The following is a 286707-nucleotide window of genomic DNA, read 5'->3' on the forward strand; positions in this document are numbered from 1 at the left end:
TATATCATGAAGTATAGCATGATTTTAAAAACTAGTGCCCTCTGAAATGGCTTTGTCTGACAGGTTTGCTGTAGGCTGAAGCAGTGAGGTTTTATCTTCATCAGACGGTCTGATTCGATTCCCACTAACATCATGACTAGGCCTGTCACCATCCTGGTGTCATACTCTCTGTTTTGTTTCATATGCCATTAGGTTTGTTGCTTTGTATTTCAGGCCTGGAAAATAACACATGTTCCTTGTTAGCAATGCGAGCTGGGGCTGTCATCTCAGAGAATGAGAACTTCAGAACAGAAGCTGGATTCCAAGAGTTTTTGGCGTATTATTACCAATACTTTGTTCATATGCCCTTGTTTGCTGCTCTGATAAAATAAGACTTCCCAGTGATGGATTAATGGTAAATGCTAAAGTGTCAGTAGCGCTTGCGGTGCTGGCTGTTTTGCATTCCTCAGATTAATCTCCTTGGTTTACCTTGAATGTTAAATATTATCATTTCCATATTAAAAACTATTTCCCTTCTCTCTATTAGGTACTAAATTCCTCTTTGCTTCCTGAACCGCATATTAAATTAGTAGCAGAGTGTTTGGCTATTGCTGATTGATAGGCAAGATTTTAAAGCTAGTCTCTACAAATTTATGGTTGAAGGAGGGGAAAAAAATGGAAGTTACTTTAAATTAGGCTATTCTAGGTCACACTGTAGAGTAAAATAAATACAAACTTTGCTGTCGGTGACACAAAGGTAAACAGAGGAGCTGTTGCCAACTGATTGGGAAGGACATCATAACAAAGCATTTTTGTAGTGACTTACAATACGATCAGCTCCAGCAGAAGGAAAGAACACTTTAAGAGTAATGGTCTGTAAAGGTGTATATTAAAGCCTGGAACTTGGATATGCTACTCATTTATCTAGCTGGATATCTGATACCAAAGGAGTAGCAAAAGATGTACTTTGGGAGGACCTGATTATATAGTTTAGCCTGTCTCATTGTCTTCACTGTACAGGGGCAAAAATCTCCATATGTGATTCTCTTAGAAAATACTGTAGTTACAAGCTCTCCTTTGGGTCTGCATCAGGATCTAGATTTGTTTCTTCAAGGAGACTTAAGAAAACTTGGGGGAGGAGTGGTTCCTAAGAAACAGACACTTCTTGTACCAAAAGCTAATAATACTTAAAGTCATTAGACTGACTTAAATGGTACTGTGATGTGTGAAAAATAGTGGGCAAAATTACCAGCATAAGTGCTATATAAAATGTTACACCTGCATATTTAATCTTTTGGGAGAATATTTGGAATAAATATTGTACATTTGCATCTAATTGAATTCAGTTTTATGGCACTATCAAATTAAGTACAGCCATAAATACCAGAACTGTTATGGGAGCAACTTTTCTGTCTGTTAGAGGAAGATGTATGTCTGAGTTTGTCAAGTGTATTTACACCACTCACGCTTGTGAACAAACAAAACGAGCAGCTTTACCCTAAAATAGTGTCTTTTCTTTCCCACATGTCTGTTACAAGTAGAAATTGCACAGGATCGTCTGTTACTGCCACCTACTGATAAAGTCATAAACAGAAAAAAGTACCAGCATCAGCTAGAAATGACCTCAAAGGGGGATGCTCAGCTAATATACATACTCTCAGGAAGAGCAAGCCGGCACTTGTGTTTTGATGTGTTGTGTAAGGTGTCGCCTGTCATTCTGGTACTGCTGGGATGTGGTTCAACCTCACGCTTCAGCTCCGGATGTCTCAGTTTACAGGAAGATGAAAGTCAAATGCATGATTTGTTTGAACAGGTCATGTGTCTAGCTAAAAACCACTTTAAGTTGTGGAAAGCTTTGGGTGTATCAATTGCCGTTGCTCTGAACTCCCTTCCTGAATTTCATTTTCCAGTTTGACATGTAAGTTGGACACCTGTTCCTCATTGACAGCATTCTGCCACTTGTGCCATCACTTACACATACAGCCTTTTGCTGCCCTGAGCCAGTCATGTGAATGCAAAGGACAGTAAAGCCTGTGGCCAAGTGGGCCCCCAGCGCAGCCAGCCCCTAATAATTTCTCCTGTTTGCCCTCCTCATTGCAGAACTGTAAAACAGTTTTCATGTGACTGACTAGCTGAGCTACTCCTTCACACTCAAACTTTGCTCCTGGCTGCTGGAGGGTTTTATTTTTTCATCGTGTGCCATAGCATAAGTGCACAGCCAGAACAGAGCTTAGGCCGCTGCCTATGTTTAGAATAGGACTTAATGCACTAGGCATGGCATAAGGGTTTCAAAAGACCACCCAATCCACAAAACCCATTTGTTGCATAGCCTCTCACTGTATCGTATCCTGTTGTGCCTTTGAACTTCAGGCTGCATACTTGAGCCCTTCATTCTTTCTACAGCATGCTCTAAAGAGATGCATATTTTTTTTCAGTGAAAGGAAGGGAAGAGCCAAACTTACAGGAAAGAACCACTGTGACTTTTCAAAACCCTTCAAGCAGTAGTGACTTTAAAGATCTTTACAGTGAACAGCCTCTCTCTGGCAAACGAGGCTCATGTGACTTTTGGCTCTAAAATTATCTTCAACTTTCTTATTGCGAAGACTGTTCACTACCATGGTTCTTGCACTGATTCTTGTCTGAGAGGTTTTCCCCTGGAGACCACGCCGGCTTTTATCCTGCTCATCAGAACACAACACACAGATTTCCAATATATATATATATCTGCAGTGCAGATATGAATACGTTAGTCATATCCTTAAAAGATCAAGTGAACAAACTTCAAATGCTAAGATTCTCATGAAAAAATACCTCAACAGAACCTTTGAGAATATAAAGAATGTTACAGATAATAGCCCCTCTGAGGCCTTTTCTCCTTTCTCAGACAGCACGTGCATGTTTTGTTCTTGGAGTTTGCTTCTGACTCTGGAAAATAACTATAGAGAGCAACTATGAAATATCTATACAGGAGAAATCAGAAGGCCAAAAGACAGATTGTATTTCTTCACAGTTCTGCTCATACCACTAACCTAATACTTGCAATAAGGATGTGAACACATTTGAGGATATTTAAACAGAATCTGAATAAATGAAAAAATACATTAAAAAATCATTAAAGAAGCTAAGTTAAGCATGCATTTAAGAAATGTCAGTTAAATTTGCTCATGCATCTTTCGTTTGTCTCTCTCATTTGTATGCACTACTGTCCCAGATTGCCATTGCAGGAATTCCCACAAGGCACAGTATAGGCAATGCTCAGTTAATGAGCAGTTACTCGATACTATTTTGGTGTCTTTATTCATCGTGTAGCCCCGGGCGTGATTTACTCACAAATTCTGTTTTCAATGTAGAACTATTCCCTGATGAGCTTCTCTGTGGTGCTCATCACAGATTGCTTCACAAAGTATCACCACAGTATCCTGGAGGAATGCGAGGGTGGAACTATTCCCATTTTACAGTGGGAAGCTGAGGCAGAGCTTCAACAGGACGGGTGAGGTTGTCAGTACCTGCCTCTTCAGAGTAGTTAGCTCTTTCAGCATCTCAAACAATATTCCCATTTGCCCAAGCTTCCGCTATGAATTCTAAGCTCTACAAACTGGAATGACTTTTGCAAGTCAAACACCCAGAATCTATGGGAAAAAGCAATGGGAAATGTTTAGTTTCATGATTTTCCTGGTATCACACAGAGGCCATGACAGAGCCCAGGTCTCCCAAGCAGAAATTACCCTTAGCCTTGTGACACAATTTCACAATCCCATCTCTTTCACCTGGTGCATTCTCCAGTGGAGCACGTCCATCCTAAAGCAGGGTAAGCACCGCAAAGGGAAAATAGCTCCAAGTCATGTACATATTTTTAGATGAGATATAGCCTGAATATTATTTATCAAGTGATCGATAATAATGAAATGATAAACAATATGTGGCCAATCTGCTGTGAAATCCACCCAACGGCTTAACTCTTTACCAAGCATGTGATTAAACAGTGTATTTGCTGTTGCAGGTCTCAGCAGGAGTTCCTATAAAGCTTATTCTTTTCTGTACCCACATCCTAAATCTTTGTGACACTTGTTAAGAATAGCTGCAAATGAGCTGCACAAGAATTATCTAACCCCAACAGTTGGCTGTTGCCTGATTATTGGATATTTAGTGTTGTTCCATACTTCTGCAAGACATTCGCCTGTTTGCGCTCTGAGATGTGCCTGTCAAGATTTAGCTGCTACCATACAGGTGGGTTTGAGCCCATTTCTATTTTTGATTGTCATGAACAGGACAATCAGTCAGCTAAGAGTGAAATTTATTATTGCTGTAGTTGTATGTTTGGATAACTGTGGTGTCCTGCAAGCTGATTTTGTATGGTGGTTATCAATTCCCATGCAGGTTACGCTGGGTCTGATTAAAACAATTAAAATCCAGCTGAGCAACACCTTCTTTCGAGAAGATAGCAAAGATATTCTAATTTACTCCTGTCTAGAATAAGGGATGGTGACTTGGTCGCCCAGCTCAAGTGATCACTTTGAAAGAAGACATGAAACTTGAAGCTCTACCTTTCCGTAAAGGTGAGTGGAGGAAAGTTGGATTGGCTTTGTCTGAATACGATGCCAGAGTTGTTTTTGTTGCTAAATTCTTGCAATGCCAGTGAAAGGAAGCTGTCAGCCCTGAACTGATCAGGCAGCTGGACTAGATGACCATTATATGTCCTTTCCAACTGAAATGATTCTATCCTATCTTTTCAGAAATTATTAAATTATTTTAACTGGAACTTCCCAAAGGTGAAACAGGTCATTGTCAATGCAGCCCTCAGCCCTCAGAGCTAAATAGCTTCAAGAGTGCATTCTTCAACTGGGAAGCACTGGGCAGCCTTAAGAAAAACCAAAACCAAACGAAACCAAAACCAAAAAAAAACCTAAAACCCCCAAACAAACAACAAAATCAGTGCCACTTATGACACCCTACAGTTCTCTTGGTTCAGAATTTCTTGCAGATCCCAGCTACAGCCTATTTTAAGATCAGCTGGTATGAAGGCATTGCAAGATTAAGTTCCATTGCAACCATGCCTTGAAGCAGTTGACCACTATGATGGAAAGAGTCAAATCAATGTGGTTTCTGTAAAAGAAATATTGCCTTCTTGACCTTTTTCGTTTCTTGAATCTCTTAATAAAGGAGAACATAAAGTAGAATTGGTAGTCATACCATATCTGGACTTTTTTACAAGTGACTAGTACGTGTCCCTTAAGAGACCATTAAGGAAGATAGCCATGGGCAAAATCTTGTTAGGTTATTGCCTCCATTCAGTGTATAAATGAGCAGAGGCCTCATGCTACACTAGCTGCATGCTTCCTGCTACCCAAAGCTGTCTAATAGGCATCTCTTCATGCCTGTCCATCACAGTCCTTAGCACTGGCTGGTCACATACCATTGACTTCTTTTTGCTGCTGTTAATGATATGAGTTGGCAGGCCCGTCAGCAAGACAGCCTGTCTTCCAGAGATCAGTTGTCACAGGATTCCTTTGTCTGTCCTCAGGAGACCCCAGCAACACTGACGGCATTAACAGCCCAAGCCGGGGAGTCTGGGAACTCCTCTGCATCTGCGCTTCATTGGATTGGAAAGATAAATGGGAAGGCAGGGAGACATCTCTTCTGTTTGGGAAAATAAGCAAAACCTATTTATTTTAAAGAGCCTAAGGAAGATAGGGAAAGGGTTGATAATTCCTCAACACAGTGAATCATTTTAGGTTATGACACTGGACAAGAAAAGACACACTCTTGGGATACAAATTTACAAGCCTTTAATAAAATCCCTTGTACCATGATCTGTAATCTGTTTGTTTGGGTTTTTTTTCTTTAAATAACTGAATACACAGTGATTTTGTAAAATGTAGTTATCTCGGTATTACTGCAAGGTGTGGAGAAAGTTAAGCCCCAGGTCCCTAAAATGGAATCTATCACCAGTCCTTCCTCTGCTTTCAGATGGAGCACACAGAGATCAATAAACCACACAACTCCCTGGGGATGAACTCTGCTAAACACATGCAGCTCTACCCTGCTTCTTGCTCTTCTCATCTGCTGCTGGTGTCCTAAAAACATCCCCATCACCCACTCGGGCCAATAGCTGGGCAAACATTGAAAAACTAAATGCTATGAACTGGCTAGCTGTGGTACCTAACTGCAGCTTCAGTGTCCATCATGTCCTGTCCATGTCAGACAGGAGATGCTTATCCAGAGACATTATGTAAATTTAACAGAAGCATCTTGAGTTTGCAAGCAGCCTGGGGACTAAAATTTGTGTCTTTTCTATCTCCAGCTCTTGTGCCTAACATGTTGTGCCTGTACTATACTTTGTGTGCCAGAGGTACCACCTGAGTCTGTAATGTCAGAAGAGTAAATCTGCTCAGAAATCTGGTGTACTTTTGAACAAATGTTACCTAGAATTGGCATAACCCAAATAAAATTTTTTTGTCTTCCAGGAAAACAATTTAACATTACCTAGAATTTATATTCCAGGTTCATATGCCTTTATATAGTATATATTCATGATTCTCAAATCTCTGGAAAAAATCCCATTTTCATATGGGCCACGACTTTTCAAAAAGTATGTCTGAAACTCAGTGCCTTGAATCCATGTTCAGACACTCTGATATCAGCTTGGCTCCCCAAAACACTAGTCCTCATTAAAGCACTCAAGAATGCAAACTGAAACTGCTTTGCTAATGGGAACTTCTGAAAACTGGGTTAATGGTTGGGTCTGAGCATCTACAATTTATACATAGGTGTACATAGATGACACTTCCAGTGTCGTACACTAATGAGAAGTATCACTGCTTGCATCTTCTACAGATGATGAAGCTGGGAGGCTTATGTTAAATCTTTGGCTTTAAAAATCTTGCAGAGAAAGTGATAGAAAATGGGGTAGGAAAGGCCAGCACTCTACAAGTAAACTGTATTTTTAACCATTTCCTGCATGACTAACAAAATGCATATATATATACACATATATATATATAAATAATCTTTTTGACAAGGATACCCTGTTTCTGTACTGTGGAGAAACAGGTTTCTCCTGTTCTGCACAATATATAGTCCTTTATCCATAAGCATGGTAGGTAATACCATAGAGAAAGCAAGATATTAAGGATTTGGTTCCTCCATTTCTTCTGCAAGGAAGTAATGCCTGCCAGACATGTTTATAAGATTGATCCCCATCTGTTCACCTGGCCTGTGGTAAGGCTTGGGAAGCAAACAACATACTGACTACAAGGAATACAGGCAAATACAGAGCAATATTAGCTGTTGGACCAGGTTTTATTTCTGAAGCTGAACCTGCTGAAAGGCAAGAAAATGTAAATAGTGGAGAATAAAAACAGCACTTCTTGTGTAAATGGTACTATTCTTTGCTACCAAGTACACACCCAGTTCTCTTTCATGGACACCCCCTTGTCCTGGAGAAAGAGCTTGCGTGCCCTTGTGAGGTTGGGAGCTATGCTGGTGGTGCCATATGCCTCCAGTAGGGTCTCCCATGCCAGACAGGTCTCAACTGAAGAGTCAGACAAAGTGTGTCCATGGGCTCACTAGCCTTCGGGCAACCATCCTAGGCGAAGGACAACTCTAACTTCAAACCTGGGCAGACGGAGCTCGTCTAGCCTTGTAAGGGCATCCATCTAAGAGAAGGATACTCTAATCAAACCTATGACCTGAGGACTTTGCTGTCACCGTTCAAGCTCGCTAGGCCCTGGCAGATAAACCTCAGATGTAAAGGTCAGTTCAACACACGCTGTGCCTCACCTGAAAAATCCACTGCGCAGGCCCGGAGGGTTTACTCATGCTTGCAAAGCCCTGTAGCGACAGGCGAGGGACAAAACGGCAGGTGATAAGGTGCACTGGAAGCTGCAGACCCAACACTGTATGCAGGCGGTTCAGGACATTGGTCACTCCATAGCGCCATTGTCTCCTTTGAGAACTCACGCAGAATTAGTCTTGAGGAGAAAAGACAACGTAGGAAGAATCGTGCCTCGCCTATACCACCTAGAGGAGACCTTTCACTGTGCTTTTTGCAACCAGATTTGCCTATCCCACATTGGCCTTTTTAGTCCTCAGTGCGCTTGTAGTAAGCATGGGTAAAGCCCTTCCCAAATCTTCATTCGCGAAGTCAGGCCATGATGATGATGACACACCCAGTTGCATATTAAATATGCGTAAGTATGTAAACTAAAGTTGATGTATTTCCAACACATTCTCCTTTTGCTGTTTAAACCCAATATATAAAGGTTAAAGTCATCAGTTGATGAAAAATTAATCTTAATTAAGCTGTTTGAGAGGACTTCAGGCATTTTCCAAAGACTTCTTATGACTTGGGGATTTAAAAAAACAGATTTTAGTCTTCTTTTCATAAAACCTCAATCCTTTCTTTCAATTATACTTCATACATATCAGGTTTGATTATTAAATTATGTGTTTCTGATAGAAGACCATCAACAAGCATTTGTTTAAGCCTTGCAGCTGTTACATATAAACTTCTAGTTTATACATTCAGTTCTGAGAAGCCTCTGCTTATTTATCCACATAACTCTTTCAGGTAGATCCACCCTACAGGAGTCCAAGGAAACATTTCTCTTTGCATCTGTGCTCAGAGGGACCAGAGGCAAGTAACTTCCCAAGGTGCTAAGTTTATGCTCTCCTCCACCCAATCCTATTTAAACCTCTTCAGTCAGTATGGTGTTTTGCAGTCCGTAGCTACCCAGCTTCTCAAAGTGGTGGCTGTAAGTATATGTGAAACCTAGCTTGGATAATTAGCATCTTGTACTTCTGCAACAAGAAGAACGCTACTCACGATTCCAGGCCGAGATCCAGTCACAGTTAAAGAAACTTTGTCTAAAATCCCCCCCACCCCTGGAATTCCAGTCAAATAGCATGTTCCTTTCTGGAGTGGAATACTCCAGAAACAGTTTGGAGTGCCGTTGTAGTTCTTTGCCAAAGTGAAGCACTCTCTTCACTTTACTGGATTAGCAAAGGATTGTTCTGGAAAGCTACTTTGTTACTTACTATACGATGAGTTTTTCAGAAGCGGCATTGATCAGATAATCGTAGTGTTGCAGAAATGAAGATTAACCGGGGGGAGAGCTGCCCCCAGTCGGTGCCCCGGCCCTGAGCCCTCTGCCCCGGGCCGCCGTTCCCTGCGACTCTTCCCCTCCCACGGCATCTACGCTTCACCGCCATTTAACGTGGGTTAAAGCCGGGCTTCCCCACGGTACAGGTAGGGCTCCCGATCGGCTCCCCCCACCGCCGCCCCGCCGTGCTCGGCAGACCCGGCCCCACTCGCCTCGGCCTCCCGGGGCCGCGCTGCTCCGCCCCGCGGCATTGTGGGGGCTGTAGGCGGCCGCCGCCGCCGCCGCCTGCGCTGCCGCTGTCCGCCGGCTCTGGGGTGGGACTGCAGCTCCCGGCGGCCGCGGGGCAGAGGGGCCCGGCCTGGGCGAGCGGCGGCGCGGGGAGGAGCCGCGGGCGGCCGAGTCGGCCCGTCACCTCGGCGCCGCGGGGAGAGGCCGGCGCGGAGGGGAGAGGCTGGCTGCGGCGGCCAATGCGAAACTGGCTGGTGTTGTTGTGCCCCTGTGCGGTCGGGGTCGCGGTTCACCTCTGGCTGCTGCTTGGCTGTCCCAGCGGCCCCGGGAGACACCCGGCAGGTAGGGCAGGGGCACCCCGGGCGGGCAGGGCTCCCTCCCCACCGGGAAACTGGTGAGGAGGGGTCGGGGATCGCGGGACTGAGCGCTTGAGGGGCTGGGGAACGGGGCGGCTCCGGACTGGGGCAGTTACTCGGGCCGGTGGCGACCCTTGGGGGGGGCGCGCGGGGAAAGGGGGCTGAGGAGCGGCTGTGGCAGTTAAACGGTCGTGGCCGACCCGGTGCTGCGTAGCGTCGCGACGATGCCGCGTGTCTGTGGCTGTGGGCAGCTCTTCTACCGGCGGGTCTGGCTCCGGCGGCCGGGCACCTGGGGAAAAACCGCCGGGGGATGGAGCCCAGAGCGCCCGCGTGGGTTCATCGTGAGGCACCGGCTCTTTCCGTCGGGCAGTGGGTAGCCGCGCTGGCTCTGCGGCGCACACCGCAGGCGCCGGCCGCGGTGCGGGGTTGTCGAGGGAGCGCTGCTGCGCTCTGTGGGGCTGAGCCCTTTCTGAACGTCTCCTGCGCCACGGATGCCCCCCGCGCCCACCGATCCCACTTGTGCCGCGCTATTCCCGGTGCTAGAACAGCCGTCTGCGCCGTGCTGGGTCTGCCTTGGCGGTCTTTAACACCCCTGTGGTGCAGAAAGTGACTCGCAGGATGGGGTGTGATCCAGCGCTGGTGAAATCAGACCCCGAAGGGCTGTAGTTGTGATCCTCCTAAAATGAGTTGCAGTTTTGAGGCTGCAGGTGTGCATACCTCATAGAAACAGGCATCTGTTGGGACAGAAACTTTTATCAGCTACCCATCGGTGCTGTCTGACGACATTAAGAAATACTCTACAGGGTATCTGGAAAAAAAAATGGCAAGGAATAAATGGTGTTTTTTTACGTGAGATCTTCTTAGAACTCTGTCTAGTGACCCAGTAACCTGTTCACCAACAAAGCCACCCTTTGCTACGGGTGCCGGTTCCCTGTGCAGTGTACGCAACCGTGAGGAAACAAGAGCCTGGTGATTGCCAGCGGCAACTAATAATGGAGGTGTGAAAGATCGTGTATCTTTGCACGTTCTGAAGGCCGCAGAGCTGTACGGGTGTCTCTGTGTCTGTATTCTGGCCATGGCATGTCAAATGAGTAGTGCTCACACTTGAATTGTAAAAGAGCAGGAGTTCTGCCTGTTAGCCAAGACTGCGTTTGAATTGCCTGGTTGGGTTTGTGCCTCATCTTTCACTGTGCTGCTTTTGTAACTTCACTGTGTTAATTTGGAGTTTGAAGTGGCAATGTGGAATCTCATTATGACCTTTCCTGCAGAAAGGTGCTTTCCACTAACAAATATTTCTAAAGAAAATCCAGAAGTTTCTCAGCTGGGGAGGGAGGGAAGGATCTTTTCAGAGATTCACGGTTTCAAGCAGTTGTTACTGGCATTTGTATTTGTTATTGTGAAACTATGTTGCTTTGGATGAAGTTAGGATAATTAGGATTAAAAAACCTCAGTGCCTTTTTTTTTTTAATACTGAAAGACTAGGTGCACATTTTGTTTGTGAAAGGGTTATTTAGTTGTAACCTGTTGTGTAATGTATTTGCATGAGGAGAGAAAACCTGATACCTCTTATAAAAAGAGAACTTGTCTTTTATAGGAAAATGCTCAATATTGTACATGTTTGGTCTATTTGTAGGTCTGATTCTCGCATGATAAATTAAGGAAGAGTGCCTCTTAGTTTTCAAAGTACCGCCAAATGTACAAGCTGTAGTTACGGCTCCCTTGGCAGAGGGAAGGATGGCTTAAGGGACCTCTTGTATTTCTGCTGGGGTTTTGTGTAATATTTTTTTGTTATTCTTCAGAGTGTTTTAGTAACATCAGTGCATTCATACACAAGAGTATGTCCATACACAAGATTAAGAAATGTCCTTATTTATTAAAAGGCTTCTTGATTCTGTAACTATTTAGGAAGATCAGGTACTGCCTGAGAAAGCCAGTCTTGTTTCTTCCTTTGATTATTGAGGGATCCTGCTCCAGCTCTCATTATTACCTTCTAGCTGGAATCACTGCTGTGAATAAAAGCTAAATCCGATCACGGGGCAGTGGTTTACAATATCTGTGACATAAAAATGCATTATTCATGATTCTTTGATATTGCTGTGTGTCTCAGTAGTTATGCAGTGTTGAACAGTTGCAAAATTAGCTACCAGTGGAAGTCAAAGGCAGGGTGAACAGTGGAGTTTAATTCCTCTCTCAGTAGTCATCATGCACATGTACACAAATGGAAATAACCTGTTTTAATGATTATTTACCTTGATGTTGTTGACATGCTAACCCAAGACAGGAATAGACATCTCTGGCCATCGATTCTGCTTACTACTTCTAATAAGCAACTCTTGGTCTCTGTCTTAAAATGGCAGCTGGGCAGCCTAAATTTGTTTAGTGAGGGTTGAGGGAGAGGCTGTTCCAGAAGGTTGTTGTCTTGATTAGAAATGTTTTCTCATTTCTGGCCTAAGCTCCCTTGCAACTGGTTTATGCCCTTCTGTTCTTAAGGCTTTCAGTTGAAAGGTCTTTCTCCTCCTTCAGGTACATCTCCATCATGTAACCATGGAGATTAAATATATCTGTTTTAAACCTTTGTTTTCTTTAGCTGAGCAATTCATACCTTAAAGCTCATACAGTTCCAGCCCTCCTCCCCTGGATAGGAAGACCCTCTAGTAGACCAGGTTGCTCCATGCTCCAATCCAGCTTGGCCTTGAACACTGCCAGGGATGAGGCAGCCACAGCTTCTCTGGGCAACCTGTGCCAGTGCCTCACCACCCTCATAGTGAAGATTTTTCCTGATATCTAATCTAAATTTACCTTCTCCCAGTTTAAAGCAATTCAGGTGCTTCTGACATCTACTGGCAAAATAGGCTTTGTTTCAGCACAGCATTTTATTTTTGCTGTTTTTAGGTCATATGACTTGAAACAATGTTCCAGTCTTCACCCATTCCATCTACGTCTCTTCATCTACTGGAAGTATTGCCTTTAATAAAACTTCTTTCTTAACTATGCCATGTGAAAGGCCTGTGGTCTGCCTGCGTGCTTTGATCCTCAGTTGTTTCTCTCCCTGTGCAGTATTCCATTGCATTGGAATTGCATCCTGTGCAGTGTTCTTGATCCATTTCACCTTGGTGTCACAAAAGACACAGAACACCTTTTTGTAGGCAGTACTCTTTAACTGGAAAAAATAAATAGGATCAGTTCCAAGACCAAAACCACTGGCCTTTGTTTCAGTGTCCTGACTTTGGTGGCTCCTGCTTTCTTTTTTTCATCAGTTAATGGGGCTGTAATTCACATTTCCAAGCAAGACCTCTGCAAGAACATGGTTTTAGGTTTAATTTAAGTCCTTGTCTAACTGGTTGCAAACAAGTGCTATCCAAAGGAAGTTTGTGGGTAGGAAGCTTTAGTTAATTTTTGTAAAAGTCTTAGATAAATGCTAATTATAAAATGACCTCAGAAACTTGGGAAGGAACAGACGGACCTGCTTTTAGCACTCCAGGTGGATTCATTGCTAATTGTGTGCTTTAATTGATGGCATAAGTTTTATTGACTAGGAAATTACTCACTGTAGGGCTTCAGTTACAGTGCCTAATTAGAAAGCCCCACACATTCCATTTAATATGCTGCTACTTTGCTGATGCCCTTTAAGACGTTATTCCTGTTACATTTCTGGGGGTGTGTGGCAGCTAAGAATTGGCCCTTTTGGTTTTGTTACAGTCAGTCTTTTACTAGTGAATAATTATGCAACAGATTAAAACCCACCGTTTTCTAGAAGCTGCTTCTATGCCATCTGTTGTCCTGTGGTTCAGCACGTACTTCAGTCGCTGGCCTCTGAAAGTGATGCCGTGCTCTGTAAGGTGAAATTCTCCCAAAATGCGTACTTTCTTAAGGAAACCAAGTTGTCTGAAGTCTGTTAAGCCTGCTTGAAAGGGAGTAGTATGCTTGGTCACAAAGTTATTTCATATTTTGTAGGCATGTAAATACTAATAGGCTGGTGGCCTTGGAAATTGAAACCTTCCATCAGTGGGTCGGGTTTGGCACTGGCAGTACCTGTGCAGTTCTGTTTAAAATGCTGGTTGTTTCCCAGCCTTCATCTATGAGATCTTACTATAGCATTGTTTCCAGGGGTGGGCCATCCCCAACAAAAACAATCACCTCATCTTTGATGGGCATGAGATAACTGACAATCTACAACAAAAGGGACAGTATTTTCCAACTGAATTGGGGTTCTTTTTAGAGTTTGCAGTTATTCTGTAAACTGATGCCCGACACATTATAAACTACTAAGGAGCAGCGCTGGAGCTGTGGTTTTGCGTTTTGGCGTTGAAGTGGGTGGCAAAGAGTACCAGTTCTGCCAGGGTTGGAAAGCAATGCTTCTGGCTGAAGGAAGGTCTTCACCAGTTGTCTTTTAAATTGCCTGCTGAGTAGAACAGCCTAGGAGCAGGCTTTTTGTTCCATGGGATCAGAGACTGGTAAGTTCTTTTCAAAGGATAAAGGTGCTGTCCTCTTCTCCCCCCAAAAAGGGGGTGGAGGAGGCATCATTTTCAGTGTTGCAAAAAGGATTTGGTTTATTCCTTTTATGTCTATGCTTCTGATGCTTTTTCCGTTGTTCCGAGATTTGTCTAGAAGTGTTCCAGTGCTGTATCATTAATGGTGTTTAAAGCACCATCATCCCATCAATATTACTATTACGCTTTGCAATTCAGGACTCTGCTGTCTTATTTCTTTAAGGGACTGCTATTGTGAAAACAGAAAAATCCGGACTCTGCCTGCAGAGGTTTTTCCTCTTTCAACCTGTAAAGCTTGTTCAAAAGCTTGTTTGAAGGCTTGTCTCTTTCAAGGAGTACTGTGCTCCCGCAGAAACCAGGGGTGTGCATCTTAGTGGTTTTTACCTCTGGTATAAAGTAGGTGCCACAGGGGAGTCCTGTAGCTCTGCTGGCAGAGAAACCTGTAATGCAGCTGAGCTGTACCAGATTACTTTAGGTGAAGAAGGTTAGAGAGAGGGAAAGACCTGCTTTTACTCATTGGTTTGTTCGTTTTCTATGTGTGTCAGCATTCTTTGAATCCAGTTTAGTTCTGTCTGTTGTGTTTAGATCTTTCACATACAGCACGGAAGGAAAAAGCATTAAAAACAAGGAATATGATTGCAAAGCCTCAGTAATAGGCAGAGATAACAACCTGGAGTGTGTGTGGTTTGTTTTTTGTTTGTTTTTTTTTTTTTGAGTGGTATTGTTCCTTTTTAGTCTTATCTTATGAAGTGGGTTAGTTGAGAATATCCTAAATAGCTTAGGATAAATCATGCTGGAGGAGGCATCAGGGAGCAAACAAAAGGCCCAGGCTGTCTCAAGAGTTTGCAGAGAGAGCAGTAGGACATTGTGTCTTGCCCACAAGGTTTGTGGTGGTTGATAGGAAAGAGAAGGCCAGCAAGGGCATGTTCTCAGGGGGCAGTTTGTTCACAGGACAGGCAGGCACATATTTAAAGAATGGAAGATGCTGTCAGTCAAAACCAAGGCTTATGTTCTTGCCTGCTTTGTGAGTCACAGTTTCTTAGCTTTGTCACTTACCTGCACTGACTTGCTTGGTTCAGGGCAGTCAAGCTTTCCTAGATTGCTAGTGAAGACTATGGGATGTTGAAAATGTTTCCCTGATTGCAGTAGGAATTTTGCTTCTTGTGTTTCAGGTTCCCATTTCTCTTGCTTTTGAGTTACATTTTAATTATTGCTTCCAACTCAGGCCTGGTAATATGTGTATTCAGTAAATCTTTGTCACTTTATATTTGTAGGTCCACTGGCCTTCTTTCCTCAGTGGAAGCTGAAACATTATGATGTTATTGTAGGTGTTTTGTCAGCTCGACACAATCATGAACTGCGCAGTGTTATAAGGAGCACTTGGTTCAAGCACCTGAAACAACATTCTGCACTGAGCCAACGGTAATTTCTAGTGTTTTGTAATTTGGTGGGGGGAAGACTGTAATGCTTAAATATCTTGATATATTTTAAGTATTTCCTTTGTTGCTTTATTTGTGAGCATCTTACACTCTGGTTTATTTTTTTGTTTTTACCTGCTTAGTATCATATGAGACTGTTTCTTCTTCTGGACTGTAACTTTTTTATGCAAGGAATAAAATGTAATCGTGTGACTGTTCACTGCTGTTTGTTTTGTAATTACTTGCCACTGTTCATTAGTGATGTACAAGACTTTCCTTTTGTGTTGCAATGCACACTTTGTATGGGATACAAGTTGGAATGCTTAGTAATCCAGGATACTTGAAAGCAGACAGGATTGCATTTGGTGAGAGAACCACAAAAAACTTAAAACAGCCTCAACTGCAGAGTGCAGGTTTATTTCCCACTGAGCCGGGTGCGCAAAACTGCTGCAGTGTGAGTGACCAGCAGAACCCTTCCTGATGGCTTGCATAGACTTGACTTTCTACAGACAGCTCTGTTGTTGCTGAGAAAGTTCTGCTGCAGTTCGTTCCTGGAAACTGTCATTTTGATAGGCCTCGCATCTTGGTACCTGCCTTGCTCTGAAAGCCATTTACTGTTCTCAAATTTGGTGCCAGCACACAGTTTGGAGTGAAGCGTAGCTACTTCAGTCAGCTAAAAATGTCACCTTTCACAGCTTATATGGAGTTCTAGGAGGAGTTCTGGTAGGTGAAAGGCTAGGCTATGGTGGATCCCCTTCATACTGCTTCTTGTCTCCTCCTGACTGTTACACAATCATGATCTGGGCTGCAAAGAGCAACCTGTTGCTTTGCGACAATCCCAAGATTGAGACGTTTTGACGTTTTGCTGTAACAGATAGTCTGGAGTCCTTGCTCCTCCTTTGGTGCTGTGTTCTGGGTTTTTTCTTCTTTTTTTTTTTTTTTTTTTCCCCCCATTGCCTGTTAAATGCAGAATATTTAAACACTTTTCAGTTAAGTAACAAAGCCAGGTGGGGAAGGGCAGGTCTTTGGGATCCCTCAGTGTTGCCTTGGGTCCTTTCCTATTTAGTTTGCTGGCTGTCTTAAATCCCATTCCTAGCTGCCAATCTTCCTGCACTCTCATTGTGAAATGCTAATGTGGGTTTGGAATTGAGCCCCTAAGAGGGGATTCACATGATTGTTTTGCATACAATCACCACTGATTTCTAAAGCATTCAAAGTCTTAATTCTGTGAAAGACAGGCTATTGTGATGAAATAAGGTTATTGAAGATGGAGGGAGGAGGGAAGAGAACTGGTGTTAATAAAACCACATTATTTTAGTGTCCTTGTGAAGTTTATAATAGGTGCACATGGTTGTGCTGTGCCAGTGGAGGACCGAGAAGACCCCTACTCCTGCAAACTTCTGAACATCAGTAACCCAGGTATAGCAGTTACCTTTTAAAAATACCATGATCTGAACTAGAACTAATCATCTTTTCTGAGAGTGGTTTGGTTGCTTAACTGAGACAGCCAGGCTTGAAAATAAATGCCATCTAGAACTTGCTGTCTTAGCAGTTGCATAATCTTCCTGTAAGTACCCTGTGCAGGTGTAAAAGGGAGAGATCTTTGGGGGTGTGAAGGGGGAGGCCATTGACTTCTAATGGATCTGTATTTTCCTTGCATTGGGGAACAGTCTCTCTCATAAAACATACAGTTTTACCTGATCTCTGTGTAAAATGGGGTGGGAGAGAACCAGAATGACCTGGCGTAGTATCATACGTGAAGAAAGTAGCGAGGCATCAGTCTCAAATGTCAGATGGACTTCTCTGGTGACCAAGTGAATTCTAAGCAAGCCTGGCTGATCGGTTTTTCAGATTCTGCTCTAGGGAGAAAAAAATTAAATGTACCATGGGGAAAATAGTAATTGCTCACATAGAAAAAAAATCATGATTAAAATTGTACATTCTTCCTGTCACCTTTTAGTTTTTATTTAATTTTCGCTCTTTAATTGCAAGGTAACTTAGGACTGTTTAGTACTCTGAGCCATGACTCACCATAAAATTAAACTTCTGTTACTTTCTCTTTGAATGACAACATCCACTGCTTAACCAATCTCCTGAGAATAAACGGTACCTCAGGGTTGAGGGAGGAAATCATGCCAAAAATCAGGCAGCAGAATTAAGTGAAGGTGTATGCCATTTTGATGAACAATTATTTTAATATGCTAATATACAGGTATTCATGCGGGCAAATAGCATTTTTTGTCTTCACTCTGGATATACTGTGTTTCTAATATTGTCTTTGTGGATATGTAGACATTGACTTGCAATTGCTGGTAGCCTGCACATTGCTGCATCACTCTGAATTTCTCCTTGCTGCGGTCTGCAGCCAGTTGTATTTTATTCTCCTCCAGCATTTGATTATCTTTGTGCACTTGCAAGCCATGCTCATTAATTGGAATGCTTTGCATGTATCCAGTGTGCTTCATGCATATCCAGTTTTAAAAAACTATGAAGTCTTCTCACATTACCTCTGTCCTTTCTCTTTCATGCAGTTTTGAATCAGGAAATTGAAGCATTCAGTCTCCCTGAGGATGTACCTTCTGAGCTATCTGAAGACAGAATTGTCAGTGTGAACTTCCGTGTACTTTATCCCATTGTCATTACCAGTCTTGGGGTATTTTATGAGGCTGATGGAGTGGGATTCCAGAGGAACATTACTGTAAAGCTGTACCAGGCAGAACATGAGGTAGAGTATTGTAGTTTTCTTTTGAAAATGGACTAAAGCATGTTGTCACTTTATTGTGGATTAAATTCTTACAGAAAGCAATGTGCTGTATTGGTGATTAAAAGAGAAGTACTTAACTGCATATGAATAACACTTTTTTTCTGTTGCATTGCAAATTCTTATTTCATGCACACATCCCGGCTGAGGAAAAGATAAAATGCTATGAGTTAATTTTATTGCTTTTTTGAAGGAACACTTGCATTTAATACAAAGACACAGTTTTGTTTGTGTTTGAGGTTCTAAACTATTGACAGGTATTAAGGAATAAAAATCTGTTGAATATATTTAGAACACGTCAGCAGAAAGTCACATTTGGTGCCTTCAAGCAGAGAGATGCAGGACAGCTGTAACTTTTTCTTGTCTGGCTTCTGGCAAGACATTTTGAGGTTTCTAGAAACTGTTATTATTTACAGGTAATAATCAAACTTCGGTGATAATTCCCCCCATTCCCAGGCTGTTAGGGGTTTGCTAGAATACCTTGTGCTAACCTGGAGGAAAAGAAATTGATTGGGTATGATTGTTGCATTTGGTATATTGCATTTATCTCTACCAGTAACTTGATAGGCTAATTTCAAGCCTTCTGGCTATGCTACAGTAGAAGGAGTTTTAAATTTAAGCTAATAATTAAAATGAAGTATAGAAAATAAACTGAAATATGGTTATTGTGATGGACTTCCAAAGAGTTGGGTTTATAATAGACAAAAAACAAAGTGCATTTTAATCGGGTTTATGTTTGCTAAATGTTAGAATTCTAAACCTTGAGAGCCTAATAACTTGATCTGTATTACCTTTTTAATTCCAATGAAGGAAAAAAATTAGTATCATAGGAGTGCTTGGAGATTGTTTTCTGAAGATTGTGAGTCTGACAATGCAGTCTAGTACAGAATCTTTTCAGTCATTTGGTGGCCTACATAATATAGTAGCAATTAAGTTTTAGGGGTCAGTTAATCCTCCAGTGCAATTAATAGTAGTCAGCTGTTTAAACAGAAGGCAGGAAGTGTGTAAACAGAGACGAGTCTGAGTGTTCCAAGTGATGTGTTCTGTTGATTGGATTCTAGCTGAACTTGCACTTTCGTTCCATTGTTGATTGCTTCCACCATATCAACCCGATACTTGAATTCTGTGGAGTCTGAGTCTGTTGTGAGAATGAAACTTTCACTAAACTTTATACAATCAATGAGCCTCCTTCCATTGTAACTGAGATGATCAAGATTTGCATAATCTCACAGCACTTTTAATGTGTTTTGTTTGTTTTTTTTTTTCTTTTCTGTTGTTCACAGGAAGCTCTCTTCAGTGCTCGCTTTAGTCCACCAAGCTGTGGAGTGCAAGTGAACAAATTGTGGTACAAGCCAGTGGAGCAGTTCATTTTGCCAGAGGTATGTGCAGAGCCGCCTGAAGTCCTTTTAAATCAGCTGGAGAGATTGATAAAACTGGCCATTGCATGAGGCAGAAAAGGGCAAGTGAAGACCTCCTGAATGTTAGCTGAGGGGATATGCTGAAAATCAGAATTTCTTTTTCACCATCTCATTATCACCAGTAGTTTTCAAAGCAAAAGCCTGAAAAATACAAATCGATTTAAAAATTACATTGACAAATAGTAGCAGTTTCAGCAGCTTTTTCAGTTTCTGAGTGAAAATTGTGCCTGCTTCAATTCTGTGGAAGCGTTTACCAGAGAATGAGACACTTCTTTCCCCCTCCTGGTTTTTCATACATTAGTACACAAGACGAGGAGGGGAAGATGGCACAGATTTTTAGGGAACAGCTGGAAAAGGGGTTATTCCTTCTGATAACAGGAAGATGATGTGTGTTATGGTTGGAATGATGGTATTAGTTGAACAGTTGTAATTAAAAAAGCTGTTACTGAGGGCTACTGAAATTTTGGTTGTTCCTTTTGTGGATGCACAAGTGAGGATTTTTTTGTTCATTGAACCATGGAAAGAAACAAGAATTTAGAACTTCAAGATCTTTAGGAGGGTCGATCTGTAATGTACTAGAGGAGGTATGTGGTGCACGGAAGACTGACATTTGGAGTTTCAAAACCTGTCAACATCCTTCAGCAGAAGTACGTTGTTTGTTTTTAATGGGAGGCCCCCTCAGAAATTTTGGAGAAAACTGCTTTTTGGTCAGTAATGAGTGTTAATGTTCTTGCTTGTCCTCAGATACCGTTAGCTAAAGTAACAAGGCAGGGTCTTTTTTTTTAAACCTCTTTGGGACTGGGGATGCAGTCCAAGAGCAGGGTTTTGGTATAGGGATATAGAACCTACTTGTGCCTGCTTAGGATGGAAAGTGATTAAACACTGAAGAAACAGAATATAGGTAGGAAAAATACTGATATTGTTACAGTGAACATTTAATGAATACAAGTTGATTTAGAATGAAAAGTCTAGTTCAGCAGACACTCCCAGGTACAAGGATCCCAGTGGACCAGTGATACCTCACTAAATATATCAGCTGCTATTTTAGGCTGTTTCCCTACACTTAAATGTTCTCCCATATGACTGGATCCTTGATGCTATTTCTGTAAGTTGTCTTTGGGTCTGGGTTGTTCTCTTATGCCAGAAATCAAGTGTTTTATGAAAGAATGGACCACAAGAGGAGAGGACATTTGGGGGCAGTTTAATCCCTGCTTTATTCCCCTGGGTAAGAATGAATGCATTTGGAAACCTGCTCTTTCTAAGGCGAATCAGCAGCTGATTAACTGGTTTCTCATCTGGACCAGTTTTTACTGAATGCTGTGCGTGTTTGTTATGCTGGCAGGAGACCTTTCTGGTGAGCAGACCTCTTGCAGTATTTTGTGCTATATATTTGACAATCTAACTTGATATCTAAATGATTCAGGGTTTTTTGCCTCTTTTAAAAAAGAGTATTGGTTAGCCAGTGATTTTGTAGTTTAACATGTAAGCCTTTTCCCTGTAAGACTTTGTTCTGATACACTAACATTCTAGGCAGTTGTAATTTTGCTATAAATGATTGCCATTTTCCTGAGAGGCAGATGGGAAGTATTTCATTTGGAAAGGGGATATTAGTATTCATATATTTCTTTGTGTGGGCTTCCTTAATCTGATACGTGTCATGCACTGAATGCTTACAGAATAACATGATGTTTCTAATGTAGATTAATAGGACTTATGCACAGCATGTAGTCTCCTGTGATACTTAGGATGCTGAACCATACGAGATGATTCAGAGGAGATAGAATGCCCACGTGTTCCTATCTACTTGCTTGAGAGCAACAAATTTAGTGAACTGTTTAATTGTCGTAAGATGGTTTCTGAGACATCTATTCTCTGCCTTTTCACCTTCAAAAAATAATGGGTTGTACAGGCTGCTGAAGAGTGTCATTCATCTTCCAGCTGAAGTGCTGCTCTTTCTGTTGTCTTGGGGAAAGGAAGGGAAATGCGGCATTAGAATAAGCATCTGGCAAGCCAGATTGTCAAAGACAGAATCGATCATTCAGTTTTGGAATGACTGAAAACGCAGAAAAGCAGAACCACTAGCAGATAACTAGAACTCACACAGGGGCTCTTACAGCCAAGTCTTAGCAATGCACTTACTCTGTCACAAAGCCACAGGTTGCTTGCTGAAAATGGGACTCTGTACTATGCATGCTCTGTATTACTAATGGGGAGTAGTTGGGGCAACCAAAGGCAAAGCACCATTTGACATTAGGAAAGGAGTTTGACAGGTCTGCGTTATGTCAGTACACCTGTTTGGTATTCACTGTAAATGCCACTGCGCTCTGGCAGCAGCAAGGCTGGAATTTAGGTGGGGAAAAGCCGATGATGTAGTCTCAGGTGTGCCACTATTTTTTTTGCTTTAAGCATGTTGAGGCCTCAGCTTGCTTACTTAGTAAGCAGCTTAGAGTAAGAACAGCTGAAGGCTAAAGTCATTAAAAATTTGCTTACAAGTCTCTCAACCTGGAAAACACGATAGTTTGCGGCTTTAGGACACCTTGCACTGAGGTTCACTGATAATAACTGATTAAGACTCGTGGCACAGGTTGAAGTCAGTATCAGTAATAGTCAGTGGTGAGAATTCTAATGTTTCTGGTTGCTAAGTGAAAGGACTCTCAGGCTCACTAAACAGTTTGCCAAAGGCTGTGTGTGTAAACAGGGCAGGGAAGTGAGATTAGAGCCTAGTCCCTACAGCAAAAGAACATTGGAATGGGAGATGACAGCCTCTGCAAATAGAGAAATTGAGCTTTTGGGTTTTACTGTGCAGGGTATTAAGGGGTTCTGCAACTAAAAAAAAATCAGTAGTGGTCCATTTGTTTTGGTAACTCACAGGTGATTAAACAAACAAGGGCAAGATACTGAGCATGCAAGTCAGGCTTGAATAAACACTGACCAGCTCTCTCTATTATGTGTTTGTAAAGCTGGCATTATAAATAATAGATGGGAGGCTTCTGAAATATGCAGCTGGCATTATATACCGAGACTGCTGCAAATGTTAAGACCTACTTCTAGAGGAAAACAATGAATTGAGCTGAACTCTAAGCTAAACTTAATGGTATGTCAGTAACTGGGGAGTTTCTGGAGAAGGTTTTTGGAGCACAAGGAAGCTGAAATGGAGAAGAGCTGCGAGGTCAGTACAAGTAAGTAGACTTCCTACTGCAACAGAAATGTGTCTACAAATCGTTGAAACCAGTTATTCCTCTGTTGTTCCAAGGCCCACACTAGCTACTAGTGTTTCTCCTGTGAAATTGGAGAAAAAAATTGGAATGTGCTCATCTAGCAGTCAGGGGTGTGATCACCCTGCACCTAGTCTGTATGACCTTGTCGTAAGGGTGAAATTGCTTTAAAAAAAATAAAAAATGTAATACTACCGCGTCTCTTACCTGTACAACATAGCTCTTGTCCCCTCACGTGTTCTCAGGGGTCTTCAGGAAAGTCTTACATAAAACGGGTAATAGTTGGACCATTAGTTGGATCAGCTGCAAGTTGAGGTGAAACGCTTTAAAGTGCAAGAACTTTTGGTCTTATTCTTGTGTGTATATCTATCTATCTATCTATCTGTCTATTTATCCGTCTATCTATACACACAAACCATGGAGTGACATAACTTAAATAGATAGTTAAACCCAGAAAGTTTTAAATCTATTCACTTGTCTTTCTTCTTTCCCAGGATGGGAGGTCAGAGTTCTGTGACTCTCCTACAGTAGCTTGTGACAGCTTTGCCAGGATAAAGGTGGCTGTATTTTCCTTTGAGTTTTGCTGATGTCAGGATTGAGTCTCTGATCTCTGGTTTTGGCAGATAACTAAAAAGCTGCACTTATTTCCAGATCTGTTTTAACGTATTCTCTTTGTAACGCTGGATTTTGTAGTTGATTTTTAAAACTTCACTTCAGGTCATCTTTAAATGCCATCTTAGTGAAGTTAAAAATCCAAAGCCTTTTACAGTAGGCTTCTGTTAAAAGTTTAATGATCCCAATACAGAGATTCATGATTAGTCTTAAAGGCATGATTACGTGTTACTGAGTTTCACAGATGTTATTTCTTTCATGTGTAGCTTGTTTTACTTACACTTCAATAAAAATATCTTACGCTGTGCGTTCAGGCTGTAACTTTCACGAAGCTGGCTATTTTAAAATAGAACCCCCAAACTGTTTGATTTTCATCCTTTGAAGTTGTTGAATAGCTGCATAACAGCATTTTACTCTTTTACCAGAGTTTTGAAGGTACCATTGTGTGGGAAAGCCAGGATCTTCAGGGTCTTGTTTCAAGAAACCTTCAGAAAGTGACGGTGAATGATGGAGGGGGTGTTTTCAGAGTCATTACTGTGAGTCACATCACTTTCCCTTTCACCATGCTTCTATTTTACTTACAAGTCTTGGGTATTTAGCATTTCACTTTCCTGTATGACTCTGTAAATCGTTAATTCAGTTGGCTGCCTTCTGTTGTCTTAGAGGGCAAATTTGCTTTGCCTGGGGAAAGGACAAGGGCATGCAAAAAATTATGTTAGTAAGCAGCATTTTCTTTTAATTTGAAGGGAGTAAAGTTCATCTGTTGTCTTTGTCATGTGTGAAGTAGTATCAGTGTATCAGATGGCAAAATGGGGGTCGAAAATCCTGTGCTGTACTCCCAGCTGATGAAATTAAGCCTGTTTTTTGCTTTTTGGCAGTGTATCTCTCTTCCTGTCAAAACATTGCTTGCTTAAACATGCTGTGCGGTTGTAACTTAGCATTACCTGTAAATAACTTTACATTCTGATCTCGGCTTTGAAACCATCATTCTAAAAGTTTCAGAGGGACCACTGGTTTTAGGTGAAACTTCAAAAAATGCCACAAAACTTTACAGTTAAAAATGTTAGCCTGAGTTTTCCATTATGCAGGTACCTAAACCGGAAGAGCTTTAAGTGAATGTAATTCTTAGGTGCAGAAAACGTCACACCTTCAAACCGCAGGGAAAAACAAATCAGTAATGAGAGATGAACTGATTTATTTCTTTCCCTTTATCTGTCCCTAGCAGGCAGGGGAAGGGTCACTGCCGCATGAGCTCACAGAAGGTGTGGAGGGAATAGCAGGCGGTTTTATCTACACTATTCAAGGTAAGTCTACAAAATGTAGCATCACATTTGATGTTAATATAAAACAGGAACTTTAAATTACATTTCTGAGGTAAAGTTTGTGCTACCTCTATGAACTTGATCATCTTGTTTTCTTTTAGTAGAAACAATTTCTTTCCATTTTTTGAGGGGAAGGGGTAGTGGTGTTATGCCTAATGTCAATGTCCTGATGTGGTTTCTTTGCTTCTTCTTTGTTGGCCACCCCAACTGACTTGCAACCCCTTGTCTTTTTAATAGGAATACCTTTTTTTTTTATCTAGACTCTCTTCTCTGTCCTTCTTTTTGTTACCCAAGCCCAAGTTAAAAAAGATTGTGCAATGAAATCTTTTCCCTGGTAACTTTCACATTTTTTCCAGTCCTGCTACTGCTGCTAGAAGTACTGTGTCGTGATGTTTAATGTTAACTACTGACAGACAGTGACTATGTAACGTAGCCTGCTTGTCCACCCTTGTTGTTGGTGTTTTACACACTTTTCAGCAGAATGTTCAGAGACTCCATAGAAGCCCTTTCCAATGCCTGAGATTTCAGCCACATAGCACTAGAGGAGATGTATCCTTGTCAGTCCATCATAGCCAACAGAAGGAGTGACCTTCAGAGCATTATTCCCAGATACAACTGGGCAATCTGTTGTCTCCTTATCTGTGTAGGAGCCTAAACTGAGGTGTGCTAGTGCCCTTATTCAGAAAGTTCTTCAATACCACAAACTATCTCCTTACAACAAATTTAGTATTCCTACAATGCTTGGTGTTTTTTAGCCTCTACCAGCAGTCAGTTCTGTGATGCGGTTCAGCAGGGGCTACCCGTGCTATATCAAAGCAATGTGAATTTGATTATATTTAGCATCAGTTTTTTGTTTGTTTGCTTGGGAGTTAATTTTTTTAATGCTAGATAGACATGCTTAGGAGCCATTGATGCAACGGCAGCCTTTTTACTCTACCGGTAAGAGTTAATAGGGAAGTCCCAGACAGCTCTTTATATTTAAGACCCTTAAAAAGTTGAATCCTTTCATTACTGAAAAGTTAGAGAAAACTTTTTAATTTTCTGTATCAAACCTTACACAAAAAATCTGCAACTTTTAACATTTCACAAGAATTTTTAATTACAGGATTTTCATAACCCTGTTGAGTTGAACACGTCTTCAGATTCATTTGTCAATATGTCGTGTGTGATCCGAGAGAAACATCTGAAATAGAATGTAGAGATGCATCTTTGTTTAATGATGGGTGTTGTTTCTCTCAGAAGGTGATGCTCTTTTGAAAAGCCTCCATACTCGCCCAGAAAGGTTTACGAGTCACATAAAAAATCTTGACAAAGAAGATGCTTTATTGAAGGAAGAAAGCAGCACCTATGATGATATTGTCTTTGTAGATGTTATTGACACTTACAGAAACGTTCCAGCCAAACTGCTGAACTTCTACCGATGGTAAGTTGAAAAGAAAGTATTTCCTCTTGGAAATGCTGTTTGTAGGGCAAGGTGATTCAGCACATTACTCACCTGACTGGTTCCATGAAATATATAGCTGTATCTCACAATTTTGGGGGCATGTAATTAGTAACATAATAGGATCTCTGTTTCTTGAATGCTGACCCTTGGTGCCTCAGGTGAGCATGCGCTGGCAAGAAGGCTTCTGCTCTAGGAGCCCTGGTGTGAAAACTTTCTTGCTTCCTTGAAATTTCTTTTGTTTCTGACTGAAAACTAGCACCTTTGACCTATTAAGGGATTGCTTTTGACCAGTTTGTATACTTAGTGTTTCAGTTTGCTTGATTCTTGTCCTGTCACTGGGCACCACTAAAAAGAGCCTGGCTCTGCCTATTTACACCATCACTTCAGGTATTTATACGCATTGGTGGTGCTCCCTGAGCCTTTTCCAGGCTTAACAGTCCCAGCACTCTCAGCATCTCCTCATAGGAGAGATGCTCCAGTCACTTAATCATCTTGGTGGCCCTTTGCTGCACACTCCATCCAGTCTGTCCATGTCTCTTGTACGGGGGTGCCTAAGGCAGCACCTTGTACTCCAGATGTGGCATCACCAGTGCTGAGGGGGGAGGACAGGAAGCTTGTGTACAGGTGGGGCAGAAAGCCAAGTGGAAGAATTTTCACAGTGTATTACATTGTGTTGAATCTAATAAGTTTATTACCTCAAATTTATAACTCTTTCCATTATTCTGAGACAACTCTTTCAATTAATTGATGTTGCTGTGGAGGAAGAAATAGCTGAGAGTTTTAGTTGCTTGTAAGATTATGCCCTTATCTAACAAACTGATTGTGACTATAACTGAAAAACTGAACCATGCTTTCAGTTCTAAAAAGGGAGTTTAAATGACAAGACTTAGATCTTTGTGATCACTTCTTACAGGTTAGCAAATTTTTCAAGATACAGTAATCAAAGGCTTCAGGAAAATGCCTTTCTTAGTAAGAGTTATCCTTAAAAACCGATGTTCCTTTAATCAACCCAGGAATAGTGCCTGGAATCTTAATCTGTTTTGGGTATTTTACAAATGACAGATACTCAACTTTTTCAAACAGGTAAAGATTACTTTTGTCATATTTGAAGGGTGCTTTATTTAAGAAGAATTAAGTACCAAGTTGTTTCCACAGATGTTTCTTACAACCTCCTGCAATTGTATCGCCCTTGAACTGACTCTCATCCTGAAGAATAGGCTACTGACATGTAGCCAGTGGCTTTTAACAGCTGTGCTGCCATCCTCATCAGGGATTCATACCCCTCTGAGGTCAATACTGTTTAAGACAGATTAGTACACCCACCATCTGTCTTGGAGAACAGAACTTCCAAGTTTGTTTTCTTCTGCTCATACATAAATCCATGTTGTAAGATCATCACTGGATGCAGCTGCGTCTCCTTTCTGTAGCGAGTCAGCCTTGGTCAGTAGGGAAAACATTCCTTCCCCCTATGCTTCCCTAAAAACCCTTGTGGCATGTTCTGTTGTGTAACCGTAGTTTGTGGGCTGCAGCTCAGCATCTCATTGCTTTTCTTTTTGGCTACAGGACAGTTGAATCAACAAGCTTTGATTTGTTGCTGAAGACGGATGACGACTGCTACGTTGATTTGGAGGCTGTTTTTAACAGGATAATGCAGAAAAAACTGGATAGGCCAAACATTTGGTGGGGGAAGTGAGTTGTTTTTATTTTAACTTAAGAGATACCACATCTTTAGTGAATGGTTTACTGCTTTAAGTCTGGTTTCATGTGGGTTTTCTTCTTCTGTCTATGGAAGCTAGTTATAAAAAGCAGGACTTTTGTATGTGTAAAACTTTGAAACTCAGAATAATCAGTCCTTTACAATAACTTTCCAGAGTGTGTCTTTACAACAAGTTAACTTGCAGAATATCTTACTTAGTTTTAAAATGTGTTGCATATTGTCTTTGCTGTGGTACTGAAGTAAATAAAAGCATTCCAGCAGTGATGTTAAAAGGCCAGTATGTACTAGACTTGTAAATGTTGCTTCTTTTTGAAGCCATTGTGATTTTTCTGGTGGGCTTGAAGAAACAGGATAAATGAGAGAAACAAAATTGCCTTTATAGTCTGCACTTTATTTGAAATGGTAGATCTGAATCATGAATTCTTGATTGAGTTTCCCAGCCTGTATTATACTTGGGAATAACTAGGAGGATCAAAATAGCCCATCTCTTCCTTTCTTTCCAACCACGGAATGCATTGCTACACTGCTGCAACATCCGATGGAGCAGAAATGCTATGCTGCTGTAGCATTCAGTATAGCACAATGGCTCAATGTTTTTTCGTGTTGCCATCTGCTTACTGAAGAAAAGCTGGCCTTTGCTGCTAAAGGTGGCTTGCTTCATAAATCTGGTACTGACTGTTGCTTACTCATCAGATGATTTAATAAGGTGTGTGCAAGTGTAATAGCTGGCTATCTTGCGATGATCTCAAAGATCTGTGTGGTGAGCGTGTGTTCTGTAGCCTGTAGAAAAACTCTGAGTGCCTGGTGCCTGTTAAATTTTACCTCAAGACAATGCTAAGAGTGAAGGTGAGGTAGGTTCCTTCTAGCAATTTAAAAGGTCGGGATCTGCTGGACAAGGTGGAGACCAACTTGCAAAAGTTAAAATAGCACCGCGTATAAGCTGTCTGGGCTGCTGTTCCAGCTGATGTAGGGAGAGCTCTTATGAACTGTGTTCTTGGCTGTTAGAGCCAAGGATGCGACACCAAAGAGATTGCCCTCCTTCTCTCTGGTGTCCCTACCCATACAATGGTTAGGTGTCCCCATGTTTGTGTTGCTGCCTGTTACGGGCATGCTCCTTGGCCAGAGTTTTCTGGTTATGTGTTCTGCTTTTTGCGTAAACACCAAGTATGCAGGTGTCTTCTGAGTGGTTCTGGGGACCCGTACAAGCTCTCCTGCCTTTAGACTCAGTGACATCTTGTATATTTAGACTTGAGCGTTGGGGCAAAGTAAAAATGAAATGCGTTTCATTTTCTCCCTGAGCTGGTTGTGGTGTGTGGAGACCTTAACTTCCTGAGCAGAAGGTTCATATATCATATATGTATAACCCCCCTCAGTCTGGAGGGGTTTGCACCCTTCCTGCTGTGACATGCCAGAGTGAGAGACACGGAATCTAAAGTGAATTCAGGGATCAGATCTTTTATCTGCTTGGTGCTTTTAACATGTCAGCTTTAGCTGTGAATATGTGGAGTCTGGTAACGGATCTGCCACTCAAATGCAGTTCCTCCCCTGTGGGGCTGTTGTCTGAGGTGACAATTCTTAGAAGCTCACTAAAGCTTTTTGCTGCTTGTGCTTATGACTTCAGCCTGTCTGCAAAGAGGGGCAGAACCTGCTACATTGGCATAGTTATGATGCTTACTTAGCTCTGAGAACGTGAAGTACTGTGAGTGCAATGGCACCAGCCTGTTCCCAAACAAGAGAAGTGGAGCACTTCTCCCTGCCTGGCACAGCAGTTTAACAGAGCCCATAGTGCTGTGTGGTGCAGCAGGGTGTTAAAGCTGTGCTGCGCTGCCTGGGGATGGGAATCAGTGTGAATAGTGTGCACGGCAGGCTTTCTGCAGGCCTCCAGTAGCGACTACAGTCTGTCTTAGAGGAGATGAGTGCCAGAAATGTTTTTTGTACTGTAATGGCAGCCTTTGTTTATCATCCACTTTGCTGAGTTTCATCTGGAAAACAGCTTAGAGAAGGTATATCTAAAACCCAATACTTAGCCTTGCTTCCCGTTTCTTAAGCAGCCACTAGTTTTATTAGGAAAATGGAATGTGTAACATGGTTACAACTGCACTCCTGCTGGAGGCACCAACTTTGTGTTGTATTGGTTAACCAAAGGCACACAGATGTGCCATTACAGAAGACAGGTAAGGCTACCTGCGCTTACCTGGATCAAAACCCAGCAGCAGGTGCAGACATGCTTAAGACCCGACTATCTGTGTTGTTTTTGTTTCTGTTTTGAAAACTTTTTATCCTTACCCAAGACTGAGACCAAACAATAGTTACACTTAAAGCTGTTGTGTTTGATTACATGGGTGCTCTGGAGAACTAAGGCTAGGAATTATGATCACCTTCTGCTTCTTCCTGTTACTTTTGTTTATCATCAGTATTACTTCAGTTGTTAGCAGTGTTCATAGGTTTCACAGAGCTTTATCTAAGCATCTCATGGCTAACATGGTCTTCAGTTTCAGACTGAATTGGGCAGTTGATCGTACTGGGAAATGGCAAGAGCTGGAGTACCCAAGCCCTGCATATCCAGCTTTTGCTTGTGGATCTGGCTATGTCATCTCCAAAGACATTGTTCAGTGGCTGGCAAGCAACTCTGAAAGATTAAAGACATACCAGGTACAAAAACACTGATTCACTTATTCTTAAACTTGTCTGGGGAGCACTATGTGTACTGTATGAGCTGGAAAGAACACTGCTGAAGTGTTTGTGTTGGGTTGTCCTAGTTGGCTTTTTGCAGTGCTTTTGGTTGCTAAGCTTAATGTCTATTGTAGGTCGAAGCACAACTATGTTGGACTGAGAACCTCTGGAGCTGTAATACTCTTAAGAACAATGTATTTTCAGAGGAAAGCTGGGAGGATTAATTTAACACCTCTAAAATATACAGACATAGCTTTCTGTGAATTAGGATAAATTGCATCATGTACCAGCAGTAAAAAAAAAAGGTAACTACAAAGTCATGCCTCATGCTTTCCTGGGGCTAACATCTGTATGGTTTATCTTAATGTGTCATCTCAGGGTGAAGATGTGAGTATGGGTATCTGGATGGCAGCTGTAGGACCTAAGCGATATCAAGTAAGTCTGAAGAAATTCCCTGTGCTTTTGGAAAGAGAACATGCCTGCTGCTCCAGGTAGCATGAAATAGGGAAATTATTTTTCTTTTTAATTAAAAATAAATAAATAAAAGTAATTGGATTAAGATCCAGAAAATTGTTCAGAGGAATTTAAAAGAAAAAAAAACAACTATCACAAACCGCTCATGCTCCAAATAGGTCTAGCAGATCAGAGAGGGACATACATACACCTCGGGTTGGTGACCTCTCTGTGCAAAGTTTGTTGCTAGACACAATGAAAACCTGATTCTTGGAAGTAAAGACTTCTGAAGACTAAATTATTTGTAAGAAAAACAACTGAAATGATTCTCTCTCTAACAAACAGGATAGTCTCTGGTTATGTGAGAAGACGTGTGAGAGCGGCATGCTGTCTTCCCCACAGTACTCTCCCCAGGAACTGAGAGAGCTCTGGACACTAAAGGAACTTTGTGGAGACCCTTGTAGATGTGAGGAAAGATGATGGGATCTGCCTTGGAAAACAGGGCAGCATATAACGATCATGGAAAAGTGTACATTTGGATTCATTCTTGGAACAATAAGGAGTATTAAGGTATCTTTTAATGGTGGCTTTCAACTAAAGTATTACAATATTTGCACATCCCTTTTGATAATTACAACTGGACTGATATTATTAATTTTCTATTGTATAGGTGTTGATCTGACAAAAACCAAAATGTTTAAGATAAAAAATTTCCTTTTTATATAAAGTCAAAGACCTACTTGTAATTAATAAATGCACATAAGAATGCCAACTAGCCTGTCTTTTATAAATTAAAGTACTACTGATTTAACTCAGTGTAGAGATGTACCAGGCTCCAGTGGAGCACTGTGCTCAGCACCAGGGCCCTGGGTGAGAACTGCTGCAGCCAGTCCTGTGTTGTGTGAGGGGTGCCCTTGGCTGTGCAGGGGCTGGGACAGCAAGGGGTTAGGATTTATGTTTAGTTGTTTATATTGTTGTCATTTTAGATAAAAACAGTATCAAAGTTTGCTTATACCAAATCTTCAAGTACTGCAAACTTGTCCTGATTAGGAGGGATTACTGATAGCTCACTGTGGTGTTTAGATATGAATCTGAGGGTACACGAAGGGAAGTAAAGAAAGATTGAAGCACATGGAAGAATGTAAGGTAAACAGCAACGCCTTGCAGTATGCTGAGAACTTATTCATAGTGTGGTATGTTAACAGTGTAGTACTGGTAGAATAAAGGTCTATCATCAGATTTTGACCTTAAATAGTCTAAGGCTGTGTAGATACTTCTACGATTACACTATTTTACTTTTGTTTCCTTTAAGGTAGGTGAAAACAAAGTGAGCAACTAGCCTCTTTCAGTGCAGCACTAATTTTGTCCTATTATACACCAAAAGATCACAACTAAGTCAAAATCACATACTTAGTTCACAAAAGAAATTGTCACCACCGCAGTGGGAAGGCACTGTATGAAATTTTGACAAAAAGGTTACCTTGAGTTTTATTTCATTTAAGCATTTAAGCACTATTTGGTATCTCTCAAGTAAGATGATTCAGTCAAAATCAAATGCTTTCATGGGAGACTGACAATCAAGTTTAGGAGCTGACAGTATTCTTGTGTAGCCCTTGGTGCCATGTGTCATGGTCACATTATCCCATATGTGTGTTCAGGCACAGGCTGTCTGCACTGTCTGTGGGCAGCCTTTAACTCCTCTGCTGCTCCAGTGCTGGCTGTTCCCTCAGTCTAGCACGAGAGGCCCTTCTTACCACCGTACTAGCACACAGTCTCCGTTCTCTATTGAGTAGAACTGCAAAGGCTTTAAGTCATTGTCTAGTTCAACTTCTTTTCCTTCCAGCTAGAAGTAAGAAAGGAAAAAAAACCTGATCAGACTTGCACTGAAACCTGCTCATGTAAACCAAATATAGATCAGGCAGTTGCAGTCAGGGAGGATCTGACATATTACAGGAATGAAATTAGGTCCTAAATTACATCATGAAGTCTGGCCTCCTTAAGTGAAATCAGTGTCATTTAGGTAGGAGTTTAGAACGTGCTATTGCCCTCTAGCAGCATGCAGTGTTTTATTGTTGAATTACCCACTTTTAACTTACTTTAGAACTTTCATAGGACAGTTTCAGTTCTGAACCAGGAATTTTCAGTAGGCGATACAGCAATCCTTTGACCCTCTGAATAGTCATAGACTCTGCCAAGGGGAAAGAAAGAAAAGTTACTAGAAAAATGCTGTTAGCACTGAGCTGTAGCAAAGTACTAGTGTTTCAACTATACTTGCTTATAGCAACAGTGAAAGGCTGTATTGCTGCTTCAGTTCTAACACTGCAATAATACCTTTTGTACCTGAAACCATAACTGCTAATATAAAACTGAAAATGGTTTAATCTCTGGGGGATAGGACAGGATATGCTACTATGGTTGAAGTGCTCTGATCCCTTGTACCAAACTGAAGTGTTAAAGCCTCATAATTTACCTTTTTTTGGGTTTGTATTTACTATGTGCTAAACCAAGTGACCTTTGGGACACACACCAGTCAGGGTCTGATCACTTGCGTCTGGTGACTGTTCCTTGAAGTTTTCATTACCAGGAATTGGCATTCCCAGCACAAAAAAGTGAATGTCCCCGTGGAACTAACACCATTCTTAGAAATGGCATTACATTAAGTAGTCCCAAACCAATTGCCAGCAGCCTTGTAGAGTGCTTTATATTACTAAGTCACTTACACAAAGGGATATTTTTTGTAATGGATCTGGAATGAGTAAATGTAGTTTGTTCCAGAGGCGATACCTGTGTTTGCAATAGATACACTCAAGTTTTTGGTTGAACTTTCACTTCTTTTGAAGCTTTACCTAAAGGCACAGCAATAGTGAGTTACTCCTGTAATACCACACATTGTACTTAGACAAATATTTTTCTATCAAACATTTTTGTAAAAGCTGTATCTATCTGATTTTATGCAACTTGTGATAATAAATGTGATTTTTATTTTAGAATAAAGCTTGAGTAAGTCTTTTCTGTCAGACTCCATTTCACATCTTTTCCAAAACACCAGTCTGATTTAGAACAAAGTCTATTCATTCTAGTCTCGCTACAGGCACTAAAACTTCAAAAGACAAATCTGATACAGGTCAGAATTAGATTTCTAACTTAATGTGTTAGATACTAGATCTTATTATCTTGTTATTTAGTTAATATGAGATTTCATAGCTGTTAATTAGCCTTTGACTGCCTCAAACATATTTATCATGAAATGAGCAGCAGAAGTCGTAAGACAAGCATCAGCTTTCAATCTTCAAGCTGGACTAAAAGTAAGTATGAAGGTCAGAAAAACAATGGCTTTTTCAAAAACTTTCTGCCTTTGTCATTTCTTTATATGACAGAGTTGTCAGGGAAGAATCTTCAGGAGCCAACAAAGCCAGAGGCAGCTGCCATTTTGTAACACAGTTATTGGCAAAGGAGCTACAAATGAACTGCTTAAACACAAGCCAAGACTTCTTACCTGGTAGCTTTTTCTGCACTGGCTTCTGTTCAGGTTTCTCAGGACATTTAATTGTCAAAGCTAAGGGAAAGAAGGTGAGGCATTAGTGAATGTATGTTAAGTCCTGGCAGGAGCAGAGTCTTTCTAGTCTGTTTTTATTATGGATTGTTTCCCCTAGCTCAGCCCGATCTGCTAGAAGATTAATTAGGACGTAGCCTGCATCTGAGCAGCTAAGAGAGCAGTGAGTCATTCTCTGAAAAATTACAAGTAATTTTATTAAAATATTCACATTTTTATTGATCTTTGGTGAAAAGATCAATAGGGAAATATTGTAGGGAAAATATTTTAAAAGTGACTCCCTAAGACTTGTTTTTTTTTGGTTCAAAGGAGCATTTACCTAAAAATGCTTAATTTCTAGTTAGCTTTTCAAAATAATCTGCAGTAGAATGGAAACTACTTGCTAATTTAAAACAGGTTTTTGACCCTTAATATCTCCAAAGCACCATACAAGCACATTTTAAGGAACTTATTAGCCTAATTCTCTTTACAGACATTAAAAGACTCAGCCTTAAGAAAAGGTTTCTATTATGTCTAGCCAACTAGATTCCTTCCACCTAAACGCATTAGAATGTAATGCCTTAAAATGCTATTTTGCCCATGGAGTAAAGAAGAGTTCAGTTCTATCAACTGACAAAGCTAAGTGAATTTCTAAGTTTGGGATGTAACCCTAGGCAGCCCCAAATAACAAAGCTACCCATAGTTTTCTAAGAATCTATGAAAAACATTATCAGAGACCAGTGCAGCTATTGAGGTTAAAATCTCAAATGCTATATAGAAGCCTATATAAAAGCTATATAGAAGCTATACAGAAGCCTGTATAAAAGCTATATAGCTTTTATACAACAACAGAGTATTGATTTCTGCTATTCTCCATTAAGTCTTAATTAAGAAAATCATCTGGCTTGGGTTGAGGGGGAAATGACAACAGAGGACGCAGAGGGCAGGTATCTGGTGAAGCTCCTTGATACACACAGTTCAGAGAAGCAGAATTACAAGCTGGAACTCCGTGACATCTGAAAGGCTTTTGAACCTTTTGTTCTCCACATCCACCCAGGAAACACTGAGCTTGTAAAATATTTTAGATGCAGAAGGAAAGATTTTGACCATTTCTGGCCTCTTACTCAGAAGCTGATTTTTCAAAGTCAAGGGCTGTTGTGCCTTCAGTTCTCCTTCTTCAGGCGCACCATATTCTGTGTGAAGGAAAAGTGCCCATATTCATGAACCCTTCAAAGACTCAAACCCAGGAGTAGACTTCAGAGCACTGTGGTGTTGTATCAGGCACAAGCCCCAGGTCCCTCAGCAGCTAGGATACTGCCTATAGAAGGTGGTAGGCTCCTGCAAGGCGAGGTGCTGCAGGCATGAGCATGGACTGACTGCTATAGCGCTTTAGGAGGGTGCACAGGCACATGGGTGGGGTGGAGCAGGTGGAGGCACAGGGAGGTGCTGCATAACACTCCCACTCTAAAAAAAGTCCCATGTGGAGACAGCCACTCCCTGCAGTGCCTTGAGTTATTGTGCATCTGCTCACAGGTGTCATCTCAGAGGCAGCAGTGTCTGGAAGGGTGCAGTGCTTTGCAAAAGCCATTTGCATGCAGGCCTCCAGGGGGGTGGGCTTTCCTAAGGCAGCACGTGAAAAAGGCATTAAAGGGTAGAGGAACTGAAGAGAGACCAAACCAGTGCTACCACAATGCCAGGAGCAAGGAAGCATTATTTTTACTGTACTTGTACTTACTAAGACAAAGCAATGGGTATCTAGGATGAGCAGCAAGAAATTCTTCACTTGGATTGTTCTTCTCTGGGTTCCAATTCCCACCAGCTGCTAACCAGTCATTTCCAAATATTTTGCGATAATCAAGCTCTGCTCCTTTTCTTTCAGCAGGAGGGATCTGTACTGACACAGGAATGGTGCATAATTTAATTATACAACTTTATAGAGAGTGACACTGACTCCTTGCTCTTACTTAGGTCATCAGTATGTTTTATTGCTAAACTCTTATCACCAAGTACTGACTGCTTTATAAATTTAGTACATTTTAAAGCTATTAAGAACCTTGCAAACCCAACCTCCATGTACTGACTGATTCAGAAACGAATATTACGTAAAGATGTTGCTGTACATGATGACACGAGGATGTTTTTTGTAGCTATAGAACTGATGCTGCTTCCGCTCTCTGTATGATACACATTTGCTGAAAGCTTGATTTGGTTTAGATAAACCAAATCTAGTAGCCATTGTCCTACTGCAGAAGGTAAATGCTTTAATCACTGACACTGAAACAGCTATGCTGCTTTTTTCATCTCTTTTTTTTTGCCAGATAATGTTTTTTGTTAACAGTCCTGCAACTTCAGTATGACTTAGGCACTTGGTAAAAAACACCCTCCCTCTGTCTTGTTCTAGTCCCTGCTGAGTCAGCAGCATCCACAAACAGGGCTGGATCTTGTAGCCCTAAGGAGTGCTCAGCTGACAGGCAATGGAACAGCTGGCACTTTTACTGCACCCAAACAGTAACCTTAAAAGGAACTGAAAACAATTCCTGAGGCACTGATTTAATGCTTTTCCCCAGGTTCATGGAAATTGTTGAAATATCATGTACCTCAGACTTGTTCAAAACCTCCAATTGACTTATCTTGGCAATAATGAGCTGTCTCAGGGTCTCTGGGTTCTTCTCTGTGTCCATGAAAGGGTTATTGTGACACTGCAGTGACCGCAGACTTGGCAGTTTATCAAGCTCATTGATAGATGACCACTGAAAAGGAAGCAAACAATCTTTTGAGGAAGCATAAAACATTTTTCATTCCAGAACAATACACAGTAACACTGACCTTTCCTGTACAATGACCATGACTGAAACTAGTCTTTTGGTGAGAAGAACCAAGTACTTTCAACCTGTTCAATTTAGCTAAGAAAAACAAAACATTTCACTTAACCTGTGGAAAAATAAGTAAACAAATGAGGCACTAGTCAGCATTTGAGATCCTTAGACTTCTGCAAGAGGAATTATGAGGTAGCAGAGACATATGACCAGCTACCATACACACATCTTTAACTGAGACATTAAGAAATGTTTCTAAATTATGCCTCTGCCTCAGGATCTCATACATACAAAGAAATTTTAAACAAGCAAACTGCAAGTTACTCTCAAAGACAGATGTATGGACAAACTACAGCAGTCTGACCCACCTGTGATATTTTATTGTCATTTATCGCAAGGTGCTTTAGTGAAGGAAACATTTTAGTCTTGCATCCTAGGAAAAAAAAAGTAAATTTACAAGACAATAGGCTTTAAATAAACAGAAAACTTTAAATAAACAGAATTATAGAGCTGTAAATAAATTACTCCTACATACCAAATCCAGCATCAGGAAAGTCAATAGAAGCTATTCCGCTGTTCCTAAGTATTAGCTGTTCTAATCTGAAATTCAATAGATACAGTGATTACTGTACAAGGCACAAATGAACAGCAGCTTCACAGGCAGTACCCAGACTCCAGTGGAGTGTCCAGAGAGTAACATATAATAATTCCAAGCTTTGTGAATGGCTCCTGGATTTAAATAGCTTGTGGCTATTTAAAATCACAGCTGCTATTTTGGTGTACAGTGCAAGATAATAATTCCACAAATTAGCAAAACTATTGTATTAGTCCCACAGCTTTCCAGTCGCTGTAATCAAAGTGCTTCAGTAACACACACCTCCTTGCCTTGGATAGTAAGCCCAAAGCAAGGAATCACAGCTCGAGCTGCAACTACCATAAAGACGCTGCTATGGAGAGTACAGTAAACTGGGAGTGTCTGTGTAAAGGCTGTTAGCACAGACATTCTTCTGAGAAAATGGAATCACATTTACCCAATGGAGTATGGGGATTATACTGTTGGGTTTGTTTGGTTTGGGTTTTTTTAAGTTTTGAAGCACATCTCTTTCAAAGTCTTTAAGCTACCCCCAAAAAACACTGAAACTTCCAAAAGTGAGTCATGCCACTCACTTATACCAGTAGAGTGAAAACGTAACTTTCCCCATAGTTAATAATCAGGAGCAGGCAATAGCAACAGGGATGAATTATCACCGCACTCTTTTACTTCCCTCCAACCCCTCTATGTTTTGCTTTCTTTACAAAGGACAAGTAAGTAGAGGCCACAGGGGTACAGTGCTCATGATGGCAGTGTCCATCACTGATCACCTTTAGGGTGTCAGCCTCAGGAGTGACACCTTCCAACAAACTGCCCGACTGCTTCTGGCAGGCTCAGTTGACCCCGAGGTGGCTGTGCCACTACTGGTGAGCCTGCACTGTGCTGACACGGCCAGAAAACTGTTCCTGAGAAACAACTTCCACAGCTCCTTTGCTTTGCCACTCAACACAAACTGTACCTTCCTGTCATCTTAGATAAAACCCTGTCCATACTAATATATAAATAACTTAGTAATGTGATAAATCACTTTGGTTTCGTAAGTATATAATGAAAACCTAGTGACACACTGCTTAAGAATGTGTTACTATACAACAAAAATAAGGTTACATTAAAACAGCTCAATTAAATAATTCAGTTACTCTCAAGAGGGCAAAATGCCTGTATTTCAATATTCCATAAATCTTCCATGCAACATCAATACTATCATCATACTCAGTCAACAAAGGCTATGGAGATGACTATCCAGGACAAAGAGTTTCCAGCAGATTTGTTTAATAGCTACCTGGGGAGATGTGCTATTAGATGCAGCTGATTTCCATCCAGTAACTGGTTGTCTGAAAGGTCTAACAACTTCAGGGTCTGCAGGACATTATCAGGCCTGCCACAGTGGGGAAAAGAAACACAGAACATTTAATACTATTCGTTAATGAAAGCAGTTCTTTTCTAAGGAACAGCATGCAAATAATTCCATACTTTTATAAATATTCTTAAGTTTGCATTATTTATTTACAATTATGTCACAGTAATGTAAACATCAGAGGAATGTAACTTTATCTGCTACTTAACTGCACTACATCAGTCACAAACAACTGACATACATTACTCATCTTACCTTTCCAAAACCATAATATTATTAGAAGTAAGGTATAGTTCTTCAAGTCTCGGCCATCCTGGAGCACAAAGAAGAACCTAAGAGCAAAGCTTCATTTAATATAACAAAAGTTGGGAAAAATTATTCCAGAAATTATACTTTATGCAGATTTCCTCAGAACATGTTCAGAAGAAGGCATACCTCCCAGACCCAGAGAAACAAGTGTTACAGATTGCTTGGCCCTCTCTTTTGTGCAGCTAGCTCTTCCCTGTGTTCAGGTCTGCCAGCACAGATGACACCAAAGGGGTTCTGTGGTCACAGCACCTACAGTTCCAGGCTTGAGGCCAACAGCTGCCCTGCCTCAGACTGTTTGACCTGGAAACCGAGTTTATTCAACAGGGTTGGAGCAACCAGATTTTATCTATGATGACCAGAGGAAACGGCAGTATATACTTGACTGCTAACAGTTCTTAAACATCTGCACATCCCATCAGGTCTGACAGAGACTTTTTGAATGTCTTAATCAGAGCTTGAAGGCTTCCCTGTTATGAGACCGTGCCAGCATATGAAACCATTAAAACCCAAGAACTGCATAAGTCAGCACATATGGTGAAGTTTTCAAGTACTCTAAAGAAAACAAATTAGTTCAAAAAGACCACAAATTGAACAAAGATGCACTTGCTTTATACCTTGTGTTCTGAAATTACATTAAAAAAAAAACCATTATTTTATAAAGTGGGGTGTTGTTTTTTTTTGCAAACATCTACAGCAGATAGTACAACTTTTAAAAATAAACACTTATTACAAAGCAATAGAAATTGCTGGCATAAAGCCCAGTTTCTTATGCAATTGTGACACTGCCAAAAATGTTGCAGTTCTGGCAATGGAGTTGCATAAGCACTGGAACTGACTGGTTTTCTACAGATTTGTGCCTGTGAATGGCAAAGTAATTTTTTCACTGAGGTTTTTGTGTATATTCTCCAGAGTTAAATTAAGGGTGAGCTCATCCTGCTACTCCTTCCTTGGTGAGAACTTATAAGGCTCTGTCCTCCTATTTTTTGGGAACTTGTAGGTAATATGTTATTGTTAAGCTCCCACTTCTTTTCACAATGGGATTGTAATCGGCTAGCAGATTCAAAGGCTTTGAGATGGAAGAACACAGACATGCACACGCACAGCATAACTGCCTAAAGCCTGTTTTTACAGGAGGTTACAAAGGTTACAAAGCAGTGCAGTTCAGAGATCTGGACAATCAAATTCAATTCGCTACGTATACAGCTAACCAATTACCCTGTAAATGTCCTCTACCCTAGACACCTAAAAGCCTCCTTTCATCAGCTCTTCACTCTTTCTGTTACAGCTGCATGAAGTTACACAGCTGGATGTATGTGTAATTGTCTCATCTATGCAGTACAGACTGGTAATACCGGGATCTCTTCAAGCAGCATACAATTTGGGGCTCAACTGCTTCACACCCCAAAAAATGAAACATCATCCTGCTGCCATGTCTGCAACATACATAAACTTAGAAACTCAGATACAAGTTTTCCTGCTCCAGAGCAAGAGCAGAAGACCAGTATTTTCTCTCTCTAATTTGGACAGTGTTTCTCTTTATCAGTAAGACAGACTGAAAGTTTTCCTAATAGAGATGAAGAAGCGTGAAGAGAAGCCTGTAGGGTCAAGAGAACTCAGGTGCACTTTTGCTACAGAGAACTTTTGGGACATTTCCCCCAAAAGCCCTGCATTGTGATGAATAGAATAGAAAAACTGCACAAAACTGAAGCATCAGAGGACTTTGACAGACTGACCAAATGACTAGAAAATTGCCACAACCAAATGATCGTCACATCACATTTCTGAGAAACTCAAAATGCATTAATCCAATTTCCAAGTCAATGGTGTGTAACTGGAAGGTGTTTTACAGGACATCATTCCCCTTTGAAGGTCATATGTTATGTTTTGAACAATTAATTGACAATTATACGGTAATAAGCTCTTTTACTGATAAGTCAATAGAAACCTCAGATGTACTTAGATATATGCATAATGAAAGGACTTTTCAGAAAACCAATGCTGAACGCATGTAAATGTGGAGTTACGCATAGTTGTGGAAGTTTAGCATGTCAACCTACTGTGAAACATCAAAAGAGAGGAACAACTGAAAAAAGCCCAGAAGTTTTCTTTTTTTAAACTATCCCCATGCCATATACTTTTATATATGGCAATAAGTTATTTTGAAATGCTGTTCACCATTAAATTGTTTTCATTTTAATTCAAACATTTCTAGGATTTTCAGACTTTGCTTACATTCCCACTGACAATCACTAGGTTTCTTTTTTGCCTGGGTCATATGCATTATTATTTTCTATTAAAAAAGCTGACTTTTCAAAGTAACTCCCCATACAGCTTAAGCAGTCATGTTTTCAAGTGGTTTGTTCAGAGAGTGCTAGTGTCAGGTAGGCCCCTTTATTTTTATCGTTTTGTGTGATTACCCTGCAACACCACTTTTAAGCACAGGCTTGTGTCTCCCCAGTTATAAAGGAAAAAAAAAAAAAAATCAAACAAATTTCAACTTTATGAAAAAGATTTCTGGACCAAAAATGTCTTTCCTGCATATGATGAGACATCAGCTAGAGCAGAGTTTCACAACCAATTGCAAGTGCTATGTAGTTTTAAACTGCTCTGACTAACCCAGGGCTTCTTTCTGAAACTCAGTTACCCCTAGAGAACTCTGATAGGTCTGCAGCCAGGGCTCCAACCATCCTCTGCCACTCTAGCATGGAGGAGAGCTGCTGGCAGCTGCCAACATTTTAAACACCACAATGAATGCACCAATTTACCCTGATCAGCACTAAGTGACATTTAAAGTGTTTGCAGCCACTTCATTCTTCCACTCATGTCACCATTCATATTGCTGCTGTTACAGAAGGATTATCAACTGTTCTAGCATAAACTCCACTGACAATAAGTGCACAGTGAATGGACGCAAAACAGAAATATAGCAGCCCCGCTGCAAGTGAAAGAATGAAGGAGCTTCTTATCTCAAGACCAGTTTCGGGTAGTGCTCTATTACTGGACTGTGGCTGGCAGCAAACCCATGAAAATTCAGGTAAACTCACAATGCAGTACACACAAAATCTACCCCTGAGAAATCCAACTAATGAGCTGGATTTACAAGCCATTGTAAGTAACATGGCACTACTGATGTGCTTTGTAAGCCCCATCTCTGAAAATAGGCCCACTGCTTACATATTTAAAAACAGGGCATCATTCTTAGTAAGACATCATATTAGGGGAGAGGCGTTTACATGTTTCCCTGAAACAAGCCAGAGCTTTGTTTATTCTGTGCTATATCTGTGCTGCATATAACCAGGCATCTTGTATTTCAAGAATGGTCAGTATGTGCAAAGACACTAAGCTAATCTCCTGCTGATAAAAAGTGATGCCAATACAAGTACTTTGTGTCATAATGACATACGTTCTTTCCATTTGCATTTGTGCTATTACATGGTTAAAAATACAGATAAACCTTTAATAACTACAAGGAAACAGAAGGTCTTCATTCACACAAACCTTTGGGACATGAAGTTATATTATACTCCAACTGCTTTACCTTGACTTGGTTATTTACAAATGCAGGCAAAGTTAAACATTTCTTAGTAGACTCCTGTGCCAATATAACTTCCTAGGTTGTGTACCATGTTAGTTACTACGTGACTAGCAGTTATATGCCACAGCACCTTGTCTCAGGATGATTATATTTCAGTAGAGTACCATGATAGAGAAACGTTTAGTGTGCTTTCCTTGCCTCAAAAACCTAACAACACAGACAAAACCAGGAAAGGTTATTACCTCTGTCCACGTTATTGCAGTTTGATTAAGTGCCAGAACCCTCAATTTTGAAAATACACTGGATACAGAAGTTGACGTAGATGGAAATTTCATTTTGTTTCCACTGTGTAAAAAGAACAATTATTAACATAATGAACAAATGCATCTATTTAAGTCACTGATACAGAATTATGTATTAAATACAAAACCAATTTGCACAAAAAAAAATTAAGAAGTCGCTGCTAAGGTGTCATGTATTTTAAAATACTATAAAATATCCCTCTAGTTACATTCAAGCTTCTCTAATTTACTTTCTTACTCCCATTTATTCTTCTGTGGCCTCCTTCACACCTTTTCCTCCCCTAAGTTTTGAGTATAAAAAGAATGATTTTCATTAGATGAAGATAGTCAAGTTTTGGACTTAAACACCTTAGAGCCTATATGACCACCCAGACTCCAGTAAAAGAAAAGATGTAAAATCCACTCTTGATAGCAAAATATCTCCATAAAATAGTTAAAAGATTCTCAAATCTGCAATCCTCAAATTAGTTTTCATTACTCACCTCTGAACAAAAGTTTTTATTTCTTTCCTAAGGTCCAGTCTACCTGCATATGATGATGAAAACCTCCCAGTATAGGTATACTTACATACGTATGGGTTAAATTTCCCCATTTCAACAAGCTCCTAGGGAGCTGAAGGATGACTGATCACTCTTATTTTCTTCCAACATTGCTTGCACAAAATGTCACTAACAGACTTACCTGCCAACATCTTTCTTTTTTAAAGTAAACAAAGTCAGGACAATAAAAAACAAAATCAAACTTTTTCAGTTAGTAGTGATAAGCAGTCATAAGTAGTCATAAGTAGTCATTCCAGCATCAGTCCCATTTTGCTTTTCAATTTTATTACAAATAACTTCCAAAAGCCCTTCAATCTAGACCATACTTTTTAGCAATGACAACCTGAAAAAATTATTCTACGTGAATTAAAATAAATTCTCTATATTCTCATGCATGCTGACAATAATAAACCAGGACAACATCTGCTCTAGGCAAAGACAGATTTACAAATAGCACCCAGGTTGCAAACAGCTGTTCAGTGCTAAATACAGAAGAGAACACCTACAACTATTTCAAAAACACGTTTTTCTCACAGTAACTGTAAGAACAAATACAAAAACTGGGGTCATTTTTTAATTAAACTTGATATTTCAGTTTAGCTTACATCACTTTCAACTGTTTCAGCTACAATGTATGTATTGTACAAGGAAGACTTTGGAAGCTGATAATCTCAACACCAGTCTCCAAGACTCAAAAAGTTGTATTTTGGGTTTCTGCCTTCACTCCTATTGCCCTGCTGCTGCCTTCAATGACTAATACAACCTCCAAAGCAGCTCAGCAACTCTGCTTGAAGAGTTACCAGTATAGATGTTAACCTTGACAACAAAACAAACTTCCTAAAGCTGTAGCTATAACACTGTCAAAAATTAGTGGTTTAGGCTACTGCCTGTTTACAGACTTTAATACATTGTGTGTATTAAATAATTAAATAATTAATACATTTCTGTGTTAGCAGAAAACTATTCTGGCATGTGTCCAATACAGCATGTAGGTGTATACTAGAAATATAAGCATCCAAAGAGTCTGACCTGCTGCACTCGCATACAGCAAGCGTGGCCATGTCTGCTACGAAGCTGGGCTCCACACTGCAAACCAGACTCGCTGCACACACACACAATGTGGATGCATACATGCGTTAAGCCAGTTCTGCCTTGTGGCAAACTAAGCTTTTAAATCATGAGAATTAATTGTCTTAGATGTCACAGAAGCGTATAAGGGCATCTTACAATGCTGTAAACCTAGGTAAAATTCTACAGCACTCTCTAAAAATCTACAATGCATTTTAAACCAGGCTCCTTAGCCAACGGATTTCATAATTTTTATGTAATGTAGAACACATTGACAAATGTCTAAATTCCTGTGAATGTTTAATGGATGAAATCTGTGTTCTATTTTTCAGACAACCAGGATTTTTCTAATTTTACAAAACTCCAATCAACATCCATCTGTCCCAAGCACTTTCCCTGAATTTAGTTTTACATAGATACTAAACTGCTAGGGATCTAGTCTTGAAAAGGAATGCCTGAAAAATATAGCACATTCATGAGCTGTTTAAGGACAAGCCTTTTAAAAACAAGTATTTAGAAACTTATATCCCATTTAAATGAGTATTGAGGCATCTAGCTACCTTTAGAAAGCTGACCCTGCGTCTAAAAGAGCCTTTTCTTTTTTGTCTCTACCCCAAATCAACAGAAACCCAAATATGAGTATTTATACCTGACATTAAGTGTTTCCAGATTTTGAACTTCAGAAGCAATAGCTGTTACTGTCTCCCAAGATGATATCAGATTTTTTGATAGATTTATATGCCTGATATCTGAAATTTCACATTAAGAAAAATAAAGTTATCTAAAATCCGAACTTTCTTTTCAGAAATTAGAATTAGGGTTTGGTTTTGAACCAAATAAACATAAATACATTACACTTGTTAGGGCTAAGAAATACTATTACATATTATAATATATATTGTTACAACAAATTGTATTTTGATTTGCGGTATGGAAATGGCCTATAGATTTATAAAAGAGCCTAACTTTACAAATCCTAAAATGGATTATTTTCTGCATTGGCAGAAACTCCTACCAGTCCTTATAAATGAAGAAATAATTCCTGCTTTGTATTTCTGCAACATTGCTACAACACACAGTATACTGAATAAATTATTTATTATATATTGGAAACCTCTGGTGCTTACATGACATCTCAGTTATATTTTTATGGGGTTATCCATTCTAGAGCTAGATTTGAAAAACAATCAAAACAAAACACTGCTGAAGCCTTCTGAAATTGCAGTCACAGGAGCAACCTATGACCATATTTCCATTTCTATACAAGGTTGCATTCCCTCTCAAAAATTGTAGGCATCTACTTTTTAACTCTGTAAACATTACATTAAGCTTCTAAATACAAACTGCAGTTTTAAACATTTTTTTAATAAAAGGATACAGATATCATTCATTGAAGTGAACACTTGGAATGCTAAAAGTATGTACTTTATTTGTGGTATCACACAATATAGCAAAAAAGGATACTAGCACACGTTCTGCTGATTTCCTCTTTCTGAACAACATGGCTCACTGCACACTCACACACTGAGATATCTACCAGTTGGTTCAGCTGGCTAAATGAGAAAGAACATTCTGTTAAGTAATTTTCAAACAGAAATAGGTACATTATATAAATACCTGGTTGTTACCACTAAATAATGTTCTTTTCATACACATTGTCTCCTTTTGAATTAGCAATATGCAGATTGCTACGTTGAGTGTCCTTCTTACTTGAAAACACACACATCTTTTCTATTTTTTGCCTTTATATTGCTACTACAAAATAGGTCTGGCTGAACCATAACCCCAACCCCCAACAACCCAACCAACCCTAATCCAGTTTAAGAGACTGATAAACTAGATAAAATACAGCTACTCAAATAAGGATTTAATTAGACGCTCCAAGTTAAACACGTTTCTTGCAATACTTTTTGCAAAGCTTTAAGTGATTTGGGCATTCTTCGTATCACTTATCAAAAAAAGACAAAAAAAAAAAAAATAATATTTTCAACTGCTTATGTTCTGGGAGACAAAGGGAGAACAGTTGTGGACTATCAGTTCAGAAGGAGACTGCCATCTACTGAACTGATACCTCTGCTGCTAGAGGCCATTAAAACTGCAATCTATTACACTTCGTTATTTCCTTTCTTACCCTTCCAGATATATGAACATGAAATGAACTGCCTGAAAGACTTCTTTATTAACAGTACAGTGACTTTCTGGCTTTCTTCTTTTTGTTACAAAGTCATTACTGATATGAGTAAACAAAGATTAAATAATACCATACAATATTAAGAAAATATAAAAATACACCTATTTAAAAAGGACCATGCATGTGTACAATTTATCTCACTCATTCCTCTCCAGATATCATGTCCTACTTCATGAAATCAAAATGAAGATTGTGAGCACTCAAACATTACATAGTCCCAGTTTTTATCTGTAAAATAGGTAAATTATGAAGCCACAATAAGATTTCTTGTCTCTTCCATCAGAGCACAACCTGGCTTACTTTTAGAGATATGACCATATTATATGCAAAGCAGCCAGCTTCCTTTCCTTATAGCTGAACTACTACTTGACTAATCAAGCGCTCAGTGTCTCTTAGATTTTCATATATTACACTTGCCTTTGTTGTTCTGCAATGGAATCCATGCCAACAAATTCCACAGTTTTCTTTCCAAATACTAATGTATTCTCTGTCTTGTGTTGAGTATCTTGCTCATCATTCAATCCATACCGATTCTTTACTGCAGTAAGAAAATCTACTCCAAAGTTTGCCTTGTTTGGCCGGATAAATGATCCTCCTCTTGGATGCCTAGAACAGAACAGCCAGGAAAAGGTGAAATATGAAGAGTTACCATAAGAATGATTTGTCTCAAAAGTACTAATTGTTATGTTTATTAAACACTGGGGACCAAAGCAGTCAAAAGAATTCTACAGGCTAATTTTAGGTATCACTGTCCCCAGTACTGAGGCCAGGTAAAACTTACAAAGTATCTTTGACCATAGACCCAACAAGTTCACCTTGTGAAATGGCACAAGAACTGCAGCACCAGATCTCCAAATGTACTTGCACATCAAAATTACAATGGCAGTGCCATTATTAGAAATAACTGCCACACGCACTATAAAATAAGGTTTTCCAGCAAATTAAGTTTCTACCACACACTTGTAATTTTGCAAGAATGCAGCCTTGTCCTTCCATCCACACAAATGCCACATGATGTAAATTGTACCACTTGGAACTCTTAAACTCAATCATTTAAAAATTCTGATACTAACTCAGTAACAATTTTGAAACTGAATATTTAACAGAATTATCCAGCTAATGTATGTTCTACACAGTTTCTTCGTTTTTCTTGAGCACTGAATAAACTTTATTGCATAACAATTTCTTGCCACGCAATTGCTTTGACAATTTCTCTCAAAGTTAGCAAGGAAACACAGTATTCAGGAAAAAATGACAGAGACAATTTGTGGGAATGGTATCACAGAGCAGATGGAGGATCTGAAGGGAGGATCAGCCAGAAAACAGCAGGAAAAAATTGGTAGTTTTGATTACCTGTCTGCCTTTCAACTGAGAAGAGAACACTCTGGTTGGAAAGTACCCAAAAGGAAGAAATCACTTACGTAAACAAAACTCCTCTTTCAAAAACAGCATGTAAACATCGAGTGCCCAATTAGCAAACCATAATACAAACCATCAATGCTACAGAGTTGAAAATTATCTCAGAAGAATAGTTAACTAGAGACCCTGAATCCTATGGACCTATTACAAGCAGATGGAATAGCTTGGGCACCGTATTTTCACATTTTTATTAAAAAAGCAGTACTGGAAATTTCTTGTGCCAGTTTCATTCTTCAACATTTCTAATGCCTATTTAAGTACTTTAGTACCCTAAAGAATCTGGGTAGAAACCACATATTGTTAACTTCAAAAATACTTTCAGTCTAGCTTTGTAGTGACTGAGTTTTAGAGTGCAATGAGTACAAAACAAGCAGAAAGGCATACTCTTAGACAATGTAAATCCAGTGTGCACTTTCATGTTCAATAAGCATTTTCAATTCTCAACTTTTTTAATCCAGAATCTTCTTTTAAGTTTTTTCTTCCTTTCCTTTGAAGTTCTTCACAGCTTGCAAACATTTGGCTAGTTTAGATGTTGAACTTCCTTAAATGTAAAAATTATGGGCCTGTTAGTTAACACCACTTCTTAAAACAGTAAATGATATTTTCACCGTCTTTACTACATCTCTTACCTGCAAGATATATCACTTTTGCATTTAATTAAGTCAAACAGCTTTATAAATTGCAGGCAGTGCAGGATGCTACTTGGGGCTCTGGAAAGAAAACTTGCGCTCTTCTCTTATGTGTAACTCACCGCAGGCCCTGCAGTATGTTTATTCTGACATTTCTTGTCCTTTTTCCTATCACCTGGATTTTCCCCATTTGTCATCACCATCCCTCTGCACTCAACAGTTCTGCTACTTTTCTTTCTCTGCTCTCCCAAAAACCCCCTCACCAGAACTAACCTAAGACCTCCATATCTGCATTCCTCCTGTCAGGCCATTTATCTCTGGTGGAGCCAAACTCTTTAGGTCCCTCCATCACCACACTCACTAAAAATTTCTGTCCTCCCAGGTCACCATTTCTATTGGCACTTCCTTACTCATTGTCTTTGTGGGAGTCAGTTCTATCCTTAGGAAAAACTGCAAAGGAAACTAGCTACCTTGCCCCTTGTCATTTGAAGCTGCAGGGAAAGTATGGTGCATTTCTCTCTGAAGACCTATTTTTTGTTTTAACCATACAAAAATCACAGGTTTTATCTCTCTTGTTCCTACCACTTCCAAGTACTATGGATGCTACCTTAGCTAATGTATACTGAAGTCCATTGCACAGCTTAAGTTTCTTTTTCAGCTCCATGCTATTATCTACTTTTTCAAGAACTGTTACAGAGAAGGACAGAAAAGGACACTGCAATAGGAATCTATTTCCAGGCAAAATGATTCTGTGTTCAAGGAGAGAGGTCACTTACCTCTAACTTGTTTTCCCTGAAATATACTGCCTGTATTAATCTTCACATTAGGGAACATGAATTGTACAAGCTATATGTACACATCAGACAACTAACATACAGCACCTGGACTCATGAAAAAGCATGCCTTTTAGCAATTGGTCAACATAACTGGGAACTAAACAGATAAATCTAAATCCAAAGAGTCATCCAGCATGCCTACCACGAGATGGAAGGACCTCCAGACTACTGATAAACCTGACTTAAGCTGAACATTCAGAAGTCTGAGAACAGGGATTTTGTATCCATGTATGTAAATGTCCTGCAGCCAGGACAATACACTGTGCAGAAATGATGTGGTGGATGATGCACCCCAAATTCCTGAAGCAGAAAATATGGAATATGCCCAAGTGGGGCTCTGACAACAAGCTGGCTCTAGTGAATACTGACACTTTTTACTGACTTTTAAAATACAGAGGTTGACCCCAATCTCAGAAGTCAGCTTGTAGGCCACTTTCTATTCATAGTTCAGTAGCCAGAGGTGATACAGCCCACCTGTTAGCATGCCTAGGGTCCTTCAAAGATACTCATTAAAATTTAGATCAGCTATCCACTTCCACTGGTTAACCACTTCCCTGAATAAGAGGAAATTTGGTATCATTCTTCTTCGCTAATGTAAAACAAAATGGTGGCACTGCTCATCATTACATATATGATGGCTCTTTTTTTTTGCTAGAGAAATGCCACACACATACACTTCTCAGTACCAAAAGAATAATGCAATAGTACATAAACTGTGTTCTGCCAACAGTTACACACTTGAGCTGTGTGACTGCGGAAGCAAGCTTCTGAGCCAAAACGAGAGATCTCAGATTTATCAGCCTAGACAATAAAGGTGGATGGAAGGGCTTCTCTGCCCAGTACCAGCTGTTTGCAATGATTATCTCAAGGCAAGTACCATCACAACTGGGGCACACACTACAAAGCCCATAGGGCATCATAAAATATAGCTAGCTGAATCCATGCATGTCTTTTCTAGATAGGCTCTTCCTCTTAGAGGAAGGTTCTCAACAGACCAGACTTCTTTTAGAAGAATCTACATACTGCAGTAAGGAATGCCCTTCAAATTTTAGAACAGTCCAAGGTATCTGCAGCATCAAACACTTGTGACACTTAGCACTGATCTGCTACGGTGTGTCAAATTCCTGACTGCACAGCAGAAGCTTTGAAAAGAACAGCAAGTACTTGAAGTTCTTTGCAACTTTACCCTCCTCAAACAAGCATTAAAGCCGAGTCTGAGCTTTTACAAAACAAGGGAAGCCAGACATGTGCAGCTCCAGATGCTATCTTAAGGTTCTCCTGGTGCACTGGACAACAGTTTTGTTTCAACACTGTTCAACCAACAGCAAAGAACAGAAGTGTCTGAGGGGTACAGTGACACACAGTGAAACAATCGAAAACTTCCTAACCAAGAACTTTCAAGGCATCTTGGGAGTGCACTCTCCCTTCGCTGAATGGCAATCTTCACAGACACTACAATGATATTAACATCTTCCTATATTTGAAGAATTTGTTTGTGCTCTAAGTAGATATTCCTTGAGGTGACTCTGTCATTCTTGAAGGAGAAGTAGTCTAATTTAATACAAGCAGATCTTTTGCGTAGGAACGTAAATTTCATGCAAACAGTAACGTGACAAGTCAAAACTGCTCTCTGTAGTTTTAAAACCATGTCTGTATACAAATTATAAAACTCACTGAAGAAGAAAAAACTAAACACAAGAAATGCCGTTGCCAGGATAATTTGGCATTTCAGGACTGACAAATATACAAAATTCAAAGTTCCCATCAGAAGAAAACTTAATAACACAAAGAAGGGGAAAAAAAGGCCACAAAGATGTGAGAAGCAACTGCAATTCTCCCAGGCTGAAAATGTCATAGAAACAAGCTTTACTATACTTCCATTTCTCTGGCTTGCTATGAAAGTCAAACCTGGGGAAACGTATCAGGATTTAATATGGTCAATACTTTTGGTAACAATACCCGCTGAAATATCAGGATTCCTCTGGGAAGAACAAAACATATTCTTTAGCGGGTAGGAGCATGTTCTTTTCAATTATGACTCAAAGTACTCTAAATATATGATTCACCAGGATGTTACTCCCATCTTATGAGATAGGCAGAGAAGTATGTCATCTACTGCTGAGGAATCCACACATCTCCTCCAGCAAAATGGCAAGGATAAAAACAGCTGCTAAAATAGCAATGCCGGTGTAAACACTGTGCGTGAGCTGAATACTGACTGAGAGGACTAAGAAAGATGACCCTTATGCCAGACTAAATGGGGGAAAACAGACTGACTCCACTTGACTGCATGCATAAAAGAAGCTTGAACATCTGTAACTGCGGGGAGAAAGAAGAGGGTACCAGAGCAGCAGCTGAAACCTGGTTTGGTGCCTTCAAGTCACCCCACCAGCACCACTGCTTTGCCAAGGCCAGACAGAGCTGCCTCCTAGCCATGTGGCAGGATGCCCAAGTAAGCGTCCACCCAGCAAGGACAGACACCGTTGGGAGCAACAGATATGTCCCCATCTCAGTGTGCTCGTGTGGCCTCGGGGGTGGTTTCTATCAGCATGCATGTTAACAGCCTGCAGGAACACAAGAGCTGGAGCACCCACGTCTCCCTCCAGGGACTTAAGGCACTCACATTCCCAGGGGAGGTGTGTGTGCTTGTAACTCACATCTCCCATGGCAGCACATGCATATAACTGCATGAATGGGTATGTGGGACAAGAACTTATTTGAAAGCATACTCACGTTTCAAAAGCTGTATTTAAATTTTAACACTATTTTAAGGCCTGATTACTCCTCATTTCTCTTGAAGAACTGTAGAAGATCACTTATTTTAATTACATGATACACTACTGCAACTGACAGCCAAAATAATAGCTTCCTCAGTTATTAGGAAACAAGAATTTATTATGAGGGGAAAAAGAAAAAAGTCACAAAAATGCCACTAGAGTATGCACTGCCATTTCTAGCTAACCCGGTTGATGAACATGCTCATCGTGTCAGCACATTTTGAAGTACGGCTGTTTTGTTCTTTGGTTCTCATATTCTTAAGAAGTTTAATTAGCACCACATAATATATGACCCAGATAAGTGTACTGTCACGGAACATGAAAGTTTAGGTCACATTTCCAAAAAGCTTACTGCAAAGATCATGTAAGTAAGCAGACCTTCTGATTTACCCAAATAAGAATTAAGAAGATTCTCTGATAATGAGAATCTCAATTTCAGTTTTATTGTCCTCTTACAATCTCATTTTGAAATGTCATTCCAAAAGATTAATTTTTAAAGGCATTCTTTTCAAAATTACCTTATAAAGAACTTTAAAATGTCCTCTCATTGCATTTATTTACAGTAAAGCTACTTCATCAGCTGCTTCTGCTTATCAGACTTCAGAGAGTGAGAAAAGTAGGCTTGGTAAGTACAGGATACTAATGGTAACATTTGAGGGGAAAAAGAAATATTTTTATATATGTATGTATGTTATGTAAAGAAACAAACTACTCAACAGCAGTAGTGAAGACATGACATTTTAGGTTGTGTGTTTTAGGTTTGGGCTTTTTAAAGTATATTTTTGGTAAAATAAGGTAATCATTTTTTACTTAAGTTTGCCCACATCTTCACAATCAGTACAAAACCAAATTAGTCTGCACACAGAAAGTTATGTCTGTGAGTCATGGTTGACTGCTGGAACTATTATTTGTTCTCTTAGACTTCAGAAGAACTTTCTCTGATTGGAACTCAGCAGAGTACAAACAACAGGTATTGTAAGAACAACATGTTTAAGAATCACAACATTTAAATGATATGGTTATATGCAGCTTCACTCAAAACAGTTGATTCTTACAAGAACTGAGATCACTGTCTGAGATCTCATCTCCTGTGAGCACACTAATAGCTGCTAGAAAAGCAAGAGTCTATACACATGTATATAAATACTATACACACAAACATAAAGCACTCGAGTTTCATAAAAACATCCACCACACATTCAATTGCTTCTTCTGTCCATAGAGATTTGGAATAGCCAGCCAGTTACTTTTATTATTTCTCCTACAGCAGAATACAACTAGCTTCAACTTGGAAACTGCCTCAATTAAACTCAAAGCATTTAAGAAACAACTTCTCCTAATACATTACTTCAAAAGATATGCTTATTCTAAGAACATAATTTCCTGTTTTTCAGCTAAGAAAAATCCAGCAATGTTGATTTTTTTCCTTGCATTAAGTATGCTTAATCTCCTTAAGTCTTACTTTATTATTATATATAAAGGAAAAAATAGCCACTCCTCACTGGTGGGTTGTTGGTTTTTTTTTTTTCTTTATTCTTCTAAAGAACAGATTTTATTATCTCATTTTCTGATACTGACATCTCTAGGGATTCCACCTTTCACAAATGCTGAACTTAAGAAGACACAGACTAAGAATTCTGATTTACACTAGTGAATTCAATCTACGCTTTCCATGTTTATGCCTATCTGGGTACAGGGAAGAAACAGTATTCCCAGAGAAGATTTCAAAATAGCTACTTTTTAATTATTTAACAGATAAATTCTTCTGCTCGTTCAGTCCAAGACCAATCAGCTCTACTTGCTGGCTTGAGAATAGTTTTGATCTGAACTGATAATGAAGTATATTCTTGAACAGGCCATGCGGAAATAATTTTAATGTCTTTCTTTTCTTCTGTGTGACATTTGACAGCAACAGTTCTACGTCCCTTCCATATTATATTCCTACACTGAAATAGGAGAAAGTGACAAGACTCATCTACTCATAAAAGTGGAAATGATCACCATTTTTTACAAGCTGAAAACACATGCTCAAAGGTAAGCAAGTGCATGTGCTGTGTTTACATACTCTTAATTATTATTCTGGAGGAAATTCTCATTAAAAAAATATGTCTGTTGAATCACACATTGAGAGCAAACCAAAGTACACGTACAAATACACCACCTCTGGCTCTGGGGAAAAGAAAAACTTTGAACCATGACAAACGAAAGCTAATGAGACTCTGGAAAACTGTCACTATGTACTTTTCTTGCTCTTCCACACTTCTCCAGCAGTCTGCTATTAGCCAATGTCAGAGGCAGGAAACTAAGCAAGACATATGTCTGGACTGACCTCATTCAGCTATTCTTATGACTTTCTTTTACATGCAAGTTAAAAAAAGAAAAACAAAACCAAAACCAATTTGCTCATCCTCTCATCAATGGCTTTAACTTTTTCAAGATAAGTAACATGAAGGATTAATTTCAGAAAAAAATCTTCTTACATTTTTCCAACAAACCAAAGCCAAACGTAAGGCCACAGACCACTTGACCACTTTAAATTCATTTTCTGGTTTGTCAATTTCTTTCATATTTTCAAAAGCCTTCTATTAATTCTGAGTGCTTACTGTCACAGGATTTTTGTATATTAGATTCATTTCACTTGTATGAGCACTTGAACAGTTATGAACAAACTGTAAATCAGTTTGCCTTTTAGAGTTATTACAAGCCTTGGAAAGTAGGAGGCAGAAAAATCTCTCCATTTCATCTCATTAACATAAGACTGTCCAAAAGTCACATTTTATTACATACCTCTGAAAACATTACTTGTATTTTCTACATATTTACCACATTCTAATCCCTGTAACTGAATTATTAACAATGCATCAGCTTTTATGGTATAGCTAGTTACAGCATTCAGATTTCTCATCTTTCTTTCTTTGTTATTAGCCAACTGATAACAAAAGGATTTGCCCTAAAAGTTGCAGAAGAGCATCTTCCCATGATCATCTTGTTGTATCAGTACACATGCCATACCACCAATCTGAATCAACTTACCTGCACTTAAAATACTGTGTTCCTTCATAGGTACCATCATGCTTTCCTCTCTGAGGATCATCCCATTCCACACCAAGCCAAATTCCTGAAAAGTACAGTAGATATGTTTTCAGATTTATGGCATCATAGCCATAGAAATCACGGTTGAAAGAAACCTCTGAAGTTCACCTAGCCCAGCCTTCTCTCTCCAAGTAGATTATCACCAGCACTAAAACAGGTCACCCAGGTAAGTCTTCACCTAGCCAGATCTTGAAAATCTCCAAGGAGAGAAACATTCCAACCTACTTGGGCAGCCTCTTCCACTGCTGCATCATTTCTGTAGAGAAAGAGATTTTCCTGGTTGTTCCAGAGTTCGAGGATTCCAGGTTGACAGAGAGATGAGACACAATGGATAAAAACCAACTAATTTATTACCATAGGAAAAGATAGAGAGGAAGAGCTGGCAAAGCATAAAAGAAACAGTGATGGATATTTTTGGTGAGTGTTTATCTTACCAACCCCAAAGACCATATGATGACGATCACGAAACCAGCTCCAAGAGCCATCATTGCAGTGTGAGGCAGCAGGCTCAACCTGAGGGAGCATCCCCATGGAGGCAACATTGACCTGGGCGGCATGAGGCTCGGGCTTTTATGCTAAGTAAAGGGCACACTCATTCCGATGGAGGGGGCCAGCCTATGGCTATTTGCTATGACTGTGCAGTTAAGGCTAAAGGGTCTCTGTCCAGGGCTTTCCAAAGTGGACTGCGGGACTTTTAGGGGATTTTTGGGGAGGAGCCACCACAGATCATTATCTCATGTGTCTTGCAACTGGTATAAGACCCCCTTTCGCTAACAGCGGTGTTAACTCCTCCTATTTTCAAGGTTATGTTCCCACAACCTGTGCTAAACAGTACTGCTCTATTTTTGTGTGTTTCACCACAGATCATTATCTATTGTCACCGACACACTGGTGTCCAGTTCAAACCTTTCCAGCCACAATTTGCGGCCATTGTCCATTATTATATAATCTAATACTAGTAATAATAGTTTGGCTCTGCCATCTTTGTAACCGTCTGCCAAACAGCAGCAGGCAGCTACTAGATGCCACTTAATCTTTTCACCACCTGAACCAAGCCCAGATCCCTCAACCTCTCTAAAACACATGTACATGGTCTATGTTGTTGACTGCTTTGGCAGCCCTCTACTGGATCCTCTTGAGTTTATTCACACCCCTCTTCAACTGGGGCTGTCCAAAACCAGTGCAACCTTACCAAGAACGCCTGCCCCAGAGGGAATAACATGTCGCTTTGATTTGTTGGCCATATTAATCATTCAAAGGTGTCCAATACAACACGTATCTTGCTTGTGACATGAGCTCAGTGTTGGCTCACATTCATGACAGTATCCACCTTAACTCTCAAGTGCTTTACAATAGACCCTGTGGGTTGCTAGTGCTTCCCAGTCTGCACTGACATGCAGGTTTGTTTTGCACTACCTGTAGAAATTTATTCTTCTTGAATCTCTTAGGCCCAAACATGAAGTTCATAGAGCTTCTCTACACTGCAGTTCTACCTTTTGTCACATCAGCAAGCTGAGGGTGAATGTCATTTGTTATCGGAGACACTGATGAATATGTTAAACAGACCCCAGCATTTATTTCTGTAGTACTCATGCATTACCAGATATAAAGTCACTGATTACCACTTTTCCACTTGATAGACCTGCAGACTTGAACCCTACTTAACAGTCCATGCATCTGACTTGTATTTCTCCAGCTTCCAAATAAGATTCTTTATGGAGACATTGTTAAAAGACTTATTGAAGGCAAGGCATATAACAACCCCCATTCTCCCTTTGTCCACATTCCCAGTCTTTCCATCATACAAAGTAATTAGATTTGCCAGGCACAACTTGTTATTCTTTAAAAGTATTAAGTATTCCTAACCACCACCCTGTCCTTCACAGGCTTGGAAATGGTCTCCAAAGGAACGTGCTAAGTGATCTTTCCAGGAATTGAAGAAAGGCTGATGAGTGTACAGTTCCCTGGTCATCCTTCTTGCCTCTTCAAGAACTGTAAGCAAGGCTACTCTCCTTCCAAAAATTCTTAATGTCCCCATCCTGTCACCACAATTTTTCAAAGATGACATATATGGCTCTTGCAGTCAGACTCGTTAGATCTTTCAGCAAGCTGGGCTGCATCTTATTGGTCCCCATGTATGCGAACATGTTATCAAGGAGCATGCCTAGTCTGTTGATCTGCTGCTGCTGCTTGTCTCTCTCCTTCCCACACTATGCCAGTACACAAAGATCAGGGAGCAGATTGCTCATAAAAACTAACAGAAAAAAGAAGCCACTAAGATCCTTACACTGTAAAAAAAAAAGTAACCAATTTCAACAAAAAGTTCTTCTTACACTCCTTGCATCAAATCTGACTCAAAAAAAAAAAAAAAAAAAAAGCCCTAACAACCTATCTACTTTAAAAGTTGCCATATTTATACAGGAACAATGAGGAAAACAACCAATTTGTATATTCCCACATTCTACTTAACTTTTTTAAATTAAGAACATAATTAGAATTTTGAAAACAACCATTAAATGTAAAGGCTATTGACTATTGTAACATTTACCTGCTGTGGGAGGCACACTGCCAACGTAGCGCACAGTTGCATACTCTGTGCCACACAAGACTCTTCGACCCAGTGCCTCAGAAGGCACCCAGTCAGTCATCCTGGGAAAACCGAAGTCAGAGTTACTCACAGACCTGCAGAGACAGAATCACAACATCACAGACTGGTTTGAGTTGGGAGGGACCTTAAAGCTCAGCCAGTTCCAACCCACTACCATGGGCAGGGACACCTTCCACTAGACCAGGTTGCTCAAAGCCCCGTCCAACCTGATCTTGAACACTGCCAGGGATGGGGCAGCCCCAGCTTCTCTGGGCAACCTGTGCCAGGGCCTCGCCACTCTCACAGTGAAGAGCTTCTTCCTAATATCTTATCTAATCTTCTACCTGGACTTCTGTAAAGCATTCGACACTGCCCCACACAACATCCTTGTCTCTAAATTGGAGAGACATCAATTTGATGGATGGACCACTCAGTGGATGAAGAATTGACTGGATGGCCGCACACAGAGAGTTGTGGTCAATGGCTCAATGTCCAGCTGGAGACCAGTAATGAGTGGTGTCCCTCAAGGATCGGTGTTGGGACCAGTCTTGTTTAACTTCTTCGTCGCTGACATGGACAGTGGGATTGAGTGCGCCCTCAGCAAGTTTGCGATGACACCAAGCTGTGTGTTTCAGTTGATATGCTGGAGGGAAGGAATGCCATCCAGAGGGACCTTGACACGCTTGTGAGGTGGGCTGATGCCAACCTCATGAAGTTTAACCATGCCAAGTGCAAGGTCCTACACCTGGGTCAGAGCAATCCCAGGCACAGCTACAGGTTGGGCAGAGAAGAGATTCAGAGCAGGCCTGTGGAGAAGGACTTGGGGGTGTTGGTCAATGAGAAAATGAACATGAGCTGGCTTCAGTGCGCGCTTGCAGCCCAGAAAGCCAACCGCATCCTGGGCTGCATCAAAAGGAACGTGACCAGCAGGTCGAAGGAGGTGATCCTGCCCCTCTACTCTGCTCTCGTGAGACCTCACTTGGAGTATTGTGTGCAGTTCTGGTGTCCTCGACATAAAAAGGACATGGAACTGTTGGAACAAGTCCAGAGAGGGGCCACGAGGACGATCAGGGGACTGGAGCACCTCCTGTATGAAGACAGGCTGAGAAAGTTGGGGCTGTTCAGCCTGGAGAAGAGAAGGCTGTGTGGAGACCTCATAGCAGCCTTCCAGTATCTGAAGGGGACCTATAGGGATGCTGGAGATGGACTCTTCATTAGGGACTGTAGTGACAGGACAAGGGATAATGGATTAAAACTTAAACAGGGGAAGTTTAGATTGGATAGAAGGAGGAAGTTCTTTACTGTAAGGGTGGTGAGGCACTGGAATGGGTTGCCCAGGGAGGTTGTGAATGCTCCATCTCTGGCGGTGTTCAAGACCAGGTTGGACGAGGCCTTGGGTGACATGGTTTAGTGTGAGGTGTCCCTGCCCCTGGCAGGGGGGTTGGAACTAGATGATCTAAAGGTCCTTTCCAACCCTAACGATTCTATGATTCTAAATCTTCCCTCTTTTAGTTCAAAGCCACTCCCCCTTGTCCCATCACTACACGCCCTTGTAAAATGCTCCTCTGCAGATTTCCTGTCGGCCTCCTTTAGATACTGCAAGGCTGCTGTGAGGTCTTCCCAGTGCCGAACAAGAAGCGATGCCCACAACACACGGAAGTCACTGCTTTCGTACTCGCCCTGCCGCGGGTTGCCTCTTCACTGCCCGGCAGCATGCTGTGCTTCTGCAGCAGGACCCGTCTCTCGGCGCCCCTGCCTGCGGCTCACCCGACCCCAGACTGCGTCCCGCCCTTCCAGCGGCGCTCTCCACAGCGGGGACCCGGCGTCCGCGCCCCGTCCCGGCACCGCGAGAGACGACCGTTACTGCGCGCGGCAGGTAGAGCCGTTACTGTAAGTCACCGCCCCCCGGCCGGGGGTACAGCAGCAAGCAACGCCCAGGGCAGGTAACGCACCGGGCGGCAGGAGCAGCCCTGGGCTGGGCCCGCACGCCAGCTCACCCTCTTCTTACCCGCGCCGAACGACCAACCGCCGACACCACAGCTGCCGGTGCAGCCTCCCCACCAGCCCCTCTTCCGTCCTGCGCGGACTGGGAGCTGTTACCCCGCCCGCAGTATCGGCGCCCTCCCATTAGCCCCAAGCTCCCAGTGCCGCCCTAGCTCAGCCGCCATTGGCCTAAACCTATCTTCGACCCTGCTGAAGTCATCGCCTTCACGGGCACTCGACGTGGGGCGTCTCCGCCGTAGAGCTTTCTGGGTAGCGCAGTTCGTGGAGGCGGCCGCTCCGCTCGGACTTGCCAGCCCTGGACTACAGCCTCCCAAGACGCCGTGGGGCGAGGTGAAGGTGCGCTGATTGGGAGGGGCTCGGAGCGGGGCTGGGCCGAGTGGCTGCGTTGAGGGGACCCAGTGCTCCTGGGCTACAGCGGGCGGGCCTCCGATTTCAAACCTCTTTGGTCGTTGAGTTGAACTAACGGCAGTTAGCACATTTAGAAGCAAGCAAGTAGTAAGCATTTTTCTGCCTACAAGCAAGCTGTGTGTTGAGCAAAGGCAGTAAAGCCATATTTAAAGGCTAGGCTGATGGAGGTGTACAATGTGTGTAGATTAATAATAAAAAGTGAAAGCATGTAGCAATTGCTGGGGAACAGGTATTTACTAAAAGCTCTTCAGTTTCATGGAGACAGGTACAACGAGATCCTAGAGCTTTCACATAGTTCTATGGTTACGAAATCCTAGTTGACATTCTCCACATTGCTTTATACTTCAAAATCTCCTAATACCCTTAATTCAAACAATATCATTTGAACTTCTGGACCACAAAGACTAAGACAATCATGAAAGTACAAAACTAAGAAGCTATTTCAGTGCTGTGCCTCTGCTTCTAGTACATGAAACAATTGTTTACACTTCTTCGGCAGCCAGCACACTAGTAGTCTGCGCCGATTCTGTGATACTGACTACAGAAATCAAGTACAGGTGTTTCATAACACTAGTATATTCCCAAAGTAATTTGGATAATACGTACCTTCGTCAGCACGGTGATAGCTTGCTTCATCAAGCGATAAGCTTTGAGGGGCCAGTTGCTCCCAAATGGGCATTCCAGGGAAGATCTCTGTGCCTTTTTGTTCATATACCTTTGCCGAAAGTAGCATGTTTTCTTAGGCCAACTGATGTCCTTGGGGGAAAAAACAGATACCCTAGTCTTTCTTCCATGTGTGGTGCCGTTGCTGCTCATCCTGCTTCCTGAGCCCATTCATCTCCCACAGAGGGCACCCTTTGAATGATATGTTCCACTTTTGAATGACGCTGAAGCTAAACAAATAGTGGTATGACAACAGAACAATGAAGTAAGCCCTCTGGCTCTCCCTGACTCATTCACTGTTGCTGAATACAAACCCAAGAGCATGCTTCACCTTGTTTAACTATATGTCAGGAAAGTTCTTGAAAACAAAAAAATGCTTTTCACTCTTTCTGACCCCAGCACCATGTTTGATATGCAGTTCAGCCATTCTCAGAATTTACCTTCATGTTCTTGAATTTCTGTATTTAGTACTCCTAAAAAGATAATGAGAATAACATAACTTCCATTTCTTTTCCTTCTGTTTTAGCACTATAATCAACAGCTACAGTTCACCCAATGTACTTAAGAAACAGGACAGTCCCAATGCCAATAAAATAAAATAGACCAATTTAACATTTATACAACCTTGTTACTTAGAACTGCAACTTCTGAATTTTATAAGCACTTTAGTAAGAACTAATTTAATTTCAGAATTTATTGAACATTCATTTGGGTTGGTGTAAAATATGAAATTAAGTTTATAGCAGTTTTTACATTTCGGGAATGACAATTCTGCCACAGGGCTTTTACTTTGACCTCTACACACCATCCCACCCCCAAAAAGAAGAGAATAGGTTCTTCAGTTAAAGCCACAGGAAAACTGTAGGAACAAATTCTTCATATATTAACTCTGCAATTACCTCAAATTCTATTTTTAAAGAACTTTCTGGTTTTTCCTTGCAACATACTTCTATTTTCCCCCTTTAAATTTATTCCTATGACCTTGGTGTCAGCCCAATTTTAATAACTTTAATGGATGAAAAGTTGTATGCCTCCCTCAGCTAACAGAAGTCCACTGCAGAATAACATACTAGATTACAGCAAGAGAACAGGCCCATTTATGTGTATTTCAAAACTGCATGATGAAAAATGTATGTATTTGCCATTTCTCCTTTTTACAGGCTTCAATAATTACTTTACTGAGTAACTTACACCATATACTCCAGAAATAGCAACTGAAACATCACGGAGTGAAAATATACAGTGATCAAAAGATGCAACTACTTACTGACAGCATACAATTCATATACCAACAGAACAGCGAGTGTTTTCATGGAGTTCAAGAGCAAAAAAATTATCCATTATTTTCCATCACATTAGAGCTAGTATTCCACACAAATTCATGTAGGTTCTGCAGTGCTCTCCCTGGAAGTGTCACATTAGGCCTTCCTGGGGTATCCCCCATGGTTCTCTACACTGTAGGAAACAGAGATGCTCAGTAAACACCTTTCCAGTGGGTTAACTGGGAGCTTACTTGTTCTGTAGGGCACACAGGCAAGGAGTGATACCAGGATTCATGTGGTTTATCCAGCATCTTTACTAGAAATTTTGCAGATAATAAGCTTAAAAGTGAGTCAATGAATCATGGGTTATTCCTAGCCACACCTGACATACAAGAGTGCTATCTAAATGAATTAAAAAAAAAGAAATGCTGCAGAAAAGGTCAACACAGATGCTCAGCTATGATAAATGTTATTCAGGAAGGATGTTACTGTGAGGTAACAAGTAGGCACACAGCAGATTACATTTCCCTGGCTTCAAGAATAGAAAAACCGTTACGAGAAATAAAAATACAGTAATGAAACTATGTACTTTGTTGTACCTATACTTTTAATCAAAACTTTAAGATAATATATTCAAGTTAAAAATATCAGAATAAATAATATTTCTCTTTAATTATCTCTTACACTCTATTTGGAAAGCAAGAAGGGAAGCTCAGAAACTAACCACCTCTTTAACCTTTCCTAGTGAAGTAAAGGAGATGCTGTAACATGACAGGAAATTACATGAGACAGCCTCGAGAGGCTAAAATCGGTTTTCTTATTCTCTCAGATCCTTTCCCTGGCTCTGTTTTTGCCTCTGTCCACCTGCCAGATCTGACATTCATCAGGCTCTTGCTGAGTGGGATAATTCATTAACCCAGGCAAAAGTTAACTCACTAGCCGTGGGGGAGAGAAGTTGAGTTCTTTAACAAAAAATCATTACCACCAAAGCAAATTAGGTGTTGAAAGCAAATGGGTAGGAGAGGGAAACCAGCTCCAGCTACAGGAGACAAAATAATTTAAGCAAGAAAAAAAAAAAAAGTTACAGGCTTTAGCTTCTTGGAAAAAAAGTTTCAGGCATTTCTGGACTGCAGAATTTCTTGGATTACCTTTGTGAAGGCATATGATGAGCCAAGATTTAACAGTTCCAAAGCACACCCAAACTATTTTGTTTGTCCAGTATCAAAAATGAGTTTGATGGGATTGTGTGTGCTATGGTATTAGTAGCAGAATAGAAATATAGCAGAGAAGAATTACAATGAAAGTACTGAGCAATTAATACAAAGAACATAGTAATTATCAAACCTGAAATACAGAATGATATGATTAAGACAGGAGAAAAAAAAGCAGCAACAGATACCTATATTGCTCTTGCATCTCAATAAAAGCCTGGCCCAATTCACTCTTAAAGATGCATCAGAGTTCAAGCCAGTTTTAGATAAAAATGTGGAAAAAAAAAAAACAAGCCAAACAAACAAACAAAAACAACCCACAAAACCCCAAAACAAACACAACCAAAAACAGCAACAAAAAAAAAAAAAAAACAGAAACCCAGCCAAAACACCAAACCAAGCAAATTGTGTTTATCCACCATGTTGGCATTTTAACAAAAACTTGAGGAAAGAAGCTATTAATACAGGAAACTTCCATAGCACATGGAGGCATTTATATATTTTATAGCTAGCAAAATCCACCATAAAGTTGAAAGCATAAAGAAATACCAGCAGCAACTTTCCCCACTGCCATTAACATTTTTAGAATGTTTGTATCAACAGCTGGTTGATACATACAAAGTTGTCCTGAACCCAGGACAGTGGTACCTGAACAGCTTGAGCTCAAATGCAGAAGTGGAAGATAAGTTATCTCCCCTTTTCAGTAAGGTTCCGAAATGACACTGTTTTCACTGTAATTGATAGGGATAAAATGAACCTTTGAAGAAGCAGAGGCCCATGTGCTGTCCAATCGCTGGCCCCTAGGGTGACAGCATTTGTTTATATGCACCATTCATTCATATCCAAGAAAGCACGCAATCACAAGACAGACCGAGGTAAGGGGAAATGCTCGAGACCGATGAGCATTTGCATTTCTTTTTGTATGCACTGCAAGAGCTAACCCCCCAAGAAACACACTGGTAACCTGATCAAAGTAAATCTTGTTGGCAATCATAGGACGATAATAAAGAGTTCTGGCTCAAAGGGACTGACACTGAAACCAACAGCCCTTTTTGTTTCCCCATGGCTGTTTCCACTTGCAACTCAGATTTCCATTGCAGAGCAATGCATTTCTTGTTAAGATCAGGAAAAAACTTTACACTGTATTATGGGAGGCATAGCAACAGAGAACTGCACTTACACAACTAAACTAATTCTGCAGCCACAGAACTCTCATGCTGCTTCAAGGAAGTGATTTTTCCTAACGTGGCTTAACACCAGGAGCTTGTACCAGAGAATACTGATGAGGATGCATAGTCTCATTTTATGGCACCAAATATAAAACCTACCTTGACTATAGAGCATTAATAAAACCTACCTTGACTATAGAGCATGCTTAATACTACTAATAGAGATGCTTAATACTTAAAGATGCTCTGCCTGCTTAACAGAGGAAGGGGAAAAATCCCAGCTTTCTCCAACTCCTCAATACATAAAACCCAAAACAAACCCCACAAAACAAAAACCCCACAAAACTCAGAGGCCTCAATTCATCCTAACCAAAGGGAAGAGCAACAATACTTTGCTTCTGGGCCTTTTAAGATACACCTTCAGGGTACACTTTGAATACTGGTACCAAAAGCCTTGAAGGCAGAAGAGTAAGATGTATGGTTTCTTGTAGGTCCAGCTTTCTTTTCCCAGGGTACTTTTCCCTTCATACATACTTCTGGTTTAAAGGGCCTGCAGCTGGAAAACTTCCAATGTATTACTCCTAATTTTATGTAGGCATGTTCCACAAGATATGTTATTAGAATAAATACTGGGATGAGCTGCCAGAATGAACCAAAGCAACCACACAGCAGAAGTCTCAGATGGTAGAGAAGTTTTATACAAAAATAAGAAAAGCTACCTCATTGGGAAAGCTTGATTACGCATAATTGTTAACATCCAGCAACTAAGCAGGCATGAAATGGCACTAAGCACACTTCACATTGCCAGTTATAATATCCCAACAGGCACAAGGCTATCTTTTACAGTAAGACTAGGAGATTCTCTGACAGCAGTAGTGTTTCCGGTGCTTTCCCCCATTCAAGGGGAACTGCAGGTGCTTAGAAACTCCCAAGACATGGCACAACATAAACATACTTTGCTGCAGATAGTATTTTCTCATAAAACAGATTTACAGACTTACTACTGAGCACTGCAAGTCATGAAAAAGGAATTACAATTCACTGACATTAACACTAAAGACACCTTTCATCAACTTTCAGCCATTCAGTCCTGGCAACTAGGTCCTTGGAGTGAAAAGGCTATTTATTATTCTGTGCCTAATCACAGAGCAAAGATTCCTCCTCAGCATGCAGATAAAAGGGATAGGCTATCATCCATAACTACATAATGTCTCTGACTAAAAGCAGTCATCCTGAATTTTTTCATGCTTGATCACTTTCAGAAGCAGCTTAAGGCTGCCCAGGGAAGACATTACAGCAACCTTCTACAGTTAGTCTTCTCAGCAGGTTGAAACTGTAACTCTCCCTGCTTTCCAGAACAGTAAATGAACACCTGCGTAAAACTATCCTTTAGTTGTCAGAAGCCAAGCACCTCTGGCCATTTCTTTTGAGAATATGCTTGAGGCAACACCACCAATGACAGCACCAGTCCTACATTTCATCCAAACCATTACCTCCCTACACCAAAGCAAGCTTTATGTGGCTGTGAAGACTAAAGGAACTGAACCCAATTAAAGCCAGCCCAGCCAAGAAGAAACAAACATCTCTGCTTGAATTTTGTTCACCTTTATATATATGTATTTATCTATAGATAAGCAGAGGGCTTTGTCATTTATCGGCCTTTCCCCCTCAACCTTGCTCAGTTCCAGTTCCATTTTGCTGTATCGGTATGTAATTTTAAAGTACTGTTTAAGCCATTAACGAAACTGAAGTGGTATTACAGCATGTAGAACAAGATACTGTACTTCGTTTTAGCAAAAAAATTACAGTACTTGTCTCTTTGGAGAGATCTGTACCATGCCTCTAAATAGTAATTCAGGACATTAATGAATTACCTCCTGGAGAATCCCTTCTCAATTATAAGCAGAGATTAACAAGACCTACACCTATTACGGTGTTCTGAAGTGACCTAGAGTGAATCCCATTTCTAGTAGCAACTTATGATGTTGCTATTTACAGTTACATATATGAACTCTACTGCATAGATTTGAGTTCCTAGCTACAAAATATTTGACAGTTTAGAAATCTAAAACCAGGCAATTAAAATTATTCACTGCAGAGCTGGAATGAGCAGCAAATTTATGCTTTGCTGATGTGATGGAATCTTTGCTTTAAGGTACTTGGACAATTTTATAAAGCTACATATTCAGACTAAACATTAGTCTTATTTGCATATAAAATACTATCTTTTGTAATTCACACTCCCCTGAAAATATCCCCAGAGGCTAGACAGGCTATTCGCTTCATAAGCTGATCCATCTGATCTACACAAGCCTAACCCGGAAATACCACACAACAGTTTTATGTGCATTGTGGTTGAAAATAACTTGTTATTTAGCATCAAATATTTTGTTTTACTAGACCATTGTTTGAAAATGCACAATACATTCAGTAAATTCTGATTTAACACAATTTCAGCCAGAAACCTATAGTAGCCTGGCTAAAGATATGAGAGTTTTAGGCCTGAAACAATGCCAACAATTGCGTAAAGATGATTACATTTAGAGTCAAAACTTGTTTCAATTCTAGTACACCCACTTTAAAAAAAGCCATCTGCAAGCAGTTACAGTTAAGACTGTATAGATAATAGGGTAACTATTTCAATACTCAGTGACAAATTGCTTTTAACAGTAATTTCTGTAATGTGGCTACATGAGGGTTTTAAACAAGACTGATTATCACACCTCTCACAGTCTGGTTATTTTCCCTTTTTAAAACTTCTGATCCACCCCCAGAAGTATTTTAATTTTCAGATTCTTTGAACATTTTGCTCAGCTGTTCAACTAGTGCTACGAGCTCAGGGTTCCCCCCAAGTGATTCAATTTGTTTATAGGCTTCAGATTCAAGCTCTTTCAATGTATTCCGAGTGTACTCAAAGGAACCCACATTTTCAAGGTAATGTACACAGTACTTTTTTATATCTATGTTCTCTGTTCTTTGCCGTAAAATGTTTTGCACCTGAGTACTTTCAGGTCTTGACCAAATGGCATGAATGGTTGGGAATGAGAACTTGCCCTCAGTTAAGTCTTCACAAAAACTCTTGTTTTCACTATATTCTTTGGAGTGCAAGTTGGCATAGTCATCTCTTATTTGGAAGAAGAGGCCAAGTGTGTTAAGAAGCGGCTTTAAGTCTTTCTTATAATTTGAGAACAGCTGCATGAGGCCTACAGCTAATCCAAAGAGACCACCTGTCTTTTGCAGTACCATAGCTTTATATTCAGCTTCTGTAGGACAGGTATAAGTATCCCTCCAGTAAATATCCAAGCCTTGACCTTTATGGAGTTCCAAAAGTTGACGGGTAAAAACTTTAACAGCATCTGGATGATCAAGGGTTAAAACCTTCTCTAAGCCAAGGAAATACACATAATTAGCACAGTTGATTACAGATGGAATTCCATAGATACTGTGTGCCACCGGAAAGCCCCGTCTCAGCTTTGAGTTATCTTCAATATCATCCACAAGTAGGCTTGCATTGTGCAGCATCTCTGTCACTTCAATGATAACCTGTTACAAGAAGAGAAAATTACTAAGTCTCCCACTGTAATTTAACCTCCAGTTTTGCAAAACCATTTTTAAAATGGACAAGGTTTTAAAGAATGGTATTCTCTATCAGTGAGGTTCCCCTTTAGTCTACTTGCTTCTACCAGAAATACAGATTTATGAGCCAGTTTGCTCTAAGTCCTGGATCTTGTGGTCTTTTGTGTAATGTTGTGAACTTACTTGCTGAAAAGTTTCCACTTGAATGCTCCTCTTCATTGTTGCTACAGTTCTAAAATATGCCATTGTCTAGGAGTCAATGCAGTAACTATTACTAGAAACATGAATCGAGGAAAAGCAACACAATGTTGTGACAAGTGTAGATGCACTAACTTGAGACCTCCAAGGTCAGTTCTTACAAGTGTTGGGTATCATTCATATTTGTCTTGTAAACCTTGTTTTCATAAATGGAGAGAGTTCACCTTTCTTTCCCCACACTTTGTATAGTTAACTTCAGTACCGAGTTCTTAAAAGGCAGACTGTTCTCTCTGGAACATCATTTGGAAAATTCTTAACAGAAAAATGACAGCTACAGCTTTTTGGGAAGCTTCCTAACACTTTACTGCTTGTTACTAAGTGGACCAATATCATGTATCACCTGAGGTACACAAACTGATCAAAACATCAAGCTTGTAGCTGACTACATTCGACCAAAAGTGAACCTTAATTCCAAAACAGGACAATTAAACTAAAAAAATTAAGTTTTTTAACTTTTAACTAACACTTGTTATCTATTTATTTACTACATACAGTTTTTATTGCACAGCTGCTATACAGATAACAGCTGTATGCAGCACCTGCTTACATGGCAATAAATTTAAGCACATAAAACTGCATGCTGTATAAACCTACTGCAAAACACATTAAGATATGTGTTTTAAAGCTAATGAACCAATTGCACTTACTAGCTATAAACACTGCCCTCGGTCAATATTCATCAAAAACCCCTGCTTCTAAAAAATACTAAGGCCACCATTAAATAGTGGCAAGTACCTAGTATGGTCCTATTTGATGGATGTTGTAGGAAGGACTTCACTGCAAGCATCTTCTTGAGCAGCAAGCCACCTAGTATTCAGTGACCAGTGTCCCAAAGACTAAAACCCAAACCCCAGAAATCCAACTGTTTGTCCCAGATATAGATGCAAGAACAACCTACTCAAGAAACACTAATGACTATTCTACCAGTTAGAAGTAAGCCCCACTTTGACCTAAGCCTATCCAATCAGTAGCTGCTGCACTATCACTCTGACACACAGATTTCTATCTCCCTTCTTGCAATAGGTTTAAAATTTGCTTGGCCCCGTACTAGGCTATTTCAGTGCCTTTTTAGAAGAAAGCTCATCTGACAAACCCAGTGTTTTCTAATTCAGCAAGATGAAGTGTCTCAGTGCAGAGATGGTGGCAGCCAATAGTAAAATCAACTACCAAGGAACAGTAGCCTCAACTGTATCATCTAAAACTACATGTAGACAAATGATCCAAGGTGGACAAAAAACCAAACATCCAATAACAAGTGCCAGAATTCAGATTTTTAATAAAAGAAATACAAACAGCTGGAAGGGAATCAGGCTGCTAGACACCTGAGACATCTTAGCAAGATTATGAGACATGGCAAAAAGATGACTAGAGGTGGTCCTTCAGACTTCAATAACCTTAAGTTATTAAAATTGGTACAAGCATGCACAAAAGCAGTAATACTTGCAGGCTGAAGATGACACGGTCTTGTTTTTGTCCTCAAATGACCCAAATAATGAAAATATCAAGTTCCCTCACAAACAGCTTATGTGGTAAAGGAAATATTAAAACATCAGTTTTCTTCATAAAGATAACCAGAACAAGTGGTCCAAGTTTTCAATAATGCTTATATGTTTGTCAGTTTAAATGTGACAGGTAGAACTGGCAACTTCTGTTCATACAGAGGCACTGCTGCTTCAGTTAACTATAGCACATGAAAGAAGATGGATCCATGTCATGGGTGCTCAGCCAAAGAAAGAGACAACAGCCAGACTGCAACATAAGGAATCCCAGTTGGACAGAATGAAAAAGTTTGTTGTCATGGGAAGATAGGCCCTGAGGCTGCAGAATCTACATCCTCACATTTTCAAAACTCAGCAAGGATCACAAAAACCTTAAGGAGCTAGGGAGCAAGACCCACTTTACACAGGGGGTTGCCCTAGATAGCTTCCAGAGGCTTCTTCCAGTTTGAATTCTGATCTACCATATTAGACTAAACCTATGCATACAATACATAGGTTGCTATATAATACATTTTATTTGAATGCATAGCTGAGCATAGTGTAAGATGTGTCTAGCTGGAAGCCAGACTAAATCTGTCTAAAAATTAGAGAGACAGGTTGGAATACAGAAGAGTTACAAGATGATGAATGCAGCATCTTCCATTGTTTATATCACTTTGACCATTTTGATATTTGAGGACTACTAAGTATCAGTCTTAAGCCATATGGAAGAAGACTCCTTCACAAACTCCAAAGGTACTTCTGTGAAGAATTAATGAAACTAAGGACCAGCTTGATAAGTGTCAAAACCCATAACTGGTTATTTTAATGCTTTACATTGTCTTGGATGCAGAATATTTTGCACTGTCTAAATGCAGCTTAGCAAAACTGTAGTCTAACCAAGATAAGTTTTCATTTGACAAGCCACAGTGTATAAATATGCAGCCATGCATCTTACATAGCTCTGTCCAAAAGAAAAGCAAAAGGGAAGAAAAAATCCTAGTTTAAAGCTTCTCGTTAAAGAGTAAGGAATCTGGACTGAATAAGAAGTCCACAGTTTCAGGTCCAAAATAAATAGTGCTTTATAAAGTTCATTTCTGTCTTTGATATTTTTGTATCAAAACCGTAAGATTTTTTCAACAACTGTTATTTGTGTAGTTTACAAGGTAACTGTCTAGCTTCTTCCGTAAGTCTTTAAAAACTCAGTGTTAATAATTAAGTGGGTAACAATGGTAGCTGCTTATCTACAACTTAACAGGTTGAGTACACTTGGAACTAAGTAACTATCCTACATTGGACAAGCCATGGAAGTAACTTTTTTTAGTGTTACTTCACAGTCAAAGCTTTGCACTAAAGTTGTCTTCCTGAAAGCTTACTTCAATGTATTCAGAAATTAGTACATTTAAGACTACTGATCATTTATGCTTTGTAAGAGAATCATCTGTTATCAGGAGTCTTGGAAGAAAGATTAATAGCCCTTTAAAGTAATTAGCCAGTACCTGTATTTTATCTTCTGGAACATTCAGCCAGTGATTAAAGGCCTGTGACAGTTTGGTTCTCACTTGCTTACCTGCAATAAAAATATTACAGGCATTTATAAAAAGCACATAAAGGTCATTATTAGGGACAACAGTTTGTCTTAACTACAGCTGATTTGAGATCAGTAAACCGATCAGTGGGGTCACCTGAAAGCAGAAAACACATCCTAGTGGGTTATCTTGTTACCTCATTGTATAAGCATCCATTATATCAGTTTTAAACATTTCACAGTAATATGAGAAGCACACATTTACAGTTACTATATTTAGTTTTGTCAGTTTAACTGGTAAGTGATCCTGACTATGTTGGTAACATGTACAGATCAATTTATACTTCTGAAAGTAAACCCTAGTTTGCTAGGCATGTTGATTTTGTGTATGTAACAGATTAAAAAGTTTCAGTTATGACTCATTATTAGTTGAAGATATGGCTGTTTGTTGAAAATCTATTCGTTTCCATTTTTAGGTCTTTCTCCTGTAGTACTCTTTACTTGCTACTGACAATTTGTAAAACACAAGTGATACTTGATATATTTAGTAACTCTAAAAAAAAAAAAATCTGAACAGAACATTCTGAACAGAACTTTCCAATAATTCACATTTATCTTACACCCAAGAAGTCTACTTAAAAATAATAGGATTTGTTCTGCTTTGGCTAATCCTAGTTTGGTGGAGCCAAGCAGTCACCCTGTTTCATAGGAATGAAAGATCAAAACTCCAAGTTCACTGTTAAAACAAGCATTACTGTTTAATCCAGATACATTTTACATAAAATTTTAATAGAAGTTAACTCATTGATATCAGCTTTCTTTAATAAATCGTTAGGAGTCACATACTGATGATCAATATGAAATAAAGTCACTCCCTACCCACACTGAAACAATGCTGCTCTGAACTTTGGGAAACTTAGCTATGAGTAAGATCTTCAAATAACTACAAGACAAACAGCTCTGCATATGTAGCTCACATCAACAAGGCATCTGGAATAAAAGCTTTAAATTCCAATGCAGTGAACCTAGACAGTGGGTTCCATATTACTCAAGATCTACTGAGACACAGCTTAAGGATTCTGCAATATTAGTCCTCATGTTGATGATGCCATCTTGCCCATAGCGCTAAAGAAATTTGAACAGCTGAATCTCTCCCTAAGGCTTCTCTACTGCTGTGTGACCAGCACATACAAAACAGAATAATAAAAAGGGGTAAAGATTCACTTGCAGTGATACACCATAGAGAAATTGGACTGAGGATATTTCTTTTTCTAATTAAGTCACCACCAGGTAAGCAATAGCTTTGTGGTTTGGGCTTACTCCCTGGCTCAGAGGGCTTCAATTTTTGTCTCAATCCTCAAACACTTCCACTGCTTCCTGTCAACACCATCTTCTGGTTTCCATCAGAAAAGAATAATCAAAGGTGCTTCTTATTTCATAGAATGGTATTGGTTTCTGGTCTCAAAAGCCTAAATGCAGAAGCCTCTGTTCCTTGCTACACCTTTCCTCTCCCCACACTAGACAGGGCAACAATACAAGGACACTAGGACAAAATTAAAAGGAGTAAAACTTAACACTGGCAGAATTATGCCAATTCTTTAGTGTTATGTGTCATGCTCTGTTAATTATTTTAGGGAGGCTATTGTGAAACTGAAGAATATAGAGGTCTAACTTCTAAAATTAGACACTACCTATTGTATAGAACTGCAATAATAGACATATCTGCAACAAGCTTTTATTACAGTTATGCTAAATGTATTTTGTTTAATCTGTTTAAGATCCCAATATTACCCAAATCAAACAGTAACTACAGAAATATTTTCTCACTAGAAATGCTGGGTGGAAAAGGTGAGCTAAAGAAGATGTACTGCGGATAATCCCTCCCAACTCTTCAGATAGATGAGATGCTTCTATAAAAAAGAAAAATCAGCCTGACTTACTCTCTATATGCACAGTTGTTCTTGTGACAGGGTACATATCCAAAACCCACAGACTTCCAGCTCTAACATTCTCCTGATCAGTACTTCACTCCTGCTGCAGTGAAGTAACCACAAATTATGCTGTTAGGGCAGCACCCCACTTAATAGTGAGGGTACATAAAAGGGCTAGAACAGCTTGGGAAAGAGCAGAGGGACTATTAACCTAGCTCTCATTAGAGCCTCACCAAGCTAATTCAACTTACTACACTAGCAGAAAACTCTTTTTTGCTAGGTTAGCTTTCTGCCAGCTTTAGATACTGAGTCAGCTTATGAAATGGATCTGCCAAAGTTAGTACAGGGTAAGCAGCAGATGCTGAGACAGAGGAAGGGGGCACTACCCTTCTAGAGAAAGCAAACTATTACCTTAGCTGTCTTGTACACTTCCACATTTACCTCTGTCCTCTGATGGATTAAGGCTAAATGGATAAATTCCCCAACAGCCAGCATAAATGAACTGCAGAAAGACAAGCAAAGAGAGCAAGCATATACACTTCTAAACCTGGGCAGCCACTTGTGACAGATTTAAGGTCACTGTAGAATTGTCCAGCTTAACTCCCCTATTCAAAATAGGGTTAACAAGTCCAGGGTCGTGATCCTGATTTTTGCCTCGTTCCTTCTCCCCAGGATCCAGAATGCCACCATCCCATGGTCACTACAGCTAAGCTTGCCTCCAGTCTTCAAGTCCTAACCAATTCTTTCTTGTTTTTTAAGTGTGAGATCCAGCAAAAAAACCTTCCTTCATCAGCTCCTTGATCATCTGTGTCAGCAGCGGTCATTGATGCATTCCAGAATCCTCATGGATTGCCTGTACTTTGCTGGTTGCTGCTTCTACAAGATACTGAGTCTAAGCTAAAGTCTCTTATGAGGACCAGTGCCTCTAAATATGAGGACTCCTCCAGTTGTCTGAAGGCCTCATCTACTTCTTCCTGCTCAGGTAGTCTGTAGCAAAGACTCACTATAGTGTCATCCTATTGATCTGCCCTCTAATCTTAAACCACAAGCTGTCAACAGGCTTATCACCTGAAGGCAGAGCTCCATGCAGTTCAGCTGCCCTTTCACATAAAAAGCAGTTCCCACCCCTCTTTACTCCAGATTGTTTTACTAGGCAGTCAACATCCATTGCAGCACTCCAGCTGTGCAAAATATCGCGCATCAGATACCCCAATAAAACTGCAGCCCTGTAACTGCATGCAGACCTCTAACTCCTCCTGTTTATTCCCCATGCATTTGTGTACAGGCACATCAGAGAAGCACTCAGTCCTGCACAGGCCCTGGAAAAAAAAGTGAGAGCTTCTCCCATAATGTTGTCCTGTTCATACTTCCTTGTTTGAATACATACACCTAAGAGAGCCTTCAGCTCTGCACTGTTGATTACAAGACATCGCTTTTGTCCCCATCAGCCTACACCATTTTGTTTGGAAGTTCACCATTTTTTTTTACTTGACTGTGTGTAGTCATTCCCCTATACTGTAATTTTTAGTTTAAGCCTTTTCTCACCAGGTTGTTCAGCCTGTTTGCAGAGATTTTTGCCCTGACTCTGGTAGGTGGATGCTGTCTCCTCCTAGTAGTCTTTGACCTACAAACGGAGTCCCATGATCATAAAACCCAACTAACCACTTGTCGATATGCAGGATCTGTTTGTTCCTCTTAATGGTGAGGGGAACAGGGTTGAGGGTAATGGAGAAAAGCCGCCTGGCTTCCTGTGCACTTGGCCCTCATTCCAAAAGCCACATAGTGATGCCTGATAAGCTGCAGACATCCTCTTGCTATATCCATTAGTGCTCAAGTGGAAGAACTGCAGAGTTGTCTAAGGGTGAAACACACCTTGGCAGTTCCCTTATAGCATCCCTGATCAGAGCTATCCAGAAACAGCAAATCTCCCTAAGACAGAAGCTCTGTTCCCTGCAGGAGTCAGTCTCCCCACTAGTATCGCTGCTGCCCAGGTGCTGGTCTAATGGTTTGTTGTGTATAAAGCTCCCAGCTTTGTGTCTTCCTTCAGTGCACTAAACCTATTTGGCAATTGCACATCTGCTCGAGGAACAGGAATCCTTCTCCTCAGCTCCGAGTCTTTACCATTGTGGGAGTCTCCATTTCCCATTGTGACATGCATAGACTGTTCTTGCCCCTCCTTCAATATACCTGGATGTTTCAGGCTCTTGAACCTGCAAGATCTTGCTCTTTTTGTTATTTCTGATGCTGTGCAGCCTGCTGACCCTCTTCCACTGCTCCTTTGCTTTGTGACACATTTTCCACCACTGCACACACCTTTCAGGTGCAGGGATATCACTTTCTTCTGTCTCAGTGGGCTCCCTCGGGCATCTCTGCAGCTCAGATACTCTAGACATAGAGACTCCCTCAGGAAATTTGCCCAAGTTGAAGCCTCTGATGTGCCAAGCGTAGCTGTGCTAGTGGCAGAGATCATGCCTTCTGGTGCTTAACTCCTTCACCAAGCTGGTCAAGTTCAACAGCCCAGAGAAAAAGCTAAAACCAGAAGCCAGTCTTTATTGTTTAGCCTGCTGAAAAAGCCTATGAAAGACTGCAGCCAAGACCAGAAGGACATGAAAAGGAAGATGTACAGTTATGAATAGGATCAGAGCCTATCCCTTTCAAAAGAAAGCTGTTGATCACATCAGCTTTACTGCAGCTGAAATTTCATGTACTCCTTAATGCTGCAAAAACAGTTACTGGTGTTAACTCAGCCACTCTGAGATAAAAGATTTATCATATGCGTGAATCAGGCCACTTTGAGACAAACCACACTGGAATTTGTGAAAATTAATCCTGTTTATTGCACTTTGTTTACAAGACTAAAAGCTGGTCAGAATTATTTTCCTTAATATTTACCATATTTTGGAGCTTCCTTAACTCTACCAGTATGCAACAAAGCTGGACAGCAGACAATGATGAAATAGTCCCAGTTCAAAAGTAGTTCCACTACTATTTTTACAAAGTTAGTCACTTTGACAGATTATATGGTCTCCCTTACACTTTAGGTGCACAAGTAAAAGCCACAACAAGCAATCTGACTTTTCAAAGAGGCTTCTGACATGCATATCCATACAGTAGTTCTTTATCAAACTGTGTCCTGAATTATGCTTAAATATGCACCATTCAAGACTGAAAAAATAATCTAAATGTGTTTCTAGTGACCTGATACTACACAAGGACTGGCTGATTCTCTGGCAAGTGACACCATCCAGGGACAGCTGAAATTTGCTGAAAGAATACCTGGCCCTACACATACCATCATAACAAATTACACAAAAGAAATACACATTCAACAAAAATAAACACAACCCACTGGGTCCAGTACAGGAAGCTGATAAATTCAGGCTGATGTTCTGCTATTTAAGAATGGGCTCAACTCTTTAGTATTTGCTCTTCGTAGTTGTAAAAAGTAGCAAGTCAGCTACTCTGAAGAGAGAACAGAGTAGCTAAAAAACTACTTACGCTGCAACAGACTCAAGAGCTATTGTAACAATCTCAAAAAGTGTGGTTCTACAAGAGGAAGAAAAGAGCAAATACTGAAAAGTGTTACTTTTAATTACTCTTCACAAATCAAGAATGGATAAACTTCTTGGCTTACTTGCTATGAAAACGCTTTTGATATTTAAGAACAACACAGTACAAAGAAACTTGCCTGGCAGTTGAAGTAAGTACTGGTATGGCTCTAGGATTCTTTTAGAAGTTTCATCCATCCCATCCATTTCTTTGTTTCATAAGAGGTAGTTCACTGTTAAAGAAAGTGTTATTTAACACTATTAAGACCAAAAATTAGAGAAGTAAAAAGTAGATGCATGCAATTAATAAAACATCAGCTTACTTCAAGGTTAGGTGCAAATACTTCAACTTTGCACATGACACCTTCAGTTAATAAAATTTTCCCAGATTTCATTTAGAGAAGAAACAAGCATATGTACTAAACAGAGGGTTTTTTTATTCATGAATAGTTTAAACCAACTCCTGGACTTTGTTGTATTGCAGCACTCAGTATTTAAAACATCAGCATTTGCAGCAATGAAGCTCCACTTTAAAGGAGACAGCACATACAAAGCCTCATATGACTTATCTGATTAGACCTCCTTAAATGCTTTCCCCATACAAAAGTAGAGATGCCTAAGAGCAGAAAAATATGTCACATCAAGGCAACTTCAATAAGTTGTACACTAGCTTCAGCCTTCCGATAGAATTCTTTGGTCCTGTTTTAGAAGGCAGAACAGCAATATACCATTTTCTTACCTCTGTTTCAGCATAAAGACATCTTTATAGGCTTTCCCATATACTATATAGATAATAGACTTTTATGTGCAATCTTTTACAATCCAACCCCTACATAGCTCAACAATTGTCTATTGATTCTGTTTCAGTTCACATAACTTTGGTCATCTATATCTGCATTTTTTCCAGACTCTTTTCTGTAACAGATTTTCTGTCCTTTCACCTCTAGCCTTCCTTGCTGCACTGCAGATGCAGCAGCTCAAAAACAACTCTTCTAATGTCATTTTAAGATAGGAACTGCAGCAGGAGCATAAAGTCTCATGCTACTTCAGCATAATTAGCTACTTAGATAGGACCTTGGAAATTCTGTGCTTTTTGCCCCTGAAGCATCTGAAAATTATATACATAAAAATATTTCAAATTGAAATTTATGAGTATGGACTTACGCATTTTTAACGCGGTTACATTAAATGGGGTGGTTAACATGGATAGAAAAAACTACGTTCCACACTTGCTCAAAGTAATCCGGCAGTACTCTCCCATCAAAAGCTCAGATGATCAACATTAGGATCGCTGCTTCTGCTTAAGCTACCTGGACAAACTGGTATTCTCCAGCATTTGTGACTTTTTCCTTTCATTATAGCTCTGTCAGTTCCTGTTTACTCCTATTCCTACCCTCTACACCCATTAAGTATTTGCAGCAGTCCAAAGTTGGGATCTGCACTGATAACCATTTTCTAAACTTAGGTTTGGATCAATTCCTTTATTTGCTTCTCTGTGTATGTTAATCAAATATATCAGCACTTCAGGGGCAGGAAAGGCTATTTAAGCAAATACAGCTGCCAACAAAATGGTCCTAAGACTGCACCTTTTGGGAAAACTTTGCATAGTTTCTTAGCAGTAATGCCACAATAAGCAGTATAGCCTTTCCACCTTATCCCATGGTATGCCAGCACAACTGGTAACTAGCGTGGTCAGGCCGCACAGTAATCTAAATCAGATTTGACACCCTTGACTCCCTGTTTTATTGTCAGGTTGCTGGTATAGCTGAAAGGATAGGAACTGCTTTTAAGCCAGCAAGGAGAGTCAGCTGTCAAACTGTACCCTTAAATACCAAAGATAAGTCTCAAAGGACTTCAGTGAGGAACTGAAACCAAAAAGATTATCATAGTCTAGCCCCAGATGTTAAGCATAAAGAAACTAGTAGAAATAAATATAATGACACTATCAACTTAAACTCTCCTGTGACTATTATTTGTCATAAAGCCACACAGTGGTTTAGAATTGAAAGTGCCTTGCTGGAAAGAGATGTTAGGGTTGGAATTGTTCCTCTATAAAGTTCCCATTTAAAAGTAGGTATTAGAGGTCCTTCCTCTCCCTCAGCCTACAAGGAGGTTTCTCGACTGCCTGTAGGACACTAAGACAATATTCAGATTCCCAAACTAACATGAAATTCTCTAGTATTACACAGCATCAAACTAAATATTTGCATCTTTTGGCACAAAACTAATAGTGGTCTACCCAAAATGCTTCTTATGAGCAGAAAATCAGTCAGGCACTTCTCTCACAAGTGCGAAGGTTTTTATTTTTTTAAATAAGAGAGGCAAAAAAAACTCTAACAAAGAGTACATTGTAACTTAGTTTTAATCACTACAGTTAAACTTTTCTAGACTGCTAAGCTACCTTTAAGTGAAGCAATAGGTAACCTCCACTAAGGAAAAGAGAAATGGTCTGATTATTCAGACAGCTACACGTCTAACACATCCACCCAAACAAGAAAAGTGAGCAGAACCTCTCCAAAGCTTACCCAAAGAAACAGACACTTGATAACTATGCAAATGAAGTTGCTCATAAAGGTCTGGAAGCATGAATACCATAATATGAAACTTGTAATATAACTGCTCTTTGCACAAAGTTATCACATCTGACACGCTTGGGAAATGCGTGATATTGTTTCCTGCCTAGGTGACTAACCAATTTACTAAGGAAGTTACAGTGCTGCAGAAAGAAAGTCTTCTCAGTAAAGACATTTAGAGACAAGATCTCAGTCAGCACTGGGGGAAGGAAGTAAAATTGCCAGGAGTTAAACAATCAATGAATGGGAATGCAAAGCCTTTTGTTAGTGAAAGCGCAAGAACTCATTACATGTGCACCTATTCAAAGGATTAAAGCAGTTAAGGTCATTTTGCCTTTTAAAGCACTACACAGACTTGCTGCATTTCAATTCATATGCATGACTAAGATACTTTTCCAGTTATTTCTCAGTATCCCCACATAAACACATAGAACAGCTGTTATGGGCACAGGCTATACAATCACAACAGAGAGCCCCTAGAACTGTCTTTTGGACTGTAACGAACTTCCTCTGTAATGATCACTTTGAAAACACACAAGACACTAAAATAAGATGGTGACATGGGCTTCCATAAGTTGGAACTACTCTAAAACAATACCTGAACCTGTGATCAGGAGTTTTCTAGAGAAGATGCAAGTAATATTAATTCTAGGTTATATTGCAACAAATATCTTAATTTCGTATCCCACCCCTTCCAATCTGCAGAATGTTCTCCTCCTTCCTAAAATTAGGGGAATGTGATCCCTGAAATAGTCCAGGTTAAATACACAGTTTTTTAAAAAGCATCACCATCTCAGGGGCTACAATTGCAGTACAGTTACACAGAAAAATAAAGAGAGCAGAGAGGTGTAGTGCACAAGGAACCATCCAGAAAGTTCTTAAATCGGCTCCATCAGAGAATTTAGTGCACCAAGACAGTGGCTTCATTGTAACCAGTGTGTGTGGAAAAGCCCGGAATAGGGGAGTGCAGAAATGAGAAGGTCTGTTTCAGGAATACACAGACACGGTTGCGAATGTGTATTGTTTCAAAGAGGCTATCAAGGCTCTTAATCCAACCGTTAGTTGGACAGAATTCTTGTCATCCTAGTCCAGATTCTCATTATAATTAGTAGAGTCCACTTCACAAGCCCTCCTAGGCTGACACCGAACAAAAACTTGTATTCAGCTTCAAGATAGGCAACTTCCCATCTGTGGGATGATAGTCATTCACTTTCCCCGAAGACGCAGCTGAGTAAACAAGCAGCTTTCCACAGCTACCATTTCAATACTAACGCTAGAACAGCAAAAACATATTGTTGCTGGAACTATTTCGATTTTAATAGGATTTCCAGATATAATTGAGCATGAACGCTAAGGAAGCCGGACAATACCAGGGCTGTCCAAGCTCTCGCCTTATAGTGTGACTGCACACAGGCAGAAAGGGATTTTAAGATTGAGGCTGACTCGAGGGTAGCAAACGAGTCGGCAGAAACCGTGACTACTTCTGAATCGTTGCAATACGTGATGAAAACTCACATTTCACAAAGAAGGTGAAGTTGTTACCCTGCTCGCAGGTGTCGAACCCCTGCCCGACACGATAGACACGGATACAGGGTTCATTTTTCTTAGTTCAACATAGGATAGATATGTAACCGCGAAGGAAGCAGCAGAGCCTCTCCAGCTACTCCTACAACGCCAAGGCAAGCAGCCCAGCCGCACCAGCGCCATTTTAGATAGAGTGAGACCGAGAGCCACGGACTCCTCGCTCCCCCTACCTGCTGTCCACCCCCATTTTCTGATCTGCGCTGCCGGCAATCGGGCTCGGCCCCCGCCAGGAAGGGAAGCGCCGCCCGCCGCAGTCCCAGCTCCCGAGAGCCCTGTCAGCCCGCCCCGGCAACAGCGCCGCCGCTCGCCGGCGCCGCCCAGCACCAACGGAGGCCGCCGGCCCCCTTCCCGGGCAGCCCGCCAACCCCTCCTAGGCAGAGCGGCCGAGGGACCCACTTCCCTTCCCCCCCCCCCGCCTCAGACAGGCTCGCCCTTGCCGCCCGTCCCCGCGAAAGCGGGGCGGGGAGAAAGACCGGCTTCTCTTAGGCCCCCACGCCAGGCGACGACAGCACCTGTTTCCACCAACGGCCAAATAACGGGCAGAGCGCGGGACCCCAGCCCCGGCAGCCGCTGCTCACCTAGCCTCCTCCGCTAGCCGGAGCCGCTCCCCCGAGCTGCCTCCGCTCCACGACTGGCGGCAGCCAGAGTACCGCCCCCTTCCGCTCCGCCGGGCGCCACCTTCCCCTGTTGGGGGAAAATGCGCCACCAGCGCGGCATGGCGCAGGCGCGGGCCTGGCCCCCTCGGCTTATGAGCATTCGGCAGGGGCTCCGTCCCCTCGCGGCTGTCGCGCGCAGTGTGCTCTGGGAGGTGTAGTCCATCCATAGCGCGGAGCCACCTCTGTCCGGTGCGAGGCACTGAGCGGGAACTGCGTGACCCATGAGCCCCCGCGGCACCGGGCCTCGATTTCCACCGCGGTGGAGAAGAATGATGTCAGTATTTCCGACGCGGGGGCCAATGGGGATGAGGGAGGGGTGGGCTCTGTGCGCCGGGGCCCAATGCAGGAGGCGGGAAGAGGGGCGTGCCTCGGCCCGTCAGCCCGTCAGTCAGTCGGTGTGGGAGGGGGAGGGGGACCGAGAGGCTCAGAGCCGAGCAGTCACCGCCGCCACCGTCGGGTCCGCGCAGGACGGATCAGCCCCGCCGCGCGGAGCCGCCGCGAGCAGAGCCGCTGCTGGAGCGTTGAGCCAGGGGCCGAGGGGGCCCGGAGCTGAGAGAAAGCTTCGCCCCGTTCCCTTCTCTCCCCCCGGCCCCGGGTCGGGGGAGTAGCGGGCGGGCAGGCGCCGCGGAACAAAGGTAACGGCGCGGAGCCGGGGAAGGAGCCCCCAGCCCCACCGGCGGAGGGTGGGGAGGTGGCGCGGAGCTCTGGGGCGGAGGGACTCGGGGCCAGGCGGCGGCGGCGGGGCGTACGCGCGGGGGGGAGGGGGACGGTTGTTTTTCTCCTCGTAGGGAGACTGCGGCGGGACTCGCCGATCCTCCTTCTCCCCCCGCAAACACCCAGCGGCGGGGCGGGGGGGAGGGGGATCGGCTGCCGCCTGCGTGCGGGAGGGGCCGGCGGCTTCTTCAGCAGTCTCCGCCGGGAGGGGACGGAGCCCCCTCCTCCACACACACACGTTCCGTGTCCCCGCCGAGCAGGTCGGGCCCCTTTCTCCCCGCCCCCCTCCTTCCCCGTCCCCGCTCCCTTCTTTTCTTCCTTTTCTTCCTCTCCGCCGCCGGTCCCCTCCTGCCGCTGGGTGCCTGGGGAGGGGCCGCAGCGCCCCGGGGAGGCAGCCGGGGATGCGTCTTGCCACCGCGCCCTCCCCCCGCGGCGGCCGGGGTGGCTGGGGGTGGGTTGTTGTTGTGGCAAGTTTCTCCTCCTCTGACAGAAATGGCGTCAATGGCTGCGAGTGTAGGGGAAGCCGCGGTGTGTGGGAGCCGGAGGGGAAGCAGTGGCCGAGGAAGGAGGGGAGGGGGTTAACTGGGGAGAAAGGGGGCATCCGGGGAAGGAAAAGGGGAGTTTCGGGAGGAGCCCGGAGCCCCCACCCCGATCACTGCCTCCCCTCCCGTCGCCCCCCCCCCCCCCCCCCCGGTGCGAGCGGCTGGTGCGGTGCCTTAGCGCTTTGTTTTAAATTCCAGGTCCAGCCTCTGCCGCTCAGCTCCTGTCGAGGTTTTTACAGCAGCCTGAGCTCATCATGAAGGTAAAACAGTCGCTTGTGTGGCTGGGAGGGGAAAGAAGGGAGGGTTGCACCATCAAATGCTGTCCTATCTGTCAGTCCATCTGTCCCGACCCCGGTGCGAGGCGAGGCTCTGCTGCAGATCCAGACTGCGGGCTGCTTCGTCCCCACTGCTGCATTTGGTGCCTTAGCTCGTTTGCTGCCGGTGGGGCAGGCTTTGCTTCATCGCGTTATGCCGAGAGAAACTCCTAAGTTCGCTGAGCGGGGGTTGTTCTCCTTCAGAAACATTGTTTGTAGGAGAATAAGGACATGGCTGCCTGGGCTGAGCTTGCTTCATGGAGGAGCAGAGGACAGTCACCCAGCTTGAGAAAGTACCGTTGCAGGGGGCAAGGAAGGCGGAATGCTTGCTATACAACCGTGTTTACTTAATAGAGGGTAACTGGTAGATTTACTTGCTTTCTGTTCTTTAGTAGGAGTTTTGTTGAATGAATAATCTCGATATGATCAGGGAGGGTGCATGTAAGAGATTCTTTGCAGTGGAATGATTGCTGTAAGGTCCAGAAAGATTTTCAAACAGGTTCCAGTTTTCTTTTCAGTGCTGTGTAGAATTCACATACTTCATTGGTGCTCATTTTTCTTATCTTAAACCTTTCTAGACTATTTATTTTCCAATATATTGTGCAAGTTTTGTAAAAAAAAGGATTGTATCAGTGGAACAGAATGATCTCTTCTGTGCATAGCAGATATCTGTGTACCAAAAAGTAGTTTTTAACAACTGGGTTTGTTAGGTTTTATCATTTTGTTGACATGTCTTGCTCAAACTGCCAGTTATATTATCATGACCCCCTTGTAATTCAGCTCCTGATCCTGCTGGGCAGCAGTAAATCTCATTTCAAAAAAACCTGTAAATCTTATTAAAAAAAGAACTATTACAAATGTGTAATACATCATCTCTTTGTTATTAGTAAAAAGAGCAGTCTGTATAGAGGGTCTTGCACTATCAGAGTGGTGCCTAATATCTGTGAATGAGTGTTATGTAAAATGTGTACCTAGTATTATATTCAGTGCTGGAAATGATACAGGCTGTTTTAATTTCTAGATTGATCTGAGTTGCTGAGCAGCAAACTAAGTCTTTTGGTATAGCTGTTAAAGGTCTGGCATGTTTTTGTTTTTTACTCTGGTGACTTAATGACAGTATCTTTAAAAAAATCAGGTTTTAAATTCCCTTCTCTATGATCTTTCTTTAACAAGTGTTAAGATCTAAGTTACTGCCCGTCTTTCTCATTAAAAGTAAACTAGTTATGAATTTACAACAACAGGTTGTTGAAGTAGTATGATAAGGAGCTTTCCAAATGTGGCTCATTGCCGGGTGGGGATGCAGAAGATGGAAGCAAAGAGAAATAGGAGGCAGCATAAGGAGCTTTTTTTCCCCCAGAAGGAAAAACATTTATTTAAATGACAGCTAAATTTACGTACATTTCTAATATTCTTTTTCCATGTAAACAAATCTTGAAGTTACCATAGAGATTGGGTTCAGATACTGTACTTATAGAGCCATATAAATATGTAGATAGGCAGTTGGGAGGATGAGGATATTGGATCACAAATGGGATGCAGAGTGTTCTGTGAAATAGTGATAGAGCCCCTCTTTGGGCTGAACTGAAGGTATAGCAAATGCTTAAATTTAAAGGAGCAAACACAGAAACCTGTTAAGAGAGCCATATTTAGGGAACAGCTCCCAGCTTATTTATTCTTTCGTAAGGTTTGTGCTATTGTTGCATTTTTATTTATTTTGTAAACCTGGACTAATTCTGCCAGGGTGTTCAAATGCTACGTTTAAGTCTGCAGTTTTTGCAGTTTGTGTGTGTGTGTTGTGTTAAACTTGCATATGCTTGAGATAACTCCCAGTACCTTTATTTAATGTGCCCTTTAATGCTAAGTGAGGTTAATCTGTAAGTCATTGCGTCAAAGCTTTAGTTATTACAGTGAAACTTTTTAACAGAATTGTAGCTCAACAGAAATTTCTAAGATTCAACAGTCTAACCAAGACTGATTTTTAAGATTTTAGGAGTAATACTGTGCTTTGTCTGTCTTAAATTTCTAATTTATTTTCTAAGCTTAAAAGGATACAAGATGGTTCAATAAGAAGTGGTAAGGGAGAGTGCTTAAAAGAACAGCTGGGTGTCTGTTCATATCACCACAAGGTAACATTAACCGTACTAATCAATATACTGCTTAAATACGACTGTATGCTTACGTGCATTTATTTTATAAGTTATTGGAGGAATATGCCTCAAGGACATTTCAGCATGTAAAGGATTTAATGCTTTAAGGCCTAATCTTACTTTGAGTCTGCTGACTACAGACTTGCTGCTGACTGCACGATTGAGGCCTCTGTTTTGATCTATGCCTTGGTCATTCTCTGAGGTGCAGAGGGTTGTGTATTCTGGTGCATAGAGCACTGGGTTCCTTGTCAGTATCTTTGTCTCTTTGGGTAAGCTTGAGTAACTTGTTTAGCTTTACTGACTCATTTTTCCCATCTGTGTAGTACAGAGGGAATGTTTCTCATTCTTTGTAAAACACAGTGAGGTACATTTAGGAAGAGCACCAAGTCGTATTGAGAGAAGGCTGTAAGTCACTCATGCTCTTGCATTTTGGAACCCTCTGAGACAAGAGAGGTGGGTTGCCTGCTGAGAAATTACTACCTCCAGAGCTGTTGTTGTAGTTGTCCTCCCTGCAGTAACCCAACTTAATCCAGGTAAATAAAGTCCTTTGTATAAACTAGTAACTTTAGACTATGAAGTAGTCCTCCCATGGACTGCAAAAGCCACTTGAAGGCAGTTTTGAAATATGCCTGACAAGAAGTATTCACGCCTTGACATAATTGTGCTTGTTACTGTTACGTTCTACTAAATTGGGCTTTTTCCTTTGTTAATTTCCTCTGATAATACAGGTGTATAGGTAATGGCTAGGACAGTTTGTATGTTGTAGTGAAGCTTTTTTTGTTCAACTTGGGCACTTTCTGCATAAGACCTTTTTGCATTAAGTATGCTTCAGAAGCAGGAAGAATTTAAAAACTAATTGTGTGCCATCAGATTACAACCTATTAAGTAGGCAGCAATATATATAAAACCATTATTATAGTTTGTTTCTATTTTTTTTTCCAAAGTCAGGAAATAAACTACAGGAAAGCAGAGTTGCTGCTTCTAAAGAAAGAAACAAACGTAAGCTCAGTTTCACCAGTGATTTAAACTGTTGTAAATGCTCCTGAGATTTTTAATATGTATCGCAACATTTAAATATCACTTGATATTTAAATATGTGAATGAGGGTAATAATGTCCACTGTAGTTAAAAGTTCTCTGCTGGCTGGAGACAAAAAAGAGTGGATGTCCCAGAAGCTAGAGCAATGCAATGTGAATTAAGTGATCTGAAATGATCGTTTACGTGTTTTGATGCTACTTGCATGTTAAATGTCTTAAGTCTGTAAAATATGAAATATTTAATGGTCATAGATAACCTCTGTGTGGTAGCCCTGGATATTCCCAAGTGCTTGCTCAAAGCCGCCACACTAACAATGAAGGAAGCCGTGTATACAGTTTATGATGGACTTTTCTTTTTGGTTTTACTTCATCCTGAATTTTGGTTTCATTAGTCTTTCCCAGTGACCTCTCTAGCTATCTGCAGACATCACTGGTGCACACTGATTCTGTAACTGCTTTCGTTTTAAGCCCATCAGTCTGTTTCTTATATTCTCTGCCAGTATGGCAGTAAACTTTTCAGTCACTGATTTCCAACTTTGAGCACAAGTCAGCTGAAAGTCCTGTTGCTCTTAGGCAGGCTGGAAACCAGTCGTGGAATGTAGTGACCTTTCGCTCTCTGGTTAACTGTTTGGATTACAGCAGAAATGGACAATTATAAAGGAATAGTACCATTAGCATAGTTTCATTGCTGGTAGCAGAACAAGTAAGTCTCAAGAGGTGGTTTTTCCCTGTAATTTATTTTTGTATTATGAAAAATTATTTTCTTGGATTCTGTCCTGATGTTTCAGTTTGAACAAGTGATCAGAGGCAGTTATTGACTTCCTCATGCTTGCGTGATTATGTAGAAAAGAAAGCAAACACCACTTGCACCAAGAGATTACAAGTCATATTGGAATAATCTATGTTAGTTTGAAATTGGTTAGTTGCACTTCTTAAATGCCCATCTTAGTGTATTTTACCAAGTGGCTAAGCAACATGGAAGTCTTGAACTTAAATCTGCATGTTCAGTAGGTGACTGTTAAGTAGTTCAGTGTGTTGATATGGACTCAAAGTTAATTAGACCATTTATTGCAAAAAAGGCTGTGTTGGACTGAGTAGATGTAATAAACTGAGCATTAGAAAAGTTTAGTTGCCTGTATTGTTATCTTCGAAGTTAGTGAAGGATTTTTGGATGAAGTCTCACCACAGTACGACTACTGTGTCAGGACACTGTCTAAGAAAAATGTTAGTAGACAGAATAATGAATATGTGTATATTTGCTAGAACACTTTGAGATGGTTATTCAGTTTGCTTTGTATTGTGTGCATATAGTGCAGAAGCATGCTGTGGTACGCATTGTGCGCCTGTGTTTGCAAAGGAATTTTGCATTGTAGCTGAGAAGTCTTTCAAAACAAAATACAATGGTTTTGAGGTATGAAAGTTCACAGTCACTGTCAAATACTTTATCTGAATGCTTTGCTGGTCATGTAAACTGAGAAAAAAGAAAGGCTAACTGAGAAAGGTAGAAATGATACTGTGAATGATTTGTTGTTACATGGTGTTTTCAAAATGTTGTTTAAATCCTAGAGATACACACATTTTTCTTACAAACATAGGCTTTTATAATAGGCTGAAGGATAAAAATAAAGGGAATCTGAGATTTCCTTACTTGAAAAAGGTAACATTTTATAGGAAAAGTCTAGAGCTTAAATACTCGTGGTATCCTAATGCTAGAGCCATCCAAATGCTAGATTATTTATCAGTTTGTACTTGAAAGCAGTTAACTTGCCATGAAACAAAGTAGTAGGTTCTCTGCAGCTCTACTTACTATAATAGGCACTTCAGCTTTTTTTTACAGAAATGTACAAATCTGAATAAACACAGTTCTTGAACAGATTTTGCCTTAAATATGATTCAGGTCACAGTTGAGAAGTGTTGGTATGTCAGGGCTTGTATGTATTGCTGCTTGCTTTTTAGCTGACATGCTTCAGTAGCAAATACTTCTTTTCTGCCTTTTCTATGTAGCACTTCCAGCATTGTCCAGTTACTCTGCTTACTTCCACTCGCTGAATATTTGTGTGCGCATGGAAAGGATTTTTAAAGAGTTCTAGAAGATTTCAAGAGGCCTCCAAGGAACTAAGGAAAATTCTGTAGCCCTATACATAAGCTAAATGCTGGTGATTTAATAAGTGTTAGAATAGTTCTTCTAAAAGGTTTTGATGGGAAATTGTAACTGTGGGTGGTTAGGGGTTTTGTTTGTTTCCTGTTTTTTTTTTTTGCTAACATGGGGTGACCAGATGAGAGGATATTTCAGGGAATTCAAGTATGAAAAACACAGCAAACCACTTTGATATTCTGTACTTGACAAGACATCTATTCTCCTTCTGAAGATTTGTTTGAACCAGGGAGGAAATTCAATAGACCACTATTGTGTTGTGGTGTTTTTTTTCTTTCTGTTTGTTTTGGCTTGGAAGGCACTGCATGAAGCAGTCATGACCTGTTTAGCAAGAAGTGTTTGTAAGCAAGCTCTGGAGCAGCAGCTGTGAGAGTGTCAGAGCAAGGGCGGTGGAGGGTGTTGCTGAGTTACCTGCAGAAAACTAGGACTGAGGTGACCTGCCTGCATTATGTTCGACTGCTGTGTGACAGTGACTTCTTGAGTGAGTGTACATTCATTAATTGAATGTGGAGTACTATTTTGGGTTTTGCTGAACCTGTGGGGAGCACTATGAAGAAGATTTCTCTTACGAGCTAATCAGAAACATTGTAGTACCAAATTATGAGAAGGCATTTTCCTTACTGTGAGCAAAAGCAGTAGTCATCTTTAGTAGTTAACCTGGAGTTACTTGCTCTCCCCTCCTGTTGTCTTTGAGCCCATACATGCTCTGGAGTGAAGAGGGTAGTCAGTATGCCAAAGAAAACACCTTTAAGCATCCAGAACTCCTAAATTACGTAGTCTTTGATGGTGACATTTGTAGACCCCTTAAGGAGTATGCTATTCAGAGACAGCCTTCCTCAGCTGTCATTTAAGCTAAGTGTGAATGCAAACTTCTAAAGGGCTGTGTTGCAGAGCAGATCATCCAGGTTGGATTAACTGGTAAATGACACTGTTCCTGGGCAGAAGAGTGAGTTTGCTGTTCTTCTCATTGTTCAATCTGTTGCTTTGTCCCACAACAACCTATAGCAAAGGATTTGGTTTCATAAGTAGTTTGTCAAATTAAGCTTTTATGATCGTGGAAGAATACAGCCTTGTCTTCTTTCACTCATGGCTGTTTATTCTTGCTGTTGTTTGCCAGCAGTCCATTTGTGTGGTCACAGGGTGGACTGAATCAAAGTGAAATTAACAACAGATACATACACTCTACAGTTGCACCCAGTCTCTGACCTGCCTGATCCCTACTGTTGGGGCAGAGGAAGGAAGGAGAGGAAAGCACAAGTGCACAGAACTTATTTAGATTGGTTTAAACTGCTTGTGAACACACGTTCCTCCCCATCTCTCTGCCAAGTTAGCAGTTTGCAGTCATTAGGCTAAACATTCGGTAAACTGTCTACACCTGAAATTGCCATAGAGGTTTTTCTAGGCTCACTTACTAGCTAAAACACTGTACTTCTCTACAGATTTGAAATCCATGTTTTTTAGAAGGTGTTGAGTGAAAACATCAGGTGGAATTGATGCTGTTCCTTGAAGGTGAAGAATAAAATTTAATTTTTGATGTGATAAACATTTATTTGAAGTTCAAAAGATGAAGTTTTAAATAAGAGATGGCACTCGACACAAAAACCAAAGTGTTTTAAATGTTTTCTATGGAGGCCAACATAAGCTTTGCTTCCCTACCTCCTCCAAGTTCTTATTCAATACTTGGAAAGAATACAATTAATAATAACGTCTGTTTTCCCCCAGGGTAGAAAAACAGTATTACAGTTTTCTGCAGGAAAAAAAAAAAAATAATTCTAGATTTCTATCCTGTAAAGGTGACAATCTTTATGTAACTAATGCTTAAATTAATACATTCTGACATTAGGTATTTTTACCAGTGGGAAGAAGAATTAAGCAATTGTGCTTTGTGTATTCCAAATTAAAACAGCTGGATACAATACTATTACTTTGATAAGGAATTCAAAGGGAATAGAAGTCAAACTTTTGATTCTTTGTATGTTAAGCAGGCCCACATATTTGTGGGTGGATTAGTGGAGAGCCAGTGACAGTCAGGAGTTAATGCCAGTTGTAGAAGGTAAAGTTAAGGTGTATATGATGTTTTCTGCTTATTGTCATAAACTTTATGCAGAAATTTGGATGACGTTTATCTTCCTTTCCAATAACTGGGGCTCTCATTTGTGTGGGATCCTTTCCCTCTAAGATGCCCTTCAAACTTGCTATTCTTAATTGTTTACACCATCCTTTTAAGGTCAAGGAAATGGGATTTGACTTAAGCAAAATTCCGAACAAATTGTATCTTTTCACCTGGTAATAAATAATGTAATAGGAAGTATTTTTTGTTTGTTCACATTCTCTTCTGATCTGAAAAAAAAAAAAGTGTTTCAGTTTTTGGCAGGGCAACCTGATCCACTGTGAATTCTTCCTTCAGATTTTCAGCTATCCTCTCAGCAGCAGGTTGCAAATGCTAAATCTTATTTGTACATTTAAAATAGTCCACATCATGTTTTCTTAAAGATAAATGGAAAATACATTCTTTTTAGATTGCAAATAATGCTTTAATTTATAATGACGAAAGATAGACTTTTCAATATCCTGCATGAGTGTTTAAGTAAAAGAGTGTTAGCTTAATCTTTTTGTTAATGCCGTGACACTTAGGTTAATGTAACTTCTTTTTCTGTGAGAAATAACTTGGTGTTGAGACATTTTGGAAATGAGTACATGTTATTTATACCAGCATTTCAGAATTCAGGAATTTCTAATGGAATATGTATTTTCACTTTTTAACTTACTTTGCTGCCCTACATATTGAAAGATGTATGTTTCTGTAATATTAATTGAATGTTACCTCAAATTACATCACTAAACTTAGAAATAAAATATATGTAATTCTTAATCTTTGTGCTTCCATAAATATAAAAGTTTTTTTTAACACACAGTAATAACTTCATAAATTTTCACTTTAATTTCTTTAGCAAATTGTTATGCTAGATGTGCATCAAGGGAGATGGTGAAGTACTTCAGCATAATTAAGACTGCACTGTAGTTTAAAAATTAGAGTATGATATGTACCAATACCTTGCTGCCTGGAACAGAGATAAAAATGGAGACAATCATTCAACTTTGTCATTTCCATTTTGTGAATGCAGATTTATTCTGAGGTGCTCTTCCAGAACTTTACAATGACAATCCACATGCTTTATCCATAGAACATCATGTGGGTAACTGTGCAGTGTCTTTGTCTTCTTTGAGAATTTTTGTGCCTATTTTTCTGCATTGTTGGACAACGTAAAAGACATTAGAGCTTGGATTCATTCCTTTACTTAAGGAGGACTAGTGCAGGTTTTACACTCCTAAAAATCAAGTAGTACAAAAGTTGGTGTCATCTCATGATGGACAGCTGGATACAAGGGCTGGAGCCTGCACAGAGTCACACTGCAAATATATTCTACCATTCTTTATCCATTTTGGAATTGGGCTGCTGAGGCTGCTATTTTGACTGTGTTCCCTGGAATAATGCAATATTAAGCTCCAGAAAGTATTAATATGCATGTGAGGTGTCTATCTGTGGTAATTCAGTTTTCCTTTGTTGGTAACCTTCTTTGGGTATTAAGCTAATATTCTGATTTCAGTTGACTTTGCCTGATGCTAGTCAAAACGTGTGGATTGATAAGTTAAACGTATTTCACTGTATTAAAATAAATCTCTTGCGCATTGACTTTTCCTGGATAATAGAGAGTATGTATGTGCACTTCCTAATGTAGAGTGATTCAGGTTGTTAGAGGCAAATAAAGTGAATTAGTTGCTTTCGTTATGTTCTATATTGCAAGAAAAATTCTCTTTCAGTGGCAGCGTAATAATAGTGTATCAATGATAGAGATAGATGTATGTCCTGCTGTGACAGACTTTTTTCTCTGCTAATGTACACGGCATCGGTAGCAGCTGGATAGCAACGCAAGTGCTAATAGGTCAGCTTTAAATGAGTGGAATGTTTTTATTTATATCTCTTCAGTAGCACTGATTTCAGTTCAGGAAAATTATACTTACTCTATGTTGCATTAAAATAGAGAACAATCCTACAAGTGTCTGACTCGAATAACTTGTACAACAGCACATAACTGAACATTTGAAATGGTGTAATAAAATCTTAATTATGGTCTGACAATAAATATCAAGCATTGCATCTATTATGTGGAATAAAAATACTTGAGCTGGCCTGATCAAGTTTCTCTAGTTGTGTTTATTGTAGTTACTTAATTGAAATCTTGAGGAAGCAAATCATCTTTTATGATACTCCTGAAAATATGTATGTTTAAAATAAAAATAAAAAAAGAGAAAGAAAATGGTGAACTTCAGGTGCTTGATTCTAGACATACCCAGATACAGTTCCAGAACTTTTCTTATTGCTGTAGCTGTATACCTTTACTGCACTTGCTCGGGCTTCACTGTGTTTACATGAAAATTCCTTAGTCTGAAAGGAACAGCAACATCTTTTCTTTTGTCTGGCAGTTTCTCTTAATACAGCTTTTGTGCCCACTGAAACGACATTCCAGCTAAGTACTCGACCAAGTATGTAGGCATACATGAATCGCTTAGAAAGGGCCAGTGTGAACTCTTCAGCTGGGTGTTCTGCTTCCAGCAGTGGTGGTGCACAATGTTTCTGTGAAAGTAAATATTACAATGAGCTGATTAGTCATGCAGTAGTATTGGAAGAGTAGGTTTATTCTTTAAGCTGTGCATTTCAGAATTTCTCTGTAAGGCTTAGGGATAAAAAATGTTGCTCATAAAAATATAACGAATGAGAATTTCATTGACATGTAGTTGATACTGTAACCTGCTGACTTGACAGAGATGCTGATACTGTATTGACAGTCATTGTCAGAATGCTGCATTGTCTTGGGCGTGGAAGACCTCTTGGGATGCCTTTTGTTGAACTTTTGAGAACAGAAGGGCATTGCAAGCGGAAAGTAGCTGTAGAATTGTTGATGTACAGAAAACTACCACATAAAACTTGGATAGACATTTTCTCTCTCACTTTAGTAATCCTAAATGTTACTTTTTGAAAAGAGGCTAAAAAAGAATGATTTAGCATAAGAGGTTTGAAGTCTTTTAAGAAAAAACTCTGGGCTTTACAGAGTAGCTTCAGCACACTTGAAAAGTAGCAAATAGAGTCTTGTGTGATGTATGCAACTTCAAAAATTTTACTTTTTGTTCTTGAATATTTGAGGGGTTTTGTGGAATCAGAGCAAGGATCTTTCCTTAAATAGCCCCTCCCTGGAAATGGCTGCCATTAGTCACAGGCTAAGCCAGCTGAAGATGTTTTGGAAACAGGTGCAGCAGTGAGTAGCCAAAGGAACTGAATCATTCCGGGTAGTTAAATTGGATAAAAGGTATGAAACAAGTGGTTCAGGTCCCTTAACTTTTGAAAGGCAACCTTGCTGAATAGTAGCTGCTTTTATAATGCTCTTATTCCCTAGAGGACTATAGTAACACTTTTACTTCCTGTGTAGCACACATCTAAAATATGTTAAAACTATTCATAGTTATACAGCATTTGACAAATCTTCTCTTAAACTTGTCTTCAACTGCTAATTTCTCTGTTTTAAATATCTGTATTACTTTTAATTTTTGCATTCTTGGTTTGCTGTGGGTATCTTCTGATGGAAAATCCTTGCAAAGGTTTTCAAATAGAACTTTGTTGAACAGGAAAAACTTGCGTCTCTGCTTTGGATTTTTGCCATATTGATTATATTTAGCTCTTTTTCCCCCAAGATTCCTTTCACAAACCTAAAGTTTAAATACTGAACTCATAAGTTAGCTAGAGAACTCTGGAAGGTGAATGCTGTTGTGTAGTGGGATAAAAAAGAGAAATTTCCTGTTATACCCTTGCTACTGACCATGCAGGAATGTTTAGTCAGTAGTATTCTCAGAAAATGCACTGAGATGGGAGAGGAGTTTGCATGTGTGCTTGTGTTTGTTAGGTTTCCGCAAACTATCAATTATGTTCCTGCAAGTTAAGAAACTTATAAAACTAGCTCATGGAATAATTATGAACTTAAGATTTCGGTCATAACTTCCCCCCCACTGCCCCATGTAAAATTGTACTGGATTAACTATGTCTTCCTTCAGATCTAGTCCTGGTATTTCTTTCTGTTAATATAGGGAAAGGTGGGATATGCAGATCAACTGTTGATTTATCACAGTTTAGGGGGAGGGAAGGGGGGGAGAAGTTACAACTTACATAACAGTTTGAGGAACTGTGTGTGTGAAAGAAAAGTACACTGAAAAATAATTGTCTGTGTTTTTCTGGCAGAAATTATGTTAGTGAAAACAAAGTTTTATCAGTAGAATATTCTGCCACAGCAAGGTTCTTCAAGTTTGATTTCAGCCACAGTAGCCCAACCAGGAGTTGATTTGAGGTATGGGTTGCCTTATGCTATGATTTGGGAAAGCAACGTTGCGCCTTTTGTTGGGATAACTTCAGTTTCACTTGCTTGCTGCTTCTCTTGGGAAGTTTACAGTGTAATCTTCTGCAGAGATACCTGTGCCAGTATGGAAGTAGTCTGCTTGTCAGTATGAGTTACGATTGGTAATTTTTCAGGTATTACTGTACTAATTTTTGTGGTGTCCTTGCTACCCAGTGTCTAGCTTAGTTCAGGCATCTATACTCTCTGCAAGGTCTTAGATGTATGTCAACAGTGGCCCAATAGATGCAAGTAAGAAAACACCAGTAGATTCAGCAGAAAAGAATGTCCTTTCTTTTTTTATTCTAGGCTCAGATAATGGGTTGTGTGGATTACATAGATACAGTCTTAACTGATCTACTGTCTGCTCTTTTGAACTGGGAGCTTTCTATAGTCTTAACCAACCAGTTTATTGTAGTGGCAGATTAAACTTAACTTGAATCTGTTTCAGTACATAATGCAAGTACGTGTATAGTCATGCTAATACTTCACTTCTTTTTAATCTTGCACATGCCTGACTAAAAAAAATCTGTCTTCTAAGTGTCTAATGCAGTGCTGTTGGTTCTGTAGCTTGCTTCTAAGGAGATTTGAGGATATAATTAAGCCAAGCAAACTTGTTGTTGGTAGGTCTGTTCATTATTCAGAGAACTACAGCTCCACTAGAATTCGTAGGAAAATCGGTACATTGAAAAGCTTTGTCTAATACAACTGTCCTTTTGTAATCATATTTATTTGTGTATATATATTCCCCCTTCCTTTGCCCACATAATAGTAGTAGATACCTTAAATTCTTCCCTTCCCCCCTTTTTTATTGGGATGCACACCTGAAGAATTGACTGTACTGAGAGATGTATTATCTTTTGATAAAGAAAAATACTATGCAGATGTATATTGTAGTAGGACGTGCAGTACAAGGGTGGCAAGACTACTTCAGATGCCATAAAAAGATAGCCTCTGCTAGACTAAGTTACTACTAATGTTTTGCATATTTGTATCTTAACTAGTATAATGTTAAATAACTGTTTATTAGAAGAATCCTCTTCATAGGAAGCTTGGAGAAAAAAATCAATATATAAGTGTAAAAGGAAAAAACACACAGGGCACTGAAAAATGTATCTAGAATGTATTAAGGAAAATGCATTGTAAACAGACCAGTACAGATACACCCATAAAGCATAACACTTCTGATCTCTACTTTCCAAAATTTATGCTGCAAAAGTAATAGTGGTAAGGGTGACATCTATTTATATACAGCCCCAAACACATACATATTTTAGTATCTAGAAATTACCTGCAGTTCTTTAAAAGGCTCAGTTTTTTGGCTAGCTTGCCTTTGAATTTTGTTCCAGTTTTATTCTGTTAGCTTTTTCAAACGCATAACTGTGGCATAGGGAATTCCAGGAAAGCCAAATATAAGCGCTAACTATTTTTAAGCCAAGATAGTGCAGTCTTAATGTATTAGTTATTTTATCCAAATGAGGTGTGTTTTGCTAGCTCTTGGGTAACGTTTTCCCCTGGAGACTGAAGAATAGCCGGTTACTGACTAGGAGTAAAAGGTTAATTTAGACCAAGAGTGAAGATTTGCGAAAATGTTCCAAATAAGGATTTTCTTACACTAATCCCCACACTTTTCCCTAGGTTTTAGTGTATCTCTAGTTAAATTCAAAGATAGTGTAAACTCCAAAACAAATGAAAAAAATGTTTGAGTTTGGCTGGTTTGCAAAATGTGAATCTTAAAAGTTATTTCTGGCACTGAGATAGAAAGGAAGAAAGACTGTTGGTCTGTGTATGCTAAATCTGCTGAAGCCAGTGAAGAAATTTGAGAACAGTTCAACAGAGCCAGTCCCTGGATAGTGAAGGAGAGAGCCTGTTTTGACTGTTCTCAAGTGCCTGTTTGACTGCTCAGGCTGTTTCTTGTGTTTGGATCTTGGTGAATCTGACAATACACTTTATCTGAGATGAAAACAGCCTGTTTGGAAAAGCAAAAGCAAAATTGGTGGAGAGAACAGAACTTTTTTTCTATAGGTAGGATACCTTTGCTATATGCTTTTAACATAATATAGTTGAAATGGGGACTTAGATGACTATCTCCACGAAGTCTGAATTTTGCTGAAGAAACTAGAAGCCAGAGGTGCAATTGAATGAAATAATCTTTAGCAATATTAAGCCTTCCTTCAGTTGAACTTTTTTAGTAGCTGTGTCAGGCCCTGTGAATAGGGAGGGAAGTCCGCATAGTCATATTTCTGTAACTGGAGTGTGTCCTAGAGTGCATGTGCTGTGTCAAACAGTACTAATGGACTTCCAGAGTTAAATCCACACAAGAGTATGAGACTGTTGAAAGAATATGTCTTCTCATGTTTTGATCTCTTTGCCATTATGGATGGAACATGAAACTCGGGTTTTCTGGATCCAATGCACTTTAGTCTGCCATTGCTGTTAAGCTTAATGGATTTTAGGTTTATCCTTTCCTTTACAAAGCAGTGACTTGTTCTGAGGAATCTTGCTTGTCCAGCTATATGGTCTGGAGAGCTTTCTTGTCCTACTGTAGCTTTCTGTTCCTTGAAGGCCTTTTAAAGATTGTTTCAAAACTCAGCCATCATCTTGGTACAAGTTCTCTGTAGGCCAGTCATTACACTTGCTGGAAGGTTAAACCAAACATACTATTTTTGACAGGACTGCTCCCATGTATAAATTGAATTAAACCAATATTCTGTTTTGTGGGAAAATTGGAATTATTTAAATCAATCTTGAAATTAATTCTCAGTTTAAGATTGGACTTATTTTACAAAAACAGATGAACAAAAATGTTTGGTTCTGTTATGCAGTGGTAATGGTGTTTTGTTAAGTTTCCTATAAACATCAGAATTCAGTCTGTTCCTACAGAATGGTCAGTTGAATCATTATTTCTTTTAATCTGTAAAAAAAAAAAAAATCACTGAAAAAGCTAATACCTCCTTTGTTTGCAAATACTGTGCGGCAGATATAAAACTTCACATAAACTGCTTTTTTGAGTGCTATCCAAGTAGATTAGACTTTGAATGCAAACTTGCATTTGACCTTGCATATACTCCAGTGCTGAAGTGCTTTTAGCCAGTTTAAAGCCACTTCAGGGATTTAGTGGAGATGTTGGGCTGAAAGCTGTTTGTTTAAATGGCCAGATCTCTGACTCGTGTTCAGGGATGAAACCCAGTTTAAAGGATCATTTGAAGAGGAGATGCTTAGCTTATCTAGTTAAATAAATAGATAAATAGAGTAGCATGGTATAAACGTCATCTTCCTCATCCAGCTAGGGGCTTCATACATTCAATTTTTAGTATTTCGAAAAAGAAAAGTTAGAAATCCAGTGCAATGAAAAGGTAAATACAGAAAATGCTATGGTAGGGAAGAGGGCTATTTTCTAGTTTTAGAAATTTCTGTATTTTTTTTTGCAATAACCTTACAAATTCTAAGCAATTGTTATGGAGTGCTACTTCATGTCATAGTTTGAGGCAGACTGCTAGTTTACCAGTTGATTTCTCCTCTTCTACTTTAACTCTGGTGTTTGATCTTACAGTGAAATGACTCATCTCACTAAAGTGGAGGGAACTATTTTAGCAAAAGTAACAAAACCAAATAGCTATTTGTTGAATTGCTTTAGCCTTTAATTAAAGGCATACCAGAACTGTTACAAAAGGGAGGATGGTCAGGGAGAGGCATCATTCATGTAGATTAGAGTTTGGAGGGCCAAGGCCTTCCCCTTTTATATCTGAGACTTGTTAATTCAACTCACAAAAGAAACCTGAAAGAACACACTATCAACTTAAGTGCTGTTGGTGATACTGTAGCAGCACATACCTCCCCCTCCTACACACCACCCACAGTTCCAGAAATTAAGAACTATTGCTGCAATAGGTACTGTCTGTAACCATGCTGGATTGTTAAAACCCATTTTATTTGATTTATTTTTGATGGCTGCATTTTTTTATTTACTGCAGGTAGACAGATATCTTAGAATGTTTATCCTAGCATTCCTGGCTTTATTCATAAAGGACTGAATTGATCCAGCCCTTTTAAGTAGACGAGTTTTCTAATATTTGCATAATGATCAAAACTACATCCTGGTGATCATTCAAAGTTACTGGGGAAAAAAAAAAAAAAAACAAAACAACAAATAAGTTAATGTAACTTTTGTTCAGAACAGTTCTGTTGGATTAGATTTCTAGCATGATAAAGCCATATAGTTATTTTTTTACCAGTTAGGTCTTCAAGCCACTTACGTTTTTAGTGGTTTCCTATTGGTTCTGTGGCATTCAAGGCTGTTATGATGCTCTGCTGTTTGTCATTTATTTTGTCAACTCATACAGTTTATCAGGACATTCATATCTTGAATCTTAGGTAGTTATGTATTTTACATTGTGGATACCACAGAAATTGTGTATGTTAGTAATTTCTCACTGAAAATCATACTCCTTTTTCTTTAAATATCCCCCGTTTTTGTTCTCCCCCTACCATGTTTAATTAAAGGGCTATTCCATCTGTTCCTTTTAACAGATAAACCATTATGAATATTGCAGTTTCAGAAATCTAATAAGCAACTGTATTAACTACAAGCTATGTTAGCAGGTTTTTTTGTAATTACTAAGAAAAATGCATTATGAAATTCTAATCCATTATAATGGGATGCCTTTGAGGCTAAAAATCCCAAAGCTGTAATAGCCACAAGATTGCAGGATTTCAGAGCAATGAATATGAGGACAAGGCAGCCAGCTTTGGCCTAGATAATTTGTTGAGAGGAAGTGGAGACTGACTGCAACAGTTGAGCTTTTTAAACTAAAGAAGTGAACAGATTGTTGCTGAGTGGTATACAGTGTATTTTTAAAATTAGTATTATGATAAGTAAGTTGAGCTCTAACCAGATATGAAACCATGTGCATACTTCCTGTCTGTCTGAGACATCACGCAAGTGCCTGGGGGTGGAAGAATCGAGTTTTAATGCACATCAGCACATATCAGAAGTGGTAATGCTGGTATTTCTTTTGCTGGAAAACGATGAAGTGGTTTTCTTGATCACTTCAATTGGCTGTTTAGTATACGGGGTAATTTATAGAATCTTGAAAAGCATGGCTAACTCTTCACAGGTATTTCCTGTTCTGTAGCTGTGTTTGTCACAAGATTTTGTTTTAATTATGGGAGTTCCTTGTCGCTTCAGAATATGAGTGTGAGTACCTATAGCCAGATTAGGCTTAGTCTGAACTACTTTGAACTTTGCTTGATCATTCCCTTGATGTGTATTTAGTAAGACTGTTGATTTAAAGCCTCGAAGAGATGGCTTTATTTCAGATATTTATTTCAGTCCTTATGACCTCTTCAAGTAACTAGTTATGCAGAATAATAACATCATTTTTCTAAACCTAAAAGCTCTGTTCATCCTGAAGCCATGGGATTTTTTTTTTTTTTACATGCCCTAGACTGCAATATTAAAGAACCTTGCAATCTTACATCTTCCCTGTGCAATGAAAGAGCATGTTAGTCTGACACTGTAGGCCAAATCTGGTGAGGGACTGCAGCTACCTAACCTGAGGGTGTTTATGATACTTCTCAGTATGAGTGATGGCACTGCATTGTGCAATGAACAGGCAGGCTGTCATGGTTTAATCCCAGCTGGTAACTCGGAACCATGCAGCCACTCGTTCACTCCCCCTCCCCCCTGCTCCCAGAGGGATGGGGAGGAGAATCGAAAGGATGTAACTCCCACAGGTTGAGATAAGAACAGTCCAGTAACTAAGGTATAACACAAATCACTACTGCTACCACCAATAATAATAATGATAAGGGTTAAGTAACAAGGGAAGAGAATACAACTGTTCACCACCTGCTGACCAATACCCAGCCCAACCCGAGCAGTGATCTAGCCCTTCTGGGTAACTGCACCCAGTTTCTATACTGGGCATGATGTGCTGTGGTATGGAATACCTCTTTGGCTAGTTTGGGTCAGGTGTCCTGTCTCTGCTTCCTCTCGATTTCCCCTCCTCCCTGGCAGAGCAAGAGACTCAGAAAGTCCTTGGTCAGAGGAAATATGACTTAGCAACAACTAAAAACATCGGTGTTATCAGCTCTGTTCCCAGGCTGAAAGTCAAAAATGCAGCACTGCACCAGCTACTAAGAAGGAGAAAAATGACTGCTACTGCTGAACCCAGGACACAGGCATGTGGGACTGGATTCTCTGTCTGCTGGGCAGTAAGAGAATTAGTCGGGTAAGAACGCTCCATGAAGTAGGTTAGAACCTGTTGGGTGCTTAGCACAGGACCTGTTGGCAAGCACTTATGACTCATTGAGGCATCCCATTTCCTTTAAGGTGGGTCATGTCATGGATTTGCAGTTGTTCAGATCCTCTGGAGGACTGAGACAGGTGCTTTATTTAGTAAACCGAGGTTCCCAGGACGTAGATTTGAGGACTTTGCACTAGCTGCCTTTTAATCTAAGGTTTAGTGTCTAGGATTGAGGAGAGCCTACAGACTAAGTTGGGAAGCCATCAGCAGTCAACACCACTTGCCTGAGTTTCATGGCGTGGTATGTGCCACATTAACAGTTCACTGCTATTGAAAATGAAACGTGCTATTTCCTCCTCCCCTGGGAAGCAGTTTTGGGGGAAAAATAGCCAAAAAATAAATGGAACATGAGGCAACATCACAGTCTTGCCAAAAAAGGCAACTGATACGCTGGAATGTAGGAGTATTATTTGAAAATTTCGTGGAATAATCTGTTTGCTTCTCTCAAAGTCCAGTAGGTCATACCTACGTCCAGTTTTTGATACCAGCTTGAAGAAATATGTGAGGTAATAAATCAAACTCCAGAGGCAAGCAGATAGAAATACAGGATGTCTTAAAAATACGGTCTGTAGGTAAAATTTACAAAATTACTTGTTTCTTGTGTTTCTGTGTTTTTTTTTTTCTCACAGAAATCAGATTAAGGAGTAATCTCTTGAAAACTGCAAAGCAGAATCACACTGGTCTCTATATACAGTATTAATAAATAAGAGTAGCAAGGAATATTTAGATGATACATGGAAAACTCTGTAAGCACTGGAATATGCTGTGTGCAGAAAGTGTGGAATATTCATGCCTGTATTTAAGAATAGGTATGACAGACATCTGTTACAAATAATACAGCTAAAATGATCCTACTGAGAGGAATGGCCTTGATAACCTTTTATGTGTAGTTTAGTTTTTGTTTGCTTTTCCCAGGGATCTCGTTCATCCTAACTGAATCTTTGTTAATGCGGTTAGATTAAATTATTTCAGTGTCTTTGTAGGTGTTTTCTAAACTCATTTTCATAGTTCTTGCTGAATGTCTTGTCCCTGGCCAGCAGTTTTACACTGAATGACTAGGCAGCAGTTAAGGGAGCATGGCCTGTAAAATTCCTTCTGTTTCTGTATGGAGCTAACCCTTTTAGACTACTGGGCTTTCAGTAGACTCTTGTGTACAGTTGGCTATCTGCTACAAACACATATTGGCTTTGAACCACAGTGCACATGTTCTTATTTCCAGAGTGCTTGGATTTGTGCATAGCTTTGTGTAGAACGGTTGTGCTTAGTTTACTAAATAATCTTTCTTAATAAGAAAAATGCTGTATTTTCACTTTGGTTTATATTTAATTTTTTTTGTTTGTTTCATATGGGTTTACAGTCGTGTATGGCTTTGATATTATTTCTGGTTCCCTAGTTCTCTAGGGTTCTCCTAGTTAACAACAGTGGCAAAAAACAAGTCCAAAAAGCTACACAGGAATTTTTTTTTTTTTTAGCAGAATGTTTTAATGTGTTATTCTGTTATATTTTTAATGTGATATTAAAGTTACAGATCAGCTACAGTCATGATTTCATATAAATGTACAAAATAATATTTTAAACTAAATGCTTAGAATTTCAGAATGTAATTTTATCAATTTATAAGTAAATAATATCAATTTATCAACCTGTCTAAACATGATAAGACTTAAAATCGTCGCTGTAGGAAGTGAATTGACTTGGGTCAGCGTTTGAGAAATCTCATTCTGCTGGGGGATTTCGAATTAGGATGTCATCCCTTTAGCTTTCCCTTTCAATTTTAATCTAGGAATAAAATAAATCCTTCTCCCTCTTCCTTCCAAATAATTAGGTTAGAAAATCTTATACTAAGTATGGAGATAAACGAAAGCAAGATTTCTTTTGTATTTGCAGAAAAGGCAGTAATGGTTTATGGTTCAAGGTTTTTTGGGTTTGGGTTTTTGTTTTTGTTTCGTCTTTAAGGTTCAGTTTTTCAACTTAGTATGAATTTGTTTCTGAAGTTTTACACAACAGAAAATAATTTTTTAAAATAGACTGTAGTAAAATAAAGCTCAGTGTACTACAATTCCAGTGAAAAAAAGTCTTAATCTGATTTTAATTTCTATTTGCCATTCCTGTTCTTGCTATCAGCTTTAGTATCTAAAAATACTCTTTTTCTGCCAACCATAGTTGACAATATTTTTATCAGTTATCTAGAATAGATTTGATGTAGAATACAAACAATTCCCTTCACATCTATACTATAAGATTTTGCTGTTCTGAATACTGTTACACTGAATTTTTGTAGAGCTGACTTACTAAACAGAAAACAATCATTAAACTATCTTTGACTGGAACTAGAAATATTGCCAAAGAATTGTCAAATTATTTTGAAGACTGTGTTGTTCTTGGTTTTGGTGTCCCCCTGGACCCTCTTGAGATTTCATTGATTGTTGCTTTTATTTTTTTCAGACTTCACATAATTCTGTATTAGTCAGTTCATTGTTTTGCTTAGGAACAGCCTAGACTGCTTGTTTTTTTCTTAAAGTATCAAATAATCTTTGTTCCAGTCCATTTAGAAGACAAGCATATCATTATCTTACCATTCTTTTCAGTGCTTTGAAACATCCCAAGTTTTTAATAGCATAAGCAGCACCTCTAGACAGAATTGTGGTTCATTTTTAAAACTAAGACAAGTTATCCAGACCTGGCATTACCAGTTCTATACAAATTCAACTTCACACAGGTAAATAAAAATAATGAAAAACTATCTTGCATTTAAAATGGATACCTTAAATAAAGGAAGCATTACCTGTGATTACTGAATTGAGCCTCATGTTTTGGGTCACTTGGTCCTTCATGATTATAGAACCTGCAAATCCCTTCCACATAGCTTATTTTTTACTCAGAGTGGAAAATCAGCTTTTGCATCTTTTCAAATCTTTGAGAACTTAAAGCTAGGCGTTACACTGTTCTAACTGGATAATTAGAAACAGAGGTATCTTCTTTGCACCTGTAGAAAACACTAAAGATTTCAGAAGTTGGTATAGCATTTCCATACATCTGTTCACTAGGTTCTGGCAACTTCCAGCTTGGAATGGGGAGGCAGCGTTTTTGCCACAATGATGTGTTGTATAACATTTGCTTATAAGACTGGTGAGGTGTTACTTAACTTCCTGTGGATTTTCAAGTGACACTTGAAGTAGGTTTCATTACAAGAAACCTCCTCTCCCTTTTAATTTAGTACTTTCTGTTTGATCATGATGCTCCTACCATAATTTCAATTTGTGGGCAAAAGTTGATAACATTGAACCATTTTCCTTCAGAAATTTCAAAATTATTAGTTTTGCCTTTCCCTGAAATGTGCAACAGTAACAAACAAAAACATCAAGCCAAAATCTGATCTTTCAGCCAGAAGAAAATTTGCCGAAAGCACACTGTTACTACTCTTGGGTTTTCTTGTCATAGCCTTTTTGTATGAAAAACTTCACTGTCCTTCAGTCTGTGTTGTGGTTCGGAAGTTTAAAGGAAAATTCCTTCTCTTTCCTGTTGAGGTGTCCTTTCTTGGAGGTAGAAGATGAGCCAATGTGTTTACTTTTTGAAAGGAGTTTTTTTTATCTTAGGGGCTTTGGTCTTTGCTTTAGATATTCCATTTGTCTCTGAGGAGTTACGTGTCTCAGTAACATAAGGTTTGTAGAAAGGTTTGGGAAGGTTCTAATCTTTGTCACTCTGAATATACATGAGGAGTGTATTTGAAATCAAGTATAAATGTACTGTCTGCCAAATTGAATATATTAAATATGCTGTAGTAATAGGGTTTGTTTTTTTCCCTGAAGATGTCTGCTATTAGTGTAAAGTTGAGTGTCCTAACCACAGCAGGTTGAGCTGTAAGCAAAATCTTGTACTCTTAATTACACTCAGCAATTTAGTTTATGGAGAGACTGCAGTGTGTGGGCAGATCTGTGCTATTGAGTGGAACTTACTGCAGTTGAAAATATTTAATAATTCTTATATAAATTAAATATCTTTGTAATTGGACAGAAAGTTTTTCAATTGTTTGAGGGTTTTTTTCACCTATTTTCATGGAAACAGTTCTTCATGGAATCAGAACTTGTGTAGGAGATGTTGGATTTACCCTTGTTTTCAAAAAAAACCCCAAACCAGTATTTTTGCAAATTGAGTCTTTTTGAGCCTTTGTTGCCCCAGTGGTTTCTGAAAAACTGTTGAATGGCTTTGAGGTGGCTGCTAATTCTGCAGGGTGGAATGCAAGTTCACATTACCTGTTATGTGAAACTTTTGCCCTTCATTAGAAGATTTAAGGGTCTGTCTGGGTTTGAGGTTGAAGAATAGGCTGTTATTGATGGGTTTTCCCACTAATTTGTGGGACTGAGGACTGTAATTGGAATCGTCAAGTATGTATGGGATGGTTTTGTTGGCAAACTGGGCCCTTCCATCTTACATTATGGAATGTGTTCAAGCCATGAGGAAACACTTCCTTTGGAAATACTTTACGTTACTGTAGATGGCAGAAGAAGGCTTTGCAAGTGTTCCTCTTGAGTGGAATGGATGAGAAAAAAAATCAGATGCTAAGCTTTATGATAATTCTTTCTTAAACACAGGAATCTGGATGCTTGGCAGGGGTGGGGGATCTTGAATCTTGAACAAGCATTTCCTAAACTTCGGTTATTGAAAATGAGCAGATGTTAAATTTCCATTTAAAACCTAAAATCAGTCTGTCCTTTTTGGTAGTTGTGGGACTGTTGATTGGTTGTTGGGGTTTCTTGTGGGTTTTTTGTTTGGGTGGTAGGTTTTTTCATGTGGTTTCATTTTGCTTCTTGAAAATGTTTCACTATTTTCTTGAGTCAAGAGTCTTGTAGGATAAACACTGAATTTTGAGTGTTTAATACAAGCTGAAATCTTGGCTTTTCAAACTTTGTACATATGAAAGACAAAGTGAAGGTACAGGCCCAGTTTTCACTTTGCATAGAAATCTGAAAGCAGTTCTGCAGGCTTTCCTACTAGCTATGTCTGCTGTGTTTCTAGATTGAATATTTAATCTTATTTTCATGTGGTTTACTTGGAACATCCTGTGTGTGGTGCAGAGGAAATACAGATTAGGAGATAGAAATAATAAATTCACACATGCTGTATTAGACATGCTTATAAGCAAAGGACAATGTAAAGCAGTTTTTATCAGCTGTTGTACAGCATGACAGACTTTACAAAGGACTTTGAATACAGCAGTGCAGCACAGTTGACAGAGGAGGTGCGAGGATGATTTCATCCCGCGTAGATAGAAAATATCTCAATGTCTAGAAAAAATGGCAAACTGACCCCTTTAGTAGCCATAAAAGGTATGAAAAAGCCTGATGCTACTGGTTTAGACTGCAGCGTTAAAATGTTTATTCTGTGTTCTGCAGGGTCTGCGTGTTTCCTTGCTCACATGTGGGAGACCAGAACTATTAATGCCGATGTGAATGTCCAAATGCAGAAGATGTGCAGGTTGTTTTATGATGCGGGCTTCCAGCCATTTATTAGTCCTTCCAGGCATAATCGCCTCAGAGGCTGGAGCAGAACCCTTCCAGCAGCCTGCCTTGCCTGCCAAAGAAAATTCAGCCACTGAATTGGTGGAAATTGCTGACTGGTCACCTAGAGACTGCTCCGTATTTCAGGGGGAAAACAGCTTTTCAGCTGCGGCAGCCCCTGCTGCCTGTAGAAAATCCTGTTCGTTCACAGCAGTTGTGAATTGAGATAGCAAAGAAACTATTCATCCTTATTGCTATTAATAAAGCAGAATTCAGTAGTAGTATGGCAGGTGCCCATCAGTTTGGATAACCTAACGGACAGCGCAAAACTGCAGGAAACTCTTTTCTTTTTATCCCTTTTTTTTTTCTCACGCGAGGGAACGCCAGGAAGTATTAAAATTGTTTTTTAAGGGTTAATTTGGGGTGTACAACAGAACACGCATTTAGCGCCGTTCTGGAGGAGCTGCACCCACAGCTGCAGCGCGCCGGGCCGCCCGGCGCCCCTCAGCTCGGCGCGGACTGCGGAGCGGTACTGGGCGGACCGCGGCTGCGGGAACGCTTCCGCGCAGTTTTGCCCGGCAATCGCCTTAAGGGGACAAATTTAGTCAAGGCAATCCGTGCTAATCTGCCCAAGCCCTGCGCGCCTTCGGGGAGAGCGGGCGGCAAGGCCCCTCGTCGGCTCGGGCAGACAGAAACTTCTGGCAGCCTCGCGGCCCGGGTCCCTCCTCTTAAAGCGGTAGAGTCCGCCGGGGGTGTCCCGGCCGGCCCTGCCCCGCTGCCGTGCGCTCCCCGGCGCGGGATGCAGTGGCCGACCCTAAGGAGCTAAGCGAAATCACTGCGAAGCCAGAGCATGGAACCAGCTGTCCGCAGCTTGTAGTGTTCAGCTTTCGGTAGTCAGCTCCCCACTGGAGCAAATGCTGGAGAAAGTCTTGCCCCACCTTTCCAAAATACCCCTTCAGTGCCCCCGGCTAGGCTGCACCCCACAGTCCCGCGGGAGCGATGCCTCCGGTGTAGCCCTTCACCGGTTTCCGTGTGGAGAAGGATGTCCCATCCCCCGTTCTCACCTGGCAGAGCCAGCTCTCCTTACCGTAGCCTGATCATGAATGAAAATAAAACGGTGATCACCCATGTAAGCGCCTGGTGGGTGGTTTTGATGAGGATCTTAAATACCAGCCTTCTGCCAGTACTTAAATATATATATATATATATAAAGCAGATCTAGAAATTACCATCAATTTACCATCAACTTCAACTTTTCCCTTCTTCTTGTGTGAACTGATGGATGTTTTGAGAAAGCATAGAGACGTAGAAATACTGAGGGAGGAAATCTGCAGTGCATATTGAAGCTGCTCTGAATGAATGAAGTTCATGATCTCATTATAAATTAATGATGGTGTGTGCAGGGCATACTTCTCAGTTTTTCTGTTGAGCAGAAGTTTATTGATGATTTCATGATACCCACTGAAAAGATGATTCTTCTTTACAAGTTATAAAGTGCAGAAGATTGCATCCAGACACAAAATGTAAATACAAATTCAGTTTTCCTTAGTTTAAAATAAAATGAAGTTTCAGACTACGGCCCAGGGATTTGGACACACAATATGTAAGACTAGTACAGTAGTCTCAAAATGAAGCCTTTAATAATTTTAAGAATCTGAAAAAATTTATTTTAGGGTTGTCCAGCATTGGGTCTCCCCCATCCCCTTAAAGGTCATTGCAGTGCTTCTTGTTTAGATAATTTCAATATACTTGTAACATCTTTTTGAAGATTACTGAATTATGTTTTCAGATTTTATCTGCATTTTAACATAATACTTTATTTCTGGTAGCCTGCATTGAACAGCAAAGAAAGAATAAAAACAAATCCTGCCAAAGTACGTAAGAATTAAATAGGCAAAGACACATTCACCCTTAGTGTAAGGATGTCTATTAAATGATGTAAGCACAACACAGAGAAGGGATAACAGAAAGATAAAAATAGCTGTATACTTATTTTTAATCTCTATCTAATTCTGGTGGGATTGAGTAAAACCTGCTTGCGAACAGGTGACTCATTTAAAGCTCATGAAAATGACAAAGTTGTGGTGAGGACTATTTGAAATTAATGCCAGGCTTTGATCACTGCTGTTTACTTTCCTAGTTTGCATTCTCTGTGATGCATCACAGTTGTTTTAATTTACCACATTCCACTGATGCTGTCAGTCAGAGGGAAGTATTTTGATAATCTCAGTCAAGTGATTTGGGTAAAAAAAGCCCGCATAGTTTGTGTTTCAACAGAATAATATGATTTCAAAAAAATTCTATCCACTGAAGATTTTGCATGGTTATTTAAAAATATATAATGAGTCATAGTGGTAATTACAGGAATGCATTTCATCAATATAAAATTTCTTCTCAAAAGCCAGTACTGTGTTTTTACAGTGGTAAGCAAATGGCCCATATGGTTGCTATTCTTTGAAATTACTCTATTTACAGTGGTACGGATTAACTAATTCCAGGGAAAGGAGTTAGCTATTGTAAAAGCAACATCAGGAGGTTTAGGCTAGTGATTGAAAGTAACTTCCATGGTAGTAACAGAAATCAATTCTTACAGATGTTATTCTTCAAATGAATATTATTTTTTGGGGAGAAGCTTTAAAAAATAAGCCAGAGTAGTGATAATGTAATCACTAATATTGGTGTTTATACTCTTAACCTAAAATTCTGGTTTAAAGTTTGATTGTTGACTTGCCTGTTCCTCTGCCATAAGCTTCCAAAAAGGCGAAGATGTAAGCTTCAGATTGCAGACTTAATTCCCAGTGTTGTAGGGAAGAAAAAGTGTACTGTCTTTTCTGTAAGTTGAACCTAGAATTATGAATTTGATTTGCTGTATAGAGAGGTATAGGCTAATACTGACACAACTAGCTCTTGAAGTGCTTGTTTTTAGGGGAATTCTAGGTATGTGCATCTCTGTGAACCCTTATGGGATCTGTCTGTCTTCTAAATGTAATCTCCATACTCCATACTGTAAGTTTGGAAGATCGACTGGCATGAAAGATTTACTGGCTGTGCTGGAACTAATGAGTTTCTTCACTAAAGTGTTGGGGAGAGCTGGAAGGATGCTCCCCTTTTAGACCTTTACTGACTTTGCAAGAGAATATATCACTGTTTTCCCTCTTCAGATTTATATTGTGTGAAGCCACCGCTGCTTAGTACACTTTACTGAGAGTACTGTTAGACAAGCAAGGAGGGAGTGAGTTTCAGAATCCCAACGCTTTTAACAGATACCTCATTAATCTCAGTTGAGTTTTACTGTTAAGTCTGGAATAGGATCAGATGCATGTTCATGGATATGTTACTACCAGAGTAGCATATCCTACTACTCTGCATGAAGTCACGCACCATGCATGCAGAGACAGAGAGGGAGGGATTCATTAGAACATTCATGTTTCTGATGATCTTAACAAGTGCATGTTGATAAGAGTTTCCTAGTACTCTGAAATATATTCTCTTAACTGAAAATGAGAGGTAGGCTTGAACAGAGTCAAGGTAAAACATTAATGTAGAATTAACACTGTAGCATCTCATGACTTTCAATTTCAAGTTTTGCACAACTTCTATTTCTGAAAATAATTCATCAAAGCATTCAGGTACATACTGGCATGTCTTTCCTTCTGAAGTATTAGAGCTGAAAACAGCCAGTGGGAATTACCTGATGCTGAGTGCAAGCATCTCTGTATCAAACAGTAGCTCTGAGACCTGTGAGGGAGATTATCTCTGTGTTCTTCCCACAGAGAGCCTGGATGTGCCAGAATTGCCTCTTGTAAGCTGTGTTTGAATCCGTAGGAGTGCAGAAACATGATGTGGGCTTACACAACCCAGCTCTGGTTTTGGGCTGCATGGAGGCTTGCAGCTCTTTGAAACGTACCTTGTTCCTGTTGCTTGTCACCTTCTGCCTTACCTCTTTTGACCCGTGTTCTGTGAAGTGATAGAGAGGTGTTTCAGTTATCTAGAATCTCCTCCCCAGATTATGCTAGGGGAGGTTGTATGAGAGAGGAACAGAGCCTTCATGAGCTCACTGCAGGCTAATCTGTCCCATGTTCTCCTAACCCCTGAAAACATTTATTTCCCTCCTATTTCATGTTTCCGTGTTTGGGTATCACCTGTTCCTCTGTGGCTTGTTACAGAATATTGTGTTTTGTGTGGGTCCTTCACTTTTGTTGTGTGTTTATCCTACTGCTACTGCCTTACCCTCAGGCTAGTTTTACATTGAGTGCCTACCTATATAATTTTCTTTATTCAAAAGTGGAAAAAGCAAAGTGTCTTCAAAGTTGTTCTACTTACTAATGAAAATGAACCTTAATTAGCTGAGGGAAATCACCACTGCCTTCATGAGACTCACCAGATCTTGAGGCAATTAAAGGATAAGGTAGAAACTTGTTGACCTTCACTATTGCAGCAGAACCGGTCATCTTCTGTGCCTTCAGATGGTGCAGACGTTGGAGGCTTATGTGGTTCTTGTTGCAGACAGCTGTGATACCATTTTATTATTGTTGTGATAGTCACTGCATGAGCTTAGTGTTGTGTCCTGTGTTTCTCCTGCAGTGATGTACATATGCTAAGTTTTATTGGGCTGTTTGTAATGCTCTGTCCACAAAAACTAGTGAGACCATGACAGCTATATTGCCAGTGGCTAGTAATTAAAACCCAGTTGTTTTCTTTTCTGTTCCAGGCCATTGATGAGCCTCCCTATCTCACAGTGGGCACCGATGTGAGCGCAAAGTATAGAGGAGCCTTCTGTGAAGCCAAGATCAAGACAGCAAAAAGACTTGTTAAAGTCAAGGTATGTGGTTTTCCTGCGGACGCTTTTTGTGTGGGGGAAAAAAAAGTCATCAGTATTCAAAATGGCACAACATGAAACTTCTTTACAGTGTCAAGACAGCTTTCCTTTCTTTGAAGGCTGGCAGTGCAGTCTTTGAAATAACACTAAGCTTATCTTTTTGGGGAGGGGAGGTGCTCTGCCCACCTACATGTAATTAAATATATTCTCTTTCTTTCACTGCTTTGTCGTCTGCTTGCATTCAGTATTTGTGGCCTTCAGTGCCATAGGCTGACCTTAAAGTAATTGATCAGAATATGACTAATACAGGCTTATGGTTGAATGTTATTAGAAAATAGCTAAACCTCCTCAATGTAGGTTTAATATGGATTTTTACTTCAGGAATATGGGTCACTGCCATTTAGCAGTGGCAACTAGATAATGCTTCAGGAATAGGATAAAAACTTGATGTCCTCCAGCAAAGGCTTGGAATATTTGAGTTCTGCAGAATAGCAAGCAGGGGATCTCACCTAATCTTTATGATGAGTAGTTAATGACTGAATGAATCAACATAAGCCACGTGCAATACAAAAAAAAAAAGAGAGGGAATGTAAGAGATTTAAATATCCCTTGGAAATTTAAGGTATTATTTCTAGAAATAAAGAGAACATTGTTTGGCTTGTTTTTATTGTATAGTAAGTCTACACTGGAGAATGGCCTTATTATTTCTGTTTGGATAATGTTGCCCTCAAAGCTTGTAATGGGGGAGCAGGTACTATTTTTCTACTGTCCTTCTTAACCTCATACAGAAATGTAACAAGAGCAAGGTTCAAAAGCATTTATGAAACATAAATTAGATTGTTGCTCTGCAACAGAGTTGTAGTGGCGGAATATTTTTCTTATCTACTGTAAATAAAACTGGAACTACGTGAATTGTGAGTGGTGATAACCTGTTACAGAAGAGTCGCCATTATGAACTGTCATGCATTACTTGAGTCTGTTGTCGTAATATGGCTGATTTTTGCCTATAGTTTATATGAGGGACAGTGCAGGCTATCTCCAAAAGGCCTGGTTGGAAGCATTATTGTCACTTATTTGATAATAATGTAAACATGAAGGTTAGTCTTAAATCTGGAGTCTTCAGAAAGTCTTTAGAGCAAATTAGTGATCTTTTCATAGCTCTGAACAGCATCATCTGGTCTGTGCTTTACAGTACCATTGAGTTTAAGCGACTGTTAGCTGTTAAGTGTCAGTATTTAACTGATTTAACAGATACAAGAATTTATGTTGTGCTTAGTGAAATCTTAACTGCTTTCAGCTCTTCAGAGGGCTTTCAAACCACCTTCTTAGATGGCCACTTGCACTTACTAATTGATAAATATTTTCTTATGGGTTTATTACTTGCAGTTTGGTCACTGCTATGTTTTGTAGAGAGATCTTGAAATGGAATAGAATCTTTACTGTAAGTTGTTCGTAGAGCCTGTGCCTAAAGCCCTGTGGATTCAAGTTTGTGTGTTTATTTGCTTTAACTGTATACCTTAGGGCAGTTAAACGCCAGTACTGTTGTTGCTTTATAGAGTAATACGATTTGTGGTTGAGATTTTTGTATGTAAGTGCTGTAACAGTGTCTGTTAACATTGTCCTTCCTCCGCCAGGAACATGTATTCCCGAAACTTAAGAGTGACCCCTCATTTTTTTTCTAAAAATCTTTTCAGCTCTTTCTGGCACATGCAGACTTACCACAGTGTTGGCTCTTAACCAGGATTCTTATTATCAGGTGTACTTTGTTTGAAATTTTACTAGTTTACCTGCTGCATTTATTTTCCACTTGTTTAACAGTTTCTTCTGGTCCCAGTATGTTTTATGCCCTATTCTCCTAGAACTACTAGAGGAAAAGGAAAGTCAGTTAACTTCAGGACATCAGTTTTATTTTGAAGCTTTCATATAAGTTTTATGACTGATGCTCTGTTGAGAAAGGAGGATGTCAACAAAATTTTGTCAATGTTCATCATATCATCCTTGGGCAAGTAAAATACACTTAATTGCATCTCCTTTTACCTGCTTTCTTCTGAGAATATGTTGAGGTATACCTTCATAATAACTTTTCCATCACCAGTACAATTTAATAGCTTTCTTCAATTTAACACAAGTGCTATGTGTTTATCGTTTCAGTAACAATAGGTACTATATTTCACAGTTCAGCAGTCTTTCACAGGTTCTGTACCTGTTACAGAATTTTACTCGCTTTGGCATGGAAAGCAATAAAACTTAAGATTTGCCTGGGCCTGTGTTGAAGGCAGAACAGATTTGACTAATGGGTGAGACTTTTGGTTTTAGAAGAGTGGTAATCCACTTCATAGGATCTGTTACAGTTTTTGTTAGAGACCTATTTTAGCCAGTTTATTTTGACAATGTCTCCTAAAACAATTAGCACCATCACCCACATCCACTTGTGTTTGGGCACCTTCACAGAAGTTTCAAAAGAAACTGCATCTTTATTAAACAGAAACTAGTGAAGCACCTTCTGTGTAGAGCTTACCGGGACTGTTTTCAGGATGGTGAAGGAAAGGGGGATTCCAGCTGAATCTAAACAGGTGGATGATGTGCTGAATCATGATCTTTGTCTGAGACAGAAGGGACCCACACTGGCAAATTATCTCAAGGAGCAAAAACTGTTGATACAAAAAATCTCCTCTAAAAGAGTTGAAGCCCCAGGGCATCCTTTAAAAAGAAAAAAAAAAAAAACACATTCTGGAATACACAATAATAATTTGTTTTGTTTACTTTTCATTGTAGTGCATTGTGGCTGACTGATGGGTTTGGATAGAGTTTCTTTTAGCTGTGAAATACATAGAATCATAGAATAGTTAGGGTTGGAAAGGACCTTAAGAACATCTAGTTCCAAACCCCCTGCCATGGGCAGGGACACCTCACACTAAACCATATCACCCAAGGCTCTGTTCAACCTTGCCTTGGACACCACCAGGGATGGAGCATTCACAACTTCCCTGGACAACCCATTCCAGTGCCTCACCACCCTTATAGCAAAGAACTTCTTCCTTATATCCAGTCTAAACTTCCCCTGTTCAAGTTTTAACCTGTTACCCGCTGTCCTATGACTACAGTCCCTAATGAAGAGTCCCTCCCCAGCATCCTTACAGGCCCCCTTCAGATACTGGAAGGCTGCTATGAGGTCTCCACGCAGCCTTCTCTTCTCCAGGCTGAACAGCCCCAACTTTCTCAGCCCGTCTTCATACGGGAGGTGCTCCAGTCCCCTGATCATCCTCGTGGCCCTCCTCTGGACTTGCTCCAACAGTTCCATGTCCTTTTTATGTTGAGGACACCAGAACTGCACACAGTACTCCAAGTGAGGTCTCACGAGAGCAGAGTAGAGGGGCAGGATCACCTCCTTCGACCTGCTGGTCACGCTCCTTTTGATGCAGCCCAGCATGCATTTGGCTTTCTGGGCTGCAAGCGCACACTGAAGCCGGCTCATGTTCATTCTCTCATCGACCAACACCCCCAAGTCCTTCCCCACGGGGCTGCTCTGAATCTCTTCTCTGCCCAACCTGTAGCTGTGCCTGCGATTGCTCCGACCCAGGTGTAGGACCTTGTGCTTGGCATGTAAGAATTACAGAAAATAAATAAAACCAGTTGTCTCTAAATCAGAATTGATATGATGGATATTTTATGTGAACCAGCAGTGACTACAGGTTTCAGGTTACTTTGCTTCTGAACTGAACTTTTGATTTCTAGATAAGTCCCCTAAAAGAGAGGAGTAAATTCATGTCAGGCTGAACTTCAGAAGAGTAGTCTTTGCTCAGTTAATTCCTAGCCTGAATCCTGTGCTGGGCTTTCTGGTGACAAAGTATGGTGTTTCTGTCAGGTGGACAGAAAGTATTCGTCATCAGTAGGTGGGATGATGCAGCTCCAAAAAGAGCATACCTTCACAACAGTATGTATTGTTGTGGTTCTATCAGGAGATGGGAAAGATGACTATTTCTTTATGGAGCATCTAGAAGGTAGTCAGGCATTTTAGTGCATTTGTTTTCTAATCAGCCAGTGAAGTTAGGTGCTCCTTTGTCCTGGTTATAGGTACTGTTCTCAGCTGTTTGCTCCTTTCAGGGTTTACAAAACTCTTTAAATGTTTCTCTTGAGCATGTTAAGTAAGAGAATTTGTGTTAGAGAATGCTGTTGTGCTGAAGGAAGTTTTGCTGTTGCTCTGTGCTTTGAGAGGGAAACTCAAAAAAAAGTGAGTTGGGTGCATTTGTGAGCCAAGTCAAGTCCTCTGATTTGATGTAGGATTGTTGTAGGTGAGTTACTGTTACACTGCTGAATCTCATGTTACATTCTTACTTATTATGTACAGTAAATAAACCTTTATGTACTTACACCAAGTGAAAGTGTTGTGGTGAACATTAGAACATCATTTGTATGTGTTAGTAAGAGTGTGGAAGTAAAACTTCAGGTGGAATTGCTAGGAGGACGCTGTAACTTTCAGGGTGACCAAGTTAATTTTGAGTGAAATGAATGGTGGGTATCAGTAGCATCTAATATGGATAACTTAATCATAAATTTGGATTCCCAGCCTTTTTTTTTCCCTGAGTACAGAATGCGTATGATTAAATATGCAGCCAAAACCATGGGAAAATACCTTGGAAGTACTTACAGAATTTCCTTATTCCAGTTTTAAAAGAATGAAGAGTTAACTGTGCATCTACTTTGTTAACTAGCAGTGTGTAGACTAGGCTGACATTAATTTAAAGGCCCTTTGTTTAATAATTTTTAGTTGACAGCAGTGTCCTATACCTTCTTTTTGTGTGTATTTTTCATCTGTGATTGAGGGAAATGGGTCTCACTCAGCAAAAGCCCTCATGATATGGGGTTAGATGTAGGTGCTAAAACTGTTTGATCTCATAGCATTGAAATATAAATGTTTCTTAAAAAATTATTTCTGCTCAGAGCTTTCCAAACTTTCCTGTCTTGATGTGGTACTAGAGCAGTACAATTCAAATCAAATCAATGAAAACTGCAGAGGTCATTTTGAGCTGTTAAACATTGTTGGTAAACTGTCAGTTCTTTTTATATGTAATGGTTCTTTTCTGAAAGATAAATATTTTGGAAGTTTTGATGATTCAGAAATTGTGTCCTCATATTTCTAAAACATATGATTGAAACGGTTTTCAACAAGTAGAACAATTATGGTGGCTAACTGTACAGTGAGAGTAAGAGAAGGGTCTACTGACATCTGTGTGTGCTTATGCTGCTCAATTGTATCAAGTGATTATCAGTTAAATTATATTTTTTAGGTAACTTTTAGACATGATTCTTCAACAGTGGAAGTGCAGGATGACCACATAAAGGGTCCTCTAAAGGTAATAACTTTATTTTATATTTTGCTAACACTTAAAAAGCATTCTTTTTCAGTATTTGACATGAATGTATATGTGCAGTATGGGGTGAAAGCGAAAGGTTCTATTTATTACAGGGGCCAGATAATATCATGAAGCACAGAAGGGAATGCTGCAGAGCTAGAGTTAGTATATTCTTCATGTTAACTTTTTCCTTTGTAGCTAAAGGGGATACAAGCATACAAGCTGATGCAAGTCTCTTCTTTTTGGCCTTAAAGCTAAGAAGTTTGGCTGGCTGTGAGTTTTTTAGTCACTGTTGCTTTGGAAAACTCAGCTGGAGGGTTTGATGGGCAAGCTCTTACAGAAGAGAATGACATCACTCAGATTGGTTCTTGTTCCCCACCTGCTGGCAGGAAATAATCGGCTCCGTTAGTTGGCTTATTTTAGTGGAATGAAACAAAGTTTTGTGGGATAAAACATAGTTTCAAGTGAAACAGGAAAAGCATGGTATAGTTAATTTCTAACCTATATCTCTGTTGCTAAATACAAAAGTGTTAACTTTATTGCTTGTTTTAAAAGTTCTCCAGTGCTAAGTGGCTTTTGTATTTTAGGTGGGAACTGTTGTGGAAGTGAAGAACCCAGATGGAACATACCAGGAAGCAGTTATCAACAAATTAACAGATGCAAGTTGGTACACTGTAGGTAAGAGAAATGGTTATGTATTTAAATAAAATTTATGACTTAAAAATAAGCTTCTGACCTGGACATACCTTAAGCATGGTAAGAGAGATTTTTTGGAGATGCTTAGGCATTCAAAGTTTGTTTAACACCCCCCCCCCCCAAAAAAAAAAAACTTATTTGGGGTTTTTATGAGAAACTGTACCCCTCAACAATATGAAATTGGGACCCCAAATAAAGACCTAGTGAATTGCTCTGTAATTGGTAGCTGCTTCTTAGATATTTAATACGCTATTGTTAAATATTCTGAAGCAAAATATGCTGTCATAGTTACTTAAGAAAAAAAATGCTTTTAAAACACAAGTTGTAATACTTACTTTTCCCTGCTCTCAGGCTTAGCCCTGGTAACAGTGCTGAAAAAAAGACATAGCTTGTTTTTTAAAAAGTCTTTTTCTGTTCATTTTCCCTGTTTTTTAATGTGACATTTCAGACTTTAGATGATGCATCCACATGTCCACAAACAAATACAGCTTTGAAAAAAATATATTTTTTAAAGGCTTTACATACATGGGTTTATGCTTTGATGCTGTGTACCAGTAGATCAGTCTGTCTTGGAAAACTGCTCAACTGTAGAATGAAAATACACATTCCATCTGTTAGTCTTAAGGGTACTAAGGAGATTTGTAGTTTCTTGAGAAACTACATATTCCCTTCCTTGGGAAGGACCTGGAACATGGGAAGATGAAGACCAAGTCTTGAAAGAACCTTAGCAAGACTTCATTGTTTTTGAGATATTAAGGGTTGTTACAGATGAAGTGAAGTTGAACATCTAGGGGAAGACTAACTTCCCCTAATTGTAGTCCTTTTAGAAAGGAATAGAGCTGCAAGTTTAGATAAGTCCTTCCAGAGAAGTGTTGCAGAAAATACTATCTGTTTTCTTATTGGACAAGTAGAATGTATGAGTAAAGGAGAGACCAAGTTAGGATCAGGTGAAACATGAGGTATAAAGACAAGAGTTAACAATATAGGCAGTGTTTTTATAATTAACATAGGAGTGGATCAGATGTGAGAGCTTTCAAGAATAAAATGGTGTGGTTGGTGTTAGAACTGTTGTATGTCAATGTTTGTCCTTCTGAGAAAGCATGAGGTTAGCAGTTCAGCAGGAAGAATACAGTAGGAGTCAATGTAGATAAAATTTTATAGGTAGGTGTCATGGAGTTGCAGTCTGTAAATCGAAGTAGATGTCTGTCAAAAATCCTGAACTAGAGAAAATAAGAAGAGGAGATGTAAGAGTTGAGACCAGAAACCATATTTTATAGATAAAAGTAGACAAAAGCATATTGACCTTGCAGAGTAAGTGGCACAGCTGCTGGCTGTGCAGTGCACTTTGAAAGAGAAGTGACTCTAGCAGTGGCTAATCAGAATAATCTTTGTCAGGAGAGTAAGTGGCATGAGACTGAAATTATCTTTGCAGACAGTGATGACTTTGCAGATCTAAGTGAAAGTCCTACTTCAATGGGTAGTTGCCATTTACCAGATTTCAGAATCAGCACACATCTTAACCAGCAGCTACCTAATGTTGTCCTAGCACTTGTTGAGAAGTACTTGCATTGTTAATGATTTTTGGAATAAAGTTACTGTGATTTGATTAAAAACTTTGTGAAGGGAAAGATCTGAAATAGGGCCTTTCCAGAAGTGCTTACTTAAGACTGTTTATGCCACTGCAGCAGTAACATGTAGCATTTAAAGGAATAATTATTTAGGACTGCTTGAGAACTCTTCTAACACTAAAGTATGGGCAAGGCTGCTTCAAGAGCACCTTTGTCTGTCTTATGTTCATAAGATGTTGTCTGAATAGAAATTATACATCAGTTTGTCTACATGTCTTTTTTTGGTGCTACTTTTCTACCAGAGGAAGATAGGAACTAAATAAAATAAATAAATAAATAAAACCCCAAACCCACAAAGAGCCCCCAGCTGGTATAGCCTTTTTAAATTAATATAACACAGTTATGTAAATACATGAAGTGTCCTTAGTTTAGTTGTCAAAACTCAAAGTTCAAGGTATTCCCATCCTGGTAGCCAGATACTGTTTTGTCATTCATATAAACATGTCTTTAGAAAGTTGAAGTGATACTTTTAACTCCATTTATTATGAGGGAAGAAAAAAATTGTAAAATTGTTTGCTTTACTAAAAATTCAGAATTGTGCATTTTCAAAGTAGTCTTACCTCCTGGAGTTTTCTGTCATTACATTGCTTTTTTTTCAGAATTCAAAGTGGTTTTATTTGCATTAAGTTGCCTTTTTTTTTTCTTTTTTTTTTTTTTCCCTTGCAGTCTCAGTGTAGGTCTTCTTAAATACATCACACTCCTGTATGTCTGCTCAGTGGACTGTTTTGAGGATGTTCCATTAGATTAGAATGTCATTACAGCCATGTGTGCTATGGTGGCCACACAAGTCTTTCAGGAAGGTTGAAGCTTTTCTTTTGAATGTATTCATGTAACAAAACAAGATTAAGAATGCCTCTGGCAGGGAAGAGGCCACAAGCAGATTACCATAAGGATACCTAATGTGGCTACCTGCCTAGCTCTGAATAGATTTACCTCTGTTGTAGTCAGTTTATCCCTTGAAGTGGATAGATTTATGTGTGGGTTTTTTTTTTTTTACTTTCTCATTATGTAAGGAGACTGTTATGTTAATTAACACAAACTGAATTAGGAACCTGCTGCCTTCTACTTCACTTAACAAAGGGGGAGGCTTCATTATGTGCTGGCTGTTAGAGATGCAGCTCCAAATCTGTGTTTTCTTGTACAGTTCTTACCCTTGATACTTTTCAGCAATTTTGGAAGTGACAGGTGTGCATCCATAATATTTTATCACTAAACAGTACTCAACAATTACTGTAGTAATTACTGTACACAGACTAGGGAATGGCAGTCGCAAGGAGGAATTCTGTTCATCAGCAGATGAATTTTAGATAGGCATGAAAAACAATCAGAAATAGGCAAAATTTACTTTAATATCAAATAAACACTGTTCAAGAATTTTGATGTACCTTGTTACTTTTATATTTTTATTTGAATTAGTAAATATTGAAAATAGAGTATAACACCCACTATCTGAAAGCCAGACATGACTGAAAATTAATCTCTGTGGTCTTGCCAGGTATCTTTTGCTAGTTGACAGCCATTCAGTTCTCCTAATGCTGTTATTGTGACTCTTATTTGTGGAAGTGTTTACATATTTTTAGTTTCCTACCACATAATTGAATTCTAATGAGACTGAAAGAGTCAGGCTTGGCATTACTTTGACGGACAGAAGAGAAGATTTGAGTGAAGGTGAAAGAGACATGTTAAGAAATTGCTGAAATGTTTTTAATGTAGTATTTTGATCTAATTTTGGGGTTGGGTGCCCAGGAAAGTGTTCAAGGTCATAGCAGTGTGGGACCAAGAATATAATTGCCACTGGTGTGGAGAAGAAGCCAGTTCTTGTCCCACTGGACAGTGTAAGCATAGCCTGAGAGTTAAAATTTATCATGAAGTTTTTATCTGTTAAGTACCTGTAGGAGACGTGACAAAACCTTACTTTATGTATGATCACTTTACCAGCTTCTGAAGATCCCACCTTGAATGTGAGCAGTGCATTTCAGGATTCAAAAAAATTAAGTATGTAGCTGAGAACATGCGTTATGAACTTGTTTCCAGTTGATCTGGAGATAGCAGAGGTAGCAGAAAATCAAGAAACCAGGAGCTCCACAGTTCTCTCACTACAGCTGCTTTTAATGATTGCACTTTGACGATTGTCATCTTCCTTAGGCTGATGTCACTGTTGTTTTGTAGTCAGTAGAGAAAGAGTCAGTTGTTGAGTCAGAGAAAGATGTTGAACTTCACGCAACATTAAACTGTAGCTTTTCCTCACAATATCTGTTTATGTTTCTCCATAGTAAGCATAGCTTGCATATGACTATTGTAGGAGTTCTGGTAATGTGATGAAATTCTGTAAAAATTGAAAATGCTTGAGCAGTATTTTTTTGATTCTAGCTTGTGTTGATCTTTAGTTTTTGTCCTAATCAATGAATTGTCTGCTCAACTACCGATTACTTTAGATTGCATTTAACATATGTGGGCATGGAGTAGCTACAGTGAGACAGCAGCCTGTGTATGTCGTTGATCTTTACAAATGCTTTACTGAGTATGCAGCAGTATCCAGGTGCACAGCTTTGTTGTAAGGACTGGCTACAGGAATATGTATCTCATTCTTTCTGACATCCAATCAATCACTTGTTTAAAAAAAATGTTTTTTTGCTTGCCTCACATCTTACCTGGTGACAGTGTTTGATGATGGTGATGAGAAGACTCTTAGACGCTCTTCCCTGTGTCTAAAAGGAGAAAGACATTTTGCTGAAAGCGAGGTAATTGAAGAATTTTTATATGACATTTTTTTATTTAGAAAAAGTATAAAGTGATATTTTTAGTACCTCAGTCTTCATTATGTTATGTACATCCATGCCACTAAAAAGAGGGTTACATAAAATAGTCTATAGGGTCTGGCTGCTTTCCTTTGTGTATAAAAATATCCAAGTGTTCACTGGGGAAAAAAAAAAGGTACATGAAAAAATTAACGTACATATTTGGACATAAGTTCTGCTGGATTTTTAGGTAAATGTTCAAGCCTAATTTGTAAAAGCTAATAAACTTGGTAGTTCAGTCCTTCCTTTTCTTTTAAAAGGGAAATTATAAGTTGCTGTTACCTGTTAATTTGAAGACAGTTACCAGTATTTTGAAGCTGGTTTGTTTTCTTAAAGGTGACTTGCATACTAAAGTATGCAGGCAACTGTAGTAAATTTCAAATAGTTGAGATTTCACAATGAGGGTTATTCCTACTTATTATGTAAGACAATCTGGACTGATGGGCAGGTTTATGTAATCATGTAAGCTTATTGGAAAGCCACTGAAGACTGGGATTTTTTTTTTTTTTTGCTCTACATGAATATGGTTTAGTATTGTAGATAGCAGAGCTTGTTGCCTGCCTATTGAGTTCTTGTGACGGTTCAAATACCTTCTAGGACCTTAAGTCAGGATTAAACACAGGTAAAGAAGAGGGCCTAATTAGATGCCTAAATCTGGATTCAGATATAAATGCTATAATTCAAATATTTGTGGTGTTCCCTCAATTAGCTCTTTGTCATTAATGATTAGCACTTCTGACAACTAGGTTGATTCTGTTCCACAGGTACTTCTTTAATATGGTTTCAAGAGTATTACTTGCACAGTAAGCAGGCTAAAAGTTTCAGTGTCTGTAAATTGCTTTGTGACTCATTTGGCTGAACAAGAGTGATTTCAGATTATTTTGTCAGATTCAAAGAAAGTGTACATTCAGGTGACTCCTACTCTTTTATTTTGTCATCATTCTCATGGACTTAACTTTTAATGTCTTGCCAGAAGTCACTGATATACGATTCACTGTCACCATCTCTCAATGAAGCACGTTCTGTGCATTTCTAATAATCACCTCATGATTGCACAGCTACTCAGCAGGGAAAATTGCATCTCCAATTTCTTCTGTAATTAGACTAGTGCCACACAGTTGTCTTGTTCTGATGTTGCTTTAGCTTCATCTCTGACTTCCCAAGTGTGTGGGATCTTTTAGTATTTCCACCGCCTTCGGAAGTAATCATGCGTTTACTTTAAGATTTAAAAAGCCATTTTTATTGTCTCTATGTCCAGTTCTGTCTGACACAAAATACTTTTGAGATTCTTGTTGGTGTTTTATGTTTAAAAATTAATACACGACTCAGAAGTGTAATTTAGAGTCCACTCTATTCTTTGGAAGGCTTTATGCCTTCTTTCAATGAAAAAGTGTAATTGGCTACGCAAGAAACCTGTCTGTATAGGAGCCTTCATATTTGGAATCATTTAAACAAATAACAGCAGTCTTACGGAAAGTAGGTACTGCATGTCCATGGAATCCTTCTGTTGATGCTTTAGCGTTCTTCCTAAAAAGAGGAAGTCCTTTCTTTCTCTCCCTTTTTGTCTTGATGCTAATATAGCATCAGTTAGCACCATCTCAATTATCAATGTAGCAACCTCTTCAAAATTGTTTTAGAATCATTCTCTCCCATATCAAATTATGAATTACCAACAAAAATATAATTGTCATGTTTGTTGCTACTGAGTTATTTAGCAGTCTCATTACATAGGAAATCTTGTTCATTTATGAGTAGATGATGGGGTTTTTAGTCTGATGGTAGGACAAGCAAATAAGTAATCCTGTAGAGATGGAGTATCCCAGGTCAGTAAAGTACCTGATAACCTGACACTTAATTCTGTGTTTGAATAGTTGAAAGGCAGGACTTCTGAGAAGAACTGTCTGTGTGTTGGAAAAAGTTAATTATTTGGAGGTAGGGAGAAAGCGTTGAAACACCTTCCCCCCCAAAAAAAAAACCAACAAAACAACCCCACGGTATTTTTAAAAATGAACAGTGCTGTCTATGCTGTACTTACATATTTCTTTTATAATTCTTTACTGGCAACAATTACTTTAACCAGATTATACAAATTCATGGTTCGGAGAGTAACTTATACCAGGCTTTTTTATATGTGTATGTGTATGTATTTTTTCATTTCAACAGACATTAGATCAGCTTCCACTCACAAATCCTGAACACTTTGGGACTCCTGTTATAGGGAAGAAAACAAACAGAGGAAGGAGATCCAATCATATGTAAGTTTAACATATTCGTGCTGTACATTTTCAGTTCTGAAGTTTTCAGCATGTGTAGCTGTATGTTCAGGTTTCTCTTACTCAAAAAACATGAAAGGTGTTGATTAGCATTCAGACTGAAAGTCAATTTTGTTTGCGTTGTTGCATGCAAGAATTACAAGTCTTCATGTAATCAGGTTTTAGAATAGTGCCAGGTATAGGCAAGGTGGGGTTTTGTTCTTGATTTTGTTATTTAAGTAAAAACCCGAAGTTAGATATCAACTGAAATTACATTGTTAAGCTACATTCAGAAGCTTCTCTGTAGTAGAATATTAGTATTATAAATGCTTTGGACTCAAATACAGTCTTTGTCCAGCTGATCTGAAGTCTTTGTCGGAGGTACTAGAATCCTCATATAGACCTTTGGTTTCTCATTACAAAGTCTTTGAAGGCCTCATCTATTTCTCTTAGAAAGAGGTGAACAGTAGTAGGGTTTGCAGCAAAGCTTATTGATAGAAAAACAGAGTTCAAGAGCTGTGACTTGATTTCCTAGGCACTAAGTTCTTGGTAGTTGTGATCTTGGAAAAAAAAACCAGCGGTAAATACTCCACTGACTGTTTCTCTTTGTTGTTTGTGGGTGGGTGGGGGGTTGTGGTTTGGTGAGGTGGGAGTTGGTTGTTTTTAAAGTTCTGAGGTGGGGTGAGAAAGGAGTTCTCATGCTTCCTTTCATGCTCTTGTCATTTCAGTTGTTTGAAATAAATATAACCCTCTAGATGTAGCGGTATTAGAAGTTTACTCAGTTATTGATTCACTAATTTGTGATGTATTAAGGAAACAGGTGGAAAAAAGCTGGTATATACCACAGAGAATGTGACTACAGCATCCTGATGTCAGGTTATCTTCTCTTGTACATGTCATTATTATGGCAGAAACAACACACTTATGATTAATATTGACTGAATTGAGTAAAAAGACAAATTGCAGAGATATTGGTGTGAGTTAGGTTGAAGTCTCTCTAAAATAGTCCTGGCTTTCTCTCTAGTCCTTGCCTTACTTCTCTTCCAACAAGACTTTCTCAAAGCCCAGAAAGCAGCCTGAAGGGCTTCATACAGTATTTTAGAGAAATCACTACTTTAAAAAAAGATGTCAGGGGGGGAAAAAAAAAACCCAAAACAAAAAAACAACCCAAGGTTTATGAGCACTGCAAATGATAGCATAAAATTAAGATGGGGAAAATGAAACATAACTCACCCAAAACTGTAAATCAGTGTTCTTCTTTTACACCAATGCTAATTGTGAGTCTTCTGTTAATACTGAACTTTGTACTCAGTAGTTATGTGAAAAATGGAAAATAGCTTTTAAAACTCTGCTTGTTGTGCTCGTTGAGCACACTGTGTATTTCCTGTATTTTTTTCAAAGTAATTAGTAACAAAAGAGAGAGGTCACCAGCAGTTCTGGGTGTTGGTTGGGTTTGGTTTTGGTGGTAGGTTGTTTTTTGTTTGTGTTTTGTTTGGGGTTTATTATTATTACTGTTGTTGTTATTGTTGTTATTTTGGTATTTTTAATTAGTTGCAGGTGATTTTAGTTGGAGTAGTTCTGTACACTTAGACTCCCCGTATGGTTAAACCCAGGTGCCACTTTGTACTGGGACAGTCAAGACAATAAACCAGAACCCTTTTTAATCAAAATGTCTTTGCACCTTTGCCCATCTACTTACATTCTAACACTTCATTCAATGTGAAATTGAAATGGTCATTAAAATGCTTCACTGCACATCTTTAAAGAACTGTTTCAGGATAAATAGACTGCTAATGTCCTTGCTGTTTATCTTCATAGCTTTTTATTCTGTATGGCTGTTAGAGTACAAGCATAGAGAGATTAAGAAGAAAACCAACAGTTTAGCTAGTGTTGGTGCAAAACTACAACTGCAGCCATAATTTTGAACCGTGCTTCACTAAGGCAGAATTCTAGTTTTGAATGTTCTGACAGTGCATTTCTGTTCCTCCATGTGGATGCACAGTGGTGTTTTGGTTGTTTTTTTTTTTGTTTTTTTTTTTTTTCATGTATTACATGTGGAATTCCATTTCTGAGTTTGTAATGTTTTACTATAATATCTGCATAAATATTTCAGTTTGGTTTTATCCTCAAACAACAGGCAATTCAAGTCACTATTATTTATGGCTCTACTTAAGAAGCACAGCTTTGGGTCTCCAGTAATTACAGTAGGCAGGTTTTGAATAGTTGAGTTTTAAGTCTTTTTCTGTTGTTTAGTCCTGAAGAAGAATCTTCATCCTCTTCCAGCGATGAAGATGAAGATGATAGGAAACAAAGTGATGAGTTACTGGGAAAAGTTGTGTGTGTGGACTGCTTCAGTGTGGATAAAAAGAAAGCTCTGTGGTTTCCAGCCTTGGTAAGAGTTTCATCTTTATTTTAATTTTGTAAAGTTTCATTAGTTTTCTGGGCATCAAAGAAAAGTGGTTTGGTTTTGTTTTGCTTTGTTTTTTTTTCTTCTTGGTGGATTAAACTATATTCTTGTCAGAACATACTGTGTTTCTTCAAGTTGGATCATATCATAATAATTAAAGGAAATACTATATTTGTAAACAGTTTGTTTACAACAAATGATTGCTAACATGGCTTTAGTTTATCCAAGCAGACAAAGCTTGTTGACCTAATTTCAGCTCAATGATATGTCAAGTACTATTGAACTAAAATTTCAGGGCTTTTTTCCTGAGCTATTGCATGCAATTTTTCTGAACTACCAAGTTTTACCAAGAAAGAAAATACAAAGTAGTACAAAAGAGAGGGGAGTTTCAGTGATTGCATAGATGCTATTCTTCTAGGTTCAATATAAACACAGTTGATAATGAAATCTTTCTTATTTTTTTCTTTGTTGCCATGGTAGATAGTAGAGATTTGCCAACAGATTTCCTTTAAAAGCCTATTGTAGTCTTTTAGTACAGATATTTTCTATCTTCCTTTATTCAGGCTTAAAGGCACTTAAAAATAAACTTCTAATAAAATATTACTGCTAATGTAAGGATTGAACATAGACTGACTTGCATCTTTGAAAATTATTTCCATATGTGGTACCTTCTGGTACCATACTTTTTAATTTGTATTTGATTATTCATTATAAATATTTGAATAATTTCTTCCTGGCAGTGAAAGCTTATAATGTTTATCAAATTTCAGGAAGACTTGTGCTCTGCTTTCTCAAAAGATGCTGTACATTTAACACTGTACTGCCATACAGTAACATTTAACTGTTGTCTTAGTGTTTGCAGTATCTCTCAGTTGCTTCTTTGTACGTGTCACCTCCTGTGTGTTGTAATGGAGTCCAATGGCTTTCCAGCAGGACTTCTTTTGGAGAAGTTGATGGAAGAGAATGAGTCACTGAAGTCTTTTTTACAGGGGAGAGGGCAGAATATACAGCAAGGTGATACCATGTTACGGACAGATAGCTTTAAGAGAGGTTTGCAGTAATAAGACGAGAAAATCGAGTTGTTTCTTTGCTGAAAGCTGTCATCAAGATTGATGCATTGTCGCCTGCCTTATAGTTGCACTCTGAGGAGCGGTCAGTTAGACTGGCTTGGGCTGTTTTATGTCACACCGATGGGTTAGCCCCTCTGGTCATGCACGTGACAGACAGCCGTTTCCATGGTAGCCTCTCCGGTAGGTACTGGGCTTGCATGTAACTAATGTAGGGCTAGTCAGGATAGCTGTGGGTCAGACCTGAAAGGTTAACTGACTTGTTGCTTGTGATCCCAAGGTATACTAAAGGTACACACTGGAATTCTTTGGCTTTCATTTGGAGATTGGAATAGCTCACAATACCTTTGTGGAAAGCTTCCTGCAGTGACTGAGGAGCAGTAGTGGAATGAAGTTTGAGGGTAGAGCTTGTTGACTCTGAAATAGCGTATCCTAGATTAATTGTTATTTTAGTAATCAGGTTTATGGCTGTGTAAATAAACATCATATTGCATTTAACCTGAAAGGTTGTGCCAAAGAATAGGTTTTGTGCTCTGAAGAGCTGCTGCTTTTTCTGCCCCTTTTTCCCCTCCACAGTTTTTTCTTTTAAATCCCCTCCCCTGTACCTGTGCCCGTCCATTCCTTTATCTTGTAAGCAGGTTACTATATCAACAAAGTAATTTCATCTTATTACTGATCAATTTTGCTTTAACTTTATATCATGCTAATTGTAATTATGTGAATAATGAAAATTCAGCTTTAATATGATGAAGAATATGTATCCCATGATTACTTTGTTATTGATGGTATTGTGTACAGGTAAGCTTTGTGTTTGGGCACAGAGGACATTGTGCAAGTTTATTATGGGAAAAGAAGTTCAGGGATTAGTCTAAACCTTTACAGCAAATAACAGTTTAGTAGTGGAAATAGATTACTTTGGATATCAGTCCTATAGCCAGGTGGGCTGTCATTTAGAAAAGTAAAACTGCAGGGGTCTGAATTTGTTAAAAATTATTTCGAGGACTCAGTGAGTGACTACATTGTTTTATTCCTGCATGCATGGGGGCTTTTCTTCAGTTTGTGTTTTTTTGGGGAGGGTAGAAAGGGGAGAAATAGGGTTGAGAGCAATGACGTAATTGTAAAAAGGCCTGGCAGTTTCTCCTTATGTCAAAGTATGATTTAGTTAACCTTATATCATTGTTAGTTTTAATGTGTAGTTAAAAGCTTTTGGAAGATGCATTGAGGAAACCTGCTTGTGGCACTTTAGAAAACTGAGTTTACATAGGATCATCTCTCTCCTGTGACTCCTGTGGAGTTTGTTTTGGAAGGAAATTGAGAAAACCTGATTCAGGCAAAATTGAGGTGACGCTGCTTGATGTAAAGGCACAAGATGAGGTTGTGGTAAGCTGTTTTCCAAGCTCTGGAAGGATTTCTGACTACTAAGATCTTGATGCTTCTAGAAAACTGATAGCTAAGGCCATAAGGGCCTTTCTCAGTCTTTAGAAAGCTAGGAAATTGCACCTGTTTCAGATGGGGAATGATAATCACTCTCTTTTTACCTTGATATTAAAACACTGTTCCAAACTGTATCTCAAACTGCATTTCAGTTAGTAAGTTGTAGTATTGTAAAGTAATTTCTTTGGAGACCGTTGAATGCATTGAATTTGGAGACTTTGGCTCTAAAGTTTTATTTTTCTTTGGAAGAATGTTTAGCCTGTGCTCTGTGGTACACAACTCTGTTTCCAGTTCAGCTGGTGCTTTTGACTTTACCTTCTAAAATGCTATATGGCTGGTAACCTGTGTAAGAAGAGGGAAAAAAATTGTCATGCAGTATTTGTGGTAGAAAAAATAGGCATGAAAGGAGTTGGTATGAGAGAGAAGTAGTATTTACCAGGGCTAAGTTAGTGCTGCTGGTCATTTGCTGCTCCTTGGGGTGGCTAGATTTTCTTAGTTTTAAGGGAGCATGTTTTGAGAGAAGAAAGAGGATGGAGAGGGTTGTTTTTCTGTTCTGTAACTCTGGAATTTTGAGATGTGTTACTAAATTCTTGAAGATTTTTAGTTAAGGACTTGTGTACTGGTTTAACAAAACTTTAGTAGCATTTAAAATTGCAACAGATAACTAGTATGTTGTTTCGGTGCTAGACTTGATTAGTCTACTTCTTGAATTAAAGAACATATTATACTACTTGAGGCACTCTTATAGGTAGATAGCTCATGAATCCTCCATTATAAAATTATATTTCATAAATCCTGTATGGCCTTGGTTTTGAAACTGTGTGTGATTACATACTTGCAGTTTATGGAAGTTTTTCAGAAGAGGTCTCTAACTCAGATGTCAACACTTGGTGGAATTTCTGTTGTTTTAGGATAAAGAGTTGAATAACTTGTAGTGGCATGACAGGTACTTAACTTTTGTCAGAATGCTGTTCTTACTTATGTCTTTGGCAGCAGCTGTCAGTTCCCTCCAGGAAGTGAGCATGAACTCATCTATTCTGTAATTAAGCAAGATTATTTCTGTTTTGAGGGATGTCAGTTGCCCTCATCTCAGTGCTGCTAAAGAGTCCAAAAACTTTCTGACAAGTGTTGGATATACTATTACTCTTTTTTTTTTTTTTCCTTTTTCTCTCTATAAACTTTGCATTTGTAATATCTTTGCAGGTGGTTTGTCCAGATTGTAGTGATGATATTGCAGTGAAAAAAGACAATATTCTTGTTCGTTCTTTCAAGGATGGCAAATTGTGAGTAGGACTGTAGACATTGATAATTGAATGAAATCTATACCAGCTAGATGAATGTAATATGAGATGTGTTTGGGTAAAGCATTAATGACATCAGTAAGCTCACTAAGTTTCTGCCAAGATTTTTCTAATGTTTAGAAAACTGCTAGCAGCTTATATTGTGGTGAACTTTGTCATTGTTAATAGTGGGATGCATAAGTCTGTCTGTCTTCATTTTAATTTCATTGCCTCAGTGGTGGCAAACAAAGCATATTTTGTGACTTTGAGAATGCCCTGAGACTCTTTCCTGCTCTGTGTGGAATAGAGCACTGCTTTTCAGAGATGTGGCCGTAATCTTATCCAGCTACAGAAAGTGGTGGGTGAGGTGTGTGCACTGGTGAGGTGTGTGCATGAGTGCACATATACCACATGCACGCAGAGAAACTCTTTCTTTTTTTGAGGTAGTAAAACATACATTTTTCTCAGACTAGACTAGAACTCCATATTGTCTTGTTCTTTGAAAAGAGCTGTAACACTACGCAAAGTAGAAAAGAAGATAGAGAAACCTAGAAAACTCAACTGTATCATATTTGTAATAGAATAAGAAACTTTGTGTTCTTAAACTCATGTTGGTCACAGAGGGGGGTTGATGGATGACAAGTTATTTATCCTATCATTTGGGTTTTATTTTTAAAGTTACAGCTGTTCATTATACTTGGTTCAGTTTAACAGAATGCTTTTGCAGAAAAAGATATTGAAATATTTAACAGTTTCTTTGAGGTTTAATTACTAAGTCTAGGCTGTTACTTTACCATTTGATAGTTACTTAAGCATCAGTGCACATCACTGGGGAAACACACATAAGCATGTGCACACACAAGCGTGTACCCCCCCAAAGCTGCAGTTCAGATTTATTTCCTTGGATATAGCCGTAGTAGAAATTAAAAAGTGCTTTGTTCTTCCAATTTAGAAGTCTTTCATACTGACAATTTATACTAATACTCATTTATGTTTTAAGCAAGGTAGGATCTTATTGTTTGTGGGTGAGTAGTTGCTTGCTAAATTAGTATAAAGTTTTTGTTAAGTAATATATATTTGAGAGGTTCCAGAAACTGCCTGTTAGTAGAAGAAGAATCCTGTCTTTAATATGCAGTGAGTGTATGTGGGTGGTCTAACCACCTGACTAATACTGTACCAGACTAACATTATAGAATTGTCAAAATATACTTCATATGCTGCTTCTGCATGTTTAGTACGGGTGTTAGTCTTAGTGGTAGCTCTGTAGTATACTGTTAATTTAACTTAAAAGTATTTTTAAATCTCTCTTTTTTTAACACTTTCTAAATTATCTAGTGTTTCTGTGCCAAGAAAAGATGTTCGGGAGATCAGTGAAACTTCACCAAAGCCTGATGCATTATTAAAACAAGGTAAAATTTACTTCCTGTGTGAAAACACATGAGTATGTATTTACTTTGTTATGTAAATTGGACCAAATTTATGGTAGGTTGGTTCATGTCTTAAAAATGCTAAAATACAGGATCTTTTCCTTCTGTAATGTATTGAAGTAGAACACCTCTGAAAAGCTAGAGGAATTTTAAACAACCAATCACAAAAAACCGAAACAACAGAAGACCCCAAACAATCCCCTCCACTACCACACTTGTTTTAAATGTAGACTTGCCAAACAAAGGGTGTAATGACAGGACACAATGGCATTACACGTTATTTAGTATTTGGCCTCTTGCATTAGATCTTTGTAGAGTTATTCTCACCATAGTACCCCTAATAGCTGTAAGTCGCATTTATGCACTCTCAGGAAACTGGAATTGTGGATTCATTTGAAAGCTTCAGTTTGTGTAATCGAACTCTTACAATTAGCTTTTGCTTATCTATTCCTCTTCTTCTCTAGTCAATATATGTAAACCACAGTGTAATCCTGTTGGAATAGGGATTCTCTTAATGAAATTTTCATACATGCCCTAATACAGAAGATCCTTACATGTGTCAATAGACACTAACACGGTAATAATCCTAATAATAGGTCTGAATAATTTGATGTGCAGAGAGCACTAGGCTGGTTTAGTTGGGTAGGACAAATAAAGATGAACAGCGTAGGGTGGTGGTTGTGGTTCTTCGAATTTGGTGGTGAAACTGTCAATTAGCAGTCCTTCCTCCCCATCCCCAGCTATGTTTCTTGATTAAAACATTTGGTCAAACTGGTATTTCCTGCAGTGCTAACAAATGCTGGTCCTTTTACAGCTTTTGACCAAGCCCTTGAATTCCGTAAAAACAGAACTGTTCCTAGTAACTGGAAAACAGAGTTAAAAGAAGACAGCTCCAGCAGTGAAGCTGAAGAAGAGGAAGAGGATGAAAAAGAAAAAGAGGATAACAGCAGTGAGGAAGAGGCAAGTGAAGTTAGTAAAGAGCATAGATACACAGCTGATAAAAAATTACCAAGGCTGTAATATTTAAGTAGGGCTTTTTAACATTTAAGAACATGTATCGTGTTTAACAAAGGCAACTCAGTTAACGTATGAAACTAATGTCTCTCAGCTTTCAAAATCTTTATTCAACAAAGATCAGTTGATGTGAAAATATCAACTTAAAAATCTAACAAATATCTTTGAGTCATTAAGCAAAACCCATGTGGTCAAAAGACTGAGTCATTAGGGACTAAAACTCAAAGGAAGATCCTGTTTTAAAATCCTTCCCATGCTGATCTTACTGCAGTGGCAGAAGGGGTTGCAGTACTTGCTAGGGTCTGAGCAGGATGAAGAAGGGTAGATTCTGGTGTCTGCTGTCTCATGCATGTTGTTTTTTCTAATAGAAAAAAGGTTCCCTTTATTCCTATTTCTAAATCAGAATGACCTGCTAGTGTTAAATGGCTGTCTTCTACCTGGGAAGATCTGTGTAGCTAAAAAATACTTGCTTCTGATAAGGGATATATGGTGCTTAAATTATTTCTGATGACTGTAAAACAAGATCCTCTCTTCTAGCACTGGCTTAATTTCATGTGTTGCAAAATGCATGTAGCTACTTTTCTGGATTTCATTTTCATATGTATGAACCCCTTTCTTTTATCTTTGTGACATGGACAGATACATTAGAGGCTGCAGAGTGACCTGCTTGCACTGTGGTTGTCTATATATAGAAATAAGCAAAGATGGAGAGTATGATATGCCTGCTTCAAGCCATTATCTAGGAAACCTTGTTATTTAACTTACTGATTGCTTGAAAGCTGCTGTAGATGTTCAGAGATTACTAACAGTTATTATCATCAAAGTATAGTATACACATTCTGTAGAGACTGAAAAAGTGAAAATGCTTTTCAGAGGCAAACAGGGTCTTAAGCTTTCCTCCTGAGTGTACTTTCTTAGAAAGTTTGCTTGATTGCTGTTGGGAAAATTGATAAGGAGTGCCCACTTGCCTTTCTGGCATCTCTCTGCATTATCACATTTGAGACATAAGAGTATTCTTCAGGCACTGGATCTTATGATTGAGAAAGGAGTGACATGACAGTGTTTTATTTAGCCTCTTCATCATGTTTACTTTAGTTCCTCATATAATTAAAAAGTATACATTCCTTCTTAAAAGCTTTGTTGGGCTTCTTGAAGGTTTAGTTCAATGACACTCCCCCACACCCCCCAGTGCTCTGTGGGACCATTTTCTTATGGTTCTTCTGGGTGAGGAACATGAGAAAACCCAAGTAGGTGGTCATGAGCTCTTTGCCAGTGATCCATCATATGCTGGGAAGAGTCCTTTCCAAGTAGCTGTCATGGGAGATTAAAACAAACAAAAACCAAACTCCAAAGCTGGATCGATTCCACTCATTTATTTTCTATGGCCTGTGAATTGTGAATGTTCTTAACCAGGAGTTTATCAGTACTATATGCAGAGCTGGAGCATCACCTCATACCTGTTGTTGAAGAATTGCTAGGTATGCGTGATTTCTGATGCCCCTGCCCAGTGATGCTTCATCTAATTTACTGGTTGTATTTCTTTATCCAGACTGTGCTTGCTCATTAAGTAGCCTGCTCAGAGTTCCACCGTTATGATAGGTATCTGAGAGATGCTCATCGCCATGTAATGGTGGTTCCTCGTGGAGATTTTCGTCTTGCATTGCCTTTGCAAGACTGGAATATTTTCATTGCATTTCCGTTGATAATTACACCTAAATGACAATTGTTTCAGCATATCATGAGTACTGAGCATTCTTCATTTCTGCTGGGCTCTGACATGTCTTTTAAGTGCACCTAGTGGAAGAGGAAGTGTAGAATTAAGAAAAAAACCTTCTCATTGGTAATAGTTATAACCTTAATTGACCTTATTTTCAGGCGTCCATATCTATTAAATTGCTTCAGCAGATGTTGGGGTGGGTTGTTTTGGGTTTTGTTCTGTTTAATAGTGATACCCTGTTTCTATTGATTCCTCAACAGTTGCTGTAACTTAAAGGCAATAAATTTTGTCCCCTTTCTTCAGGGTAGGTGAAGCTTTAATAATTAGTACAAGGAAGAAGTTGAATGGATAATTAAAACATGAATGCAAATACACTGAAGAAAAATAAATTAGATTTTCTGAATAACTTTTATTACTTATTTTTGGAAACTTTGCAGGTAGTGTTTAAAAAGTATGCACGAAACGTAACATGTATTTGGTGTATTGTTTTGAAATAGCATAGTCATCAGAATTTCTAAGAATTAATCTTATCCTGCTGGTTGTGGCAAGTCACATTTCCTAATGAAATAATAGTGTTACAAAATAAGCCATAGTGCTTTGTTGTGAAATTCCACTGTTTATTAAACTTAATAAATCTAATAAAGAGGTTTATTAGTGCAATGAACTGAACATTCAAAATATCCATTGTTATTTCAGTTCTGGGATTGATCCAGCTCACCACGCATTCAGCCGGTACCCATACGCATGCAGTGCCATTGGCTGCGGTTTGTCAGTACTGTGGATTAAAACTCCTAAGAACGTGCAAGCGCCATTTTCTCTTTTACTTTGTTGCTGAAAGTGACATAGTGTATCCGGGCATCAAGAAGTCACTTAACTGCAGCAGAAATAGACCTGAGATTTCTGATATAGTCTCTTGATCATTGATAGTGGTGTCTCCCAGACTTTCTGTGTAAATAGACAAAATTGAGAATACATCTTGTTTTCTCTCTTATGATACTTAAGTGATCAATCAGGAAACCTGTTCCAGTGTGTCTTTACAGTTATTGTTTTATATATTTTGAAAAACTGTAGTTTGTAAAACTCACTTCAGTGTTCCATAGCACTGTATAGTATTCTATTGCTGACTACAGCAAACCAAGCTTGAGCATTCGAACCTAAATTGTCAGTTTCTTATATTCCTTAATGAAGGCTTGTAACTCAGAATGTGTGCATTGCTTTAAACAGGAGGAAATTGAGCCGTTTCCTGAAGAACGAGAGAACTTTCTTCAGCAATTATACAAGTTCATGGAAGACAGAGGTAGGCATTTGAATCTTTGACTTGTAGAAGCTGCAGATAGATGTACTGCTTAGCAGTACTTTGAAGAGTTGAGTCTGTAAACGAGTAGTGCTTTGCAGTTCAGTTTTGGAAACGGTGAGACTGTATTAATCTCTTCTGACTTCCCCACTATTTAGAAGATAAGTCTGTCACTTGACTCTTCTCCTGAAATACAGTCACTTATTCCTGCTTTCAGAAATAAATGACAGTACTTCATATATCCTAGTATTACTTCCTACTGTGTATGTATAGTGTTCGTCAGTCAAACATTAGATAGCCTCAATCATATTAATATTTGTGGTCAGTTTAATAAGCTTAAAATAAATAAAATTTAACCACCACTGCTTAGGATCATGAAAAAAGCATTTACTTTGTGCTAATTTTCTTGCATGAATCCTGATAACTTAAATGCATGAGCATTATCAGTAAGCTCGATAGAAATTGTTAAAAGCAAACGCCATTTATCATGTTAAACCTTTACCAGGTGTTTAGACACTGCCCTAGAAGTACAGTGTCTCTGGAGGCAGGGTTTGTATTTAAGTTAGTATTATAACTAGTTAAATTAGGGTTTTTTTTTAGTTACATGCTGGATTGAGGAACTGTTTACAAGAGAGGACAATGTGGTACCTACTGCTAGTACAGTAGCATAGGAACTTTCAGCTCTTTGAAGCTCTGTGGGACTTGCTCATGAGGGGGGATTTTTTTAGTTGTATTGAAAGGAATATGCTGGTACTTCTACACTTAGTTGTTCAGTAGGTGAAATATATGTATAATACAGGGAGCAAGAAAAGTTGATTCATTTGTGGATGTTCAGTAATAGATGAAAAAATGCATTATAGGAACTAAACTGCATTACTGAATTACAGGAAAAATGGGTTATTAAGACTCTTGAGTTTGTTTAGTTTCATGAAAGGAAAGTACCAGGTGCATGAGGTGGTCAGAGGGAGCTTACGATACTACACTGTATTTAATATGGTAGTAGTGCCTATTAAAAAAATACTTCAAAACACCATATTGTCTTCATTCACAGGGACTCCTATTAACAAACGACCTGTACTGGGATATAGAAATTTGAATCTCTTCAAATTATTCAGACTTGTACACAAGCTTGGAGGATTTGATAATGTGAGTATTAGTATGATGAGTATTCCAGAGCTGTAAAATCTCAGGGTGCTGTTTAAGTAGTGATAAAAAAGCAATTTACACAGGAGCTCAAGATACATGAAAATTGAATACTACAGCTATGTCAGACACCCTGTAACAGCTGAAAAACATGATGTAATGGGAACAAAAAACTAATCATATTCTAAATAAATTACGCATCTACTCAGCATGTTTAATTATTGCTGCATAAAATCAGCCAGCATCTGTGGTTTTGTGATATTTCAGGAAATGTTTATCTGATAAAGTTGTTACTCAAAGTGAAAAAGGGTCACTAGTGAATAAAATCTCAAAGACAAGTAATCTAGTGTAAGGTCTGATGTTCCTATCTGTTCTGGGCACTACACAGAAGGATGTGTTGACTGGGATTAGTGGGATTGGTCTTGGAGCAGTAATTTGATCATATAGAATTTGTGGCCAAGCAGGTTCTGTTACTTCTTTGGACTGGTTCCCATAAACTTAGTCTGTCAGTTGGGAAGATATGTTTGTACAGTGACACCTTTCTGATATACAAGAGGGGATCTTGTACTTGGATATTGCAGTACATCTGCTTTACCTTCACAGGTGGTTAGAAATCGGTGTATTGCACTGTCTTTGACACCAAAGGGCATATTAAGGACTTAATGAAAGACCGGTAGCCAGTGTATCTGGTGCAGTAGTGCCAGGGCTGAGTATTGTTAATGCTTTGAAGGATTTTTATCTTTTTTTTTTTCTTTCCAGTGTAATTAAAATTCTAACTCTTACAGTTAATAATAACTTTAAATATAAAAATAAACATTATATACTGATTTTTCTGATCTTTGTATTTTCTTTCCTTTGTTCTGTTGCCATCTGGAGAGGAAAGCCTGCTGTGGCTTACCGAAATGCAGAAATTTTAGATTTCTTAAAGTAGTTTTATTACAGTGAAATACTGGGTGTGTGAAAAACAATTTTATAGATCCTAGGAAATTACTTATAATTATTTTCCAAAGTTGTAAACTTTGTCAGCTTAAATTTTTTTGTCTGTGAGGTAATTTAATAAAACATGACTTCATTTTCTTTACCAGATTGAAAGTGGTGCAGTGTGGAAGCAAGTTTATCAAGATCTTGGAATCCCTGTATTGAATTCAGCTGCAGGATATAATGTTAAATGTGCATACAAAAAGTAAGTAATAAAGCTATAGAGTCTGTTCTAAAACAGCACTAGAATGAACAGAAGCGATCCTGTGGTAGTGGTAATATACATAAAGTCCGTAACTTTTTGGTTATAACACAGTTTTTTTGGTTTCTGTTTGTGTTTAGTTTCTGCTAGGTGGCATGTTCTTTCTTGAAACAAACTTGCTTATCGCAAGCATTTTTTTCTTTTAGATATCTCTATGGTTTTGAAGAGTATTGTACATCAGCTAACATTGAATTTCAAATGGCATTGCCAGAGAAAGTCACGAGCAAGCCTTGTAAAGACTGTGAAAAAGAAAAAGAATTGAAGATGCGTGAAGAACCAGAGCAGGATGTAAAAGAAATAAAAGTGGATAAGGAGGAGCGCAAGCAGGAGGAAGTAGCAATAGTACAACAAGAAGAAAAAAAGTTAGCTGAGAATGATAATGAAAGTAAAGAAAATGATAAACCCTCTGTTCTGGTAAAATATTTTAATGTTCACATTATATCCTGTTTATAAACAAGTGTCAGGTGGTGTGTTGATAACCATGAATTCATGTCAAGATTGAAATCTTCATAATGGATTTAAAACAAGACAAAAATGTGCTGTAAACCTAATTCAGAACAACACATTTGAGCCATATTTATCTATAGGTGCCAGTTTTAGGGGATCATGATGTCAAAGTGTCTGACTTGTTAGGAAGCAGCTTCAACATTCCATTTGTTTGATGGCCTCCCAGGTCAAATGTAGACTAATTTGCAGCTTCAACCTGATGTGGGTGATACATGCTCATGGCTAACTACAGTGCTGATACTTCTATTTTGCATTTAGACATGTTTTTAAGCCCTCATAAATCTTGCTTTTAGTCCTCTGCTCCAGTGAAGCTCTACAAAGATCTGGGCCATATGATGTATGCAGTGATCTAATGTGGTTCAGTGGTCCAGAGAGACAAGTGTTTATACCTTTCCAAAATCTAGTATTGACTCAGTGGTTTTAGCAAAGGAAGTCCAGAGAAATAAGCTGATGTACTGCACTGTACAGGTGTAGCACTTTTCTCTGGAAGCAGTGTAGCTCCTGAAGTCAGTGTGCAACACGAGTGTAATGCTTCTGTGTTACAGTGGCAGCCAGCCCTGATCTGTCTGTTGGTGCGAACTAGGGGGTAGATACCAGGTGTGCCAGTACTGATTATCTCTGCATCCTAAATGAGCACATACCCTGTGATATGTTTTATCTTGGGGATTGCTTTGCAGTTCAGGTCTAAGAGCAGCATGCCTAGGTCGTTGTGACAATACTAGCTAGGATGCTGGCTGCAACTTTGAAGTCTGTTATGTTTTGCTTGATATTTTAAGGAAAAACGAGGTGCTGTAATTTTAGGAACCCTATAGACTAGATTTTTTTTTTATTTGCTCAAATAGCTTCAGTGTGTCTTATCTGCCTTTTCTTAAATACTTTGTATTTTTATTTCATCTTGTAAGTTAACTAAAGGTTTTATTATCCTAGGGGAACAAAAAAAATTTGCCAGATTCTGTGTATACTCAGCCTGATCAAGAAAAGGACTTAAATGCAATCAAAACTGAAGGTGAAACCAAATTAGAAGATAAAGAGGAAGAAAAGATTAAAGAAATGGAAAATCCTACAGTAAATGCAGATGCTGAAGAAAAAGAAAAATCAGGGTAAGTTATGCTGTTTAAAATCAACTAAGGCATTGATAGGCATTCATTAAATTTTACTCTTGTCTGATTTCAAGTTCACATTACATCTCTGTCATGAGTTAGACTCTTACCTTCTAGAGACCTGTGTGTTCCTAACTTTGTCATGGTTAGGGTCATTGAAGTTTGTGGATCCAATTTAAAAAAAAAACAAAACAGGCAGCTTAAATTTTTGCAGGGTCCAGGCCTAAATATTTATAAGCCGAGTGAGAAAAGAACAGATACAACATAGGTGTCTATTTGATTTAAGACAAAAATATTGCTGCCATTACCAGTAGCATTTGTCTACTTGAGTTTTGTACAAATATATCACAAACTTGCAGTTTCCAGAGTTTGTTGTTGGATGGTGGTGTGTTACATGGAACATAGTAAAAGATGGAGCTACCTTGCATTGCTCAGTAACAGCTTTACCGTTGAGTAGGCATGATAACGGCAGGAGTCTCTTGTATAGTCCTTCACACAGGAGTTTTGGAAGTGGGCGACTGAAGTAATAGGGATGCTCAGGTCTATGTAATCAGTGGATGTGTACAGGTGATCTCTGATTTTCATTATGAAATGGAGACGTTCTCCTGTTTCAGTGCAAAAAAATCCCACCGGTGTTTTTGAGTACAAAGTTTTTAAAACCGGATGTAGACAGTGTGTTTAACAACTTACATTCTGGCAGTTAGGACCCCCCTTAAGGTCCTTTCCAACCCTAACTATTATAAGATGCGTATGTATGATTTCAGCTGACAAGAACACAGAAATGGCTGTTGCAGGTCACACCAGAGGTCTCTTTTAATACAGTATCTTGTCTTCAACCAAACCCAATAACAGATGCTTAAGGGAGAAGCTATTACTAGAGGGAAAGCAGATAATCACACCTCCTTATACTTTCACCACAATCTGTATATCAGGGATGGATTTTTTTGTACTTGATACCAGCTGTTGCCTGGCCACTAATTCCCTTATTCATTTCAGCAATCTTTGCTATTCAGTAAATCAGCTATCTTTATCTTCTGTCTAAATATCATTAATTCTTAGTGCTTTCTCTGGCCCATTAAGAGTTGTAGGAAAATGGTATATAGTTCAGTTTATTTATTTCTGATTCATTGGTAATGGTTCTTTTTTACTTTATTAAGGGTTCTGGTTTCCATGTAGCAAATGCTGGGAGTATCCTTCTGCAAAATGTTTTTGTCTTCTTAAATACTTTCAGTGAGATTACATTGGCAATTTCTGGAATTTAGGAATGTGGCATACAGAAAAATCAAGTTTACCTGAGCTCAGTTTGGGAGCCTTTTCTCTGGGTGTGATTTCATTAGTATCCTGTGTGAATTTCTTCTTTTTTTAAAAGACCAATTGCTTGAATTGGTTATATTTTCCATTTCTAAGGTGAACTAGATGAGTTGTACTGTGACAGGTTTGCTAGATTGTGACAGGTTTGCTAGATTTTCAGAACTATTAAAGATGAATGTTTACAATGCTGCTTTCAAAAGATACATAAATAGATGGAAAAATTTGCACTTAGAGAATAGCAGTTTTTGAAGTTCCCTAGATTGTATATTTGAATGCGAATCAGTTTGTGACATTACAAGGTCACAAGGAAGGTAAAGTGGCTTAATACTTACCATCCTGTAGTAAATGGTACATAAAATTATAAGATGCACTTGCTTTTCAGTAATCCTTTCTTGTTTTATTTTGGTTGGTTGTTTTTTTTTTGTCATTTGTTTTGTGTGTTTTGTTTGTTCTACCCTGAGTCATGTCTGTTTGGGTTATTTAGGACATGAAAAAAAAAATGTTACGAGTTGTCTTTAGGTTTTTTATTTATGAACGTAACAAAAAAAATGTAGACGATATTATTTCCTCTAAATTTTCCCCAATTCATCTGACTGTAATTGAGTTCTTTTCCCTCTGTTTCTCTTTACTCATCCAGTAAAAACTCTTCCGAGTAGTATTTTGCTGTTGTGATTCATGAAAGATTACAATGAGTTGCTTAGGATAGAAAACGTAGCTCTAAAAAATATATGTAGATGGTAATGTGGTCATTACTGGGGTATGTTTCAAGGAATAATTTAAACTTGCAAAAAAGAGACATTTGTAGCAGTTGATTTTAAGTATGTATGTCTGTGTAAGTACTGTAGCAGTGCCATTAGTGCTTTCCCCTTCTTCCCTCAGAGATTGCTAGGAAGTACAAAATGTGCCAGCTTTAAAAAGGTTTTAAAAATGTCACTGTCATCTTAAATGCTAAACAATGCTTTTAGTGTTTAGACCGTAAACGCCTGAAGAGGTTCTGTCAGCCTGCTCTGCTGGTGGGGATGTTCCATTCCCTTTATCTCCAGCTTCATGGGTTAGAAGTGACAAAAGTTATACAGGGGATAAATGCTGTCATTTGAGTTCTTAGTTGAACCGAAATGCAAAACGGAAAAATTGATATTTTTGTTGATGGAAAAATAAGCGCACACTCAAAGAAATTACCCAAAATGTAATCTAAATAGATCACTGTGGGCTGGATTTTTGTCAGTGAATTTAAAATGTGTTCCTGGAACCTTTTTTTAAGCTGTGGGTCATTTGTCTTTCACAGTCCTAACCAAATAGCCAAACAAATGAAATCTAATACTATATAAGGCAGACTTGCAGAGTCTGCTGTTTGAATTTATGTCTCTAGGACTTTGGGCATCTTCATGTAGCTTATTTGTGTATAGAAACAAAGAACCATGAGGACAAAAAAACTTCTGGGTTTCCTGTTGCTGAATTTCTGTTAGGTAAACTGGATCTAATTCCCAGTTTCTCTATGTCAGGAAGTACTACTTGAAGCCAGGTTGTTTATTTTCCACAGGTTTTGTTTCTCTGTCCAGTATCATGTTTCTCAGCCCTTTGAGATTTCTGCCACTTGAATCCTATGATCTTTCTGCACAGACTTTACAAATATGATGAAGAGGAGGAAAGGCCGAATGTGGTTCTCTTTGTTTATTACACCAAGCACCTGTTTCTTGCCTGCTTGTATCTGTGAACACTGAGAATAGAGATTCAAAGGGAGCTTGCCCGTGTTCTTTACATGTTTTTCTTAGTTTTGTTTTTGGTGTTCTGTTTTTTTTTCTGTGGCTAGTGGGAGATGCATGTGCTGTATACAGTTTTTTTGCAGCTTTTAGTCATAAAAACAGTAACACAAAGGCCAGGAATGTGTATTCTCATTGGTCTGTCATTTTTGCAAAGGTCTCGGAAAGAATGGGTTTGTAAACTCTTCCTTTTCCTTAATATATGGGAAAAGTATTTATTGTTAGTGAATAAAGCAGAAGTTTTAAAATCAAACATTTCAAAGTTCCTGATAGCTTCATGTTGTGGAAGTAATGGTCTTCATATGCAGTACTGCATAGTCGGTGCTATTTTCCTTTGTGGCATCTAACGTTAACTGTTGTAACTATTCAAAAACTTGAGTCAAAGCCAACAAATTGAGACCTGAGTGGCTTTTCTACGCAATGAAAAATGAAGCTGGTTGAATGTGTTCCCAAGAGTCTGAAGCCGGGAGCCTAGCGGAGTTTTTAAAAGGCGTGCAGTTTTTTAATACACACTAATAAAAGAAAAGTAAGTCTTTAAATATTTCATAGTAGATATAGTTTGTGAACTGAAGGGTAGGTGAATTGCTAGTTAACCAGTGTTGATAAGAAAATCTTTTACTTTGCTGTAAAGCACCTGGGACACTCCACTGCCGAGAATTTTATACTAAGCTGAAAGATTAGTGTACAGAATCCTGATAATTTCTGCTTTCCAACAAGAATTTGCATCAGACTTGTATCTTGGTGAAACTTGGATTTTTGAGGTAAGCAGGCAAAATTCTTTGGAGTAATCCCAATTAAAGTACAGAAGAATTGCAGGAGGCTTTGTTCTTGTCTTTTCCTTATTTTGGCTGAGGTGCTGCCTTAACCTTGACATCAGGAGAAGCTGCCTTCTGTGGATCCTTTCCCTGTCCTTTATCACCGGGCTGTCGTTTTCAGTAGTCACAGATAGTTTTCTTGGTCTTATGAAACTTCTTGGGTTTCTTTCTTTTTCCTTCTAGTTTTCAAGGGGAGAAAAAAAGATTGCTTAATTACATCCTCCAAGGAATTAATGAACAAATGTTCTTAAACAATACTTTAGAAACCTGAATATTTTTGATTGTCTCGTACGGCTGGTTAAGGCCTTCATGGTATGGTTTTCTGGGAGTTGGTGCTGTCATATTTTGACATTATCAGAAGGAGAAAACGTTAAGCCTCTTTGGCTAATAATCTTGAATGAAGTTAAAGCATTAATTCACGTGCAAGGGAAGAACCTTAATCATAGAGCTGTTATACACATTGTTACATGCAGTAATAGCATTTCCCCTCCTTTAAGCAGTAGGAGGGAAGTAGGGATAATAAAAGCAGCAGCTGAGAACTAGGTTAAGATGGGCATTGTTTTACATGAAGGGTTTTACTAGGGATTATTACACTTGCAGGTTAGGGTGACTACCTGCTGTGCCTGTGCTGGTGATGGCTTCTATTTGTAGAAGAGTTAAATTTTCTGGAAATACTTGTTGGGGATTTTCTGAAAGCAATTTACAACAGGATTATGTAAGAGCAGCTCCATTTCACATATGGGAGATAACAGATTGTTAGAGGCAATGTTTTCTTCAGTTCCTTATCTGTTAAAATGACATATCAAAGCTTTCTGGTGGTGAATCTAAACTGGTAGCAGGAAGGTTAAAATGTATTGGAGTGAAGGAGATTTGTTACAGAAGGCATATCTTCTAGCTTCAGGATTAGTGTTGAGAAATGTATCTTGAGATAGCTTTCTCCAGTATGATAGATTTATATGGACTTGATTAGATTGGGACAAGGGAGAGAAATGTGTCATACTTACTGCACATGTGGTGTGAACATCTGCTCTGAATCTGAGACTGTTGGTGTGTATGCAAAAAAAAAACCCAAACTTTGAGAGATGTACCTGGTAGTTTCATTTATAGGAACATACTCCTATGCATTTATTTGATCTGTGTTCTTTTTAAGTATTCCAACTGCCTTTATATTGGGGAGGACATTTTGTATAGTCATGTTTTCACACAGTCTGATTGATTTCATTTTTCCTTACATAGAATATACATCATACATATGTATGTTACATACATCTGCATAAGTATTGCTTTTAATACAGTGATAAACTTCTAATGACACAACAATAAAGTGTAGAGTGGCAATGTAAAGTGTACCAGTCCTGTGTGTGCATGACGTTGAATGGAAGGGAGGTGTCTTTGATGTGGAAAAAGTGGTTCTGTCATCACATTTTACATAACTTACGGCCACTACAGAGGCTATTAACTGTGGTAGCCGTCACTGGGACTTATGTGCCTGAGTGAACCTCAGACATTCATCAAATACTAGATGTTTTCAAGCTGAGTGTGAACCAGTGCCATAAAAATGGAAAGTGCTGTCCTCCCCAGCCAGACTTCTGAACCATCCATTATCTGTTTGAGGAATGTTTCAGAAATACTCAAAGCTTTGGCTGAATGATTAGAAGCAACAACTTGAGGTCCTTCCATTTGTCTCCTCCATAGCAGCAGAGGAAAACACTCGTTAGCGTTTTGTGCTTGCATGGTTTAAGTGTACTGTACTACTCACAGATGTGACTCAAATCAAGTTAATGCCTTTCGCCTTCTCTCAGTATGATAGACCATAAATGTGCATTTATTCAGATTTCCTGTGTGTGTAGACAGAAATCCTTGGAGCTTTTATTTTTAGGTTTTCTTTGCAACTTCAGAGAGAAGACAAGTGCTGGTGAATTGGGGGGGTTTTGTTATTTTGTTTACTTAAAGATAAGATTCTAGTATCATGGCATAAGTACAGTTCTTAATGTCTCTCTGCCTTAAAACTTAATGGCATCTTAATACAGCTGTGCTTGAGAAAGTCAGAGTATGAAGGGGATTTGACATCTGCCAGCTCTGAATTATGTGAAGTAGAGGTTAAATAATGCTTTAGGATAAGAAGGGAAAGAAGGAGGAGGGAAACAAAAATAGAAGCTAATTGCTAAACTTGAGTGCCAGTTACACTGGAGTTTATTTCTGCTAGTTCTTCAATTAACTGTAATGACTTAATTGAACCAATAATTGAAATAATCTTGTGCCTCAAGTTTTAGAATAACCCCTGAAAAAATTACCTTGCATTTGCTCTCTTACCTGCTGTGTATGCCAGCATGGTGTGTGAGGAGAAGTGTATTGGAGTGGGGTTGGGTTTGCTGCAAGGCAGGGATCCTGGGAGGCAGCTCTAATGCTCCAAATCACACACTGTCTCTTAGATTTCACCCAGGCTTTGTGACAACACTGTGTTTTGTGCCAGACATTGTGGGTTGAAAGACAGTTGCATGATGCTGCAGTTCCTTTACTGGTGTAATAGCATGTGTTGTTTCATCTATTAACAATACTTATCTGTTGAGACGCCCTTATTATGGGCTTGTGGTGTTAAATCTTTATATGGACTGAGAATGATCTGCCATATGTGTATTTATAGCCTTTTAATGATTTCACAATGTCCTTTGGAACTAACAATTAAGCAATATTTGTGTAATCTAAATGTTTTAATGGTTTTAATTTATTAACAAATATTTTTGCATTTTAATTCATTAATTTTCTGCTTCTGAAGTCTTATGTTCCCATTACATGAGAGATGGGGTGAAGGTATTCTTTAGTCTGAGGTTGTAAATGGTAATGCTTTAGAGTCCTCCTGATAAGCTTTCTGGTGGTACTTTGGTTTCTGGAACACAGTTACAGTTGTATTGCTGTGTCTCATGTACAGCGTGCACACACATCTGCTGCTGCCTTGTTTTATCAGCTGCTGCATGGGTTGTTCATATTGTTGCAGCTTTGTGGGAAGTATTGCTTAGTACTGGTTTTGAGTTGATGATTGTTGTCTGCTGCCAGGAGATGTGTTTTTGGGGTACTTTTTCCCTTCCCCTCAAAATGGGCTTTAGACTAAACAGCATGAAAGGAAATCCAATATTCTTAAGCATATATACGTGGACAAGTGGGGTTATGATTGTGCATGCTGGATGGCTGCAATCATGATTTTCTCTTACAGACCTCTGTTTCGTGGCAGTTGTGGCTTCTCCTTCATCTGCACTGCCAGGTTTGAGCTTTTTATGGCCTCATAAACCAGTCTCTTTCTTGCAGCCACTGAAATATGTTTTGGTTTTACCTTCTTTTTCCACGAGCTGTATGAGTACACTGATTCATGATCAATGTTCTTTGCTTTTGTTTGGTTTCCTAAAATCTCCAGATTATAATCACTAACCAAGTTATTCCTTAGAACACTTTTAATTGTAACCATTTCAGCTTCCATTTTGCTTTTCATTTCTGACATTCCCTTCACCTGCGTACAGTCTGCTCGTCACATCTACTTGACCGTCCACATTACTCAACCTCACAATGAGGGTTTCTCGTATCTCTCTTCCAGAGAAATTCTGGTATTGTCATGGAATCTTTGTAGAGTATCTCTTGGGACACCTAAAAAGCCATAGGGTGATTAAAGTGAGAGAGACTTCATAATTGCCAGTGTCTGGAAAATCCTGAATCTCTCTCATAGGCATGTTTTTCTTTCTAGACATCATTCAAACATTGTCCTTCTGTTTTGGGCACTGGCTCTGCTCCTGATGCCAAGCTTTTTTAGGTTTTATATGATAATAACTGTTAAGATGAAACTAAGAAGTTTTGCTTTAGTACAGCAGAGAGTATAATATAAAGGCATGTAAATTACTGTTTGGTGCTTTCTGTCATTAGCTGTGGAATTCTCTTCACGGTTTTTCATCTGAGTCTTTGAAGAGTTGTATTTATGATTTCTTTGGGAAGTGAGTTTTGCCATATGATGTGTAGTGGAGATGAAGTGAGCTTTCAGAGCTCATTCATTTATGTTGTATTTTTAACTGGTGGTTTTAGCTTCACTAGCAAAGTAGCCTGCTGAAATAAAAATCTTGGCCTTCCAGAACAAAACTGTTTAGTCCATGCCATATATACATGAATAGATACTATCTTCTGAATTGGTCTATTTAATACACCAACAAAGTGAATTCTTAGCATTTGTCTAATGGTGTATGCACATATGTATGGCTTTATGCATTTGTGTGTATATGTATAGCAACATTCTGAAGTAATTTCATGAAATCAATATGATTATGCTGCAGTTGAATTTAGTGTATTGTTCTGATTTCTTTTGCCAGCTAATTAGATGATAATAGTGCAGTTTTACTTCTACAAAGAAGCATTTGAAGAACCAAAGTGCTGTTTGATTCTTTTTTCTGTGAGAGGAAGTAGTTTGGTGTATCTGAGTGTGTTTTACTGAACATTTCATGGAAAGATTTAGATTATTAATATAGACTTCTGTGTTTGTGAGGTTAAATATTGGTGTGAATCAGGCTTGGAGCATCGTTTATCTTTTTCATACCCAGTCTATAATATATGTACACATCTGTTCTATGTCACAGGTCTATGGTTACTGTGAGTTTAGTAAATGGCCCCAATATGTTCTGCATTGCAGGGTGTGGGATTAGAATGGTGTGAGGGCCAATAACATTGCTTTGTAAAGCTATGTAAATTTTTTAACTTATTAAAAGATATTTTCCCCTCATTAACATACGTAGTCTACCCTAAGCTGTTTGGAGCTAATTTTGAGAACACTGAGCAGCCCTTAGCTGCCATTGGTTGTCACTAGCAAGATTTGTGGGTTCTTAGTACTGTTGAAAGTGCATCCAAATATCAAAAAAATGCATTCAAAATTAGCTTCTGGAACCTGTGAACACCTGCTCGTGTACTTATACAGTAACTAAATGCAACTTTGACTCATAGTTAGAAGACTTCTAGCATAATTGGCAAGGAGTGACAAGGTCATAAATCAGCACAGGTTTCTTGATTTGCTAAATAATCTTGCATAAGGCCTTTTTTTTTTTTTAATTCTTTTTGTTTCTCCCCTCTCCACCTAAAATGTGACTTTACAGCAGGCACTTCAAGGTGTTGAGATGGAGCTATTTGTTGTAATAAAGCAAGGATCTTTTGGGGGAGCAAGTTTCAAGAAGCACTTGTAAAATGTTTAGGTTGAGAGGCAGAGGTTAGGGGATGTTGATATTGAGAAGCATGATTTTGAACTGAAAAAAACCCAATACTTAAACAAAGGGACTGCATGAACAAATCATAGAAATATGAGTTTGAACAACTTCTGCTCATACAGATTTTGATGGATTTTTTTTTTTTTTTCTTCCTTTTAATCCAGTCATTTTTTGCATCTTGCAGTCACTGGATTTTGTGTGTATTGCTGTATCTTATTTTGCTGATATTACTCAGCCGTAGTGCAGTTTCACATATTTGGAGCCTGCTGTTCCCAGTCTCTATTGCATCCACAATATTTATCAATATATGTGGTTTGGAACTAAAAAGCTTATGAAGTATCTCATATTAACTCTACAATTTTTTAAACCTTTCAAGAGATGACACGAATAAGGAAGAAGATGAAGATGAAGAAGAAGCAGAGGAGGAGGAAGAAGAGGAGGAGGAGGAGGAAGACCACAATAACAATGAGGAAGAAGAGTTTGAATGCTATCCACCAGGCATGAAAGTCCAAGTGCGGTATGGAAGAGGGAAAAATCAAAAAATGTATGAAGCTAGTATTAAAGATTCTGACATCGAAGGTGGAGAAGTCCTTTACTTGGTGCACTACTGTGGATGGAATGTGAGGTAACTTGAGTTTTAGTTAGTGATTGCTTCTTGAATTACTTCTAAAATACACTTGTGTATTTTAAAACCTAAATGAATAGACATCTGGAGTCCTAAACTCTCAGTATTGGTGTTCTGTGAAGGTCATTGTACTGTATGGATCTATTAGCTTTTTAACACTATGTAAATGCAGTACTTTAGTTATTTAGCAGATCATCTTAAAATGACTTGTTCAAAGAAGGCATCCTTCATTCCCCATCTTATTTTTAGATCTCTCCATACAAGAAGTGAGAGCTTACCCTTTCACAAATTTCCTCCTCTGACTCTCTTAATCCAATTTTATCTCTCATAGTATTTGAACAGTGCACTTAGCTGAGTCTGTATACACACTCTTCTCAGCGAAGCAGAGTACACTAGCTTTATGGTATTTAACAAGAGAAGTACAAGATTCTTAGTGGAAAATGAGTGTGCAGCAGATAATTGCATTTCATTCAAATCTGTTTCCACCCCTTCCCACTCTTCCTTCGCCTGTGGATGCCTCAAGCATCCAAACAAAAATTGTCTTAGCCTAATGGCTTCTTATGCTTTTCTTACTGTATGCAGGAGTATGTGCTTTTTATTGTCTTTAATACAGCATTAATAGAAATATTGAATTATAAATATATTTTTTGCCATTTCAGACCATGTTTTCTGCTATTTAAAACTTGAAGCAACTTTGACAACAGTAAACTAAAACTTCTGAGCGGCTTTTAAGCCAATTATCAAGCCTGCTGCTATTTTCCTGTTTCGCTGTATCTGCTCATTGTCCTCAGCTGTCATCTTTAAAACTTTATTACTGTGTTTATAGGTCTTTAAAAAACAAACAAAACCCAAGCCTGAGGCAAATACACTTTACTTTTATTTACTTACTTTTCATCTTCTGGAAAATCTGAGGGTCTTGTGACCTTCTTCTGTGATCTAGACTTTGATCGCCATCCTACCTCTGACCAAGAAGGCAGGACAAATCTCATTTACTCAGTGCTAGCAAGATCTGCTAGCAAAGGTCACAATTACAGAAGCACGATACTTCTCTCCTTCCCTTGAATACACCTCTTTGCATCTAGGTGATTTCCAGGACCACATAAGCCACTGCTGAGGAAGAACATCTCAATATTGCTGGGTTTGATATTGATCTTTTGATCTACACGTGTATTATCTACAGGAATATGATCTTGCACATAAACTGTCTTCAGGCAACATTTACAAACATAGTGGGCTATAAAGTCAAGATACTAGGGGAGATGTAGCCTGCTCAAGGTGGGATTTGGAATATGACTAATATTTCAGTCATTATTGGGGATGACTTTCTTAGGAGGATAAGTTGCTGAAATTTGCATCCTACTTGCTGAAGATCACTGTCTACCATTCCAAGAGGTTTCTTGCTTTTAAACTCTTGTTTTGGAATTCGTGTAAACAGAGAAGTTATTTTCCTTTTTGAGTAAATATTACATTAGGAGCTGAGATCAGAGTTTTATTTGAACGGTACTACTTTAAATCTGAAGAAATCGGAAGTCAAAAATGAGCCTTCACAGTGGAGATTGCAGCACCCTGGTTCATAAAGGAGAAATCAAGATGCTGGTTTTTGAACTCTGCATTTTAAACAAATATGTGGATTGGTATCAGAGGCATTTCTGTGACTAGGATATATTTGATAAGAAAAGCATTTTTTAGTGAACTTGCACTTGAGAGTTGATGGGACTCATCTGGTCTTTCTGGCAGCAGGACTTGCACTTATATTCTTACCTGATGTTTCCAAAGAGCACTCTGAAAGGGACTGGGAGAGTAGGATTCTTCACTGAAAAAGATAGGAGTGATTGAAACGTAGCTGTGGCACTGTGTGTGGATTCTGCTAAATGTGGCTAATTTTTCTAATACAAGTACAATCACTTAGACTTTTTGATTTGACAGTAAGAGTAGGTAAGCCTGAGCTTTAGGCAGCATGTAAATACTTCAGTATTTTAGTATTGTGAAGACAAATCTTGTATAATGTAATAACTTGATTTGGCTTTTAGTCAGTCACAACCAGAAAAGTAATTGCCTTACTTGGGTAGGTAGCAATTCTCTCCTCTCCTTATTCATTGTAGCTTACTTTTAGTGTTTAGCAGGGACAAGTGCTGTGACATTAGGTCATGGGATATGCCAAACTAGAATTTTCTAATCAGCCAGGATATTTTTTAATTCTGTCATTCTCCTACCCCTCAAAGTTGATGTTCCCCTTTCCCCCTTTCAGTCAGTATGCCATTTAATGCCTTATTCTTTAAACCTAAAAGTCTGAGCAGGAATCTTAAATAACCATTGATCTTTCTATCACAAGGTAATTTCAGTATTGGTCTGGGATTCAGCATAAGTGTGCGTGTGTGTGTGTGCACATAGTTCGGGGTACTTGGAATGGAATTTGGTAAACTTGGTATTCATCTTCCTTAGTTTTCTTTAAATGCTCTGGAACCGGTGATACTGACTACTGTAGAACTCTCTTCCCCCCCACCACCCCATCCCAAACAATATAGTAACTAGAAAATACAGAAATTGAATATAGCTTAACAGCATTGGACAGCTGCACTACTTTATGCTAGAGAATCTAGTTCTTGGCTCCTGAGATTCAGGTGATACGTGTCTCTGGTAAAGCTGAAGAACTGTACTGTTCAGGGGAGCCTGACTTGTAGTAAAAAGGAGTGGTAAACATCTCTATCCTGTTAGAGAGAACTTCTTACATTGCCACATGTTAACCAGAAAAAGCTCATGAGAAAAACTGTATTTCTTCTAACAGGCCAGTCACATTCTGAATTAGGTATGCTTTATATGGAACTAAAACTAGCCTGGGGCCTAGAGTGCCAGTTCTTTCTGTCATAATTTTAATTTTCAGCTGCCAGTGCAAAGAAAAGCTCATTGTGTAAGTGCTTGAGGTGATTTTTTTTCTGCAGTATGTTCCCAGTAATTAAAGACAGAGGGTGCATATTCAAAAAGAGTTTTGGTTGGTTTAGCTCTGTGTCTTATGGTACAGTATGACAAGACATATTATTCTTGAATGTTTCAAGTGTTTAAAACTAAGGCTTATTATTTTCAACATTTACACTCAGATTTCTGAAGGAAAGAAAAGAAAGTGCTAATTGCTGTCTTGGTTTGTTAAAGCATTAACAATGTACAAATTTTGTATGTAATAGTAAACCACTGAAATTAAAGGAGCATGTAGCCAAATTTCAGGTTCTTCAGAGTAGTGCATATCATAGAAGGGAAAATTAATGAAAAAATCAGAGTCGTCATCTAATATTCCAGTATTTGGTTATAAGACTAAATCTGTTTTCTTTGATCACAGCAAAAGAAAACATTTGATTTGTCCATGTTAGCAGATACAGTCAGTATACTCAAACTCTTCAGTGAATTTGCCAAGGCTTGCTGGTTCCTTGAGGTTGCTTATCTTCCTAAGAAATTGGTACCTTTGCTAGTATAAATCTAGAGGCTTGAAAAGTACGCTTTCTTCCTTGTTTCCCTTCTAGTACTTCTGTGGAGGATTGACCATGCAATCTCTGATACTATGTTGTGTTTTATTTTAGCCTGCAGTTAGTACATGTGGATGTAATAGAATCAGGACATAACTCTTATGCAAACTGCCAATTATACATTCTGCTTTATAGCTACTAATTTAATTCTTCCTCTTTTCCTTCCTTCCTTCCCATTCAAACCCACATTTCTGGGAGGTATTCATTTTAAACCAGTAAGGCAGAAAAGCTTCTCTCCTTACTGGCTCATCTTTGTCTTCATTTTGGTAAGACGAAGGTGATGTTTCTTCTGAAAGTATTCCAGGTTTTCACATGAAACCTTATTTAGAAAAACAAGTAAATTATAATTTCATATTAAATCACTCCTCTTGCTTCTCAAACAAGTCTGTGCATACTCTTTTGGGAACACCTCCACATCTTCCATCCTTCCTCTCCTTGCCCAGCTGCTCGCTTTAGGGAGCCGATGTGAGCAAGCGTAGAAGACAGCACTGCAGTAAAATGACCAAGGTCTTGTGGAAGCACATACTTCTTGCAACGGGAACTGAAGAAATTGATTCATAATGTTTTTTATTTTCTTCTGGTTTTTGAACAGGCTGTCTAAAGCAAAAATAGCAATGAAGTAAGTTTTCCTCTTCTGGTAAGTTCTGTGAAGAAAGGCTCTAGTCTGAGTCATGAACACTGTTTAGATGCAGCTTTGCATCTGATACACTGTACAGCTTTCAGGGTGCTTCTCTGTCTTGCAGTAGAGAAGAATGTAACTTAGGCTCAAGTTTCAGCTGTGGCTTGGGATGTATGCCTTTTGCAAGGTCTGTTTCAGCCTGGGGTCCAGTTGTCACAGGTTTTGGCAAACCATATGCATCTGATATGCAGATAGTGAAAGAAGCTGTGCCATGCAAATGTGTGAAGGGTGGGCATCTGATTCCAAGAGAAGATTCAAGATTTCTGTAATGCTAGGCCTCCTTGCAGGGTCTGACTGCTGTTCCAAGTGCAGTCAGACATGACTGCAGGAGTAAAGCAAGATGTGCTGCAGCAAGGAATTGTGGCTCAAACACAGGTTTTCAATGTTTGTGCTTCTTGAGGAGTTGACCACTGCAGAAGCATTTAAGACCTGTGATATCTACAGCTGTTCTCTTTAAGATTCTTCACTTCCTCTCTCCTTCACTTCAGTATGCCCCCATGTTTATCAGCTGTTCCCCCTTGAATCACAGACAGTATGTGCATTGCATAAACTTTGCATAGATTGTTTTCTTATTAGCAATGGATAGAATGACTTAACACAAATTCTGTATTGTAGCAACATGGTTGAGGCAGAAAGGACGCTGTCAGGAAATTGGTTTTCACTGTGTATTTGTCCAGTTCCAGTGCTGTTTTCCTGCATGCCTTTAGACCTAATAAAATACTTGTACATTTATGTAGGTTACAAAGTCCATGTGGCAGTCTTAGTGGTATTCCTTCTGGAAAGCACGTCTTTGACTTGAAGAAAGATTACTTCAAATAGGGTTTCCCAGAGTCTCACAGAATATAGGATTTTCCCATACTGGAGTGTACTCTGCAAAGCTGTATTTCAATTTTGAAGAGAAATCTGAGCCTGTTCACCTGCATTCCACCTGGTGACATAGTATGATTACAGCTGTATCTGCAGCAGTATAGGTAATCTTGGTATGTTGTAGCTTGTGTGTTCTGCTGCTGGGTATTATGACTTTATTTTTCTGTCACAATGGAAGGGGAAAAAGCCCAGGAAACCATTTTGGAAAGCTATTTTTTCAGAGACTACTGCTACTTTATGTTTCACGGTATTACAAGAAATTAAAGTTAGTAAAATAAAGTATTTAGCTTCCGTAATCCCTTGCATAGATCTTACTTCAGAGTGTACAGGAAAGCAAGTTGGAAACTTGCAAGGTTTTCTCTAATTCTTTTGAACATATATGTTAGTATTGTGAATATAATTGGCAGTAGTTGCAAAGAAGCTGAATTGGGATTGTATCAGGAATATCATATATCAAAATGATGGTCAAGTAAGCTCAGCTGGAAAGCCAACAGGGTCATGAGTGCACCTTGCTTGGCCCCATCTTGTACTAGTGCTCTGGGTGTGTGGGGTTTGGGTGTTTTGATTGGTTTTGTTTTGGGGGTCTTTCAGGGGTTGGGGTGTTTTTTTTTTTGTTTGGGTTTTTTTGTTGTTTTATGTGTATGTGTGTGTTGGGGTTTTTGTTTGTCCTTTGTGTTGGTTTTGTGTTTTTAAGTTGGTTTCTTCCCCTTTGTTTCCATGTTTACCTAGGAGGATCAGAATTTGTGTGACTGTACATTTAGGCAAAAGTTAATACATACTAATTTTTAACTGACCTATTTCTTAGCCAGTTCTTGAATTCACAGTTGAAGCAGGACAGCAGGTTATGCTTATTGGGGGGGGGAATAATTGACTTGATTCTGGAGGTTTTTCAGAAATACACAATGAAACTGGCAAGTACAGTACCATAGTTACAGTATATTCTTATTAAGAATATACTTCTCTGGTCTTGGATTTGTATTTAACATGTTCAGTTTTAGATAATAAGACACCTGCTAATATCTTGGTGCTGTTTCATATGTTTATGTCTAGTATCATTCTGATAGAAAATGGAATCCTTTAACTGAAAACAAACTGAAAAGTGTTAGTGTTAAGTTAGTGACTTGTGTTAGTCACTCCAAATACCACTTCACAGACACTTGGGCTCAAAAGAGTTTATTTTTGTTAAGTGGTCCCATTTCATGTAGTTGTAATAGTCTATTTTATTATTATGGCTTTTACAGTATGTATATATAAAGTATGCCTGTTGGAGATCCATATAAAATTATCATTCTGCTAATTCATTTTACCTGTTTACATGGATTTCCTGCTGGTCAGTGCCAACTAGAAGAATACCAGCTTTTACTCTTACCCATCAGTGTAAAAAAAAACCAACCTTCATTCTGTATGTGAATATGTGAAGAATTGAACCTTAGCTGAAACAACATAGTGAAAAGTACACAAATGACTTTATTCAAATTCCAATTCAGGTTTTAGATGGCTAATAATTTTCCTTCTTCCATTAATTTCTCTTATGGTGACATGATTATCTACTTAAAGCCATAAACATACTCATTTTTGTTTGTTTTTAGGTATGATGAATGGATAAAGGCAGACAAGATAGTGAGACCAGCTGATAAAAATGTACCAAAAATTAAACATCGAAAGAAAATAAAGGTAGTTTCTCTCCCTTTTTCTCCCTTGTTCCCCCAACTTTGGTTTAATATATTCTTAAATGCCCCCCCTTGCCCCTCTTTTGATTTGCCTACAAATGCTAGATGGTAAAAGAGACTTCCTAAACTTCTAAAAAATGAAAGTTTCTTCAGCAAGGGCTTGGGTTTTTTCACTTCAGGGTGGCGATAGGAAGCTTCTCTTTCCTTTTTCCTGCATTTCTAAATGAAATTTATGTATGCATTTGTAGAAAACAAATGAGAAGGATCCATTTTATCATCGATGGTGGGAGTCAGCTGGGGGGGGGGGGGGGGGGGTGAAATTTGGAAGCTCCCTCTGCTGATTCTGGAGAGAATACCTATGAATAGTGTGTGTGTCTCTTACGATTTTATCTCATAGCATTTCTTTCAAAATTAGTGCTTTTAAAACGATATTTAAGCACAGGTTATGAAATACTCCTTGGGCAGTGGGGTGCAAGGAGGCTTTTCCTTTTGCCACAGTTGTAAGCGCTTCCCCCCCCCCCCCCCCCCCCCCGTTCCCTGGCAACTGGTGCCTGTAGAACCTGAGTAAACTCAGGGTTCTAGAACTCGGTGCTCAGCAGGGTGTTACAGCCCCGCCCTGCCACTGCTGAGCCTGGCATCCTGTGGTGCCGCTTGTCCTAGAGCACTGGCTGTGTTTACTCTCCCATTTGTTTTAGTGTTGACAGAGTTCCTGCTTCCGTATAAATGTCTTGGCATGGGCCGCAGAAAGGTATTTGTGATCTTCTAAAGAGGAAAGCTTTCCTTTACAGGGTTGAATTTTTAAGATAACTGTAAGCATTGCTTACTTGCAATTTATGTTAAGATGTGTGCTCAAATGAGAAGTTTTTAATCTTTTCTTTTACACAGAATAAAACTGACAAAGAGAAGGAAGAGAAGTATTCTCCTAAAAACTGTAAATTGCGACGTTTGCCAAAACCACCCTTTCACACCAGCACATCACCAGAGACTGGGTCCAAACTTGACAGCACCGAAGCCAAAAATACTGAACAAGCGCCAGTTAAATCAATAGAAATTACTTCTATCATTAATGGGCTACAAGGTATTGTACTTAAACTTCTTCTAATTCTGTAAATGGCCTTTAAACAGTAGTAAATGACAGTGTAGAACAACTGATGCAATGTACACTTGAGTATATCTAGCTAATTAGATCATCATCCTCATTAATAACCCTTGAAGGAAAGCAATATTTGCAGTTTCTGAAAACAGGTAGTATGGATTCAGTGTATGTTAACAGTCTTAGGAATTACATCCTTTGTTTTGCCATCCTCCCCCCCCCCCCCCCCCGTTTGATACGTAGCAAAACATTTGTGTTTCCTGTGTTATTTCTAGATTTTTAATTTTTTATTAACTTTCAGGACCCATGGTGGGTTTTTTCCTTGAAAAAATAGAATTAGTAAAGCTAAGTTTCCTGTCAGCACACCTGTTGTTCCTAACGTTGTTTTTCCCTTCCTACATATTTACTGCAGCTTTATAACAACTAGTTGCTTCTCTTCATCCTCTTCATGCCTCCAGAAAAAAAAAAATCACACATATATATGGTATAGATAGTGTGGGTAGCCACCAATTTTTGTGAAAGTTGTATGAATTTAATAATCTTTCAGATTTACTCGAACTTGGATGACATTGGCCACTGGGTTCCAAATCTGTAGGTAGAATAACAGTTAATATACTCTATTAAGCTTCATTTCCTTAGGAAATGAGAAACAAAAAAGCAATTAGTGGTGATGATAATGACACTATTATTAGTGCTATAATTAATCTGTAATTAACTTCTGATTACAAAAGCACAATTTGACATGCACCCTCTAATATTTTTGAAAGCTAAATGTTTTCCATCTTGCGTAATTAATTCCCAGAAATGCTTTTAATTGTATGCAATTTTATCATTTAAGTCCACATATATTTGTACTGGGGATTAACCTTTTTTCCTGTTATTTGCGGGTTTTTAAGTATGAAAGGTGCTCATATTTTACTGTTTCTTTCTCCCATTTTAGAGCTGCTTGCTCAAAACTTTTTAGTTGCTTTTTTTGCTTCGTGTTACTAAACGGGAATGATTAATGCTGTTGTACTCAACTTTCCTTTGAAGGGCACAGCAAAGTAAATAGGTTGAGAGGAAGACTTGATGGACCTGATTTTTTGTTGATTCTAAATGTGGTGTTCCTTGCTCTTATTTCAAATGGCAAATTTTGATACCTCATATAGTAATACTCTAGTTTTGATCCTCTAAGTTACGAGAAAGGCAAGTGTCAGAAATTCATTTTAAGTAATAGATTTCTTGGAACTTTAGGCCAAAATGGCTACCATAAACTTCTAATTAGAAAATAACAATACTGAAAGGATTGTGTAAAACTTACTTTCAGAGTGAGTCTGAGAGTAGAATTTAAGATCCTGCCTATCTTAAATAAACTAAGAAAATCACCTGAAGCAACATTTCTGAAGATATTTTGTCCTGTACACATCTCTGTTAGTATGCACTTCTCTAAGTTAATCCTATTTCAGTAAACCTTTTTTAAAAAGTTAACTCAACTTTGATCATTTCAGTGAATTTCCTTGACAATACTGCTTTTCTTCTCTGTCGTGGTTTACATTATCATCTTTAAAGAGGTGGTAAATTTCATTGAGGGATTGAGAATGAGAGATGGAGTGAAGAGTTAAACTAGCTATGCCAACAAAAATGGATGAGTTACAAATCAAGAAGCTACTTATATAATTGAGCCAGTTCTTACCGTTTTTCCTTGTATCCATATATCTTCCCATTGAATGGGCTTGTTGTTGATTCCTTCTCCATTATATTTTTTGTCTTTTTCTCAGTTTCTTTATTCCTGATCCTGAATTTTCTTACTGTTGTCCTACACTCTTATTGTTCATATATTTCTCCAAGTGCCTTTCATTATTGCTTTTCCTTCCTTTTTCCAGGCTGGTCATCAGGTTGGTTTGTTAAGAGATTATCCAGTGTCTTTGTTGTTCTGTTCTTTTAGACTGTGGATTCTCCAGGGAAAATACTGTCTGTGCTCCGGGCTTTAGAAAAAGGGCAGATAATGGTAGTATTTGTAACCTGTAAGAACTATTCAGAGTTTTTATGTTAAGCACAGACTTCAATTTCTGTTTTGGCTAATAATACACAAGTTCCTGTATTATGGATTTATGCATTCTGTGCTTTCTGCACCTCTTCCAAAATTCCTGGAGATGTGCTGTATAGTACAGAATTTTCCTAGTTCCTAACCTGGCCATTATACATTCTAATAGAGCAGGAAATAAATCTTGAAGTCTTCAGGACGTACTGTTTAAAATACATACTACTGGAGATCTCTGTAGCATGTGTGCATATCTGTACAGTTTTCTTTAGTGGTTTTTTTTAAAGAATTCTTTGTAACCCGAATCAAGACAAACTTTTCTTGTTTTGTTTGTTTTTTTTTTGGATTTATTTTTAATTAGCTTCTGAAAGTTCTGATGATAGTGAGCAGGAAGATGACCAAAGTGCCCCGAATGTACGTGCTGATGGCAAAGAGGAATCTCAACAAGAAGCTGTAAGCCAAGATAAAAATGAGCTCTGTCTAAAAGAAGAGCAGAGCAGTGCATCCCTCCCAGAAGAAAATAAAACCCTGACAGATGTAGTAGTGCCCAAATCGGGATCCAAGTCTCCTGAAAGATTGCGAAAAGAGATGGAAGAGTTATCTGAAGATACTGACTCTGGTGGAGAAGACGAAGCCACGAAAAAGAGGAAGGATGTGAAAAAGGAGGTAGTAGATAAAACAGCAAAACCACAGGTAAAACGTGGTAAACGAAGATACTGTGTTGCAGAGGAGTCTTTAAAGACTGTGTCACCTAATAGGAAGGAAGAGAAGTCCAAAAACAAAGACTCCCTTAGCGTAGAAAACAGCAGTAACAGCTCCTCGGATGAAGATGAGGAAGACAAATCTAAACTGAAAATCACTCCAACTAAAAAGTACAATGGACTAGAGGAGAAAAGAAAGTCTTTACGGACAAGTACTTTCTACTCAGGATTTTCTGAAGTGGGAGAGAAAAGAATAAAGCTTTTAAATAACTCGGATGAAAGACTTCAGAACACCAGAGCGAAGGATCGAAAAGATGTCTGGTCAAGTATTCAGGGACAATGGCCGAAGAAAACACTGAAGGAACTGTTCTCAGACTCTGACACTGAAGCTGCTGCCTCCCCTCCACATGCTGCTCCTGAGGATGCTGCAGCAGAGGAACAGCTTCAGACTCTTGCAGAAGAAGACATTTCTTTGCCTGGCTCTGAACATGAAAAATCTTTGCCAACTAGCATGGATGTTAAACCTGTTGAGGAAAAACCAGCAGAAGTGGGTGAAAAGAAAGTTGAATTTCCAAGCAGCGGCAGTAATTCAGTGCTAAATACTCCTCCTACAACTCCTGAATCACCTTCATCTGTAACTGTAACGGAGTCCAGTAGACATCAGTCCAGTGTCACTGTCTCTGAGACACTGCCACCAAATCAAGAAGAGATACGAAGCATTAAAAGTGAAACAGATAGCACAATAGAGGTGGACAGTGTTGCAGGGGAGCTGCAAGACCTCCAGTCTGAGGGAAATATTTCTCCAACAGGCTTTGATGCCAGCGTCAGTTCCAGTAGTAGTAATCAACCAGAACCAGAGCATACTGAAAAAGGTAAAGGAAAGAGTAAACAGAGCTGTCTTCAACCTAACCAGCTCTCATTTTAGCATTGCTGATGTATTTTCATTCTGTTATTGTCGTACTGATGGAAAGTTAGTTGTTGGAGAAAGTAGTAACCTGTTGTCTACTTTAAATATGTGGAAATGACATAATCATCTTGTGAATAAAATACAATCTGCCAAGAAAGTTCTTGGCCTTTCACTAGGAATTGTGATGGTTTCAATGAGGATAAGAATAAAATTTATATCGGGCCTGGCAAGAAAAGCGCAGAGCAAACTGTAACATATTGTATAAGGAATATTTATTGTAGCAAGATGGATATGTTTTGAATACCTTGCTTACAAGTAGAAGATTCTGTTTCTTACATAAAATGTTGTTACTCTGTAAGCTGTTTATTTTGGAGGAGAAAGTGCCAATTGTTGCATGCTTAGACAGCCATTTCAAACTTGCATCCCATGAAATTAATGTTTTTAAAAAATACAAGTCAAGCTGATAACAAACAGTGACCTTATTAGCTATGTTTCACTTTCAGATGTGATTTTGCAGATTGAAGTTCCTATCCTGAGACCACTAAAGAATAGGGATAAAAAACACTGCCAGCACATGTGCATGTGATGTCAGCATACTCCTGCCTGCTTTTTAACTGTTTGCAAGGCTGGGTCTAAAAGCTTTGTTGTGAAAATCACTGGCTTTTTTACAGTTCATCAAAAGTATAGCTACTTCCACAGTGTTAAAGTGCCTAAAAAATTATTAATACAAAGGAAAACAAATACGTGTCTGAATATAATCCTGAGAGGACAGAACTGGTTTGTTCATCTCAGCAGATTTCAGTTAATAATTAACTGAATTTTCGCAAAATGCCCTTAAGGCGTGTTACCCTCATCATTCCGTTTGAATTGTTCTGTAGAAAGAATGTGACAAAATATGTTTCCTTAAACAAAGAAAAGAGTTTAGACGAAGTGACTATGTAGCCTTCAATAAATACGCCTGTATTACTTTGTTAATTATAAATGTGTAGGTTTAGAACTGGTTTGCTGCTTTATATAAAAGGAAATTATTGCCACAGGAAAAAGCTTTACAGTATTGCAAAATATTACTTTTACATGCATTAGACTTTAACTTCCTCTCTGATTCTGTCAGCATGCTGCCTGCTTTAGAAAATCTGGTTTCTTCATTTGAATGGCTTTGTTACAGGAGTAATTTTTAATCTCTAAGTCAGGTGGTTGTGGAACAACGTTTGAACAACTCTGAAAATTTGCTCTTTTAACAGGTGTACTAGAATTCTTTTCCCTACTTTCTCCTCGTGTAGTCACAGATACCAGTGCACTTTTTCCTTTGTTTTTCTGTTGCCTCATTTTTTTAACATTATCAGTGATTTTTTTCTAATGCTTTCAGTTAATGTGATTACTGATCACAAGTGATCTTTTCAGTGTTTTCTCACAGCTTCCAAGTGCCACAGGCTTTTTTGAACTTTTTTCAGTACCAGTAGTTTTTGAGATGTTTTTCATATAAATCTATTCTTACTTAATTTGCAGTGTTAAAAAAAGTAACCTGTGTAGTTCAAGACAAATTCTGGTGGTGCATAGAGGAAAGTTACTTGCCATCATCTTGCATGTGCGCTCTAACCAGCAAACTTAGACTGCCTTCCATCCTCCTTCACTTCCTCTTTTCAGTATAAGTAGAAAGCTGAGCTGTATCAAGGATAGGCAGTAACAGTCACATTGTTGTCTACAAACTTAAGCTCTGAAGTGTTTTTTTTTTTTGAGACTTTGGGGGGGGGGGGGGGGAGGAACCCCACATAAGTGGAAGTTTTTATCTAATAACTTTTTTCCATTTTTATTATAGTCTGTGCAGGCCAAAAAAGACTTAAAGATGCTCAGGGGGGAGGCAGCTCCTCGAAAAAGCAGAAAAGAAGCCACAAAACTTCTGTGAACAACAAGAAGAAGAGTAAAACTAGTAAGTACAGCATCTGAGTGTGAAATGAAATGTATCAAAGTACTATGTCATTTGTTTGAATGATTGTAGGAGATGAAGTCTGGAAATAAAAAAATGCATTAGGACAAAATGTTCTCATTGGGGAATTCTTAATACTGCTTAAAAGAAGAAACTACTCTTGCTTGAATGCCAAAGCATTTTTAAATGTCTTGTGTTATTTCTGGGTCTATTTCTGAGAGGTCCTTGGTATTTTGTAATTTGGGAAGACAAAGAAGAGTGAGTATTTCACACTTCGTAGAACTGGGACAAAGATCTCTGTGGCATGATAGCTGCATGTTTTAGAGGAGAGACTGGGATCTGGATGAAATTATACTTTGTATTTTCTGCAAGATGAGTTTTTAGAGGTTAATATCTTCTAATAGGAAATGTGAGAATAATTACAGAAGATGCAGCCTCTGTTTTCTTCCTGTATCAACTGTAACATCTTCGGTAAATAATGCAGCTTTTTCAGCTTTTTTGTAGTTGTAGAAGCTGATTGGAATAGAAACCACAGTACTGGGGAAGGGAATCTTAATAAAAGCAGAGGTGTATTAGAGACATATGTGTACACGTCCAGGAGACGGCAGGATCCATTACTGCCTCATCTCACTGCTAATAAAAAATACCAGGAAAGAGTCAGACAGTGAAGCTGGGAGGATACCTGTAAAAAAACAAAACTATGCAGTGAAAGCAAGGATAAAAAGCATATGCTGTATCTTTTTTCTTCTCTCTTCCTCCCCCCTGCCCTCCTTTTCTATCTTCTAACAGTTTTTACTAAAAGTCTGTACTTTCTCATCTGGTATTTGCTTTCACCCAACCTGTCCTCATGTTCATTGATCTCCTCTTCACATTCTCTCGTCCTTTTAAATTCTATTTCACTAATCTCTTCCTTCCATAATCCTTATTCCTTCCCTCACCCCAGGAATTAAAGCAACAAAACAAACTGAATTTGCAGAACAAATAAGCCATTTTTAGTTTTGCTGTTGTTCCCTTTGATTTTGTGAATTTATCCCCTTTTCTCAACCTGTGTCTTTGTCAGGATGCAAGCATTTCAAAGCTAAACCAGAGGCTTTTATATATCAAATGCTGTATTAGGAATTAATATTTAAAAAAAAAAACAACCAACTAACCCCAGGAGATAGAACAAAACCACTCTTGCTAACTCTTTTAGAAAATGTATAACCCCATAATCAGAAATACGGTGATAACTTTTGCAGCTGTACTGACACGTTGGACTGCCTCTTTGCCTTATTTTCTAATGTAAGCAATTAATTTATGGATATGGTTTGGAAGCAAGAAGTGTGATGCTGTCTTGAACCTTTCAGAGTAGAGTGTGCCTTCCCTGTATGAACCTTGAGTAGTTGGATTATATTTAGGAGCCTCCTTACAAGAAGTGTGTCCCTGCCCCACTCCTTTACATTCTTGCACACGTGGTTTCAGCAATATACTTGCCAGTATTCAGGATGGATTGTGGAGCCAGAATCTTGTACTTCTATCTGCCCTCTAGTGCTGTAGGATTTTGGTTCCCATAGATGCACATAATAGCTACACACCTAACTGGACAGTGTTTCCAGTGCAAGGTTTCCCTTTCACAGCATGCCAGAATTAGAGGGGCCTCATGTACCTGTTTTGTGGTCCTGTATTTGGGCACTAGTGATACAAACAGCTGTGTGCCAAGCTTCTGTATCAGGGTGGATTATAATATTTTGGAGTTAAGGATTTTGGTCAAATAAAATCCCATTATGTGAAAATTAACACAAGGGTAGCTTCTGATTAAACTTTGGTTTGGGCAGGAAGGTTGCTGTGTTTGTAACAGTATTTCTTGTTTATGCAGCAAACAGCAGCGACAGTGAAGAACTATCTGCTGGTGAAAGTGTGTCCAAGTCTCAGTCAGCAAAGTCGGTTTCTACTGGCATGAAATCTCACCAAACCAAATCACTCACAAGAACACAGTCTCCAGGAAAATGCGGGAAAAATGGAGAGAAGGAGTCTGATCTCAAAGAACAGAATAATCGTTTGCCCAAAGTTTACAAGTGGAGCTTTCAAATGTGTAAGTATTTTCTGAAAAACCCTTCTAGTGTGGTCTTGTGGTATAGTATAAGGCGGCTTTTAGAATTATTGAATTCTATGTATTTTGGCTGGGCTTTTTTCCCCCTAACAGGGGAAAAATTATATAAAATTGTCTCAGTTTGCTTAATTTTGTGATAAATTCTGGTTTAAATTTTTTTTCTTTTTTTTTTTTTTTTTTTTTTTCCATTGCAGTCTTCAGTACTGATTTTAGATATGGCTCCTGCACTGACTGGCTGTTCTTGCCATTCTGTGCAGACTTGTCACTCTGGCATGAATGTTCTCAGCTATGCACCCTTCTTGCATTGATACTTTGTTGCTGGTTTACTCATTTTCTAGTTATTGTTCAGACACTTACATGGTTGGTTTGTAACTTCTTCCTCTACATTTTGCATTCTGTGCCTCACAGTAGTTTAAATGATTCTTAAATGTCTTTGAATGGAGTGTCCGGTATGGCTTACCTATGGCTGAAAGGGACTGAGCCAAGGTAGTTACTCCTGCCTGTGCTCTCCAAGCTGTGTGCTATGCTGTGGATTGCTCCCAGCTGGAAACAGCTCCTCTGCTGGCTGTGTTCATTGACATTGCCATGTGGAATGCCAGTGAGGAGGCCTTCCTCTTTGGCATGCACTCAATTAGAACCATGCCAAAGCTATTCAGATTCCTGCCGTAACCTGCTTGTTTTGTAACAACCGATACAAGATGGGCAAGACTGACCTTCCTGGTGTGTTAGTCCAAACTGAACTCTAGCAAGTACTTGAAACAACAGGCTCAAAGCTATTTTTAGACCCTCTGTTTTCACCAGTTGTCTTGTTTTCCCCTTCCTGTGGGGTGGGGAACACGTGCATTTTCTTCCTTTCGACTCCCTTAAAAGAAGAAAAAAGTGTTCCTGTGATGGTTTATTTTAAAAATAATAAAAAATGAACCAAGTTTATGATCATAAATAGCAGCTGCTGTTGCAGTGGTTTTTGGCTTTGCTCTCTGCTACCTCAAAGCACATCACACATCACTAAGATTCGAGTACTGAAATTGGTGAGTTTTGGAAATGCTGCAATATGCTAGTTAACAGAGATTGTTTAACTTGCAGCTGACTTGGAAAATATGACTAGCGCCGAGCGCATAACAGTTCTCCAAGAAAAACTGCAGGAAATCAGGAAACATTACCTGTCCTTGAAATCTGAGGTGGCTTCCATTGACCGGAGAAGAAAGCGCTTAAAGAAAAAAGAGCGGGAAAGTAAGTGCTGGGAGCTAAATTCTACCTTTAGCAGGCTAATTTGAATGTCATGTTATTTAGGTGTTAATGAGACTTGGTCTGTGATTGCCTAAGCACCCTTTTCCAACCAGATTTGCGTGTCCCGCTTGCCCTTGGTCATCGTGCTTGTAGTAAGCGTGGTTGAAGCCCTTCCCAAATCTTCATTCGTGAAGCCAAGCCATCAGTGAGACTTGGATAATATTTAGGGAGATGTGTGCCATTAGGAGCATGGGGTTTTTTTGTTTGTTTGTTTGAAAATGCTGCATGTGGTTAATTTACGACCTTTAGAAGGTACGGCTCAGACATCCAATGACAATGCAGTGGGAAAAACATTAAAAGGGCATCCAATCTGTTTAACTCTGTTTAGGCGGAACTACTTTACACAGGGAAAAAAATATACAGAAAAATAAACTTCCCTGAGCAGTGAACGAAGGATCGAATGTTATTAATAACATACAACTTTTCTTCAAGTTACACAAGAATTTCCTACAATATTGCTGGTGTGTCTGTTTAGTGCTTTCCCATTACAACAAGTGATTTATATTATGAGTTTAAGGAAGACCATCAATTAAATATCTTATTTCCATGAAGCTGCTTCACATGTTGCTGTAGGGAATGTTCTAGTGTGCTTGCTTTAAGCAGCATTAAGAGGATTGTTTTCTCCGTGTCTTATTTATGTGCACAATTAAGAGTTCACTGAGTACAGAAGAAAGACTGGAATGCCGTGTGTAGTAAGATTAAGTTTTTTATGGCTACAACCATTTTTTGCAGTGGCTGGAGCAGGGTGCTTGTGCAGATTCCGTGCTGGGACAAGACTTCACCTGTGCTGGTTTCAACAGGAAAGAAAGGGAACAGTTGACTATACTTCTGGGTCAGGAATGAGCTCTGGTGTGCTCCCACTGTGCCCTTGATCTGGGTGGCTGGGGAACCAGGGCTGCAAGGGGCAATAACATGCTGTTTTGCATGCAGCTGAAACACTGTGTTTTTGCCACAGAAATGAGGGAATAGAGGCTTTTTTTCTGTTTAATGACTAGGCATTAGTTGCTGAATGGGAGAACAGTTTTATTGCTTAATTTGTAAATTTTTGTAACTTATGTTTTCCTCTTCCTGTGCAGGTGCTGCTACTACATCATCTTCCTCCTCATCACCTTCCTCTAGTTCCATTACAGCTGCAGTTATGTTAACTTTAGCAGAACCATCTATGTCAAGTTCATCACAGAATGGAATGTCAGTTGAGTGCAGGTGACAGCAGGACTTGCCAAAGCACTTTGCACTTAATGGCTGCTGAGGGCCACTCTTTTCTTTGTTTTCTTTTTTTTTTGTTTTCTTTTTTTTTTTATACTGCACAATGGCACAAAATTCAGACAAGCACTATTTTGTATTTAAAGTTGTTTCTCGACAAGCTAACTTTGCACTTAAGTGCACTTTTATGAAGAAAAAGTACAACAAACTGCTTTTCCTCAAGCAATAATTGTTTCCAACTTGTCTGGGAATTGTAAGTCTAGTGACTCGAAGGCCTTCCACTGTGGCAATTGGAGGCTGTTCACTGCCTGTAAAGACAGTACAATAAGCATATAGTTGTTGGGTTGATCTAAATAAATGTGGTAGGCTTACTGTATTCCCTGGTATTTTGTTAAAGCTGGAACATTTGATATTTTTCCATTTATTTATGACAAATATTGAACCTATTTTCATTTGTACAAGCTAATTGTTTTTTAACTGCTAAGTCACTTTACAGTGGCTTAAATTGTATACGTCAAGCACATGTATTCAATTCAAAACCTGCAGTTAGTAGGATGTTTGACATCAGTCCTGATAACCAAATATGAGGATTCCTTTAAAAAAAACACAAAAAACCTAACGTCTACAGGTTTGAATTAGGCTTAAATAGGTTACTCTGGGTTTTAAGAACCCACTAATTGGAATGAAACTACTGTACTTTGCCATTTTTCTATAAAACAGTATTTTTTTTTTAATTTTGATAAAATACATTATGAAAAAGAAAATGGCTAACAAACTGTATTAAATCTTAATGTATAAAGATTGTATTTAGCCAGTTTAAAGTGTATATTTATTCATAATGGATTATAACAGTTATATTTTTGTGTTTTCTTGTAAATGTTTCTTTTCCCTTAAAGCAACAGATATTTCATTTGTAATGCTTATTTTATTACGAGCTTCAAGGAGAGGACCTCAAGACAGAGTAAGGTGTGAGGTTATAATTTGTGGTTGCTGATATGAACACTGCCACAAAGGGGTAGTTGTTTTTTAAATAAATAGCTAGCTGAGTGGTAGACATTTAATTTTCTAAATGCCGTGTACAAATTCCAAAACCAACTTCAAACTGTTTTCACTTGTATTGATTTTATGTTGTATGGATCCCAAGCTCTCTCCTGTTAATTATATACCTTTGTAAGACATTTGTATATTGCGGAAGTGTTCATTCAAGCTATTTAATACCTGGCACTGTTAATACACAGTACTTTATTGTACAGATTGTTTTACTGTTTTAATTGTAGTTCTGTGTACTTCTTTTGCCTGGGGAAATAGGGGCTGGCATGTTTTTCTTTGTTTTCTGGCAATACAACATGTAAGAATTCAAAGCATTTTGTTTGTAGATGCTAGAGTGTCAGAATCCTTTACATTTGACTTTTCTAAGAAAAGCATTTTCAGTCTTCGTAGTGTGTGCTTAAGGTTAACTGATTTTATTGAAAATGGTTTCAAAGTATTCAGAATTGTACAGGACTGTAAAAATTTGTTGACAAACATTGAAGGAAAAGCTTATAGAAAAAGCTATAAAATATATATTAGGTTCTGCAGAAAATGGAGAATTATGTAATATATTGTACAAATGTAAGCAAAGGCCTCTGAAATAAAATGCCATAGTTTGTGAATCCCTGATTTTGTTTCTAACAGTTTAATTAAGCAACTGTAGTGTGTTCATTGAAGTGACATCAAGTTGCAGAATCAGTGTAGCAAATGATCTTTGGTACGGTGTGATAGGCATATAAGTTAGAGCAGGTACATTGGCCTCATTCTCCTCTTAGCAATTAATTCAAATTCATCTTTTCCAGCAGAAAGAGACAGCCTGGCCCATTGACACGACTAAGGCAGCGCCAGTTGAAAACAAAGATGAGTTTTGATTCATGTTCATTCAAGTAGTTTGAAAATGTAAAAGCGAGCTCCTGAAGATACTTGCTGACTTATACTGACTTCCTCGAGTTCAGGTTCAGTGGAAGTAAAACTGGAATAAAACTTGTGGTGTTATTCACTTACATTTTATATCATGTGTGACTGTAGTTGAGTTGACCAAAATGCTGTTACATCTGCAGAAAGATAGATTACTAATGAGACTGGTAAATAAGAAATAATGATAAGTTTTGGGAACATTGACTGTGTTAATAATTACCAGTGATCTGAGACTGACAGGAGTAATTTTAATAATTTCAGTAGGGCTTCTCAGGATATTTACATGTTTAAATTTAGCAGAATCAGAGTTGTGATAGTTCAGTTCTGCCTTTCAGTCTCAGTAGGCATAACTGGTATTGATTTAACAAGGAACTGTGTATGGACAAGCACAAGCAAATCCAGCTCTCCACATGCTACTAGTTCTTGATCAGCTCTCAGTTCTAGTGACAGCACTTTTGCTTTGGTGTGACAATTGTTGACTCATTTCTGTGAGAGGATGCGTTTACCTGTTTGAAACAGGGATCATTAGTCACCTCCCTACTCCCAAACTGAGGGGTTTTTGCATAAACAGGATTTTTCGTAAAACATATTATTTTATTTCTGATGTACTGCTCATAATTGCAAAGTGCAGTTTAATGACTAGTCAAAAATCTGTTCTGGATGTTTCACATTGCCCCTCTTCTATGAAGGGTGTCTGTAAATGGTACTCCCAGGTTCATGTTTCTTGTGTCCCAGTGGTTACAAAGTAAGGTGTTGCTGGCAAACTGTTAGCCCGTCCATTTTAGCCCACGATCCAGAAAGTAAATCCGAGCTGCTTTTCAGGTTACATATTGTAATGCAGCTTTAAGCATGAGTGTGCTCCTTTCTGGGCATGCACACTGTGCTAGCAGCAGAAAAAGTTTCCCCACTATCAGTGGTTAATGGCCTGTACCCCTGCTCTCATGTGCCTGACCATGACCTGAAGGGCAGAGTGAGACAAACTGCCCCTCCTTCATCCTTTACACCTTGGCTGAGCAACAGGATTGGTTTTCCATGTCTCATGTTTGATTGTGTTGAGAATGGCTAAGTGTAGACTGTATATGCCGCCAAGAGAGCACACCTTGCCTGAAGGCTGTCTTGTGCTTGTTACTGTGTGGCTTCCATGATGCTGTGAAATTTCCTGTGCCACAGGACTCTGGCAGTTCCTGATGGCTATAGTGCCTTTTGTTGAGCTTCAGCACTTGGGGTTCTCTGAAATCAGCCAGCTGAACACTTGCAATATTGATGTATTTCGATCATCCTGTTCAACCTGTTATGTCCCACCTGTGTCACCTGTAAAACTGCTGTGAAGGTAAGTGGGAAAAGACAGTACCAGTGGTGCGGCAGCCCACCTGCCTGTCGGCAGGGACTGTGTATTTTGTATTCTCCTAGGCAGACCCCATCAGTGAGGGTCCCCAGCAGGCAGCCAGACACAGCACACCTGGTGTGGGTGTGAAGCCTAGTACTTTTACCTTGTATTCTAGAGCTGGATTGCTTGTTCTGAATTCAGTTGGGTGTTGGTGCCAACAAAACTTAATGCTGACCATTCAAAACGTGTGTAAGATGTTATACCAGAAGAGCTGTAAGTATTTGCTTCAGCCTCTGAGTGCCTTGCAACTTTCTGTGCCTTTCCAGTTACCACATTGTCCAGCATTTAAAATCACGTTCTGGACAGGCAAGTCTAAAAAGAGACCCCAGTTAGATGCCTAATTTCAGGGATTTAGTAACAGATCAAAACTTTCTTATGCATCAGTTGTGCCTTGTCCCGAGTTGCAAAATCAGCTGAACACACGTGGGTCTTTTCCTGTTGGATCAGCAATCCACTCCTATCCATGCAGCTGCAGCAGCACGATTATGCCTACAGAGCAAAGCGGGGGGGAAGAGGTACGAATGGTTCCTCGTAATGCTGTCCCCCAAGCTGCACGCCTTTGAAGGCCCCAAGAGGTGCTGGGTTTTATTTAAGGAAAATCCTCCCAAGGACTGATCCTTACATGCTTTACCAACCTGCTGTAAGGTACCCAGCAGCTGCCGTTCGGCAGAGCCACGTTGCTAGGGCAACTTCTCACTGCTTTCCATTTAACCTGCTCTCGGGGACAAGACCATCTTGCGCAGGCTTTAAGGGCCGGTCCGGGGGTTGTTGTGTTGGGTTTTGGTTTGGTTTTTTAAACTCTACCCTGGATGAGGCCAGATGGCCACCATTAAGGTATGTTCACACACAAAGGGCGCTGCCCGAGGCACTGCCAAAGCAAGGTTACCTTGTACCCGCGGTGGCACCCCGCTTCCCTCACGGGCAAAGGCGCGCGTTGGGCGCGCGCCGGAAGTGACGCGACCCTAGCGTGTCTTCCCTCACGCCGCGGGAAGCCATGAAGGGGCGGCGGAGGGTGGTGGCGGTGCGGGCCGGCCCGGAGGAGCAGGAGGAGCAGCAGTACCAGCAGCAGCAGTACGTGGTGGGGCAAGTAGCTGACAGCCTCTGGCCGGCGGCGGCCCCCGCCGCGCCGCTCTCGGGGCTCTTCAGCGCCGCCGCCGCCCCGCCGGTGCTGGTGTCTGTGGTGAGTGCCGCTCTGCCCCGCGGTTCCCTCCTGCTTGCGCGTTCGTGGAATCGCAGAATCAACTAGGTTGGAAAAGACCTTTAAGATCACTAAGCCGAACCATTACCCCAGCACTGCCAAGGCCACCACTAAGCCATGTCACTGAGGGTCTCATATACATGGTTTCTGAGCGCTTCCGGGGACGGTGATTCCACCACTGCCCTGCGCAGCCTGTTCCAATGCCTGGTCACCCTGTAGGTAAAGAAAGTTTTCATCATGTATAAGCTAAACCTCCCCTGGTGCAGCTTGAGGCCGTTACCTCTTGTCCAGTCACATGTTACTTCGTAGAAGAGACCGACCCCCTCTTCAGTGCAACCTCTTTTCAGGTAGTTGTAGAGAGTGATAAGGTCTTCCCTGAGTCTTCTCTTCTGCAGACTAAACACCCCTGGTTCTCTCAGCCGTTCCTTCTCAGACTTGTGCTCCAGACCCTTCACCAGCTCAGTTGCCCTTCTCTGGACCCGCTCCAGCGCCTCAATGCCTCTCTTGTAGCTTGTGCCCAGAGGGGCTGAATAATGGTGGTGGGAAGGCAGGCAGCTGCCCAAGGAGCATGGACAGCCAAAAGTGCTTCCTTTTTGGAACTGAGAAGTAAATGGTTAGCGTGCAAGGCTGATGGTTGCTTACTGGGATGTGCTGTACCCGCTCTCAGCCTGGAAGAGCCGTGGGGCGAGCGCCCCAGTGAGCAGGCAGGTCTGGGTGTTGGGTGCACCACTTCTTGCAGTTGTTGGCGTTGGGTAGTGGTGCTCCAAGTAAATTACAATATATAAACCAATTGTAGGTGTTTCTGGGATTGCTTTTTTCAACTTGGTTTGTGGGTGTTTTTTTAAAGAAAGAAAAGAAAAGAAAGCATGCAGAGGAAGTGGAGAAAGCAGAAGTGGAGAAAGCATCAGAAGACCAGAGCTTGCCTGTCATAGAAGAACCTCCTGTAAAAGCAAAGAAAGCCAAAAAAAAGGAACTTTCAAAAGCAGATAAAAAATTGGCAAACAGGTGAGTAGATGATATCCCCATAGTAAGATTTAAAAAAACCCCAGCATCTGGATTATTCATAAGATTATGAATTCAGTGAAGCAGTAAAGCTCTATTTTACTCTTTATCTTGAACCTTGTGGTTAAGAAGATTGTGAAAATTTTCTGCAGTTTGCCCCAGGAGGCAGCAAATACAACTTCTTGAAGTTCTATGTCCATGAAATGCAGATCCCTGGTTAGAGAGAGAACAGGCCTTGAGGTTGTAGATTTAGACCAGGTCTCTCTGGCACAGGGTGATACTTCGTAGTTGTAGCTGACTTTATCCAGCTGCCAAAGAAGGAGAGGCAGTTTCAGCACGAGCAAGGTACCAGACAACAACACACAGCACCAAACAGTTAGTTGTCCTTATGGTCCTTGCCCACTACCATGATGCTGAATAACTGTATTAACACCATCTGTTCTCTTAAATACCTGGGGTTCAAACAAGACACTGTTGGTGCAAGCAGGAAACTGGTCTCTGGACAGTGAAGTTTGTGTGATTGTAGCTGGAGGCTAACACATTGTCCTCTCCCTGGCGCTGTGTGCTATTGCATCTTTCATGCCTCTGAAGCTTGTTCGCTGTTTTGCTGTCAGTAGCTTTCCAGAGGATTCTTCAGATCTGCTTGTTGTTCCTGCTGTTATGGCAAGTTTGGATAGATAGAGATAATGTTAGTGCATGAATGGATCCCAGAGGATGGATTGCTCTGAGTGTCCTAGATGCCAGGAAGAATTAAATCTCTCAAGTTCTGATGTGCAAAGATGTTGGAGATTTTTTCCCTTCCATTTTAAAGGTTATCAAATAATTATGAATTAATTTTTTTTTGTTACTCTACTAAATATCAGATACAATGTCCTGGAGTCAGCAAATAGTTTTCCGTGTTATGGGATGGTCAGATATGTTTGTTTAATACATAACAAGCAATACAATGGTGATATTTTATGTTGAACATAATAATTTAAAATGTAAGTTAAAATATTTATTTTTGAGGCTTCAATTCTTTGACCTCAAAAACTATGTTTTTTTCCTACCACTTATTTAGCTTGTCTTTTTTTGATAAGGGAGAGCGCTTTGGAGCAGGCAGATGGAGAGGAGAAGCAAAAACTGTTACAAAATAAAACCAGGCAAAAAAAAAAGTCATCTTCTGCCATCACCAAAAGTGTTGTTAAATCAGATACAGGCACTACTGTAAAACAACAAAGGGAAAAAAAGGTGGTTGATGAATTGGTAAACAGAAGAACCGTCTTTGTTGGGAACTTGCCTGTCAACTGTACTACTCAGGTATGTGAGTGCTTTCTGGTGACTAAAGGGATGAAAAGAATTACCCCATCCCTTGGTTAGAGGGGAGGCTTCCAGCTGAGAGGTCACATGTATTTGTGTCTAAAATTCTTTTTTGGGAAAGCAGGAAATAATGCTTGTTATCTAAAACCATTAGAGGTGATCCCTTTTGTTTAGTGTAGTTAGGCTTTTTACAGTGGCAGAAAGAGCAGTTGCTCTTTAGTAGAATTGTTTAGTTTCTTTTTCAGTAAAAAATTACTTAATAAATGAGAACTATAATTACAAAGTCTGATTCTAGTTTTGGTTGCAACTAATACTTCAGATTGTTGCATGAAATCTGTTTGCCTTTATGCTTTCCTCCATAGCAAGGGGTACAAAATCAGTTTTGGCAATCTGTAAAATAAGAAGCTGCCACAAGAAACAGTTAGAAATTACTTGTCTTTTTTTAGTAGCCCTTTAATGGACTTTATATAAGTAAAATTAATATCATGTTAAAACCAATCTTGGTAGTAAATATTCAACAATAATTCTTATGACTAGGATGCAAAAATGTATTGAATATTTGTAATATCTTCTGTTTAGGTTCTGAAATCTCGTTTTAAAGAGTATGGACAAATAAAATCCATCCGATTCCGCTCTTTGGTACGTTATTTTCACTTATGTTGTATAACATAAGAATATTGTATAATAAGAATTACTTTTTTGTATTAAAGGGTCATATTCCTAAGGCTGTGTCTTCAGTAGTTCAGAAGCGGGTTTGGAGGTGTATTTTTTGCCATTAGAAGAATCCTTGGGGATTATACCACAAAAACACCACAGATGCATCTTTGCTTTCCTCACATTTAACAGTTGATGGTAAAATGCATCAGAGTGGTATTCTGTCTGGAGGAAGGATGTCTTTATTATTGCTCATTTACCTGTTTTTTAAACCATAGTAGGAGAGACACAGTGATTGCAAATCAGTGTATTCTGTAACACAGTTGAAGATAACAGTCTTGGAACTCTGATGAAGTCAAAGCAAGCTGTCTAGTTCTGAGATGTTTCTAGATCATCTCTAGGATGAGCTGCTTCCATCATCTGCTCACAGTACTGGCTGCATTGCTTGGGGGGGAATGGTACCTGTTTGAATTCCTTGTCTTATTTGAGATAAATTTACACTAGGCCTGCTTAACTAAAGCTCTTTTTATCTTAAAGGTTCCAGCAGAAGATACTTTATCCAAAAAGTTAGCAGCAATAAAGTAAGTTCCTCTTGTGAATATCCTGCTTTATTTTTCAAGGCAAAAAAAATTTTTAAGTGTTGGTTGTTACATATTTAGCTATGCTTACTTTTTCATTTTGTGTTTCTTTGACTTTTATAATTATCTTTGTGTGTATGTAAGTTTTCTTCACAAGTGAAAAAGAATTCCGTGCCTGGTGCACCAGTAATTCATTATCTTAGGCTGCATTCCTTATATTTTAGGAAGGAGGAAGATGCAAAATCCTTAATTCCTTTGGATATAGTTATGAACTGAGGAAGCTTGGACAGGATGCTCGTGCAGGCTGTATGTCATGCACAGTGGGACTCCATCATACATTTAAGAGAAAGAGAGTTGTTTCTGTGCACACAAGAGGTGGCATAAATATGTTTAACAAGAAGTGCTTATGCACTGCACACCATCAGAATTATTTAAACAATACGTGTCTTTTTCATGTTCCAGGCGTAAGGTGCACCCTAATGCGAAGTTTGTTAATGCTTACATTGTATTTAAAGAAGAATGCGATGCCATTAAGGCTCTGAAGGAGTAAGTCTCAGTTTTGTTCCTCATTCCCTGTTGAAGAGGTTCTGCTTGAATCAGAATAAAATGTTTTTTCAAGCTTAAATGTAAATTTGCTTTTAGAATAATGCTGTACAATGATACTGCAAATGAAGTGACAATTAATTTAAAAAACCTTTTGCTTTTGGCTTCAACAGAAATGGAACAGAAATTGCTAGTGGATTTCACATCAGAGTTGACATTGCATCAAAAAGCAGTTCGGTAAGGAAGATGTATGACTAGAAACCCCTTTTCTGGTTGTTTTTGTTGCTGTAACAAATAGCTCACTGTCTTGTATCTTGGATTTTTTTTTTAGCATGACAATAAGCGATCTGTATTTGTGGGAAATCTCTCATATGGTAAGTCTGAAATGGATTGTTATGCATCGTTACTTAACATGCATAGAATATGTTGACATTGTGGGGGGTTATTTGTTGATATTTTGGGTAGCATGTTTAGGTAGCTAAATACCTTTTGCTGGAATTAATTTTTTAAATAGCAGTTTTATTTTTTAACTGAAATACCTAAAGGGTCCATAAGTTACTGGCAAGTTCTGCACATTAATTGTTTTCTTGATTGTAGCTAGAACTGCAGGTACCTTTAGCTCTTGTTGGTGCTGGATGTTTTTAAGATAAGTATGACTAAACTGCATAGGCCATAGCTTCCTAACTGTTAAATGTGTACTGGTACCTGTTTGTGGACTACTTCCAAGTGATACACAAAGGTGGCTTCTCATTGTGATGCTGTCTGTGAGCCACAGGCTGAATGCCTCTGTCCAGGCAGCTATAGGCAACCGGTTGTTAGCTGTGTGAAGGGGCTTACTATATAGTTGAGGTCCGTGCTTGACCAATGTTCAGCTGCTGCTGAGCAGACTGGAGAGTATATGGTATTGCCATCGGGTATGATTCACAGGAGTGTATTCATGGAGTCAGGGTGCTTGGAATGAGCATCTTACTTGGGGGTGGTGTGGATGTGTGAAGGCTGAAGGTGTGAAGGCATGCCCCATGCCCATGGCCTGTTTCAGAGCCAGTCATGTACTGCTGACAGTAATGCTAAAACAAATAGGCTTTAGACTTCAGCCTTAAACTGGACCTGTCTGAAAATGAGATAGGTAAAAAATCTGCGGTGATGTTACTAATGCCTGATGTGTAGAGTTTGCGTCAGGTCTGCATATTCCTCTGGACATCCTGCACAGAAAACAGTTAGGACATTTGCAGTGGTAGGGAAGTCAGCAGCTTGAACCTTTCTCAGCCCTCCCATGGCTGTGATTAAACTTGTACTCCTACATTCAGCCCCTCCCTATAGCAGAGACAAGGTTACATTTATGTAAAGGGATCTACCACAGTATGAAGCATACCTACACAGAAAAGAGAACAACCTGTGGTTTTGTATTGGTATGTCATGCTTGTCTGTTCATGTAGGCACAAGACTGAGAAAGCCTCATGCATCTGGCCCTTATCAGAATAATCATACAGCAACTGTAGTTGGAAACTGTAGATGTTCTTCCTTCTCCCCCATTCAGCTAAAATTCACAGCGCTGTCAGTGAGCATTAGACTTCAGGAACTGCTGGCGCAAGCTCATTATCTGCTAGAAAGAGATTTCTGGCATCAGAAAGAGCTGCACCAGTCTAAATGTCCAGTATAGTCAAACCATAAATGAAATTATTTGAAAATACTATGTTGGTCTTTGCCTTTGTTCTTCTTTGTGGTTTATGTTCTACTCTTCAAAGCTAGAAAATCTTTAACTTTCGAAGTAAATAGCACTTTGTAAAGTCTGCCCTCTTAACTTGCTGGAATGTTTCTGAGCCACTGATGTTTGTGTACCTATACATATAAATATATAATGCTTGTGTACCTAAACTGGTAAACACGAAACACTTGGGTTTGGCCCAGGCTCCTAAGGCTGCGTGCCTGATGGAAGAGGCATCTGTTTTGTTGTGCTTGCCTGCAGACATCAGCGACGATGCTGTGCGAGAGCACTTCTCTGTGTGTGGAGGTGTCGTGGCAGTGCGGATCGTGAGGGACAGAAGCACCGGCCTGGGGAAGGGCTTTGGCTATGTCCTCTTCGAGGTACGTGTGAACTGGGTGTTCTTCACCATCTGAATTCAGGGATTGCCTTTATGGCGTTTACTTTTTATTTGTATGTGACATTAAATGGTGGTGGTGGTAGTATGGTTGTTAAAAGCAGCTTGGAAGACCGGTTCTGTGGAAGCAGAGACAAAACAAACTGGTTTAGGTTGTGTACAAAGAAAAGTTGTAAAACTTTGGGGTGAAGGAAATGAACTTTAAGGGAAGGACTTAAAGGAGGGACAAATAAGTTCTCTTGTTATAACTGCTGTGTTCTCCCATTTCTTACGTGTGCGAGTATGAGTGCAATTCTTTCCTGAAGCCTTTTTGCTCCATGGCTCTCTATTTTGGGTCCAGTACAGCTTTCTTTCTCATGTCAGTCTCCCAGCCTCGCCTTCCTTAGTTTATTTCCTTTGATTCGGAGAAATGTCCAGGAACTAGCCAACAAAGTTTAAGTTGACAAGAAGGTATTCTTTATTGCAGTCCTCCGAGGCACGGGGGATAGCTCCTCCTAGCGTGTCTCTTCCAAGCATCAACCAGGCTGTGATTATATTTCCTTAAACATACATATTCATTAGATTACATACATATTCATTGAGTTACTTATATATTACGTCATGCTTCTAGAATTCCTCCCGCATGTGCACTAAAATGTGGTAGTGGGCTTTGGGACCCCTGGTGGTTATTTCTTCATCATCTTCCTCTACATCACTTCGTTTTAGGATCGTTGTCATGTCAGTAACCACCAGGCTGGTTCTGGCCAGTTCTTGTGCAGTGCTTATCTTAGCCATTTCCTTATCTCTATAGTTGCTAACAAAGCCTAACGTCCTTGAAGTTATTTATTTACAATCCCATTTTTCAATCAATCCCATTCTTCACCTTCAGCTTGATACATTTTTTTCTGCAGTTTCTCCTTAATTTCTCTTCCTTTACAACCTCACATAAGCTATTCCACAGCCCACTTTCAAGTATCTATGCCTCAAGTGTGTGGGCTACCTGGGGAAGCTGGTGTTTCTAAGCAGAGCTGCTGTGTCATTCAGTAAACAGAGCAGCTTGGGCGCTCCTTATTGTAGAAAACCTGCTTCCGAAAATTAGAGGCAGGCAGCTGTTCGTGTGGAAGGAGCTTTCAAAGCGAACGTCTGTCCCTGTAGGATACGGATGCTGTGCATCTGGCTCTGAGGCTCAACGGGATGGATCTGATGGGAAGAAAGGTCCGGGTGCAGCGCTGCGGAAACAAAGGCAAAGTGCCACGGAAAACTCATGGCCAGCCTCGTGCTCCGAAGGGCGGCGCTGGTACCGCCGCAGGGACCAAGCAGAGCCCTGACGATTCGTTTGTCGGGGAGACGGCCACGCCGCTCAGGAAGAGCGGCAAGCCAAAGAGACTGAGGACTGCCCCGGGAAGTAAAACGGGGAAGAAGAACAAACGCGCTTTTGATAAAAGTCAGACGTGTACTGACGTGCGGCACTGTTACAAAGAGTGATGTATACGCGAGCTGCCATAAACGCTGTTGGTGAATTCGGCTGGAGCCTCCTTGCTGGGGCGGTTTTTATTGCACTTTGTGTAGTTATTGGGTAATCGGGGTTTCTGCATCACAGCCTTGGCTTGGAAATAGTTCCTATCCCCCTTATTTTCTTTTTAATCATTGCCATCCCACGCTCTCAGCCATACCATTATGGCCACTGCATTTATATGGTGATGTTTATGAAAGGATGTGATCTCTTACAGTGGAGTTGTGCTGCGGTAAGGCAGGAGCCAGGAGCTGCCCACAGGTATTTTATCTGTTGCATTCTTAACCCTCCTGGCAGCTCTGTTATTAGCTTCCAGGGTAAGAATGAATGCCAGAGAAAACTGTTGATTAATCCAAAATGTAGAGCGCTTTTCCCGTGGCTCTTCATTATTTCACATCTTCAACATTTATCTAGCTCTTTTAATAAATAGTGAAGGTATTAAGTGCAAGAGTAAGCCTGAGTACTCAAGGTGCTCTAATTCATCTAAGGTGCTTGAATGAATCATGAAAAATATTGTTGGATTACATGACCTTTCAAGGTCCCTTCCAACCCAGAATATTCTGTGATTTATGTGCTGGGTTGTTTCTGTCATGGGAATATGTATAGTATTCCTTTTGATAACTAATCTAAAGATAAGAAGTTACCATTAAAGTAAACTTTCCCATCAAGTAAACACAACGTGATCAGTAGTTTTGTGAATGGAAGAGTCAGTAACTAGATGGGTTAAAAATTGCTATTTGCCTCATGATGCTTGAACATAACTTAACGGCTTTAATTTGTTGCATGACCAGCACTGATGCTTCACAGAGTATTAATTTGGCTTTCTGTCAGCTCTTCCACAGCAAATTATGTCTTTCAAATACTTCAGCTGAAGGCCCTTGCTCATTTACGTAGAATGTTAGACATATACTTGTGTGCCTTCACACAACTCATTGTGAAGTTTTAGGTATACTAAACTGGTACATGCTTGTCTTGCAGAAGCAAACACAATTTTTGGCAGTATAATCTTCTTTATACGATGTTAAATACAAAGTAGAGGAAATACTGCATGATGTAAGATTTTTGCAGAAGCACTGCAAGTTATTTTTGCATCCCATGGTTTTCATTACCTGAGCTCTATCCAGTAATGTTCTGAATAAACCTTAAGACTTGCTCTGATTATGAGCTAACATTTTCTTTAAAGTGGAAAATATCCATTGTGGTTTGATAGGTAAAGGCTGTTGCCATTAGGAGGACATCACTGTATGACTTGTGATCCTTGGACGTGATTCACTGGGCTGCTTTTAGTTTTCAAGCTTTAGATAATATTAAGGAATTTGGGTTTATTTTTAGTACTGTAGCTGATTCTTTAGTGTGGATGCTTCTGTGGTGATGCCAGCTACCTGATCATTACAGTGCTTTTATTGTTGGATAGCAAGGCTGGGGCTGCAAAGTATTTGACAAAAAACGGTCCAGAGCAGCAGCCAGTTGCAGTTCTTTAGATGAAGATACACCATTTCTTGGGTAATAGTAAGGGGTGTTTGACTAAAAACATACAGAAACCACCTTTATAGCAGATCTGTTCCACTGATCTTCTTAGGATAAGATTATTTTTCAGTCTCTGTGGTGCAGTGTCACCAAAATTTGGGGAGGACATGAGCCAACATGTCAGTGTATTGCCTGGCGTATTTGGTCAAGTGCCTGCTGACAAATGAAGAACCAGGATTTTTTTTTTTTTTTTTTTGCCATCCCAGTTACATTGTGCCTCTGTTAGGGTTGTGTTAGGATCAAAGTTCATGTTGCAAAGGCTCATCATAAAAGTGAAGTGTTAAGGTTTCAGGATTAAAAAAAAATAATAATAAAAAAAATCCTGGGAGACTGAAAGATCTGGACTCCAGTTTTCCAGATGTCTTAATCTCATTAACCCTTTTTTGTTTTTCTTAGGGTTTGGTGTTGCCAGTTTGGGGAGCATGTCCATATTTAATCTTAGGACCAAAAAAATAACAAAGCTATAAACATCTGGAGCTGCTTCCACAGCTGTATTTTACAATGATAAGCTTTTAGTTGTGTTTACTAGTCGTGTTCTGGAATTTATGAACCAGAACTGTTATAGAATCATAGAATAGTTAGGGTTGGAAAGGGCCTTAAGATCATCTAGCTGCAACCCCCCTGCCATGGGCAGGGACAAAAAAACAGCTGTATAAAGACAGCCACAACTTCTTACCATGCAGAACTTTGCTTCAGAGCACCTTCCACCTGGACAGGTGAGTGCAGGGAGAGCTGTGGGCAGACTTTACAGATGGGAGCAGAAGATGCAAATGGCTTTCTGGTCATTTCTCTCCTTTGCGGGACTGGCTGTGAAGCTGCTGGGGCAACTCAGGGATTTTCACAACCTGTGCCAGCATGACAGGTTATAATGTTTGGAAACTCACTCTGCATCAACAAGAGCTGTGCCTGAAGGACCTGCATGTTGTGCAGTTTGAGAGCTGAAGTTTAGCTTTCTGGTTTGGATGGGTGCACATGCTTTTTGCCGTTAACTAGGATTTCTTCTATGAAGGATTGCTCTTCCCCTTTCCTAAATGTGGTAATGTCTTTAGAAAAGAGGGAGGTTTTTCTTGGAGGTCCTTGAGGGAAAGCAAAAACCAAAAATATATGGCGTTTGAGGTTGTTTTTTTTCTGGTGGATTTAGTTTTATCCCTGAAGCTATTGCTTCTTGCTTACACAAGTTACATTAGCAGTGCTACCCACTCATAGGGGAAGAATTCCTAAATAGCTTTTAGAGCTGTTTGGGATTTTTTGGGGTGGTGGTGTTTTTTTTTTGGTTGGTTGGTTAGTTTTTTTTTTGTGATTGTATTAACTAGTGGACTTTTAGAGATACCTGTGAAAACATATTAAGAAAAGGAAGTTAAATTGCACAGTAATCAGACTTGGAAGTCTGTAGGTCAGTGTTCAGTTTTAAAATCTTGGCAATTCTTCACATTACTATTTTCAGGTTAAAGTATATGATGTCATATGAGATCAGTGGTTAAAAGCTTTTATTAAATAAGTACAGTTACCAGCATATCTCTGCTGGTTACTTTACTTGCAGTTAGTAACTTACTAACTAAAGTAGTTTCCGGTACTTACAGCTAGTTATGGTTACTTTATATCTCTGATTACTTAACCTGGTGAGTGATATCTCTTGTGATATTTTAGAAGATGTCATAGTCTCACCAAGAAAACAGTTTCCTCCTGAAGAGGATGTACAAACATTATGTTGCTCTTTTTACTTTTCATTGATGTTTTCACTGAATGTGCTACAGTTGCGGTGTGGCTTGTTTTGATTGTGAAACATTTCACATGCTACTTTTTTTTTTTCTTTAAGATTTTATGTATGAGCGAAGGTGGTTTGCCTGGTAGCGCAGTTTAAAGTTTTGGGCAAATTAATGCTTCAGAAAACTCAGAGTGAGCTAATTGAAGGCATGAACTTTCAAGAAATATATATTCTTTAATATTGAAACCAACCATAATGGTAAAATTACAGAACACTACAGTTCTGTATGACACATTTTTCTGTATATTAATTATAAAATTATAGACACAGGTCAGTAAGTTGTAGAAATTCAGGTGTGAAGAGTTACTAAGGTATTGTAGAAGGTAAAAGGGTGATCCATGTAGTTAGAATGTGAAATCCCTGTATATGAAGAACACTTGATCTTGTCCATAGATTTCTCATGTTACATTATCACTACTGGGAAATGGTATTCTTGAATGTCTGCATCATGTGGACAATAGCAGATACTTAATGATTAAATGGTTCAGTTAGTTAAATAGTTCAATTATAGTCAAATAGTTCAAATTATGCTAAATCATATTTTGAACTATTTCTAGCTTGTAAAATTGTTGTTTAACCATAGGTTATATTTTAAAAGTAATATTGGTATAACTGTTTCAGGTGATGAACTGATGAGTTACAAAAATCATTATTCTCAGTAAATCAGTATGACTGTAATTATTCTTTCTTGTAAGAATAGTTGCTACTATAAAATATCTTTCTACCTACCCAAGTTCATTAAAAGCAAGCTATATATAACTTTAATTACACTAGTTTTGCTGGAGTGGTACAGTTTTGTGTTGCAGACCAGTGTTATGCCTTCAGGTTGAGCAGTTAAATCTGTAAATGTTTGCTTTCCTCAGAGCTCAGAAATGTAGACTTTAGTATTGCTCTTGCTGTGGGTTGATGACATACTGCCCCTTGTTTAGTTCCCAAGGCTTTGCTGTAAAGCAGCTGGGAAGGTACATTTACGTACTGTGACCTGCTATGAAAATTAGGTAGCCTTACCTTGTAGGCAGTGTTTCTGTGTTTTATCATTGTTAGAAACCATGTGGAGAAGTCTTGTGTTCCTCAAATTCTCTTCCCGTCTTCATGCCTCTAGTGCATGAGGCCCTGCACGGTTGGTGTTTACCATAGCCAGCAGGAGGAAAATTGCCATTTTGAGTTGTTTTTCTACTGCCAGCCCTCATTAGACCTCTAAATGATATTCTGTTGCAGAGAGTGGGTTGCAGTCTTGTGTTCAATCTTCAATATTTGGAATGTATTATCAGTTTCTTATTCTGAAAATAACTTTGATTTGTTCACAGTTTCAAGCTGTAACCTGAAGGCTTTTTTTAATTGCAAATTAAAAATGTAAGATGTTTTCCTTCTTACAGGAAGGAAGAAGCAGAAGCTTGCCAAAGAGAAAGCAGGGCTTTCCAAGGTAATACTGTGTTCAATAATGCAGTGCTATTTTGAAACATCTTTAATTTGTAGTATTTGTAAGAATTGTTTAAAGGTCTATTTCGATTCCAGCATTAGAAACACTTCTGCAAGTGCCCGGTCTTTGGTTTCCTTAATGCTCATAAATGGTTGTTCCTTTTTTGTATTAGATAGAGGCCAGACAGTGCAACATTTCCTGTGTGATTTAATGGTGTTTTCCTCTTTAGTATTTACAAGGACTTTGCAAACTTAAAGATCATGATGTCATATACCTATTACTGAACTTGATAGCATTTTCCTATAATTGACTTCTCTTTCCTTGTTGCTGATGGATCCCGGAATAAAAGATAGACTTGTCTTAACCAGTTGTAAGAAATATAGTTGTGATAGACATAACACATCTTAGAGTTTATATTTGCTACAAAATTGTGAACTTAATAAACTGAGTAGGAGTATTTCAGGCGCTGTTTCTTTACATATTTGTGATGCGATGACGTGAGATCCAAGTCTGATTTTCAGAGACATTCTCTGTACATTTAAGTTTGTGGTGACACTTCTAATTTATGAGGTTTTTCCTAGTTTCAGTGTACAATATGGTTGTGTGTTTGATTTCAGTTGAGAATGAAAGTTTGTTAGTTTGTCCCTTAAACATCAGTTAAAAAACAACTTCAGCTTTACTCTGTGTGTTACAGCTGCCTGATTTGAAAGATGCTGAAGCAGTTCAGAAGTTTTTCCTTGAGGAGATTCAGCTTGGGGAGGAACTACTAGCGCAAGGTAATAGCATATCTTTTTTTGAGGGGTAAGTTGTAAAGTAATTTTTCTTTACCTTTTCTAGAAGATGATTTTTATATACTAAGATCTTCTGGGAAGTCAAATTCACCTAGGAAAATGTTCACTTTTTTTCTAACCTTCTGCGTTCAGAAGATCCAGCAAGGGTGGAGGAAAGAAAAGTGTAGATTGAGTCTCAGGAGTTTAACCTACTGTTGATGGATGTTTTATGTAAATACAGGGTGGAAGAAGGTTTATTTCAAAACATGATTTGTTCTACAGGTGAATATGAGAAAGGTGTTGATCACTTGACCAATGCCATTGCTGTGTGTGGACAGCCGCAGCAGCTACTACAGGTTCTACAGCAGACTCTACCACCTCCAGTGTTTCAAATGCTTCTAACTAAGCTCCCTACAATAAGCCAGGTATGTGAAGTGTTCCCTGTTGGCTTGGTTTGAAAAGAATTGACCTACTTCTCTCATACACTACGTCAGTCTTGAGTATTGTTTTTTGCATATGTTCAGTTAGATTAAAAGAAGCTTTTTTTCACCTGAAATATTAAAAAGTGTACATGAAAAACACCATGTAGCATTAGTAGCAAACAAGGTAAAACAGAAATACAAAACTCCTCTCATGCGTAGCTATGCTAAGCTCTTTTTTTAATAGAGACAGACACCTGACTGCAGCTGTGGTACTGTAAGTGGATCCACTGTTTCTCACATACAGGTCGGGGGCTCAGAAAAGCAGTAACTTTCTTGCACTGGGTCTTGAGCTTTATTTTTAAAAATGATATACCTACAAGTGCCTGTAGTGCTATAAAAATCCATTAGAATTAGTCTGTTGCTTTTGGTAGCATGTTGCTTCTGGGCCAGCTGTAAACACAAAATGTTAGCTAGCACCAGAGCATGACAGGTTTGGAAGCTTGCGGGTTTCCCTGTTATGAAATTCCCTCCCTTTTTAGCTTGAGTACTCTGCAGGAAATGTTAATGTTGGTGATACGCCAGCAGGCGAGTCTGTTGTAAAATAAAAATTTGTTTTATGTTCCTGGAAACACAAGGGTACTGCCTAATGCTGTTACCTCACATAAAGCAGAAACTCAGTGCTGTGCATCAGTCAGCTCTCTTTACATCCCAGGGCTGGTTACATTTTGGTTCAAGGTTCATATAGTTAGTAAAAACACTGAAAAGTGTCAGGTACATGAGATGTAAAGGTCCAGGGAAACAGTGATGAAAAATATTTCCTTAGAGGACAGTGACAAAAACCACACAGAGGTCATCACTGGAGGCTGATAGGATATTATTTGACTTCAACTTTGGTAGGCATTGCACAGTACGTAATTTCTGCAGAACTGACTTTAAACACTTATGTCAAGTAGGTTACCATTTTTAACATTAATTGGTTTGCTCAGTAATTACACTGCTTAAAGTTCAGTGTAAAATTACATTGCTTGATAATCAGTTGCCTACTGTCAATTTTATGTAATTGTGAATGAGTTTTTCTCCTTCTTACAGAGAATTGTAAATGCACAGTGCTTGGCTGAAGATGATGTTGAATGAGGTCACACCACACCAGGGGAAAAAATGTTTTCTTACCCCAGAAGATGAGCATCACTAGGGGCATAAAGGGGCAAACATAGTAGTTAATGGACTGTGTACCACATCGGGTTCTACCAGAGTTAAAATTAACTTTGTGTAGGTGGGTTTCGCAGGATTTTATTTATTATCCCAGTGAAAAGTGTATTTTGATAAGAATTCATTTTATAAATACACTGTGTTGAGTTATCAAAAGTATCACTGACTTCATTATTATTAAAATATGCAGTTGTAATGTTGTACATATAAAGACATAAACCTACGACCTATTAAAAACCCAATGCTCATTTTTGAAAAAACAAGGTTATGGCAATAAAGATTTATCTGCATTTGTGTGTCCCTATGGTACTACTTTAAATTTCAGAACATCTGGGTGTCAGAGCAAATGATCTAAAAATGACTTAACATTAAAATTTATTTTTAATGTTACGGCTGGTCTTCCAATGCTTTTAAGCAAGTTTAAAACCTTGTGTCATTTTGTGAGGAAATAGATGTGTGATCATTTAAACAGTAACCGATCACCTTAGAAAGAAACGCAAATCAGAATGAGAATAGCTGGCTGGCTGCAGAAGGAATGACAAATCCATTTGTCAGTAACAATAACATCTAAAGTGATGCAAGTCAAAACTGTATTTGGCAAACATGAAAGCTTTGTTAATGCGGGTGTCTGAAATAAAGCTATTCGGAATAGAATCTGGGGCAGATTGTAAGAGCACAAAAGCTGGGCTTTTTTGAAAGCTTGAAACCTTTTTGCAAGATAGGCAGTTAACATTTCAGTCTCTAGTCTTCAAGACCATAGAAAATGGTTGTTAACAGTATTTGGCATTTGTCTTAAGAAACAAAATTGCACTGATAAGGTGAGATGAAGATATCCCTAGGCTAAACTAGCTAAAGCTAGTAGATATAGAAAGATGTTGTGAAATTTTGGTATGGTATGATACCATAAACTTGAACGTAGGTAGGTTTTCCTTTGCCAGTGGAAAGGAGGCAAGTAATGTACAGGCTCAAGTGAAAAACAGAACCATACTTCTGGAAGCAAGTTTTCCATGGACAGGGTGTTCTAAATGTGAAACCAGATTGGCTTCCACTGTTCTCTGGTTTTGTGCTCTCACCACTCGTTTGTCAGAAGAAACAATGAAAAACACTGCTTTGTATTTTTGGTGTTTGTTAAAACATGGCTTGTTTTAACTTAAGGAGAAAATGAAAGTGATTTAAGGTGTCTATCTTTCAGAGCGGCTGATAGTTTGTGCTGATGATGCCAATACAAGGTACTAGGTGGCATAGTCCAAGTAGAAGCCAGATACTCAGAGAGCACTTTAGCCAACATTCCCATCTGTCACTCTGAAGCCTGGTGTAAGTTTCCTCAAAGTCAGGTTTTTCCAAACCTTAGGTCTCAGTGTTTCAGAAATAGCCTTGCACAGATCTTTTGAGAGGTTAAGTGGGTACTTAGTGGTCGCTTAGCAATCAAGTACCCGAGTTTGGGAGTAGAAATCACTCTTACTGAATCAGTCTGCTTAGACAGTTTGCCATGGGAGAGATATTTCCCCGTTAATTCCTTGAAAACACAATTTCCCAAGATTTGAGGTGCTGTCAAATCTTCCTGTAATGCAAAAAAACCTGAAGTTAATGGCTGGTACAAACATAAATTCTGTGAACAGCTGGCTGTAGTTCAGTCTTTCTGTTGTGCGGAAATTGTTCAGGTAGCATAAGGTGAAGCTCAGTAGCCATGATCTTCAGGTGACAACGGCTGGTGTGCTCTTTCCATTTTAATTTGTTTTAGAGGGACAAAGTTATTCTGTACCTAGAAAACATAAGAAAAACTGGGAAACTGCAGAAGGGTCCACTGTTTTTAATGAGTACAGTGAGGCTTTCTGGAGTTTTCCTTTCTAACCCTTACAAGCAAAAAGTAAGGATTCATAGGTTATGCTGACAGAACTGTTGGCATATTTACTTGTTGTCCTTGCTGGTGGTGGTTGCTTCAGTATAGTATCTTTTTGGTTCAGCTTTTAATGTTTCTTAAAGTAAATCCAAGTCTTCCACCCTGCCTCAAAAAACAAACCCAAACAGTGTAAGGCAGGTGGCACCCTTCCTTCAAACCTGAACAGTTTTCTATGCTCTTTGGTATAATGTCAACAACTTGAAGTCAGTTTAGTTTACAGAAAGCTCTCCTGAACAAAATTACGATTTAGCAAAGCCGGGTGCCAATTCTGATTCTGATGGAAGACTTGGTGGTAGTCTGTTTATGTGTACAGATGATCATTGCTTTAACAAACATCATAGATACACATTGCTTTAACCCCTTTTGGTTTTCTTGATCCTGAAAAGTTAGATGCAGACAAAATTTTAGATAGCATAGTTTAAATGTAGTCTTAAGTACAAGTATGTTCTCATATTTTATTACTCAGAAGTACCTGCTTTGTATGCTAAAGTGAACTCTGGTACCTGTTTTCAGTGCCTTGGCTAATAGGGTGGGGATGTTGAATCCTTTTGAATCCTTTTAACAAGGCTTAAGGTAGTTTCTTTTTTTCTCCCCAAATCTCCTGGTGAAGCTGATAACCAACAAACTGAAGACTTGAGGATATTGTCTGGAATGAGAACTGGCTGTTGCTCCAGCAATGGCAGGCTGACGCTGGTGTGTAGCTAGCATGCACAGCCCATGGATGGAGGAGGCTGTAATTTAGAACTGGTTTCAGGCATCAGCAAAGTGCAGGTCATCGGAAGTGTAGTGATGGATGTATTGCTTCAGTCGCAGTAGTGCCATTGTGTTAGCTGTACATAGTGCGGTGTTTTCACCTGTGCAAATCAAAAAAAGGCAGAAGTGAGCCATTCTAGTTGTGGGTTTGCTGCTGCTGGGCTCTGTAGTCTTAGTTTACTGCAGGTAAAACTACTAATCTTTTTCCCAGAAGGTGTGATCTTCCCTTACGTGGTGCTCCAAGGGCAAGGCACTTGATTCCAGCACTAAGAGGATTTCTCATACGGGAAATTAGAGGTCTGTTAGTTTTATGTTGGGAAGTCTCCTAGCATCAGTTATAAGCTTCTCGGGCAGCTTTTATAGGAGAACCTCAAGTAGTTTCATGGTCATGCAGGACTACCTTTGATGTCTCGCCATTAAGTTTTGTCGATAATGGAATCGAATCCAAAACCAGAGTGATCACACCGAATCATCTGGCACTAATTTCCTTACCCTGCGGGGTGGTGGATTGTTATTGTTGCCCTTAACTTGAAAAATGGAGAACTCCCAGCCCTGCTGTGTAGGAGGCCAGCCAGCCATCATCAAAGCAAAGCTCCAGCTATTCATGCACCCAGAAGAATCTTTCTTAAGTTTCATTTGTACATCTGTTGACGGTGTGTTTAAAGTCCCTTAGGCTGAACAGTGGCCCTACATGACCGTTGTGTTAAAATTAACATGAGTTAAACTTCAAGGGAGTCTTTGAAGTGGTCACTAAGTGCTTTTAGTGAGTGTTTCAAAGGCATGTTGTACCATACAGCCATGCTTCTGCCTTTTAAAACATATGGATATGAAAAGGGCTGATGTGGAAAAAAAAGATTTTCTTCAAGGCTTCTGTTGTACCCAAGTCCTGGTTTTGTTTTTAGTGTGTGCTTTCACTGACCAGTATAGTTTATAGTTGTCTTTGTACAGTGACCAAAGGCCTGTTACAAAGAGCTGAAACTTGTGGTTAATTCACAAGTACTGGGCTAGCTTTCGTCAGAGGCACTGTGGAAACAGCTTCTGGTGTGGGTAATAGTGCTTATTTTCTGCATTTGTACCAAAACAGAGCTTCTCAAAGAAGATGTGGACGTCTGATGCTGTTCTCGGAGGGCAGAATTTGCCCCATCCCATGTATGAATGTGTGAGTGAAGCCATAGAAACAGCTGGCCCCTCTGTGCTGTTTCTGTGCCCAGCTGTCCAGCATCCTGGCACTAGATGGTGGGCAGCTTTTTCAAAGTACAGTGGTTTCCACATGTTCTTGAAAGAAACTCCAGGTTCTCACTTCTTTCCCTGCAGTAGAGGCTTACAAGTGCTAGTTTTACAGAATATTTACTAAACATTTTTCAGTAAGGTCACTAGCCTGTTTTCCAGCTGCTGCTATAACATAGTAATCGTGAACTCCTAAAGGCTCTGTGCTATAAGCTTTTGCCTCCAGACATGAAGTCCCAGTTCCTGTTTTGTGAAAGGTCAGGCCTTGATTTAATGGGTTGACAGATGTGTGTCTCCCTGCAGCCCTTGCTCACAATTACCATAATTTCCCTTACACCCTGAGGATGTTCTTGACTTGTCTTTGGGGTGAGAGGATGTCTGCTGCTGCTCACCCCCTGTGTGAGAGTTGCTGAACAGTGTTGTTGCAATTAGCAGTGTTGCTACAGCCTGCAAGTTTGCCTGGGTGGTCCATGCTGCAAGACAGTTTTGAATAGCTTTCATGTATGAAATTGATAAGTGTGCATGGAGGCTGATAACAGCTGAAGTCAGAAAGTTCTGCCTCTTCATAACTTGGACCCTTGCAACTGAAAACTGATTTGGCCATGCTATCATTTATTTGAGCAGGTCTTAATCTAAACAGCAGAGGGCAGTTGTGCACACACCTTCTGTGCAAGCTCATCCTGCAAAATCCTCATTTTTAGAATCTTCCTGTCTGGTGAGGTGATGCAGTGCAGCATTTTGTCCAGACGAATTTGGTACAGTGTATAAGACAGGATCGGTGGGGCAGCAGTGGCACATGTTTCTACTGATACCTAATTTTGGCTTCTAAAATTCTGTTTGGTTTGTAGCGATGACATGATTGGAAGGACTTCCCTTTTCTTTCTCTCCATCCCTCAACACAAACCAGGTAGATATATAAGCATTGTACAAGCTAAACTCTGCCACAAGATGCAACTAAATCTTGTTCCCAGGCATGCAAGAGAAGAGTTTTCCCTTTCCTAGCTGTGATTTTCTTGGATGAGCTTTGCTAGCTGAAGTAAAGGAGAACACCTGTTCACTGCAGTAAGGGTGGAAGAGACTCTGCCTGGAGTTGGCTGTGATGGCCCCTGTGAGGAGGCCTAACCGAAACAAAAGAAATGGGGGGGCCACATTAAGATGTTATAGGTTTGTGGCAGGGTGCAGTTTTGCTGCTGATTGAATTTCAGCTGAAGGTGGCAAAACCTACTCGCCCTGTTACACTCCTGTAGCTGTCATGAAGTTTGCTGCTGGGGTCTCTGTCGTGGCTTGAGGCAGCTATTTGTACTGAAACTAAACCTTAGCTGCTCCTGCACCTCAGAAGTGAAGTGATTTTTCTTTGCTTCCTGGACTGTCTTTGCAGTGTATGTTTGTGCCACACAAGTAAATGGAAGTTTTCAGCCCTTGTAGCTGTCATTCAGCATTTTTCCAAACATTCAACTTGTTAGTAAGGAATTCTTCAAGGTGTGCTTAAAACATGGCAAGAATCTGGAGAAAGAGCTGTTAATTAAACTATATTGTCTCTGCAAACTGTGCTTCTCCTTTCTTAGGTCAGTCTGGATATGTTAATTGTAAGATAGCCTGGAAGATACAGAAATCTGCTGTAACAAACCAATCTTTGCCTGTTTTGGCATGTATGTAAAAGAGTATTTCCTGGAGCTCTGAAACAACCTGGTTAGCATCTTTTGTTGTATTTAATATTATTTAATTAGAAGGAATGTACATTCAGCTTTGATGATTAAAATGACAATGATTGCATGAATTTGTTAATTACAATGCAATGACTAATTAAATGGAGAAATGGAGAAAAGGGATTCTTGAGCAAGCATGTTCTTTGAGAAACTGGTGTTTTTAATTGATAGTACATGCCTAATCAATTCACAGCAGTATCTCATTATTGATGGGAACAGTGTGGTTTTGATGGAAATTTGCTTTTACCACACATTGACCTGGTATAATGTAACATCTTGATCCTCTAAGTTACTGCAGTGAAGATTGACAGTTCCTAGAATTAAGGAGGTGGGAGTTTTTGACTATATTTATATATAGAATGGGAGAAGCCCCATCTGACCCCAGGTTGCAGCCTCCATGTTTATTGAGTTCTTCTAGTTCGGGTGTTTGCTATAATGACACTCAGCTGAATTTGCATAACCATGAGGGGGTTGCTGTTTGATTTACATTTAATTTGCTTTTATGTCTCCATCTGAAGTTTTTAGCTTTAACATGAGGCCTCTTGGCTTATGTTAGAAGTTGCCTGACAGAACTAAGGGTCCTTTATTACTTCTCTGTAGGGATGTTATCTACTGGCCGTTTGCACTGGCAGAATTCTTAGCATGAAATTATTATTATTACTTCTGTGTCAGCAGAGATGTGTGTGGCACTCTGAAGAATCTGTCCAGATGAAGCTTCTGCTTCTGCAAGCTCACAGCCTGCGGTCCTGATCCTGTAATTTACCCTGCATGGTCCTTTCCTCATGGCAACCTAAGCAATCAAGAGCAGGACATTGGGACACAGGAAGGGAGAAGGTAAGGTTTAGGATAGTATGATTGTTTTGGTAGTTACTGGGTGGGTGTTTTGTTTATCTGAATTATGTATGAAGCTCTGAAGCTTGCTCCTTTTCTACATCATATTATTTTTTAGACTGTCTAATTAGTGCTAGTTAGTGCTGCCATCAGGAAAAATCAGACCTCCACCAACCGTAGACCTGCTTCTATATCATGAAACCTACTAAAAGATAAAAAAAGTATTAAAGGCATTCTCTATAATTGAAAATATTTGAAGCACAGCACCCCCCAAGCTGGAATCAAATAACATGAATTGTTGAGTACTGGGTTAATGATTCTGCTGGCAGTCTTGCTGTTCATAAGTGGCTTCTGCGTTGTAAATGTAAGAAGCAGTCTTTCAGGAATCTGGCTTGCTGTTTGATAGCAACTTTAGAAGGAACTCTGACTGTTCTGTCAAAACTTTGTAATCAGCCTATACCTTAGTGCCTGAAATTTGGTGACGCCATCACGTAAGTAGGAAAACTGGGACATAGGTATTAAGCAGGCATAAAGAAGGCAAACAGTGTAGAAATGCAGTGAGTCAGTGTTCACCTAGATGTTGGTGAATACATGACAACCTGATCAAATGGTTGAAAACTGGAGAGGTACTTCACTGGGAGAAAGTTGTAGCCCAGTTTTGGATGGTTGACCCATCCTTAAAAACAGTACAGTCTTCTAAAGCTTGCTGCTGACTCTCGCAAGTCCTCATGGTTAAAGCAGATGTTACCTGTGAACAGGATGGCTCTAGCCTCCTTTTTCTGTATTGGAGCCAGTATGTGCAAAGGAGAGGACGATATACCTGAAGCAGCTGCCTATGTGGTAGCTGTATGCCCAGAAGGTTGAATGATCAGACCGGTGTATCCTGCCACCCTCAAGGACCAACAGACTGGTTCTTAGTGGGAGCTTGAGCTAACCATGGGGGCACCTTGGCTTCTCTGGGTGACTATGGAAGGAAGTGCTGATAAATTTGTTTTCTAAAGGGCACAGAGATCCTGGGATGGAAGGTATTGATATTGGGGCAGTGCACTCCCAATGCTTCTTGTCATAAAATGTGAAGCAGGGAAAACAATTGGCTCTTATGTAGAATCTCTCCCTTCATAGAATTATAGAATAGTTAGGGTTGGAAGGGAACCTCCGAAGGTCATCTGGTCCAATCTCCCTGCAATGAGCAGGGGCATCTTCAATTAGATCGGCTTACCCAGAACCTCATCCAGCCTGGCCTTGAATGATGATATTTTTGTAGCATGAATGACGTTTAAAGCTGGAAGACAATTTCCAGTCTTACTGTTTTGAAAAACTGCTCCAAATGGGTGGAAATATCACCTGGGACCCTCCAGTGCGTGGTAACTTGTGACGTAGCTGCAACTTTTGTTGAGGTGACATTTGATTTGATCTGAAAATCTCTTCAATCACTCAGTTTTCAGGATGGTGGTGTGAGACTCTGCCCAGTTTGGGAGTTTTTGCTGGGAGAAAGTGTTTGCTGAGTTGCCCTCAACATTTTTCATCAGGCCTGATAACATTTGTCATTAGACTGTAGATCTTTTCACAGGTGGATGTCTCCTACCTTGGGCAGCACATTTTCAGTAGAAACAGGAATTACACTCTCATTTTAAAGAAAAAATTAAGCAGATTGCAGTCTGACAGAACCAGCAATGGAGCTGTGAGACGGGACCCTTCATGGCCTTTCCTTTTTTTCTAATCTTACTGTTCAAATTCTGCCTCCCCAACTCCTGGTAATGTTTCAGGTGTTGTGTGCTTGGTCCTTGGTTGACAACACAAGCATTTTGTTGATTGATGCAGCATGGATTTTGTAAATTCAAAGTATGTGTAGGTCATCATAATGTTCACCGAAGTATTTGCAGAGGTCATCACTCTGGGCTTTTGAAGAAATGCTGCTGTAAGACTGATTCACTGGAGCAGTATAGGTTACCTTCATTTTGCAGAACTTAACTGTGAGTTCCTTTCTTCTTGGAAGACCACATTATATTTGCTAATATCAAAGAACATCACCCTTGTTGACATGGCTGTTTAGGGAACATGCAGTACAGGTGTGTTTCTGTGAAGCTTCACAGGACTCAGAGACCAAAGACACAGAACTAATGCTGAGCTAGTCATTCTGTCCTTCACACCAGGGCCAAATGCAGTCTTTTGCTGGTCACCTTTCATTGCTCATAAGCTGTGAGGGTAGTAATTTATTTCCAGTGGGAAGTGGAAGAACAGAAAGTACTTTGCCATGAGGCAGAGTTTTGTGGGCAGTCTTGGATTCCTGATGCAAGACTTCTTTCATTGCTTCCCAAAATGATGGTTCTCTTCTGGCAAAGTTCATTTTTTGTTGCCGGGCTAAATAGATGTCTGCTGCAGTCAGGACCTTCCACTTTAATATTTTTCAATGAACATCAGAATTCATATACACCAAAGTTCTTTTCTTCTTTTTAACTCCCTGTGTGAAGCTCATACAAAACAACTCATTCATTGCCCTTTGCTGAGTGTCTTCCAAAGATGGAGTGCCTGCCTTTTGCTATCTATGGGGCTTAGCATTTTGGCTTTTTGCTTTTTCAGTGTTGAAAGGTTAACATTTGTATTCTTTCTGGAATACAAAGGGAATGTTTCAGCGCCGAGGCACATAGCAGAGTGAAAATTTTCAGAGATGGCACTGAAGATAGCAGCTGGGCATACAGGTACTGATGCATTTGGTCCCACAGGATTGGGAACATGACATCAGGTCTAGAATGAGGCCTGTCTCCTTGGGACAAGGTAGCCCTTGCTGTTCTTGCCAGTCTCTCATTTTGCCATAGATGACAACTGCAGAACATGCCAAGGCTCTGGTGGCTTTGTGTGTAGCAGCAGTGAAAGATGGAAATCTGCCGGCCCCAGTGTAAACATCAGCTTTGCCCAGCAAAGCCAAGTTTGTCTTAAACATCCTTTGCTGGATTTTTTCCCTTGCATTCCTATACCTGCCTTTTATAGACAGTTGTCAGGCTCGGTTCTAAAGCACTGAAAGGAGGCTGGGTCCCATGTTCAGGAATCACACCTGCTGCCCAGAGGCAGTCCCCGGCGAGGGGAGGCATGGAGCGCCTGCAGAGCTGCATGTGCTCGGCTTCCCAAGCCGGTGCCACTAGATGGCAATGTGGTACTCCTGCAGCCGGGACTCCCCTTTCTTTCCTGTAAATTTTCTTGCTTTTTCTGTATTTATCTCTGCCAAAGTGATGATTGCACCCACCACCCCGGCAAGAGAACAGAACAAAATCATTTCATAGAACATTACAGCTGTTGTGCCTTTTTCTTTTCTTTCTTTTTTCCTCTCCCCCCCCCCCGTTCTTTGTCCCACAGTACAGTGCAGAGGTTTAAAAACCCTCTTTCTTAGTCACTCTCCTTCTAAAAACAGAGAAAACACAACCTCTTGGGAGCAATTAGCTGTGAGAAAAGCATTTCTCAAACAATTGCCAGGAAATATTGTCTTGACCGATATTCCTGATGTAACACTGTCGTTCTTAGTACTGTTATTCTAAGATACTCGACTGCAAAAACAGCAGGGTACAGATCTGTAGTGTATGATCTGCAGCTTACCACCTACCTTACCTTTTTATATCCATTTACTTTCAGTTTGTGTTCTCCCTGCATTCCCTGTAGCTATTCTATTTAGGAGAGTGAACTCCTAAATGACTCTCCTCTTGTGACTCGTGTATTAGGCCAAGGCTATGGCAAGACATGGCTGAAAATTAAGGTTAAGCCTCTTCTGCCCAGGTTCTTGGTTGAAATTCAGTGGCACTGTGCTGCAGAGGTCAGGATGCACACTTACAGCAGTCCCTCCTTGCCTGAAAGCCTGGCAGCATGAGAATATGTGAGGTGGGTGAAGCCTGAATTTCAGTGGAAGAAGCCGGAGAGCAAGTATACATGAAGCAGGCAGCAGAGGTACACTGAGACTAGGGTCTTGAGCTAGAAAGCCCTCTCCCCCTTGCTGTGTTAGTGGAAGATGGACCAGGTTGTAGGGTGGGAAGAGGTTGGAGGAATGGTGGTAAACTTCAAGTGCTAGAAGCCAGCATTAGCAGTGGCTAGGAACTGCTGTTAGCTAGCCAGCTAGCTAGATGTATACAGATGCATACCCACTCACATGCGCGTTCACATGTTTGTATTGTGCCATTCAAAATTTTGTCCCTCTTTGCATAAGTTCATGGAGATTTGAGGAATGAGCCTCGTTCTGTGGGACAGGGTGTGAACTGAAGCACCTTCTGGAAGACAGACAGAAGTGTAATCCTTTCATTCAACCCTGTCTGCAGCTGCTTTTTATAAACTTGGCATAAATACGTACTCAGTGAGGCCAGGCCTGTGTAGCTGGAAAATATTTTCCACCATCCAAAAAACCAGAAGATTGGAAAAAGAGCCCAGAAATTGTGCATAACATGGAATGGCCTCGCTTGTGGTTTTTTTCCATGACTTCCTGAGCTCATTTTTCTGCTGCCAATTTTAGAAGCCCATAAGTCATACTTGTTAAACTTTCTCAGTTAAAATGTAACTCTAAGAACAAAGTCATATGATATGTTGCAGCCAAATAATCCTTCCAGAGCGTCTGACTGGAGGAAAGCTACCCTGATCTGGCCAGCTTGCAGACCTGCATGGGCTCCTGTCCCAGGAGAGGGAGGGATAAGGGGCAGATTTGCAGCATGAGGCCCCTCTCCATCGCCCTCCCGGGTGCAGGCTTCCCCATGGACTTCAGCAAGCATTTATCCCTGGTTTTGGTAGGGTAGTCAGGCCCCTGGTGGGATATGGTGCAGGATGGTCATTGCAAAGATTTCAGCTCCTCCTCAGAAGGACTTTAAGCAGGAGGTGAAGCAGAGGAGGGAACAAGGGGAGGCAGCACAGAGGCTGGCAGGGTCTGGCAGTGGAGGACTGAAACACTGCTGTAGGAGGGTTCTGGTGCTGTCAGGGTGAAGGAGCTGAAGAGTGAGGAGGCAGCAGGTTGCCAAGAGTGAAAGTGAATTGGTGGAGGGTTTGAAGAAAGGGCATCCTCACTTCAGTGTGTTTTTAAGTGTTGGATCGGTGTGGAAGTGCTCACATGCCAGGAGCAGTGTTTTTGTCTGCCAGTTTTGCTCTCTTTTTTCAGGTGATTGTGCTTGCACCAGGCCCAAGATGGTTGTTTTGAAATGCCAGCCCTTGTCCAGGGTCTGCTCTGCCCTTTCGCACAGAACAAATCCTCGGTCACTGTCGCAGGGGAATCGCTCTAAATTTACACTGGGGCAGTGGCTGAGAACAGGATTTGGCAGCAGTGCTCCAGCACACACCCCTGGGCTGGCAGTCCCTGCGGCCTGGGCCATGGCAACCTGGTGCCTTGGGAAAGCAGTGTTGATGTCCCGGCAGGGCTGCCCTGAGTAGCCTCTGTGCCAAGGGTGTGTGAGTCCGGCAGGGCACGAGGGGCTGGAGCAGGCAGGGGAGAGGAGGGAGCTGGGGGAATCACGCTGCTGCAGAGCGGCCGCCAGGAGCGGCGGGCCCCAGAGACCGCCTTTCTGCGGCAGGGCGGAACGCCCTCGCGAAGCCTGTGTGGTCTTCACGGGAAGGGAGGAACTGAGCAAACCCACTGGAAACCGGCGAGGGTGTTGTAATGTGTTTTGGACTGCCGGTTTCAAAAACCAGAGACTGCCTCTCTCTCTCTCTCCCTCTCTTTCTCCCCCTGGCAGCCGCTTCCCATGCCATGGCATTGAGGGAGGTGGTGGTGACTGATGTAACCGCGGCCAGGGAGAGTCGCTTGCCCAATGTGCGGAGGCTGGCCGGCGGCCAGAGAGGTTTGCTAAGGCCGGGTTTTCACACAACGGGCTCCCTGTCCCTGTGTGCGTACCTGTAACCGGGCCAGGTGCCTGGCACAGCCGCCTCCCCAGCCCACTACACGAGGCGGCGGAGATACCCGAGCCTGTATGGGAGGAGGAGACCACAAGGAAAAGGAAGAAAATCTTGTTCTTGTCCCATGTGAATGTGGACCCAGAAACGTCCCCACGCGCACGTTGTTCGTGTCACTGTATCGCAGTGAATAGCGATGCCTGTTCGCTGAAGCCAGCTGTCCTGTGTGCCAATGGCACAAGGCGTGGGGGAGAGGCCTAGTAGTGTTTTTGCTGGATCACCACCTTTAAGTCATTGTGACAGACCTTTAAAAGGATCTCTTTGTATGAACTGGAATACAATGCTCAGCTGGGCTCTTAAATTCTGACTCTGTTGGGAAGAGAGATCCTTTCATATCGATTGTCATTTCGTATGCAGTTCAGGCACCGGCTTGTAGAAAATCTGGGCCAGGAGAGATATCATTAGGTATTTATGCGGGTTTGGTTGGCTCAGCAGTCAGTTTTTCCATTGTCATGCCGTGACAGTAGTGCATTACATACACCCTCAGGAGACATCCTTCTGCTTCCACAACAATAAAGGACTTTTTTCTTTTTCTGACTCATCTTCAGCTTGAAAAAAAAACCCAACCACCACCAGTAAATATAATTAGCAACAGGCAGATACACTGTATGTAGCTTTCAGAGCCCATTGGGAGAGTGCCTCTTAAAATGTGTGCTCGTGGTTGCTCACCCCATGCTTAGACCTCCAGCTACATTTCTGATTATACTTAGTTGTTTTAACATAGCTTGGTAATGTTGCAGGCTGAGGAGCCATTTCTATTTTGGATAAAGAGAAGGAATATATTTAACACTGGGATTGTCTTTCATGCACACACAGGAGCTTTGGCCAGACTCACAGCTCACAAGGTAGGGGAGTACAAATGACTGAGTTGCACCAGATACAAGATCCACTTAGCTGTTTATCCTGTCTTTGACAAGGGCCAGCAGCAGATGCTGTGAGAAGGAGGACAAGAAACAGAGCAGGTCTAGGCTGATCCTGCCCCAGTGTGCCTTCTTGGCTCCTAGCACAGCTATTCTTGCTCACCAGAGGACAGGAAAGAGGCAACTACTGCCTTAGTCCTGTTCCCCAGCCTCCTCAGACCGATGCTGCTCAGTGGCCTCTGTTTGCTTCCCAGATGTGGCTCCATGTGGGATGGAAAGCAGATGCAGGTCTCCTGTGCTTCTTTTCAGATCCACATGGTCACGTGAGGATGGCTTGGTTAAATGTGTCCTGGCCCCTCAGTATTTCCCTGATGTAAGTGTGATGGAGCCGGGAGCAGGTGGTGTGCAGCGGGGCTCTGCTGTCTGCCAGGCAAGTGTTCCCTTACACTGCAAGCCGAGGTCCGCACAATCCCAGTTAGGGGCTACTGCCCATCCCGCATGTGCCATTGGAGCACCAGGAAGCTGGGAGCCAGCCTTTGGGTCCGTATTTCACCTTGGGGTGAAGGCTGACGCCAGTCACATGGCTGTGAGCAGGCCAACTGGGAGAGCAGTGTGGCTTTGTTTGTTTATTTATTTTAACCTGTGACTAAGGTGGGGCAGTATTTAGATGGGAGCCGCTCCTCCCAGAAAAGTGCTGTTTATATTTCAGTCTCCTGAGCAGAGTCAGTCAGATCTGAAGTGCTCATAACCCAGCAGTGGTATGCGGGCTCTGCTGGCATGTCCTCACGTAACCTGGTGTTCACGCTGCTGGACAGAGTGTGGGCTGGTTGTTTCCTCATCCCGAGTGCAAATGGCCAGAAATTTTCCTCCATATTCCTGATGGCTGAGCTCAGCGGGGTGGAGGAGAGGAAGAGCAAGCCTTCATCTGAAGGTGGCCAGGCGCTGAGTAGGGCTGTACCTGGGGTTACGCTGAACAAAAACGTGACAGTGTGGGTGCGGTGATGGCTCTATAGCCACAGACAGCGTTGCAGGGCTCACCTGTGCAGCATGTGTTTAGCACAGGCACTAGTAACACTGCTGTATGCATAAGCAAGTCAGTACCTGCTGCCATGTGATCAAAAGGAAAGATGCTTTTAGAAACATGCGAGGGTGGCATGAAAAAACAAGTCAGCTGAAGTATCTTTAGCTTGTAAGGCACCTGTGGGCTAGTAGACGCAAGTGAAACAGTGCACAGAAACTCCTCAGATATCGAGATGGTGTTTATTTCCATTATCTCTACCGAATTCCACCTGTGTAAGCTACTTATTTCTTTGAGATCTGGTGAGTTCAAGACCCTGGCTGTTGACATACCTAATCTCTGGGGGAAGGGCAGAGCCAGCTCAGCCAGCCTTGATGGAAAATTATTTCCCAAAGCAAGGGTCTTGTTCCCCATGGCAGGGCAGCAGGCATTGCAGAGAACCAGCCAAGAAGCATTTAAAGCCTAGGGCTTTAAATAGCACCTATGTGGCTAGTGAACTGATGATATATGGGGTAACAGGATTTTGTATTCTTGAGCTAAAGTAAGCTTGGAGAATCCTGTCCCTGTATATCATCAGTTGCTAAAACAAGTCTCCTGGAAATGTAAAAGGTCTGCCTGTCTCCACTCCTTGCCCTATAGCGATATAAGTACACAACTTCATCTGAGTTTTGTGATAAATAAATGAGTAATCCTGCCTCCAAGGCTGTCTGGGACTTCTGCACCACATCATTGCTCCAGCTTGTACTACAGAACAGTATTTTACTATGTCTGGGATGGAAAAGGTTTCTTCTGTGTAGCATGCTGCGGTATAATCACTGGTCACAGTATTGTCTGTGGGATGAGACATGGGGCCAGACTCCTCTCAAGCCATCAGTCTTGGGCATTTTCTGATTTAGTCCCCTCTCATTCTTCAGTGAATTGACTGGACAGCTATTGACTGGGGTCAGCCCTGTTGGCCTTTGGCGAGCAAACTAAAACCTGGGTTCTCCCCCGAGCTGAGTTTGTAAACAAGGCATAGGCCAAAACTTCTTTTAAGCTGTCTTGGCAAGGGCTAGAAAAATAGGAAGAAACCAATGCCAGCTCAAGTGCACTGTACTCTCATTTCCAGCAGGGAGGACTTGGACATCCTAAAGCAGCAGCTTATCCATGGCAGTGTGGCAGAAAGCCTCCAGAGAAAGGGACTGTGGAAACTTTCCCTTGTGTTGGTGGTACCTCCCGCTCAGGGCCTGGCAGCTGTGTGACTGCATGGTGCTTGCTAAGGTGTTTAGTGAAGGCTTGGAGGCTCCAAGCTGCCTGCGCCCTCCTGTTCCTGAGCCTCTTAAATTGTATCTTCAATGGTAAGAACTCCTATGAAGGGTGGGGTATTTCCCAAGGAGGCAACCAGGTAAATGAGACCAGGCTCATGGGGTTCTGCTCTCCAAATATGAATTTTATATTGAGGTCAGTGGGGAGCAAAGATATGTCAGTGTTTGGGTAGATGGGTTTTTTGCTGCTGCTTGAGCACAATGGGGAACCTCAGGGAAGCCTTCCTGAAGGAGTTGACTGCCTGCACCTTGTCTGATTTATGTCCCTCTGCCTTGTGCAGATGCACAGCCTGGCATGAGCAAGGTTGCTTGATGTCTAGATCACTGCTTCCATTTGGTTAAAACATGCAAAGAGCCTTTCAGAGAGGAGGAATGGGGTTAGGAAGAGGAAGCTGTGTGAGGCTTAGTTTGCATTACTGAATCATGCCAGCCTTGGTCTGGTAATTCCCTTCTCTAGGCCCAGTGTTTCAGTGGTTTCAGCTTTCAGCCCAGCACAGCATCAATAAGTCCATTCTTCCAGGAAGGTCAGGCTTCCTTTCAGTCCATCCCTCCCCTTCTCCCTGGGAGAGGAAAGTAATGCTGTTCAACAGCAGTGAGGGTTCAGTCTGAGCAGGAGGGAGGCACCTTTGCTGTTCCTTGTCCTGCTGCAAGCAGTCAGGGACAGATGTCTCCTTTCCCCACATAACCACTGAAGTGCCCAGCTGCACCTCGAGGGTTCAGCTGTCTGTACCTCCAGTGGAGGCCAAAGCAGTTGCAAGTGCTTGGGACCTCCCAGTACTGGCCCTCAGCTGTTTTCCCTCTGGTCCCACCAGCTCAGGAGGAGCCCCATGTAGTTGTGGTAGGTTTGGAGGGTGTGCTTTTGCTGACAGTGCCTAAGGAAAATTTGAGATGTCTGATGACAGCATATTTGTGTCTTAAAGCTGCTCTGTGGTATTGAAGGACAATGATTGAAATGAATAAATAAATGGAGCAAATAAAATTGAGGAAGGAAGACAGCTTGATGGGAAAGTTAGGAATGCATTCATCAGCCTGGTTTTGTTCATTTGGGGCTGGGTGGCAGTTGCAGGCACAGAAGTCAGTGACATTGAAACCTCTCTCTACAGGTGAAGGGACACAAAATGGGATCTGATTTGCTCTTCATGGGGCATCACTTTCTGGCATGCCTTTTTTTTTTTGGCAAGAAGCTACAGGTAATTTATGTCAATGTCATCAAAGACACATTCTTGTTACTCTCACAACTGTGACCTTGTATCCATCTAAAAGAGTTATAGTGGGTAACCAGCGAGATGCTCGGCTTACATCCACAGGGCAGATTTTCCAAGCAGGAGCTATGCTGGCAGGGCTACCTGCCATGCTGTCCAACCACCTCAGTGCCAAGTGGTTCTGGGAAAATGCGGGCAGTGACGCCACAGGCCAGTAACAGCAGAGGTGAATTCCTGGAAGACGCCTACTGAGAGCTCCAGCCCATGGCGCGGCATTACCATGGGATGCACTGCTACAGGGACAACTGAAACGTGGGAAGAGGGGTCAGACCAGTCACACCGGCGCATTGCGATGTCCTGTCTGCACAGCAGGCAGCAATCTTACTGAACCAGTCATGGAAAATGGGCTGCCTTGGCTAGGAGGAAACAGCTTAGCTGTCACAGCTTTCACTCAGAATTAGCTATGAGCTGGCCAGGCATAAATTGCTTTTAGACTTAGTCTTGCCAGCTGCATTACCAACAAAGCAAAAATTGTCTCAGGAACAAGGCTTGGGTTCACACGCTTAAACCCTACCTGTCATAAGGTTGCTAAACTTTTCCCTAGGGCTGTTACTACAATATTTACTGCATTGGCATGCTGTCTTTTCTGTTCAATTGCTGCGTGATCATATTATAACATACCTTGTTGACAAGGACTAAAATCAGGTCGAACTGTGTAAAGAGATAACTGTGGCCTTGATCTCTCCATGGTGAAACCAGAGTATATTACTGGATGCCAAATGAGTTATTCCCTGTTTGTTTCAGATTAAACAAGCTTAAATCTGGCCTTCAGATCATGGTTTTTCTCTAATTCAATTGGATCGTATTTATAAATTCATGTAGTGGTCAAAATGATCCAATAAACACCAGCACACAATCCCCAGCACTTGCAAAACATCGAATGTATATATTGGCACATTTCCTATTTGCTGACTGCAGGACAAATAGGTTTCGTATTGGGACATCAAAGTCTGTTTCAGCAACTGGATGCATGACAAAGCCATGTTATAATCTGGGTCCTGATTACAGCATTGAAACATGTTGGCTCAGCATGTGGTAGATTTGGATACGCAGATAGATCAACTTTTTAGTGGCCTATGGCTTGATTTCAGCATGGAGAAGGTTGTCAGCATGTTTGTGCTAATTAAGGAAACGGCATGGGAAACTCCTTCCCACTGCAGATACAGCCAGAACTCAGGAAATGTCACTGCTCCTCAATGTTTTTTGTATCAGTCAGTTTGCCTTGAAGTAGGGAAGCAGCTTTGTGTCTTAACTGCATTTCTAAACTGTGCTGAAGCTTATTTGGGTATTGTGCCCTGTGTTTTACCTGTTTCTGGAGGTTGGATTGAACGGTTAGGTCACAAACGCGTTAGAAGAGTGTTTTAGCTGTATTTGGGGCTGGTGGGGCAGAGCTAGATTCTCTGCCTTGGTTGGGTTTATTTATAATGTTGGCAGTAACTGAGCACCGAGAACTAAACACAAGTTTGTGCTCATGATCCACTAGAACTTCCTTGCTGCTGAAAATAACGCATTTGCCCAACAGTAACTATTTTTTTTTGTTTCATTCAGGCAGTGTTTTGGACACGTTATGTTACGCTTAACATTCCCACGTTGAAGTTCCTGAGAAGGCAGGCTGAAATGTTGCCAACTCTGTTAAGTCCTTTCTGTTGCACTGAGTCAGCTGCTGTGATTTTACCTTTGCTCTTGGTCAAAGTATTACATTCTATCACCTTTTTGTTCTTTTTTTTTAAACATAAGAAATTGCAGTACAAGTGTTTGTTCTGTGTGTCTGTGTTTCCTCCAGTTTCAATGACAAAAGCAGCACATGACTTTTATTAATAAGAAGACAGGTACACCTAGAAGCCCTTGATGTTTTCCCAAGGGATTCACAGCCCAAAAATGAGGGACAGACAAAAATGGGAGAAATTAAGTGCCTTTATTTGCATTTATGAGCAGGGAACTGAATTAACCACAATTAAAGGGGCACTTAATTCCTTCGTATGGAAGGAATCCAGTTGCTGAAACAAATAAGCCTTCAGTGAAGCTAAAAACAGACCCAGGACCAGCAGGTCTCTCTTCTGCAGGCAGCTCTGAACAGTTCTGCCCCCCAGCCCTAGCAGTGCCTGGTCCAACACAGCCGTAGGTCCACATGGTCCTCTGCCTGAGCTCATGCCAGCAGCCCAGGTCTGCACCAGCACCTTCACTACGTCAGCATGGTTCTCCTGTTCCTGTTGCAAGGTGCCCCCAGAGCTGCCAGCCTTCTGCCCCCTTCAATTTCATGAGTTCTTGCTGAATCGACATCTGCTGTGTGGGCTTGTGTTGGCTGCTTGTGTTGACCATTCAAGGCCTCCAGAATGGCAGCAGCTAACAAACAGCTGCCCTGCATAGGAGGCCATGGCACACCTTCCCCAAGTGCCAGTCCATGGGAAGAGTTTTGCAGCTCTTAGAAGCTGAAGGTGGAGTCAGCTATAACCTGACTTACCTTCCTTGGCATTTTGAAGTCTGGTGAAACATGATGCATAATGACACTTACTCTGCCTTTGCAAGTAGGAGACTGTCTTTATGCCGAGGTGTCTCATCGGTGAACCTCACCTCAATGCAGAATACTTATTCAGATGCAACCATGAAAATGAGGGCTGGCTAAATAATGCCTCCGACTGAAAGGATCCACTGAAGCTCATTATAATGATCTTAATGACTTCCAATTCAGCTGTGTCTGTGATACCAGAGTGCAAAGGTAATTATGGAAGCGCTAAATACTATTATTATTTGATATTAGTGACAGGGTGGGGGTGAGACCTGACGAGTACTTCCCCCATCTGGCCTAGAGAGGAATGAGGGTTGCCCCCTTCCCTCCATGCTCTCCAGGCCTGGGAAGGAAGGAAGGACTGTGCAGGCAGGGTGGAGGCAGGACTCTGCTCCCTCTTTCAGCTGTGTCAACCTTGGCTCTTACTTTGTGCTGTCAGGAGGTGGCTCCTTTGCACGTGCAGCAAACTGGGAGAAAGGAGAAATGGCTCCACACCACCCTTCCTGTCTCCGTCTTGGCAGCAGAGGAAGCCACCTCTCTCTGTCACCCCTGGGTTTGCTGGTCTTCCCCTAAGTTTACTCTGTTGCTCCTGTGGCCGTCTGGTACTACCTGATGGTGCTTAATTTTCCCTTCATGATCTCTCCTTACCTTTTTGATCTCAGATGGGCCTCACCAGCACAAGTGTTCCTTGGCTTGCACAGGATTTCTGTTTCCTTTGTGTTGGTGGCTCAGCTCAGGATGAGGAGCGGGGACACTCAACCTGGCTTTTTAGGGGTCTTGGACCAATTGACCTCTGAGGTCCCTTGCAGCCTCAATTATCCTGTGATTTGGAGGCCCTGACTTGCTACCAACATTGTTCTAGCCCGGGAAAGTGCTAACCCTTTGACCCATGAGGAGGTTTTGAGGAAACAGTGGTAACTTACATGGTTAACAATTCGCTGCTTGACTTTTTTATAGGGCTCAAGAGACTACATGATCTGTGGGAGCCCTCACACAGGATCTGTACAGCAAAGCTTGCAGACCCTCCTGGACGACGGTGAAACGGTGAGAGCACATTCAATTAGCTCTGCTCACTGACCATGCCAGCCTGCGCTAGGAGAAACCTGTGTGGTGATGATTCAGACTTGAATGATTACTTGACCCAAAGGAAGGCTTGATGATACACTGAGGCTGGGACACACCAGCAGTGATTATAAGATGATTCACTGCCTGTGTTCTGCCATTCAAAACATCCTCTGTATTGCACAGGCACGGCCATCCATGGAGGCTGCAATGAGGAAGTAATATTTGCACCTGTAGCTGCTACCTTCTCACTGAACCTTTCAGCCGGTGCCTCAGGCTTGGTGCCTGCCTCACTCTGGTCATGCTGACACTAGAGAGGTTTGCTGACAGGGGCAACTCCCCAGTGCTGCCATGGGACTACAGCCAGGCACCTCCTGATGACATTGTCCATCCTCACCCTAAGAAGGTTTGAGCAAAAATGTGTTTCATCCATCCCAGTATCCCCACAGCGCCATCCTGTGCAGTGTGGAAGCACATCATTGGACTTTAATGCTAAACTGATGGGCAGGTGGGAACTCACAAAGTCCTTTAATGCTCTGCTCCAGCCTGTAATTTGCACATCGTTCTTTAAAACTCTCATAAGTTCCTTGCACTTCCATTTTCCATGCTGTTAGAAATGTGGAGTTCACACAGTCCAGCCTGCTTCAATGTTTCTTTTACAGAGGGACACATAGGCTGCTGTCTCTTAATTTCTCATGCTGCTGTCTATACTTTCCTTCTTCCTGTTCTGCCCACCTTTTGTCCTTCATTCCTCCTTTCTGCCAGATTTTCTTCTGCCAGACATGTGCACTTACATGATATGAATACACTGACTACATCCATCTTGTCCTGATAAATGTTTCCCAAAGTGCTGATATTGCTGCATGTAGAGCAGGGAAGTTCTCAGCACCTGGGAAGTACCTTTTTTCCTGACCTAGGAACTAAGACTGTTTGTGGCAGTTTGCTGGAGGCACTGGTGAGATCTGAGGCACACAAAGGTTACTCGTGTTGGCTGGACTCACAAACGTGTTTGGGCTAATAATGCACATGGCTTGTGTTGTGCTTTCCCTGAAGCTAAGTTGAGCAACATGTTAGTTAACAAGTTAGGCATTACTCAGAGCTCCTAAACCTCATGTTTTGCCAGTGACAAAGTTATAGTAGAGCGCTCCTGACGTTTTCTGTGTAGTATAATGGCCAAGCTCCAGCGGAGTTGTGCTCCATCCTCTTCATCTTACAGTCCTGCCTGGACCCTGTTCAAATTTAAGCCCTCAGCTGTCACACGCTCTTGCCAGCTCTCCTATATGTCTAAATAACTAGGTGAGCTATTTCTGGAAAATAACTTACTGGATGAATTTAGCCTTTTCTTCCTGTGAGTGAACTGTTTTCAGACTCTCTGTCAACTGTATTTTACATGCAGTAGTATTATTTGTGCTTTGTCTAAGCGTACACTGGCTATGGATTCTCGCTGTGCTCATGGATAGAACTGTGATTTTAAGTACCCACTGCTGGTTATTCATAGCACACATTTAGTCATTTAACAAACATGGTATTAGTTCTGCTCTCTAAGTGGATGACTAATACTTATAAATAGGAGGAATATGATCTGAAAGGTCACGTGAATGTTCCCAGTGTGAGCATATCCCCAAACTACGAGACTTCTCATTCCAGGCGCATGATTGCAAAACAAGAAAATGCTCACTATTAGGAAGCAGAAAAAAGGTTCCGAACCCATTCAAGCAATTTCTCTGCTTTAATTCAAACAATTTGCAATTGTTTATTGAGCTGTGCATTGAAAAAGGTTTTTGCAATGTTTGCTTTTCCCTGCAGTTTCTCCTGACCTGCTTGGAAACATAGGAATTGCCCCGATGGAACAGTCCTAATCTCTCTCTTCTGTGCCAGTGCTCTCGCTTGGAACATAATAGGACCTGAATGTTTCTTAAGTAGATATAAGAAACATCCTTTAACTTTCTTCCTAAGCTCCTTCACATCCCATTGGAAAGTAAGACAGTGCTTAACACTGAATTCCAAAGGAAGTGAGAAGAGTGCATAGTACAGGTTTCTGCACTGCCTGTAAACAGAGGGCTTTCCTCAGCTCAGTACCGTGGAGAGAAGATGCTGTGCTGCCCAGGCTTTGGAGGAGCAATGGGGAGTGCTGCCTCGGAGGTGGAGTGCTAATGCAGCCTCCTGAGAGGTCAGGTTTTCTGTTGGAGAGCACAGGAGGTAAAATGCAGATCAGCTGTGCATTTTACACAGCTGATCTTGTTTTTTCATTTTTATCAAATGAAAACAAAATAACTGAATGCTGCTGCTCTCCTGCCATTGCGAGGTTTGGTTTATGTTCACAGGAATACAAAGCTAAGGAAGGGAGGACTGGTTGCCTCAGGACAGCTTTATTTCATGGCTGTGCCACAGGCTCACTGAAGGTTTGTCTGTAGCATATGCTTAGCCTGGGTTTGAGCCCAGTCTATCTTCATGTGCTGCCTATTTGGGCAATTAAAGCCCTCGGGTAGCCTGCGGCACCCGCTTGGTCAAGTCTGAGGTCCTCCTTGGCTGGAGCATTGAGGAGAAGGCCAGCGTGCTGGGCTGGGGCAACAGGGTCCCATGGAGGCCATGTGCTAGGGACTGTGCTGCTGCTGCTACTACCACTGTGATGTCCCTCTCCTGCTTGCTGCAGTGTGAAGTCAAAAGGAAGCTCTTTCAGTGGAGGAACAGGCAACCACATCACTATCTTTCCCCTGTCTACAACTGGGGTATAACCTGGTGGGCTTTGGGATGGTGGAGCAATGCAGGGTGAGATGGTGCTGGGGGCACATTCAGCTCCCATCTGGGAGGTGGTACTGGCTGAATCAACACTTCTCTGCTCAGCCTCTTCAGTGTCAGATGTGGTGGTGGTTATAAGACGCCTGTAGCCAAAGTTAGTTTGACTTCCCACTGGAACAAGGTGGAAGAGAGGACTTGCATGGTTGGCTGAGAGACGTGTCCTGATCAAAACAGAGGCAGGTACACTGTGTCACTGGGCAAAGCCCAAGGCACCAGCCTGGGTGGCATCTGACTATGTCTGTGCTAATAAACCAGGCAGGTACAGGAGCTGCACTCTGCTTTGTGGCTGAGTAACACTGTTTGGCCAAGATGTGACAGATAAACCTTCTTGCCCTCCAAAACTATGTGGCCATATACAAACTACCTATTTGGAACAGTCCTGGCCGATGCTAACTCCTGGACTGTGCTTAGGAGCAGTTTGGGAGAGTGCTGTTTCACCCAGGCCAAAAATGTAGCCAGGACCACGCTAAGAGCTGGAGGGATGGATGGTTGAACTCCACCACTTGTGCACTGGCATCTAGAGCTTGATACCCTGCTCTAGGTGCTACCAGTCTGGCTGGTGTCAGGGAAGTTACCTCATGCATGATACAAGAAAGAGAAGACTTCCAGCTTCATTTCTAGCTTTTCTCCCTTTGTGCTCTCTCTCACACTGGGGTAAGAGTGTATCCTTACCTGCAGAGTAGTGAGACTGGCAGAATTGGATACACTGGGGAAGTGGGATGTGGCAAAAGTTCAGTTCACTGCAGTGGTTTCTAGAAATTTGATTCAATGAAGAGTGGTATGGTATACCATAAAGATGGTATTCCAGTTCACAGACCTATTGTAATTGTGTCCATGCTTATTATACGGTTACAGAAATGCATTAGCATTAAAATACGTGGGATAAAAGCAGTCAGTTTTTTTCTATATTCTCCTACCAGCCTTTCTCTTGACTTTAGGTTGCTTATTGGAAAGGACAGTTGAGGCTCTGAGTCCCCCCAAAGTGGTCTATATGCAATCAAGAAGTCCCAGAGATTTGATAGACTATACATGATGTTTCTTTCTGAGCACACAAATGTGGTTCCTAACTTGATCAGTCGCAGAGGTTTGATTTCAGTGGAAGATAATATATATGTGATACTTGATTGAGAAGTGCATATGCAGGGCTTATGAAACAGTATGCATGTCTGCATGGGCGGGCATTAAAATAACAGGGTGAAGGTGCTTGCAAAGTATTATTTACCTGCTGGCTGAGATTTATCTGCCTGCCTTAGGGACTCCTGGCTTCTGTGTCTCAGATTATGTTCCTAGAGAAAAATTTGGTGTAAAAAACTGTTTGGGGGTGCTCTCCTACAGCTAGCACTGGGGGGCTGAGTGGTACACTTAAACTGAATTCTAATGTTCCACCCAGGTTATTTTGGGTGTGCCAATATTTGCTTGCTTGTGAGTGCATCTGGATTTCTTCTCTCCCTTGGTCAGCACAGAAGCATTTCTCTTATTCACGGCAAATAGCTGGTAGTGGTGGGGGCAGGTCTTGCTTCTGGCTTTTGGCCAGCTGACAAAGGACAGTGATAAAAACAGAGAAACAGATGGGAAGAAAGGAATATATAGTGTAATTATACCTGATAAGGATCAGCATGACACTGTGTGTGCTATGTACATGTTTGAAACCTGCACACACAAACACATAAAAGAAAACATTCAAGTCGTGGAATCAGATTCTTCCACACAGCAGCCAAAATTACGTGAGGAAATGAAACAGGGTTTTTTTATACTGTGGTACTGTCAGTCAGAGCCTCCCCTCTGACTGCACCTGGGAGAAGAGCGTGTTAGGTGTGAGCAGAATAACTGATTGGTTCATAACCAGCATGACAGAAACCCGTGTAGCTCCTCACTGCAGCACCTTCCTGTGCCGGCTGCGTGTCTGAAGCAGGCATCATGACTAATCAAAAGCAAGCATAATCACATCCATCTTGGGCAAGATCCTCAGAGGTGACTGCTGGAAAAACGCATCTGCATGTTCCAGATAGATCTTTTTCAGTGCTGTTCAAATCTCGCTCTCTACATGTGAATAAATGCAGACCTGTGTTTGGATGTTGCAGGGCAGTTGCACTTCTGAACAGGAGCCATTTTGCAAAGGAGGAAGGAGCAGCAACTACCCTACTCCAAAGTTGCCATCTCTCTCCTGGGGTTCAATAAAATCAGAAAGCAAGCCCCCAGAGCTTTCTCCTTTTCCATGGTGACACAACAGAACAAAACAGGATTTCCTTCAGAGCAGTAACAGGGCAGGCTTTGCAGCATTTTTACAAGGGTGAATTTAGAGACCAGAGAATGGTATTTCCAAGTGCATTTCCCTTCCTACAGCTTTTCTTTTTCATCTCCATAAGTCTGTGTCAGTTTTTAAAGTACCTATTTTGGGGGGAGGGAAAGGGAGGGGGACAGAACAAGTGATGAGCTATTCAGAGCTAAAAGAAGAGATTCATGCTGCCAGAGGTAAGACTGTAGAAAAATGTGTCAGCGTAGCAGATGATCATTCTCCTCTCTTAATGCCTCTTCTGAAGCATCAAGGTGTACGTGTTTCTCAAAGGGGCTGTACATCTCAGAGGTAGTCTATGAGCTGCATGTTGAAGTGGTTGCCATGGTAGTGACTGAGTATAAGTTAGAAAGCGTGATTAGCCAGAGTTGGCCTAAATAGCTGAAGGGAAAGAAAAAGAAGGGGTGGGGGGGAAGACCAAGGACTTTCTGTTATTTTTAATACAGATCCGTCTGTATTAAGCTGTGCCAGGAAGAGGAAGTGTTGCCGATAGAGAGGAGCTTGTAGGAACGTGCTCCGCACCCCAGCCCCAGCTGGGGTACCACCAGCAGACACACTGTGAGGGGCCCTTTGCTCCCTTACATCGCGTCTGCACACCAGGGAGAGGCCGTAAGTACAGACCAGTCCTGTTAGTGTTGAAGTGGCACTTCTCCAGAGTCAGAGGCGAGGCCAGGACACTCCTCCGTGACCCAGGGAGCATGGTCACAGCGCTCTCCTGGCTCATGTGGGGCACAGCCCCATTAGAAAGTGGGAGACTGCCCTTCAGAGAGGTTACAAGGCTTGCCCCAAGTAACACAGAGAGCTGCTAGCCTGTGTGGGGTCTTAACTAGTGAACTCATGTCCCTGGAGCCATGAACCTATGTCTTTTTGAAGTGTGCCTCTGAAAGGTATTTGGAGCCTGGGAACGGGAGAACGAAGCCCTTCTTGTTTATTCATTGCAGTAGTTAATCATGCTTGCTCATTAAAAAAATATGTCACACCTTATATCTAATTTAAATGTGTATGGAATTAGCCTTCAGCCTCTGGTGCATGTTGTGTTCTTCACTGCTATATTTGAGTTAAAAAAAAAAACAACTTCTTGAGATCCTGTGGGGTTTTGCTGTGAAGGTTTCATATGCACTAGAGTCACTTTCAAGCTTGTTTTTGAAGAAGTGAAGAAGGAGAATTCTTTCTCTCAAAGGGTTTTTTTTTTAGCTCTTCTCAAGGAAAAGTGGAAGACTGGGAGATTAAGGTGAAGACATCTCAATACCAGGTCTGGATGGAAAAACGTTCTTCCTAGGAGCTGTAGAGTCCCACATTAGGGGGGCAGATGCCCAGTGTAAAATCAACAGAAGAGATTCATGCAGGTAGGTGTTTGCAGGAGCAGAACCTGTTAGCCTGATTCTCCTTCATAGCTTTCTTAAATAGAGAATTTTAATTTACATTAGCCTGGAATGCTTCTACTTCTTAGTCCTTTGAGTGAGATGAGATAAGAATCTACTCAGGCCAGTCCATAACATTTGACCACTTACCAAGGATACTTTTCTCCCCTCCTGTCCTAAGGGATCTGTAGGTTCCTCCTTTTAGAGGAGTACAATCCAGCAGTACTTACTGTGGTTAATGGGTGTCTCTTTTGGCTGGCAGAGCTGGGGTGAGAGAGATCATATGGCCTGCACTTTAGGAGGAAGAAGAGAAAAACCCACAAAACACCTCTTTGACCTGCAGTCAGTTTGGCTTTTTCTGTTATTTGCAGGAGTCTCTTCCACTTCTTGTATCTCCTAAATCCTTGTCATCCAGGTTTGAGAGCTGGGAATATCCTCTCTGGCACCAAGTCAACGATCTGTTTTTTAGCACCAGCAGCCATTCATATTTTACATGGTGTTCATCTCTGTTCCTTTCAAGCAATAATTGTAAATATCAGCTTTCATTCCTAGAGTGCCTTTCATCCCAGGGGCTCCCACAGCACTTTCCAAGCTTAACAAGCTTATTGTAGAGTACTCCTTTAGAAAGGGTGAAACTTGCTTCCCGTTAAAGCCTGATTTTGGGAAGGAAACTCACAAATTATAATGTTTTCAATGCACGAGGGAGCCATTGCAGCTGTTATTTACTGTATATGTTCCCTTACCAAAAAAGACTACTTCTTGCTCCTCCACCTCCCCATCTCCCCCAGCTTAATCCAGCAGTGTTCAGTTACCTGGGGGAGAGGAGTGCAAGTAATGAGAGATGATTGTCCCCTGGGATTTGAGGAAGTGCTTTTTTTTTTTCTGGAATCCTACTGCTGCCCTTAACAGTTTCTTCTGACAACTCCATTTTCATCCAGTCTATTTTCTCTTTAATGGGGCAAATGTCCCAGGGCAGAGTTGCATGTCCTGTGGCTTTAGCTGAAGAGCTCACCATCTGTGGTTGGGCTGTGTTAAGGATCATGTGAGAAACTGGTCCTCTTCAGAAGAAAGCTGGCCTAATTTAAGTCACATTCCCAAGCAATCAAAGCAAAGCCAGTTGCTTTGCACTGAAATGAATCAGGACCTTTCAAATGGTCCTTTATTTGGCTCATCTGTGGGAGCAGTAAGTCCAGAAGAGAAGTTTGTTGCTGGTAATTTCTGAACTGAATAATTTCTTTCCTCCTGAATCTTATGATTAATTTTAGGGCAGCTTGAGTCTGACCAGTGTCAATTTTTTTTCACTGGTTTCAGGAGGACTCAGTGTGGTGGGATCTATCTCATGATGCACAGAATTTTACTCTATGCTGGCTGTGCAGGAAGAGGTCTGTCCTCTGCTTGGTACATGTGAGGCACATGAACTCCAATTGCTTCTCCAAGGACACGCTGAGAGCCTGTGGTAGAAGGAGGAACAAAGGCCCTATCTCTGGTTCAGTGCTTCAACCGCACAAATGTAATCTATCAATATAGATAGTTCTGGATGAAAGGTACATCACGGTGTATTTTTGGCTGCTGCCTTCAGAGGTAGTACTAAATCTCCTGGGGGAATGCAAGCAGTGAGATAGGATTCAAGTTCCAAAATCACCATTTTCTTGCTGCCTTTCCTCCTCTCTCACGCTGGTTGGGTTCAAAGGGGAGCCTTTTCTTGGGGTTTCTATGTCATCTCTTCCCATCAGCAGATTTTGGTTCAGAAATGCATTTTCATTCTTTTACAACAAAATGCTATTTTTTTCCAACCCTAACTGAAGAGCTGCAGATTGGCAAAGGATACAAAAAGAACAATGAACCAGCAGCTAGTGTTTACATTGGCCACCTTGTGTAAGTGCTGATATTAGCATTTCTGAAAGGGTTCATTCATCACTGAAAAAAGGTTTACCTGTGAATAAGAGCTTGCTTGGGAGGGCCTGTGTGCCTCCTTTCCTCTATCAACAAAGCTTAAAACATCAAGAGATGGTTTTGCAATGGATATTAATGCATGCCTGTTATTTCAGAATGAGAATAAGTCACTGAAAGTGTTCCATGCCTATTTCTGATGGCGTAACGAAAGCAGCAGTAAATTTAAAGAAAAATCTTATTTATTTTCATGTGTCTTGTTTGTTTATTTAATTATTTAGAGACCTGAATATATATATTAAAAGTGGCTTTCTTGGGCTTTTTTAAAGAATAAAATCCTGTGATTCAACCTTAAGCCTAGGGACTAGTACTCAAGTCATGGAAAATCGCATAGACCTGCACTAGAAAGAACAATGTCTGTTGAAAGCACTGTGCCCTTTCCAGACTGTGATCTCTTCTGGGGATGTCAGCAAAATAAACATACTTTTATGAAGTACCCTTAAACCTTTCTTACCTCTTGCTGTTTGTCACACTTGTTGCAGTTTGCCTTGAATTAGTTGCCTTCACACTGAAGTATGTTGTTTTGCTTAAAAAAAAGAGGTCTGTGTGCTCTGCACTGGCCCAGCTGGCGTGCCACGAGCCATGGCTGAAGGGTGGAAGAGGTCCCCTGCAGGGCCAGCAGGCAACATTTGTTACATCCTCATACTGCAGGGTCTCCCAGCAATGAAGGACACATAACAACAGCATTTGTGAGGGAGCCAAAAATGTGCAGTCTCTGTGGGATATCTACATTTTCACTAGTATTCCTTGGGATTCTGTGAGGTGAAGATCAAACTTTTTCAGGTACATTGTTATGCTGTAGGCTCTATTATACCATTTTTCTTTTAACCTTTTGATTGCTTCACTTTTAATCTGGAGGAAGCTGAGGGCTGGGACTCTTCCTGGGCACTCATACAGCTCCTGGCATGGTGCGGCTTGAGTTCTGGCAGGAGACTCCGGCCGTTGCTGCAATCCCATTTAAAACCAAAATGACATGTCTGGAAGCTAACCTGCTTGCAAGTGTCCCTTTCATGCAAAAAGTGATACTTTGTGAGCACTGATTGTAAAGCAGAGGAAGAAAGCAAGTGTGAATGAAATGGGAGACCATGGACCAGCCAGCCCACTGCCTTCTATGGGAAGTCCTCTTGGAGAGGTGCAAGTGTCTAAGACTTATCTGGTGGAGTTTCTTGTCAACCCTTTAAATTGTCAGTCAGGGGCAGCTGGCCTGATGGCTGATAAGGAACCATGAGAGTCATCCCATCAACCAGAGGGGTTGCACTCTGCCTTTTGGGGGCTGTGACTTCAGCATGGAGGTTGGTTGCATGGTGGGAGCAGAAATAATGCTAGGAATCTCTAAAGGGATGGGTGAGCACATAAACGGCCAGTGGTGCACTTAAGGGATTTCATAGTAGGCAGTTGAAGGAGAGATGCCTTCTCTGCAACAAACGAACACTTCTCTGCACAGAACCAGGATAATTTCCCTTCAATCTGGGGCAGATTGCCAGCAGTCTCAAACGTAATCCTCACAGTATTACTTCCAAAGATGAAACAACAGTATTATGGGCGCTGCCACTGAGGCAGGTAATCTTTAAATATAGCTGCAAATTGCCTGGTTTAATGCTAACAAACCCAAATGGTGAGGAAGGCAAGACAGGTAGCAGCACTGATACAGCATAATATAACGTGATGGCTGATGTAAATGTGACTCACTGTAGCCAGAGGCTTTGGTAAAGGAAGTTGGATAAAAGATATAAAAACAAATATGAATTTTTTTCCTTCCTGATGAAGGTCACTGCCAGGAATAGCATGGGAAATAATTAAAGGAGGAAGAAATGTTCTCCTTCAAATTAGAAGTATTGTCTTGCCTCACAGATTTGTTCTCCTCTTTGAGCTCCCGTTAACAAATACCGGCAAACATGCGGGGCCTTTCTCCCTGGAGCCGCTGATGGATATCCCACCCAGCGGGTGATGAATGCAGGGGACTGCTGAATGCAGGGCTCACGGTGGCTGTTAATGGGTGTCCGCCTCCCTGGCAGTCCACCCACCAGCAGTGTGCTGAATGGGCCTGGGAGGCTGAATGGACTCTGCACAACGGCGGCCAATTTCCCGGTTAACAGGGAGGCGCAGTGCCAAGGCTGTGTGTGAGAGCCCGTGCAGCCTGCTGAGGGGGGTCACCCCTTCCCCTCCGCTCCTGAGCCCTGGCGACATGGGTCTTTTTTCCAGCCCCAGCGCAGGTCCTGCTCCCCCAGTCCCTACGCTTCATGTGGAAGACATAGATGACACAGTGACCGCTGCGCTTGCCAAGGAACAGGCTGTTCTCTGCTCATCCTGTGGAGACCTGGGAGGCTCTGGGCTACTTGTTTGCTCCCTGTGACCAGCACTGCACATACAGGCGTGCAAGGGAAGGGGAAGCCATGCAGCTGTGCCTGTGGTGCAGTGTGCATGCAATGCTACCATAGCCAGGTGCGGTCCGTGGTGCAGCCCTTCTGCTGCACAGGAATGTGATGCTGCAGTTTAACTCCATTTCATCCAAGTGCTCTTGGAATGAGGATGGGTGAGGAGAGGAGCGAGTGCCTGTGTTCCGTGTCACCACCCTGCAGCCGGGGAACTAGGCAGCTGTGAGGGGCTGAGGGGCTGCTGGCTCCCTGGGGCACTGGTTGGTTTGCTCCCAGCCATAGCAGGGAGGGTTGCTGGTGGGAAGCTCTGAGCTTCACATTCCTGACTAAAATCTCCTGTGCATGACTCCATCTGTTCTGCCATGAAGGACTGGTCACGTTTTCTGTTCTTGACCCCACGTGGCTGCTCTGAACATCCCAGGTTACCTGTGCACAAACCAGCTGCCTTTCCCACCGCTTGGCTCTTGGCATCTCACAGCCCTCCATGGCTGCTCAGCACCTGCATGCTGGGTCATTAGGGCAGTTAGCACAGTGTTAAGATTTTCGGAGGGCTTTCCTTTAGGGAGCCCAGGAGGTGAGAATTTGGCTCCTCCCTCAGCAGCCTCCTGGCCCTGCAGTGGGCTTTCAGAAGTAGGAGCACTGCAGAAGTACTGAGTAGTCCAGAGCTCCCATATGGCACAGGAAAAACCTACTATGGGAAAGCTGCTAATAGCAGAGGTAAGCTCTTACCCGCATTTTCCGCTGGCGTTACAGACGCTGGAGAATCAGCTTGTTTCAGCCAGGTTCCCAAACTGCTTTTTGGTGTTCATCCAAAACAAGCCTGTGCATTGAGGTTTCCTACTCCAAAACTGTCTAACTGAATGAAAGGAATTACCTTGGTTGTACAGATGCACCTCCATCTGGTCCTACAGCTACAGGGGGACCATAATACAGCTCCAGCTTGACTTGCCTTTTCTCCCCAAAGAGGAGCCATTTGAAGAATTTGGAGCTCCATCCAGATCTGACTTGCACAGCTGGCGACTCTCTGTGTAGCAAGTAAAATCCTAATACAGAAAGCTTGAAGGCAGTACAGAAATGTGGCTGCGCATAAGTGTTGGGTGTTTTCCTGGTAGTGCTCATAATGCTGCTCAGTCTGGAGTAGCTGGGGAACAAGGATCAACCCCACAATGACAATCTGTCACTTGCATGTCTTCATGTTGACTTGAAGTCTGGCCCTTTCATTCTGCTTGCTTTCTCATTTCCCAAGGCACGTATGCTGCTCTTCTAGCCTTATGGTTATGAAATTTGGGGTCACACATTCTCTAATCTGGGGTTTTCACAGCTGCTGCTCCTTGAAACAGGTACAAGAGATGCTGAGTTGGGTGGGATGACCTGTTGCTCTCAGTTTTTTTTCTTCGTAACATCTCTATCAAGAAAGACTGTAAGAAACATGATTCAAATACTTCTAGATCAACTTAGTCTTGTCACACTCAAATGTTATGACTCCTTATGGATGTGGGGTTTGTGAGCTGTTTTATCATGTTTTTTATTATTTTTCTGATGAAAAAAGTTATGTAATTCAGGCTTTTCCTTCTTCCTTCTCTTTCTTGCACTCAAATTTACCATGTTTGCAGATATACTGTGCCCATGTTAGCAACTGGTGTGATGCAGTAGGAGCAGATCCATAGATGTAGATGTTCAGTGCTAAGGACTTGATATGTCAGGGGGTTTACACCAGACTGCCTCTGTTCTGGTTCCCAGGGATGCTCATTAGGGGTTGGAGCACAGGCAGGAGGTACTCCCCTGGAGTCCATCTCCTGGTTTCCTTTCACTCAAAGGGAATCCAGTTAAAAAAACCCGCTCCCTGGCATAAATCCAAACAGGCAAGTGGAGAAACAAAAACAGGCACATAGAAAGACCTGTCAAAAGACCAAGGTCAGGAAACTGAGCCCAAAGACATTGCTTTACCCTGAGGTCCCACATGTGCAAACGGGTCAGTTATTTGGCTAGTGAAACAGCTGTTTAGCTTGGCTGAGCAGCTCTGTTATTCTGCTGATCTATTCTTCCCTCTTCATACAGTTCCCTAACCTTCCCCTTTTCCAAACCCTCACACAGCACATACATATATATAAATATATATATACATAAAATACATGTGTGTGCGTAGGCAGTTGTGTCTGCTGCCGGGATTTCCTCCCAAACAATGCCTGTTGTGCTGGCCACAGCAGTTCTCTCGGTTCCCATGCTCAGAGCAGTTTCCTGCTGGCTCAGCAGCAAGACTTTCAGGGCTTTTTATACTTATTCTTCTTTGGGAGCCAAGCGGAGGAGCACAGTTTGCCTGTGAATAGAGAGCAGGCTGGGCAGGCAGCAGGAAGCTTGCATACTAAACTGTGCGAACTTTGAGAAGGGGAGGAAGGGGTGAGGGGCTGCTGGCTGGTGTTTGCTGCAGCCCTCTGCCTTATACATTTGTTATCTCAGCATAGGGATGCTCCCTGCCAAAGTATCTGTAAAATGGCAGTGGAAAGAAGCAAGAGAGCTGAAAACGGAATTATGGAAGAAACATGGGGAGAGCTTGGAGAGCAGAGAAAAGTGAGGAGGCTTGGGGGTTAATTATTCACGTGAAAACTTGTGGATGGGTTCCCTACATAGTGCTGCACTGCTGGGCTCACAGACCCGCTTGCTCACCCCCCAAGTCACTGCCCTGGCAGCGGCTGCACTCTCGTTTCTGGGTAGTGGCAGCTTTTCTGTATTGCCCAGGCAAAATTAAAACCACAGCAATGAAAATACACTCCTCTCTTGCCCCCTGCACTCTATGCCTTTCTTTTGCTGTCAGCAAAAAAAGGATAAATAAATGGGTTCCCATTTACAAGGACATCATGGTGTTCTTATGAAAAAGGGGTGTAATGAACAGCACTGTGCACTGCTGGTGCCTGCTTGTTGGTTACAGGCAAAGACACTCCTGCAGCGGGGAGAGAGGTAATTCGGCAGGTGCTGTGGCTTCAGCTCCGCTTCAAGTGTGCTTGGAGCATCCTTGGAATAAAGCAGGACGTGAGAGAAAGAAGGGAGGACAGGCTGAGCCCTTCTGCCTGCAGACCAGCTACCTGCCTCCTGCTTGTGTCCTCACAGAGGCTTGCCTGTGCTTTGGAAATGAGGTGGCAGAGGATTGCACATGCTGCACAGGTGGTTCCTGAGCAAGAGTATCCCAATGTGGGCATAGTGCCTTGGCAGGTGTTGGCATGATGTCCTGGTGCAGGGAGAGCTGACACACTGGCCTGGCAGGTATTGCAGGGCAGGGCAGGGAACACCGTGCATGTATGTAGGATCTATTTTTAGGGTGATAGCAATATGGGGAGAGCCAGCGGGTGGTGGAAATGCTCAGCAGAGTGACAGACCAGAGGTGGGGTGAGGCTCAGCTAAGTAAGTCATGTTGTAGCATCATTGCAGTGATGCCACCCTCCTGGCCTCATCTGAAACAAAAACACCCCCCGGCTTTCCCTGTGTTTGGCAACACCCTTCTCTGAGGGCGCCTATTACTCCAGGCTCTAAATATCTACAAACACAAAGTAAATTGGAGAAGCTGTGCCCTTGCCCCCCTGCCCAGCTCAGTGGCACTCTGTGTATAGCCCCCAGTGGAGTGCCAAGTAAGGCGATATGTCTGCTTGGCACCTGCATCCCCTTGGTGTCCTCCCAGGATGAGTAACCTTGTCTGGAAGTCCTTGAGTGCTGGGGAGATGGAGAGATACAGCCCTGGGTCCCAGAGTGGGCCTGTGAGGAACCAATGGAGGTCCTGGGGAGAGTCACCCACTGAGCTCATCTAGATCTCAAACAGCCTCTGCCTGCACAGCTTGTGGCAGAGCACAGGCACCTCCAGAGGTAACCAGTGCTTTCACCGTGGTCTTCTGTGAATGTACAAGAGCAATCCCAAATTTGGGGAATTTACCATCAAATTTGTGTACTTTCTGTTCATCTCTGCTTCTGGCTCAGCAGCAGCTCAGTTTAAATTACAGGTAATTGATGACTTTGGTGCTCTGTTTTTAAGGCTAGCCAACATTTTGTGTAAGACCAAATGTTTGGTTGCCTGTAACCCCCTGAAGACTTTAACCATTTACCACTCAGGTGCTTTTTTCTGTCCTGGGTATCTGTCCCAGGGTGAATGCGTCTGGGAAGCTTCAGCAAAAAACGTTTTTGTTCGCTTACAAGAAAGAGACAAGGGAAACAGTTTTTTTCTTTATATTCCAACATGTTCTTGAAGTGATCTGTTGAGAACCTCTGCCACATTCTGCCTTTGGAGGAGAGGCTTGAAATCTGGCAGATACCAGGAATGTGCCTTTGGTTGTTCTTCATGGGGGAAAAAAATGTTGAACTAAGAAACCTCAGGTAAAAAAAGCTTCAGATCTCAGACACTCCACAGAAACTTCTTAAGAGTTAGAAGCTGAATTTTCTGAAGGTACTTGCTCAGTGGGAGCTTGCTCAAGTCCTGTGGGTAAATCACAGATGAGAGTACGGCAGGCACACTGTAGCCTCCTGCTGCAGGTGCAGAGCAGGAGCTCTTTGAAGTTGTTTTTCTGTGCTGACAGGGTCACTGTGGTGCTGGGAACCAGACCCAGAGATGCTCTTGGATATTCTCCTTAGCTGATCTTAGGTGAACACACGGGAAGGCTGGTGTTGACTAGGGCTAGGACCTGGCTGGGAGAGAAAGGGAGCCCTCCACCCGCTGCAGCCTCTTGCAGTGCGAAGGCTGAGGACCTCTTGCTGGAGGGAGGGACTGATACAAGATGTGGAGCTGGACCTGGGAGGAGGATCAAAGCAGAAGACAGGCTGGAAGGACCAGGAGGAGTAGGAGGAGTCAGGTTTGGGAGTATCTTTCCCCATCAGATCACACATCCTGCAGAACCTGGGATATAGCAGACCCAGGGATTTTTGCTGCACAGTAGCTATCTGTTGTCAGCAAATATCTGGGGAAGCCATTGGCACAGGCTGTTGACTCATTCCTGCCTGCTCCCGCAGCAGAGGTTGATGGGCTATCAGTATTCCCAGTTATTCTGCTTTTCAAGCACAATGGAATTAACATCTGAGAGTAAGAGCCAGTCCTGCCAGCAAGCCATGTGGTGGCCAGTGTGATGCCACAGGATTCCTGCATTCTTGTTTCAGTTTGCTGTTTGCAAATCAAGGAAATGACCCAAATCCAATGTAGATTGGAAGCATGGGAAGTTTGCAGGGTCAAGCATTCGGTGGTTAGAAATGCCTGATTTAACACTGCCCTCACCACCTGAGCGCAGCTCTCATCTGCACAAGCATCGTCATAGTGTTGCCTTTAGCTGCAGGATCAAATGCATATGTGTGTATTATTTCTCCCACAACAACTCTACCTCTTTTAATGCTCAGAGTGGGTGGTTCTCAGTAGGTGAGTGGAGGCTGTGTGGGGAAGGGTCCTTATCCTGCCTCGCTGCAGCTATGCAGAGCGAGAGGATCCCCACTCTGCCTCCATGCCACAGCAGACTCCATCCCTCAGCAATGGTGACAGCAGGCACTGTCTGCGTCCTTGGCCTGCAGCAAGACCAAAACAGATGGAGTCCTCGGATAAATTATGTGCTGAACTCAAACAGGCCATATGCAGAGTGAAGTTTTGTGTAACTTGTAACTTGGCCACAGGTGGGAAAACTTAGGACCCTTGCAGAGGCACATTCCACTTCCTTGGCTGGGTATATTGCCAGCCTCTGAAGACAGAGGCACTTGATCTCTATTTGAACAGAGCAAGCTGCCATATATCTTGCTAATCTTATTCTAGGAGACAGTTGGATTATTTTAGCTGAAAATTACCAAAAGAGTCTGCCTGAGGCAGGCATCCAGCATGGAGTGTTTGAGCTCGAGCAGCTGAGCTTTGGCAAAGCTGTGTGTAACGGAAGGCAGTCATTAATGGGAAGCGTTAAGAAACTTTAATTCCAGACAGCACTTACAGGAGGAAATGAGAAACTTTGGCTCTGTAGATGGCTCCACCAGAAGAGACGTACATGTACGAGTGAAATGCTGCTGCTACACAGTCAGTTAGCTGATTGCTACAGCGCAGTACTAACCTGCGCTTGTAATAGGGCATTTGCAGACGGCAGGGGTGGACTTGCTGTTTTGCAGACTTACCAGTTACTTTGTGGTTTGCTGTTGAATCAAATGCTGAGGAGAAACAGTATGTTAGTGATGGTAAAGGGTGGAGAGAAACATGTTGGATTTCTCTTTCCTTGTGGGAGGAGGAGGCGCAGAGGGATGAGATGCTGGTCCTGACCCTGCTGTCACGTGTGTGGCAGGCTGGCTTGCAGGAAGGTGTTATTGTGGCTGTGAGTGGTCGTGGGGACCCCTCCCCGCTTGCCTGACAACCTCTGCACCGACAGAAGTTTCGGTAGGGGTTGAGGCTGGTGGCAGGGGGCTAGCAGCTCTTGCTGCTGGTTTGCACTTTCCTTTTCTGCAGGAAGAGGTATTTTCCTTTCTTGTTACGCTTCACCTAGAGCTGTGTAAACAAGTACTCCCTCCTTGATGTTGACACCTTCAAATGATTTTATCTCCCTCTCGGGGATTTATTTGCCCGAACTTACAATTTAGTTATTTAATCTTCCCCTTAGTTATTTGATTGTTGTTCATTACTGAATTCTTTCCAATATGCCAACATCTCTTTGGCACATGAGTGCCTGCAGTTGCTTTCTCTGCTTAGAGGATGGCTCAGTCCCAGCAGCATGCTGCAGAGAGAAGCCATCTTCCTTCTGCTCTATCATACAATGCTCTTTACCTCTCTGCAGGTCAAAATCAGGACCTCTTATTTTATAAACCTGCATCTAGTTTGCTACTCACGCCTATCTGTATGTTAGGCTCTTTTCAGCAGCTGCTGCAGATTGTTTTTCCAGATACATTTCCTTGCAGTGCCAGTGTCCCAGGCAGGAGCTGCTAGATGCTGTTTTCTTTTCCACTCCCCCATCTTGGAAATGTTTTTTTGTGAGCTTGAAGTCATAACGAGAAACCCAAGCTCATGCACGCTTCCTCATCACTAAATCCAAAATGATCCTTTCAAACCAGAAATGCTTTGCAGGTTTGTAATTCTGAGGCCTGGGAAACAATTCCTTCCCATTCACAGCCACACTATGCACTCCCTGAGGCCTGGGCAGGCTGACAGGGCAGTTTGGTTAGACAGAAAGAAAGGGCATTAAAATGGTGAGCAGGGCTCTTCTGGTGAAGGGTGGGCCAGAGCTGTCTCAGTCCAGCCTGTGGTTACTAGTGTGTCCCTAATGCATTCTGCTGAAACTCAGGCGGATGTTTGAAGAGCTGATTGTTTGGACAGTGAAAAGCTTTGGAATGATGTATGCCCTTTGTATGTGCAGGTGACACTTCATTTTTATGTTCAAAGTGCATTAGGAGCCAATTTCAAGCCAGTCTGCAAATGACACCTAAGCCCAGCCTGTGAAGCATGCGCTGCCTGAAGAGCATTTACTAGGATGTCCATGTAGATTTCATTTTTCTTAAGAAACCTTTTTGACTATTTCTTCCCTGCAGGCATTAGGCATGGAAACAGGATAGGTTTTGTACCTAACCTCACAAGCAGGGGGAGAGGCAGGCGGCTTTGTCTGGGTAGCTCCCCAGTGCCACTGCCTTAAACTGGCGGTGAACTGGAAGCTTCTCCAAGGCTATGGGAGCCAAACGTCCCACCCTGTTTGCCTGTGGCAGCTGCGTTAATTTTTTTTCCTTTTGAGGTCTGAACCCTTCAAAGCTTTGTTTTGTATGGGTAAACAAAACCTAGCTACAGCCTATGGAGAGACCTGGAAACCATTTAGTACAGAAAGATCACAGGGCTCTGGGAATGAATGCAGACTTCTTTTTAACTGGAAATAATGTATACATTTAAAGAGCAGAACATGCAAATACATTCATAAAGGCCATTATCAGGAGCTGCTGGCAGTTTCTCTGAGCAGAAAAGTCCTTGTCTTGGAGATTTCTGCTACCCCTCAGGCTTCTGTCCACTTCTGTGTTATTACTTGCAGTGTTTAAGCGCCATTAAGTTTAAGTGCATAAATTTTCTTTGGCTATTCAACCTCAACCACTTTTGGGAAGGAATTGGCCAGAATCCCTGAATCTAAAATAATCAAATGTCTGTCTTTCGCTTAAAAAGGCTGCCATTTATCTGACAAGCAGTGCAAAATGGAACAGGTAGCTCAGCACAAGCATCCTCCAAGAAACCTGTTCTTGCAAAACCAGGCAAGTGGCTTGCGCATAAGCAGATAAGGTACCTTTACCAATGCCCGGGTTGTGCATGGCATGTCAGTATATTTGGTTTCGTAGCAAGTGTTACTTTTATTGTCAGCCTCTTGGTTTCTACCATTCTCTTTAGAAATATTCCAACCACAACCTGTAACCTCTACAGGCTCATTCAAGGAGCATGGCCTTTCAGACACTCCTTTCGTGAGTGTTTATTGTGCTCCAGGGGAGGATGTCTTTGTTTCAAGATTGTTCAGGGTATGAGAAATAAAAATCAAAATGGAAATAGCACAAAGAACCAAACAGGGTGGTTTTAATGAATTTCTTTCCATACCTGCCAATCCACCCTCCCCTGCAGGAAAAACAACTCTCCAACGAATAAAGCATATGGCACAGAAAATGGAGTGCTGATGCCAAGTTTTCTTTGCCTTAGCAGAACTTGCTGCAAAATGCTGAATATGCAGATCTTCTCCTGAAAATACTCTTTGAGAGAAAGAGGAAGGCATATTCCCACTGCCTTTTTAGCTGGCTGTGCGCTCTCACTGTTTAAATCCTCAATGGTAGGACATTATTGTGGTGCAGTGCTGGGCAGGCACACAGTACTATGTTCAACCTAGCTGCTGTGGAAGCAGTGCATGTGGTGGCAGCAAAGATAACTCATCAATAGGGTGGGCTAAATATCTGAGAAGGATCTGAAGCTCTTCAATGAGCAGAGAGACATCAACCCCCACAAGTTATTTATCCTAAAATAGGTGTGGAGTGCAGTGAAAGGGTGCTTCTCTCTCCCCAAGCTCAGGGAAAACCCTCAGTTCAGCTCAGCCTGTGGCCAGCCATGGCATGACTGCTCCCAGCTCAGCCCCATCAAGTGAGGCTCTATGAGGACACATTGCTGGTGGGTCCTGATGTGTAGCACAGGTGAATAGGACCTCACCACTAACCTGCTCAGCTATTTCCTGAAGGATATAGGATGCTGGAGGAACTTTAAGTGCCTCTCAGCCATGCCTCTCCATGGTTGGTCAAGAGCTGAAGAGGAGGTTTGAGTGTCTGAATTAAGAAGTTAGGCATCTAAGGCTTTTACTGGACTGTGTCTCTGTGGAGACTGAAGCTGAGCAGACTTATATAAAGGAAAAAATCCCCTGCTGAGTTACTTTCATCTTCCAGACAGCTATGGAAATGCTTGTGTTGTGTACTCTTACAGGTGTGTTTCTTCTAGAAGTACTCTCAAGCCTGAGAGATAAGGCCATCATTTTATCTGGACACTTGCCATGGGGATATACCATGGTTTGGGTAAGGGGTGCTGCTCTCCCAGGCAGTGCTTTGGCTTGTAGATGTTTCATAAGGTGGGAGGTGAAGTCCCCACCTTCAGACCCACATGCCAGGAAAGCCTTCCACTATGTGCAAGCAGTGTCTCTCTTCCCAAGAAGTAGAAGATACCCAATAGGGTGAAGAAATTAATGGGCTGGGGAGCTCCTTTGTTTAAACGAATGCTAGGAAAGGAAGAGGGAGGCTTGATTTTTCACATAGTTAGTGTTCCCAATCCTCTCTCTTTTTAGTCCTCTCATGGCAACCTGTGTACTTTGCAGTTCAAAGTCACATGAATCTCTGCTCAGCAGAAATGTGAATGTTTTGATAAAACTGTTCTTAACAAGTTTGAACCATTTAATCAGCTTTATTAACTGCAGAGCTTTATGGTCGTTAATTGGGAAGGACTTACCATAAACATCCACTTTCTGTAATTTCATGAAGAATGTGGAAGTACACAAGACTTTGTTGCCTTGGCAGCAGCATGGGAGGTACCTGTCCCTGTCACCCAGCAGTAACCCTGCAGCTTCAGCCCTGGAGACTTTTGGGTGCTGAGCCTGCCCATGAGACCAGGAAGGCACTGGACAGGATGGACATGCAGCTGGAAGCGTCTTAGTGGACCCTATTTCTTTTCTCTTGAGTTTGCATCTTCTGGATGATTAACTTCCCCTTCCAGTAAAAATGCAGCATGCCTCTTCTGACAAGTCCCACAAGAAAGGAAGCACGGCCATCCACAACAGCACTCTCCTTATTTTGGTTCATAACCTGCCGCAGCCTGCACTGTATTTCAGAGGCTGGCTGAACAAAATCCCCAGGTTTGCCAGAAAGAGAAAATAAGGTTGATCAAAAATCTCAGCTTGGGTACACGTCACAACTGGTCTTTCCTCCATTTAACGTGGCAGACCAACAGGCTGTAAAATACATCCAGCTGGAAAGAAGATCACTGTGTTTTACCGTGCCCAGCCTAATTTTTCAGAGCTGAATGTCCAGTCATATACCTGTGTGAAACCTGAGGCCCTGCAGGCTTAATGCACAAAGTTTTTATTTTAATAGGCAGTTTGTTGCCCACATTACATGTTTCTATGCCTTCTGGTCAATAGCCCAGACTAGAGAAACCACGGAGAGACTGAAAATGAATGAGCTCTCCCTTAAATTGAGTCTGCCCTGGAGCAACCAGGGCATGGACATAGTGTCTGCACCAGTGGGTTTGCTTTTGGGAGCTCCGGTCTCCTGTCACCTTGCTGTGCTGCAGAGCTGCTGCTCAGCAGATCTGCGGGGTCTTGTCATCAAAGTGCATGGGCTGAGCAACGTGGTTTCACAGCTCTCTTCAAACAGCTTTGCACTTTTACTCCCACCTGACTCTGAAGTGGAACAGCCCCTGAGAAAACGGTGTTTCATAAGAAAGGAATGTTTTTTATCCTTTGCTAGCACTTCCATGGTCCTTCTGCATGGATGGCTCTCAGACTAGAATGGTGCAGGAGGAGGCATTTCTACCAGCAAACAACCTGGTTCCTCTTTCACCTGACATTTCTACACAATACAAAAAGCTCTCAGCTGTTCACCAGAAGTTAACATTTGACATGTTTGTTTCTGTTTTCTTATTTTTCTTTTTTTTTCAGTCTAAACACTCACATGTCCTTATCCTGTAGGAGCAGTTGTTTTAATGGATGTGCTGCCAACAAAGACACTTGGGTTTAAGTGGCTGATTCTTGGCGACTGTAATGGCTTTTAATGAAAGGTTTTGTCTTTGCAAGGCCAAGGTGTTCTTTATGCAGCTTTGGCTTTTGAAAGAAACACCTCAAATGCTCTTGGATTGGATATGAAACGTTGTGTAAATTCTGTTACACCAGGATGAAAAACCTGTGCTTTCCTTATTGATAGACTGCTTATCAAAACAGGGAGAGGTAAAGCCTAAATGGTTTTATATACTGTGAAGTCATCCCTGGGGGGATATTCCATATTTAAAAACAGAAGAAATGTATAAAAATAATTAAATATGAAACTAAAGCAATAATTTATGTGTTGTTGGGTTTTTTTGGTCTGGTTTGGTTTGGTTGGGGTGTGGGGTTTTTTAAACTAGATTTAGTTTTTGTTTTCAACTTCTCTGAAGTGACTTGCAGTTTGGGGCTGTGCATCCTGACCCTCGGAGGGCTCTGGCAGGAGGAAGCAGGGGCATGGGAGACCCAAATGACTCTTCCCAAAGGCAGAGATTGAGAGCTGGCCTTCAAACTGATTTCTGTGCATGCTGCAGCTGCTGTGGCTGTGTTTGTGTCTGTGGCTGAGGAGGCCACAGATTGTTAGTGCAGTCAGAGGAGATGGTGAAAAGCTCCATCCGTGTTCAGGGTGCAGCATGGTTCAGGCTGCTTGGATAAAGAAGGTCTTATCGCCAATTACTGGATCCAAGGAGAAAGCAGCTGCGTGTTGCTGGTGACCTCCTGGGAGAAGCAGCAGGTGACTTGACAACTTTTAAATTGCTCTTTCGCTGTGCTGTGTGAACGGCACACGGGGGCTGCGGCTGCACCCGAGGCTGTTGCATCACCAGCCATGCTCTCAGCAGAGCTTTGCAGGAAAAATGAAAGTAAGCGGTGTTATTTGCATCCTGAACAGTGAGCAAGTTCTCGGTATCTAAATGAGAGCCCTTGAAGTAAGCTCCAGATGTTGCAGGAAGTGGTGGAGGTGACTCAGTAAATGTCACACTTCCCTCCAAGTCAGTTCTGAAGTGGTGTCCAAAAATAACATTTCATGGGCATCTGGCTGTTTGAGATGCCCTGCTTTTTCATGAAACTCAAAGCTACTGGACACCTTCCTGATTTTACACCACCTTTCTTGTCGCAAGTGTTTGCCTTTACCTTCCTGTCTTTGTTCTTCCCTGAAAAGGCAAAGATATGACAAGTCCTGTAGATCTCTAAACCCAAGCGTTAACCCCTTTCATCCTCATTCCATTTCTTTGATACTTTTCCTTTAATATTTATGCCCCTCGACTGACTGATATTTTCTGCACTGCTTCAGTCCAACATATTTTCCTTTGCAGCTGCCCTATTCAGTCCCTGGTGGGGGCACTAAACAGCTGCTGGTTCAAGCAGGTAAGTGGTGCAATAGAAGAGAAAAACCTTTCTTGTCTAACAGTGCAGGTTTCACATGCCGGTGGGTGTTACATGCAGGCAGTGGGAGAGGGCAACTGAACCCCACAGCCTCCCAGATGGGGTTGAGGGAGCCAGCTAACCCCAGCCCACCTCCTCAGCAGTAAGCAAAGCAGCTGCTTGCTGTTATGCCAGGCTCTGGTTTTTATGGCTCTCCATGTGCCCGTAGGCGTGCTGGCGGGGAGATGTTTCATGCTGTGGCTCCTGTGGCTTGGTGATGTAGGAACTTCAGCAGCAATGCCAGTGCGGGATCTTATTAATCCATGGCTCAAGAGCTGACCTGTTTCTTCCCTGTGGGAAAAGGGAAGCAGCTTACCCCACAGCAGAGGGAGTAAGCAGGGGTAGGAAAGTCCTGCTCCTCACTAGTTACACTGGAAACTAAGAAGTCCCAAGAAGAAAGGGAAAGGGAAGCTGGAGTACAAAGAAGTCCTAAAGGTTGTATTAGGGTAGAAGAAAAAAGTGTGGCCACAGCATTCCAAATCCTCTCTCCCTGAATGCAGAGCTAGGAAACTGGGTGACACATGGACAGACCTGCAGCCAGAGAAGCATCAGCTGTTTGTGCATGGACACTGCAGGCTGTGGGTGCCAGGCAGGCAAAGGTATCTTTGCTATTCTTCACAGACGAGGCTAATAAACTTCTGTAACTGCTGTCTAGTTTAGATTTTGCAAACTACCACTTCTGGTTTTATCTGAGCCTCATCTGAGAGTGACTTCAAGGCAGTTGTCTAACCACAGGGTATCGGCTCCTGCAACTACAGCAGTGCTTCACACCGGCTTTGGTACCTCCTTGAAGTTAACCCCAATGCACTAGTGCAAGGGGGGGGTCTCAACCCCAATCCACTCCAGTCCCAAAGAAGCTGTCTTGCAGTGGTGGGTTAGGTGCTCGGTCCTGGAGACAGCCTTGGCCATGCTGTTAGCTGCCCTGGCTGGTGGAGATGGACAACATGCCTGGAGGCTTGCTGGGGCTGCTGTGCTGGGGGCAGAGCTCTGCAGAGGTGCAGCGGGGTGGGCACAGCCCTCCCGGGTGGCAGGCAGCAAACTGCATCTCATGCCAGCAGTGAAATCACCCCGGTGCCCCTTGCCTTGGCATGAACCGTCGCCTCTCGCTTTCACAATGACAAGGTTTCACATCCTTCTCACAGCAGCTCCTTTCTGGAGCAGCCCAGGCTGCAGGCCAGCCCACCCACCGGCTCCTGGAGAAGGCTGGGGCTGAGCTGGGTGCCCCCACCACACCACCTCCAGCCCCATGGCCAGGCCTTTACACTGCTGTGAGGTGAGTGCTTGGGGCTGAGGAGAACCTCCCTCTGTCACTGCAGCCTGCAGGAACACTGTGGGCTGGGAATGGAGATGGGGACGGGAGGGTAAGGAAAACCCTGTTCTGTTCTATGGGATTTCAGTGTGCACAGGCAGGGACCATCGCTTTGTGTCCATTGTCCTCTGCAGCACTGGCAAGCACGTTGTCCTAAACAGATGCTCCCTCTCCTTCCCCTTCTCAGCCAGTGCCCTCAGCCGGTTGTCCCTCCTGTCAGGGTGTCTGAATCCCCCTGGGCTGCTCGTATGAGGCAGTATCATGGCTCTTCCACTTCCATGTCCAGGGTAGATGGATGACCTGGAAGTGTATTTGTTACCAGCTCAGTTGAGGCTCTGGATGCCCTCTGAAGCAAACCTCCTGGTTGTCCCACACACCCTTCTTCCGTTCACTTGTGGGGTGGCTTCAGAGTGTGTCGGCTGGGTTCCTTGTGGAGGAGACTAAACTTGCAGAGGAGATGCTCTGCAGTAACACCCCATCCATTTCCCAGATCAGTCCATAGGGCCAGACTGCAGCCAGCCTGATGTAACACCCCCCTCTCCCCCGAAATGTGGTCCAAGATGGGATGCAGAGGTGTGGGAAGGCAAAAGGCACAGACGTCAAGGGATAGGTTTTGTTTCTGAACACTTGTACATCACAGGCCATGGAGTTTTTGTCTGTGGGTCATTTTAATCCCATAAGTACAGAAAATGAGGGCTGTTTTGCTTTTCACTTATACTAAGGGGATTGTGTGTATGTGTGTGTCCATTATACATTGCATTTCCTGGCACACAGAGCAAGTTTCAAGGGCTTCTGTTGTTCTGCTTCAAAAATCCCTACCTTTTTGTTGACTTAGATGAAGGAATCCTTTGGAGAATGATGTCACCTGTCCTCAGATACTCACAGGTTTTTGATCATGAGTTTTGGATGGCTCCAGGGTTAGGCTCACTGATTTACAAAGCACATACACCTGCCCTTCAAAATGTGTAAAATATGGAAGCAATTTGTGTAAGGCTGGGAGAGGTGCTCACATGCTTGAAGTTTTGGGGCTTTTTGGCTGTGTCTTTACAATTTCTGAGTCCCTGGGGCTTTTTCATGTTTCTTTTACTGTTTCTTTCAAGCAGACCCAACGGCTTATGAGAAGCACAAGGCTTTGGCCCTCTGAGTGCAGGAGGAGAAGCAGTCAGCCCCAAAAGCAGCTTCTGGTTCAGACCCTTCTCAGTTTTCCCTGGGCAGGAGCCAGCACAGAGCACCCTGCCTGTTCCCACCCAAGACCACAGCCTCACGATCTCTGAACTGCTGTACCCTATCCGAGCAGCAATGGCAGCTGTTGTCATGGGAAGACGACAGCCGAGTCTGCAGCTCTGGCACCCCCTGAGCAGCCGGGGCCGGCTGTGCCTCTCTGACCTTTACTGTGGGCCCAGCCCTATGAACCAGTTGGCCCAGCTCCCTCATGCTGATGCTGCGAGGGGAGCAGAGCTGAGCCACCCAGGCAGGTTGCTCTGAAAAGGTCAAAGTGGTACAGCCCGGTGCTGGCAAGGGAATGGCAGAGGGCGTCTGGGGCTCATTGCTGGGACATCAGCTGTGGGGTGAGAGCTCACCCTGGCCCCGGCTGTGGGGGAACCCCAGCTGATGCCTGCCCCAGAGGTGGCATCTGTGGCTCCAGAGGGGCATCCCAGCACGCTGCGTGGTTCAGTTGTGATTTGGCAGCTGTGGTTTTGCACTGGGGACATTGCAGGGGATGATTCAGAGCCACCCAGCTGGTGCAGGCAGGTGGGAGCAGGGATGAGGGATGCACCGCGATCCAGGTTGGCACGGCAATGCCAGTGGAATGGTACACTGGACCACCATGATGCCCCAGAGGTACTGTGGGAAAGTGATGTGGGGCTGGTTCTTCTTGTGCTGGCTCAGGATTTGCATCAATCCCCCCAGGCCTCACGGAGCCCCTGGAAGTGGTGGCTGCAGCCCGGTGATTGTGGATCATCCCCAAGCATTTGTGCCAGATGTGAGCAGAGCTGTAGGCTTGGGCAATATGTCTGCGCCTGCTGCCCTCCCTGCAGGTATGATGCTACTTAGCAGGACTTTGTGTAGTTTCGGGAAGGGAAGGATGAGGCAAGACGGAGAAGAGGAAATGCAATTTTTTCCCTGTATTTTGATTTTTTTGCTGGTGCAGGCACAGCCTCATGGGGTCACCATTCATTTCAGCAGTCCAGGCAGCTGCACACAGCAGATTCGGTGACTGCACACTGTGGTCCAGTGGTGTGTGTGGCTGATGCAAAGCTTGGAAAGTAATAAACACAAGCTTCCCCGAGCGGGGCACGTCTGTTATTGTGTGCACACTGTAATTCAGGAACTAGCAGATGTCTGAGATTTCTGCCCAGCCTGACAGAGACACGAGAAGGGAACTGGTTCAGGGTCTGTGCACAGCTGTGCTGGTCAGATGACTCTGTCAGCTGAACCTGTCCCCAAACTGGACCTGATTTATCATAGCAGGGACTCTGACCTTTGTTTGGTCACAAAAATACCATCTTGGAAAGCTCTCTGAAGGCTTTATAAAGAAGGAGAGTGGTGGCAATAATAGTTCGTGGGCGCTTCTTCGAAGGACCCTTTGCCTGCCAGCGGAGATGCGCAGCCCTCTCCTTCACTTGCCTCTCACCAGGGCTGGTCAGGGACAGTCACAAAAGACACTTTCAAGGTGCCTGGCTCACGGGATGGTTGACATTTCTGCTTGCATTTGCCTGGGGTGACAGGACATTGCTCTGGCTGGTGGTCTTGTTCCCTCCTTCAGGCAAATGGTGCAGCTCTGCCTGCAGTGTGAATGCCTCAGATCCACAGCCTGCCCCAGGCTGTTTGGTGGCCAGGGCAACATGAGTTGGCAGCTGCCATTGGATCCTGTGCCATGACCTCAGCCCAGGCTGAGCAAGAAGGGCTATGCTTCTCATCGTTAGAGCCTCCTTGCTTGGAACTTAAAACCTGGGCTCGAGCTCTGCTCTCACGTGGGGTGGCCAGAGGCTGCCTGAAGATGGCTCTGCAGCTTGGTGTGGCCAGGACTCGACCGCATCTCCAAACATAGCTGAAAAAGAGAACTAGAGAGGCCTGTGGCTTTCCTTTCAACCTCATGTGCCGTGGCTGGGCACATCATGCTGCAGACGTTGCAGCCACAGCAGAGCAGTTGAAGTGCTCAATCGCAGAGACTGAAGCCATGTAGGCAGACAGGGCTCTGGGGTGCCCTTCCTATGCTTTGGTGAGACCGTGGAACAAAGCAGCCCGGGCTGCTCCTGTTGGCTGTGAACATGTGAGAGTGTTTTCTTCTAACTGGAAGTGCTGCGTAGCAGGGTTACATATTCACCAGCACTCCTTTCCTCTCAAAGTCCAGAGGGCGATTGTCTTTGCCCATTGTAAAGTGATGGGGACTTTCTGTTTGCAGGAAGAAGGGAGCACAAGTTGGTGGCTAAAACTCCGGAGTGGCAACCTGCAGATATGAGCTCCATTAACCCGTGGGCACTGCCGTGCTCAGTCTTGATTACCAGTAGCTCTTAATTCCTTCCTTTTTCTTTCTCCAAAAAGCACTGATGAAGGTGGTGAACGAATCCTGAAAGATGCTGCTGTCAACGGGACCGCAGCAGCAGCCTTGCAGAGAAGGCTGACCTTGTGCAACACTTAACCTGTAAAACTGTTCCACGAAGGCGGGTGCATAAGGAGGAGGGTATTTGTAACTGTGGCCCTGAGGGAATCCTAGAGACTCCTGCCAAATATGACTTGGTTCAAGACCTTTTCGGCAACCTTCAGTGTTAAGTTTCATAGCTAAGCAATAAAGTTTCATAGCTTAACTTTAAGCAAGCGACACAAAACACACCTTGGAGCAGCAGGCAGAATGCCGCTGAGTTACACGGGTGACTATAAGGAAATCAGGAGAGCAGGGTATGGAAGGACAAGAAGAATGCGCCAAAGTCAGTGATCACATAATTTGTTTGCCGTGAGTCATGGTCTTCTACTTTCTCGCATTCCCCTCCGCCTCCTGCACAACAGCATACTGTCTAGGTCTCTGCGGTGTTTCGTGGAACAACCGTGTCTCCCTCCTGGCTTTCCGGGACTGCCCTGGTGATCCTGCAACTCGACAATGCCTGCAGTATCGTTTCATGAACCCGCCTGAGTTTTAATGCTTCAGTGATATTTACCTAAGTCCTGTGGCTGCACTGAGTCAAAAATTGCTCCTTTTACCAAGAGGAGCCTGATGGAAAAGGTGTTTCATCAAAGGAACAAAAGTTTGGGAAGAGGGGAAAAGTCAAATGAGTGCAAACACTGATCAAAGCTGCTCTCTTGCTCAAAACGAGTACTAAGAAAACTTGCTCAGTGGGTCACGATGAGCTCATTCAGTCTACTCGATTACTGGAAAAATCCTCCACTTTGAGAACTCCGTATGTGTCTGTGTTGAGTCAGAGCCTGGCACAGCAGCTTCAGTACACATTTTTGTTATAAAAAAAAGTCCCTTTTGTCTTTTGCAACCCCCCTGAACACTTTCTGTGTTTCATGGTTTTTTACATAGAAAATGTGGGCACTGTAGTGTTATGTTTCACCTGGAAGGTGATATCTTTGGGCCTAGGGTGGGTCCATCTTCCTACCTGCAACACTTGAGCACTGTGCATCCTTTTGTTTGCCATCCAACTGCCTTTTATTTATGTATATACAAATAACGGCGTATGCAAAGGTTGCAAGTGCTTGTGTGCAGGAATCGCACGTTGAAAAGGCTGCTGAAAGCATAGCGAGACTTTTCTACTGAGCTGCTTGGGGTATTTTCAATGCAAGGCTGGCAGCTACTGTGTGCTGCCTCCAGCCTGCAGCATGGGAGCCTCAGAGAAAACGATGTGTTCGGCGAGACTAAGAAAACACGGTCACAGACACTACAGAGCTGTGCTGGGATGGACACAGCAGTTGTGGGGAGGGGTCATGCTCAAATACGCTATTTTAAGCAAAATCTGAGATGAGGATGTGTTCTTAGCCACAGGAAGAGTGTTGTCTTAGTCAGAACGGTTAATCATGCAGCATGAAGAGAAGTGCGTACTGTAATGCTCATGGTGTCTGTTTCCAACAGCTTTTTTCCTCCTCTGAAATGACTTTCATATATTTTGGTGCTGCTCATTCACAATATGGTAGCATCTGCACTCTGGCTGTGTTGATGGAAAGCTGGAGGTTCTCCGGGTGGTATGAGCCATGCTTCTGTCACTGAGTTAAGCTCCATGTGCCTCTTCTCAGGAGTCAGGCAGACAGAGAGAAAGGGGGGGGGGGTGTTGGAAAAATGTCCTGCTGACGTCAATGAAGACCACACTGTGCTGGATAATATTACTGTGTACCTCAACCACCCACTCCCTTTTATTTACTAGAAACTAGGCAAGCTGTTTTGAAACCCATCGCTTCCAGCGTGTTTGCACTGTTCTCCCTTGACCAAAGGCTATTAATTGTCAGGAGCTTGAAAGCTACCTGATTCCTTGTTCAAAGCACTGAAGCAGAGGGGATTTCCATGAGTAATAATTTCAGTCTGTGCCTGTGCAGTGCACCGTAGGCTAGAGTAAATTGATCCAGCTGCTTGCAAGACTAGATGGAAAAGTGCCCGGGGGGGGGCTGGGAGCACATCACCAGATGGAGCTGGATGCTGTTGTCATCACATGGGGCTCCCCAGCTGCTGGGCATGCTCGAGCTCGACTTCCACCATGAGCAGGGCGCGCGCAGCCTTCCTGTCTGCGCTGACTTGCAGCGCAAGGCGAATTCGCCAGCACATGTTGCAACGTCTTCCCTTCTAATAAAGAGGATAATTTTAGATTAGCCAGAACTGTCACCTCTCCCCACTACCTCCCTTCGCCTCCCTGCTCACCGTCCTTATCATGCTGACCCCAGTGTTTTGCTCAGCAGCAACCTTCCCTGTGACAGAGAATATAAAAGCTTCCGAGAAGCCAGCAACCTCTACAAATAATAAAAATTGGCAGGATTAACCTGTAACCCGAGGCGACGAAAACACGGATTCCACTAGCCAGATGGCAGAGTTCAAAGATCCACTCACTTCCTGGCGGAGGTTGCACAAGTTAATTTTTATCCTTGTTAAAAAGAAATAAGAAGTGAAAACATAGCAATAAAACATGTGCTGCTTGCTATCTCTGGTTCTAATCACATTTATTTTATCCCTCTGAGTTTCGTTATTAGGGATGTTAGGAAAATACATTCCTTCTCTCTTCTGGAGATGTTTAAATCATGCTTGGGTTTGTTGGTTTTTTTTGTCATTTTGCCGTGGTGTTTGTATGATCAATTCCAATTGAGTCTATTGGAAGAAGAGCACTATGTAGGAGGAATGAATTAGCATAGCAGGAATGCAGTTCACTGTATCTTTGTAGTTAACAATTCAATTAGAGTTGCAGGGAAAAGAGATGGCACCCGAACTCTGTGACTGCTTCCTTTGGGAGAGCCTGGGGCTGGCAGTGTGACAGTGGTTGCTCAGTGCAAGCTGTGCAAGAGGGTCTGGGGATTATCTGAGCCTGAGCTCTCTGGCAGGCTCATGGAGGGAGAGATCCCCACCACAAATGATGTGCAAAGCCATTAAATGGGGTTGCCATGGCACAGACCGCACAGTGCTGGGGCAGGGGTGGCAGGGAAAGGCATCTCCCAAGTGCTGGCACTGTGTGCTGAGGAGAAGTGGGGCAGGGAGGCTTTCCCTCCCAGCTGCAGAGCAGTTTGCTTGGCAGCAGAAAGTAATTTTATGGGATGTGGTTTATCCAGGGAATGGCAGGAACAGGACTAGCGCAGGGATGTCCCGCTTCATGCCCCATGGCAGGGCTGGCCTGCCAGCACTTTTCACAAACAGCGAATACAACCACGCTCTTTACCTTTCCTATTAGTCCCCTCTAACAAAACAAACATGTGCACAGCATTGCACCATGGGGACCTTACTGTACCCCTGCTGAATCAGCAGTAGTAAATTTACCGGAGGGAGGGGATCAGGGTGTATCAATCTGAGAGCTGCTCTCAATTCTTTCTCTGGGCTTGACCACACAACTTTCTTCCCAAGCTGAGCGTTAACTGCGACAAGAAAGGGCTGTGAAGTGTGAGGCTTAGATAAGTGCCTGTGTGCATTGCTATCATGCGGCTGTCATGAAGTGTACACGAAGGTAAACAGCTCAGCCTGCAGACTGCAGAAGCCGGGGTGGAAGAATAAAGTTCATGGGTTGTTTTGTGATGGTTTGTCCTGCCTCGCTGGCTGTGCCATTAGTGAAAACAGAAGTTGAGCTCCTGGCAGGGTTTTGGAGCAGGCTGCAGGTACCCTTCAGGAGAGCAGCACTGGGAGTTCCAGGCAGGGAGCTCATGATTAATTTTGCAGGCATTTATTGTGCAATGCGAGATGGCCACCGGCCAGCTCAGAAGTTAAGCCAGAGGATGACTGTCAAATGAAACTGTTACGTTTGGCAGATCTTTCCAAAGCTGCTGTGCAAAACAGGCGTCCTGAAGCTGATTTCTGGATTTTCCAAACCTTCTGTACAACATATTCTTGTATGGCAGCCTCCTCCGTGCTCCCCTTTTCGGCAGAAGAATTAGATTTGACTTGCAGGCTGCATGGATTTCAGGTCATGATTTGTAGTACAGGCAGCCCTCTCCATGCCTTACATTTACCAGCAAATCTCTCCTTCTTGTAATTCCTCCTTTAAGGATCTTACAAGGAGCCAGCTCTCCTTCACTTGGCTTTCTGAAAACAAACCTGGGTTTTCTTTGAAAAGCCTTTTCAGCCCAGATGAAGGTGAGGAGGAGATGAAAAGGCTGGTGGTGCGAAACGAGCCCTGCCTGTGCAAGCAGATTGCGATAGAAACTTCCCTCTTGTGTGCCTTACCCCAAGCTAAGGTCAGTCAGTTAACTCTGTTTGGACACCGTCTGGCATGAATACTTCAACGATAAAGCTTAATGTGTAACCGAGGGCCTTTTTTTCTACTGTGTCAGCAGTTGGCAAGACGATACTGTAAATAAGGCTTCCTATGAGTAAATAGATATGTGTGGAGAGGGGAGGAGAGCACTGCAGTAAGCAGTTTTGAAATTCAAGCCAGCGTTGCTTCAAGTGATAAGGTTATTTGAGTAACCTGCAAACCATACGGATGCACAGGTTTCAAAAACAGGAAAGCATCTTGTTTAAAAACCTTCTGAGGCAACCCGAGGGCTTAGAAAAGAAACTGGCTTTGCGGTTAAGTGATTGTACTTCCTTACTGATATCAGCATCGGGGCGGTGCAAGGCCTGTCGGGACGGCGGTGCTGCGGAGCAGCTGTGAAGCCCATGTTTGCACCCGGCCAAGGGGCTTTCTGGAGGGATGAGAAATCTCAAAGTTTCCCTTTTCGTTTCCTCTTTGGGTGAGCCGGGAGGTTTTTTTTGTCACTCTCTTTTTCGGCAATGTAGTAAGAAATAAGTAAATAATCCAAGTGGGCTGACACCCTCAGAACACACATCCCTGGCTCCCTTTGGAGGCGACCCTGCCGCGGGCTGTGCCAGGCTTGGTGCTGGTGCCGTGCTGGACGCTGGTGTTGCTAGCCCAGCACCCACATAGGTGTGCCTTTGGGGGAGCAGAGCACAGTGCCTTCCTGAAGGGTTTTGCTGTGAACATGGCAGAATTTGCTGATGTTTTTGGAAAGCCTGGTGGCTACGTTTCTCCATAGATAAACCAAAGCCACATACTCTCTGTTTGACCTTTGTTTTGGATTAAGAAAATCAGCCCATGAGATCTGAAGCAAAGTTTCCACAGGAGAGAGAAGGGCATATGCCTGGGCGCACATGACTATCGATGCACACATGACTTGCTGAACACAGTGTGACCTCCTGCTTGCATTGGCAGCACGCTCCTCAGGGATTTACAGAGCTGGTACCTAGAAAACACAGGTCTGTCTCACCTGAAATGACATAGCTGGCAGCTCCAACTGTGTTCCAGTTCCAATATTATTTACTAAACGGGAGTCAAAGCACAAAGGTGGGATATGGGCAATATCTGTCCCAGCGTACGTGGTTTCCAGCGGAGGTTGTGCTTGTTCCCATTGGATTTGGGTACGTGCTTTGACTGTTATTTGAGCACCTGGGGACGAGCAGAGACCCGAGTGGGTCCCTTCCCAGAGGCATGGCTCTTGTGGAAGTGAGGGGATATTTCACTCCCACCCCGGCCTCTCCTCCCTACCCATTTTACCTTCCGGTATGTCCACCTCAGCTGGTTTCCTCACCAGTGGTAGCTGTGGTGCCAGCCACAGTGGAGTTAGAGCAGACGTGGCTTTGGCCCATCAGGTCCTGCGTTTTGATTGCTCTTCAACTGAAATGTCAATGGCTTCTCTGTCAACTTACAGCAAAGATGTTTGAAAAACTTTAGGAAATTAATGTAACTCGACTTGGAGCAAAGTTTTTTGGCTGGAAATTCAGCCTCCAGCCAACAGAGCAGTCTTCTGCCAACTCATTGCCTTGGCCCTAGAAGCAAGCAATGAAAAGAGAGAAAAAAAAGAAAGAAAAAAAGATTCCCCTCCATTGCCCCTTAGTTTTAATTGTGTTTTTTGGTAAGCCTCATAAATCCTGCCCAAATCACGTCATCAAGCCACAGGGAAACTGAAACCTTGCCCAAGGCAGGAGCCAGCAGAGCTGTTCAAGCCAGAAGGGTTATATTCAGGGACAAGCTCAGTGCGCTGAGATCTTGTTTTGAATGGGAATGTGCTCCTCCGAGTGAGAGAGGCACCTGGGTGCGGGAGAAGATCCTGCCTTTTTCCTCTTTGGATGTCAGAAAAGCTACAAGAGGAAGAGTGGCACGAGTGGAGACAAAGCAGATATCCTCACTGCACCCTGAGTGCCTTTCAAGTGGTTTTCCTCTTGCACTGCAGTGAGGGGGAGCAGGAAGGGAGGGACGGGGACTCGCACCAAATGCCTGTCCAAGCACTTTATGTTTTCCTTTGGGCACTAGACAGACAGAAGAATGAGGGTTGAAAAATAAAGTGTCTAAACTGAACTCCTGAGGGTTTTCTTCCCCTCCTGTCTTGTGGTGCTTTGTTAAACATGTTCTGCATGTAACTCCCAGCCAGGAAAGGAAAAAGAGTTTCAGCTTGGAGGCAGAGCCTCCTTGCTGCCTCTGGTGTGGTCCCTCGGATGCAGCTTTACCAGATGAGGGGTGGGTGATGCTCAGCTGGGCGATCCATGGCATCTCCTCAGAGGAAACCGGGGCCTCCACAGCCCTGGCCGGACAAGCCAAAACATCGCCTTCAGTACTTCATGGGAGGGGTGTGTGTGAAAGGGTCTGCAAGATTTTGGCAAGTGCGTTTTTTGGCTTTGAAAGAAGGGTGTCACCTCCCTTTGCCTCTGGGGCAGGCAGCCCTGAAGGGCTTCCACAGCCCCTCCCACTCCGGAAAGGATAAAGCTAACAGCAGCAGGCTTTGATGGGGGCTGAGCTATCGTCAGCAGTGTTTAGTCACCCAGCTGCAGCAGGAGCTGAAAATGTTTGCTTATTTTTCTTTTCCTTTTTCTTTTCCTCCCTGGCCTTGCACAGTGAAATGTGCAAAAGCAGCAGGGGATGAGGCTCCCCCCTGCCAAGCGTCGAGTCGAGCCCCCTCATCTCTGCAGAGTCCCTCAGAGTCCCTGCACCCTGACCTTTGCCTTCAGCTGGGCTTCTTTCAGTCATCGCTATTTTGACTGCGTTTGTGCTGCGGAGGAATGCAGGTGTTTCCTCTGTTCCCACCAGCTTGTCCGTGCTCTGGCTTCTGACAGGCCGGGGAGGCTGCTCATGCGTGTCCTGTCACGCTCAAGGAGGCATTTGAGGAAAATGTGGATGCAGTTCAGGCACATGACCAGGGAAACGATGCATTTGCATGCACTTGCATGTAAGTGTAATTCAGGCAGGCAACGTGCCGAGCTTGCTTGAAAATCTGGCCCGTGTTTTTCCATTTGTGGGTTAGGGTTTTTTTAAAGTTAAGAAAAGGCAAACAACTTGTTCCTCCATTTGATCTGTAATAACCTGAGCTGATTCCCTTGGAAAGCTTATTTATTCTCCTTGGCTGCTGAAGTGGATGCTGAATTTTGAGCATCCTGTGAGGAGATGGTGTGCATATGGGGTTCTTTGTTGCCGAAGCTTTTGTTGGACGATTATGAGACTCATTTATATAGCTGTTTATGTATTAAAATTGTTGGGTTGCCTGGAGCTACGGATAAGCGCTCCTTGTTTGACATATCTCTAAATAAATATAGAGACATATTATTAATGGATACAGCTTTAAAAGCAAACACCCAGAGATGCACTTACAATAAGGGGAGGAAAAACCAAGGTTACATCATGCTGTTAGAAGCCAATTGCTTTGTTTTCTAAAATGTTTCTCTGTAGGACACTGATGATTTTTTGACTCATTCAGCATTTGAGCATCCAAAAGTCCCATGGTTGTTCCAAAATTCTTTCAACAGCATCCCAAATGGCATTAACAGACGGTTACAGTGTTTTACTGTCCAGCATATCCTTTTTCCCCGATGGATTCATGTTTGATTGGGAGGTTTGGGGAGGAATACTTTTGTATTTCTGGACAACTCCGTCCCTGCTGAGGGAGGAATCAGCATTCTGGGGCTTTACAGACCTCATCATTTTGCAGTCTCAAGATGAGCGGCGGTCCCTGGGCTTGTTCACGTGTGTGAGTGGAAGTGCACTTATGGATGAGTGCCGTGGGTTGTCAGAAGATGGAAGCCTATTGCTCCCACTGTCATGCTGCTAATGCTTTAGGTGCCTAGCTATGGCTGGCTCAGGGAAACATCTACATGCATAGCTGGTTCCCTAGCTGGCAATTACCAACTGCCTTGTGCATTCTCTGCTGCACCCCTTCTCTGGAGAGCCATGTTCCTGTCACTGTGCTGCCTCCTCCTCCCCATTCCCAGCCAGCTCAGGCCTGGAGCCAGAAGCTCCCACCTGGCTCTTGCTCATCTTATGGCCCTGCTGTTTACTCCTCAGTATCACCAGGAACTTCTTGTTATTTGTTTTGGACCCGAAGGGCACAGGTTAGAGCAGGGTTGTGACCGAGGACGAGTTTTCCTGCCTCCTGCAGGGAGCTGAACCAGGGGTTCAGGACTGCAGGTCAGGTTGAAAGCTGACAGCTGGTGGCCCTCTGCTCCCACTGCAGAAAACTGATGCTTCTGCTACTATCCACACCCTGAGCCAACAACCTGCAGTTGTGGATAGAGGAACCACAGCCAGGCACCTCTTCCAGGGCCAGACACCTCCCTGCTCAGACCACCCAAACCCATGTGATGACATCTGGGACATAGGAGTGAAAAGCGCCTGCCCATCGTCCTCGTGGAGCTGCAGCAATGCTCCCAGGGCTGCGGGTGTATCCTGCCTTGGTAAGTTCTATGGCCGTACCTCCGTGCACACTTCAGCGATGCTGCTGTGCCAACCAAAGCCTACACCCAAACCTGGCTGAAGGCTGTAGTTTTTGTAGTCACAGAGTAGCCTTCCACATATGCTTGCTGTGCCCCAGGGGCTGGCTGGGACCCTGAGCCCTCCTATGGCACCCGGGGCTGGAGCACAGCTGTGTACAGGGATGCTAATGCTGGCCCAAGGGGCAATATGGCTGGATGAGACCCCTCCTGCTCCTGACCAGCTCTGGTCTCAGTCATTGCTGATCACCCAGTTAAAGAATAAGTACTCTGTGCTTGGAAACCACTGAAGGAGCAGCTTGGCCAGGTGAAGCAGCAGGACCCCTCAGCATGGGTGTGCAGGAGGCGTGCTAGCTCTTTAAGCCCTCAGAGGGGGCTATGAGGCTCCTTGGGGCTCCTCTGGCTCCTTCCTGGGATACACAAGCCCCCAGGCTGAGGGCTGGCAGCCCTCCAGAGGGTGAAAGTGGGGCAGGCCTTGTTATTCCCTGTTTAACTGGCCCCTTCAAGTGGCTGGCCTCTTTCCTATGCGGTTATTTTTACAGCGATCTCATCTGTAGGTGGGTGAATTGTTCTCTTCCTCGCCTGGCGCTGCTCCTGCAGGCTAGGAGCGGCTTGGCTGGGGTGCTCCTGTTTGTTTGCTTTAGGGATGTGGTGTGCATTCACCCACTGTGGGGCGGGTGCAGTCACGGCAGCTGGTGTGCCTCTGACCCCTGCAGCAGCCACTTTGGGAGCCTGGTGTTCACAAGAGCTCCTCAGACCCCTCCTGTCTTCTGGAAATGTGTCCCTTGCATTGCCCAGGCAGCTGGCACAAGCAGGGATGGCTTCCCAGCCTGACTCTCATCTCTGCGAATAGCCTCTGTGAGAGATGCAGACGTCCAGCTGCAGAAGAGCCACTGACCCAGCTGAACACGGGCATCCCCCTGCGGGCATCCCTGGCAGGGGGGGATGCTCTGTTTTGCTGGATGAAAGTCGCCGATCCTGTTCCCACCACCCTTGAAGCAGTGACAGGGTGTCCAAGCAGTGGCTTCTGCCTTGGAGCTAGGAATCCCATGAGCTAGGGACCACACAGAGGTGTAACACACGGCAGAATCATAGAATCATAGGATGGTTTGGGTTGGAAGGGACCTTAAGATCATTTAGTTCCAACACCCCCCCCCGTGAAAGGGAAAGAAGGGAAGAGTGAGAGAAGGCAAAACTTTAACAAGCTCAGCCCAGTTATGGTGCTGGATGTGCAGCATTGACCCAAATCTTACCCCCCTTTTGCTTGCCTGTGTTGCAGGGGTGTGGTGAGGTGGCAAAGGGGGCTGGCCGGGGCACTCATGGGCTGGATGGGAGGTGTGTATGCAAATTGGCCTCTGCTCAGCTGCTGCTTAGATTCAAACAAACTGAGCCTGGCGGGAGGGCACGACACCTCCGGCAGCAGAATCATATGGTATCAAGCTGAATCTATTTAACTTCTGTTTAACTTGCAGGCTTCCACTACATGGAGGAGCTTCGGGAAGTGATGAAGGAGACAGAAGTGTTGGAAAATATGGAGGGAGGGAGAGAGTAAAAGGGCAGGCTGGGGTGATCAAAATCCAGCCAAGAAAGTTTCCAAAGCAGCAAACCAGAGATGGATAAAGAACTGTCAGTGAGTCAGGGGGAAGGAATGGCAGCATTGTCTCTTGTCAAAGCAAAGAATCTGTAATGGAAGAAGATGAAGTGCCAGGGAACTAATATCCCTCTGCAGCAATTGTCTGATCCCTCCTTTCCCCTCCAAAAAAGCAAGTCGCTGCTGGCTAGCTAACAAGTAAAAGAACCCAGTCCAAAACCTAATCTAGTCTCCTGTGCCAATAAGCGCATCTGTCGGTGTGTCAGTGTTGATCCTCCTTCAGTACATGCCACATGCTCGTTTCTTTACACAAGATGGGCTGGAAGGGCCATTAACTAGATTAGAAATTCTAAAGCACAATTAAAAAACATGCTGCTTCTTTGCTTTAATCGTCTCTCCTTTAGCTTCCAGGCTTCTTTTCTCCCCGGCCTGACAGAGTCTATGTTGTGTGGTGGTGATAGGGTATCATTACAGAACCGGGGCTTGTTTCTGAACTGTGTAGCGTCATGCATTACCTTGGCAGCAACCCGCAGGTCCATGAAGCTCTCCAAAAAAGGAGTAACCCCTCCAACTGGCAGAACAATAGCTGCATTTACCACCTGTGGGGAGAAGATTTGAGCATTGAAGCTGCGCAGCCAAGGAGCGAGATGGTGACTCACGAAATCCCTTTCTGTTAGCTTTACTCTCCAGAGTTACCCAGACAAAAAAGAATAGAAGGAAAGGAAACATTTGGTCTATCTATTCACAGTGCAGCTATACGTCTGTAGACCTACGGCAGCTGGAGGTGCATGGGAAGGCAGGGGATTGAAAGGTTACTATCTGTAGCGCTCCGCAAGGCAGGATTCACACCCTAGCAGCCTATATGAGGATGGCTGCATCTGCCCCATTCATATGCAGAACATTTCTCCAGGGAGAGTAGCGACACTGCAGAAAATGCTGTGATATGGGTCATGCTTTTGCTCCTCCTGCTCTCCTCCCGCACCTGGGCTGGGGATGTGGACTCTCTCCGTCCTGCTTCAAGCAAAGGATGTTCAGGCAGACCCTGCCCTGCTTCTGCAAAGCAGAAAGAGTGGCTCTCACCTGCCTGGCTGGTACCTGCACCCCAAGGGCAAGGTGAGGAGCAGCACCTTGGAGCATTCCTGATGTCCTAAGCAACATCTGGTAACACAGGGCGGATTGCAGCCTGTTTTCTGAGATGGGGAATTGCTGCTTAATTGCTACTGTGTTTTACAAATGCAGTGGGAATTTTACAGAGGACATAACATATTCTAAAATGAGGGGTTTTTATTCCTTGGGTAAGTGTTTTCCTCATGCAGAACCGCATTTATTACTCTTATTAATGGCCTCACGGGTGCCTGTGCTAGTTCCAAGTCTTTATAGTTGCTATCATTATACAATTTTGAAGGTACAGACCAGATTCTGGCCTACCCACACTAAAAACAGTAGAGTTCAGGGATTCGATTTTTCACAGCTTTGGGCATCAGGATATTTTAGCATTCTCTCCTGTGCTTATTGTGCTGAAAGCTCTCATCATCGCTGCCTATATAATATAGCAGGAAACACTCCCCTGTTGGAGAAAATTAGACATTATAATTGCCCTGTTAATCCCTAAGGGATTTTAGAAATGAATGCTAAAGTGTCCTACTATTTCTATAGGACTCTATTTGATTATCCTTTTTAAATGCTGCAAGATTTTTCCATATGGTTATGTTTAGGATGCATTATGGAGGCCTTTCATCTTCTTCCGAAGCACAGGATGAAATATGGGTCACTGCTAGAATAAAGCAGTGAGGTTTTGTGATCCTGTAGTCTGCTGCATCTGATATGATAAGCCCTGTGCTGCTAGAGAAGGCATCAACCTTTTGGGAACTAAATGGCTTGGTGGGGTTGCTTTAAAATTGGAGCTACACCTATTTGATACTTTTTTGGATGAAAGAACAAGATCTTTCATTCTCCTTACTATGGAGTGCCAGCCAGGTTTAAAATTAATATCAACCAGTGTTGAAGAGGGAAGGAAATGAGAGAAACATTTCTTCCCCAGAAACAGCCCTGCTTTCCTGCCTTTTCCATAAGCGCATAGACGTCTGTCAATTTTGGCACCAGAAAACATTAAAAATAAGGAGTTTTTTAAATACCAGGAATTCTTATGCACCTTTAAATGTCGCCCAAAAGGAATGCAGAGGCTGTAAAATGGACAAAAAGAGAACTGAGCCAGTCAAACAGTTAACGTGCTTCTGCAGAGAGCACTTACTGCTGCTTAACAAAACATCTGAAATATCCCGGGTGTTCTTGGAGAAGGCTAGAACGAGGTGAAAGGCAATGCCTTATGGGTCCAGGAGCCTGGAAACTGAGGAGACGCCGGGAGTTGAAGAGCAGGGCTTTAGTTTCCTGCTGTCCCAAATTCACTCCAGCTCCCCAGCAGATTCCAGGAGTCTGGGATAGCTGATGCAAGATGCCTGTGGTCTTTTTTGCTAGAAATACTGAGTACCTATCCTAGTTACTGATTTGGAGCACAATAAACTGTGGTAAATCAGGCTCTTGGCGCTCAGAATACAGACGTTTGAAATGAGCAGAGGCTCTCTCAAGAGGTATTTTTCCTAGCTATAAAGAGGGGGAATAGTTACGTTACAAGAGGGAAGGTTAAATCATGGAGATTTTTTGTAAACTGCCTTGAAGCTTTGGAGAGGAAGCCATTATAGGAGCACAATTTGCTCTTTATTTTGTATTTTATTTATTGCCTCATTTTCAAATAATGAAATTCTGAGCATACCTCCTCACTGGCTGCTGAAAAATAAGGGAATGCAGGAGGATTCTTAATGACACTAATAAACCCAGCTGAGCACTTCGCCAACAAATTCTTTTTATTGCAAAAATACCATTTTATTAATACAAATGGTCTTTATAGGATTGCATTGATTGCCACGCAGTTTTGTTTAGAAAAATATACAGACCGAATTATATTCGTTTGAAATGTTCCTTTTTTATATGGTCGGAACAGATCACTTCAGCCCAGAATTTCATTTTGTAATGACTTTATGGTTTGGACAGTCTAATTTATATTCCATAATCAAAACATAAAGAATTAAAGTGACATGATTTTATTGAAAGTGCAATGTATTCATGTAGGATATGGTTTTATGTGAGTGAGAACTTCACTTAGAGTTAAAAATGCAAATATACTGGTAGTCCAGTCTGCAGCCTTGCTGCCCTTCTCCACTAGAGAATCATAGAATAGTTAGGGTTGGAAAGGACCTTAAGATCATCTAGTTCCAGGCCCCCGCCCCCCCCCGCCGTAGAAGAGATGGAAAGCTCGCTGGAGTGTCCAGAACAACCCTCTTTGCTTCTTCTATTCAATCCTGCTTTTTCTTAACACCTTTCTTGTCTAAAAGATAGCATGGTTTCAACCTCAGGTTATTTTCTTCGTGCTGCAGTACATAGATTTTTTCCCTCCTCTTGCTGTGTGGAGATTATGGCCATGTGTGATGGGGGATCATTCATCCATTCAGCCAGCAGTGGTTTTGGGGTGAAAATCCATCTCTTTTGCTCCTCTCTGCCACAGGCCTCCCTCTGCCTTGCTGTGCTGAGCTTGATGGTGCTCTGCGTTTTGATCTCCGCACACTGTTCAGCCTGGTGGACACTGTGGGTGTCCACCGGTCATTTTCTTCCTTCATCCCCTTTGGCAGTATGATGCTGGCAAGACACATTAATTGCTATGCTTCTTAGGGGGTTTTGCCTGCTGATGTGATGTTGTCATTGGGGTTTGACTGGTCTCTGCCCTGTTGATGAAAGATGCTAATCGTGATGTGCAGTGAGTCCCATGAAACATAAAGAACACTCCTGCCTTATTTTGGGGGAGAGGGATGTGGAAACATCCGCCCTTGGCAGCCACCAGGAACAGAACAGGAAAAGGGATGGGAAAGGTGGGACATGAATTCTGTTAATCGACAAGCGTTGGAGGTGATGTGATGCTCTGAACGGTCAGAGCCCAGGCAGAGCCCTGTGCAGTGTGCACAATACGTGGTGTACTCACTGCTGAAGCTGCTGCCGCTCTGTGCTTTTCCAGGAAAAGTGGAACGTATGAGTCTCTGCAAAATGTGCATTCTGTTAGGCATTGTCTGGAGCGGCTTTTTGGGGAGCTCGGGAGCTCTCTGTGCATTAGCTGGAACAACTCCTCCTCTGCGTGTACGCTCGGTTCCTGCGCTCCTCTGGACCACTCCCTCCCATTTGGCTCTTAGCATTTCCAGCCTTCAAAATGTTCAAATAACCCAGTTTATCCTCACAGGACCTCTAAGGGAGGGATGGAAGAATGGGTAAACCCTTAGTTTGCCACTTGGGAAGCTGAAAAATAGTCCCTCATCCCTAATCTGCAGTAAGACTTCGGTGTGCCACGCTGCAAGCGCATGTCTGTACATAAAGGAGCAAATGCATGCTTCTGGACATCTATATACTGATATATCTGTATATTTATGATTTGGTCAAGCTCTGTGAACACTGCAAGTCCAAATATAATTTGCTTTCGGATTTCCTCACATAACGCTCACCTGGTATGACAGAGTCTGGTGTAAGCTGTTTGTAGATTTACTTCCCTGTTGGGATTGGTCAGCAAGGAGGAGGGATGTATGACATGCAGTGATGTCTATAGTAGTTTTCATGGACACAGCCAGATGTAACCCACCTGTGGTACTCCCCAGAGGCACTGACACATGTGGTAACCACTTGCACATACCGCAGGGCGCAAAGAGCCAGTGGCACCACTATCTCAGGGCGCTCCTGAGTGCATCCGCTTCATCTGAGCTGCTGATTTGCTTTTCCTGGAATCAAACTAGAACCCCCTAAGGACGTTGCATGAAACTTGTAAAACAAAGTCAGGCCCCTCTGTCTTGTGGTGCTTGTTTTAATTTTACTATGGGCTGTCAGGAATATAATTTGTGATTAAAACTGAAAGCTGCCTTGAAGCAACTGCCAGGCTGAGGGGTGTCGGCTGGGGCTCCGAGAGGGTTAGTTAACTCCAAGTCCTTGGTGTGTTGTTTTTCCCTGCACAGGTCCATGTGGAAGATCTATTCCCACATCTAATCAGGATTTGGACTTGCAAAGGGGTGAATGCTAGAGCTGTGATTGGAGACTGGGAGGAGAAGGCAGCCCTCACATGTGATTTACCTTCACACTGCTGCTGGGTGCTGAAACTCTTTGTAAGAAAGGGGTGAGTCTGATGTAATGAATTTACCAAAGCTCACAGATTTGCGGTGAAAAGTCAGTACAACAGGCCTTTATGAGCTGTGGATTTATGACATGTAAATAAGTTAGTGTGCTAATTCTGGCCGGTGTTACAGGTAGCAGGCTGTCAAAAAAAGCCTCACAGGGTGATTTATGTGGGTTTTTTTGTGCACACTTGTGTGAATACATTTACAGATCCTCTACCTCCCTTCCCCACAGCTGCAGGGGTAGGAGCAAGGAGCAGTGTTCAGCGTAGGCTGGTCCATGCTTTCTCCCCAGGGTGCCAAGCTCCAGCAAGCAGGAATCATTAAACTGGGGGAGGCAAAATGGCTTTTGGCTGTGCCCAAGCCCTCCCATCAGTGTTGCCCTGCAATCTCTGCTGAACGGAAACGGTTTCCTCACCCTCAACTCTAAGCTTACAGACTGGGTTACCTGCCTTCCTGCTAGTGCCTCCACCTACCCAGACAGCTCTGGCACTTCAGACTTACTGATCAGCTATTTTCTACCACAGCTCTCTTGCAAAGGTTTTACACGGCGGCGTAGCAGCTGACTAAGCAGCGAGCCTGAGAGTGAGAGAAGTGAACGTAGGGCTTCTTTTATTTGGCAAACTGACAAGGCTCCATCTCAAAATGTTGAGGCATTTCTCCATGTGAGCAGCCTGCTCAGTAGATGGGCTATGGGAGCTGGGAGACAAGCTGTGCCAAGGCCCCCAACCAAGTAAACAGGCAGGGAGATGTTTCAAATGCAGTACCTAGAAGAGAGGAGCACAGGCAATTTGCATAGTGAAACAACTGTGAGAGGATGTGCTGAACATGCGACTCAGCTTTGAAAATGGTTATCATATGGAAAAGCATATGAGGCATAGGAGAAATTTTGTAGAGAGAGACACTGTGGACCAGAAATATGGAAGTACAAAGAGCCTGTCATTTCAGATATCCCAGAATGGGGCATTTTGGAGCATCACACTGGGCTGGAAACAGACAGCCTGGTCTGGACTGAATGTTTAATTTTGTTTTTATTTTTACATATACATATATATGTACATTTTCCACTCCCTTGTGCTGAATTTCCTTAGCCAGGATAGTGCAGCCATTTGGAGCACGTTTCCATGGTGTTTTCAGTTTTCATGATCACTTTTGCAAATTGCTTCCAATATATCTCAAGTAATAAACCAGTCCTGCCTTCAGTTACTGATGGATGCACCTTAAAACATTCAAGGCAGTTGAAAAGTTCTGATATCTTTGGTCTGATCCTTAGCCGAGCCATGTCTAGCCTTGTTGGAGTCCCTGTTGTATTCAGGCACAAGTGGCAAAACCATCTGTATACTTTCCATTTTAGCACTGTTAATCTACTGTCATCGATCCTAAATGGATCTTCAATCTTACCACACTGGGCAGGTGGGGAAAAAACCTGGGGCATACTCTTTTGCAGATTGTAGGAACTGGGAAAAATTATGGTCCTGCTCAAGGAGCTGGTTTCCACTGTGAGGGTGTCTTATTAAGTGTCCCCTTGCCTAGTGGCTGGTATTGGAAGGCAGAGGGAGGGGTCATGGTAACAGCAGGACCTTGACACTTGCCCACTGATGAGGTGCACTGTTGGAAAGGGGCACATTCCCTCCTCCTGCCTGGAGAAAACTGAGGAAGTGGAGAGGCACAATTATTAACAAGGCAAAGCAGCAAAGGTGCTGAATGAATTCATAAGGACTTAAGAAGGAAAGTGGAAGAGATTATAGACATTCAGGGAAGTACTGGCGATGAGGGGAGTTGAAGTGGCTGGGCTTTGTGAGGGATGAAGGCTGGTTCAATGGCAGGATGGACCAAGATTAGAAACAAAGTGCAGGGCTGTTCTGCGTGCCTGAAGATGAAAGGACCTGGAGGGAAAGGTGACTTCATCACAGGGTGCTCATGCAGGGTCTGGTCATTTCTTGTGCTTTGCCTTTTAAGAACAGCAGTGGCACATTTCTACTTGTATCTGCTCCTGTTTCCATGCCTGCCAGTACCCTGTTGGTGCTGAATAGCTAAACTGAAGAGAAAAAAGGTTGAAATATCCCTTAATATTGGGAAGAGGTGGCATTTTGTCATTTGGGAGGGACCTCAGGGTGAATTTTTGGCCTATGAAAAGTGTTGGAAAGACAGCTCTGCAAAACTGAAACCTTTATTCTTTATACTCACACACATATCTGGGTAAGGTTTGCCTTTGGAGCATGGGGAACTGAGAAAGATGGTAGTACCAGCGCTTCAACCGAATGGGTCAATAAGCTCACTCATGTGATGATGCCTTTCACAGCATGCCTGGCAACCACTGCTGAATGTAATGCAGCATTGACACTTCAGTGAATCGATTTCTCTGAATGCCATGCCAAGCAGATGAGAAGCCTTTGTCAGCCAGTTTCGGTCAAGTCCATCATCCAATCCCCGACCTATAGCTTGTGGGAGTGAAGTATGAAGGATGAACTCATCAGAAAAGTTCAAAGGTCTTGTGTCCTTGGTGGGGAGAAGTGGATGTGCAAGAGGAACGATGTATTCAAAGTAAGTCAATAAATCAAAGATGCCAGCCCCAGGCAGATGTGTCTCTGTGCTGATTCTGGTGCCCAAGCAGCAGCACAGCAGAGCAAGGTTTGGCTGTGTGCCTGGGGGGCTTTCACACTGTAGATTTGAAATGTACAGTCACTGCTGAAGCATCAGAGAAGAATTAGCATGCAGTGCTGCATGCTCCCTTGACCTGGAGGACAAAAGCCTGCAGAGGGAGAAGGATTTTTCAAAGTGCTGTGGCAAGCAAGCAGGAAAAAAGGAAGGGAATTGTGGTGTCACAGCTATTTGTTGTATGTGAATGTCTCTTTTTGCTGTGTTCAGATTCCATTTTCCCCAGGCCTTCCTCTGATTTCTTCATCTCAGCAGATATGGGTCAGGCTCATCACAAGTTCAAGAGGGAGATCTCATACTGCATCTGGGTAAAATGCCTTCAAGACAAATGTCACAGCCTGCCCACTCCAGTAAGGGGCGTCACTGCTTCTACAATCACAAGATGGTCCCAGATCCTAATGCCAGCACTGCTGGGCAGCATGGAAGACTTGCCAGCTTTTCCCTTTCTCTCCCTGTATCTCCACATCTATCCCAGGATTTGTGAGACGTCGGAGAGGCTGGATGTTCTTGTCTCTGTGGTTTGGACAAGAGAAGGAACAGGACTCATTTGGCTCAGAAACTCAGGATATTAATTACATGTCGGTAGGCTCTCCAGTGGGGCGTGCTGACCACTGCATCTACCAAAACATCCTTGGCTGCTTTTTTTGGCATGGCGTTTCAGTTCCATGCCTTACCATGTTTGCATGGTTGACAGGGGCTGCACATTGAAAACTGAGAACTCATAGATGCACACTTAGTAGGAGCATTCACTTGAAGAGCTGGAAAATTAAACGAAGAGAGTCTGAGAAGAGTGATTTAGGAGTGTAGGGGCAGCGAGATGCCAAAGCTATGGATAGATAAATGGAGCATCAGTTTGGAGTAAATTGCAGTGTAGCAGCTCTGTGCACACACTTATTATGGGATTTTAAAAGTCAGGCAAATTTAACCCTTATACCTCAGGGCTAGATGTATCACTATTGTTGCTGGGCTGGGTAGCTCTCACAGGGTCAAGTGCGTTTGCAGCTTTCTAAAGATGGGATGGTGGGATGGTTTTAGGTCTTGACACACAGGTCGATCCTTGTGTGGGCACAGAAGAAATTAAGTGAGGAGCCAAGTAGAGTTTGGAGAGTGAAAGCCCAGAGATGGGCGAGTGGCAGCAGGAGGTGGGAAGTGTCCTTGGGTCTCCATGGTGATAGAGAGCAGTTCATGACAGTAGGAGAGAAGCCACAAGACTGTGACAAGATGACATTGTCAAGCTGAAGAACCCACACCCAGGCCAGCAATAGAAAAGCCATGATGCTTCTTTCGATACAGCCCTGTATACAGCCGGTTTCTGGGCTGCAAATGCACATTGCCAGCTCATGTCCAGCTTTTCATCCACCAGTACCTCCAAGTCCTTCTCCTCAGGGCTTCTCTAAATCCCCTCAATGCCCTAGACTGTACTGGTACTGGGGGTTGCCCCGACCCATGTGCAGGACCTTGCATTTCGCCTCGTTGAACCCCATGAGGTTCACATGGTCTCACTTCTTGAGCTTGTCCAGGTCCCTTTGGATGGCATCCTGTCCCACATGTGTCAAGTGCACCACTCAGCCTGGTGTTGTCTACAAATTTGCTGAGGGTGCTCTTGATCCCACTGTGTTGTTGATAAGGCTATTATACAGTACTGGTCCCCGTATGGACCCCTGCCGGACACCACTTATCTCTCTGTCTGGACATTGAGTCCTCTGGATGTGAACACCCAACCAATTCCTCATTCACTGAACAGTCCATCCAGCAAATCCATATCTCTCCAGTTGAGAGAGAAGGATGTTGTGGGGGACCGTGTCAAAGGCCTTACAGAAGTCCAGATAGATGACATCTGTAGCTTTTCCTTTGTCCACTGACGTCACTCCATCATAGAAGGACACTAGGTTGGTCGGCAGGACTTGCACTTGGTGAAGCTGTGCTGCCTGCTGTGAATCACCTTCCTGTCTTCCATGTGCCTTAGGGGGAGCTGCTGCTCCGGGATGTGGTCCTCTACGGCCTCCAGCAGCCTGGGGGTTCACCACCTCTCCAGCCATGCCCTATGGCCCAGCTTACCTCTGGGGAGGTTGCTGAGGCATAGCTGTGGGGGAGCTTCTCAATTTAATTTGAAGTTTCAGTTGTCGGGAGCACTGTGGGAGCAAGGGAGTTGTAATGGGATGAGCCGTTGTTGTTTCTTGCTGTTAACACCAGTGACAATGTAATTTTCATGGCTGTAAAGATGCCTGGAGCAGGGGTCAGGACCCCTCAGAATTAGCACCAACTTATTTATTTCTTTCCATACTGAAAGGATGAAATGGTCTTTCCAGCAAGAAACCTTCACTCCTGTTGCCATGGTCTGTCCTCCTCCCAGGAAAGCACTTGCTTTGGGAAGGCTCGGCAGCCCTGCTGGGTGCGAAGGGCTGCTCACAGAAAAGACACACGCACACGCAATTAAAAAGAGAAGTAAAAAGCAGCTGCTGGAAGTAAAAGTTGGGCTAATGTGGAGATGAAAACAGCTCTGCAGAGCAGAGGTGGGGAATATTGGCTCTGGGGAGTGGGTGGAAGGGTCCTCATGAATGAGCAGTGCGGTGCGGGGCTGCCTTGAATAACAAAGAGGGAAGGAGGGCGTTAGGATCTGATAATACAGACTTTGGAAAAACTGAGGAGGAAATCATGGCTAATTTAAAACTGCCTTGGAGAAGCAGGTGGGAGGGAGACCTTGAACGTTTGCTACGCTGTGACTTGAAATAAGGAAATGGAAAAACAAGGGTTGGAAGGCAGAGCAAGGGAGGGCTCGTCTCCTGCTCACTCTTCAGAATGAACAATACTGACTCTTACAGAGAACATCGGGGATTTTCCGAGAAAAAGCAGGGCTCCTGGAGTGAACTGTCCTAAGGGAAGGGCTGAGGAAGGAGGATGCAGCCAGTGGCTCCCAGAAAAATGATGGTGATGTGATGAGTCAGAGGCACTTTCAGTTGCACTGAAATATTTACTCTTTGTCTGCCTGTATCCTCAAAGCCCACATCAAGGAATGAGGGCAACCCTTCTTTGACAGGTTAGAGCTATGCTATCAGGTGGTGTGCTATGGGGATAAGCGACAGCAGCCAGAGGAGCTTTATCAGCTCTTCCTGCTGTTACTTGCTTTGGATCAAGCTCTTATTGACTCGGTTGGGTGTGTGCTGGTGTGACGGAGTGTGGAGCCTGGACACCTCTCCCCAGTGTGCCTGCATTTCCTTTTTTTGCATGCTTAACTTGACAGAGGTGACAACTCCATTATGCAATGCGCGTGTGACAGTGGCGCAGTGCCCCTCTCTGAAAAGTTGCCCAAGTCTGTATCTCGCATTTTACATAAAGAGAGTGAGGGCCATCCAGAAAAAACAGATGCAAGCAGCCAATACAATCAGCTTCAATGTATTCTTCTCCTCTCAAAAAACCCCGAACATCTCTCCAAAACAATCAGAGCTGTTAAATAGCACTTATTCTATGCAGAGGAAGTACGGCACGATGGGACCGCCAGCCCATGCCAAGGAAAACACTTGGACTTGCTTAGCCTGTAACAATGGACCCAACCAAAGGAAACTGGAGGCTGTGGTGTCTATGGGCTGTGCTGGGGGGGAGCAGGGGGAAGTGGGATGGGGTGGCAGTCTCGGCGCAGGATGGGCACGTGGCGGTTGTGCCACGTATCCGGAGCGCTTACTGTACCCCAGACAGTGTCTCCCAGCAGCGAAGCACAGCTCAGATCGTGCAAGCAGAGCACTGTCACCATGCAGCAGGTTCAGTCAAATCACAGGAATTTCACTGAAGGAAGAATTCAAGCTTTATTTGCAAGAGTGAATACATCTCCTTTTCTTTTCATTCCCCTCTGCTATGCCAAATATTACCTGCTCCTATTTGACAAATAGCCGGTATTTCTGAAACACTGTTCACAATTGCAACTCCAGCACTGAATAAAAATGTAGCACTACATATGTAAAGGCTTTAAAGCTTGGAGTGCAAGGATGAACTGAAGAAATCCTTTAAGGACTGTGTCTGATCAATTCCATATTCTGCCTTCACCTTTCCCATGCAGTGTTAACCTTGTTTCTAACTAGACTGTCTCTGTTCCAGTCAGCCACATCCCACTCTCACAGGTACACAGATCTTCAGACATCTGTCCTCAGATGTCTGCTCAATAATATTAGTATTTAGCAGCCCAGACCAGATGCCAACTTGGCTCAGGGTGGGAAGGCGGGGAGGCAAGCAGCCTGCTTACCACAAGCTACTGGATGGAGACTGCTGGTCATTTAGGGCCAGATTATATTCTGTGCTCAGCATCATGGCACTCATGCAGAGACATATCATGAATACACCATGTGTCATGCCAAGCACTATCACATGAGAAATATGCCACTTGCATGCATAAATAACTGTTTAAAAAAGAGGAGTATTTGGTCTATGCACTTCGTATTAGCTGTGCGTGCCTGGTGATGGGAGAGGAGGGCTTCAGCTGTGTCAGAGATTTTATATGTGAAAAGAGATTTAATGAAGTTCTCTAAGCTCTTAGTCATTTTTTTTGTGCTCTTTGTGGAGCCCAAGGTGAAAAGTGTAGATTTGATTAGTGTTGCTGGATCTGGTCTGATAAAAGACATCTTTGCCATATCTTCCCATACACACACTAGGAGACATTTTAGCTCCTGTGTTTCTTTTCTCTACCTCTGCACATGAAACAGACCTTTCCCTCCTATAGGTCTGTCTGTGAATGCATTTTTCCTTGAATTTCAAGTGCCCACCAGTCATCCCTATCCTCCAGAGCTGCTATTCCTGTCTATGTCTGTGCTTAGAGCACCCTCATGCCTCCACAGCCAGACCCCATGCAGTGTGGGGCAGCTGTAGCAGGGCTTCCTGCTGGGCTCCTGCATCCCAGCAGCCGCTTTCCTGGACTGTGTGAGATCCCTATGCGGTGGCCTCCATGCAAGACTGACATATCATGGTGTTTAGCTGGAAAGGGATACACTTATAAGAACTGATACAGGGATGAGGGGATCTCCCCCTGTGAGTGGAAACCTCATCCTTGCAGGGAGCAGGGTGAGGATGCAGCACTGGGAGGACCAGCATCATGCCATGGCAGGGCTTATTGTATCCTAGACCTGCTGCACAGGGTGAGTCCCTAATGCCCTGAAGTAGAGAGCAGGATGGGAAGAATGGCTGAAACACTAACTGCTGACAGCCTTATTTTGGTCCATGTCCCACTGAAGTCAATGGGATATTGCTCCAGGAAAAACTGGATAAGGATCTAGGGTTTGGCAGTGGAAAAGGTTCTGTCTTCTCGCTTTTTATTCTCCAAATGGAGCCCTAGCTTGCTGTTTGTGACTTCAAGATCATTTCCAGAGCCTGCAATAATGATGTCATACCCAGGGGATTCTGGCTTCAGGTGGGAAATCAACAGCAGGAGCAGATGAACTCTTTAATAAACAAAGTTCCTGTTTTCATGCAAATGTCTTTAGAAATAAGGAACAAGGGGAGTGAGAAATACAGAAATTTATGGTATAGAAGTGACGCTGTTTGGAAACAGACTTTTTATGAGTTTTCCAAGAGGCACCAGCTGCTCTTTAATGTTTTCATTTAAGATTTTTATGTATGAAAGCTCTAGCTTGTGTAAACAGCAAGGCTGAGAAAGTTGCAGGGATTGTTGTTAATGGTGAACCTGACAGGCTGTGGATTTGGCTCAGAAAATATGGTGAGTGTTGATGTTTATCCAGAGCAGAAGTTTTTAATGTGGCCGGATGATGTCTCTGATGTCCCTGTTGTCCTCTGGGTCCTCCTGCCTGCATCCCTGGCTCTCAAGACCACCTCCAAAACCTTTGATGTCCCTACTTCCTCCTGAGACCTGGGAGAAGGTGGCACAAGTGCATGAGAAATTCTCCAGCCAGGGCAGACCCTTATCTGCTGTGCTGCAGCTTGTCTTCTCTTGGGGAGGCTGGACCTCCTACTCTCCCAAGGAGCAAAGCTGGAGTTAGGAAGTGGCCATGTCACTCCACTGCCCCATCCCTGGCTGTGAAGGCAGGGCTGGGCAGGGTGCTCCTGCAGCAACGTGGCAGAAACCCATCACCCTTCCCACCGTGTGCTCTGATGCTCCCTGATCTTACCAACAGCCATCGCTGGTCTGCATCTATGAATCTGCTATTTTGGGGAGTGCCTATTGTGCACTCCAATTAATGTAATTGCTTTATTTTGTTGGAGAGAGTGCCAGAGCCTGTGCCATAAAAAGCTTCGTACGTATTCTTCTGGTGGGCTCCCTTTGTTTGGCAATTAGCTCTCTAAGGGTGAAATGCATGGCACCATGTTAGAAAAAAAATAAATGAGTCCTTTCAGCAGGGCCAACGGGCACAGAGCAAGCAGTTGCACACCCAGCACTTCCCAAGGAGGACCTGAGCAGTGATCCTTGGTGCTCGCTGCTCTCCATCTTGCTGTCTTGCTTTTCTGCAGCAGCTTTCTGTTTGCTCATCTACAGGAATACTTTGCATCTAGCCTGCCTGTTTTTGAAAAGGTGACTGCTGATGACAGCAAAGATAACAAGAGGGTGGTTTTTTGTCTTCATGAGAACGCCTCCAGTTCTATTAATAAAATCTTGAATCTGACTTGTCCTTCTGAGAACTCCCGGCCCCTCTTCACCCATTCAAATCTGTATTTTTAAGCTGCTGTAGGTGGATAGTTGACAATGGTTGTTATGCAAACTCTGAGTGCTGGCTTTGGGAGCTTCTTGGAAACCTGCAATGAGTAATCTTTATGTTTCTGACAGGTCTATGGGGAGAGAGGGGGTGCAGTTTTGCTGAAGATAGGTTGACAAAATAAGTGTAAATTCATGACAAACTACCTGCCAAAAATACTCACATCAAACACTGGAAACAATTAGTGAACGGTATGACAGAACATCTCTGTGGCTGGAGAGCACACCGAGGATGGAGCCCCACACCAGTGAACTGGTATTTTCACCAGTTTTTTGTTATCTGGGACAGAAGAAATGATCAGGTCCTTTGTTCTCTGGGTTACCTGCAGGCTTGGTTTTTAATTGTAACTCATAGGCAGTGCTGCACTTGAAAGGTGAGAAAGGTATGTTTATTTCTTCAGCTTGCTGTGTAAAGCAAGTGCTGATCACATGAAACCTGATTAATACTGTGAGGTCACAGAGGTGTGAGACAGCCACCAAACTTTGAGGAACTCTGGTCAGTGCTAACCTGAACTGCAGGACTTCTGACCTGGAAGCTGAAGCAGCAAACCTGTGCTCCAGTGGTCTGCTAGCAGGGTGACACCTTTGGAGAAAGATTCTCTGAATAAAAAACTCCCTGCATAGAGCTGGCTGTTGATAGCTCCTTTTGTACACAGCCCATGACCAAAGTCCAATGTGCCTTCAAGACGCTGAGCTGAGCAAAACAGGGAGAAGAGGGCTTCTAGGGCAAGGGGACTCAGCAACACAAGTACCCTCCCCTGGCTGTTAACACATTTGGGTGGATTGCCATGTGGAGCAGTTTGCCTTTTGACCCAAAGCTGACACATCCTAAGCTGGCTGGAATTAGGAAGTTTGGCTTTGCAGTACCTGTTTCCTGATTGCAATGAGCAGCTCCTGTGGCTGCAGAGCACACCAGCAGCAGATGGGTAGAGGAGACAGCGCAGCCCCATGACAGCACTCAGGCTTGGGGCTACTCCTTCCTCTGACACCCAGGGCAAGTCACCTAGAAGTTTGTAACAGCATCCACCGAAGTGGCACAGGCTCATCTCAGCTGAGTTTCCAAGGTGCCAAGCTCCTCTTAATGAGCTCACATTGCTATCACACTCCCTGCCCTCCCCAAAGCAGATGTGTTTGGCAGAAGCGTTGAGGTGTCTGTCTGTAGCATAGCTGCATGGATGTGACCCTGGGCCTCTGAAAGAAGTAGTGCCAGGTGCCATATAAAACTTATATTGCTGTTCTCTGTAAAGCACCCTGTGTTATTGTCAGCTGTCACACCCAAGTACCCATAACAAACCACGTCTACGCTGGTAGTCACAAGGAGGCAATACCCAGGAGTCCACCAGCTGGAAAGCCCCATCTCTGTGCCCAAGCGTTGCTTATTACTACACTGTAGCTCACAGAACTTCAGAAAGCGATCCACTTTGTGAATCAGTGTTTTTCAATGCTGAGAGTCCCCACGGTCCTGCCAGTCTGCTAGTTCCATCGCTCCACTCTCAAGTGAGTCAACAGCCATCTGTGCATGCTGAAAATCAAATAACTTTTGCTTTAGGAGGGGCTTTTTGTCATTTATAATGAATCCCTCTGCATCACCCTATGCGGTACCTACTGATGTCCAAGACGAAATCAGGAGGAAAGAGCATGATCTGAAGCCACCCACAGCAGCCTGATATCACCTTTCCATCTCAGCTGCATTTCAGCAAGCCAGCTGAAACGAGGCAGTTTTCTCTGTGCTCGGTGCCAAACAGTATTCTCACTGAAGCAGAGGGAAGTTTTGTTTTTCCCTAAATAGGAATAATTTGGCCTTTGGTGGTGCTCAACTGGAAAGAATCCAGCACTTCTCTGATCTTGTCAGAGTGGCTGAGATGGTCATAAATCAGAACGGCTACTCCAGAAATATTTTCCCTGGATTTAATTCTCCATCCCACCATGCTGGTGTAATGAAAATAAAAATTGGGCCCACCACTGGTTTAATTTTACAGATAACTGCTCTCTTTCCAGGCAATCTTTGTGATTCGTTTTTCTCACAGTCTGTTGTTTTCTGGGGGGAGGTTGTTTCATAGGGCCATTCAGGGTTTTTACCTTCCTCTCCCCTCTTCCATATGGGGAAGAATAAAGTGAAGAAACATTTTCAGAGAAGAAAGACTTGGAAAGAGTTGCTGTTTTCTGGGAGTCTGCTACAGCTGTTAATTTGTGGAAAACCTCAGTGGAAAGTAAGCAATATGGCAGCATCGCTTTACACAAGAATTCAGCAATGGCCTCCTTCCAAGCCATGGCTGATTTAGGTTCTTGGCTTGTACAGCCGAAGCTTCATGTAGTGTCATGCTTTTTTTTATAGATGATGTTGATGCAGCTGTGGAAGGCTCTGATGTTCATTTTTTTTAACATGGAATTGTCGTCATTCAATCAAGCTTAAGCATTGTGGAGCTCTGTGTGATGTTGTTTGTCTTCGCTTGTTAGATGTTGGTGAATAAGCCTGAGACAGGCTGAGATGTTGTTTGGGGAAGAAGAAAAGGCTCCCTCCTGTCTTCCTATCCTCCACCACAGAAATGCACACAGACCCAAACTCCCATCAAAAAAGGCAGTAATGCTGAGAAAATTTGGAGCTGAGCTTGAACATTGCGGGGTGGGCCCCTTCTGCCTCTCCAGAGCACACACGCTCTTCTCTTCCTGTAGACTTTGTTCCTCTCCAGCATTTGTCATGCATAGTTGGTGGCATATCAACATTTTGAGTACTGTACCGAGTGCAGTAACCTCTTTTTCTTGGATGGACATTTTGTTTGTGGAGAATACAGCATGGTGCTCAGTTGTCTGGACAGAAATGAACATTGAGGAAAGTCTCAGCTATGTGACGCCTGTTAGATCAGAGATTAGTTTTCCAGCAGAAATGTCCAATTATTCAAACCTCTCCAGTAGATGAAAGAGCTTTTGACAATCTGTTTTGCTGAAAAACCCTGCAATTCATTTGGCATGGATCAGATGACCTATCAGAGATTAGAAGAGGGGAAAAGGGTTTCTAATTAATGACAGCCCAGCTGTTAACTCAGGGAGTATCGTATCAGTGAGTGGTAGCACAAGATGGGTCCTTCATATATTTCTGTGGTTACGATTCATGTGTGCATTGCAATCTGGACCTGCAGCCTTCTGCACAGAGGGTTGCACAAGTACCCTGTTCCCAGGCAAAGCATTAGTGTGCACTGGACCAGCTGCTGCTTCTTGGCTCTGCCTCCTTTCCCAAGGCAGGCTTTTATGAATGGGTAAGCCCCACTTTATTTCCCAGTGCTACCTTGTCGCATAATGGCTGGTTCACTTACCTCCTTATCTCTAGGCCATATGACTTACTTTGATTGCATTTTCCTCCCCAACTTGGCTATGTATCTTGTTTCTTTCCCTGAGGGTGAATTAGGGCAGAATCCTTGAATCCTTGGAGCTTCCCACAGCATCTGGAAAGAAGAAGAAAATCAGAAATGGGCCAGAAAGAGGCAGGCGGAGAAAGATGAAAGAATTTGGAGGCGGGAAGTATTCTATCTTGGAATGAAGCTTCCTCCTGCCTGGCCTAAGGCAGAGCAATTTACTCTTTTCTGCAACATGCAGAGTGGCCCAGCCCCTGCCCTTAGAAGTAAACACTTCACAGATGCCTGAGGGGCCCCATATTTATATTTTTGTAATCTGCTTGGTCTCCTTTAAGTCTCAGGCTATATCCCTATTGCCAGTATTGGAGCTAGCTTGAAGTAAGGTAGCTTCTTGCAGAGATATCTGAGTGAGGCTGAAGAAGTTCAGCTGTTACAAGTAGTTGACCCACAGCCGTCAGAGTATTATACCTGCCTGCTGCCTTGCCTTGTCCTGTGCCAAATCATATTTAAAGCTGTCTCTAGCTCACACTTGGTACTATATGTGCAGCAAAGGCATTCACTGTGATCCTGGCTCCTCTGCAGCCGCTCATTGAGGCCCAAGGACTTAAACGCCAGGGTAGAGGATGGGGTTTGGGAGCTGGAGTCACGTTGGTCTTTTGCAAACTTTTTGTAGGGCTGAACCCACATTTGTTATTGGCACTGTTAAATGCTTTCCTGTTTTTCTCTGTCCCCTTGAACTCACACTGCAGCCCTAACCGACTATCGTGTTTTGTTTTTAATGACAGAGCTAAGGTGCCAAAATATTTCAGTAGCTCCCCTAGGAACATCTGCAACTTCTTTAGCCACTATTTTCACAGCTGGCCACAACTTCTTTTTGGGTTTTTTTTTTTTGGAGAGCCAAGAGTCGTGAATCTGGGATCCTGAAGGAGAGCAATGGCTAATTTCCCTTGTATCAGGATCTAGAAGTTACGAAATGCAACTCTAGCGCCTTTGAATAAATGCAGAGGAACTGAGCTCAGGGGGAGTTTGTTATTTGAAAGACAAAGCTGCTGAGCTCCAGACAGAGCTTAGACCGGCCTTCAGACTTAGGATAAAGTTTGTGTGTGGAGTCACCAGGATCAAAATGTATAGACAACTCAAGTGCCAGAGCTGCTACTGCTGAGGTTCATGCTGCCATACAGCAGAACTATCTGATCATTGACTCCAATGCAGTTTCTGTCTTCTTTGATGAAAACTGGGAAAGTAAAATCTCACACCTCTAATGTGATACCAAGGTCTAGGAACAGGAATTAGGTCTGGAATTTGAACTTCCACCCAGTCAGAATGTTGCAGAACTTTAATTGCAGCCCAGATTTATTACCTGCTAAGCTATGCTTAGTTGGTCCTACAATGAAAAAAGCCAAAGGCATTTAATCATTGTATCAAACTATCACTCATAATCTTGTGTTGCACCTCTTCCCTCCCTAAACTGAGAAAGCCAATTATGAAAAAACCAAACAGCATGCGGCAAAGCTTCCCATTTTATTTAACCATTAACACATCCATTAAAACCAAAGAAGATTTAGACCGAGCTCTTTATCCGAATGTTTTTTTCTCCTACAGTGGCATAACCTTCAACTCTTGCTGGCATGGAGTCTGTACCTTACCTCACCTCACACCCAGAGCTGCAGCACCAGGTACCACTTCTGAGGGTGGCTCCCACCTACCCATGACAACTGCACCCTGACCCAGGCCACAGCTAACAGGCTTCACCCTGTTTCTTGAGGGCAAAATGCTGGGGGCGGCCGGTCTGCAGCCACGGGTTGAACAGATGTACGAGAGGCACTTGCAGGCTGAGAAGCCCACATATTTCCTCGGGATGTCCCATCTCATCAGTGTTGTCTTCTGCTGTGACACAGGCAGTCTGCAAAGCAGCAGTAGCCGTATCTGCTCTTGGAGAAGTCCTTAATGGCCTGTGCACCTTTTGGGGGAGCCGGAGTGGATGCGGGCAGTGGAGGATGGTGTGACGTATCGCTTCCTGAGGGCGGAAGACCCAAGCTTCCTGAAGACATTGCTTCCCAAATGCTGTATCTGTAGGTGGACCCATGCCAGCGTGCTCAAGCGCTGATCAGATCTGACACTGAGATTTCCCACCGCTCAGGGGAAACAGTGAGGTGGGGTAGGATTTGGGGTTCCTGTTGGGGCTCATTCCCGACAGGGGCAGGTGTCTCTAGGGGGCTGTTATGGTGCTCCCCTGGGGGCAGAAGGCCCCATACCCCTCTTGCTTGCACCAGGACCACGAGGTCACAATTTCTTCTGATGCAGCAGGGTTTCTTTTGATGTACCTCTAAGTGGGAGGGCAATATGGCTTGTCACTTTTTTCACATTCCCATGGACCTGCCCTGTCAAACTCAGCAGGAGCTTTGCCATTAATTGCACCTCAAGCAGACACATTGCTGAGTGCGATAAAATCCAACAGAAATCTTTAAAACTCCCCAGATTACCTCCATTGCTGCAGTTAATTTTTTGTCCGTGACTTCTCTGTGAAACCAGATACAGCTAAAACATGCAATTCAAGAAGGCTTAGTGCCTTGACCTAAGTGCTAAGGTATTGCATGATCTGCCTGCCAGATACCACAGCCCCTGCTGTTACAGACAGGTAATTAGGTCACCACTTGTGAACTTCCGACACACACAGACTTATGGCCTGATAGCATGGGTGCCCTCAAGGAAGTAAAGGCAAGTCACCCATCATCATGAATCTATTGAGCACTGAACTCCAAACAGTCATTTAGAATAAGATGGCTTCGGCCCTTTGTATTTTAATCCTGCCTGAAGGCACAGAGCCTGTCTATGTGGGTGTCTTGCTGGAAATGCCCCAAGCAGCTGAGGGAGCTGCTGTGCTGGTGCAGTGCCACTTGGGTCCTGTGCAGGTGTGTGTGAAATTCCAGCTTTGGGACCCTCCACATGGGGAAACGGTGTGCTTTACCACTTCAACACCATGGCAGGTGGTATCTTTGTGCCACAGCAAGACCTCAAAAGCCATGCTGGACTGTGGTGGAGGAGCGTGGCTAAGGTAGTGCTGGCTGGAGGAGTGTGTCTAAGGTAGACCGAGCCTGGCAGTGCTGCAGTTCTGAGTGTGTGGGACGTGGGAGGTGTCCTAAAAATGCTTCCTGATCATCTTTCTTGGGTGGAAATTGCAGGGGCTGGTCAGCTCACCTCCCTGTCTCCTTACTGTATCTGTGTATTCTGCATATTTTTTCCTCCTACTCCATCTCACTTTCCATTAGGCTCATGCTGTTATGTCACTCTCCAGTGGGTGAACTCAATATGACCAGGAAACGCTGAAGGAAAATGACATGCAGATGCGGTAACTGCATTAATATTCCCCTTCAATGCAGTTGCTGTTGGAGAGCTCGGACTGTTACTTTGACTTTGCTCCTCCATGGAGCACACTTACATTAAAGTGTCAGTCTTGTCTGCCTTTTGGTCCCTATGGAAAAGCTTGTTCAATGCACTTCCATCCTCCTGGGTCAGCCTTCATGGGTACAGCATATCTGGTGGGGGCCACAGGAGACAGTGGAACCTAAAAGGGGCTTGGATGTTCCTTTAAGTTATGTCATGTCTGAGTGGTGCTTGTTTGTGTATTTTCAGAAAACCCAGATGAAAGAGTATGAGAAAATGAGTTAAAAAGGTTTTTCTCCATAAATTAATAGCGACCTCAAAACTCCTATTTTGGTGGTGGAAAAACTGCTGTGTGATGCAATGCCAGTAAAACAGAATCAACTGTAACTTCACAGAAAAAGCAGTGATATCCTGATTAATTGCTGTGTTTTCTGAGGTTTCAGTAAAAATGGCTGACGATTATTTCTGAAACTTATGATGACTGTCTTAGTGCATAACTCCTTCTTAACGTCAATTTGGCAAACAGAAAAGGAAATATATCATGCAACATTCCGCTTGTAGGGCCAAGTTCTGTCATATATCTGCTTGCAAAGCCTCTGTTGACTGCCTTGGGATTTCTCCTTGTAGAATGATGGCAGGACATGATCCAGACCCAATATAAATGTAACATATGAACCAGTATATCTTCAGATGGAGAAAACGTGTGCGGAATTTCCCTGTGCTATCATGTGCATACTTAATAGGCAACTGCATTCACAGTTATTGAAAAGGAGCACAGACGTCTGTGGTTAGACATCAATGACTATTGTGGGAGGGAAAAGGAGAAAACTGGAAGGCTTAGAATTTGTGCTTGATTGGTTTACTGAGAAATACAAGGCGAGAGAATTGAAAACAGTTTAGGATAGGACCGTAAGGAGGGGAAATTGGCATTGCTGGCAACACTGATGAAATATAATGTCCTTGCCAGAAGAGTATAAATAATGGGTTTCCTGATAGAAAATGTTGATGAGGCCAGCAGGGGGGAGAGCCTGAGGAAAATGTATGCATGTGGAAACTGAGTTTTATTTTGGCAGCGAGTGAAAATAACCATGAAGCCTGGACCTTGTAAACCTGGGAATCCTGAAATTAATAATCTCCAGAGTTAGCTGTTGGAGAGTGACAGTCTCATGAGGACCATCTGCTTTTCAGGTCTTGTGTATCCTTCCCTATTTTAAGCCCTCAGACTCACTGCTGGATGTATAACATTTTGTGAAGCAGTAGTTAGCTGAGGTAGCAGCCTTCATTTAAACAGAGGTCATAGAGAGTGTAGGAAGTGCTGGTGGCAACGTGATGTTTCATTACTGGCTCTCCTTTGGGTAGGTTTTACATTACATGCATCTCTGTACTATCCGATTGATGCCTTCCTCATGTGTGTTACATTCCACCGCTCTATGTGCTGTGCTATCTTTTTCTAGTCCTCTCTCCACAGGGAGGAATGTGTATCATATAGTACTTCATTTCAGTACAGTTTCTTGCTTAAGTCTGCACTACGGGACATGATCTGGAAGTCTCTTGTCCAAACCCCCTCCTCAGAGCAAGGCTAGCTTCACAGGGAGATCAAGTTTTTCAGGGCCTTGCTCAGGCACATCCTGAATATCTTCAAGGATGAGGATTTCACAACTTCCTTGGGATGCAGGCCTGCTTCATCAAGTAGGATGATCCTTCTTTATAACTTTAAATGATTGGTGCTGATCCAGGTTTTAGGCCTTTACAACACAGGATGCTATTCTTTGCTTTGGGGCAGGTTTGGGCTGCTCGAGTAGAAGCAGATGAAGGAAGATTTCCTTGGCCTGACAGCAAACCTCATTGTCAGCCCCAAGAAACTTGATCTAAAGAGGCTTCCGCAAAGGCAAGCCTTAGGCTACCTGGCAGAGAGAAAGAGATTCCTGTGGGGAATCATTCAGAGCAACTCTGAAGCTTCCCTTGAAATGCCCTCAACAAGGTCTATCTTCACTGATAACGACAGGCATGTAGGAAGATTAGCTTCAACACTGCTTCCCATGTGCATCCTCTGTGCATGAGCCTTTCTACCATTAAGCCTGAAATCTGCACCCTTTTTGTTTCATCTGGACTGAAAACTAAGGAGATCTGGAAAGGCAGTGGAACAAAGATGCCAGTGAAGGGCAGTGGTTCAACAGCTTGGGTTGGTGTAAAATAATGATAATGCTGATGATTTCCTAGCCCTTCAGCTCCTTGTCCTGTCCATAGGTTGTGACTGTCTTTCAAGAGACGTGGGAACTAGTTGAGATAGAGCACTATTTGTGCTCAACCACTGTTTTTCATCACCTGGGAACTGTAAAGTCTTGGTCTTACACAGGATCTCCTGGCCAAAATCCCAAACCAGATGGGCTGCCTTTACACCCAGCTCTGTCTACAAATGTGAATGTATTGGTGGTTAAGATCTCCAAACAGTCCATCAAATGCATCCACATATGTCAAAGGAAGAGCAGACTGGTGATCAGTTAAAAAGGCTTGCCATATTGTGCCTCTGATCCCCACATAGTCAGACCTTGATGGGAGGCAGAGGTGAAGTGTTCTAGGTGGCAAGGCTCCTAAAACCGGTTCCTCAGCACCTGTAGTCTGTAGTAGCTGTAGTCTGAACAGTCAAGCAACAATGACAGTAGATAGGGAAGACAAAAAATTAGTGAATGTCCAGACCAAGCGTGACCCCATCACTCTTCACCACACCATGAAAAAATACTTGAAGCTTCCCCAGCATTTTCCCTTCACATGCAAGCATGATGCTTTGCTTGGGGATTGTCTTCTGCGGCTGAGGAGCCATGTGGTGCAGTGATACGGAGATGTGCTGCACAGCTGTGGTTCAGGCCCCTCCATCCTCAGCAAGCTCCTGGCTGGGAGGACATAGCAGAGATGTTTGCTACATCTTCTTTGAACTTCGTCTGTGCTTAGGTTTTCTGGCAGATAGAGCTGGATCTTCTAACTATTTGTGTTGGAGGAAAAAAATAATTTGTGTGCAATGGTGAGACACTGCCACGGGACACTTCACTGTATATGTGTGACTCTTGCTTTGGTCCTTTGCTCTGTGTTGGGATTTGATGTCGTAGTGACAAATCACAAGCTGCTGTCACTTTATTAGACAGTGTTGCAGGTCACACTGAGCTAGTGGAGTACAGGTCACTCCTAAAAATCCACACATGCCTGCAGCTTGGTGAGCCCCTCTCAGACAGTGCAGCAGCATTCCCCTTGGTATAGTGCTTCCCTTCTGCTGCACTTGTAGCCTGGTTTCCCGAGACAGCAAGACTTGTGGGGTCTTGCTTCACATGTGTATGAAAGAAAGTCCCTGACGAACATCTTTCAGCATTTGGCAGATCTCAATCAAATTTGTCAGTAGGGTGGAGATCTCAGCAACTTTATGTTCCTACAAGTTTTGTGAAAATAAACAGCCAGGTAAAGATGAGACAAGCCCTCATTGATATTCCTACTGTGGGAAAGGCTAAAGCAGAAGCTCATATCTTGTTACAGCATCTGGATGGGAGACACAAAGCTCCAGGGTTTTCCCTGGCTGTGGAGCTGCTTGTTTATTTGCCCATCCCAAGCCAAGGCGAAGCAACGTGTAGAGAAAGATGGAGCTGGGGCTGGTTTCCCATCTGCAGTAAAGATGGCAGTTCTGTAAGCACTTAGAGCTCAGTCAAGAGGCAGCCTCTCTCCAGGCCCTTCTGGATCTTTTCCCTGTCCACTGTGTGTCCAACCAAAGGCTGGTTTGCGAAGTGTGTGCAGTGTGTGCATGTCTCCCTTCTGACTGCTGGCAAACAAGGACTTTCTTCTTCAAAATGGAGCACAAATGCTTATCCAGAGTCAACTGTCTCTGGCCTCCTGTCTGCAGAATCTCTTTTATGAAGTAAATGTTTATGCTTTCAGACTCCCTCTAGGCCTGTATAATCATTCAGCACATGGCTGCAGGATAAATCTGTTCTTGCAGTTAGCAAAGGAGTAAATGCATTCTCCAAAATCTTCAACGAAACCACAAGAATTGGAGGAACACCAAACCAAAGCATTCTTCTCCTTTAGGCTGCTAGAGCTGCTGGGAAACTGGATATTTTGCGAAGGAACTGGCTTTTTCCCCCCCTCTCTTCATTGCTTTTTTTTTTTTCCTTGAAGTCTACAGCAATGGAATGAGTGAATTATTTCCTGGGGCAGCTGCTGTGTAACATCCAATACTTTATTCTTTGAGGTCATAAAAATAAGTGCATCAAGACGAAGAAAGTGGCAAGTTGATCAGCATTCCAGAGCATCAGGTGGCTCCAGAGATTTCATGTTTGTTTTCTTGGCATGTGCTAGATATGTCCGTCTTTCCTCTTTCAGCTTCTGCAGGCACCACCTGCCCCTTGTTCTTCTTCAAAAATAGATGAAGTAAATCTGAGACACAGGGCCTCAAGGGAGCGCCTGTGGAAGGAGTGGAATAGAAAACAGTAGGAAGAGAGAGAGGCTTGTATCTCTCTTCAAGGGATGGAGAGGATAGGTTTTAAAAAGCTTTAAATGTCTGAACAGTTCGTGAAACTTCTTCCAGCAGTGCAGGCTGAAGGGAAGGGGAAGGTGTAATCAACTGGGGATGCGCAGGAAAGGAAACCAAGGGCTGTGTGAACTGTGTCTCCCCAGCTCTGCAGCACATCAAAGTCAGCATGGCATAAAGTAGATGTTCCTTTTGTCTGAGGCATGATTCACCACAGGTTTCCTATTGTAAATAGTATTGCAGCTTGCCCATCCTAGCGAATAACCAAGGAAAGAACAAAATGGCACTTTGGGTTTGAGAGCCATACAGCTAAAAGTCTCTGGCCCAGAGGAATCTGCCTGGGAGCCAACACCACCGGGGTCGCAACTCCATGGTGCTGCTGGGAAGCACTACGGGCAGGGGACTTGCATGCAGTGCTCACCCAGGGCAGCATCCTTCACCTCCTTCCCTTCTTCTTTGCAAGCAGCATCAGCACCAGCACCAGCTCCAGCACCAGCACCAGCTGAGGCAAAGCTGTGCAACCTGTGAAAGTCCACGTGGCTATGCTGGTTCACATTTCCCAAGGATGTGGCCTGTCCTCCCTGCCTCCAGCTGGTCTCCAGATCAGTGTTATCTTAGGAACTTTGGACACCAGTGCGCAGGAAGCAGCTACGTGCTGCAGCTGATTGCACTTCAGAGGTGCTCTTGCAGTCCACATTTCTCTGCTCCTTGAAATACTGGAGTATTCTCCAATATTTCATACACTTAATGCAAAAAAATTGTTCCCTCCTGCTTCATCTTAGATATATGTGTGGCAGAGCACATGCCTGGGAGATTCTTTTGGCAGTTGAGGAGGGAACAAAACATCCATGGATCTCTTTCATCCACTCCTGTGCTGTTTTAAAGGCCCCTGATACACCCTGATATCACTGGGACCTTCTTGGGTACAGAGAAAGATGAGTGTGAGACCCCATCAGTGTGTGGGGCAGCAGCAGGCTGTGCATTACACTGCAATCCCTGCAGTGTATGGTTTGTGACACCCCCCCCCCCCCCCCCCCGAATCTACCTGCTTCTCATTTTCCATCTGTGAAATGAGGCATCTCTTTCCCTTTGGAGAAGGCTCTGAAATATGTGGAGGAGCAGTGCTTTGTTCATTGGTAAGTATTGCTGTTACTGGCTGGCTTCTGGGTTTACTGGTGTCAAATGGTATTTGGCAATACAATTAGTATTGTTGTAGGTATCTGTGGAGTTCGGGAAGAGTGAGAATAATATTATCTGAGGTGAGAGCAATTCTGTTTATGGCCTTCTAAGGTCATGTCTCAGGGCACATTAAGAGAAGGTACAGGCAGAAACTTCCTGGACAGTGTATTTGCTTCCCTATAACTGTATATGTGAAGCGTTTTGAAGAAGGCAAATACGGAAATGACAAAAGTGATTAAATCAATAAATTAGAATCATATTAATAAAAAATCAGTTCATCCACAGAATGAAGGTTTAGACAAACATTAAATAGGAAAGAAAGTTACCCAGGAGGAAACCAGTGCTGGCATTAATTGCAACCAGCTAAAAAGTAGCATTATCTTTCTGAAAAATGTGTGTTTATCTCCAGTAATAGTCCAAAGTACTGCTACTTACTGTAATGCTAACACAATCGTTGGGGGCTCCGCTTTGGCAAGCTATAGGCTTTTTTAATTATAAAAAGGCAAATTCCTGTATTATGGGAGGAGTGTGCAATGGCATGTACACATTTTCTAAATCGAGAAAGTCCTTCCTTTCTTCTCCTCATGTGTGAGGAACTCAAAAAGGCAAGCATGGAGGCTTTCTGTTTCTGTGCAAAGTCCTGGCAAGCTGTGTAGAGGAAGCCAAACTGTGCCAGTGCCTCACCGCAGGCCCACCACCGCTATACTGCACGACCTTGGGCAAGTCACTGTCCCTATCCTTTCATTTCCTCTGCAAAAGGGATAAACTACCCTGAAGCAGGTGTTAGCTAGTATGTTAACAGCAGGATCCAGAATTGACTACAAAAGGGAAGTACCATATTATCACAAGCAGGTGACCTCCTATAGGACAGAAGCATTACAGTGAAGGTCCTTTGTAATGAAGAGGAAGTGAAATAATAAAAAGAGGGAGTCCAAAGGCTTACCAAGAATGCTGTCAGTAACTTGTCATGGACAGCCATCAATGGAGGCTGGTTTGGGGATAAACTGCACAGGTTCAGCATCCTGGTGGGCTTCCTAACTGCGGTTTGAGGCTTCCTGTGCTATTTAGTCATCCTCCACAAGTAGTCCCATGGACACCACTAGAGCTCCTGGAGCACAGCACCGCTCCAGATGTGCTGGGTGGTAAGAGTCTCATCCTAAATCAATTTCAAAACAGGGGTAACATGCCAGAGACCTTTAGTGCTTTCACTAAAAATAATAGTTTTCAAATGCTTCCACAAAGTGGCACAGCTGGAGTTCAAAAAGGCATTTTATGGCTTTGTGCCTTGCTTTATAAGTGAAGAGCAGAAAGGAATACATGGTATGTATGGCTGTGTTTATAAGAGCAGAGAGATCTGGGTGTGTAGATCGAAATCCTGTGTGGAAGTGTGTGAAGCAAACCCAGAGTGTCCTTGGGAATTAAAATAAAAGTAACCCATGACCTTTCCCTAATGAGCTGTGTGAGAGGTTGGTAGTGATGGCCAGTAGACCGCACTTGTCATAACAGCATCTCATATGCCGTATCACAGCAGGATTCACAGCAAGAGCTCACTAGTCCTGATTTCTCCATCCATTTCCAGTACAGCATTCATCCTGTGCTGAGTCCTTCAACCACACCTATCCTTGCAGCTACAAATTGCTTTATGCGATGTCTGCGTGCCCATGGTATACCCAGGCCCATTTTCTTTCATCGTGTAGTGTATCCCAGCTGGTTTCCTTCCCCCCCCTCCCTGCATTTCACATGAATACCTTGAGATTTACAGTAGCAGGGTCATGCACAGAGGTGCGTGTACCTTCACAAGCCTTCCATGCATGCTGCAATTTGCTCTGCACTTCCAGAGGGTCTGGGGGCTGGAGCCTTAGGAAATGTTGTGTGGTTGTCCACCAGCTCACAACAGTATGGGAACACTGCAAAGCCTCTCCTTGTGCGACTAACATAGGTTAGAGATGAGTGACCCACTTCCACATGTCAAGCAAATTACATCTGATATTTCGGGCCGGTGTAAGTGAAGGAAATCTTGCTATCCTTGTGAGGCTAATATGTTGGTATAGCATCATTAATAACAAACTTTGCACCTGAACTGCCAATGTGTACTTGATTTTCATTCTTAGTAATCATTTCTTCTCTCTCCTTTCCACAGCGGTAGTATTTCATCGCTACAAGAATGGTAAGGACTGTGGGGCCTCTGGCTTTAAAGTAAATGCTTTCCTCAGTGGGAAAACGGCCTCTGGTTCCATGAAGGGGACACATACTACCCTGAAAAGCAAAACAAACACTCATCAGAGCTTCCTGTAGAAATCTGGGAGCTTGGGTTGTCTTTTTTGCCTGTGTTTCTTTTTAAAGACTGATGAGGTTTAGTACAGAGGAAAATGGCCAGTGCAAGGGGTTTTTGCTGTTGGCTCAGCGTGCCTCAAGCAGGGTGTGAGAAGAGGAAGGAAGAGCCATCACCAAGCATGATCTTGACTGTTGCCGTTGGAGGTGGTTTTTGTGCTGTGGTGGGAGGAGAGCGGGATGGCCACGCTGGTGTCACCAGTTATAGTAGCAGCTCTGCTGTAATCAGCTGGCTTTAAGTGAGCTGAGCAAAGCAGCATGTCAGAGGAAAGGCATCTCTTTTGCTACATAAGGGTTAATGGTCCATCTTTGTGCCTCTTTGTTGTGCTTCTGAACACTTATGAAGTATGTTTGCACTGGTGGCACCTAAAAATCCCCGATTCAGAGGGCAGTTTCATCTTCTGTTGGGCTCTGCCAGGTAAGCCAGAGGCACCGTGCTGCCCCGTACAAGCTGTACATTCACCCCTGGGCTGTGGCGGCTCCCCAGCTCCACCTGACACCCAAACCTGGAATGCCTTGCCCTCTCCTGGGGCCCTGGGGCAGTGTGCTAGACCCTGCTGGGGCTGGCTCCTATTGGCCTTCTTGGATGCTCAAGGCCACCTGCTTTTGTGCTGGTGGGACCACAGTTTGCTGTAGCAAACATGAGAAGATCCCTAATCAAGCAGAGCTTATTGAAGAATCAAAGTGAATCCATACAGAAAAAATAACTTGCCCTAAGTTGTCTGAATCCCAGCCTTTGATTTGGGAGTCTCCCTGGCGGCCTCAGAAGAGTCTTGGGCCTTGGGTTTTAAACCTGGTGTCCACAGTTTGGCCCTTGGTGCCACCAAGACCCACCTCCTTTGTGGCTGTGAATCCCCCCTGCTGTCCTCTTTGAGCTCTCTTCATGAAGTATCTGTATTTAGCCAACATGATCCAGTTGCTCCTGCTCACCTAAATCATGGGATTTCAGTGCTTGATCAGGGGCTGTGTCTAGACAGCCAATTACTCTCTGCTCTTCTGTCTCTTAAGAAACTTCAGTGCAAATGTCTTCTTTGACCTTGCATGTATAATTATTTGTCTTCCCTATAAATAATGGATTTCTTTGTTGCTGGTTGGTGCTGATTCATTAATATTTTTTTACCTCCTTGAGTTTCAAACACACTTATCATCTTTCCAATCTACTCTTGCTCCAAAGCCTTGTTACTTTGAATGGTTCCTACCTCTTATCTCAGCTGGTATTTCCAAGTTTTCCATAATCCCATTCACTTTAACTGCAGATCCTCTGCTGACAATATGTGTGCTATCACATTATCCCAGCCTAGCTTTTGCTCATGAAGAATGGGGTGACATGTAGAGTTACCCCTCTGCTCATGTATTCAGAATCCCCTTTGCATGTTTGTCACCTTCATATCAAACCCAGGAGTCTCAGTTAATTGACAGTTAAGGGAGAGGGAAAAACACTGCAGAAAGCTGCAAAGTGGGACCAAACCTGGGGGACGTGCCCTTCACATAATGCAGAGTATATTCCGAAGGCATTTAGCAGCAAAACGTCATGGAGGGCAAACCCAAAATGAATCTGATGAGCTTGTGGAAGGTAGATTCCTAGAAGGGTTGTAATAACACTGGTTCTGCTTCCCAGGCGATAGCTGGTGGTCATGGTTCTGTTTTCCTCTTTGAAAACCAACCCATGTCAGGTTAGCACTTAGGGTCTCAGCTAACCCCTTGCAGCACCTGTGTGCTTCTGGGGGCAGGAGCAGCATTGCATGAAGCCTGGCACAACAGAAATCCAGCTTTGGTTAAGGCCCCCTCGGGCACTCCTCTAATTGAGATGCTTAGTACAGGTAATTAGTAAGGATGCTAATTGTCCATTTTTAAGATCTCATCTTTCGCACACTGCAAATTGGCTGGTAGAGAGAAGAAAAGGCACAGGAACTGTCAGTACCTCTCTGCAGACAGCATGCTGCACTTAAAGAAATAGTCTTTGAGAAGTGCAGTAAATTTACTGTAATCTGCCCAAAGGCACTATAGCATGTTGTGAAAATCATAGCAACCAGTACCCTTTTCTCAGGCAGGACAGGAACTCATAGTGTTCTTGTTAGGAGGAGCTACAAACCTGGCAACAGCTGTACCTCTCAGATGGGAGCAAAAGGGCTGCCCAGAAACAGGGAGGGCAAACAGGGCACTGTACTTTCAGATCCCTGAATTTAAAAAGAGCCCCAAACCTGTGATATTACAGTGCACCTCACTAGAGCAGGGCAGGAGGTCTTAGCTCCACATTTGCTTTGAGCTGCCTTACTCTACCCCTCTCTCTGCATCCGGAAAAGCTAGGTGACCCATTGGGAGGCACCTGAGTGCTCGGGCTGCCTTTTGAGGATGAAGGACACAAGTGCTGTACATGCCAAGAGCCACAATCTGTGTGCCCAGCAGACATCATTTGGGATGATGGCCCAGGTTCCACATCCTCTGTCTCAGGTGCCTCACCCTTGGAGATGGGCAATCCATCCGTGCCTGCCCTGGGGCACAGGGGCAGCACAGTGGCACTGGACAAAGAAGCCAGAATTGGGTTAAAGGGTTGAGGCAAAGATTCCACTGGCCCTGCACACCACGTAGCTGTTTACCACAGTGTGTGTAATGCACACCAATGCCTGTAGCAGTTCACACCTGCTTACACCCTCCTTGCACTGCAAGAACAAGGAAATTGGCTCTTTGTGGCTGTTGGCAGCAGTGCCAGAGTGTTTCACCCATTGATGGAGTATTGCAGAAGCACACAGCACTCTGCTGCGCCCTTGGGAGTTAAAAGAAGCTGATTTTTTTCTCGGCTTCACTAGAACCAGCCGGAGACCCAATACACAGAGCATCAGGGATGCCGACCCTCTGATGCCCATGCGTTCAGGCAGATCTTGAGCTGTTCATTCTGGCAGGTTTTCCAGCAGCAAGCAGCCCTTCCAGCTTCACCCTACCTGCAATCTTGTCCAGCACAGACCCTGCCTCTGCTATTGGAAGCAGCCTGTCCCAGCAGCTCATGACTTGACTGGGGAACAGGGCACAGTTAATGAGCTACTCAAGTCTACTGAGTCCTTAACCACAATTGCTCAGACAAAAACGATTTTCAAACATTTAAATACATTTAAACCCTGCTATACTTTTAACATCTCACTTGACAACCCACTTCATACATCCTAAAATCCAGCCTCTTGCAAGCCCTGCCTATCTTTTTTATATGGGTAGTAAGGTTTCTGCAGCCTCACCCCAGTATTTCTGCGCAGTGAAAGACAAGGCAGAGGTGGAGTGGAGATGCAGAACCTGTACTGTGCTGCCAGGCCTGGTCTGGGGTGAGCAGTGCAACTTAATCAGTTTGACATGAGCTGTGTGAGAGTGGGACTGTACATGTAGTTCACTGCCAGGTGGGTAGCTCGGTGTCTTGGGAAAGTCTTCATTCGGTGTCCATAGCTGGCTGGCTGGCCTGAAATACTGCTGTTTGCATTGTTTAGAGGACGTCCAAGCTACAGATTTCAGTTTCCCCAGATTTAGGGTATTTTGGATCTGTGGCTTTGGTTTGGCTTCTTGTTCATAGGTGGGGACCAGTTGTGTTAGGTAGAGAGCTGAGTTCACATGAGAAATCTGCTTCCGACAGTATGGGGCAGTAGCTGGATTCATCTGGTGTGTCTGTGTGCAAAACAACTAGATGTCAAAACCCACTGGTTCCATAATCCAGGGAATTTAAAAAGCCCTATTTCTTACAGATTTGTGTCCTTTATCTTCTGCAACCCTACCGAAACAATCCCAGATTTTCCACCATAACCCCTATGGCTTTCTTCACCACTTAGTATCTTCAGATCCTTTTCAAGTCCCTGCCTCCCACTAGCTTTTAGTTGTCTTCCACCTTATTGCTGCTGTATCCTCAGGTCTTCTCCATGCTCCCATCTCCTTGATCCTAACATTCCCTGGCACCTTCTGTGACATGTTCCCTTGGGAAACCTGGCTTAAATGTAAAATCAAGTCTAAGCACTTTAACTGGATCAAAATCGGCCTTTTACAATTCCTGCAAATGCAGCAGAGTGTATTTTTTGGTGGAAACTGAGCACACTTCAGAAGTGTGCTTTGGAAGGCCAAGCACTGCCCAGATCCCTGCTGTACCACTGCAGCAGGGGCAGAACATCCACTGTCATGTCCAGACTTCAGGCTGCAGTGTCTGACTACTATCAAGCTCACCTAAAACCATGCTGCTGTCACCAGAGTGTTGTGTTCCTGCGTTTTCCCTGTTCCATGTGTCCCAGAGTGCTGTGTGAGCTGTCCTGTGGCCATGCTGTGTGTTGGAGCCGTTCACTGGTCCACATGGAAATGAGTGACTTAGTGGGGCAGGGTTTGGTCTCTGGAGGGTTGGTGAACAGAGGCAGTTCACCCCACAGCTCCATGAGCCCTCAGGCTGACAACCTGCAGGTGGCAGGAAGGTAGGAGCAGAGGTGAGAGGCAGGATAGGATGATAGCTTTCAACAATAATGCCATCTTAGGTCAGTGTTGGGCTGACGGTGATGCTGTGTTCACAGTGTACCCTTCATCCCAGGAAATATGGGAATGACAAGCACCAGGCACAGTAGGCTAACATGAGCTTCATGCCTGGGGGGAAGAGGAGGACCAATGCAGAGGTGATGTTCAGGCAGCATAAACTCCCTCTCCAGAGCAGGGGAGGCTACTGCATTCTAGATAAATTACTGCATCCTGTCAGACCCATGCAGTGCCAGGAGACATCAGCCCTTCTCTGTTAATACTCTGAAATCTAAGGCAGATTTAATCAGTGCCGCTGGATGCCTCTTTCCTCTTTCAACTGAGAACACCCAAGTTAACCCAAACCCCCATGACTTCCATTGAGCAATGCTATCATATTAAAAGAGTTGTGTGCACAGGGGCTGCAGAGCAATTTGGTGTGCGAGCCAGGGCTGTCAAAGTGGGAGGCAATGGTGTCAAAGCTATCGGCGAAGGGAGCTGTGCTGACACAGGGGAGCAAACCCTTCCTGGTGCAAGTCCAGGTGCCTCAGAAATGTTCCCAGCCTGTATCTCTTTCCCTCAACTTTGGACCAACTTGTTTTTTCCTGCTTTCGGCTCCTACAGACCATGGCAGGCTCATCCAAAAACCTGTCATCCTTCTTAACAAAAGGGTGAAATAAACATCCCAGCATCATCCTCGGCAACTTGCCATGGAGAAAATGCTGCAAGATATGACAAGATGAATACTGCCTGTAAATGCGATATGGAGAGGAACTGAATGATGTGCACTTGGAAGAAGCAGCACTGGGGCCCTGCAGAGCTGATCTGCTTATGGCAGGACGGGGTGGCAGCATGGCAGTAGGCAAAGGAGGGTTTTGGGGGGGGTCACCTCCCCGGCACAGCCATGGCAGCTCTGCCTGGGACACAGCGTATCAGCGTGTGCTCCTTGTGACCTAAAAGGTCTGTTGGTCACATCGAAGGCCCCGTCTTGGCTGTCCCTATCAAACCAGGATGAATTTCTGTTGGCCTGGGCAGACAGCACCAGTGGGGCTCTCCCAGGTGGTGTGAAGACAGCATCAGGGCAGCTGTACCTTGTTTTGTTAACTTGCCTGTAAAAAGGGTAATGCTCAAGGCAAGCTGGTCAGGCTGAGGAAAGAGGAGAAAGTTGTTTGTCAGCTGGGGGAACTGGTGAGAGTAAGGAGGGTCTGTGGGGCAATAAATGCACTAATGGGGTAAAATGAACACAAGGTGTGCAAGGCTATTGGTCTGAAAGCCTCTGAACATCCTGAGGTATCCCATGCCCAGCTGCTTGGCCTGCAGAATTTTGGTGCAGAGCTGTATCCAGGCATCAGCAGTGGGTGACTCTGGCTCCCCAGGATGTGGTTTAGGGGGTGGTCTGACTGCTGAGCTCTTCTCTGTATTACCCTGCTTGAGTCTGTGCTGTGTGGCTCCTTCTAAGGCAATGGCACAGCATGTGAAAAGCACTGAAATGTTGCCATTTAAAGGTGATCTATGGTTTGTCCTTCTTTGCTTTTAAAGCTTCTCACTGCCAGGGTACCACCATAAAACACAAAAATGTAGCATGCTCTTCTTGGAGAGACTCAGTGTCTCTAATCCCCAAAACACATCACAGAAGTGTATAAAGGATGTATGCTTTGTCCTAGAGATGTGATCTAAACACAGATAAAGTAAAACTAGAAAGATGACATAACAGGAGACTAGAGGGAAGGGCACTGAGGTGTTATATTCATGGGGTACTGCAGCCTTTGCTAAATTCATAAAGAATAGCAATGGTGATTCTGTATGTGCCTGTGCATGTATGCACACATGTGAATATGTGTATATACGACCATTAGTTTAAAAATTCATCCCATACATAGTTTTAAGTAAAAAAGTCCTGAGTGGTGCTTGCTGATCAAAGTGGGTGAAGAGGAAAAGAGAATGGAAGAGAAAATTTTCTGTAGGCACCTAGTTTCCTCTCTGAGCCCTCCAAATCCTACTCAGCTCTGTACTTAAAAGGCAGCTCACACATACTTTTAAATGTTTTCTGTGAGCTTGAGACCCTGTCTCTTCCGGTTCATTAGAGGGCATTAGCTGCACTGATGGTGAAAATGCTGCCTGGGACGTGTTAATCTGGTTTTCATGGTACCTGTGCTCAGGTTCACTAGCTCACAGGAAGCCTTGGGTAGCTCTTATAAACATGACTCGTTACAGAAATACTCTTGTTGTCTGGAGAATGGGGATAATGCTTGGTTATCTTTCTGCCAGGAGTTCTGATAATTAATTATTTAGTCTTTATAGAGCACTCAGATATTTGGATACCTCTTGATAGAATCACATATCCCTTTAGCTGTCAAACCACAATAGCACCTTTTCAGCCCTACTGGAGATGCAGAGAGAGATAGTAAAACATCCCTACTGCCTGAACACACTAAGTGAGTGGCTCTACCTTTATCAAAGCAAACCACAACAGGTTTCACTACTTGAATGAAATGAAACCTGAAAGGAGATATGAACAAGAGACAGTGAGGAGATTAATGCTAGGCTTGATAGAAGACTTCCTGGCTGGCTTCTCTTGCCCAGAAAGTCCCTTAGAAAAGAGAATTAATGGGTTTTATGCACATGTTGGCAGCATTTTTCCAGCTGTGCTGTCCATGTTCTGTGTGCTTTCTTCCTGTTCGAGGGGTTTGAACACTTTGCGTTCATGGTTATGTAGCCTAGGTCATCACCTGTGTGGATGGGCTCATCTGCAGTGTACTGCAGAGGTAGAGCAAGGTGGGTAAAGGAGATAATATCAAAATGTCACTGCCTGTCTGGATTAGTGCAGGGCCGTGGGAAGGCTTATAGCCTGGGTGTTAATCTGCAGTGCTCGGAAATCCAACTCAGTGGCACCAAGGGACATCCCCACGGTTGTGTTCACTGGCAGCCTGTTTCAGAGAGGAGGGCAGGCCGGGTGCTAAAGCAAACAACCTGAGTCACTTGCTCAATAATCTCTAGTCCCTGTTAGCAAACGGTGATGGCGCAGTGCTCCTTGTTCCTGGCCAGAAGCCACAGCACTACAGTGCCACCAAAGGAGACCTCCACTTTGTACTGCCACGTGGTACGTGGAGCAAAGTAGGGTGTTTTTCTCTCTTACAACAGGCACAAAATGGCAGATGAGTATTTTGGAGCAAAGTTGGATTTCAGTGCAAGTCAGACTTTAAGTTCAGCAGATCTGAGTTTGCTTTAATATGTTAAATTCAGGGATGGATCTGTTCTGGACCTTATAATAATTTCTGTTCTCTGTTTACTCTTTGGATGGATTGGATAAACTGAAACCATCCTGATTTTACCACTATAAAGAGGCAGAAAATGTGAAGCTTTTCATTCAGACCATGCAGAACAGGCTGTGATGTCTTCATATATATTGAAACCCAGCTTTAATCTGTTTCTGGTTTTACAGAATTATAGCGTAACTGATCTTGCATAAACCCAATACCCAAATTCTTCATCTCATCTTGGTTTCCATTACCTACCTTAAAAAAGGTGGGTTTTTTTTTAAAGTCGCATTAAAGTACAGCGTCAATTACATCCTGTTAATAACTAATCATTTAATTATGACTTAGTGCAAGATCACACCCCACCAAAGATTGGCATTTAAAGGATTATGCCTGCAGGGGTGAGGACAGTTTGGTTTCAGAGCTGTATCTCCTTGGTGTGACTGCTCCTGATGGATTGTGAACAAAATTGTATTGTGAAATACAGGTCCTTATTGGAATTGCTGTTAACTTCATAATTGCTCTGTAATTACTAAAGGGAGAGTATCTTACACTTCTGACAGCCAGGTGCATGTATTGCTCAACCTTAATTGACTTGGCTCAGTTCCTGCGGGTGCTTTCCTATTCTCTTTCAGTTGTGCAATACCAAAACTGACTAAATGGTGCATCTGCTGTTTGTTCCTGCTTTGGAGCTAACAACAGGAGCAATCAGAGGTGAACTTTGGAGAAGCTGGAGGCTGGTTGGCCTGAGCTGGGAGTTGGGCATGCCGCTCCTGCCATGACCACATTCCGTGGCTAGAGGCTGTACCACCTTGTCCCATGGCAGGGACCACGCAGGGCAGGGGGGAAGAGAGCCTTGTTCTCATCCATCACTCCTGCCCTGCAAGCAGGAAACAATAATGCAGCGTCTCAACAGGCAGCATCTCCAGGAGCTGAGAAGGCTACCAGAAGAGAGGTCAAGGGTCTTTCTTCTGGACATCTTCAGGCTGGAATTTGAGTTAAAAAAGTTTCATCTCCAACTGTTATTAGGAGTGGGGCTGCAGTGAGATAAACAGTGAGTTGTCAGCAGCTTCAGAAGTGATTCCTGCCCTGGGGGAAGCGCCATTCATCTGTTTTGCTGTATACTGGGTCAGAGCTTACACTAAAGTATGGCAGATTGTCAGCTTTGTCTGTGACTTTGGGAATATTTCAGTGGCCCTTGCTGCATGCACTGGCATTCTAATGGAGCTTTATGAAAGGGCTTTTTTTGGTGTAATCTGTCAACAGATAAGCCTGGAGAGAAAGAGGAGGAGAATCCAGCACTTTTCCCAAGAGAGGCAGCAATGCAGATGCATGCATTAAACATCCTCCTCTGCCTGTGGTACACCCAGCACAGCAAGGCCTTTAAGGATCTTGTCAAGCACAGTGCTAGCTGAATGGGTGTCCTGCCTGATGAAAGCTTTTCTTAATGATGTTTTCACTTATATGTAGAGAATAAATTTCTTACTGCTTTCTTTATCTTCTTCTCCAGAGGAATAAATGCTTCTGGAATACGCGACCAAGGAACGGCAATTTGATGGGGATGTTGTCAATTTTTATTGACTTCCCAGCAGAGCAGAAATCGCTGAAGCAGGTTACTACAGATACAACCTGCTTGTTACGCACGTGACAGCCATGCACAGCTCTGACCAGGCAATAATTTCTCCCAGGAATGACATTATGCCCCCAAGGCCACAAGCAGTGTTACTTTCCACATAGCAGGAATGCATGGCTGGCTGCAGAGTATCCCGCTCTGTCCACAGCTCTCCACAGTCTCCCATAACCAGCCCACATGCCTGTGGGGCTCAGATGCTTTTATTAGCATCCAGCTCCCAGTGGCTGCCGCTCTGGGACCATGTGTGCCCGACACCTTTGTTCCTCACAGCCCAGGCTGCCCATGGCCTATTTTCTGAGCTCCTTACTGGAAACTCCTGCATCCCTGGCTCTGCGCTCTCCTCTGCCAGGGAGATGGAGTCCGCCTTGGGCTGAGGAGGCAAAACCCACCTCTTTCTGAAGATGCTTCAGTGTCATGTTTCAGTTCAGTCACTGTTTCAAGGTCGGATGGTGCCAGTGTTGTCGTCATGGACTGAAAGAACGCAAAGCATCTGGCTTGCCCTGCCTTTTCCTCAGTTGTCTGCTTATCTACGTAGGGCAGATGTTATCTCTCCAAGAGCAAAGCATGTACTTTGCATTGTAACAGGTAAATTTTTCAGCTGCTGCTGCTCCCCTTTTCCCATTTCCTCCCTTGTTAGTACCCATATTCTACTGAGAAACGTTTCAGACACGAGAGACGCAGCAAAAACACCGACCGATGTGTTTCGGGAGGTGCTGCGAGAGACCAGGAGGGGGATTTTTAATGTCAGGAAACAGTTGTGTCCCCAAGGCCTCGCAGCCGGCACGGTTCTAGGAAACGCTTTGAACTGGAGAGGGATATGAGATTTTTGGTGAGTGACTCATGTTTTTTATAGCTCACCAGTTTCACAGCCTTGGAGGCTGAGCAGTCTGCCCAGAGAGCAGGTGCAGCAAGTGCCCTGTGGCAGCCTGACTCTGCACACAGGTAGTCTGCTTCAGCATTGCTGCAGAGAGATGTGCCCCTGACCTTCTCAGCCCTGCTGTTGTGCTGGCTGTAAGGGCTTCCAGGGCTTTGGGATGGACATCTGTCTATATG

At 42.0% G+C, this 286707-nt stretch overlaps 6 protein-coding genes, 4 long non-coding RNA genes and 1 other non-coding gene across 19 annotated transcripts; 7 read left to right on the top strand and 4 right to left on the bottom strand.

Annotated features, from left to right (window-relative positions):
* Positions 1–9375: 9375 nt before the first annotated feature.
* B3GALNT2 (beta-1,3-N-acetylgalactosaminyltransferase 2) lies at positions 9376–34181 on the top strand. Its single transcript, XM_062637433.1, has 12 exons — positions 9376–9650; positions 15429–15576; positions 16891–16991; positions 18104–18297; positions 19617–19712; positions 24004–24114; positions 24804–24882; positions 26140–26323; positions 27908–28033; positions 30554–30713; positions 31113–31169; positions 31533–34181. The coding sequence occupies exons 1-12, from the start codon at positions 9548–9550 to the stop codon at positions 31665–31667; spliced, it is 1494 nt and encodes a 497-aa protein (XP_062493417.1). The 5' UTR covers positions 9376–9547; the 3' UTR covers positions 31668–34181.
* On the bottom strand, positions 32690–60740 carry TBCE (tubulin folding cofactor E). Of its 5 annotated transcripts, XM_062637430.1 has the most exons (17): positions 60722–60740; positions 58731–58831; positions 56123–56207; positions 47842–48034; positions 46702–46786; positions 45887–45986; positions 43571–43673; positions 39740–39816; positions 39410–39505; positions 38071–38135; positions 37904–37968; positions 37317–37469; positions 36455–36608; positions 35844–35912; positions 34684–34743; positions 33284–33375; positions 32690–33030 (listed from the first exon to the last, which is right to left on the bottom strand). In XM_062637430.1, exons 2-17 carry the CDS (start codon positions 58828–58830, stop codon positions 32938–32940), a joined length of 1590 nt encoding a protein of 529 aa, XP_062493414.1. In that variant the 5' UTR covers position 58831; positions 60722–60740; the 3' UTR covers positions 32690–32937. The 5 variants fall into 5 exon arrangements, with proteins under 5 accessions (XP_062493414.1, XP_062493413.1, XP_062493411.1 ...); XM_062637429.1 differs by lacking the exon at positions 60722–60740 and having other exon boundaries at positions 58731–58897; XM_062637427.1 differs by lacking the exon at positions 60722–60740 and having other exon boundaries at positions 46702–46790; positions 47846–48034.
* Positions 60741–66163: 5423 nt separating this feature from the next.
* GGPS1 (geranylgeranyl diphosphate synthase 1) lies at positions 66164–82747 on the bottom strand. Of its 4 annotated transcripts, XM_062637434.1 has the most exons (4): positions 82541–82747; positions 77946–78038; positions 72298–72368; positions 66164–69029 (listed from the first exon to the last, which is right to left on the bottom strand). In XM_062637434.1, the coding sequence occupies exons 2-4, from the start codon at positions 78010–78012 to the stop codon at positions 68268–68270; spliced, it is 900 nt and encodes a 299-aa protein (XP_062493418.1). In that variant the 5' UTR covers positions 78013–78038; positions 82541–82747; the 3' UTR covers positions 66164–68267. The 4 variants fall into 4 exon arrangements, with proteins under 4 accessions (XP_062493418.1, XP_062493420.1, XP_062493419.1 ...); XM_062637436.1 differs by lacking the exons at positions 77946–78038; positions 82541–82747 and adding an exon at positions 77756–77777; XM_062637435.1 differs by lacking the exons at positions 77946–78038; positions 82541–82747 and adding an exon at positions 74267–74723.
* Positions 82748–82958: 211 nt separating this feature from the next.
* ARID4B (AT-rich interaction domain 4B) lies at positions 82959–170296 on the top strand. The gene is given in 27 exon segments (XM_062637426.1): positions 82959–82997; positions 82999–83145; positions 83147–83205; positions 83207–83253; positions 84073–84134; positions 112485–112595; positions 117881–117946; positions 118534–118624; positions 122932–123011; positions 125232–125323; positions 127574–127712; positions 131432–131511; positions 132844–132917; positions 133750–133895; positions 136891–136963; positions 138012–138106; positions 139189–139286; positions 139490–139757; positions 140778–140950; positions 150441–150689; positions 157340–157424; positions 158306–158498; positions 160895–162106; positions 163958–164068; positions 165921–166136; positions 167238–167384; positions 168518–170296. Coding segments are annotated over 27 exon segments (4284 nt in total). The 3' UTR covers positions 168649–170296.
* A 2676-nt stretch (positions 170297–172972) lies between these two features.
* On the top strand, positions 172973–180850 carry RBM34 (RNA binding motif protein 34). The gene is made up of 10 exons (XM_062637425.1): positions 172973–173158; positions 174024–174181; positions 175258–175477; positions 176057–176116; positions 176669–176712; positions 177172–177255; positions 177426–177489; positions 177584–177626; positions 179219–179337; positions 180486–180850. Exons 1-10 carry the CDS (start codon positions 172973–172975, stop codon positions 180813–180815), a joined length of 1308 nt encoding a protein of 435 aa, XP_062493409.1. The 3' UTR covers positions 180816–180850.
* Positions 177751–180571, bottom strand: LOC134173435 (uncharacterized). Its single transcript, XR_009968248.1, has 2 exons — positions 179695–180571; positions 177751–179650 (listed from the first exon to the last, which is right to left on the bottom strand). It is a non-coding gene; the product is annotated as an uncharacterized LOC134173435 (long non-coding RNA).
* A 266-nt stretch (positions 180851–181116) lies between the features above and the next one.
* Positions 181117–181251, top strand: LOC134173445 (small nucleolar RNA SNORA14). The gene has a single exon (XR_009968254.1). It is a non-coding gene; the product is annotated as a small nucleolar RNA SNORA14 (small nucleolar RNA).
* A 3790-nt stretch (positions 181252–185041) lies between these two features.
* TOMM20 (translocase of outer mitochondrial membrane 20) lies at positions 185042–188246 on the top strand. Its single transcript, XM_062637439.1, has 5 exons — positions 185042–185097; positions 185498–185558; positions 186250–186331; positions 186608–186750; positions 187837–188246. The coding sequence occupies exons 1-5, from the start codon at positions 185042–185044 to the stop codon at positions 187879–187881; spliced, it is 387 nt and encodes a 128-aa protein (XP_062493423.1). The 3' UTR covers positions 187882–188246.
* A 1016-nt stretch (positions 188247–189262) lies between these two features.
* On the bottom strand, positions 189263–199540 carry LOC134173443 (uncharacterized). The gene is made up of 2 exons (XR_009968253.1): positions 199448–199540; positions 189263–190710 (listed from the first exon to the last, which is right to left on the bottom strand). It is a non-coding gene; the product is annotated as an uncharacterized LOC134173443 (long non-coding RNA).
* Positions 199541–220782: 21242 nt separating this feature from the next.
* On the top strand, positions 220783–233080 carry LOC134173441 (uncharacterized). Its single transcript, XR_009968250.1, has 2 exons — positions 220783–230417; positions 230838–233080. It is a non-coding gene; the product is annotated as an uncharacterized LOC134173441 (long non-coding RNA).
* Positions 233081–237730: 4650 nt separating this feature from the next.
* On the top strand, positions 237731–250109 carry LOC134173442 (uncharacterized). 2 transcript variants are annotated; one of them, XR_009968251.1, is made up of 2 exons: positions 237731–240892; positions 246884–250109. It is a non-coding gene; the product is annotated as an uncharacterized LOC134173442 (long non-coding RNA). The 2 variants fall into 2 exon arrangements; XR_009968252.1 differs by lacking the exon at positions 237731–240892 and adding an exon at positions 241649–242001.
* The last annotated feature ends 36598 nt before the right edge of the window (positions 250110–286707 follow it).

Source organism: Pezoporus occidentalis, unplaced genomic scaffold (genome assembly GCF_034315485.1).
Source record: "Pezoporus occidentalis ecotype Australia unplaced genomic scaffold, CSIRO_AGI_Poc_V1 ctg52, whole genome shotgun sequence".
Lineage (NCBI taxonomy): Eukaryota > Metazoa > Chordata > Aves > Psittaciformes > Psittacidae > Pezoporus > Pezoporus occidentalis.

Excerpts from the sequence above, each read along its gene's own strand:
- B3GALNT2 (XM_062637433.1), top strand. The coding sequence starts at position 9,548 with ATGCGAAACTGGCTGGTGTTGTTGTGCCCCTGTGCGGTCGGGGTCGCG. Across the intron at positions 9,651-15,428 it reads CCCCGGGAGACACCCGGCAG|GTCCACTGGCCTTCTTTCCT; the intron begins GTAGGGCAGGGG and ends TTATATTTGTAG. Across the intron at positions 28,034-30,553 it reads CCAAACATTTGGTGGGGGAA|TTTCAGACTGAATTGGGCAG; the intron begins GTGAGTTGTTTT and ends CATGGTCTTCAG.
- GGPS1 (XM_062637434.1), bottom strand. The coding sequence starts at position 78,012 with ATGGATGGGATGGATGAAACTTCTAAAAGAATCCTAGAGCCATACCAG. Across the intron at positions 72,369-77,945 it reads GTACTTACTTCAACTGCCAG|GTAAGCAAGTGAGAACCAAA; the intron begins GCAAGTTTCTTT and ends TTTTTATTGCAG. Across the intron at positions 69,030-72,297 it reads TTCCAGAAGATAAAATACAG|GTTATCATTGAAGTGACAGA; the intron begins GTACTGGCTAAT and ends TTCTTGTAACAG.
- TBCE (XM_062637430.1), bottom strand. The coding sequence starts at position 58,830 with ATGACTGACTGGGTGCCTTCTGAGGCACTGGGTCGAAGAGTCTTGTGT. Across the intron at positions 37,470-37,903 it reads ATGACAATAAAATATCACAG|TGGTCATCTATCAATGAGCT; the intron begins GTGGGTCAGACT and ends CTTCCTTTTCAG. Across the intron at positions 33,376-34,683 it reads AGTGCAGAAAAAGCTACCAG|AGTCTATGACTATTCAGAGG; the intron begins GTAAGAAGTCTT and ends TCCCCTTGGCAG.
- TOMM20 (XM_062637439.1), top strand. The coding sequence starts at position 185,042 with ATGACATACTGCCCCTTGTTTAGTTCCCAAGGCTTTGCTGTAAAGCAG. Across the intron at positions 186,332-186,607 it reads GGAGGAACTACTAGCGCAAG|GTGAATATGAGAAAGGTGTT; the intron begins GTAATAGCATAT and ends TTTGTTCTACAG. Across the intron at positions 186,751-187,836 it reads AGCTCCCTACAATAAGCCAG|AGAATTGTAAATGCACAGTG; the intron begins GTATGTGAAGTG and ends TCCTTCTTACAG.
- RBM34 (XM_062637425.1), top strand. The coding sequence starts at position 172,973 with ATGAAGGGGCGGCGGAGGGTGGTGGCGGTGCGGGCCGGCCCGGAGGAG. Across the intron at positions 173,159-174,023 it reads CGCCGGTGCTGGTGTCTGTG|AAAGAAAAGAAAAGAAAGCA; the intron begins GTGAGTGCCGCT and ends GTTTTTTTAAAG. Across the intron at positions 177,256-177,425 it reads GCCATTAAGGCTCTGAAGGA|AAATGGAACAGAAATTGCTA; the intron begins GTAAGTCTCAGT and ends TGGCTTCAACAG.